This window comes from Podarcis muralis, chromosome 7 (genome assembly GCF_964188315.1).
Source record: "Podarcis muralis chromosome 7, rPodMur119.hap1.1, whole genome shotgun sequence".
In the NCBI taxonomy this organism is placed as follows: Eukaryota; Metazoa; Chordata; class Lepidosauria; order Squamata; family Lacertidae; genus Podarcis; species Podarcis muralis.
The window spans coordinates 71,546,550-71,831,982 of NC_135661.1; the positions used below are offsets into that span (position 1 = coordinate 71,546,550).

Genomic DNA, 285,433 nt, shown 5'->3' on the forward strand with positions numbered 1-285,433 from the left:
CATGCACAGGAGTGCCACCAGGCGCTCAAAGCACTCAGGCCTGCCACAAATTTGCACAAATATACAGAGTGCCTGTGGGGTCAATAAAATAAGCTGTGCACACAGCATATGTTTTAAGCATAGCTGTCAACCTTTCCCTTTTTTAAAGGGAAATTCCCTTATAGGATTCCTCGCAAGAAAAGGGAAAAGTTGACAGCTATGGTTTTAAGTACTGTACATGACAAAGAATCCTTGCAACTGTAGTTGCTAAGTGAGGTATAAACTACAGTTGCTAGAATTCTTTGGAGGAAGTCATGTGCTTTAAATGTATGCTGTGTATAGAGCTGGGGTAGGAGCCTGGGGTCTCAGCACTGCATTTTGCAGTGTGCTCAGTGTTTCAAAAGGGAAAGAAGGGGGCAGGATAGCTAAGCCCATAGGACCTGGGTGACCACCTAAACATACCCCTATCCAGGCAGCCTTATTGATGCATAGCAAATTGCTCAAAACAGAGTTTCTTCTGCAAAATTTGTTCTAGGCAACCTGGGAGTCTGCCTTGTTAAACTTAACAGGGACTGAATTCTGAGTAGAAACATATAGGTGCATCTGTCTCACTCATTATTAGGTATATAGGAAGTTGCCTTATACTGAGCCAGACCATTGGTTCATCTAGCTAAATATTGTCTACAGTGAACTGGCTTCAGATCTCTTCTAGCATTTCAGACTGGGGTCTCTCCTAGCCCTAAATGGAGATGTTGAGGATCGAACCTGAGAATTTAAAAATGCAAAGCAGGTGCTCCCCTACCCCAAGGAAATTTCAGGATAAATTTTAAAATGTTCTAAAATGTCTACTGAGGCATCTGATGGCTAAAAGATACCTTAACATTAGTAACAGTGGGGCACATGATCACTTTCAAATGTTTGTAAAAAGTAAAGGTACCCCTGCCCGTACGGGCCAGTCGTGTCCGACTCTAGGGTTGTGCGCTCATCTCACTCTATAGGCTGGGAGCCAGTGCTGTCCACAGACACTTCCGGGTCACGTGGCCAGCGTGACAAGCTGCATCTGGCGAGCCAGCACAGCACACGGAACGCCGTTTACCTTCCCGCCAGTAAGCGGTCCCTATTTATCCACTTGCACCCGGGGGTGCTTTCAAACTACTAGGTTGGCAGGCGCTGGGACTGAACGACGGGAGCGCACCCTGCCACGGGGATTCGAGCCGCTGACCATGCGATCGGCAAGTCCTAGGTGCTGAGGATTTACCCATAGCGCCACCCGTGTCCCATTTCAAATGTTTGTAATGTTCTTTAAATTGCATTATTTTAACATTTTGATGTTTGCCACCCTGGACTCCTTTGGAAGGAAGAGTAGAATAGAAATTTTAATAATAATAGTAATAATAATAATGATAGGGTTGCACTTTTAGTCCTGGTTAAAAGGGATGTTACTATGGAAAGACCTATTGGCGAAGATTACAGTGGTATCTTGGGTTACATATGCTTCAGGTTAAATACGCTTCAGGTTACACACTCTGCTAACCCAGAAATAGTGCTTCAGGTTAAGAACTTTGCTTCAGGATAAGAACAGAAATCGGACTCCAGCAGCACGGTGGCAGCAGGAGGCTCCATTAGCTAAAGTGGTGCTTCAGGTTAAGAACAGTTTCAGGTTAAGAACGGACCTCCGGAACGAATTAAGTACTTAACCTGAGGTACCACTGTATCTGCAATCTGACAAGTCTGGTCCATTAATTAGAACAGCTAACAATAGCAGATAATGCTATTTTGAATTAACATATGCAGAACGTATGTGAGTTATGTTTCTGAGTGTCAAACTAGATGTTCCATGATGAGAGGAAAGAGATCTAATACTTTCGCCTATGCCGTTATCCCAGATCCAAAGCACACACACATATATCAAAGCTGCTGTTATCTGTGGAGAGAAAACATATATACAGGCACCTGTACTGTGCCTGTCCTCTTGGCTGGGAAGGATATGAATTCAATCAATCCCCTTTCCCCACTATGCTGTGGCCCTGATCTAAACTGAGCTCCTTGTATCTACTTTTAGAAGATGAAATTTGCCTCAGGAGATCCAGCCACAGCACAGCATCCCTCACTGTGAACTCACAAGGACTGCAGAGGCATCCAGAGACAAGGCTCCTTCTTCCAAGTCAGACAACAATGCAGAAAATTATCAAGGCTGGAAAATTTGCACAATAAAGCAGGCTAGTCTCACAGGGGGCTTTCTGATTGTCACCTCATCAAATCCCTCAGTATGCAAAGCGGAAGGCAACAAAAAGATCATTTTTTGGTCAAGTCATTAGGCTTCAGGAAAAGGAAAGGAAGTTGAATTTCATCAATAATATACAATGCTGAAATGAAGCCCTTTCAGAAGACTGGATGTGTCCTTCAATCAAACAGCTTCAATGTCATTTTCATATCTTGCTGTGATTTCGAGTGATGTGTGCAAACCCATGCTGCCTGGCCCTGAAAAACATTCAGGCTTTTAAAGCTGGACCCAGTTTATTAATTTAAGCTGTTTATATACTGCTTAGTCACCAGTGTTTATAAGCGGTGCACATAAAGATTACAAAAAAAGCATAGAGTGGATAAAATCAATTAAAAGGAATCATACAAACAGTTCAAAATAAGGCTACATAACAGTTAGGATGCAATCCTACCCAACTGTTATGTACTGAGTTGAATATGATCCAAATTGCTGCTGTCTGATTGGTCCTAGAACAATAGGATTCAGAATGCAGCAGTCTGATTGGTCCTAGAACAATAGGATCCAGAATGCAGTAGTATGATTGGTCCACAGGAGCCACCCAATCCAACTCCAGGTGGAAGTGAAGTCGCAACCTGATTGGCCTACAGGAGAATCCCGGAATTAGCCAATCATGTGGCGCCCACTGTGTAAATAATGTATATAAAGCAGACATTTTGGGGGAACTTCCATTCCTCACTACTATGAGCTGAATAAAGAGCATGAAATCCATACTCAACTCTGAGTATATTTCAGCAACCCACCCCGCACACTGGAGAGTGACACAGCCATGGCTTCATCTTCGCAGGGGGGGGGTAGCAGAATGACTAAGCCCAAGTTGGACCAAATTGGTGTATAAATGGGTGCTGATGCCACCACATGACAGCACTGAGACCAGCTTAGAGTCAAGCAGATCCTCTTGGCTAATTAAGCTGAGATGTGATTGTCTGAACACAACTTCATTGTGTGTTTATAAATTGGGTCTGCCAGTGCTTGAGAATCCCAGTCTGATGAAAGAAAAGTACTCTATTGAATTATTACTTTACTATGTATTAAATTTCTATACCGCCCTTCATCCAAGGATCACAGAGCTGTTATAACATAAAAAGCACAAAAATATGTAACATAGTAACAAACATACACCCATTTAAAAGGCCAGATTGCTTAATGGCCCAAAAGTCTGGGAGAAAAATGCTGATGCTGAAAGATATATAACGAAGGTGCCAGGTGAATCTCCACAAAGGGGCAGCCACTGCAGAAAAGGCATGATCTCATGTTGCCACCCTCTGGACCTCTCATGGAGGAGTTTAATTGATTTTGTTGTTTTCCTGTAAACTGCTTTGAGGTTTTGTTTTTGTTTTTGTTTTTCTGGTTCATATGCGGAGAGGTGGTCCTTGAGGTATTACGGTCCTGAGCCGTTTAAGGCTTTATAGGTCAAAACCAGCACTTTAAATTGGGCCTGGAAACTAATTGGCAGCCAGTGCTGTCGGGCCAGTGCAGTTACTGTGGCAATCCAGATGTTGCTGGAGTAGAATTCTCATTTTCCCTGACGGTTGCCCATGCTGGCTGTGGCTGATGGGATTTGGAATCCAACAGGTTTCCCATCTCTATACGCTCATTTTTTTATTATTATATCACGTATCATAGAGCTGATCCCTAAGAAGAGATTCTAGGGCTAAGTGCTGCTATAAATTAAGCCTTGCAATACAACAGATACAACCAGTTAACAGTGAATTTGGGGGCATCTTAAAGACTCAACAGATTTATTGTGGCATAAGCTTTCATGGACCAGAGTCCACCACATCAGATGCATTCAGTTGGCAGATATATAAATACATAAATTATGAACAGGTGGAGCCAAATGGAAACGACGACTTCTGTGCCTTCCAATTTGCATGAGTAATGACTGCACCTCTCACATTTTATTACCTTTTTGGCTCTGTTTTACAACTCCCCATGCAAGCATATACTGTATCTGCCACTTCATGAATATGATTTGACACTAGCTCACAAAAACTTCTGATGCCACTGTCAAACTATTAAAGGTACAGTGGTGCCTCGCAAGACAAAATTAATTCGTTCCGCGAGTTTTGTCGTCTTGCGATTTTTTTCGTCTTGCGAAGCATGGTGTCGGGAAAGTTTTGGAAAAGCTTCAAAAATCGCCAGTCTTTAAAAACCTCAAAAAAGGCTACCACACCGCGTTCTATAAGTTGCTCCTCGAAGTCAAGTTGCAACTGTATTAACGGTGTTAAGAAAAAGGAAACAAACTTGCAAGACGTTTCCGTCTTGCGAAGCAAGCCCATAGGGAAAATCGTCTTGCGAAGCAGCTCAAAAAACAAAAAACCTTTTCGTCTAGTGAGTTTTTTGTCTTGCGAGGCATTCGTCTTGCAAGGTATCACTGTACTATGGACTATTGTTTCTGCAGCAACAACTAATAGTGCAATATTACACCGAAGGCAGCAATTCAATGCGCACCATCCTGAATATAGTGGGATTTCCAATTAATTAAACTTATAATGAAATGTGCTGGATAGGCTGCTATCCTGCCCAAGCCTACTTCCGAGGAAGCCTTGCTGAACTCACTGCTAACGCATGTCAGTACTTAGAATAAACAATCTTGTTTCTCAGTAAATTTGCAGAGGATTCTTGTGCCGATGCAATCCTATGTACATTCACCTGGGAGCAAATTCCTCTGAGCACAGTGGAACTTGCCTCTCAAGGAGCATGCACAGAATTTCGTGCCAGAGATGCAATCCGGTGCACGTTGATCTGGAAGCAGGGCTCACTGCATACACCGACAGTTACCCCCAGGAAAATATGTTGTTGTTTGTTGTTGTTTAATTGTTTAGTCATGTCCGACTCTTCGTGACCCCATGGACCAGAGCACGCCAGGCACTCCTGTCTTCCACTGCCTCCTGCAGTTTGGTGAAGCTCATGTTGGTAGCTTGGAGAACACTGTCCAACCATCTCGTCCTCTGTCGTCACCTCCTACTTGTGCCCTCAATCTTTCCCAACATCAGGGTCTTTTCGAGGGAGTCTTCTCTTCTCATGAGGTGGCCAAAGTACTGGAGCCTCAGCTTCACGATCTGTCCTTCCAGTGAGCACTCAGGGCTGATTTCCTTCAGAATGGATAGGTTTGATCTTCTTGCAGTCCATGGGACTCTCAAGAGTCTCCTCCAGCACCATAATTCAAAAGCATCCATTCTTCGGTGATCAGCCTTCTTTATGGCCCAGCTCTCACTTCCATACATCACTAAAGGGAAAACTTTACGGACATTTGTTGGCAAGGTGATGTCTCTGCTTTTTAAGATGCTGTCTAGGTTTTGTCATCGCCTTTCTCCCAAGAAGCAGGCATCTTTTATATCATACGGATAATCGTGCTTTTGACCTGGAGAGGAGCCTTATAAAAAAATGCCTGGCAAGGCGCAGCTGAAGCCAAGGGCCGCCCGCATAATCTGTGGGGGCACCAGAAAAATAATGCACGAGCGGGGCGCAAAAGGGGCAATGTGTATTTCTGCATATTAACGGGTGCGGAAGCAGCTCCATGGGGCCCCCTATATCCGCCCTTGGACGTACAGTACATTCACTACAAAGGCGTCGTCCGCGGTTGCGGCCTGCCCCAAAGCAGCGACATCTCCGAGCCGCATCCCGTTGCCATGACGCCCAGCCTCCATTTTTTTTCAGGCCGCGCGCGTCTTGCTGGGCGGGGCGAGGAGGGGAACGCGACGCACGCGCAGAACCCGCCTAGGAAAGGGGAAGCCGAGGGCAGGTCGCGTCGCAGGCTGTCACTTGCGGGGCGGGTGCGCGCATTTCTTTCCCGCGCCTGCGCGGAGCAGGGGAAAAGAAGGCAGGGCCTTGTCCTTTGCGCGTGCGTCTTCGTGAAGGCGGCGGAAGCGGCGCTAGTCAGATTCGGCTGACCCTGACACAGATCCCGTGTTGTTTATCGTGTGTTTTCCCTTCTTTCGTTTTCTGTCCGGGTTTCAGGCTCGGCCATGTCGTACGGCCCGTTAGAGACGTACCGGCCCGGGGGGCTTCCGCCCCGGGACTTCAGCGCCATTATCCAGACCTGCAGCACCAATGTACAGCGCCTGGCACAATGCAGTGAGTGAAAACCGCTTCCTCCCCTTCCCCACACGACCCGCTGTGTCTTAAGTCTTGTCCCCTCAGGCCTCCTGAATTCTGTCCCCCGGCCGCCTAAACAATCTCTGTTACCGCCCCCCTGTCATGGGTTCCACCTCTCAACGCCGCCTTATCCTCCTCAGATTCGTCTTTTTTTCCCTTTTAAGATCCCGCCTTTCCGTTTACAATACGTTCAAGGCGGCTCACAGCTCCCTAAGGCAATTTTTCGACCTTCTGTAAACTTGATTCCTTTAGCTGCAGTGGCAGGCAGTTCCAAGGGCCCCCTTTTAGCGAACTTTAATCCGCAGGGACTGCCCGCTCTCTGCCCCGATGGTCTATTAAAGACAGTATTTAAAACCGATAGAAAGCCATTATAATCACTCACCCCCATGGCTTTCTCTTTTTTTTTTAAAGGCCCACTTTTCCCCCAATAGGTCCGTCCCCCCCCCCCTTATCTACACCCCCACACACACCCCTTTCCTTCGTGTTTCTGTCCTAAGGGTTCTTTTATTTATTTGGTTTGGTCTGCATCATAAAGTATTGCTTTCAAAAAACACAGTAGACCAACATAAACAAGAGGAAGCAAGATCTGTATTTATAAAAAAAGAAGAAGTTAAAGCCACAGGCAGTCTCATTATTCATATTCAGTATGAGTGGGAGAATTATTGCAAAGGGATGAGTCAATCTCTGCTCATTGCTACCTTGCCCATGCTTCACCTAATAGGTTCCTAACAATTCTAAATATCACTGAGGCCGCTTCACGTGTTCTTTGTTGACTAAAAGGCGATCACTTCATTGTAGTCAAGAGGTGTGACCTGCATATAGAATATAATGGCCCTGTGGTTATGTATTTCATTGTGTGTCTTAATTCTGCCAAACCATTGACATCTCTTCTGGTTTCCCTATGTGTACATGTAGCAAAATACACTTGCATGTGATCACTGCGTAACAGTCTCTATATATTGTTTCCAGCTACACAAAAGTGCTTTTGAGGAAGGCAAGAACAGTCTCTGAAATTGTCTTGAGTCTAGTTAGTAAGGGCCCATCCAACCTTATCTTAATATGGAATATGTACCATTTAATTCCCCCTCATCTATACAATCATCACCAGAGAGAGCTGCTGTCCCAAACTTTTTCCTTCCTAAATCTGAAGTTTCCCTGTCTTTCAAAAATCCAAAAAGGACATATGCTTCCTTTTAAAAGTGCCCCTGTCAGCTTGGGGCATCTTTGGTTCTCTCTCTCTTTTTTTTTTTTAATATGAAGCAACTTCTTCAGAGGTGGGGTTGCTTGAAACAGCATATAGTGGAAAACAGGGAGAATGGATGCCAAAACTCTGGGTTAAAATCACATCAGAATATAAACTGTTCAAGTATAGATTGTAAGAGGACAAAGCCCTTATGTAAAACGAGGATTTTGTGGGCAAATCGGGATGGGCCCTAAGAGACCTATTTGCCATGTTGTTTCTTTGACTTTTATTTATGCCTAGAGCTCACCCAGTCTTAAGTCTGACAACAGTGCCTAGAAAATATACATAGATCCCATTCTCCTGCTCCCATTTAGAAACCCTACAGAAGGAAGGAAGGACAGACTTCTTGAGCTTTGAAAGACTTTCCAATTTTTATGTATAAATTAACGTCTGAAGTGGAAATGTAGAGAGGAGCACAGCTACAGTCATACCTCAGGTTACAGCTGCTTCAGGTTGCGTTTTTCAGGTTGCGGACTACCGAAACCCGGAAGTACTGGAACGGGTTACTTCCGGGTTTAGGCAGTCGCGCATGCGCAGAAGCGCTAAATCACGCTTTGCGCGTGCACAGAAGCGCCAAATCGCAGCCCGTGTGTGCGCAGATGCGGGTTGCGAATGTGCATCCCGCACGGATCACATTTGCAACCCAAGCGTCCACTGTACTACTTTTGTGGCTGGGAAAAAATAATCTTGCAGCTCCCACTCTACTGCACTGCACCCTTTCCACTAGTCCTGATCTTAGATGCTGTGGCGCTAAATAAGGGCGGGGGGGGGGGGAGTAGACAATTTGCATAAGCAGTTAGTTTCAAGAATTAGCTACCTTTAGTAACATTTGCGTCTGCTTTGATATTGGTATGTATATATATAGAACAATCTCCAGAGGTTACATTTTGCCTCTGTAGTTCATTACTGGGAGCATGAGAAGTATGCTAGAAAAAAACCAAGTGCCCTTTCCCCAGATGCATCCCATGTTTTATTTTTTAATATTGTAAACCACTCTGATTTTTTAATATAAATAATGGTGTATAAATATTTTAGTAAATAAATTATTTGTTACATATGTTTCTCATCTTTCTATCAAAAAATGCCCGAAGCAGCTATTACCAAGGCACACAAAAACAAAGCAATATATCACAATAAAACTATATAAGATCAGGTTAAGGTGTTCAGTGTGAGGCAGAAAAGGTCCTCCTTTCCTTCCACTCTGCAGTTTTAATCTGAAATCTTAGGCACAGTATTGCGCCCAGAACTCAGAAACTACTCGTGCTAATGAAATTCCCTGGTGCAAAATGTGCCTAGAACAATGGGAGTTTCAAACACTGGGTGGCTCCATTTGGGGTCAAACAGCCAGGGGGACAAAACTGAACCCTGTAGGAAACCACAGGTCAACTTCTACGGCATTGAGCAACAATTGCCTGATGCTGTTCCCAGGAAACAGTCCCGGTACTAGGAGCCGACACACTGTAACATGGTATTGTCTACTTCCCACTCACCGAATCACTCAAGGGGTTTACTTTGGTTGATGGTATCAAAAGCTGCTGAGAGTAAGAGAACCAGCGGGGTTGCCATCCTCCTGCCCTTCTGCCACCTAGGTGTCCAGTGCACTTTAGGTGTTATACCTGGACTTGAAGCTGGACTGAAATTGGCCTAGATAATCCACATCTTCTGAGCAGACTTGTAGCTGAACTGCAGCCACACTCTGAAGCTAATTGATTAGGAAGCTGTGGCCCAGTTTGCACATAATGCTAAACTGTGGTTTGATGAGCCTCTGTGAGCACAAAGTGTTTGGCTTGCATGCTTCCCATCCCATGTAGCCATAAGATGGGGAGCAGCAGCATGCGAGTATGACACTTTCTTGGGTTCATAGAGATTTGTCCACCTAACACTAAACCAGGATTTAGTGTTATTCTGAAACACAGTCAAATGTGCATGCTCTGCCAGACTAATATTCAAGACAACTGTTCTTTGATTCTGCACAAGTAATTCACAATTGCAATATTTTTGATATTTTCGGGCTTTATTTAAGCATTGTTACAGACTAGCTTGATCTCATCATGTTCGCAACCTAGCACAAGCAAGTCGTGAGTGTTAGGACTATATATACTGTATTTGCTTATAACTCTCAGAAGGTGTTTATTATGTCTGATTTAATTATCTGTTCTGTGGTTTACTGACATAAGGCCAAAATAAGCATCAACCTGGGACTGAACAGTTTTGAAATGTGAATGCAGAATAGTTCTCTTCCTGTCTCTGTCTTTGAACCTGTCTCTACCTCAGCTCAAATCGTCTTTCAAAAAGTTGCTAATTTGTACAAGAAAAAAAGGAAGGAAGTCACTGAAATATATATTAATATTAAGTTCCAAAGAAAGACTTCCTGCCCATTCCTGTGGAATTTTACAAGAAGTCAGTTCCATTGAATTCAGTGGGATATGATTTATTAATCTGATGCTCTCTAGTTATTTGGGTCTACAACCCCGATTGGCCATGTTGGCTGAACATGGTTGTTGGCTGTTATGTGGGGCTGATATGAGTTGTTCCACAAGGTATTTAGAGAGCACTAGGTCAGTGAAGGCTACAATAGGACTCCCAAGTAAGTGTGTCTGTGTGCTTCTCCCCTACCTACCTCCCTTTTTATTTTAGATTTAACCTTTGCACTGTCACTTACTTGCTTTATTGCTGCTTTGTACTTTGTCACTTATTGCCGACAGATGTAGTGATTTCAGAAGTAGTTTTTTAATCGATTGAAGTTTTCTTCCAGTACTCTCTACAGTCATAACAATATTTTTTTTAATTAATTCATTGAAAGACAACTTTGTGTTGCCCCATAGAATGTCTCCTTCTGAAAATAGTGAAATCGCCTTTAAATTCCTTTCAAAGCTTTAGGCTAAACACACCACTGAAATGGATGCAACCTATCCTTAAGTAATTATAGTTAGGATCAGGCTATGGTTTGAGCAATTTTTTTTCCCCTGGCAATACCTCCTTAGAGAACTTTTATGCTCAATGATAACGCACAATCAACTTTGCTTCCACAGCTTCTCAGATAAAGAACTTGATGAGTCAGCTGGGAACTAAGCAGGACTCCAGCAAACTGCAGGAAAACCTGTACGTATGACCTGAGCAGTTCTTAAAGTGCACATTATAATGGCAAACCCAAATACTTGGATAAATTTTGAATATCCTGCATGGGCAGTAGAATGTGGTTGGTTGAAGAGATGATGCTACTTCAGTCTGCAAGGGGAGGCATAGCATTTTTTAATACTCTCTCCTGCTCAAGTATCCCACGAAATAAAATAGCTATAGTATTTGAAGGAGAGGGGTTCTAGCCCAGACTGCTGCCTGTTGCGCTAGTACACTACTTTGGGTAAGTTCATATAGGGCAGGGATGGGGAATCTACAGATGCTGTTGGACTCTTTAGTCCCATCAGCTTCTGCCAGCATGGCTAATGTAGCAGAACATTCATGAATGTTATTCTCCACCTGCAGTCTAAAAAACTGCCCATTCTACATCAAGACTTCCCCATCTCATGTGGCTGCATCTGTAGGCCATTGTACACAGTAACAAATTGCTGTACAACTTGTTAATACCAAAGAGACTAGAAATGCTTATACAGAAGGAATGTCTATTCACTTCTGGGGGAAATGAAATTTAGTATTGGGAGGCACCCAACAAGAATTGTGTGGCTGTCCTAAATTGCTGCATAACCGAGTGAATGAAAAATTAGATTTGTGGGTAGCATAGTTCCTGTTTATGTGCTCAAGATTCCGTTTTGAAGCGTCTAGAAATCAAAGCTGAAGAATGCATTCTTTTTTCATAGACAGCAGTTGCAGAACACAGCAAACCGGCTTGCCAAAGAGACTAATGAATACCTGAAGGAGCTGGGCTCCCTGCCGCTCCCCTTATCTGCATCGGAACAGGTATGTGAGTCTTCTGTGCTGTGATAGATTTGGAAGGAAAGCTTATTTCTTGATAATGGCGATATTAGTGATGTTTTTAATGGAATACCAACATCATTGTTTTGATGGGATGTGTAGGATACTGTGAAAAGGTGAGTGAGGTCCATTTAGAGCAGGGATGGTGAACCTGTGGACCACAGCCACCAGCATAGGCAACAGTCAGGAATGATGGAGATTGTAATGCACCAACATGGGGAGCCCACAGGTTTCCCATCCCTAATTTAAAGGCTGAACTCTTTATATCTGCAATTTACTGGCACATGGTGGTTTTTCCATTGGAATGTAATTAGTATTCTGGGGAAGAGGGTTAATCCCTCATTTCCATCTGCTGTAGTGAGTGAGGAAACAACAGATGGTTGAAGGCAAGGGAATCTTTCAGTATCTGCTAGTGCATGAAATGGATGTAAACACTCAATTTTAGGACTCTAAATGCTAGTCTAAAGCTGAATGTTATCTAGGCCAGTTCTTTTCCCTTCCCAGGCTGCTAATGCTCATATATCGAGCCATAAATGCAGACTGGTATTTGCCTACAGCAGATATGAGATGCTCTGGGTATCTAATAACAAGCAAGATCTGCTGCTCTCCTCAACACCTGACAAGCAGATGAGGTGACTAGCTGTGGGCAAGACACAGTGCAGAGAAGTGTTTGAAATGATAATAGGAAGATTCAGCACATGGGCTAACACTAATACTAAAGTTAAGAGGCCAGCTTTTAAGACTGCTTGTGTATTGCCTGTGTACCTCTGCTTGTGTGTAACAAGGCTTTATCCACTTCTGTATTATTTTGCTTTGCAAACCACGGAGGAAGGGAGGAAGAGGTTAAATGGGGGGGGGGAATCACTTCTCCTTAACTATGACCTATTGATGAACTTCCCCATGTCATATCAAATGGGAGCACAGCTGAAAGTGAGGGGCTTCTATTTCAGTGTGTAATGCCAATAAACAATAAGAGAAATTATTGCCCAAGTAGCATTGCGATGATAGCCAGCTGAAACTCCTTTTTCACTTCCCTGCCCCATTCCTGCCTACAGCTTCTGTAGAACCTTCTTAAGTAGTTTGCCTTTTTGCTCACTGCTACACCAGCAAACAAAAGACAAGTTGTCTATGGAGCTGCAAAAAAAAGTTAAATAAATATGTATCCCACTAACTTCAAAGGAAAATGGAATGGAGGCTGGGCAAAGGAACCCAAGCCCTTGATGTGCTGTGCTGGAGGGGGTTTGGATGGAGCGGAGGTCTCCTTCCACCCAGCCCTGCTGGGCTTCACCAGCTTTGTCTAGGGGAGAAGCTCCAACATCAGCAAGGGAGTTCTACTGGTGAGGAGCACCTCAATGCACCCATCTGCCCAAACATTAGACCAGAGCTATTGAGCTGGTATGAGCAATTGGGCTGATCAAGCATAGCCAGAGGTTAGGATTGTAGCCTTAATCCACTTTGCTCAGTTGCATTTCTGTTGTCAGATACCTATAAACTACAGTATAGACCCAGAAACATGTACTGGAAATGCTGTGGTTTGTGTGTCTCCTCCCTCACAGTTTGTGAAGCTGTACTTTGATCTGTGGAACAAGGTGTTATTTCCACCTTGGAAATCCTGTTGGATTACTGTTACAAATAGAATCCATAAAAGGTAGAAATAAGCTGTATACATTTTCTTTGTTATTGGATGCTCCTTTTTGCTGTTCTACACAATAAGCCATGGACATAATTTGTGTTTTCTAGCGCCAGCAGAAACTTCAGAAGGAACGTTTAATGAATGACTTTTCCGCAGCCTTAAATAACTTTCAAGCAGTGCAAAGAAGAGTGTCTGAAAAAGAAAAGGAGACTGTTGCCCGGGCAAGAGCTGGTTCTCGTCTCTCTGTAAGTTTGTCAGCCAAACCTCTCCTAAAGAAAAAGGTTGTTACAGGCTCCTTTCAAATGTTTTTTAAAAGCATTTAAATGTTTTGCATTATATCCTGTAAACATGAGAGTTCTTGACCCTGGTTTTCGCTAGGTTCATAACAGATCCTATACTCTGCCTATTCTGTGAGGCTGAGATTACTCTTTCAGCAAACACAGTACCAAAATATAGTTGAAGTGTGTTCAGAATACACCATGATTCCCACTTGGAGGCAGTACATACATACCACCACCACCACCAACAACAACAACAACAACATAACCCCCTGCCACAAACACATTTTAAAGGTCAGAGATCATACCTTGGTAGGTCATCCTACCAAGAACAGACCTCTGATGCGTTGTATTGATCTCGGGAGCCTACCAGGGTAAGTGCTTTGCTGAGAGGCAGTTACTTCCTGGGACTATGACTCAAAGCCATCCCTTGGACCACAGTAATTAGGCGAATTCTCCTATCTGTATATTTTAATGTTGAGTAAGGTTCCCGCTCCCACTAAAACTCTTCCAAAACACTGCATTAAAATGGTTTCTCCCCTGCATTGGGGAGTTTGTCCCTCCTTCAGCATTGAGGTCAGCATTGGCCAAGTTGGGTGAGTAGATAGGAGTCTGACTAATTCCCATATTTAAGGACAGGAAGCAATACTCCTAGTCATGTGAGTAGTGACCCTGGATTGCATATGTTTCCCTTGCACACACTTGTGGCACACACAGGATTAAGAGGATTAATTCTAGTGAGTGATCATGCCATGCAACAGAGGGCTTGACTGATGAGATCATTAACCCTTCCTATTTGTTTTGCTCTGTTCAAGTTATTGGTGGTTTTTTTAGAAACAAAAAACACCCAACTTCCTGTACTGTGTTGGTTTATTAGCCACCTTGGAAGCTTAGTTTGAAAGGCAACCTTAAAATCTTTTACTTAAAAATAAGTTATCTTCTCTTGACTATCACAAAGCCTTTTAATCTATCGTTCTTTGTCATGCCCATTGAAATCAGCAGGACATGAAGACAATACTGATAGTGATCAGACATTATAATGCTTCAGTGTTTCATCACATCCTCCAGCCTACTTAGTACAAACCTTACCTTGTTGACTGATGAGAACTAAATTGTTTTTTCCAGGGAGATGACAGGTCCAGGGAAGAACAGTTGGTCTCATTTGACAGGTAATGTTTCCTTCTTTAAAGTGACAAATCATTTTCATCTCTTCAAATGCAATCATATCTCTTAATCATATCTCTTGACTTGGGGGGGAATGGGTGGGGAACGGGGGGGGGGGGGGGACAGGCATTGGTAAATTAACAATGTGTTCCAATAGTACATAAGCTTCTTTCTCTTGAATCAGAACAAAAATGGCCCATTTCAGATGTCAGGCCGGTGTGCTCCCTTGATATGCTCTCTGATTCCCTCACTTACTTCCCAGTTTGCATCAATGACGGCCAAGACCTGAACCATGGTCTGTATCCAGACTTTGGAAATTGAGTTTGAACCATGGCTTGAATTCTGGCTTAGAAGCAAACTGGTTTGTGGGCACTTGTTTGCGGCATCTGGTTTGAGCAAGTAATTGTTAACGCAAACCAGGAAGAGAGAGAGGTAATTTGGGAGGGTTAGGAGGGAGCATGCCAGTCTTGGACAAAGCTCTGATTGTCAAACTATGACTGAGCTGTAACATCTCAGTCAGACCTGTTGCACTTAAGTATAAATACAGATCCTGGCTTTTACCAACATTATTTTTACATTTGACTGTTGGGGGCAGAGTTGCAAAAAAAACTCTGACTATGTCATAGGACATTTCAGATTATTTTCTTGGTACTTTCAGTCCCAATGAACTATTAGCATGCATACGGTTGCCAGTTTGTGTTTTAATTCACTTTAGGATGATGTCTACAAGCTTTTGAAACCTAGGTGACAAAAATACATCAATACCTATAAAATACCTATAAAAACAGCTTCAGATTTTTCTGGAGTAGTAGACTCATGATCTGAGCATAGGAATTTTCATTGGAGAAACAGGATAAAACAGACAAATATTTTTGCAATAAATTGTGAAATAGGTAAGTGATTCATTATTTGGAGAGCACTCTCCCTCCTTTAATACAAATCAGGCATTTAGGTGAAAATCCAAGTGAGTATTCAGTAATAGTTGGAATAGCACACTGTAATGTAGCATTCTCCCTGCAGCAATGAAGAGTGGAATCAGATGCAGTCTCAAGAGGAAGACGTAGCAATAACAGAACAAGATCTTGAACTAATTAAGGAGAGAGAAACTGCCATTAGGCAGTTGGAGGTGAGTGGATTAGGATTTGAACCAGATGCAAAGTTTTTAAAATTGCTTTGTTGTATTTAAATAGGTCCAAGTGAGAAAACTTTTAGGTTCTTCTGAGCCACACTGGTCCCTTCTGTATTTTCTTTAATTGCATACTGGGATACGCTGTAACTCAGCAGTGGGGAACCTCTGACCCACAGGAATCTTGACCTGCCAGGGGGTAAAATTTGGCTCATGAGGCCATTTTTTTGGAAACCATGCCCACATGCCAATCATTGGATATGCGGGGTGGTGGTGTTTGATTCTGCATTAACTGTATGCCCCAGTACCCTGTTGGGAATGGGTGAATACAACCAAAGCAGAAGAGTTCCATGCTGCTTTTTGAACCTCTGAAAGCTACAGGTTTAAAGAGCAGTTGGGTGGGGTGGGGTTTGAAAGTCCCACACTGCTTTTCAAACAACCCTTTACTGCACTTTGAAGTCCTGACAGATGGGGCAAAGTATCTGTAAAGTACAGTATCCATTCAGCTGAGCTACCCCCTGGGAAGCTGTCAAGTCTCAACCTTTTTTTCACCAGTATACAGTATTGCCTTGTAGAAATAATTATCACAAATTTATCACACACCCCTAGAATATACACAATCAAAGATTGGGGTAAGTGTTCAGAAAGCATAGACTGTGACTCTCTTGAAGTTGCTGAAAGGGAGGAGTGAAGGATGTGGCTATCCCAGGCTGGAAACAAACGTAGGAGCTACTAGGAAAAGAAAGGAGATCTGCTTGAAGGAGGTATAAGCAGGTCAGGTGGGCAAGAAGCCGCATTTTGGAATATAGGATCCAGACAGATGGAGCCAATGATGTTTCTTTGGTGTTGAATGGGGGATAAGTTGTAGAAACTCATCCAAGTTTTGAAGACAGAGACCTCTTCATAAATTCTGGGAAATGTGGTTGTAAATGTTTCATTTCAAAGGGATGTGAGGACTTGGATCCAAAAATAAAAATGTAATTTTTATTTTTGGCATTTTTATACCACCCTTTTAACTATGTCATCTCAAAGGCTTGTAAATAATACTAAGACAGTTTCCCAGGGGTCACTTTTCAGGGGATCAAACTATTATAGCAGAAAAGTGGGCAGGAAAGCCTCATCATGTGGGTGTTGTTATTTAGATCTAAACCATAGTAGAGTGGATGTCCATTTGTGTTACTTTTTCAAATGGGTTCTGTAAACATGCAGTTTGGAGAGAGTAACTCTTCATGACCTTCTTCCTTTCAGGCAGATATCCTGGATGTGAACCAGATATTTAAAGATTTGGCTATGATGATCCATGATCAGGGAGACATGATTGGTAAGATGATACCTGTGTTTGCTATGACAGTTCCCCTCCAAATTGCTGATTGTGCAACTTTTTATGGATGCTTATGGTTATATGTTCAGCCTAGGGTGTGTTACTAGCTGAGAATTCATATTGGAGATCTTTGAAACAAATTGAGTGTTCTTTGTGCCAGGCAGTGTGCTCTAAATATATCATTTGACTTGACCTATTGTATATAAGCTGTCGCTGAGAGGATCAGTAGTAGAAACTGACTTGGCTTCTTTTGAGTTGATTTGATAATGCTGCAAGTGAAAGAAAATGTGTGGACACATTAGATACTTGCACAGGAGCATTCTCATTTTAAACTTTTTTTTTTAAATTGGGCAAAATAGAGGCATTTTTTACCACTTCAGAAGGTGGGGCCTAAAGTACTCGTTCACGCTATACCTTTTGAAAATGAGCTGGTAGTAGTTTGTCAGTGGTTTATGAGACACAGTATATCAGGGCTCACAGCACCTGTGATTTTTATGATAAAACAATTTTATATACTGACTAAACAGGCTTTATTTCAAAAAGTGAAAGCCTGGACACAAAAGTTGTTGGGGTTGCCATACATCCGTATTTTCCCGAAATTTCCCAAATTTCCACCTGGACACTGCTTCTGACTGCGGTATGTCCGGGAAATTCTGGACGTATGGAAACCCTAATTATAGCAATGTTAAGGGGTGGGAAAGCTGTGTTCCTTGGTCTTATTTCATGTGGGTAGAGGGAGAATAGAAAGGCGGGGAAGTTCAAAATGGTGCAAAAAAATTGAAAACAGATGGAGCAAATGGAAGGGTCGGGTGAGGAGTTCTCTGCCAGCATTGCCTCAGACCTCTGGCAAAGGTGACCATTCCCTGCCCTGCCAGCCCACCAGGCAAGCAGGAAGGGTGATGGGAAGAGAAGCAAGTGACCCCATCCAATTTAGTTAGCTAGTTTAGTTAGTTAATTGTATTTCATAAAATTCAGAGTTTCGCTCTGGCCCACCCACCACCACTCCATAGGTTACTCCTGCAGGAATGGAGCCCTCGACAGAACAAGATTCCCAATCACTGGTATACAGGCTGTTGTTGTTGTTATATATACAGGCTGTTGTAAGAGAATTGTACATCTGTGTGCGCTCTTCTTCCCTATAGATAGTATAGAAGCAAATGTAGAAAATGCAGAAGTGCACGTGGAAAGTGCCAATGACCAGTTACAAAGAGCCGCTTATTATCAGGTAACAATGTCTGCACAACCACTTTAAAAGGAAGGGAGGTGGGAGCGGAATCAGTCTTGCTATGTTTCTTCAGAAAAGAGAAAGCAAAGCCTCTTGAAACCGACGGATTGGATTCCAGCTAAGTTCTGTTCAGAGGAGACCCTTTGAAATTAATGGATCTAAGTTAGTCTTGCCCGTTGATTTCAGTGAGCTGGCTTTAATATTGGATACCACCCATGGTTCTTCTAAAACAAAAGGAAAATGGTATCTACATACTTCTCTTTTTCAATTCCTTGTAACACCTTGAAATTAAAACTCATGGAAAAATGCATAGCTTTTAATGTAGAGATTCTTCCCAGTGAATTTACCCTTTGCACAATCTAGAGGCAGTAAGCACAACTGAAGCCTATATATGAGGACCTGTAACAGAGTGGTGGAAAGCTAGAATTACCCATTGTTGAACCCAGGACCTTGTGTACACCAACATCTTACCCAATTGACTGTGTCCTTTCTTCTCTTGAATTTCTAACACATTCTATTTCTATCTCCCGGACTGTGTGGCACCATCTTAAAATATTAATGTTAAAGCTACATGAAAAGTGCAAATGATACATGGGCCAATGACATATTTATTACAGGTATTTATGTACCGCCCTTTAATAAAATTGTGTGTGTGGTTTACAATAATATTCAGTAATTAAAATGACAGAAATAACTATAAAAACAACTAAACTGTAAATCTCAAGTAGAATAAAACAAGGGGGGAAGCCCGCCATGAGACACTGAGTTTAAAATACTTAAGAAAATGATATCTTTGCTTGGCACTGGAGTTATGAAAGAGTAGTGTCTAGCAAGCACTTCATAACTGAAGCACCAACACTGAAAAGGCTCTGGTGGCCACTTACCTCATTTCAGAAAATTTCCCTATGTTAAAAATACAGAAGCAAAATAAGCCAATATCCCCACACCTATCAATAAAGCATTTTTTTATCTGACAGTCATGATTATTATATTGCTAGCAATTCAGAAATGTGCACAGAGCAGCCTATGCATGAACAGGCATTTTCATCGTTTTTCTGAACAGCAGCATTTATCATATGCTGAAACCTGCTGGTGTTTTTTAAACTGGGGAATTGGAAAGGACTTTCAATGCAGTATGGAGCCTTAATGAAAAGAGAAGGGGGAAAGCCCCACTTTGTGCACAAATCTACCTGGTTGCTTCTGTCAGTCAACACCACTAGCAATAAATTTGTACCTTCTATTGCTTCCTTTTAGGGACGCGGTACTTTAAATGGCAATTTGGCCACTGGGGACGCGGGTGGTGCTGTGGGTTAAACCACAGAGCCTAGGACTTGCCGATCAGAAGGTCGGCGGTTCGAATCCCCGCGACGGGGTGAGCTCCCGTTGCTAGGTCCCTGCTCCTGCCAACCTAGCAGTTCGAAAGCACTTCAAAGTGCAAGTAGATAAATAGGTACCGCTCCGGTGGGAAGGTAAACGGCGTTTCCATGTGCTGCTCTGGTTCGCCAGAAGCGGCTTAGTCATGCTGGTCACATGACCCGGAAGCTGTACGCCGGCTCCCTCGGCCAATAAAGCGAGATGAGCGCCGCAACCCCAGAGTCGGTCACGACTGGTTCTAATGGTCAGGGGTCCCTTTACCTTTTTATTGCTTCCTTTTAAATACATGTTAAATATTCAGCCTTGATTGTTTAAGCACTCTTTTGACAATTTCTGTTGTTGCCCTCTTCTTGTTGATATCTTATTCCTCTTTGGTTAAGTATTGCGTCCAAACACATCCCACCTTTCTATTGTACAAATATTAATGAGCTGAATGTTGTTTTCTTACCATCTTCCCAGTGTAAATGGATTTTTCCCTATTTGTTTTCTTTTAACAGAAGAAATCTCGTAAGAAGATCTGTATCCTGATTCTTGGTCTGTCTGTGGCTGTTCTAATCCTGGGACTCATTATTTGGCAGGCATCAAAATGAAGCCCTTACGTGGAACTGAATGAATTGTAGAGTTGTTGTTTTCCTCCCCAAAGGGAAAACAAGTAGACAAACCCTGTGGAATGAATTGATTGAGAGGAGATGAAACACAAACTGGTTTTCCTCTAGTAATTATAATATATAGAAACTAACATGAAGATAACTAGTTATTGGATTTAGTGAACCATGAAGACAGTATTTATCAGTTAATGTAAAATTATTTTATGTAATCAAACTTGTGGGGGTTTTTTTGTTTACTATACTATTGCTGTCCTGAATATAAAGTGTTGGAGAGTGTGATCGGTAACCTGTTAATTGACAACATACACTACAAATTTAACTTTTTAAAAATACATACTGCTTTTATAAGCGACTTGCATAGGAATAACTTCTGAGAACGCCAGAATCTCACTAACTAAGCAACTCTCCAATGAATTTGTTGCTGTGATCCAGAGATTTGCTTTAAGAGTGTGCGGTGAGCTGCAACTCTTTTTCAGTTCCTCTGCTGCCTTGTATACCACTTCTGAAACTTCCAGAAGTTGCTCTTCATTGCAGCATGGTAGTCTTGTGATTAAAAGTCCAGGCTACACAGTAGCCTTTGTTTTAAACTTCTCAAGAGAACTTTAAACATCTCCCATCTTTTTTAATGGTATACCATGAAAAATGTTTTGGTCACTTGCATTTGGAACCAAGAATGTACTCCGTGATTACTTTTCTGAGCTAGAGGTATTTGTACCTAGTATTCAGTAACAGGTTTTCTCCTTGATCCATTTTTGTGGTGACAGTGAATCATTTAGCAGTGTGTCCAAATGTATTGTTGCCTAATGAAGCTGTATTTGATGGTGGGCTGCTTTACTCTTGTCTTCCCAACTTGTACCTCTAAGCCCATATATTACACATTTGCAGCACGTAAAAAATACAGCACAGAGCCTGTAATGGGTAAAAAATGGAGGTGGCATAGAAAAATAGTTATACATTTTGTGAGCAACTATGGCAAATCTGTCTTTGCAAGAGAAGATTTTCACCTTTGCAGGCTAGGAGCGTTACTTATCTCCTTTGGCTGAGAGATCTGACCTAGACCTTTTCTCTGCTCTGAATTGCTGGGTAGAGCTCTTAGGTCTATTCCACTCCTGCAGGATAACTGATGTAAAAAAAGGCTGAAAAGTTGACTTGTTTATAGACTTGTAGCAATTTCTTGGGTAGAATTGTAAATCTTTTTACTGACACACTCACTATTTATTCTTTTTCACATTTTACTTATTGAAATTACTAAACTGTGAAAGTTGGCGCTGGAGAAGATTGATGCCCTCAGTTGCACATCTTTCTTTGCACTATTGCTCCATCATTCCATCCATTTAACTGTCAATAAACATTTTTTAAAAGTGTTTTGACATTGTGTATTTTCTTCAGCTCAGACCTAAATGCAAGGATCAAATCACTTTCAATGCCTGGAGAAAACAACTGTCTTTGGGTAAAGTCTTTGACATTCTGATAATTTATTATGCTGCTAGTTTTTGCTATACTTAACTCCTTTGGGAGGAAGTGCATAATATAATTTAATAAATTTTATAGTTAATGCTTCTGACATGAATTTGTGTCTGGAAGTTTGCATCATAATAAATTAGTTTTTAACACAAGTGACAGGAACTTCTGAAATGCTGTTCCTGATAAATATAGTGTATACCCCATTCTGTGAGGGGTTTTTTTAAAAAAAAGAAAAGTGAAAGTGGATAATATGCACAGGGTCATCAGCATTTGGGAACCAATGGATTAGAGCTAATAGTTTTATCAAAATCTTGCTCAGGAGATGCCAGTGTTACAAAAAGTTAGATAATTTAATACAATGACTGATAACGTGCATCACGACGCTTCTTCCCCTTTTATGTGTAATGTGCTTATACCATTTGTAATACAGTAAGAAATGAATTACACATCAAAAATAAGTGAAGGGGAGGAAAATGAGAGTGAAGCCTGCAGATTGCAGTTAAGGAGCGGGCCGAGTGGGGAAATGAGACGAAGCCCAGCGCTCCGCATTGGGCCGTTTGGACTTCTGCCGTCAACATGGCCGCTGCCGCCGCGGCATCCCACGCGACTGACAGACATCGGAGCTTAAGCCGAAGCGCACCGCCAGGTTCCCGCGCTTTTCGTACCGTCGCCTTGACGTCGCTACGCAACGCCGCGCTCGAGCTTCTCTACACCAGACCAGACAGGACCCGCGCTACTCCCTCCTCCACACACAAGCCTCGCCGCGGTGCATCCCGGGATCGCCTCCCGCCCGCCGGGTCTTCCAGCTTCCCGGCGTGCCCCGCGCCCAGCTGAATGGGGGCAGTCACAAGATGGCGGCGAACGCGAACTCTGCCGGTGGTGGCGGCGGCGGCGGCAGTGGCGGTGGCGGGATCCTCCCACTTTTTGACTGCCCGACCTGGTGAGGGCGGGGGCCTGTGGCGCTGGAGAGCGGGAAAGGGTCCCGCCGTGCAGAAGGGCCTATATTTCCCCCGGGGAGACGGGAGCGGCATCATGAAGCGGGGAGTGGGCCTGGGTGCAGCAGCCCCTGCAAGCGGGGGAAGGACCGGGAAAGTGCTACGCGCCCTGGAATGTTATGCACCTATATATATTTAACATATATTTTAAAAAATCAATTTTTAAAAACTCACGGAGGGTGCTTCTGAGCATGGACAGAGAACGTATTTCTTACACTGCTGTGTGGAGTTAAAGGGCGTCTCTGAACATGAGCAGAGTGTCTGTCTCTTAGTGAAGGGAGGGTATTTCTGCGCCTTGGAAGGCAAGGGGGGAAACGACCCGTTTTATCACCGAGCGTGCCTGTCTAGTAAAACAATTTCATTCAGTACTGCTAAACTCGGAAATATGGGAGTGAGTGCTTCTAGTCATGTTTGATCTGCACCTTAAGCATTTGTGGCTGGGTGCCCCTGCGCAGAGGCACATTTTGATCCCGTAGCTGCAATGCTTTGGAGGAGAGACAACCTTATTGCAAAGAGGAATGACGGTTTGTTAAGGTCTGAGTAGCAGGTCATGTTTATGGCTGGGGCGATTAAGCAAAACATGAAACCTGGGGCTCTCTGGAGTTGTGTTGAAAGATGTACACAGTGACCTGCGTCTAATTCTCAGTATTGCCTATGTGTGTTTTTCCGCTGTCAGGTACTGGCCAGCACTGTGAATTCTGTCTTTGTTGAGGTGTTTACATGCTAATTGCACCTAGGTGTCTAGGAAAATTCTTTGTTTTATTTGAGAACTAGGTCATGCAAGTATGTCTAAAATTCAGAAAACTTTTTTTTTTTTTAAGTGTTAGTATTGTGGGATGGAGAAGCAAAAGAAAATGTGTCTTTGAGGGATTACTCCCTGCTGGAAATGGATCATTCATTTTGCTTGTTCGGTATTGCTTCAATGGGTGTTGAGCCTACTAAGTGTGTGTGTCCTGCAGTTTCTTCTTCATACAGAAACAATTTTCTTCTGTGCCAATTCTAGGAGTTACGTAGGTAACTGCACCTGTGTTTTCTGGGAATTTGTTTTTGAGTAAGAAATTTTATGACAAAAAGCAGTGGTCACTCTGGTCATAGTGCTTGCCCCAGCTGTCAGAAATTATGCTGAAGGACTGAAAGGAAAGGATGAGTTTTTGTAGTATAACACATTGGAATGCATTTGAGTTATAGAATATGCCCTTTTCATCCTAATACATACATACATACAAAGTGACTTAGAGATTAAGTTTCTTCCTTCCTCCAAAGCAGAAGGTGTAGTGTAATGTGGTCTGCAACCTACTTTGCCAAAGCTGGTCTTGGAAGGACAGGTTTTGATGACAGGACTGGAAGTATGTCATATATGTTCACAGTGAAAGGATTTTGGTAACTGCCCACAAAGGTTTATCTTTTGATACAGATGTAATGTTTCAGTTTTTGGTTAAACAATGAATTATATAATTAATATCCTTTGAGAGTCTAATGAACTCTCTGATGACGGGGCTGCTAAGTCATCAGAAGAGCTCTCTGGGTTGTGACTTAGCAAAGTTTTACCTTCTGTGCTAATTATAGCTGGAGCTATCCACTGTGTCACTCTTTTCTTAATGACAGAAGGAAGAATTATAGTGAGTGGAAGATAGATGACATATTTTTCATATAATCAAGTTCCAATTTATCTTTTTCTGTGGAAGGATATTGTAATATTTTCCCACCCTTGTTGTTAGATGCTTTTTCTCCGGTCTTTAAAAACTATTTTTCCAAAGCAGCTCACAAAGCAGGAAATATAAATAAATAAAAATTACAGTTTCACACAGCAAAAACAGCAGTATAAAAATCTAATCAACAAAAAACCAACCAGTCCTAAAAAGCCTGACAATAAAAACAAATTCTAAAAGGCCGCCTAAAAATGGGAAGGGAGTGGGCTTGTAGGATTTCCCTAGGAAGAGAGCTGCACAGTCATGTCACCACCACCAAGAAGGACCTTTCTCTACCCACCAATCTGAATTTTAAGTAATGACAGGAAGGCCTCTGATGCTAACCTTGGGGCTCAGGTAAGTTCATATGGTTGCTTCTATCTGCCACACAGAGGAACAGTGCCCCTGGGTATTGTTCTCCAGCAATTAACTATTTAGCAGTGAGTTCTAGTACATATCTGGCACAGATTGGGCAAGAAATGCTTTGCATGCAGAATGTCCCAGGTCCAATCCCTGGCATCTCCAAATACACTGGGAGAACCCCCTGCCTGAAGATGGAGAACCTCTGCCAGCCAGTGTTAACAATACTGAGCTAAATGGACCAATAGTTTGACTCAGTATAAGACAACCCCGGTGTTCCTAAGACATTGTGACATGCACTGAGTGAGCTTCATCTTTCTAATGGAGAAAACCTAAGTAATGAACTCTGAAAAAATTAAATTAATAAGACCTTGTATCGCTTTTGAGTGTTCAAAACACTTCATATACATTATCTTGTTATCCTTACAAATACCCTGTAAAGCAAGGGGCAAGGAACCTCCAGCTCATGGAACTAATTAGGCCTAACAAAGCCGTTTTCCCCAAACTACATCCACCAGCCCCACACCTGTCAATGTGTGTGATGTCAAGTGTGAGACAGGTAAAGATGTGGCTACAAACAAACAGTTGAGAACTTGATGTGAGCTCCCAGTTGTTGCTTTGCAAATGGAGCTCCTTGATCCGTGAGCCCCGCTTTGTCCAAGTGCAGGTGCCATTTGAATTCATATGATGCCCACAAATGGACTTCAAAGGGGCTCCACTGTAAAGATGGTCAAAGTGAGCTCCTTTGAACTTTGGCAGGTGAGCAGCTGCGCCCACTGGCCAAACCCAATTCCTCACTTCTGTTGTAAAGTGAATATTATTATCCCCATGTTATAGATGGTGTGAGACACCTAGCAACTTTGTAGCAGATTTGAATGGGGAACTCCCAATTTGTAGCTCACTCTCTTAGCTACTATTACAGGCATAGGCAAACTCAACCCTCCAGATGTTTTGGAACTACATCTCCCATCATCCCTAGCTAACAGGACCAGTGGTCAGGGATGATGGGAATTGTCTCAAAACATCTGGAGGGCTGAGTTTGCCTATGCCTGCACTATTACAAACAAGCTCCATGTTGTAGATGGTGTAAGACACTGAGGCGGAAACACCTAGTGACTTCGTAGCAGATTTGAATGCGGAACTCACAATTTGTAGCTCACTCTCTTAGCCACTATTACAAACAAGCCCCTCTAAATGAGGTATAATGACTTCTGAATAACACAGAAAACCTTAAGTGTTTGCAAACACAGTTTTTGTTTTCCTCCATACTAAATTGCTTAAATGAGATATCCATTACTGTAGAGGAGTTCTTATCAAAAGGGGTGTGCCAGTAGGTCTTACTCCACTGAAGGTATGCGCAAAGCCCGACTGGATCAGGCAAAAGGCCAGCTAGTATGCAATATCAAAGCAAGCTGCCTTACACTGAGACCAGTGCTCCACCCACCTCAGGGATAGAGAACAACCAGATATGGATGGATACCCATCAGCCCCACCTGCCATGGCCAGTGATCCAGAATTATGAGAATTTAGGTTCAACAATGCCTAGAGGGCACTGGTTCCCCATCCCTGGTTTACTTTCACTGGCAGTAGCTCTCCATGCTTTCAGATAGGAGTTTTTCCAGCCCTACCTGGAGATGCTGGGAATTGAATCTGGGCCCTTTTGCATCCAATGCGTGTACTCTGCCACTGAGCTATGGCTCTTCTCTTAATACAGATTCTGCTTGCCAGTAGTCATGAGTAGGCCTGGCCCAATCTATTCCACTTTAGAGCCATGTAAGCTAGTGACCAGCATCTCGTCTTATGGTAGTGCCATACTATACATTGTCTGAAGACCCATGTACATGGCAGTGTCCTAAAGGTGCTGACTATTAATTTCACTTAAGCTCATACTTTTTGCACCAATTTCCTGTCTTAAAGTCCAGGTTTTCCATCTATCTAATTTCAATGTGTTGCAGCATTTATGGTTAACATATTGCTTAAGAAAAAAAAGTATGAGAGTTGGATTTTGTTTTTATGGCGACTTCAGATCAATGGGTAACTGTAGGGGTTCTAAATGTGACTTTATTCCAAAACAAAACATATTTCTGTTTTTGTTTCCTAGGGCAGGAAAGCCTCCACCTGGGTTGCACCTGGATGTAGTCAAAGGAGACAAACTTATTGAGGTATGAAAATAGATGCAGAACAAATTATCCTGGACCAAGAATACACTTCTAGTACTGGGTAGCTATAGAAATAATCACAAGCATCAAGCACAGCAACAAAATCTCCTGCATCCTTTTCTCTTTTTCTCCCGCAATGTCTGGTGAGCACTTTCAGCAGGCTCCCCTAATTGCTTCCCATTTTGCTTGAATACCCACTATGCATCCAAGTATCCCAAAGTACCTTAGAAGCAGGTGTTGGTACCCAGTGCTTCCTTCTGGCATCACCTTTTAACAGGTGACAGTTCAGAACTAGAAGGGCAAACCTATTTTTTGCTGTTCTGAGGGGTTTGTGTTAGTTTTCACAGTAACTGAATCCCAGATATTTCCATTTTACAGACAAGTATGACGAAGTGATGTGCTGAAGGGCTCCTAGGTCCAAGTTCTATTGTAGCATGCCAAGGAAGGAATGGACTGTGTTGACACAAGAATTGCCCATATCTCTGCTTATTAACATGAGATATTTACCTCCAAACTAAGCACCTGTCTGTTTGAGCTGTAAGCATCCCCTAAGATGGAATACCTTTTGAGCCCCACAAAGCTGAAAGCAGCACACTGTAAATTGTCAGTTGCAACGTACATATGTTGTTCAATTCACACAGGTTTCTTAAGCACTTGATACTAACCAAGCCATCTTTACCTTTGTTCTCGTTTCGAGTTCAGAGGTATAACTAGTGATCGGCTAGGTCTAAAAAGTGCAACATCAAAACAAGCCATGAAGTAATCAAGCTCAGTGTGTGGAGAATCACACTGGGTTATAACTCAGAGGCACAAATGAGTTTTTACCCATCTTGTGGCTTCAACAGCAGTGAAGCTGAACTTGTAAAAGCTGTTTGTATCTTTACCAATAGCATTGAATCAGAAACATAATTCCTGCATGGAACATAATTTTTAATTTGTAACTGAATATGGCCACTCCCCTGGCACAGGCACCCCCAAACTCGGCTCTCCAGCTGTTTTGGGACTACAACTCCCATCATCCCTAGCTAACAGGACCAGTGGTCAGGGATGATGGGAATTGTAGTCCCAAAACAGCTGGAGGGCCGAGTTTGGGGATGCCTGGTCTAGCAGCACTGATAAAAAATGGATAAGCCCTTCCCTCTGTTGCTGATAGCTCATAGTCTTCTGTAGCAGCAGCAGTCATGTTGGAAATGTCTTTTAGTGACCTTATGTTGCTGTCTGTCTGATGTCTTATCATAGAAACTGATCATTGATGAAAAGAAATACTATCTCTTTGGGAGAAACCCTGACCTGTGCGACTTCACCATTGATCACCAGTCATGCTCTCGGGTCCATGCTGCCTTAGTCTACCACAAACATCTGAAGAGGGTTTTTCTTATAGACCTCAACAGCAGTAAGTTGATTGATAATTAACCAGGTAATATACAGGGGGGGGTGGCACAGAAGGAATGCTTGGGGTGAATTTTCAAGGGATCTGGGATTTGTTTATCCTTACATTTAGCTGAAGTAGAAAAAGGCTTCATTATAGGAACCATGGTGGCCAGTGTTAGAAGCTGGGATAGAAAAGCTAGGAGCCAAATGGCTTCTGGGACCTGGGTTGTAGGCACCAAAACAGAATTCCTAGTCCCCACTGGGGGGGGGGGGGGGTTGGCAACACTTTTTATTTATTATTTTGAAAAGCATGAACTACCGTATTTTTCGCCCCATAGGACGCATCAAGTTTTTTGGGGGGGAAATAAAGGAAAAAAATGTATTCCCCCCCCCCCAGGCGCTTGTGGGGCCGGCAGCGGGGAGAAGCGCTCTTCTCCCCGCAGCCTGCCTTCAGACCAGGTCCGGGGACAGCGGGAAGACGCGCTGCGTCTCCCAGCTGTCCCCAGAGCTTGTGGGGCAGGCAGCGGGGAGAAGCGCTCTTCTCCCTGCCACCCGCCTTCAGATCAGGTCCGGGGACAGCAGGAAGACGCGCTGCGTCTCCCCTCTGTCCCCGGAGCTTGCGGGGTTGGCGGCAGGGTCTCCCCGCCGTCAGCCTCCAAACCACTTCGGGAGACAGCGGGATGGCGGCGTTCCGCCTCCCTCTGTCCCCCGACCTTGTGGGGCTGGCGCTGGGGCTCTCCTGAAGCCTAGAGAGCGAGAGGGGTCGGTGCGCACCGACCCCTCTCGCTCCCCAGGCTTCAGCGAAAGCCTGCATTCGCCCCATAGGACGCACACACATTTCCCCTTCATTTTTGGAGGGGAAATAGTGCGTCCTATAGGGCGAAAAATACGGTAATACGCAATTCACATAAGTGACACGTTGTTAATATCACATTTTTAGCAGAAATTGTTAATAGATGTTTAATTTGGTGTTTACAATGAAAATATTGGTACCATACTTCAGTTTTCAAAATACTATACTCTTTATTGTTAAACTCCTTAACATATTGTCTATCCTTAATATATACTTCGAGGCTTCAAAGCACTTACATTTCAGTAATCCTTGAGTGTCAGCCAGGTGCAAAAAAATGGCACCTGGGCTTTTGGAATCATAGAATCATAGAGTTGGAATAGACCACAAGGGCCATCGAGTCCAACCCCCTGCCAAGCAGGAAACACCATCAGAGGTGCTCGCAAATGGAGTACCTTTAGGTGCAAAATGCACCTGGTGCACCATCAAACCCTGATGGTGTCATTTCCAAAAAGGATGCCCTGGTGGTTTCCACTATAGCTTTAAGACTCCCATGGCAGTGGGTGGTGGAAATTGGAGAAGGTGCTCTTGAAACAGTACTTCTCTGAGCAACATTCTCAAGTCATCTTTCTTCCCCCTAGCTATATTATTATTACTATTATTACAGGGCCTTCACTGCAATTGCTCCAAGGCTTTACAATGGCCACCCTAGTGAGCTTCATCCCTGATCTGTTCTTGTGGCTTTTTCAGATAAGTTGCTGCACTCAGCTCACACTCAGAAAGGGACACCATGGTCTTTTGTCGCCACTGTCAATTTGTATTGTATTTTATTGACTTGTGTTCATTGCTATTCTAAGGGTTCACAGATTTTGGCTGGCCTTCGTCCCAAAGCCAAAATTTGAGGGTGCCGGAATCCTCCCCCAATTACGAGCTTACATGTTTGTCAAGGACATTCACTTCCCCTCCCCCCCAGCTCTTAAGTTTGGACCTGGAGCGGTTGGGGCCAACCCCATAGTTGTGGAAACCAAGAACAACTTCAGGAACAATCTCCAGCCCCTTCCCTAACTCCGAATTTGGAGAGCACTGGGCAGGCAGGAAAGTGCTGCTGCTGCCACGACATGTGTCAACACAGCCAGCCCTAGAACTGCAGCTCTTCTCCTGAAAGCATAGCTCAGCTGTGGTCTGAAGGCACATGAGCCTGCCACTTTACTGAACTAAGCAGATTTAGTCTGATCACTGTCTGGATGGGTGACCACCAGGGAACACCTATGTACTTTATTTCATATGTATATACCTCTTGATTGTAAGGGGGGAAACGCAAAGCCAATACACCACATTGAGTTCTGTAACAGAAGAAAGGTAGAACAGAAATGTATGAAAACAAACAAAACTAACCTCTTCAAGCTGAAGAATTACTCTAACCACCCAAGTTCCTTCTGACTCATACCAGAGGCCAATGGATCGTTTGCCATAGCAAGCAAAATTGCAGAACACTGGCTGTTTAGTGCTGCTTGTCTCTTGGAAGCTGTTCCAAAAGCCTTGGAGAATTGGGTTGCAAATGTTTCATTTAATCAACTAATTCAGATTTTCCTGGAAGAACACAGTGAAATAATTTCATATACTTTCAGTGGGGCCCCACATCTAGCTTTGAATGAACTGACAGCTAATGGACAGTTTCTTCTTTTTTTATTCCAATATTCCCAGCACATGGCACGTTTTTGGGTCATATTCGTTTGGAGCCTCATAAACCACAGCAGATTCCCATTGACTCTACAGTTTCCTTTGGTGCCTCCACAAGGGCCTATACTCTGAGGGAAAAACCTCAGACGTTGCCCTCTGCAGTAAAAGGAGACGAGAAGATGACCAGTGAGGACGATGAGCTCAAGGGTTTGCTTGGACTTCCAGAAGAGGAGACAGAATTAGATGTGAGTTCACCCGCAGCATGACACCCATTTTCCCTTGTGGAGGGAGCACGGGGTTCCTTGGCTGGAAGCATGGCATAAGCAACAGCACCAGAACAAAAGTCTTCTGACCTTGCAAATGTTAGGCTGTGCTTGTGTGTGACATACCTACTTTTGCAGCCCCCCATGGTCTGGCAAGTATGGCCAAACCTTTTCATAGAATTGTAGAGTTGGAGGGTCTGTGAATGTCATCTAGTCCAACCCCTTGCAAGCCAGGAACATTTTGCACAAAATGGGGCTCCAACCCACAAGCGTGAGTCTTGTGCTATTTCAGACCACTAGACCAAATTCCCATTCTCCCCCGGCTAAAACAGGTGACTGTTCAGGCAGGCTACCAGCTGACTTGCTGTTGGCTTGCTCCTATAATATTGTGGGCACCCTGAAGCCTGTGCAGTCCTAAATGCTCATGGGGGCAGGAGATGGGGAGTTTAATCTTTATTCTTCGTTGGTTTTTTAGAACCTGACAGAATTCAACACAGCCCATAATAAGAGGATCTCCACGTTAACTATAGAAGAAGGAAATTTGGATATCCAGAGACCAAAAAGAAAACGAAAGAATTCCAGAGTAACATTCAGTGATGATGACGAAATCATCAATCCAGGTGAGCACTGTGGATGTGTTCTATGTAGGCCTCGCTGCATATTGCTGTCTGTTCCGTGAGCATTATTGTATAGAGGTTTTGCTGGTAATAACCTTTCACTTTGAGAAAGCTGGCATTAAACCCCCTTTGGTGCTGAATACACTCTTCAAAATCCATTTTAAAACTAACCACGGCATTTTAATCTGATTTACCCATACAGAGGATGTGGACCCTTCTGTTGGACGCTTCAGAAACATGGTACAGACTGCAGTTGTCCCAGTGAAGGTATGCTTCTAAATCAGAAAACAGCCTGTTAACATAGCCTGTGAAAACTGCTATCTTAGATAGGGATAGTTGTAGCCAGGATAATATTAGATCCAGATGTTTGGTTCTTTTTATTGCTAGACCAATAGAAATATGTTTATAGGTAAGACGTGTAAATAAGACTTGCAGCTGCGTCCTAATGACATTTTACTAATTTACCTTTGCTTTGTACTGTGGATTGCAGTCTAACCTTTTTAATTTATTTTTTATTTAGAAAGACATGGTTAAGTTCTAAGTAGTCAATTTTTTTAATGCAACAAAAAGGCTTCTGGCAAGCTCGTGCTGTGCTCTTTCCTCGATCAATGAGTTGTTTCCATTACAGTAGTACCTCGGGTTAAGTACTTAATTCGTTCCGGAGGTCTGTTCTTAACCTGAAACTGTTCTTAACCTGAAGCACCACTTTAGCTAATGGGGCCTCCTGCTGCTGCTGTTGCGCCGCCGCTGCACAATTTCTGTTCTCATCCTGAAGCAAAGTTCTTAACCCGAGGTACTATTTCTGGGTTAGCAGAGTCTGTAACCTGACCCGTATGTAACCCGAGGTACCACTGTACTTAAAAAGAAAACACCAAAGGCAGCCACCTCAAGGCAGTCACAGTTGCAAGTGTCAGCCTTACTTAGGCCTGTGCCTTGGAATTCTTGAACTCAGGAAGGATTTGGATTGTCAAAAAAATAATATGTTGTTAATACCACTTCCTGCTGCTCTATAATGCAGTTGTATTCTGTGCAGCTTCCTAGGTGGCTATAATATGTTTCCCGCTGTTCTCTGCTTTTTGTCCATGCCAAGTGACATCATGTTCTGTTAGGAAGGAGAGTTGTTAGGTTAAACCAGATAAAACAGATAACATCCTTGGAACCTCTTACTGTGTTGTGACTAAGCAACTAATTCCCTGAGGGTATTACTCCTTGCCAGGTTCATTCCAGCAAGTACTTAATGAATGTGATGATGGAACTGACAGGAAAGGGCTTGATGCTACAAAGTAGTTGCATTAAGCAACTCATTGCATCCACCCGAGGGCCACATCGAACATGAAAACCAAGCCGATTCAAACACTAATTCTTCATACACCATATAAATTATGAAGATTTAATATATACCAATGGATATTTGGAAAGAGGGAGGCACAGATTCCTCTTCAGTGGTTTGTATTGGGAGGTTGTTTCAAAAATTAAATAGTTGTCCTTTCTACTGCAGAAAAAGCGGATGGACAACTCCGGTTCCCTGAGCGCGGATGAGTCTGCCACGCGGCGCATGCAGAACTTTCCCTATAGCGGAGGATTGTACGGCGGCTTGCCTCCCACTCACAACGAGACAGGCGCCCAGGCCCATAGCATTCACGGCACTGCGCTCATTGGAGGCCTGCCAATGCCCTATCCTAATCTTGCCCCGGATGTGGACTTGACTCCGGTTGCACCCTCAACGGTCACCATGAACCCAGCTCCAAACCCTGCTGTCTTTAATCCCGAAGTTGTGAATGAGCCCAAGAAGAAGAAGTATGCAAAAGAAGCTTGGCCGGGCAAGAAGCCTACCCCTTCTCTCTTGATCTGAGGAGCAGAGCTTGATCTGTCCTGGGAGACAGGAGCACAACCAGCCAGAGTGGACAAAAAACTCTTCCAAGTGCAGCACCCACAGCTTTCAGAATCAGGGTCCTAACTCTGTGTCATAGCCAGGTTACAGGGGTAAGCTCCCCTACAAAACCAGCCTTTGGAAGAACTCTACAGGCATCTAGAAAAGAGAGGCACCCTCCCCCCCATCTGCGGAACCACACTGCCGAACAGCCTTTTCTTCTTTTACTCAACCCTGGTTATTTTTATCCTAAGGTTATTCATGAATTTAAGGGGCACCATGGTTATTTTTATCCTAAGGTTATTCATGAATTTAAGGGGCACTGTCAGGTCACACAGAGTCAAAATTAACAACTCTGTCTTACAGAGTTAAGCTTAACCAGCTGGTCTCAAGTAAACATTCATCCTCAGAAGTGTATGTGGACCTGATCAGTTCTCTAAAGAAGCACCTGGTTCGGGTATAAGTAGTACTCATGTAAGTCAGATAACCATAGCTTGCTTTTAAACATGCGGATCATGAAGTGCTTTTAGTCTAGGTACAGCCCGTTGTGCTTGCCTTGTAAGTGAGTATCATCTTGAAGGCTGGAAGCACAGGGAAATGGTAAAAAATGAAAATCAAGCAGATTATTTGCTGCTTAGCATTCTAGATTGAATGCACCAGGAAGGAAAGGAATATCAAATGAGAGCTCTTTTAACAGTGGCCCTTCCAGAGAAAAAGCAGTGTACTTGCATAACACTCCGTGTGGGTTGGTTTCCTATACACAAGCAGAATTTGTCACACAGTTCTTCCCCCCCCCCCGAACTAATCCCAAAGCCCATGAAAGGTTAGCCAGTTTCTTAAGTGCATAATGACTGCAGTTCTGTCAAATGGGGTTATTGCGTGAGCTAAAATAGTTTCCGGATCTCAGCTCCACCATTGTGCAGTTTGACCTATTGACTTCAGTTTTTCGTTGAACCAAAAGTAGCTCTAAGGCTCTAGTTCCAGATGTTTGGAATCAAAAGACTTGATTGAGATGTGTATATTGTACACACTAAAGTAACTATGGAAGCAGAGTTGTATTGTCTTTGAGAGTCTTATTATCCAGGCTCTTGGCACTGGGCAGGCTCGTAATCACACTGCTTGATGGGTCTCTTCTTGGTTCTGTGTACTTAGATAGTATCTCCAGTGTTTTACCATTCCCTGTAGTACAACATGGCAGAACAGTGGTCAAAGCTCAGCCAAAGTCAGGCACATCCTGTTTGGTTTGGTTTTCCCCAGGGGGGTGGGGAGTTAACCACATTCTTAAGTCCTCCAAATGAACCAAGTGGGATTTTAAAAAGTGAGTAATACAGCTAGGTTGTGTCTGTTATTGCAGAAACATTACAACTATCCAAGGTTCCATTTACCACCTAAAGTATTGAGCGGGACAGAGATTTGGGGCCAAATAATTCAGGTATCTGCTGCTGCTTTAAAAAATGAGACAACGTATTCTATCAATGGGGGGAGTCTGAATGGAATGTCTTGAAGTCACTTCACTTCTACACAATCTGCTTTTGTTTCATCTGACGGTGTACATAGGACCCTTTTGTGAAGATGAAGTTGTGTCTATATTGTGTAGTTATATAACAACATAATCTAGGTTGTGATGAAATGGCTCGTGAGCTGTAGGATTCCATACTCCAAATCTTCTGTAGCTTCACTTGCAACCTCTCATCTTTGGGATATTTTTAGTTAACTTTTACCAGGCTATTAAGCAGTCTTCTGGTATGGAAGGCAGCTCTTCAGGATATGTGACCAGTTTAAAGCAGTTAAGGTTTCCCTTGCTGGATTTTAAATGATTTTTTTTTTAAGTGACTTGTTTTGCAAGATGTGTCCCTTGGGATTTTACTGATTGCAGGTCTTGGCCCCTCACCTCCGTGGGATGATGCAGACTTTTAATTTCAAAATTTTAATTTCTTGGAAGCCAGTTCTGGCCAACGTTGAGCATGGGGGAGGATGAGTGAAAGGTGTGGGGCTCTGTACAGAAGTTTGTACATTTGTGTAATAGGCCTTTTCACACTCTGTTGAGCTTTTTACCTGTAACCTTTACTACACTGTAAATTAAATGACTGTTTTGCCAAATTGAGAGTTCAATGTGTATCCCAAATCTTAACAGCGCAGTCGGCCCAGGAAATGATCCTTTGCCATTTCTGGTCTATTTGTTTTAAATATTTCTTTTCTCAAACCAGCCCAGCTTACAGTATTTTCTGAAGCAGCTTATCATGTTTTTAAAAAACCAGGAAGAACATCAATCCATGAACAAGCTAACAGAAAATAATAATAACAGCAATAAGCAGAGTCCAATAAAGAAATTTTTAAAAGCCTAGGAATATAAAATGGCACCTAAACGACAGAAGCATTGGCCCAAAGCATGCTGTTCCAAACATGTGCTTGCAGAAGAAGTCCTTTCTCATGTTGCCATCCATCTGACCTCGGAAGGAGATGGGTACCCAGATCAGGTCCACCAGCCAGGATCAAAATTGGAAGCAAGCAACCTGGAGCCACCCAGATGTCGGGCTCCCATCAGGTCCAGCCAGCAAAACCAGTGGTCAGGGATGATGGGAGTTGGGAGTCCAGACGCATCTGGAGGACAACAGTTTCCCTTCCCCTGATCTAAGTCATCAGGCAGGTTCATAGAATACAATATATGAATACAGTGGACCCAGGCTGTTTAAACACTTCGTGGATCAAACCCAGCATCCAGAAACATACTGAAAACCTGTATAGCTCTTTCCACACAAGCAGAGCATGTTCATTCTGGCAAATTCCAGATAGCATGGTGAACTGCCATATTGTTGGGCTTGCATGGCTGATGTATTAGGCGGCCCAGGTTCCTGCTGGGGGGTGTAGCTTCAGTGGAAAGGAGAACCAGGAAACCCTGTTTTTTCTTTTATGAGAGTGGGCCTCTAGAAGCGGGCCGCTTTAATTCCCACTCATTCCTTAAAGAAACTTGACTCTTCTGGTTTGCTGCGCTTTTGGCCACCATGGTTGCACCAAGGCCACTCTACATGCCTTGGAGGACGATATGACCACCAAAGTGCAGGAAACTGCAGGATGTTGGTGCGTTCAAAGCCGGGTGGCAGGGTGAAATTAAACAGGTGTGTGCAGCCTTTCCCACTATGGAGGTTCAATGGTGGGAACTCTTCATCTGTAGAATTTCAGCCTGTCATAATTCTGTTGGTGGTGCAGGGGGCAAATCTAGAACATTTTGTTTCCCAAGTAAAGAAGAGGGGCTCAGGTGTTGCGGCTCCATCGCACCCTGCTGAAGGAGAGAGCCAGAGCTTCAGCCCCTATGGATAAAGTTAGGGAAACCACCTATCTTTTGAATTTTTCCAGCCCCTGGTCCTCCTTGCATCCCCTAAGAAGCCTTAATCAAATGTAGAGTTTTCCCTCTCTGAAAATAAAGGTGCATAGTCAGGTTGCATATTTCATTATAAAGCCAAATGGGGTTGCAATCTTTTTTACCTGGGAGTAAGCACCACTGAACTTGGTGCACAGGGTGATGCTGAAAACAAATTGGGGTGGGTTTTTTTGGGAGGGGGGTTGTGATTGTGGCTAAACCTGATTTAACAGGTGGCTGAGGGCTATTTATTTTTGTACTATATTTTGTTGTGCAAGTTTTTAATAGATTTCTACCCCCTACCCCTGCAAAAGAAATGATTCCTGGTGTTTTATCAGGAACTGAAAGGTACTACCCCCTGATTGGTAAATTGAGAATCTTGCAGGAAATTAAAGGAAAAAACCAACACACACTATGCATACAAACTATAGCATTTCAGAAAGAAACCTTAATCTTGTATTCTGCACTTTGTATGTATGCTCCTGTATTAATTGGGACTTCCAAGATGATGATGATGATAATAATAATAATAATAATAATAATAATAATAATAATAATAATATTTACTTTTTTTACCACATCTTCTCCAAAGAGCTCAAGATGATGAACATGGTTCTCCCCATTTTATCCTCACAACAACCTTGTGAAATAGGTTAGGCTGAGAGATGGCGAGGTCACCCAGTGAGCTTCATAGCCGAGTTGGGGAGTGGGTGTCCAACACTCTAGCCACTATAGTACACTGGCTCTTGATACATAGTGAAAGAAAACTGCTAGCACATTTGTAAAGCCAAGCAGGCTCCCGTATGTTAAGAATTCCCTGAATTGCAGGGGATTGAACTAAGACTATCTTTGGGGTCCCTTCTAGCTCCACAATTCTATTACAGTGGTACCTCGGGTTAAGAACTTAACTCGTTCCGGAGGTCCGTTCTTAACCTGAAACTGTTCTTAACCTGAAGCACCACTTTAGCTAATGGGGCCTCCCACTGCTGCTGCCACGCCGCTGCCGCACAATTTCTGTTCTCATCCTGAGGTAAAGTTCTTAACCCGAGGTACTATTTCTGGCTTAGCGGAGTCTGTAACCTGAAGCATCTGTAACCCGAGGTACCACTGTATTCTAAGTTTTGTGAGGTCTTTAGAACTCTGGCCGTTGCATAAAGCACATTGGGCTGGTGTTGTGAATAAGTGCATTAAGCTTCCTAATTAACCCCTTTGGTGGTTGCAAATAAATGTGTTAGGCCACTGCTCTGTTCACCCTCCATGTGGGCTGCCCAGTCCACTGGGGGGGGCAATACTAGCCCCCACCCTGTGGACGCCAGCAACCTACCCTATATCACTGCTTTAGGTAAAGGGACCCTTGACCGTTAGGTCCAGTTGCGGAATACTCTGGGGTTGCGCTGCTCATCTCGCTTTACTGGCCAAGGGAGCTGGTGTTTGTCTGCAGACAGCTTCCGGGTCATGTGGCCAGCATGACTAAGCCACTTCTGGCAAACCAGAGCAGCACACAGAAATGCCGTTTACCTTCCCGCCAGAGCGGTACCTATTTATCTACTTGCACTTTGACGTGCTTTCGAACTGCTAGGTTGGCAGGAGCAGGGACCGAGCAATGGGAGCTCACCCCTTTGCAGGGATTCCAACCGCCAACCTTCTGATCGGCAAGCCCTAGGCTCTGTGGTTTAGACCACAGCAAAATGATAGCCCCAAGTACGTACCATGGATCATACCACTGAACCTCTATCTTGTAACAAGGGTGACCAAAACAGACTCACTTTTTTTTATTTTAAAGCCATTATTGAGTTTACAAAGGTTGGTCATGAATGTGTGTGATTCTGCCTTGTGATGCATGAAAATAGGTGCGTTGTGGGGAGGGGGAAACAAGAGTTTCAAAAAGAAGATTTGAAAGGCGTACATGTGTAAAGTGAGACTTCCAGGAAATAGATGTCAATAGTCATCAGTGACCGGAGAAGAACAGGCTTCCCGTATGTAATGTATTCATCTAGTTAATTTAGAAACTGACTCACAGCCAGAAGCCATTAAAGCTGTGTCCAGCAAGATAAAAACGAGATAATATACCCCTGGAAAAGTTCCAAAAAACAATTGAAACCATTCATACAAACTCTAAAAACAATAAAACCATTTCTATAGATGTACAATTAATAAATTAATAAACGACTAGGCCGCACTTCAGGGAATGCCTTCTTAAACAAACATTTCCTCAGTAGGTTCCCTAAATGTTGTGTTGCTAGGATCCTGAAGGATTTTCAGCAGATAATTGATGTTGGGGGCCAAGGCATTGTCGGTATAGCATTTTCCACAAAGTTCTCTTTAAAAAATAAATGAATAAAAGAATGAAAGCGGAAGCTTCATCACTTCTTAAGAGGTTCATAGAGAAATTCTAACAAACTATGCATTTGCTTCAAATTTAGCTTTCATTTTCAACCAGGCTATTCTTTGAAAGAGAAACTGAAGCTGAAACTTTAAAAATTGCACATCAGTGGGGTTTTTTAAATCCACTCATCATTTTTTTCCCATTAAAAAACCACCTCCGTTTATTGTTTCTCTATCCAACTTCAGTGGGAGTGTATCTATGATATGCTACTTGCTTGACTGCATATTGTATCAGTGTTGCTGCATACCGTATGTGTGCATACGTTTTGAGTTTAAAGTTAAAAGATTCCAACTGATTCATATTTCCTTCAGGTTAAGTATTTGTTGTTCTGAACCTGCATATCACTTCATCCTCTAGGGAGTATTTGTTGTTTGAAAAGGTGCCTTGAGTGCATTTCTAAACATGACTTAGGTTGCATATGCACCATACATATAAAGCATATCTCCCCCCACCCCAGTGTAACGGGGAGAAGCATTGTGGAGGGGTGAGAAGGCTTGAAACCAACCACCTGTCTCCTGGATCCTTGCCCATCCTGGCTTATAAAAGCTAGCCGGGAAGGACTGGGCAATGGGCTTCATGGGGTGGTGAATGCTTCCCTCCGTGAGGGAGCCTTCCCAGACCCGCTGAAAGAGGCGGTTATTAAACCGCTTCTTAAAAAACCATCTTTAGATGCGGCCACGATGGCCAACTATCGCCCAGTCTCAAATCTTCCATTCCTGGGCAAGGTGATTGAGCGAGCGGTTGCCGAACAACTCCAGGCACGCCTGGAAGAAGCGGACCATTTGGATCCCTTCCAGTCGGGATTCAGGCCTCATCATGGGACTGAAACTGCCTTGGTCGCACTGGTTGATGATCTCCGGCGGGCTAGGGACAAAGGTGAGAGCTGTTTCCTAGTTCTGCTGGATCTCTCAGCGGCGTTTGATACCATCGACCATAGCATCCTTCTGGACCGTCTTGGGGGGCTGGGAGCTGGGGGCACTGTTATACAGTGGTTCCGCTCCTTCCTCCTGGGCCGTGTTCAGAAAGTGGTGGTGGGGGATGAGTGTTCAGACCCCTGGGCTCTCACTTGTGGGGTGCCTCAGGGTTCTGTCCTCTCCCCCATGCTTTTCAACATTTACATGCAGCCGCTGGGAGAGATCATCAGGAGGTTTGGGCTGGGTGTTCATCAGTATGCGGATGATACCCAGCTCTACCTCTCTTTTAAATCAGAACCAGTGAAGGCGGTGAAGGTCCTGTGTGAGTGTCTGGAGGCGGTTGGAGGATGGATGGCGGCTAACAGATTGAGGTTGAATCCTGACAAGACAGAAGTACTGTTTTTGGGGGACAGGAGGCGGGCAGGTGTGGAGGATTCCCTGGTCCTGAATGGGGTAACTGTGCCCCTGAAGGACCAGGTGCGCAGCCTGGGAGTCATTTTGGACTCACAGCTGTCCATGGAGGCACAGGTCAAATCCGTGTCCAGGGCAGCTGTTTACCAGCTCCATCTGGTACGTAGGCTGAGACCCTATCTGCCTGCGGACTGTCTCGCCAGAGTGGTACATGCTCTGGTTATCTCCCGCTTGGACTACTGCAATGCACTCTACGTGGGGCTACCTTTGAAGGTGACTCGGAAACTACAACTAATCCAGAATGCGGCAGCTAGACTGGTGACTGGGAGCGGCCGCCGAGACCATATAACACCGGTCTTGAAAGACTTGCATTGGCTCCCAGTACGTTTCCGAGCACAATTCAAAGTGTTGGTGCTGACCTTTAAAGCCCTAAACGGCCTCGGTCCAGTATACCTGAAGGAGCGTCTCCACCCCCATCATTCTGCCCGGACGCTGAGGTCCAGCGCCGAGGGCCTTCTGGCGGTTCCCTCATTGCGAGAAGCAAAGCTACAGGGAACCAGGCAGAGGGCCTTCTCGGTAGTGGCGCCCACCCTGTGGAACGCCCTTCCAGCAGATGTCAAAGTGATAAATAACTACCTGACATTCAAGAGACATCTTAAGGCAGCCCTGTTCAGGGAAGTTTTTAACATGTGATATTTTATTGTATTTTTGGTTTTTATGGAAGCCGCCCAGAGTGGCTGGGGAGGCCCAGCCAGATGGGCGGGGTATAAATAATAAATTATTATTATTATTATTATTATTGGGGTGAGGGGGAATGACCTGTAAAGGGAGATGGTTGGTCATGTCGAGGGGGAAGCAGTCCCTAGTAGCTGTATATCAGCATAAAACCCTTGCTAGATGTGCAAAAGTTGGTTTGCAGCCAATGTGAACATAGGAAATTGCCTTATATCAGGTCAAGGCATTGGGCCACCCGGATGAAGACTGTCTCCTCTAGTGGGGTGGAATGATATGTCAATTTCAGTTCTCTTAATTTCTCATTTTTATGAATGTTAAATTCAGTTCTCCACATTTCTGCAGCAATTTTTTTAAAAAAAGCTTCATGTAAATTCTCCAGCACGTTAGTGCAGATTTATCCTGATCAACACATTTTTGCATGCTGCTTTGATTAATGTACATAGTTTTGCAAGCAATTTCTCCTCCTAATAGATTGCATTCTTGTGTGTTACTCTCCACCACAGTATATTCATTTGTATACATACTGTCCCCTAATAATATGCCAGTTTGTAAACATTGGTTGGTTGGAAGAACTGCGTTGCAAAATTTGGATGGGTGTGGATTCTGAAAGGTGGCTGGTTGTGTTTCAGTTCTCTGGTTGTTTTTGTAAGGCATGAGTTCCATAGACTGCCTTTAAAAGTGAACTGAATTGAACTTCTCCCCTATCCCCTCTCCTCTGTGGTTTTCCAAGGTCAGGCAGAAAAAGTCTTCCCCATCAGCTGCTACCTGATTCTTTTAACTGGAGATACCAGGGACTGAACGTTGAACTTTCTGCATCCAAAGCAGGCATGTGCTCTACCACTACATCATGATCCCTCCCTGAACCTGAGAACTTCCTTGTGCGAAACTGTACATTTCCTGCAGGCTGTTTCAAAAAGTGGAGATGCAAAAGCACTCTTCTGCCACTTCCAACGGGGCGGTTTTGGTGAGTGAGGTTGCCCTGTGGCAACACCGCTCACATCCATGCCATACATTTAAAGCACACTTCTACAATCATGGCTTTCCCGCCAAAATATCCTGGGAACTTTGCAAAAGGTGCTAACCTAACAGATCTACCATTTCCAGCACGCATAACAAACAGTTCCCAGGATTCCTCATGACTGCTAACATGATCTAAGAGTGCTTTAACTGTAGGCTGTGAACGTGTCCCAGGTCACCCAGGGACTGCATTATGATTTCCTGTCAAACTCAACTACAGTACTTTAAATGGCAATTTGGCCACTGGGGATGCAGGTGGCGCTGTGGGTTAAGCCACAGAGCCTAGGACTTGCCGATCAGAAGGTTGGCGGTTCGAATCCCCGCAATGGGATGAGCTCCTGTTGCTTGGTCCTGCCAACCTAGCAGTTCGAAAGCACGTCAAAGTGCAAGTAGATAAATAGGTACCACTCCAACGGGAAGGTAAACGGTGTTTCTGTGCACTGTTCTGGTTCACCAGAAGTGGCTTAATCATGATAGTCACATGACTCAGAAGCTGCTCCCTCGGTCAATAAAGCGAGATGAGCGCCGCAATCCCAGAGTCGGTCACGACTGGACGTAATGGTCAGGGGTCCCTTTACCTAGGATAAGCTCAGGTGACACAGCCCATTTATGTGGTGCACTGTCACCACAATAAGCCACTACCTCTTGTCTGCGTTGCACTTCTTGTTAAGTGCCAAGCATTAAACCCAATCTTGGGAAGCCTACCCCTTTAAGACAACCCTTAAAAGAGGAAGTGAAAATCACAGCTGAACATCCACAGACGCAGCACAGCTGTCCTGCAGAGCAGCAGAGACTCCCACACACTTTGGCAGCACTGCCTGCAACAGGAGTTATGGATTCTGTTTCCTTCCACCAGTACATCTGCGATCTGGATCTTTGCTCCTTGCCTAGAGTGGTGAAGATCTGCTCTGGAGTCTACTTCCAAGGTGAGCATCACTGACTGCTTCTCTCTTTGCCGCCAGCAGATTCATCCTAAAGTTGGGAGGCGGGAGGTGAAGACAAGTAATGGAGCTTTTTGAGCATGCTGGTTGTAATTAAGACAAAGCTTCAGCTGCAATCTTAACCCAAAGCCAAGATTGGCCTGGGATGAGAGTCTTGTTCTTGGCAGGACAGCACAAGGCCAGCAAGCCCCCGGTGCCCCCCTTCCCAACTTAGCCCTCCAAGGTCCAGTGCAAGTGTACCTGGCAGCTTCCCCTCTGCCAAGACCTGCTCAAAAAGCTGTTACGATGTGCCGGGATTGATTTGCATAGCCATTGTGGATGGGATGGTCAGTGTTCAGTGTTTGGGGAAGCAATGACTGTGTTGCTCACTGTGAAAGAGTTGTGCGTGAGGACTCCTTCCACAACTATGTCTAAGTGGGGAAGTGGGAACAGGAGACGTAGCTGATCTCCCACCCTGCTTTTGGACTTGCCAAAAGTATCTGCTTGCCCACTATGGGAAATGGAAACCTCAGCTCAATTGACCTTTGTTCTGATTGAAGAAGACATTGGCATGTTTTTTCCCCCCTGTTCTTATCAACAAATTGACGGTATATGTCAATCAGTGGCTGTTAGCCAATAGCAGCAAAAGGGGACTGCCATGTTCAGGGAAAGTATACCTTGAAATGTTTGTTGCTGGCAAGCAAAAATGGGAGAAGGCTGTGGCTTTCGTGTGGGCCTGTTTGTGGGGTTGCCAGAGGCATTTGGTCAGCTGTTGTGAAGAACAGAATGGTGGACTAGGTGAGCCTTTTTTCCTGGCTTCTGAGGGCTCTTCTTACCTTCCTAAGTGACTTGAGCAAGGCTGTTCCTGGATGTGATCAGGAGCCATGGTGCAGCATTTATGCAACTCATTTACTTGGGAGGATGGAAGGTCAAGGTTAATTAATAGAGCTCCATTGCTAGCACTATAGAACAGTGGTCCCCAAGCCTTTTCCTTCCACGGACCACTTGCCATGGGCTGGCTGGATGCAGAGGAGGTGGTGGGAGGCAGCAGCTGTGGGGAACCCCAAAGGGAAGAAGGCTCAGAGCCCAGGGATTGGTGGTGGGATGATGATGAGTGGTCAGAGGGAGCAGACTGGGGGGAGGAGGTGTTGAAAGCTGAAGAGGTAACAGGGTTTAGTGAACAGGAAGAGTCTGTGACACAGAGCAGTTTAGAATCGGAGGCGGAAGTGGAGGCTGGAGAGGAGGGGGGCCTTGGGGCAGCAATGCATCAGGTTGGTTAAGAAGCTGGATCTTGAAGTGGCATGACTTGACTTGACTTGACTTGATTTATTTTATTTTATTTCTATGCCGCTTTTCATTCACATAAATTGCAAAGTGGCTTACAAACAATGAATGACATAATAGAACATCACAAACACAACACAAATCATATAAAATATTTCACAAACCATCAGTAAAACCATTACCGTCTCTAAAACACTATTAACAAAACAACTAAAAAAAAAAAAAGCTAAACAACACAATTACAGAAGAGCCAGTGTGGTGTAGTGGTTAAGAGCGGTAGTCTCGTAATCTGGTGAACCGGGTTCACATCTCCGCTCCTCCACATGCAGCTGCTGGGTGACCCTGGGCTAGTCACACTTCTCTGAAGTCTCTCAGCCCCACTCACCTCACAGAGTGTTTGTTGTGAGGGAGGAAGGGAAAGGAGAATGTTAGCCGCTTTGAGACTCCTTAAAGGGAGTGAAAGGCGGGATATCAAATCCAAACTCTTATTCTTAAAAAACAAAACAAAAACACAATTACAGCATTCACAATGCACTACAGCATTCATAATCTATAAAACAATATTAACATTAACAAAATAGCAACTAAAAAATAAGCTTAAGTTTTGCTGAATTCACACCCCCACACTCCCCACCCCCATGACTAATAATCTTCCACTCTGTTCAGTTTGTGAAAAGACATCTGCAGATAATGCTCCTAGGGTTGGTTGGTGGGGCAAGGCAGGTGGGAAAACCCATTGCCCGATGGCCAGCACAAAGTCTTTCTCCTCCACATTTCAGGCTATATATGTATGCTAGGTAGAAAGATGGTGTTAAGGCACCAAAAGCACCCAGTGAGCTTCTGCCTGAACATTGCATTCTGATGCCATAATTTGGAAAGAGGAGAATGAGCAACCTTTTTAAAAGATATATGTAATGATAATCATCTTATCCTCAAAGGTTTATTGGAGTAAATTTGGGAAGTGAAATAAAGCATTAAGAGATGGCTAAGATGGTGTTAAGAGACTGTTTTGACTGAATAAAAGTTTTGCTATTATGACCAATGTTGTTAAGACACCTTTATAACTGGCACAGTTTTGAAAAATGGAAGTGTCTGTGTCACAAACAATCACGTGTGCAATTACATCAGTGTTTTGGAGAAAGTAAGAAAAATAAAAGTTTGAAGAAAGAAACCTGTTTTCAGCAGATAAGTGTGAGTCTAGAGTGTGTGGGGATTCCAAGTGTATCTTAGATTTTATTTTATTTTTAAATGGTGTGCGTTTGTGGCATGCAAACCTCTTGTCTGCGTTGCCCATGATTGCCTTCCTGATGTTTGCTAGACTACAACTCCCATCATCCCAGACCACTGGCCATGCTGGTTGTAGGTGATGGGAGCTGTAGTCCAACAATCTCTCTGGAGGGCACTTCATTGACTATCCCTGGTCTAAAGTGGTACTAACGTGCAGAGACTTTGAGAGCAGGGCTTTGCTTTCTCACTTCATTCTCTCACACATTGATCCAGCCAGGGCTTCTGTGTTGTCTCCTGTACTAAATCCTGTTTTATCTGTATGGGTGGGTAAATCTGTCAATTTTGGTTTCCCTCAGTTCTCTCTCTCTCTCTCTCTCTCTGTCTCTCTCTCTTTAATTCTTAAGTTCAGTCCTTCAAAGATCCAAATTGGTTTGAGATTTCACTTATTTATTTTAAGTCCTTATGAGAATTCATCAGCATTTTTGTGTGAATTTCTCCTATTATACACAATAGTATGTCACTTTGCCCAATACAGTGGTACCTCGGGTTACAGACGCTTCAGGTTACAGACTCCGCTAACCCAAAAATAATACCTCAGGTTAAGAACTTTGCTTCAGGATGAGAACAGAAATTGTGCAGCGGCGACACAGCGGCAGCGGGAGGCCCCATTAGCTAAAGTGGTGCTTCAGGTTAAGAACAGTTTCAGGTTAAGAATGGACTTCCAGAATGAATTAAGTTCTTAACCTGAGGTACCACTCTGTGCACATTTTTGTAAAGCAATTTCTCCTTATATAATGGATTTTGGGGTGTAATTGTCACTAATACAGTGGTGCCTCGCAAAACGAAAGTAATTCGTTCCCCAGAGTTTTGTCGTCTTGCGATTTTTTTCGTCTTGCGAAGCACGGTGTCGGGAAAGTTTTGGAAAAGCTTCAAAAATCACCAGTCTTTAAAAACCTCAAAAAAGGCTACCACACCGCATTCTATGAGTTGCTCCTCGAAGTCAAGTCGCAACTGTATTAACGGTGTTAAGAAAAAGGAAACAAACTTGCAAGACGTTTCCGTCTTGCAAAGCAAGCCCATAGGGAAAATCGTCTTGCGAAGCAGCTCAAAAAACAAAAAACCCTTTCGTCTTGCGAGTTTTTTGTCTTGCGAGGCATTCGTCTTGCGAGGTACCACTGTATGCACACTTCACTCATATGCTGCCTTGTAGGACCTCTTCTGGAAAAGAAAAGCCTAAGGAGTAAAACCTACTCAAATCCAAAATGGAGTCCCTAAGATGGCTGGATGGCTTCTGTCCGCCTCCTTCCAGCAACTCCTGCAGCCAGGTTGGTGCCACATCAGCAAGGCTGAGGGGGTGGGTCATGTCGTTGAGGCAGCCCAGGACGTCCATATACACTGCCCAGATGTGTGCCTTGCAGAGTTCACTTTGGTTCTGCTAATGCAACAAAAACAAAGTGAGAGGCAGACATTACTGGCCTCTGCAGCCACAGCAAGCTCTGCGATTCTCCGCTGATTTGACTTCGCCCCTGGAGGCAACACTCCATTGTATTTCGAGACAGATTCTAACAACAACAACCCATTTGCATTTTTGCAAACATTACACGGCTGAAGAACTGCATTGCAATATTCTGTGAAGTATGAATTTCGAAAAAGGGCTGTTTCAGTTTGTGTATTGTTTCGGACACTGCAAATTTGGCAGTATGCATTTCAGATTATTTCTGCCCCATCGCTAATTGCATTGGGTTTTTTATTTCTTTGGCCTGAGCGTGGAAGATATTGAGGGAAGCTATAAAGCAGAAGGGCGAAACTACACATATTGCGTCAGAGAAGTTGAAAAGTGGGAACTGGTGAAGTTACCGGGAAGACAAAATAGATTGGGTATGTGAAACCAGGAAGTTCTTGTGACAGATTGCAGGGCCTTGGGTTAAAGAAGGGCAAAGCTACGGTAAGCAGAAGCCTTCAGAGTAGCTTGTATGGGGGTGGAGACGGCAGGGGGCTGGTTTATTTCAGGCCCAGTGGGCTTCCCCTTTCTTTCCCCTACTAAACAGACAGCAGAAAGTGGCATAGAGTTGTGTGGATTGAAGAATGCTCAGAATAGAGAATACCAATTTGAGGATGGCGTGTATACAAATTAGGAACATGCAAATTGGAAAGGCTAACGGCATCATAAAGAACTTGGAGGGTTGCTTTAAACAAAAAACAGTGTATAAGAGTGTGTGTGTGTGTGTGTGTGTGTGTGTGTGAGAGAGAGAGAGAGAGAGAGAGAGAGAGAGAGAGAGAGAGAGAGATGTGAATTAAGATTTAACATCTGTAAATGACTCAGATTTTATTTAGTCTTATGCAGGGGTCAGCAAACTTTTTCAGCAGGGGGCTGGTCCACTGTCCCTCAGACCTTGTGGGGGGCCGGACTATATTGGGGGGGGGGGAATGAACGACTTCCTATGCCCCACAAAGAACCCAGAGGTGCATTTTAAATAAAAGGACACATTCTGCTCATATAAAAACACGCTGATTCCCAGACCGTCCACAGGCAGGATTGAGAAGGTGATTGGGCCAGATCCGGCCCCTGGGCCTTACTTTGCCTACCCATGGTCTCATGCTTTCAGGGATTTCCATAGTACCAAGCTAGGAAGTCTGCTTCAAAGCGATGGGGCCCGTGATTGGTGGCTGGGAAAAAGGATATTGGGCAAAATGGGGTTAGATGGGGAGGGCAAGGAAGAATGGGGGAAAAGAGATCTGAGAAAGAGTGGGAAGGTGTTGTGCTGGTTTTAGTCACTTGATTCTGGTCTGTTAGGGCAAGGGAGCACTGGCCTGAGTCATTGCTCACCTGTGTGGCTTTTTACTTCTATCCAGTCCTGAATCTTGAGGCTGGCTCTGAGTCAGACACACACCTGTGCCTTCCCTTCCCTCATTTGGATTCTGCATGCACTTGATGAAGCAGATGTAGGCTACCTCTTTTCCAAGGGGCATTAAAAAGAGGAACAAATAATGCTATTTGAACAGATTCGTTTCCCCCCCCCCCCACTCCCAAACCTGTAAGGAAAAGTTGCATTACTTCTCCCACCTAGAGTGGCTGTGTGCCCTACTTCTATCTAGGTTAATAATAATAATCTGATCTTATAATAATAATACTTAGCATTTGTAGAATGCTTTTCATTACTTTTTTAAATCTTTACAGCATTCCTGAAAGGTAGGACAATACTGCTATTCCCAACATTAGAGAGAAGAGAGGGGGCTCCTAAAACTGAGAGACAGCAGCTCTTCAAAGTACCTCCCTGGATTTGAACTAGGAGCACCACAGCTCTGGTCCTACACTCTACCCACTAGACCATATTGTCTTTTATAATTAATTAATTAATTAATTAATTAATTAATTAATAATGTTTTTAAAGTAATTTTTAAAAACATTATTATAATTATTTATTTATTATAAATTACTTTAATAATGGCTGAATTTTTGAGTGCTGTCCATGTAGAAAGACTAGGCCATTATAAAGAGATTGAGTGGTTCTTAATTGATCAGTGATGTGGTAGTGTTGTATTGTATTATTTATGCAAATTGATTTCCTCTGGAGTTACAGATCTGACTGGGACAAACCTTGTTATGCTGAGCTCGTATTTTGCACAATTTGTATACGGTGTCTGTTTGATAATGTGTGGTTTGCTATGCCTAATAAAGGATATTTGATGATGACTAATGTTTTTACAGTATTGTCTTTTTAACCACCCTGCTAGCAGTTTGGCTTCCTGTATACTAACTAAGACCTCCACTTTCTCCAGGATCTGTTTATGAAGTCTCTGGCAATGAATGCTGCTTATCAACAGGAGATCTGATGAAAATTATTGATGTTCAGCTGCAGAACATCTCCTGCAAGAATGTGGAGAATGGGCACATATATGAGCTGCCGCTGGATTTTAAAGGTATGTGCATTGTTTGCTTGTTTGATTAAATTTGTACTCTGTCCTTCAGCTGAAGGTTCCCATGCTCTCAAGGCAGTTTACAATACAAAAAAGTGTTCTCTGCCCTTTTTAGTAGTGCCCACAGTGGAATTTTCACAGATCATGGGTCTAGCATGTGAACCTTCCTGCATGACTGGGTGTGTGTGGATTTTTTACGTTTACTTTTACAGTGGACTTCCGCTGGAACACACGACTCGTGAGCCACTTCTGCTTCCAGTCTCTCCTTATATAACTTAACATACATGATGTCATATCCGTGTGCTGCTCTGGTTCGCCAGAAGCAGCTTAGTCATGCTGGCCACATGACCCGGAAGCTGTACGCCGGCTCCCTTAGCCAGTAAAGCAAGATGAGCGCCGCAACCCCAGAGTCGGTCACGACTGGACCTAATGGTCAGGGGTCCCTTCACCTTCACATATAAATTAGCACATGAAGTTGCTATGCAAATCGGTGTCCTCTCCACCACCGCCACCCTGGCAATTTGCAGGTGGCCCCTCTCAGGATATAGCTACTTAAAATAATAACTCAAATTTTGCATACCCCCCCCCCCAGGTCTTTTTCAGCCCAGTTCAGAACTGCCGCGTGGAGCAAAGAAGAAATCTTTCTCTCGGGGCTCTCCCTTCCGCAAGGACAAGTTTTTGGACTGCCAACAGCCACAGCGCTACACGATCCAGGAGGTCCTGCGGTCAGCAGTCTTGCGGCGGAAGAGGCTAACCTGCCCGGAAATTGGCAAGAGTGAGGTCCAGCTCTACCCAACGTATAAAGTGAAAGCGATAATGCATTGTAAGTAGAGACTGAGCTGCGGCTTCCTCTAGGCTGGGAAGGCCTGGTGGAGGGAAGAGCGTGATTTGGTTTGCCTTTGCAAGGCGAGGTGCATGTGTACACATCTGCCAAAATGTCTACTCGGGGAACATACCTTCCTGATAGAGCACCTGCTTTGCACATGGGAAGTTCCAGGTTCAGACTCCAACATCTCCCTGCTTAAAGAATCTGATAGCAGGCGATGGGTTACAAAAATGGCAGCTGTGTGAAATTCAATTCACTTCCACTCTGAAACCTATCTAACTGGCACTCTCTGAAGAAATAGGCAAACTGAAACACAACCATCCTTCAAAATTCACAAGTCTCCAAATTTTGCAGTGCAGCTCTCCAGCCAAGTAAATGTATACAAAAATTTATATACTAGGGCAGAGTCTGCATAAAAATTCGTAGACGAGTGAAAAGCACATCAAAATGCATTCTTTTGGGGGAAACTGTTTAGCAAAAATGTGTATATTAGGCAAAAGTGAATACAAATGTGTATATTAGGAGGAAATCGCACAACAATGCTGATAAATTTTCATGAAATTTAAAAAGAAATCAAAAGTTGATGCGGTGATAGGGAAAGCTGACCTTAACACTACTGAAATCAGAGAGAGAAATCAAGAGGCAGATTTGCCATTCTTGCCACCGATGCTGAAGAATTTTGGTGCACGTAGCGAGTTCTCCAAAGACAGAGAGATACAGAGATGGTTTCCATATTTATACCATTTGCAGATCCATCCGAGTACAGCCATAGCAGCAGGTGATGGGATTCCCCTGTAGACTCTGGAATGCCACTGATAATGAGTGTGGGCACTCATTACGAGTCTACGCTTCTATGAGTCTATGTCACAGGAAGTTTCCTTATCCCAAATCAGGCATTGAGTCATCTAGCTCAGTACTGTCTACACTGACTGGTAGCAGCTCTCCAGGATTTCAGGCAGGAGATGCCAGAGATTGAACCCGAGAGACATTCTGCATGCAAAGCAGATGCTCTTCGGTGATCTAAGGTCCTTACCCTTCTGACTGCTGTGAGGCAGGTGGGTACAAAAAGCAGGCCTCCTTTTTAGTCATGCCACTGATGCTTTGGAATGCCCTCCCCAAGGAAACCACCCTGGACCCATCGCCATATACATTCCACCAGCTGGTTGTAGCACAGCTCTTTTGGGAGGCTTTTGGGAATTGAGTTTGATGGCCAATATATTTCTGCCACTGTGATTGGTACAGTGGTACCTTGGTTCTCAAACATAATCCATTCCAGAAGTCCGTTCCAAAACCAAAGGGTTCCAAAACCAAGGCACACTTTCCCATAGAAAGTAATGCAAAACGGATTAATCCGTTCCAGACTTTTAAAAACAAGCCCTAAAGCTGCAATTTAACATGACATTTTACTATCTAACGAAACCATTGATCCATAAAATGAAAGCAATAAATTATGTACAGCAGTCACACAATCAATCAATCAGTAGCTGAACTGGGTTCCACACAGTCACAAAAACAAAACGAAAAGAGCCGCAGAGACAAAAAACGCAAAATAAATAGCAGAAACAGACAGACCTTAGCCCAACATTCAAAACGGAAGCGTGGCACTCAAATTGGAAACATAACACTCAAAATGGAGCACATTTGGCTTCCAAAAAAAGTTTGCAAACCGAAACACTTACTTCCGAGTCTGCAGTGTTTGGGTTCTAAGTTGAGTACCAAGGGGTTTGAGAACCAAGGTACCACTGTACTGTTTTATTATATTTATTGACAGTTGTGTGTTTTAAATTTATTGTCCTTATGTTGGGCTTTTGAATTGAATGGCAGTAGTAAATAAAATGCAAAGCACTAGCAATATCATTCCTTCTCTTTTCAATATTCAAACTGTGTCATTGATTATACAGCCAAAATAACCCCAACCATGTACAAGGGAGGTGTTAACAGTATGCTTGGAGAACCCCAAGGTTTGCAGATCTACAAAAAATACTTTAAATTATTTAAAACAAAAAAAAATTCCAGTAGCACCTTAAAGACCAACTAAGTTAGTTCTTGGTATGAGCTTTCGTGTGCATGCACACTTCTTCAGATACACTGAAACAGAAGTTGCCAGATCCTTCTATATAGTGAGAACGTGGGGAGGGGTATTACTCAGAAGGGTGGTGGGAATGGGTGATTGGCAGATAGCTGTGATGAGCCTGTTGAAGACTCTTAACGACTGCAGTAGGTCTTACAGGAAAAAGCAAGGGGTGAGAAGGTGAAAAATGGCTTTGTCATGTATAATGAGATAAGAATCCAATGTCTTTGTTCAGGCCAGGTCTGTCCATGGTTTTAAGTTTGGTAATGAGTTTTAAGTTTGGTAATGAGTCACCAAGAACTAACTTAGTTGGTCTTTAAGGTGCTACTGGAAGGAATTTTTTTTGTTTTGACTATGGCAGACCAACACGGCTACCCATCTGTATCTTTAAATTATTTGTTACATTAAATACATAGAGTATTTCAACTACCCGGAAGTAGGTTCAAGCTGCAGAAATGATTAATTTTTTAAAGGTTGGGGATGATTGAGCAGCATAAGGATTATTTGCCTGTGCAACTGAAACCCCTTCTATACCCCCTAAATCTGTTCTGGGGGTTCCCCAACACACTGGAACATATTTGGAATGGGCAAAGGGAGAAGAGGGGGGAAGTCCCACTACACTAGCAGCAATTGTTGCGCTGATGGCACATGTCAGAATACTGCCCAGTTTTCATGCCTCATCCTTTTAAAATAGAAGCCTGTGTGGTGCAAGGGAAGGGCTTTCACCCATACAAAGCTCCTCCTGCCCCTGAAACTGCTATTTGGTACAGGAGGAAAGCTGCTGCAGTATGAAATCAAAACAGGGTTAGTAAACTGTGGCCCTCCAGATCTTGCTGGAATACAACTCCCATCAGCCCCAGCCAGCATAGCCAAGGGTCAAAGATGATGGGAGCTGTAGTCTGGCAACATCTGACCAGTTGCACAGGTTCTCCAGTCCTGAGTTAACACTGCAGCCAGACAGTGGAACTGATTTCTTGCAATTTGCTTCTTTCTTGTGGCACTGCTAAGCCACCCTTGCCACAAAAGGATTTGATTTTTCCCTCGAAGGCACCAGACTGGTGCCACTCTTTCCCCTTCCCTGCCCCCAATCCTTCACTTACATATTACCTCTTTGTGTTTTGTTTTGCCCTTCACAACTGACTAAAACCTTACATTAGTAACACTTTTTTAAAAATTAATATACTATTGAAACACACAAGAGGCACAGGTAAGACAATAAATGCCAGGGGAGAAAGCAGCGAAACAAGGAACTCAATATAACAGTAAACTGGGCAAAGGGGGACAGCATGAAACATCATTAAAGCGGTTGATGGGGAAACTGTGGCCCTCCGGCTGAGGGCAGCTGAAGTCCCGCAGGAGGGAAACAGGTTTCCTACCTCTGCATTACTGGTTTGAGATCAAGACTGGCTGTCTTTGGAGTCTAGACAATAATGATGGCAACAGGTGGATATATATACATACATATATATATATATATAATATGTTAAGTCCTCTCTCCCTTAAGCCTCCCACCCAACTTCCAAAGACAGCTTCCACAGGATGTCTCAACTGATGGTCAGGTTCCTGTTTGTGGGAATCTTTCCCAGGGCTCTTAATGACCATGTGGTGCTTATTTCTCCAGTTCGAAACGACGTTGTGCAAATCAACTCTACCCTGGATGTAGAGGTGGTCGACGTCACCAAGGAGTCACGGCACATCCACTTTATTAAGCCGCTGATGCTCAGCGAGGTTCTGGCAATGGAGGAAGCCCTGCCAGCGGAGGCAGAGATCCTTGAGGCCCCAGAGAGCCTGCCAGTCTTCCAGAGCGACTGGTTCTCCCACCTACAGAAGGGCTGCCAGATTCACATCCACAGCAAGTCCTCGGCATGGAGGGTCCTGGCCTCTTCTCGCAAAGGCAAGACCCGGACCTGCTACTTCCTCCTCTCCAGCAGCCACGAAGGCCGCTTTCGCCGATGCCCACGCAGATTTAGCTGCACTTCGGAGCTGGCCCTCAGTTTAGCCACCACCAAGAAACTGCAGGTCGTTGTCACCAAGGACTGTGAGAGCAGCGAAGGGGAATTTCCTTTGTTCAGTGTAGGAGACCGGCTAGAGGTGCTGTGGGTCACGAGAGCCAACAAGCCTTCAGCCGTGGACATGCTTGTGTGCTGCAGGGACAATGGAGATGAGGACAGAGAGCAAATCCATGTGCCCCTGTTCTTGGAAGCTGGCTTTGTAGAGGATGTCCGTGACAGCCGCAAATATACCATCTCTGAGGCAGTGGAGCACCTGCAGCTGCCCTGTGAGGTCAAGGTGCTTAGCACTGACTGTGCCTCTGATCCTCTAGGCTGCTCCTCTGTCTTGACCCTGGAGACCAGGATCGACTTGCAATTTCTCACCATCAGCCTGGCTAAGGAGCCAGCTCTCACCTTTGACATTCCTCCACAGTGGTTGGACATGTCTCTCTTCTTCACTGGAGGGCCAGCAAAGGCCACCCCTCCCACTTCCAGTCCGGCGGTGGAAGAGTTGACAGAGGCCTTTTATTATCGTTTGCTAAAGTTACTGCCCAGCAGTGCATCAGCACCTCCGAGACCTCCAAAGCGAAAGGACTCAAGGTGCAACACGGACCTCATAAAGGCCAAAGGAGGAGAGAAGACTGCAGCAGAAACATCTAAGGTAATAAGGAATATGGGAGAATTAGAGAAATACAGCAGGGGCAGGATGTGTTCGTGCAAAGCATTAAATACTAGGACTGGAACCGTTTAGTCAACTATAGTGGTACCTTGGTTTAAGAACAGCTTAGTTTATGAACAACTTGGGTGAAGAACACTGCAAACCCGGAAGTGGGTGTTTTGGTTTGTGGGCTTTGCCTTGGAATAAGAACATGTTCCGCTTCCTGTTGAGTGTGTTCCATTTGTAAATTGAGTCCCCTGCTGCTATGGGAAAGCACGCCTTGGTTTAAGAATGCTTTGGTTTAAGAACGGACTTCCGGAATGGATTAAGTTCGCAAACCAAGGTACCACTGTAATGCATTTCCAAAAAACTGACTGATGAAAGAGGTGCCACTGAATGAATTTATTATTTCGGTCACAGACCAGTTCCAGCCCACAGTATCAAGGAAGTCATAAAACACGATAGGGATAAATTTGAATTTGCAATTAGGTATAGCAGGGACAATACAGATATAGCAAGTTAAAAAATATATAAATTAAAACTTGGCCACTAAAATATAACCTAAAATTATCATTTACTTAATCATTATGATAGCACAGCTTGTTGCCACTGCTTAATAAGCCAGCAAGTTTTTAAACAAAGAATACTTATTTGTATTTTGTGGCCTTAAGTTTATAGATTGCAGGTATCTCAGAAGAGGCATTCTTTCATTTGGGAATGCTTCTTCTAAAATTGTGTCTGCTACGACACAGGTACACCTAATCTAAAAATGAATAAAGATAACTCTCACTCGTTCAGAACCAGTTTCATCATATTGAAAGATTGGGAAAGCCAAATTGTGTGCTGTCCCTAGGAGCAAACAAAATAATACTGATGTAAGGGCAGAACCATCTCCAAACCTAGTTGTGTCTCCCAACAAGTAGTGCCTTTTGATTCCCCTCTTCCATTTGTTCAACTTCTGAATACCTTTTAAAAAAATTGTATAGGTGGCCCATTTCATGACTTTGATGCACGAGTTGAATGAATGATTAATTCCTAACACAAGGTGCTAACTTTGCATGCATGGATCTAATCACAATTGTGCTCGCCCCCTGCCACCCACTGATTTGTTAATTGGGCATGGATATCATGGACGCAGGTGGCGCTGTGGGTAAAACCTCAGTGCCTAGGACTTGCCGATCGTATGGTCGGCGGTTCGAATCCCCGCGGCGGGGTGAGCTCCCGTCGTTCGGTCCCAGCTCCTGCCCACCTAGCAGTTCGAAAGCACCCCCGGGTGCAAGTAGATAAATAGGGACTGCTTACTAGCGGGAAGGTAAACGGCGTTCCGTGTGCTACGCTGGCTCGCCAGCTGCAGCTTTGTCACGCTGGCCACGTGATCCGGAAGTGTCTTTGGACAGCGCCGGCTCATGGCCTCTAGAGCGAGATAAGCACGCAACCCTAGAGTCGGACACGACTGGCCCGTATGGGCAGGGGTACCTTTACCTTTACCTTTTATCATTTTTCCAGTGAATTAAAAAAGAAAGAAAAGGAATGTTAGTACAACATTGGCCATGCAGGTCAGAGTTGCCAACTTGACAAAATAAGATGAAATGTTTGTGTTATTTATCTCAGCTGTTGAGGGGAAAGCTGAGTAGACAGAAGGTGGCAAGGAAGAGCACCATCTGGTTAAGACTTAGAATAATGGAATCATACAATCCTAGAACCATAGAGTTGGATGGGACAAAGGGGACAATCTAGTCCAACCCCCCACAATGCAGGAATCTCAACTAAAGCATTCATGACAATGTTCACCCAACCTCTGCTTAAAAACTTCCAAGGAAGTAGAGTCCACAACCTCTCAAGGGAAACCGTTCCACTGTCTAACAGTGTTTACGCTCAGAAAGTTCGTTCTGACTTTCTGACAGTACAGAGGATGGCAGGGTAGATGGCTCAACACAATAAACAGGAATGGTCCAACAACAGTTATGCAAAGTAATAACTTCAACCCCTGTAAGGCCATTTGAAGTCCAGGAAGTACAGTGGTACCTCTGGTTGCGAACGGGATCCGTTCTGGAGGCCCGTTCGCAACCTGAAAAGAACGCAATCTGAGCATGCGCAGGTCACAACTCGCCGTTTCAGCAAATGCGCGTAACATCATTTTGTGCGTCTGCGCATGCGCAAGTGGCGAAACCTGGAAGTAACCCTTTCTGGTACTTCCGGGTCACTGTGGGACGCAACCTGAAAACGCGCAACCTGAAGCAAACGTAACATGAGGTATGACTGTAATACACATTACTATCTTAAGCATCCACCCCTGATAAGACCATTCAGTTAAGTGTAAAATTAACTAATTACACAGGAGCCCTACCTCAACCCCACTGCCTTGCTTCCTGAGCCAGACACCCACTTCCCACTTTGGCACTCTAGGAGGGCACTTTCCACAAAATCCAGCTCTGCCCTCAACTATTAACACACTGCTAAAAGATTCTTCTTAGCCTGCTAACCTCTGCTTATTTACTGTGCAGTAGCTTATCCCACAGGGGCGTGAGTGGCGCTGTGGGTTAAACCACAGAACCTAGGACTTGCCGATCAGAAGGTTGGTGATTTGAATCCCTGCAATGGGGTGAGCTCCCGTTGCTTGGTCCCTGCTCCTGCCAACCTAGCAATTCGAAAGCACATCAAAGTGCAAGTAGATAAATAGGTACCTCTCCGCCGGGAAGGTAAACGGTGTTTCCGTGTGCTGCTCTGGTTCGCCAGAAGCGGCTTAGTCATGCTGGCCACATGACCCGGAAGCTGCACGCCAGCTCCCTCGGCCAATAAAGCGAGATGAGCGCCGCAACCCCAGAGTCGGCCACGACTGGACCTAATGTTCAGGGGCCCCTTTACCTTTACCTAGCTTATCCCACTGGCTTCTGAAGCAATCATTAAGTTTCCTTCTTAAAGACAGAAGTTAAGGGCTGGGTTTTTAGTAGGTTTGTTAAACTGGTCTTAGCATCTTAAGATATAAATTGCCTTCAGGGGGGAAAAATACTTGTTCTGTTTTCCTGTACCAGTTACCTTCTGGCAAGTCAAGCAGCACATCTAGAGAGCCTGCAAAACTTCCCTTCTCTGGACCTAAGCAAACAGGCGCAAGCGGGAGTGTCCTGAACAATCTTAATGAGTACACCATGGAATGCGAACGTCAAAGATTCCAGGAGTGTTCTAAACCCGAGAAACAAACCACAGGTATAATGACTTTTTGCTTGTGAACAACTACAGCAGGGGTGGGGAGCCTTGTTCAGCCTAAGGGCCAAAGGAAAAAGTGGGTGGAGCAATGAATACTTTGTTGAGTAAGCTAGCTTCTACACACATTCCTCATTGTCTTCCATCCAGGAAAGCAAGTCATTTATCAGTTCATTTATCAGCCAAGCAAAAACACTCAAGGGCGTATGAAGCTAGTCTAGAGAGGGCTCTGGCCTGGGTAGATTGCCCAGAGCCCGACAGTAAGGCTTAGAGCAGTGTTTCCCAACCTTGTGCCTCCAGCTGTTTTTGAACTACAACTCCCATCATCCCTGACTAGCAAGACCAGTGGCAAGGGATGATGGGAATTGTAGTCCAAAAACAGCTGGAGGCACAAGGTTGGGAAACACTGGCTTAGAGGGCTGCATTTGGCCCCTAGGCCTGAGGTTCCCCAGCTCTGAATTACAGTGAAGGCACTGAACATATCAAACCAATCAAATTCTCCCTAGATCTCCCAAATCATTAGCTCAGTATTCTCTGGAAAGGGGAGCAAACAGGCTAAGTGGGAAAGGGACCATAACTCAAAAGAGCATATGCTCTTGTCGATCCCGGTTAGCTGCAGTTAAAAGATCACATAGCAGATGACGTGAAAGACCCTAGTCAGAATAGATGGATTGGGAGCACAGGGGTGCAGTTTGCCAGACTAGCACAGATGTTGAGAAAATGAGGATAAAAGTCCAAGAAGAGGCTGAATGCTAGCACTTTTAATGATAAATATCATTGCAAGACTGAATCAATTAGAAATGCAAATGCTTGAGAAATTGAACCTATGAAATCAGATTACTCCCAAGAAATTATGAAAAGGATGGACACACCTTAACAAGTAAACTGTTCCAATTGCACCTGTATTCAATAAGGGGAAACCTTGTGCATCAGAGATTAGAATGGAGTTTTAAATTATAAAGTAGTTTAGCAGCAAGGAATCTTAGAAATTAATGGAATCAACAGTAGAGGTCTTCACCTGCAAGTCCCTGGATATCAACACTAGGACAACAGAATAAGTAGATAAAAATGATTTGTATTAATTGCATGACTCCCTTCACAGTGTATTGATGGTAGAGTACTGGACATAGCCTGAGAGAGACCTGGCTTCACATTCTTGCTGAGGCAACATTATCCTTCTTCACCTGCCTCAGTGTTATAAAATAATTTACCTATTTATGCTGACCAGGGCTGCTTGTGGGGAATAGTGAGTGAAGTTCCTGCTGCAGGAATCTGAAGGCCTAAGTTCATGCTGGGTGTACAGGTGTCAAACTCATTTTTTTAGGCTCATATGGCAAGTGATCCTTATATGCCTCTTTAAACATCGCTGTCAACATTCAGATTTGAAAATAAGGGATCAGCAACCTCACCTGTCCCGGGGAGTCTACAGGATATCTAACAATCTGGGATAGCAGCAGGAAATGGCACTGAAATAAGGGAATTTCCCGCAAAAAAGGGAAGGTTGACAGCTATGCTCTTTAAATCATGATCCAAGGTCCTGTGTTATATTTCCTGTCTGAACTGCCAACTAGCTAGACTAGGCAAGACACAGCCATTTCTACAGTGGTGCCTCCTTTGTGAAAATCTCACCTGACTCATCAAACAATCCTACACTGCAGGTCAATGTGCAGTTAATGCAGAACACTTGAGGATATAGAATAAATTTCCCTGCAATGACTTTTTTACATTTTCTTTTGCTGCCTTCAGTAAATTGTTGCTTGATTTGAAGTGTGTATTATTGTTATTTTTTTATGCTACCTTTCAGAATGCAAAAGTACCATAGTGGGATATAATAAATATTTTACATGAATTATTTTTCAGGCACAGCTTTCAGTGATGATTCGGATCATGACTATGAAGAAGTTAAGGAGGTTTATGAAATGACTTCCAAACTGCAAAGAGCTGTTATTAAACACTGAGATATCTGTCTACAAAGCCACAGTGCTAGGCTAGGTCTTTCGTTCCCCACTTCCATGGTCAGAGCCAGTTCAGGAATGAGGGGAATTCTGTATTTTTAAGCAAGCATGATCAACTTTACACTTCCTGGACTAATACACCAATCAGAATGTCATACTGCACACTTCACTGAATTTATGGACCCTGAGCTCAAATACATATTCAGATAACCATGTTCAGAGGTTCTAGTTACAGGTAGGTAGCTGTGTTGGTCTGCCATAGTCGAAACAAAATAAAAAAAAATTCCTTCCAGTAGCACCTTAGAGACCAACTAAGTTTGTTATTAGTATGAGCTTTCGTGTGCATTCGTGTTCAGAGGTTGATGTAGAAATGGGTTAAGAATGGACTTGCGAAAGAACACTTGTGAAATTACACCAGAAACAGATTTGTCCATCCCTAGGCCACTATAACAAGCTGCTCGTTTTCCCCCCATTGTTTTTGCCCAGCAGCAGCCTTGCTTTTGAGCCCAGTGCCAGGAGAGACTGTGTGCGACTGTAATTATAACTTCCAAGCCCTAAACTGGCAGACCATGACCCCTTTCTCCATTCTGAAGAAAGCACAACGTATGAAATGTGGTCTTTAGAGCCTCACATGTGTCCTTATGCTTTACCTAAAGGAAGTCTGGTTCCAAAATAAGTCACCAGCACTGCAAGGAATCAACATTACCAAAGACCACCCAGGGTGAAGGAACGGCAATCTCCTTGTTTCAGGAGACTTAGCTTTGGCAACAAAGAGGGTTTTTAAGAGTACTGTAGCCTGTCCCCACCCTTACAGTAAAATGAGGACCTGAAGTTAGGCTAGAATAAGGTTACCAGATGTCCCCATTTCCCGGGGACAGTCCCCAGATTTACCAATCAGTCCCCATACAAAATCCATTAAAGTTGGAAAGAGTCCCCAGATTCATCAGGGGAAAAATGTGGTAACCTTAGGCAAAAAGCAACCATGCCAAACACAATGCAGTACATAGAAACTATAAGGGGTCCCTCCTATCTGGGCTGCCAGACTCCCTTGGAGATGACATATTTCTGGGGCCTAAGAGCTACCATTAAAAGTGCTAAAGCATAAAATGATATGGGTCTGCAATTCAAATGCAGCCGTTTTTTACCAGTGTACTGGGAACACAAATATGGTAAGGGTTTCAACATAAGACTTTTGCCTATTTCAAAACTGCACAGTTGCATTTCCATTGTGTATTGACAACGGTCTATTTTAGCGTAACTAAAATGCAAGTGGTGGTTAAATTTTGAGGCTTGACTGACTTTCTTTTTTAATGTCACTGAACTACTTTTTATGCCACACTAAAAAAAGCCTAGCTTTTAGGTCTTATCAGTACTGCAGTAAAATATATATGCCACGCTAGATTCCAGAGTCCCCCAGACCGAGAAGTTCCCCACCTTTGCGTTAGCTATATATAGTAATTGCATGATCAACTATTCTCAACAAAAGACAAAGAAACACTGATGCAAAATAAAAATAGCTTTATTGAGATAGGAAATATTTCTTGAAAAAAGGCTACTTGGCATTCAAAGTGCAGTGGGGAACAGACGTGTTCAGAATTAAAAAAAATATAACTCTAAGCATTTTTCTTCTACCTATAGAGAAATCTGACATGCCATTTCCAAACCATGGCAACCAGTCAAGGGTCACAGCTGGGTGGAGTGATCACTTCTAAAATTGCCCAAAATATAACACGATCAAAGACTTATAAGTTTGTATGTTCTTCCCATCAAGCCCATTTTTCTCTTCTGAAATACATACACTTGATTGTGTATCCTTAATACTATTATAAATTTGTGCACTACTTATGTCTATCCAGAATAGTAAGTTCACCATCAACAGATAAAGATACTACTTTCTATAAATGTACAGCTTGTTGTCACTTCTGCATTATCATCTGATGGTTGATCTGGGCAGAAACCACTTATTCCATAACAGTCAAATTCAAAGGACACTTCAACTCAGTTCAGATATGATGATCTTGGTCTAACAGTTTACTAGACCAAGGTATTATATCTAAACAAAGCATTAATCGGCATCTGTAGATTTAAAGTGTTCATCATCAATAGTGGAATAGATATGTCCCTCGCTGCTAAGAAATTCAACAGCTTTCCTGGAAAAGAGAACAAGAAATAAAAGATCCAATTGGAAAATTGAGATAAACACTGGGTAAGTTCTCCTTTCAAAAGCCTAGGCTGCCTATATATACGTACTTCAGTGTTGGCAGATTAATACTACGCAACTGGGACTGCAGATCCTGAAGACTTATCCCCTCAGCAGATGTGGAGCTTTTAATCAAATTCAGAATCTTGAACAGAAAGAAATAAAACAGTGTTACCCAAACACAAATAGCAGTGCAGTATAGACTTCCAAGACTAATACTTGATCTGCTTTAAGAAATACGTTCAATGCACATCACAATTTTAAGAAAGAATATTATTCCTCCTGTTGTCATGATGAACATAACTGCTGAAATTCTAAACAGAGGTGTAGCAAAAGCAAATCAACTTTCAGCAGTGGAATAATATACTATCTTTAACTGATAATAAAGAGGTTAAACTACTACTGACAAAGACTACTTGCACATTTTTAGAGAACAATTAAAGGCCTTCCTGTTCAGGAAGATATTTAGCAAGCTATGATCCAAACAGGATTTTATTCTGATATTATTCTTTTTAAACTATGATGGATGGTTTGGTATTTCATACTATTACTGTGTGTTTGTCACTGTCACATCAAATTATAACATTTTAGCTGATATTCATTTTTTATTTAGCTGCCTTGATTATTAACAAAAAGACAAAATAGAAATGATCAAAAATAAGTGTTGGAAATAATATGTATTTTTAACAATAATTTTGCAAAAGTAATTGGGGCATTTTGACAGAATTAATAATTCATATGCAGCTTTCTGTACTTGATCTCAGGGGAAGAACACAGCAAGAAGTGTTTTTACTCTACCTTAAGCAATGCTTACATGAAAAAGAAGCAAGGCTCTAGCTTATGTGAATCTCCTCTGTTGCAATTCAGTTCATTCTTAGGGTTTTGTTTTTGCCAATCAGGGAAGTTCCCCACTTTCTACACAGCCAACTGTCACTCCTAGAAGGCTGCTTTAGTGTTTTATGTTGCTTGATATCTAATGTTAGTTTTACTCATGAGTAGACCCACTGAAAGGGCTAGTCTTAGCATGACTAGAATTGGTTATCACCCACTGCATTTATGACTAGACTGTATGGCAAATTCCCAAAGTACAATAAATGGTGTGCATGACAGAAATTCAGAAGAGGCAGTCAGACTGCTGCCTCTGTAGATATAGGGGCTTAAAGCAATGAGTTCGAAGCCAGGAGTTTTTATTCTCATTAGAAAAGGCAACAAAAGTGACCCAGATACAAGAAATCTGACACGCTGCCCAGAATTGTCCTGTCATCCTTATGCATACCTGAGTTTGGTGTGCTGTGAGCCCACTCATTGGCAAGGCGCCATTTCCTCCATAGCTTGACGTGTTGCCCATCCCCATCAAACCAGCTGGTTGCGGCATCTTCATTGACATGGGCTAAGATACATGGAAAAGGAACAACCACCAACTTTGGTTATTATATAATACTACAGGTGTGAAATTAGAAGTTTTAGAACTGGGGAAAAACATTTGAAAGGCAACTACAAGATTCTAAAAGATAGGGTTGTTGGGAGGTTGTCTGTGCCACTGAAAAAGACCCAAGGCCCCTCTGGCTGTGCTAGTGCAAACCTCCTGCTTGCTAACACTTTCTGTGCTGCTCAATCAAATGTTTCAAAGTTGTTTGCCCTCCATGAAAAGGTTAGCGTGCGCCTCGTTTCTACATGTACCATATTGCCTTTTCTGAGGATCATATGGGCATTTACGACTTCAAGCAGGTGCGTGGTAAATTCGTTCATATCTTCAAGCGGCAGGATCTTGAATGCAACCAGGCTCTTCTTGTTCTGTGATAAAGGAAACAAATGACATCTCATTGAACAGTTATTGCCCAGGTATTACTATTATATATTTATTTATACCCTGCCTTTTTCCTGGCAGGGACTCAAGGCAACTTACAGATAAAATGTTAGCTTCTAAATTTTTTACATTAGTGATAGGGGGAAACAAACGTTTTTAAAAAATGTAAATGTGCTCCCTGCTAATTTTAGCGGCATCTTAAAACAATGGTTTAGTGCATTTTCCTAATTATGTTCATGATCTTAAGAAACTTTCACTCTCCCTTTTAAAGCCAAAGCTCAAATTTTCAGCGTTTGTGGAGGACTAGCCCCACATCTTAAAGAGTCTTCTGCATCCAAGAATATACTGGTAAATGAACCACTACTAATCAACATTTTCGAAGAATTATAATGAATTTGGTACACCAGAAGTTGACAAATCATATTCTTTCTCTAGAGGGAATATTGTTTTCACATATGCCAAATCCACTTGTTCTGACACTATATTTTATAGAGTGGTGAATAAAATGGAGAGGGGTATATTAGGCTTGTGGGACGCGGGTGGCGCTGTGGGTAAAAGCCTCAGCGCCTAGGGCTTGCCGATCGAAAGGTCGGCGGTTCGAATCCCCGCGGCGGGGTGCGCTCCCGCTGCTCGGTCCCAGCGCCTGCCAACCTAGCAGTTCGAAAGCACCCCCGGGTGCAAGTAGATAAATAGGGACTGCTTACTGGCGGGAAGGTAAACGGCATTTCCGTGTGCTGCGCTGGCTCACCAGATGCAGCTTTGTCACGCTGCCCACGTGACCCGGAAGTGTCTCTTGAGTGAGATGGGCGCACAACCCCAGAGTCTGTCAAGACTGGCCCGTACGGGCAGGGGTACCTTTACCTTTTTATATTAGGCTTGGAAGCATGTCTTCCATCGCAACGAAGCTAGAGTGTATCTACTAATAAACTAAATACAATGCAATTCCCAACAGAGGAGGAACACATTTCAAATTAAGTATCAAGGACTGATTTCACAGGAGCACAGATCCTTCCTACTTGAGTAATTAATAGTCACACAAAAAATGAACAGGACTCTGTATAGCAAGGCTTAGTCCTTTTGGTGTGTGGGAGGGAAGAGTAATATTAAAGGTAAAGGTAAAGGTACCCCTGCCCATACGGGCCAGTCTTGACAGACTCTAGGGTTGTGCGCCCATCTCACTCTATAGGCCGGGGGCCAGCGCTGTCCGCAGACACTTCCGGGTCACGTGGCCAGCGTGACAAGCTGCATCTGGCGAGCCAGCGCAGCACACGGAACGCCGTTTACCTTCCCGCTAGTAAGCGGTCCCTATTTATCTACTTGCACCCGGGGGTGCTTTTGAACTGCTAGGTTGGCAGGCGCTGGGACCGAGCGACAGGAGCGCACCCCGCCACGGGGATTCGAACCGCCGACCTTTCGATCGGCAAGTCCTAGGCGCTGAGGCTTTAACCCACAGCGCCACCCGCGTCCCTACTAAGAGTAATATTAGTAATGGATAATCTTGTCTTCTTACCTGGAAAGATCGCAGATGGCCTAGAACTTTCACATATGTTCCAGGAGGCACCACAACATTCTCACTACCTGCCTCCTGTATAATAAAATTGAGAATAGGATAGTGGTTTCTTGGCCTTTACCAGCAATTTGGTAATCAAACTTGAGAAAAGTGTTTTAACAACCATCATATAGAATACTTATAACAATATGGGTAAAGCCATTCAAAACACAATTTCTCACTTTTCCATAATTATGGCACAGTTAGAGAGATGACAGTAGTTTGCATAGTCCAATCAGAAGGGCTCCTCTTGTTTTTATGACTGCTTGCCTACAAGTTTTTCTACTGCAATGGATACAAGCAAGAATACATCATTGCCTGATCACAAACCTGTGGAACAATCATGGGCAGGGACTGGACAGACACTAGGCCAAATAAAAAAAATTCTGCACCAAATGAAGTTAAATTCTATGTAACTTGCATTACCTATTTTAAATTATGCATTCTACTTCTGCTGGACAGGAAAAGGAGGGAAAGGTAAGATGCCAGGCAAGTCTCCTACCACCAAGTCTCCCCAGTTCTAGTCAGGAACTCTAACTATAACATTATGCTGGCTCTCTTAGTTTAGACAAACTGATATTTACATCTGCATCGACCCACTGCCTGACATCCATCGGGGCTGCGGTCATGTCATCCACTTTGTAGAGAATGTTTGTTGGTGCTTTTTCTGCTTGCCTGATTATGCCAACAACAATGACCTGCACAGAGAAACAGATGACATTTCTTACTGACAGCTTCAAGTTGTATCACAAGCTTAGAAACTATCTCAAGGGCATTTAGTTAAATAATGTAACATTCTATATATTATTAACTAATGCCCACAAATCTATCCACCCCAAATGAATAATAGTTTCCCACAACCAGCAGAGATGTCTCATGATTGAGAAGAATGCTCGATTTAAGGAAGCAGGTAGGGAAATTCTGAGGAGTACTTTAGTAAAACAATCCAAGTGGCACATGGCAGATTTCCTTAATCCCAGAACAATATACAGCAGTGTGGCTGGCCAGCTTACCTGTGAAAGCTCAACGTCTCGGACCCTGAAAGCATCATCTACCTGTTCAGCAGAAAGTAACTGGGACACTGTACAGGGAACAATATTTTGTGATCTTGACCTCTGCAAAGACAATATTTTAAAATTTTCATCTTCAGGAACTTGCTCTTTGAAAAGAAAAATATATATTGCAGAGTTCAATTAACAAGTTTTGCTGCAGCTTGAAAAAAATATATACACAGAACAGCAAGAATGCTTAGAGGAAGAAATGATAAACTTTTATAAAAAATAAGCAAGAATAGTAAAAGTGTTCTAATTAATTATCATTGTACTGCTATGGATCACTGCAAACAATTAAAATGAATGCGTAACAAACTACAAAGCCTGTAAAAATTCCTAAAATATGATCCACAAATAAACTGCCACCAATAGAAATCACAGTTTACCTCTTTCCACATAAATTAAGACTGCCATTATCAAGTTTAAATGTTAAAATGTCAATTTCTAGCTTCGAGAGAATGGGATTTTTGTGGTGTTAACTATTATAACTGTTATACACCAAGAAGCCAGCTATTAAAACCTGCACATAAAATAAACATGCTAATGAGTCATGAGGACCAGTACAGCACAACTGGCCCACACAATACTTTTTGCTGCCAAAGGCAAAGAAAAAGATAGTGCCCTAGCCCATTCCAAATATAGACAGGAATCAGACTAGCAACTGACTCTTACTTCAACAGTGGTGATGGAACAATGTCTGCACCACTACACCCAAGGGCAATAGGTTAGCCTAGCAGCAGCAAATTCAGCTCTGTCCTCAGATGAGGGGAACAGTTGTGATCCAAACATTATTTCTGTAACAAAGTGTATTTCATTCTATGAAACCAATACGACAACTCTTTCAGAAGGGAAGCAAATAATAATAATAAAATTTCAGAAGTGTAACAGTCCTCACTTGTTACAGGCAAGTTACGTACCGATTTTCTTTCGCCTTGGGTTGCTGAAGGTGACGCAAACCCTCCAGGTGATTGTGTATATCCACTGCCACCATAACTACTGTCATAGCCACCTGGGAATGAGATCAGAATAAAAATAAGTTGCAAAGCTATTTTCACACTGTTAGGTCACTGAACTTAAAAAGAGCAAAAGTCATCCAAGTGAATGGAGCAAAATCTATGAAAGAAGTTACAGAACACTTTAGAGAGACTTGATAGACACAAGGATCCTAGGAGCCATTAGTTGCAGCTGCCAAGAAACCCCAAAGAAGCCCACCACACTGTCCTGGTTCACTGATAGCAATAAGCCATGGTCAGAAATAAACCACAGCTTACTCGCAAAACTTGGCTTCACATTACATGTGAACCAGCACCCAATTTTCTTTCCACAAACCGTGGAAGCTAAGGTTTGTTCTTGGCTTATTGCTTATAAACAAAGCAGCACTGGTTCATATGCAAAGTTAAGCTAAGCTGCATGGCCAGAGGTAGGTGACAAAACACCTGAGCAGAAGGGAAAGAGCTGAAGGCACGGCCCACCAGTCATTTTAACCCACACCTCTGTCTTTGAGGATCACCCGCAACATTCTCTTCCACACCCAGATATTTTACACACAGAGCTGCCCTCTTCCCACTTTGATACACCTTTTACCTCCACCTCCCCAATTCATTAAAATTCAATAAAATCATAGAGCTGGAAGGGACCCAAGGGTCATCTAGTCCAATGCTGGAATCTTAGCTAAAGCATCCATGACAGATGGCCATCCAACCTCTGCTTAAAAACCTCCAAGGAAGGAGAGTCCATACAATTTCATTCAAGTGATGATGAGAATCCTACTGTGACATGGGGTGGTGATTGGGTGGTTTATTATCTTCCCCACCTCCCCCAACTTTGCCTGGCAAAGCCAAGCCATCAGGTACAGGAACTGAAGCCTCAGAAGTGTATGGAAGAAGGCAACCGAGGAAGAGTCCTCATCCAGAGTCATGGCATTAAGCCACCTAACTCAGTACAGTCCACACTGACTGGTAGCAGCAGCTATCCCGGGTTTCAAGGCAGAGGACCTCTCCCAGCCCTACCTTGGAAGCTGAATGTGGGGCCTTCTGCACAGCAAAGCCTTCCCCCAAAGCCATCTCCCTCCCTTGCAGGCGTGGCCACCCAGCTGCCACCACCAGAAACGAAAAGGCCCCTTTGGCCCTACCATACCAGCACTAAGCATGCTGCCGCAGCAGTGTCAGTGGCCAGCTTCTCCAACAGTACAGCCCCCACCACTGCTCTCTGTAATGCAGGACACGCATTGGTGCTTTCTCTGGGCGTGAACCTAGCAACCCCGCCTAGTGGTTAGGGCAGCCCTGCATAGCCAAATGAACTCAGAATGGAACGAAAGCTACTTCTGGTTGCTTTAAGCAGCCCCTTGGCAACTCGGTCCAGCCGTGTTGAATCTCTTACCCCAATGCACGTGCTTCTGTGCCAATATCTGTGTACTTTTCCACTCTTCCTATTTTGTTAAACGACTTCCCCAATAAAAGAGTCTTAGTTCCTCCAGCAACCTTGTGACTCAATTATCACTAGTTATCTGTGTTGCTCAACGTTTAACAGCTTTTTCCTTATAGGATTAATAATGCAATTAATATTAATAATGAAATGAATGCAATGCAATGTTAAATACAAAGAAGACGGAGGCTGGCTGGTTGCATAAAGGAGGCGCGAAGCTGCTGCACAAATGGTTGTTCTTTTGCTTGTGGGGGGAGGGAAGAGGCTTCCTAAAATGTGGGGACGCTGCCTAGTTTACCCATGGTAGCCAGCCGTGGCTCAGGGGTGCCGCCCCAAAACTGCCCCCCCTCTATGGACGTAGCCAAGGGGGGAGGACAGGCCCTAAATCATTTTTTTTAAAAAAAATAACTCAGTGAGGTTCTGCCCCTCCCCCCACGTAAATCCTGCCTGCTCCCGTGCCCCCCCCTCCCTCGCCAGGGTTTTGCAGGCCTGAGGCGAGGCACGTCGAGGAGACTTGGATTGACCCCCAAACTCTGGGCTTGGAGAAGCGGGGCCCGAGGGAGGAGGGGGAGCCCGAAACCCCCACCCCCACCCCGGGGAAGAGGCTCTGCGGCGTTCCCTGGCCAGCCACCTTCACGGAACGGCGGGTCCCCACAATCACGGGCACCGCGCGCAGCCGCTCACCGGCACCGCCGAGCCACATGCCGCGAGGAGGAGGAGGAGGAGGAGCAGCGCGCGCCGAGAGAGGGACCGTTGCGGGAAAGCGGCGCCACGAGCTCTTCTTCTTCTTCCTCACCAGGCTCTTCCCCTCTCGCGCCGCCCCACCCCGAGCGCGCCAAATGAGCGCTCAGGATAGGCCAGCCCACTCGAGCGGGCCAATCGAGGAAAGGCAAAGGGGAGGTACTCGCGGGAGGGGCGGGTCCTGTTGACGCGCCGCGCGCGAAGCCCCGGGAGTATAGAGTAAAGGGTCTTGCATAGAAGCGCGACGCTCTAGGTACTCGTGCGAACGCCAAGGCTGGCTGGTCGGGCTTTCGATGGCGGCGGGCTGAAGCTGTCCAAATCGGTGGCTGCCTCTTATGCGCACGCTAAAGCAATATGCAAAGCCTACAGCGTTTCAGGAAGGCAGGTGCATCATATGCCTTCATAGTAGACCATTGCTTATTAATTACTCACCACAAATTTCAATGTAAGGGTGGGTGGGAGTTAGAAAGTTGCATTTCCACAACTGCACTCCACCCTGCGATTGCATTTGGACTGGTCCGGCATGATTGATTCGAGGCTTCATGACTCAAGGAACGCATGTGAGTAGAGTTCCTTGGAGCACTTCTGCTTTTCCGTTCGAACAAGCCAGGATTCAGCTATTAGTTATAGGTTTCCATTGCATTGCACACCTAGATACTACGGTTAACGTCTGGCAAGCAAGTGGGGATATGAAATCATTGTATAGAGTCTTGTGGCACTTTAAAAATTAACAAAATCTATTATGGCATGGGCTTTTGTGGGCTACTACAGTCCACCTCATCAGATGCATGAGGTGGAATTATAATCAGTAGGCTCTCTGTCTCCAGGGTTTGTCCTATTCAGTGCAGACCCACTGAAATCAATCAACATGGCTAGCTTAAGCCCGTTCATTTCAATAGATCTACTCGTGAGTAGGACTTAGCAATACAGCTCGGCGAGTTCTGAGGGAAATAAAATTCAGATAGTGATCATTACATAGTTAATGGCTTACTTAGAGGTCCTCCTGATGTTGACAAACTAAGTAACACCTATGAAGTGCTGAAACTCCTTTGTCTAAGTTCAGTCCACACATCCATCGAGCCTCCTGATTCAGTAGCTTCACTTTGCAGCCTCCTTTAGGAATTCCTTTGTTCCAGAATCGCCACTTTAAGACCACTTACGGAGTGTCCTGAGAGAATGAAATGTCTCCCACGCTGCTTTTTTGGATATTATATATTTTTATTTATTAAATTTATATCCCACCCTGCTTCCCAAAAGGAGCCCAGGACAGAAAACAGTTCTGTAATTACACTTACACACACACACATGAAATAAACACATTTTTTTTAAACATCTGCAAGCTCTTTAAAACTTCTAAAAGCTATTAAAAGCATATTAAAACATCTAAATACAGCACAATAAAACATCTAATACAAATTTAGGAACAGATGCATCCAACTCATCTGTCTGGGTCTGCCAAAAGAAAAGTTTTCAGCAGGTGTTTAGAAGAATACCATAATGATGCCTGCCTAATATCAAGAGGCAGGGAGTTCCAATGTACAGGAGCTGCTTCAATAGACTCCTTAAAAACTTGCCAAATTTTGTTATTTACCCTGTTTCTTTTTATTGTTGTCTTCATAACAATCATGTAAGGAATGCGATACGATACAATAATCTTTCTTGTCAATGTCCCATACAGAACAATGAAATTGAAAAAATCTACACCAGACATTCAAAAACTAACAAGCCTGCTATCTCAGCTATCCCAGCCTGGTTAACCCCCTAAAAACTCTGATACCCTATAATTAAATACAATATACTCCCATAGAGACTACCTTAAGGCTTACACTGTGTTTAAAACCAAAATCACAATTGGATAGAAACTGTTTCTCAGGCGGCTAGTCCTAGTCTTTATAACCCTGTACCTTCTTCCAGAAGGCAGAAGCTGAAAGAGATCATTTCCGGGGTGTGCACTATCCTGCACTATCTCTGCAGCTTTCTTATGACACCTGGAAGCATAGGTGTGATCCAAGGTGGGAAGAGTGCACCCAATAAAAAGCAAGCATTAAATAGGTCGGCTACAATAACAGCAACCCAGGCTCCTCCCTGCCAGTAAAGTTCACCTGAACTTGCATATTCTTGACGTAGAGAGGAAGGGCCACAAAGCTTGAACTTCCACTCTCTGCCATTCCAAGCTGGCCTTTGTGCCAAGAAATTAGAAGCGAGCCAAATCTGCCCTGCTGGGTCAGCAATATATTTCAGCGACTGAAGCCCCAGAGTAGGAGATTCCAAAGCAACGCAGCTTGAGCGCTTTTGGAGAGTTCCTTTGTAAGATGACAGCAGGACCGGCTTCCAGCTAGCTAGCTGCCTCCTTCAGCGTCCTAGCATACACCTTTGGTAAAAGCCTGCAAGTCTCACACACCTTTTTTGTAAAAAAGTATTGCAAACCCTCTGCTAAACAGGAAGATACAGTTCTGAATCAGAGCAGAGTTGCTGCAGCAGCAAAAGGCGCCTGTGAGTCAGAGATCTGATAGAGGCAAGCCTGAAATGGAACCTGCTAACATTCCCCAGAGCTGTGACTACAGGCGTGGAACTTCAGCCAGGGATCGCTGGCAGCGGAAGATGGGTCTTTTGGGAGTCCTGTTGCTCTTGATGCACTGCAGAGCCGCAACCGCTGCCTCAGGTAACTTACCCTTTTGGCTGCACAAGTTGGTAGTTTGAGAGGAAACAACTCAGCCGTGGGGGGTTAAAGGAAGAAGGTAGGTTGCTTGTTTCACAGCTAGGCTGGACAGCCATGGCACTAACTCCTGGTTGCACAGAGCCAACCTATGAGGTTTTGCTGCTTGAGGACAAAGATAAGGTTGCGCCTCTCACACCCATGTTTTATGTAGGGATGGGGGGGGGTGGAATTTAGTTTTGTTTGCATTTTAATGAGAAATTGCCCAATTCCCACTACCTCAAACCCACAAGTGAACTGAGACACAACTATCTTTTGAAATTCACGCGCATCTGAATTTTACAATGCAGTTCTCCAACCCGATTGTGTATGCTGCATAAAAATGCATCTGTTAGGAGAATGTCTGTATTCAAATGCATACATGAAAAAAGCTTACAAAAATGTATTAATTTGGGGGAAATTGCTTGCAGAAATCTGTATATGAATCAACGCTGTGTAGATTAAGAGAAAATTGCATTAAAATGCAGATAATTTATTGTAGCCAAAGTTGATGGGCACTGGATCCCTAACAGAACTAGAAGGGCGACAGGTCCCCCACACCTGGTGTAGCAGCTAGGTTTTGGTTTTTTTTAATTGCTATGTTGTTTTATTAAGGGATTGGTTTATTGCGTATTTTAATTATGGATGTTTATGTTTTAATGCATGTGTAATGGGGCTTTAAAAAACATTTAGAAGCCTATCATGGCAAGATATATGAATTGATAAATAATAATAGTTTGCCCTCTGTCAGGGAGCTCAGCTTGTACTTTGGTCTTCTTTTAGCAGATATTATTGCAGAGGAAGGAGCTACAACTGTGCGCCTTGCACAACACAAAAGCTCCTCCCCCTCCCCAGAACAGCTGGTGAGGAGGGGAAGGATCTAGTGGGCTGGATGAAATCTGGTTGTGGGCCAAGAGTGCTCTGGATTTCACTAAACCACATCCTAAAGCAAAAGCGGAACCATTTAATGAGGCTATCAATGGCTGGATCTACACTGATTAAAAAACGCTATACAAGCTCTCAATGCAAAATCCTATTGGCAATGGATAGCTGCTCTACAGTGCCATCTGGTGCCAAATGTTTATAACGCAGTTATGACGATATAATTGACGAGTGTAGCTGAGTCCAATGGCTCGCTACTAATCCTGATGACAATATTCTGCCTCCACTGTTGGAGGCAGTAGGCTCCTGAATACCAGTTTCTGGAAACCATGGTGCAAGGGTTCAGCTGTTGCTCTCAGGTCCCACAGGTACTTGGTTGCCCCGTGATAACAAGATGCTGGACTAGATGGGCCCCTGGCGTGATCTTGCAGGGCTCTTAGGTTCCTTTTTAAATTTTTCCTTTTGTCCTTAGCAGGTTATTTTTGGCACATCACAGACCTTCATCTGGACCCACAGTACAAAGTGAGCCCAGACCCCTTGAAGGTGTGCCCGTCCGCTGGCGCCCAACCCGTGGCCAATCCAGGGGCTTGGGGAAATTACTTGTGTGATGCTCCATGGATTCTTGTCAACTCTTCTGTATATGCTATGAAGCAGGTCCTCCCGAACCCAGACTTCATTCTCTGGACTGGGTAAGAAAGTGCTTGTGCGTTGTTGTTTTTTGCCGTAAACAAAACAAATACAGTGGTACCTCGGGTTACATACGCTTCAGGTTACATACGCTTCAGGTTACAGACACCGCTAACCCAGAAATAGTACCTCGGGTTAAGAACTTTGCTTCAGGATGAGAACAGAAATAATGCAGCAGCAGCAGCAGGAGGCCCCATTAGCTAAAGTGGTGCTTCAGGTTCAGAACAGTTTCAGGTTAAGAACGGACCTCTGGAACAAATTAAGTACTTAACCCGAGGTACAACTGTATGACTTTCTTCTTTGCCATTTCATTGCTCACTCAAGTTTGGCCAACCTTTGTATCAGCCAGGTGTGGAGATCCTTTGCCCTTCCAGATGTTGCTGAATTGCAACTCCCACCACTTTAACTCTCCCACTTTAAACAGGCATGGCTTCCACACACAAAAATCCTGGGAACTGTAGGTCGTTAAGGGTGCTGATAATTGTTAGGAGGCCCATATTCCTCTCACAGAGCTACAATGGTCAGAGTTCCCTGTGAAGAGGGATTGATTGTTAAGCCGCTCTGGGAATTGTAGCTCTGTGAGGGAACTAGGGGTCTCCCAACAACTTTGTCCGCCCTTAACAAACTACAGGTCCCAGAATTCTTTGGAAGAATCCATGACTGTTTAAAGTAGTGTCATTGTGCTTTAAATGCATGGTGTGAATGTGGCCTACTAGTTATGACGACTACATATTACCTACAGGTAATACCCGTTGCTGGGGCCTATGAGTGGAAGGGGGCTATTGCCCTCATCACCTGCTTATGGGTTTCCTGTAGGCATCTGTTTGGCCACAGAATATACAAAATAAATTTATAAAATAAAATAATGTTGGACCAGATGGGCCTTTTGGTTCCTCTTATGTTCTTAATTTGCTAACTCCTCTACATCTATCCAGGGACCTGACTTTTCCCAGTATCTCTGTCCTTGAACCAAATAGCCTTTGTGCTGTTTTCCAGAGACGACACTCCTCATGTAGCTGATGAGAAACTGGGTGAAGATACTGTGCTGGAGATAATTGAAAACCTAACCAACCTGATCAAACATGTATTTCCAGGTAGGGTGTGCCAGAACAATTGGGCAGTAAGAAGGTTGTGCCAAAAAAATAATAATCCAGAAACAGAAGCAATGGGTTTTGAATTGCAGGAAGGAAGATTTAAGGCTGGCGAATGTCTTCAGTCTCCTACGTGTTTCAACAACGGAGCCAAACTGTGGAATGTAGTTCCTTGAAGAGTGTCAAGAACAGGCAGGGCTGACCCCATAAGTGTAGGTAGGGTTGTGTATATTCTCTATTAGTAAAATAAATAAATTCAACACCAAATGATTCTATGATCCAGGTAGTTATTTTAGGGGGGGGCATTTTTTCTGTAAAGGTAAAGGGACTCCTGACCATTAGGTCCAGTTGTGACCGACTCTGGGGTTGCGGCGCTCATCTCGCTTTATTGGCCAAGGGAGCCGGCGTACAGCTTCTGGGTCATGTGGCCAGCATGACTAAGCCGCTTCTGGTGAACCAGAGCAGCGCACGGAAACGCCGTTTACCTTCCCCGCCAGAGCGGTACCTATTTATCTACTTGCACTTGGACGTGCTTTCGAACTGCTAGGTGGGCAGGAGCTAGGACTGAGCAACGGGAGCTCACCCCGACGCGGGGATTCGAACCGCCGACCTTCTGATCGGCAAGTCCTAGGCTCTGTGGTTTAACCCACAGCGCCACCTGCATCCCTCTATAGTGGCCTGCAATTCCCTTGTAGTTTTTTCTGTAGCAGCCTGCAATTCCCTTGTAGGTGATCTGTTGCAGGTTGGCAGAGCCAAAAGTGAGTCAATCCACCCTCTTCTTTCTCTTTCTGACACTTCCTTCCCCTCCCATTTTTCATCTTCTCACTTGCACCAGAGTAAGTCAAGGATCACCTGCAGCCCTAGGGCTCCTCTTTACCCACCCCTGTTTTACATAATGATATTTAGATCCCAGCTTGTTCCCATTAATTTCTTCCCACATTGGAGTGACAAGCAGGATTTATGTAAGCCTTTCTTGCTGCACTCTTTCCTCACTCCCTGTAGCATAGTCGTGGCTCAGTTGAATTGTCATGCCAAACCATGGCTTGTGCTAACCATTGTTATGAACCCATGTCGTGGTCTGAGCCTGCAGACTCAGAGCTGCTTGCCTGCTTTCTTCTTCCATCTGCTCAGCGCCCTGCTTCTAAGTTCATAAATGCAGTCCAGTGTCCATGGTGCTCTTAATGGCCCTTAACCATGAATTCAGACAGATCTGCAAACCATGGTTGGCCCAAACTGTGATTTGTAAGCCAGCTTCAAACCATGGCTTGATATGCTGGTTTGGCAGCCCTCACACAAGTTGCCATTTGCCAGCTGAATCAAGTAGATATAGTGTTTGCCTCTGTCGCATTCTGCCTGACATTATGATTTTAGGACAATGTTGTAATGTTAACTGTTGTAAGTGACAACAAAGCAGGTTCCAGTTATTGATGATAGTGCCAGCATCGACTTGTTTGTTCTGCAGTCACCTCCAGCCTGTTTGGATGCACAAACTCTTCTCTTCCTCTGCCTCTAAACCCACTGCACTGTTGTTTTCTTGTATCCCTTCCAGAAACTCAGGTCTATCCTGCAATGGGCAACCATGACTTCCACCCCAAAAATCAATTTCCAGCTAAGGAGAACAGGATCTACGATGTAACTGCAGACCTGTGGCGCTCCTGGCTCAGCAACAGCTCTCTGCAAACATTCAGGGCAGGTGTGTGCTAGATCCAGTTGAGGAACTGATGCGGGTCATGGGAGGTTGAAGAGGGATCCAGTAGGCCGAAATGAAATGCATCAATCTGTGCAGGTGAAAAGAAAACTAAAAGATCACAAGCAGGGGGGTGCCAGATTATTGCCTGTCTAGCTCATTATGGTCTACTCCAGGGCTTCCCAAACTTGGGTCTCCAGCTGTTTTTGGATTGCAGTTCCCACCATCCCTGACCACTGCTCCTGCTAGCAAGGGATGATGGGAGCTGTCCAGAGCAGCTGGCGACCCAAGTTTGGGAAACTCTGGTCTACTCTGATTGCAAAGGGTTTGGCATGATATTTATCTTCACCTGCTACCTGATCCTTTTAACTGAAGATATCAGAGAAGTGTTGTAGCTCCTTGGTAGAGCAGACCTGCTTTGCACACAGGAGGCCCACAAGTTCAATTTCTGGCGTCTCCAGGTAGGCCTCATGGGAAAAACTCCATCTCTTGAAATCCCAGATTGCCATTGCCAGTCTCTATAGAAATACTGAGCCAGATGCGCCAATAGACTGATTTCAAATAAGGCAGCCTCCTATGTGTATGATTGAACCCGGCAGCTTCTGCATGCAAAAGCCCGTGCTCTGGCATTGAGCTATCACAGTTTTAATTCCATCATTTTTTTGTCCTGGTGGGAACAGACCTGTTCTAGGTTGGAATACAACTCCCTTCATCCTTGAGCATTGTCCATGTTTACTGGGGTTAATTGGACATGGAGTCCAATAGCATCCGGAGCACCACAGGTTCTCTATCCCTGAAAATCTAGAGCAATGTTTCTCAAACTTGGGCCTCCAGCTGTTTTTGGACTACAACTCCCATCATCCCTAGCTAGGTCAGGGATGATGGGAATTGTAGTCCAAAAACAGTTGGAGACCCAAGTTTGGGAAACACTGATCTAGAACAGGCATAGGCAAACTCAGCCCTCCAAATGTTTTGGGACTGCAACACCCATCATTCCTAGCTAACAGGACCAGTGGTCAGGGATGATGGGAATTGTAGTTTCAAAACATCTGGAGGGCCGAGATTGGCTATGCCTGATCTAGAGGGTAGCTTATCTTCGGTTCCGTATAGCTTCCATCTCTGTTTTGTGATTGATCCAGTTGGTTAGTATCTATTTGACAGTTCAGTAAGGCAAGGTGTTAGAAATTCTGCTCACTTGTCATAGACATGTGCTAATCTGTCCATTCTTCAAAAGATAGTTTGCTGGCTATTCAGCAAAAAGTAAAAAGGCATTAACTAAGAGAGCTCAAACCTTCTTTAGGGAAAGCCAATGCTGATTAAAGTGATCTTGTACTGCTTTAAATGTATAGTGCAAATGAGATGGCACGGGGAACACAACAAAACTAGATGGAACTGTGTTACTGGTTGTTTTGCAGGTGCTTTCTACAGTCAGATGTTATCTGGTCTTGGCCCGGCAAGGCGAATGATTGTCCTCAACACAAACTTGTACTATGACAATAATAATCAAACCAGCAGCCTAGAAGATCCAGGAGGCCAGTTCCTTTGGCTGGAAGACATGTTGACCAAGGCAGCAGAAGCAGGAGAAAAGGTTCCTTAAACCTGTCTTATTGTTTACGGATTAATAAGCTTACCCAGTTGAAAGCTGCATGACTGGTGAAGGTCTTACTACAGATTGGTCACAAAAACAGTATCAATCGGAATTTTTTGGGGGGGCGAGGTAGCATGATATCAAGTATTATGGATTGGGGTCAAGGGAAAGTATTAGGTGAAATGAAGCAGGCACCATTGTACTGGACTGTGACATATATTTGGTAAAATCTGTGTGAAATATAAATTTCCATCCCAGATACTTAAGACTGTGGCATGTGTCCGCCGTAGCGAGGCTGGCTCCAGGTTTCAGGGGTCTGTGAGCAAAGTGACCTCTTAGTGGGCCCACTTGTCTGTTTGTGGGCCCTCTCAGGCTTACCTGGTGAGGGCAGGTGCCCGCACTTGAAGCAATACTACAGGCAAGACCAGGTGGTTGCATTTTGTCTCATCGTTATTTCCCACAATGCCTTGGAGTGGTGCTACTGCAGGGCATTATGGGAGATGAATATGGCAGCTAGGCCAGCCAATCAGCAGAGCTTCTTGTGCTGAGGCGGCCATTTTTATAACAGAGGACCAAGGTAGGTGTTAGCAGTAAGTCTTGTTTGGAGTGCCGATAGCTCCCCAAGGATGTCAGGTGTATTTTAGATAAACTGACAGATCCTGAAGCTGAGGCTCCAATACTTTGGCCACCTCATGAGAAGACTCCCTGGAAAAGACCCTGATGTTGGGAAAGATGGAGGGCACAAGGAGAAGGGGACGACAGAGGACGACATGGTTGGACAGTGCTCTCGAAGCTATGAACATGAGTTTGACCAAACTGTGGGAGGCAGTGGAAGACAGGAGTGCCTGGCGTGCTCTGATCCATGGGGTCACGAAGAGTCGGACACGACTAAACGACTAAACAACAACAACAACCTGGTGGGCGTTTGGGCTGTACAGGAATGTATTTCCAAGCAGGTCCTACTTCTCTGTCCACTTGGACCTTAGCATGTTTTCTTCCTTCTCTTTACAGGTCTATATTATTGGGCACGTCCCTCCTGGCTTCTTTGAGAAGAAACGGGGCAAGCCTTGGTTCCGAGAACACTTTAACCAGAGATATACCAAAATAATTCAGAAGCATCATGGAGTGATCGTGGCACAGTTCTTTGGGCATCATCACACTGATAGCTTTAGGATGTTTTACAGTAACACAGGTACCTTCCCCATGATGCCATAGCTCAGTGGTAGAACATCTGGCTTGCCTGCAGAGGGTTCACTCCTCAGCACCTCCATATAGGACTTTGAGAGACTCCCATATGAAACCTTGGTGGGCCACTACCAGTCAGTGTCGGCAATACTGAGCTAGATAGACCAATGGTCTCAGTATACAGCAGCTTCCTATGCTTACAGTTCAGAAATCCACTGTAGGCTGTCAAGTTGTTTTTACACTGCTTTTCAATAGAACCAGGATGGGCTGGCATCAAAGGTCCAGCATGGTTTGGTGAAAGTCTGCTGTTCCCCCTTGAATCTGCTCCTTCTTTTCACCATTTTCTTTTCATTTATTTTATTTGTATATTGCTTAACTGCAAATGAAGCCTCGAAGCGGTTTACAAAAAAATGATAACATATACATCAGAATAATCAGTAACAGCCAAAGTTAGAAGCAAGTTTTAAAAAATTCAAAATATAATTAAAACCAGCAGTTTACAAATGAGAATAATAATTTAATGCCATTCCGTGGACATTGCTATTGTGTTTTAAGCTGGAAGTGAAATAGCGAATCTGCTTCCAGACGTCTGTAAACCAAAAAAAAAAAAAATTTGTAATGAACTGGGTATTCCAGCCCCAAATGCTGGAGAGGGCCAATTTTATTTGGGACTGAAAAGGGTTAAATACTTCGCCTTGCATGATTGCCCCACATGGCAGGGAGGGCAGAATGAATATAAGACAGTATTACTTGGGAATGCAAGGGTTAAGGTGATAGAGTTGTTTTGGAAAGAGGAGTTGCAGACCATAAAGAAGGAAATGCCTACAGCACTATCTAGTGGTACCTCAGGTTAAGAATTCAATTCGTTCTAGAGGTCTGGTCTTAACCTGAGGTACCACTTTAGCTAATGGGGCCTCCTGCTGCTGCCGCGCCGCCAGAGCACGATTTCTGTTCTCATCCTGAAGCAAAGTTCTTAACCCGAGGTATTATTTCTGGGTTAGAGGAGTCTGTAACCTGAAGCGTCTGTAACCTGAGGTACCAAAGTGCAGGCAATTAACCCCCTGTATAGGCTGAAACAGCTTTACAATGGGGTTGTCTACACTCGGAAGAAATGGTTGCAGTTCTTCCATTGTGTAATAAAATAAAATGAAGTTGGAGCTCTGAGCAGGGAATACATGGGAGGAGGCTGTTTCGATCACTATATCCTGCTGATACCTCATTAAAAGAGTGACCAGAACATGCCTGTTCCACCCCAAATACCCAGTTGTTGGGAAGCAGTCTAATTTAAGTTTAATATTGCCTTTTCTTCCAGGTTTATCCACCAGCGTCATGTTTTTAGCTCCAGGAGTAACACCATGGAAGACAACCTTACCAGGCGTGCACAATGGGGCCAACAACCCTGGCATCCGGGTCTTCACATATGACCGTGACACGCTGCTGGTGAAGGTAGGGGCACCGTCATTTGCTTGCGTTTGTCTCTAGTAAAGCAAGCGCTCATGTCAAGGGTGACCTGACAATGAGGCCATGGAGGGAGAGCATTCTGGCAGAGTTATTAATCCTGCCCAGTAAAGACCAGAGAAGTGGATCAGCCTTCTGCAGAGATTGGCTGTGACTATCTTTTGCCCTGGATTGCACTACATAGTGCCAGCAAGGCAGTAGATGCCATGAAGACAGCAGCAGCTGGCACAGTCCTGCTAATGTGGGCTTTTAATTACCTTGTTTCTTGCATTAAAATACTTCAGCCATTATTTTAATTACTTGTGGGGGGTTTTAACGCACCTGCATGTTGCAGCAGACACCATCTTAGAAAAAGGTTGTTGGCATGTATATGTTTGTTGAGTGAGATAGAGACAGGGAGATTTTTTTATTGTATTTTATTGTACAGCTGCTCCTGCCAACCCAGCAGTTCGAAAGCATGTCAAAGTGCAAGTAGATCAATAGGTACCGCTCCGGCGGGAAGGTAAATGATGTTTCTGTGCGCTGCTTTGGTTCACCAGAAGCAGCTTAGTCATGCTGGCCACATGACCCGGAAGCTGTACGCCAGCTCCCTCGGCCAATAAAGTGAGATGAGCGCCACAACCCCAGAGTTGGTCATGACTGGACCTAATGGTCAGGGGTCCCTTTACCTTTACCTCTGGTTAAGAACTTAATTCATTCCGGAGGTCTGTTCTTAACCTGAAACTGTTCTTAACCTGAGGTACCACTTTAGCTAATGGGGCCTCCTGCTGCCACTGTGTGATTTCTGTTCTCATCCTGAGGTAAAGTTCTTAACCCGAGGTACTGTTTCTGGGTTAGCAGAGTCTGTAACCTGAAGCGTTTGTAACCTGAGGTACCACTGTAAAAACTTTTAAAACAATAATGGCAGCCAGCTTCTTCTTTTCTTTTAGCACAAAGAACAAACAAAGCAGCTTAGGATAAATACTGATAACATAAGGGTGTTTTTTTGTGTGGTGGTGGTTGATTTTTTTTTTTTGCAAGGCTAACGTTAGCCCCTAGTCCAGTAATACCTTTTCTAAAACGATGCCTGCTGATTGTGTACGTTCTTGTGTTTTAAAGAGTTCAGCATTTAGTCGGTCAAAATAAGTTTAACCAAATACCCACCTTTGACCCAATGTCTTCTCTTCCATTTCAGGATATGGTAACTTATTATTTAAACCTCACGCATGCTAACATGGGGGCCCCTAAATGGGAGAAAGAGTACAGCCTGACAGAAGCTTTCCAGATCCCAGATGGTTCCGCCCACTCCATGCAGCTGCTGGTGGAGAAGCTTGAGAAAGACCAAAGCTACCTACAGAAATACTACCGGTTTAATTCAGTTCAATACGACCTTTCAGACTGTGATGACGTCTGCCAGACCGACCATATCTGTGCCATCAGGGAGGTTGATTTTGCAAAATACCACCAGTGTATTCAAGCCAGAAGTGACGCAGCAGTGCCTTCAGTCCCAGAGTTGGGTCTTCTGTTCTTCTGCTGCGTGATGGGGCTTGTTACTCTAGGCCTTTGAGAGCCTTGAATGAACTATGATACGAGCATAGGCACCCGGCTTCTACACAGAAAAAGCACAGGATGCGACCACTGCCACAGGCCTCAGCATCCTAAGGAGATCACCCTTCTCAGGGTTTGGGTTTTATTCGTTTTGGCAAACCTAGGCTTGAAAGTATGTATACAAATGGTAGCTCACCTCCTTCCATGGGCTATTGGACCGTCTGAGCACAGGATTATGACAACCTCATTCCAGCATCAGGCAAGATCATTTTGGCAGAATAAGAAACAAAGCTTAGCGTGGTCTCCTCTCGCAAGGAGTTCCCAAAGGATTTCTCCAACTGGGGGAATGGGCAGTAAAATGGCAAATGGAATTCAGTGTAAACCAAGTGTAAAATGATGCACAGTGGGGCAAAAATGTCTAATTTCATATGTATGCTCTGAAATAGCACTGAATGACCAGGAACGAGTGCTTGGGTCATAGCGGATAGCTCCATGAAGACGTCGTTGACCCAATGTGCGGCAGCTGGGGATGGGGGAGTGAATTCCATGCAAGGGGTCATTAGGAAATAAAATTGCCAATATTATACTGTCGTCACACAAGTCTTGTGGTGTGACTGCCACTTGGAATGCTGCCTGGGGAAAGTTCAGAAAAGAAAAGAGGAACTGAAATGATCACGGGAATGGAACAACTCCTATGATGAACGGTTACAGCATTTGGGGCTTTTCGGTTTAGAGAGAAGAGAAATAAGAGGTGACACGACAGAGGTGTATAAAACTATGCATAGTGGGGGGGGGGAGTGGGGGGGGAATCCAGTGATGCTGAATGTTGGAAGAGAACAGAAATAACTTCTTCACACAACACATAGTTAAACTGTGGGATTCGCTCCCAAAAGATGTAGTGATGGCCACTAATGTGGATTACTTAAGAAAGATTAGATGAACTCGTGGGTGATAAGGCCATCAGTATCTACTAGCCAGAATGGCTATGTTCTACCTCCACGGTTCGGGGCGATACACCTCTGAATGCCAGCTGCTGGAAAACACAAGTGAGAAGAGTTGCTGTTGCAACTCTTCCCACAGGCATTTAGCTAGCCAAATCTGCTGGATTAGCAGGATTCTTACATTCTTAAAAACTTATGTGGGACACCTGTTTACCCTGTGGGGAGTATACTATGGTTCCCAGGATTTGGGAAGCTATGTGTATTAAGCCCAAGATGATAACCAAATATATGTCCTGAAGCTCCTAAGAAAATTTGAGCTGCTGTGTCCTGTACTATCATTTGAAGTTTCTGAATACTTTTAATTCCTCTGGCCTTGAAATTCTGCTGTGCACAACTATTCATCTGCTCCCTATTTATTTGTTTTTCCTGGATAATGAGATATCTTCTCCTAGCAGGCCCATAACACCATTAAGTCCAAAGTCTAAAATAACCTAATTGCACCACTGCCTATGCAACAGGGGTGGGGAACTGCATCTGCCTGGTGGGCCGGATTCTTATCTTTCCCTGCCCAGGCCAGGTTTGGCAAATGGGTGGAGCTGCCCATAAATCACCTGGCATCATGATTCCAGGTGACCTGCTTTTGGGTGCTTTGAAGCCCTGGCAATCAGCAGAACACCAAGAGGAGAAACCTCCAGGCTTTAAGGCTGTATTTGCACCATACCATAGCTGTCAACTTACAGATTTGAAAATAAGGGACCAGCAGCCTTGAAAATAAGGGACCAGCAGCCAAAATAAGGGACCTGCAGCCTCACCTGTTCCAGGCACTCCAGTCTTCCTGTCCTCTTGCAGTCTGGTCAAACTCATGCTGGGTAGCTTTGAGAACACTGTCCAACCAACTTTGTAACCAGAGGTTCAACTGAATAGAATCTGAATCACATGCACCACAAGGCCTATGCAGCCTCAACTTAAGATGGCTCCTCGGCCTGCCTTTGCACTGCAAAGTTTGCAGTGCAACAAAATGGCGCCCAGCATTCAAAAACCCCCTCAGCTTGCATTAACTAGCCACACACAAGGCATGCAAGCTCCACCCCCCAGTCGTTCTTAGACTTCTTATTGGGTGAGCAACACAGCCAAGCAACACAGTTGGAGCCTCCCTCCTCCCTGGCCGGCAGGGAGGGAGGGAGAGGAGCTGCTTCCTTTGAAATTTAAGGGACATCATTTAAGGAACATCCATCAATAAGGGACAGCAGCGGGACATGGCGCTGGAATAAGGGACTGTCCCTTCAAATAAGGGACACTTGACAGCTATGCACCATACATTTAAAGAAAATTTAAAGCACACAACTTCCCCCAAAGAATTCTGGGAATTGTAGTCTGCTAAGGGTGCTGGGGATTATAGTGAACTATGGTTCTCATGATTCTTGGAAGGAATGCGCTTTGAATTGGCGACTGTTAAGACCAGTATGCTGGACTAGATGGGCCATTGGTCTGAACCAAAAACTCTTATTATGTTCTAATGGTGTGTATGTAACTACTAACCCGGGAGTAGTCGGGAACACAAGGAACAAGAGAGTGTAAGAAACTAAAATGCACATCTCCAAAAGCTAAATTATTATTTTTAGCAATGTCTGTAATATATATGAAAATTAATATTTGTCTGGTAATCGAAACTAAGAAAACAAATACAAACAAGAACAAGCGGTGGCCTTGTTTCTGGGGAATGTATCAAGAGTGATTGGAACAGTTTGAATACAGGATGAATACCTTTTTGGTGTTACTTTCTGCTTTTAATTTACCCATGTGCTGCCTACTTTTTGAGGGTGAATATAAACATGTGATAGAAGGGTGTGGCATACAATGTAAAGGGGAAAGTGCCACAGAATATTTTTTTTAAAAAATTGATGCATTACTTTCTCTAATAACAAATGTAGTTGGTAAGTGCAAACACAAATGGAACCAAAACGGAACCATGAAGGAACAAGAGGGAGGTACCCAAATGTTTGGGTGAATTCTGAGGTTAATAGAAGGACAATTTTTTTAAAAAGAAGCAAACTTAAGAGTAAAATGAGGATGGAGTATGCTCAGTAACCATGGAATGTTGTGTCACAAGGGACGGATGGAATGTACTATGTTGGAGGACATGGCTTGCTGGCAAATAGGCCTGGAACCACATGGATGGGGCATAAATTAAATAAAATTAGAGAGAGAGAGAGAGAGTGAGCGAGCAAGAGAGTGAAACACTCCTGCAAGGTGAGAATACACTGCAATATTTTGTTGCAGGTCCCACTTGTACATTTAAAAACCCAAACCTTGTTTTTTTCTCGTCACAGAGACTGCATGTTTAAAGTCCATGTCAAAGGGTATGTATTGCGACATCTTACCACATAGGCTTTTGCCTTCAGCCATTTCCAAACCAGACAAGACTAAGGAAGGGCTTTTACTACAGAGCGGTGTAGCAATTAAACTTTTGGGATTAGGACCCCAGAGACCCAGGTTTCAAATGTGTGGTCCCTTCCAACTCTACGATTCTTTCCATAGTGTACGTTTCCATGTACACTACCCTCCGTTAAATCAAAATATACACTTAAAAAAATAAGGGGGGGGGGAAGCATTGACGTTTCGTTCCAAGTACAACCAACTTGATTTTTATTGCATTTTATTTTTTAGAGGTTGTAGCAATAATCTTTCTACAACCTCTAAAAAATAAAATGCAATAAAAATGAAGATATGCACATGAATGCTTCACATAACGGAATCTGAGCTAACGGAGCCATGACTTATCCTTTTTTAGCCTGGTGTGTGATTTCCCCGAGGCCAGTTGCACAAGAACCAGCAAAACAACCACGTCTGTTCAAGACTAGACGGCGAGTTGGGCCCTGCAGAGAGAAGGCCTGCCCTCTTGCTGGGCGGGTAATGGGCGTGCTCCGTCCCGCTTGCTATGCCGCCTCTCCGCCCAAAGAGGCTCGGCTCGGCCCGGCCCAAGGAGGGCTTGGAAGCCGGTAGGAGGTGGAGGCAGCAGCCCGCTCCGTCTGCAAAAGTTTCTGGTAGGCCTGGAGCGCGGGAAGGGACGAAAAGAGGAGGAGGAGGAGGAGAAAGGCGGGCTGACGGTGCCATGGCGATCGGCCGGCGACCTACCCAGAGCGAATCCCCTTCCGTCGTCGAGGAAGGAAGGATCCTGCGCGATCCAGGGCTGCGGAGGAGGAGAACTGGGGAGCATGTAGGGTCAGCTAGCCGCGGGGAAGCCGTCGGAGGAGGCGGAGCAAGCCGGACATAGTGGCTCAGAGAGACGCCCTCGAAGAGTCCAGGAAGGAAGGATTTCTTGGAAGTTGTAGGGGATTTTTTTTAAAGGGGGGGGGTTGTTGTCCCTGGAAAGATCTCTTTCCTGGACCCTATACCTCCCCCAAAAGACGACTGGGAGGGAGACCACCCACGTGAAAGAAGGAGACATTAGGGCAAGCCTTAGTTAAGTTGCTCTCACTTGATTTTAGGGAAAAAATTGATGCAATTGAGGTGGGGGACCTTTGTCCCTTTTCTAAGTGACTAGCAGCAGCGAGGTTGCAGACCGCCCCCTTCGGGGTTGGCACTAGGGACCGCAGACCCACTTTGGACCTGTTGGCCCCCAAACCATGGCATGGTCTGGCTGTGGTCCCAGCTGCAACGCACCTTGGCCGCCTCGGTACCGTTATTGGGACCTAGCCTTTGCCTTGATGGGCACAGCTGCATTTCTGGTGGACCTGGGCGCTGACGCGTGGGTGGCCGCCAGCTACTTGAAGGCCGGGGACTACCACTGGGGTGGGCTGGTGCTGGGGCTGTTGGCCTTGTCGTCGCTGGTAACGCAGTTCTTCAGCTGCGCCTGGTACTGGAGTGACCCCCCAGACCTTATGGAAGCGCTGCCCGCACGGCGGACCCTCCTTGTGTTACACATCCTACAGCTGGGCTACCTGTACAGGTAAGGACAATCAGGGATGCTGTGTCCCTTGCTGTAAGGTACTCGGGGAGCAAGTACCGTGAAGTTCTGTGATAGGATGTGGGAGTCCTCTTTTCCTAGGAGCCAAGCCCCCCGCCCCTCATTTAGGTCTGTTTTTAGTTTATGGAACCCAGCAAAATAATCTGTGATTCTATACAAACATAAGTTTGGAGACTGGGCTACGCAAGGAGGATTGACCTTACCTCCTAGAATGTAGGGTGATTATAGTATCTGTTAATCAGACAAGTAAAATATCGGGAGGTGAGGCCTGTAACAAAATTCTGCAGTGTGGCGTGCCCTGTTCTATGTTTCAGACAATCAGCTTCCCTTCCCTTCTTTGCCCAGTTTCCATTTTCACCCAACAGTCAATCAGCATTCCATGCTCACTGAGTGTGATCATCCTTATTTAACTTATTTGGATGATAATAATAATAATAATAATAATAATAATAATAATAATAATAAGTTGTTGTTGTTGTTGTTGTTATATGCCACCTATCTGACTGGATTGCCTCAGGTCAAAAACCCTGAGGGTTGTTTTCACCTATGCAAAAGGTTGTGGGTTTTTTGTACTTTTGGAAACCTCGGGGTTTTCTTGAGTCTGCTGACAGCTCTTTCTTTGGTGTGGGTGGTGTCATTCCAAGGAAACTGAACCGTAGGTAAGTGTCTTGAATCTCTCACCGCTCACCGCTTGAATCTCTCATCACTCGGAGATTGGGGTGGCATGCAACAACATTTATTGCATTTTTATGACCCGCCCTTCTCACAAAGATATTTCCTGTTTTTTAGCCTCACAACAACCTTATGAGGTAGGTGAGGCAGAGAGAAAGGGAAACTACCCCCAGTTCACTTTATTGTATGGTTTGGGGCCTCGTGAGGATTTGAGCTGGATCTCCACAGTCTATCCACCACCCCCACATTGGCTCTCCTTCATGACCCACCCTATGAATTTTGTGTCACCTTCCCTTTTCACAGGTGTTTCTATGTTCTGAAGGTGGGCTTCCGCGTGTGCCGGACGAAAGCAGACAAAGATATTGCTTATGCTGTTTTCCTGTCGCATGACATCAGCTTCTTGCGCCTCTTTGAGACCTTCCTGGAAAGCGCCCCTCAGCTCGTCCTGGGGCTCTACATTATCCTATGCACGAAGAAAGCAGAGATATTTCAGGGTGAGTGTCCGTCCAGAAGGGTGCAGGGTAAAGGACTGGTTTGTTTGGTTCCCAAAGTTTCCTTGTGTGGTTTGTGTAGCTCATTTCAGTTTAAATCCAGTAAGAAGACAAGAAAAGCCTATTAAGTTCCCACTGGTCCAGCATCCCATTCTCGCATTGACCAACCAGGTGCCTGTCTCGAACCATGGCTAAGAACAGGGCAGGCCCAAGACATTTTGCTACCTGAGGCGAAGAAGAAGAAGGGCCTCTCTCCCATTTCATGTACGGAATACAAACGAGATGAAGGGAAACAACGAACTGAGGGCAACAGATTAGTGTTTAAAGCTCTAAATTACTCAGCCCCCAAATATCTGAAAGACGGCCTTCTTCCCGCTCAGATGTTAAAATCAGCAGAGAGTGAGTGCCCTCTTGGTAGTTCCTCCATCCTCCAGAGTTTGTGGTGGTTTGGTGGCAAGAGAGGGCATTCTTTGTGGTGGCCCCTGAGTCCTGGCATTCCCTTCCCCCAGAGGTGTGTTTGGCACCTTAATTATGCAGCTTTTGACACTCGAGATGTATATTTTAGGACCCACTGTAATCGTGATTCTGATTTGTTTTTAAATTGTTTTTACTGTTATATTTTATGTTATTATGACCTGCCCTGAGATCTTATGGTGAAGGGCAGGTATTAAACCTAACAATTTATTTATTTAAAGATAAACAAATAAACAAAAACATTCCGATGAGGTCACCCCCTACTCCCACCCACCCTTCTTTAACACCCCAACCCACCCTGCTAGGCGCAACCCAAGGCATTTTGCTGAGACAAAGGACAAGGTGGCATCTCCCATTCCTTGTGAAGAAGCTGGGTGGGTGGGTAGCTGAAGCATACTTCACACCTGAGGGCAACAGACCACTTTAAAAGGTACAGAGAAAATAGGACCACCCCAGGTGACTCGTATACATCACATTCACTAATAGCAAAATTATTATTATGTATTAAATTTATATGCCGCCCTTCATGGGAAGATCAGGGGGTGGTTTACAGAGAAAAAAACACAAAATGCGTAACATAAGAACAACACCTCACTAATACACCCCCAAAGGCCATTTTAAAGGCCATAAACATACATTTGTTGGCCATTATTTTTGGCTGCTTCTGCTAATTCACACTGTCTTTCTTCTTATCAGATAAAGGCAGCATATTCTATTCTCTTCCTGCTTAATTTTTTTTTTTTAATCCTCACAACCACCCTGCAAGATGGGTCGGACTGAGAGACAGTTACCGACCCAACATCACATAGTTTGGTTCAGGGCACTAAAAACCTGCCCCAAGACCACAGGAGGTTGTGGAAGTGGCCGTCTGTCATTGATGCTTTCGTTGAAATTCCTGCATTGCAGGAGGGTGGACTAGAATGATGACCCACAGGTCCCCTCCCAACTCTACAATTCTGTGGTTCTATCAGTGCCCTCTGTACACTTTGTTACCCACCCTGGCATCTCGGTTTCAAATGCATCCTTTCAGTCTTAAGGACTGGATTCTTATTATTTTTACACGCAGCTTGAGAGTGTCAGCAGGCCGCATGTTCTTCCTAGTAGCACCAGTGCCTGTCTTTGTGTAGTGTGAATTTGATTCGTCTCTTCCTCAGGCTGTTCCTTGTGCCTACTGCTCTCTCTCTCGCCCCTCCTCTCATTTCAGTGCTTGGGATTTGCACCTCTTTCCTGTGTGTCGCCTGGGCCCTCTTGGACTACCACCAAACCCTGCGCAGCTTCCTGCGGGAGAAGCACAAGCTGGGCCGCCGGTCCTCCACCATCTACTTCCTGTGGAACTTCCTGTTGGTGTGCCCTCGCATCCTGTGCCTGGCGCTCTTCGCGGTGGTCTTTCCGAGCTACGTTTCCCTCCATTTCCTGGCGGTCTGGTCTGCCATGTTTCTCTGGGTTACATTGCAAGGTACAGACTTCATGGAACATGCCGCCTTCGAGTGGCCTTATCGGGCTGTGGTGGCCGTCATTCTCTACTTCTGCTGGTTCAATGTGGCCGAGGGGAAGACATGCTACCGCTCTGCAATCTACTACACGTTCCTCTTGGTTGACAGCGCCATCCTCGCCATCTCATGGCTCTGGAACACCGTTCCCTTGAACTACGACTCCCACTTTGCGGCGCATGCGCTCTACGCAGCCCTGCCCTGCTACGTCGCCGGGATCCTTTTGAGAAGCGTCTACTACAAATGTTTGCACCCTACTTTGCAGGCCGCAGTCCCGGTCACTGGTGATGAAATGGACAATGGAGATCTAGCCGGCAAAGGCGTGCCAGCTTTTCGGCAGCTGGTTGTACAAGGACATGGTGACCAAGAGGCTATACGAGGATATGTCAACCGTCGGGCATATGGACTTGCTCAAAGCTTCTTTGCTGGCACTTCCAAGGTTGCACAGCATCAAGGAAATGGGACTCTTGGGGACAGCTGTTTGTAAGCCAGCTATATGCTGTGTCCCATATGGCCAAGCCTTATTACTAGAGAGGCGAGAGGAGTTCTGGGGTGTGTGTACCCATATTTTGGTCTGTACCTGTCAAGATGATCCCAGGCCTGCCTTTGAACATTATTTTTTGTAATGTAAGAGTTTTTTTCTAGCTTCGCAGGGACATCAGACAGGGCAGGGGGGTTGGGGGAGATGGTCAATCCCATCACCATCATTTATTTTTCCCATATGGTGTCCCTCTTATGGCTGGGGTACACAACATGTTGCGCTCCAGATGTTATTCATCCCAGCAAACATGGCCAATGGAAGGAGTGATGGGGGTGGTAGCCAGCACCATCTCAAGGGCACTACGTTGGCTATCCCCGCTCTAAAGAATTCATGTCATCACATGCTGACCTTCACAGGAGTGTGGTTGGCCCCATTGCAACTCATGCATCTCCTGGGGTGGGGGCACAGATACATGTTAAACCTGCCTCCAGGATCATCAGCATGGACTAAGCCTAGAAGGTGAAGTCAGGAACGTGGTTTCCATGCTTCTTGGCCAGAGGTGAGTAACCTGTGGCCCACCAGATGTTTCTGAATTACAGCTCTCAGCATCCTTGGCCATGCTGGCTGGGGCTGATGGGAGTTGGAGTCCACCAACAACATGACTGCTACAGGTTATCCATCCTTGCAGAGGTTCATTTCAGATAGAGGTTATGGTTGCTACAGCCCGTGGCGCACTCTTAGAAAAAGACCCCATCCTGTTTCTTTTATCTCCTGCGACATCCCATATTGGCTTGGAAGAGTTGTATGTGTGCAAGGCATCCCTCAACCTGCATACCTGGTGCATTCTTCATTGTAGCATTAAAGGAGAGGAAACTACAGGGGAAGACTGTGACGCTGACCTCCTCTCTGTAGCCAATAGGCTTTACTTCCTCTCTTCAGGAGACAGCTCAAATAATATTGTAAGCTTCATTGCTTTAGCTGTCCCTTGATTGAGTCAGGTGCTATCTATGCAATACCATCTTAGCCATCCCTTGTTGGGCCACTGACTCAGGATCCTAGAACTTGAACCTTGTTAGGCTGTAGTTAATTAGTTTCTAATGCACTTTTGGAGTCTTCCCTTCCTTCCCTTGCTGGCTCCTCTCTTTTGTTCTGACGTTCTTGTCCCATTGAGTGACTTAAGCTCTTAGCTTCAATGAAGCTTCTACTTGCTGCTGGCTTCATGTCGCCAAATGGCCCATTCTCAAAGAGCCGGTTCCATGAACAGCCCTACAAACTGAGTTTCTTGGCACACCAGTCCCAGGTTCTTCTGTATAGGACCCCCAAATATGTGCCCTACATTTCTAGGTGGAATTGTTCTCCCTCCCCACTCACCTGATGTAGTTGAAGATAAAATGCTTCCAGTGTTGTTACAGCAATGTGTTTCAGGTGTTCAAATTGTTGAGCCTGATTATTGTGGTTTTTTTTTTTTTTAACTGATCTAGGGCTCAAGTGCAAGCAGATTTTTATTCAGCTGGCACATTAATTGTCTCCTGTATTTTCTTTTTCAAGCGAAAAGCAGCTTTGGGAGGCTGCAAGTTTGAGTGGAGGGATGGGGGGAGGGATAGTGAAAAAGAGAGAAAGATCCTTTCCTCCTCAGCCGTTTTTCTTCTCAAACTTTATCCCAACCTTCTTTTTCACTCGTAGGGGAAAGGATATGGGTATTGTGGCACTGAACCTCCCTCTCGCATTCCTTCCCCGACTCACAGCCTCCTGCACCTGTCTTTCATTAAAAATTGGATGTGCCTTTCCTGCATAACTTCAGCCATATTCCCGAGTTATTTGGGTATAAAGGGCACTCACATGTTGAAGCTGGAGCAGGGCTGTGTTGTGGCGCCACCCTCAACATAACACCCCCGGGGTAGCCCCCTACTCCCATGTCCTTGCAATCAACACAGTTGATGGATTGGCAAAGGAACCCTTATGCATGACCACCTGCGCCTGTTTAGTGGGTTGGTTTGAAGACATCCATGTGTTGGGAGTGTGTGTGTGTGTGAGGGGGGTTAATCTGAGGGTGTGCCATCAGGAGCAGGGGCAAGCAGCACAGCCCCATTCCTTACCCACTGGAATGCCCAACACATGAGTAATGCATGAGCAGAGCTGTTGAGTTTGGCCTTCAGTTTAAAGCTAGTGTTAACTTATTGACATTGTTGAAGTTGTTTAGAAGAATAAAGCGATTCAGTTCTTGTGCAAATCTTGTTTTATCAGCAGTTATGTGAGAGGAGCGCAATCCCAAAGCATGCTAATTTGCAGGATTTTGAAGTGCTTCCACGAACCACAATTTGAGTAGGCTTCCATCTTCCTCTGTTCCTTAGGTAGCTGCCACGTATAGTGGATTTTCTTCAATTAGCCACAGTTGTGAAATGTTTGACATAAGATTTACTTGGGCAGAACAGCAGCAGCCCACAGGAGTCCACAGGCCTATAAATCACGCAGGCTTCTTGAGAGGCATTCGCTTGCCTTAGCTTTACACATGCACAGAAATGAAGCCATTGCAGAGTTGCAGTCAAGTATCTAGGCAACGACCTTATCAGAAGAGCAAAAGTAACTTCACAGGGACAGGCTTGAGGAAGAACAAGGCCATAGATTCCTCTATTCGTGTCAGCAAATTCCTCTGCAGCTTCTTCACAGACATCACAGCTCTTTTACAACACCCAACATTGTATTCATGCTTCATTTTACTGCCCGTACACCTTAGGCTATCTAGGGATAAATACAGCAAAACGTTTTCCACCACACAGGGATGACAGTTGTTTTTTAACCGGGAGCCCCACTAAAGCATTTCCCCCTACCCATTCATTCTCTCAGCTTTCAATCACATACAGCATGCATTAAATTGGCTATATTGATGAGCATGGAACCAACTTACGGTTGAATCCCTGCTCCCCTAACAACAAATCTGCTGGTACCATTTTCTTGTGGGTAGTGCTGTTTTGGCTATGTTAAGGCTCCATATTTGCAGAATGACTTCACCGTTAGTCTGCACAGAATGTGGAGGGAATGAGCAGAGAATATTTTCTCTCAGAATACTAGAGCATGGGGTCTCCCTATCATAAGAACATCAGATGAGGCCTTGCTGAGGCTGCCCTGTACTTTTACCTCTCTTGAATCTTCCAACCTTTGGATGTCCATGAATTCTGGTGTCACAAGAGGGAGAAAAACTCTCTATCCACTGTCTCCATGAAGGGAAGGCCACCAGCCAGACCTGAGTCCAATAGCATTCTGTCACTTCTGCCGTGAAGCTGCCGCAGATCTAAAATACTAAAGAGAATGGAAACTTCTGACAGGAAGTTTGCTTCACACTGCCCATATAGAGAGCTTTATGGGCCTCATGCCTTGTTTTACGTTTCCTTAACAGCAAAGTAGTCTCCAAAAAGAGGAAGAAGCCTTTTAATAGGACTTCTACCTTCCTCTCTCCAGCTTTTCAAACCAACCGCAGTGTGATATAATATGGAACGTGCACCTGAGTTATCAAGTTGTTTGTGCAAATCAACAGTAGGTGATGCTGTCGGCTGCAAAGCACACACACCGAGGAAACTTTATTACGCCTAAGCAGAATGAACTTGCCCTTTTCTCCCAGTACTCAGGCAGATGAGTTCTTGCGGTCCTCATCTGCTCTGATAGTAAATAATCCTTAGATGAGTCATTTGAAAATAGACAAATGCCCATTTGTTTCAATTCAGCCAGCAAATGGTATCCCACAATTGGGTCATGCAAGATAAGGCTTTGTATTCTGTTTGATTTAATTTGCATTACTGCTGGCATCCTGAACACCACTGAGTGGAACAGCAGGGGCCCATAAATGAATAGTTAACACAAAAGCCAATCAACCAGTTGAAAGCCTAGCATGATGTCGTGAGCCTGTGGCACAGCTCATATAGGTTGGCACACTTAAGGGCTAAACTCCAGTTGCTATTAGCCATGTGTTTCAGCAAGCGTGCTTAACCTGGCTACTTTTATTCTGGAGCAAAAGCAGTCACAGGGCCCAAGTCTGGAACACATTGCTGAGCTGAACTGGGACCTAGAACAAAATCTGCTGAAACTCTCTCCTTCCCTCCCAGTTTTTCCTGTCCTCCCCCCAAAAGAAATTTGTTTGCTTCTGCTTTAAAACGAAACATCCAGAATAAACATGTGACTAACGTCATGAATTTGACCTGAAAGATGGGGCCGCTTTTGCAAACTTTGAAGCCCCAAATTTCAATAGCAGCAGCCACTCATAATCTGGGAGAGGCTGAAAGGTTTTTTAAGGCCTGGGAAACTAAGAAATTCGTGTGCCAAGAGGAATGTAGGCCCAGGACAAGCCACTCTTGGCAAGCAATTATAGAGTTGCAGCACCTCAGTTCAGTGAGGGCATCTGATGAAGAATCTCCAACAATCTCAGGAAAAGGGCAGGCTGATGCAGAGATAGACAGTACTCCCAAGCTCCTCCCTGAAGTGTCTATGTTGAAATAATATACGTGGGTTAGTGGGTGCAGCACATGGCATCCACATGGCATTTCTGAGAACAGTCCTTTTCCTTTGAAGCCAGGTCACCTGTACTCATTTCTCAGGGTGGAGCAGCTCTTCTTCAAAGGAATTTTAAACCACTGCTCTAGGTATTTTAGAGGCGGGGAGACATGTTGGCTTGGCATGACTAATCGCTAAAAAAATGCAATGCCAGCTTTGCTATGAGGCTATGGACTGACAAGATTGGGAGCTCCTTATCTTTTGATTGTGAGCCCCACTAGTCTGGCTGTGCTTCGTATTTCGGGAAGGGATTATCAGCCTCCTCCACATCATACTGGTGGCAGCTGTTTCTCTGGGCTCGCAGGTCTCTGCATCCCAGCAGATAAGAGCTCTGGCTGTCTGCCATGCTTTCCTTGGGCTGTCCCTTGCATTAAAACTACCCAGAGCATATACATGTAACAGGAGCCATGTCTCACCAAGGAGATGTGAGGAACTGGTGGCCCTCCATATGCTGTTATTGTACTCCAACTCTCATCAGCCCCAGCCAGGATGGTCAATAGGGATGATAGGAGCTGTAGTCTGGCAATATATGGAGGGCCACACGTTACCTGTTTAGGGAAGTTTTAAATATTTAATGCCGTACTATTTTTAACATTTGATTGGGAGCCGCCCAAAGTGGCTGGGGAGACTCAGCCAGATGGGTGGGGTATAAATAATAAATTATTATTATTATTATTACCCGTCCATGATGTATACTGTTTTGAGCAAATTGCAGGCAGTACAGGCCACAAACATTTGAGCTAAGGGCCACATTGATCCAGGGATAAACTGGGGGACGACGACTGGGGGCATGTCAAAGTATAAACTAGGGCATGGCCAACTTAGCCTTTTAAAAATAAAGGTTGTTGAGGGTTAGGTGACACAAAAAGCTTATTACGGAATCACAGCAGGGGAACAGTCAGTAAAAAAAAATCGAGAGGAAAATTTTGGGGACCCACAAACAATCCTTTGGTATCATAGAATTACCTATTGGGGGCTGTCATTAAACAAAATTTAAAAATAGGAAGAAACTATTGGGGCAGGGGACTTATCAGGGTGAATAAAAATGTTTTTAAGCCTTCAAGTGGAAAATGTTTGGTGGGCCTTGGTGGGCCATCACAGTGGGGGGAACCATAAAACCAGTCTGGGGAAATGGGGGGGGGGGGGGAGAGCATAGGGCAGTTGTTTTTCTAAAAAGGAATGACAAAATTTTGTAAGGGCACAAAAAAATCTCTTGGGTGTCTGGCTATATAAACGGTGTGGCTTATAATTAACAAGGCTTGCAGCTTGCATGTGAGGTATAAAGTCTCAATACATATGAATCCACACACACCAACTTTCCTTGCACCGAGAGTGAGCTTGGATCGAGTTTTCAGAAAGCAGGAATAGAACAACGTTTTTTTTTATACAGAAAATAAAGACTTTATTTTTCCAGTTCACAAGGACAGTTCCCATTACACAGAACATGATGCTTGAGGAAACCTACAGCCGTTAATGCCTTCTAATCATAACCATAAGCACAGCTGATGCCAATTCTGGACACCTGCAAGACTCCGAGGGTGAATCAGCATTTCTGATCTACACCAGCGCATGCAGCTGCCTCTGGTGGCATTCAGACTGCAATGGAAACACAGGCAGAGTTGGAGCTGAGAACGCAAGTCTCCCAAGCTCACTGCGGGGACGTAAAGGATGCGGAGAGCCCACGATTGCATTAGAAGGGAACTGGCTGGTGCTTGAATGCTAAACAGTGGGAAAGAGTAGGAAGGGGCGAGGAGCCAGTTTCCAAATACTGTATGAAGACCCAAGAGAAACGCAGCCAGTGAGTTCAATGATAACAAGAGCCAGGACAATCTTTATTAACGTTAACACAGAAAATGTACCATCCCCTGAGTGGGTTAGGAAACATCAGAGAGGACACTATATAAATATTGGTATCTGATGCAAAAACAAAGCTTCACACACGTCAGCTAAAGGTCTTCTGAAATCTTGAAGGCGTTCGAAACAGTTTCGCCAGGTTAAACAAAACTCAGGGCAACAACGGTCAGTTTCCTGGTGGCTTAACAAATCCCTGCCCGCTACGCTTTCTGCAAACACTTAAAAGAAACAAAAAAACTAGGTTAATTTAAATGGGGGCCGGGCAAGGTATTCCTCTACAGTTGCTGACATATCCAAGAGTTGCAATGGAAGTTAAGGCACAGAGTTGATTCCAAAGTCAAGCACAGCCCACACCAATACAGTAGGAGATGTCTCAGGAGTGGCTGCTCAGCTAGTGACCTTTCTGGCCTTCGCAAAGGAGTTAAAAATTCACAGAAAGCTGGAATTACTTCCTTTCTGAGGGAGTGGGATGCATTTTCATCCCAAAGAATACTGTTATGTTGCCTTCTGTGAGCTTGCGATAAACGTCAGGAAACAGCAGCTTTCTGGCACCCTGTACGGCTTTCTCTGTGGTGCAGAATCTACCCATCTAGTATACACTATGTTCCCGCAGGGAAAGAAAACAGAATGCTGCCTACCTAGCAAGAAGAACTTATTCTCCACCTGCTGGTATGAATGGAACTATGAGTCCCTACAGTTTCTGCCTTACTACTTAAGGAGTATGCAGATAAAGCACTGTCGGGTGGGTGATCAGCAGTAGGTACTGCATGGTACCAAAGGCAATGGGGACTTTTCTTGGGACATGAGAGTCTTTGACTGGGACTAAAAAATAAAATGCATCTGCACCTGTCAAAGCCAGAAGCAATGAGCTTGGCAGGGTCCCTAGCTTCAGCAACCCATTTTGGAATTCTGAATATTAAGTGGCATATAGTTGAAATAAAAATAATGAAATAATTTGTTGGGAGGTTCCCCCTTGAAACTTTCGGGGGTTTCCACCCCTATAGTCATTAGCATTTTGAATTTTCTGCTCTGCAAGTGAGCACAGGTGTCCCTACTTCCCTTTCACTAAGCCAGTGCTTGACCCTGACACTATGGTAACTATCTCCTATTCTGAATTAAAGAGAAGATTCACAGACCTGCAAGTTGCCAGACACTCCATTCTGCCTAACTCCCTGCACCACAAAAAAATTACAAAGAGGCAGCACGTTTGATGCAAAATGAGGAGGCTACAGTTCCTGCCAAGCTGGAATATTGCGTGCAAATTTGGCAGATCACACTAAAGTATTTGCAAAGGAGGTGTTTTCCTAGCTGGATTTTCTCTGCTGGCTGGGCAGCTCCTATCATTTCACACTGTGCTGCCTCTTAAGAAATCCTGCTTCTGCTTATGCAAGTCAGCTGTCAAAAAGAAGGAAGAAATGGTGTTTTTCCCTTTTCTGTCACTCAGGTAATCTGACCTCACCTGCACCTAAATGTCATGCTGCTGCTCAGGAGTGGAGAGACAGAGAGACAGATTCTTCAGAAGTACTGGCCCCAGCCACCCCTTCTTGGCGTCAGGCACTGAGCGGATGGCTGCCTATAATCAGTACCCCAGCAGACACTGGAAGAACTTCCACCACCCTCTCAACACACAGAATTGTTTTGTGGCCTTTCCATGAAAATCTACAGCCCTTTCTGGCTTTGCAGGAAGGGAAATGTTTCTGGACCCTTTTCTGTAAAAAAATAAACAATCAGTTCACTTCTCTTTATGTTCTGAAAGCTCGAGAGAGAGGCCTGGAGGTGACAAAGTACTCTACAAAAAAACAAAAAACAAAAACCACAACCCACTGCTTTTTTTTCTTTCCTTTTTTTAAGAAAATGCATAATATTATACCATCAAAGGTTGCACAGTGGGTTAGGTCTGTACTGCTGGAGATTCCTAGCCAGGATGCTCTGTTTTGGGTCTCCTCCTCAAATTCCCTTTGCCCAAACGCAGACAGCAGTGAAAGGCTTGGGTGGCTCTCCTGGGAAAAACGACGCTGTGGCGCCTCCTACTGTACACTTCCGTTAGCTACATTGCTTTGTCTGGATGAAAAAGGAAGTCCCCAAGTCTGCTCTTGCCAAGATGGGGCTGTCGGGAGCTGTGCCGGACTGCCTGCTGCTCAGCTCCTCACAGAAAGTCCAGTTCGAGGGCCTGGTGGAGCGACACCAGATCGGCGTGATTTGTGATTCTCCAGAAGGGCATGTTGTGCTGCAAAACAAAAGAGGTGGAGGGGTGTTAAGAAACAAGCACATAAGCAACTTGTGCAGCAGGAATGGAAGTCAGTGCTCTGCAGGAGATGAGTGAACGCAGGCCTCACCCGTGAGGAAATGAAAAAAGAGTCAGGAAGGGTTCACAGGCAACCAGCCAATGTTGCTATTTTCAGAAGCAGAAGCACGCAGTTGACAGCAGTCGCTAAAGTACAGCTAGGCCACCCTACCTAGCGAGGGTGAGGCTTTCCCTGGGAGCAGGTTCAAAATCCCCTTTGACACTGAGGTCCAGCTCTGAGGGCCTTCTGGTGGTTCCCTCACTGCGAAAAGTGAGGTTGCAGGGAACCAGGCACAGGGCCTTCTCGGTAGTGGCGCCTGCCCTGTGGAACGCACTCTCATCAGATGTCAAAGAGATAAACAACTATTTGACTTTTAGAAGACATCTGAAGGCAGCCCTGTTTAGGGAAGATTTAAATGTTTTATGTTTTATCCTGTTTTTAATATTTTGTTGGGAGCTGCCCAGAGTGGCTGGGGAAACCCAGCCAGATGGGGAGGGCATTATATATATATAGTTATTATTATTATTATCATCATCTGTGGAGCCATCCTCCTGCCTTCTGAAGATCATTTGGATATGCTGGGTCATCCACAGACACCCCAGGCAAGCTCCAACACACTGAGAAATGAAATATACACAACAAAAAAGGGGGCAAAGGACACCCACGGATGCTATGGCTGTGTTGTCTCTAAGGCAAACAGGCTCTGGCCATTTGGCAGTGCCTGCAGGAGGAAGGGAGGCAATGGATTATTATTGGGGTGCAAAAAGGGAGCCGGCTCTTCTCAGGAAGGGTGCTGCAAGAGAAACGTAGTCAACAGTCACCTGTTTGGCTGCCATCTCTTCATCACGCCCATCTCCAATCACCACATATGTCACCTTCTTCCCAAACCGAGAGATAATCCTTTCAAAACAGCTCTCTTTACCTGTCAAGAGATTACAAACACACTGTTGCTTATGGTCAAAGGAAAGGTACAGGCCCCAGTGGGGTTGGCGTCAGTATGTGGTACCTGTGGGCAGCTGTCGGGGCCCCAGCACCATGGCAGGGCTCGCTCTTCCCTTGAACCCTGATCCTTGCCTGCAGGGCCTCTCCAACAGCTTTGCTGAAAGGCTCAGCAACCTTTGGCTCTTCTCCAAATTGTTTCCATTCCTGCTGTTCACTACAAGATTTCTGTAATTTAGAATGCCTGAGCTTGCTTTTTTCCTATTCCCTCCCAGTTCTTTTTCTTTTTGCATTGTGTCTCTTAGTGAACTGGGGCAGGGGCTGTCTTCTCACTGATTTTTGTAAGCCATTCTGGAAGCCCCATTTGGTGGAAGGGCAGGATAAAAATGCCAAAACTACTACTACTACTACTACTACTGACCTTTGCAACATTGTAAGACACTTAGAGAACTTGTTTAAGAAATAAACAGACAGAAATAAATAAATAAATAAATAAATAAATAAATAAATAAATAAATAAAATAAAATAAAATAAAATAAAATAAAATAAAATAAAATAAAATATATAGCTGATAGGAGTGCTAAAGCCCAGTTTACCCACCCACTATAGAGACTGCAACAGTACAGTGGTACCTCTGGATACGAACGGGATCCGTTCTGGAGCCCCATTCGCATCCTGAAGCGAATGAAACCCGTGTTTGCACCTGCGGGGTTGCGATTTGCTGCTTCTGTGCATGACGTCATTTTGACCGTCTGCGCATGCGCAAGTGGCAAAACCCAGAAGTTGCACGTTCCATTACTTCCAGGTTGCCGTGGAGCAGAACCCGGAAACGCTCAACCTGAAGCAACTTCAACCCGAGGTATGACTGTATCTGAGAGCACAGCTTTGCTCCAAATGGCTTTGAGCCAACAAAGGTCTTTTAAGGAGTCATGCAGAAAGTGGAACATGTGCTATGGGGTTGCTTTACGCACTGAAGTCTCCCCCTCCTTCCAGGGGAGGTTGTACAACCCCAGGTTGTACAAGAGGGCCGACTCCCTACCGCCACCCAAGACAACTGCCAAAGAGAGTTGGAATTTGATGTCACCACCTACCTATTTTTGTTGCGCTATAAATATTTTCAATTGGGAACACGTCACCTAATCCATACAGCAGAACTTTGGCCAGAGCCGGCACCAGCTGAGTAGTCGTTATCAGAACATTCACACAATTCTTTCTAGAAGGTGGCAAGAGAAATGGGTCAGGGAGAGGAGCTTGCTTATAAAAAGTTGAAAAAAAGGTGGGATGCTGCCAGCCTTGTATTTGCAAGCACTAATGGAAGGAACAAGAAATGACATGAAACTCAAGACTGGATCCTCCCCTTTTATGCATTACAGTATTTGTTATTCTTTGTACCTCTCATCCATATTTCAAGCGACCCTTGATCTCTGGGGCTGACATTTGCAATGGTTCAGTGTTAAGGGTGGTCTTGGCTTCCAGTTATTCAAATAGTGATATTGTGAAGCAGCAAATTAATTGCATAGAGTTTGCCTGATAATGCACTACAGATCCATTTGAAACAATTAAATTAAGCACATAAAAAGGCAAGAGATAAAATCATGTTTAATATCTAGATGGGTATATCCAGTGCTTTTTTCAGGGGGTACTTAGGGGTATGCAGTACCTCTTTTGTTGTTAAAAAGTGTGGTACTTACTCTAACAACTTCATAGGTGAGTACCGGCTCCTATTTTTCCAGAAAAAAGCACTGGGTATATCTATATGTGCGTCTCTCTATCTAGCTAAATCTAAATATGTGTGTGGTGTACTTCTTTTAAATTTTTATATACCAGTTTCACTTGATCTCAGGGTAGTGCCATGTAAAAATTCAATAAAAAAGTGAACACAATCAAACTACAGCAGAAGAACAGCAGAAGAATGCAGAGTTCAATCTCAATCAGCCAGCATATCTAAATAGTGCCTGGCTGTACAACACACAGGCTTTATTGGGCACTTGAAGGGTAACAAAAGAAGACAGCGGCTGAGCCTCCTTGGGAAGGGACCTACATAAGCAGGGCACACAACTGAAATTGCCCTCCTTTGCTTCTGATGACAGGGCAACTGGCAAAAGGTATCGGCAGATTACATTATTAAACACGTAATGGGAAGCAGCTTGCTGGGTGGGGGCGGCAGAGCCAATCCAGTTCTCCTGCTGGTGCTTTTGCACTGTGCTAATCACACCCCCACACCTCACCCCTCTCCTCCTGTGTAAGCAAAAGCAACCCACCCAGGGGCGTATGAAGTGGGGGGCGGAGGGGGTGGGTCGCCCCGGGTGCCACTCTGGGGGTGTGTGACAAGATGGCCCCTGCCTCCCCCCAGCTGTAGAGCGGCTCAGGGCACATGCAGTCCGTACGGGCTGCCTCTCCCACAGGCATCCATATGGGCTGCCTCTCACACAGCGACCATACGGGCTGACGCGCATGCACAGTCTGTATGTGATGCTGTACATGTACAGTCCTTACGGTATGTTGCTTGCGCAGCAGCCCGTACGGCCACCGTGCACTAGCAGCAGCCCGTACAGAGTGCACACACGCGGGATGCTGCACATGCGCACTCCATACGGACTGCCCCACCCTGGGTGCTGGAGAGGGTTCCTCCACCATTGTACCCACCCATCAGGAAGCAAGTGTAGTGACACCATTTTACCCAGTGAGCTGCTTCTGCATGTAATATAATATTGTGTGCATGTAGCTTGTACTATGATCAATAAATAAAAAAATCTGACAATTGCATATTTCCTGTACATTTTAATGAGATGCAAATTATCCTATTTCTCTTGCCCAGCTCCCCTGGCCTTTACGTTTTTGATTGGATGAAAGGCAATGCAGCCGTGTGTTTGGGTACTAAGGCACAAGGATCTCCACTAAAACATTGTAGTTGCATCACAATTCAGACCATATATTTCTACCCAATAGTGTATGAGACACATCACTATAAAAAATGCATAGCATGTACCACATTGCACTAGAGCTGTAAATATGGCAGCTGGCAGAGCAGACACTTATCTCCATACCTTGACTGGATGAGCAGCAGGGACTTTAACGCTGTTCCCAACCAGGAATCTGTTAACATTTCTATGTCTTCCCTTAATCTCTGCAAAGCCTCCTTCTTTTCTGGGCTGAGAAGGGCTGCAGAATGCACACAAATTACATTGGTCAGAAAGCAGAAACATAAGTATATCAAGTAACAGGTTGTAGCCAAACTAAGTTCTGCTCAGAGAAGACCCACTGAAATTAATGGACCTACCGTATTTTTCGTCCCATAGGACGCTCCGTCCCATAGGACGCACCTAGTTTTTTTGGTGGGGGAAATAAAGGAATTCCCCCCCCCCTTTATTTCCCTCCCAAAAGCAGGTTGGGGAAACCGAACCAGGTCGAGGAACAGCGGGATGGCGGCACTGCGCCTCCCTGCTGTCCCCCTAGCTTGTGGGGCTGGCCGATGTCTGCCCGGCGCAAGGGGCGCCCTGCTTCAGGGCGCCCCGCCCACCGGGCAGCAGGCTGCTATCCGCAGCATGGGAAGCCCTGCGGGGAACTCCTGCAGGGCTCCCCACACTGCGGATGTCTGTCCGGCAGGCGGGGCGCTCTGCTTCAGGGCGCCCCGCCCACCGGGCGGCAGGCTGCTATCCGCAGCGTTCCCCGCAGGGCTCCCCACGCTGCGGAAGTATGCCGGGTGCGAGGGGCGCTCTGCTTCAGGGCGCCCCGCCCGCCGGGCGGCAGGCTGCTATCCACAGCCTAGACAGCCCTGCAGGACCTCCCGCAGGGCTGCCTAGGCTGCGGATGTGTTCCCGAAGCGCCGGGCGCTCTGCTTTCAGGGCGCCCGACGCTCCGGGAAGCAGGCTGCTATCTGCAGCCTAGACATCCCTGCGGGACCTCCCGCAGGGCTGCCTAGGCTGCGGATGTCTTCCTGAAGCCTGGAGAGCGAGAGGGGTCGGTGCGCACCAACCCCTCTCGCTCTCCAAGCTTCAGCGAAAGCCTGCATTCGCCCCATAGGACGCACCCAGATTTCCCCTTCATTTTTGGAGGGGGGAAAGTGCATCCTATAGGGTGAAAAATACGGTAAGTTAGCCATTAATTTAAATAGATCTGAGTATGACTCACATTGGATACAACCCTATTATTGGTGCAATCAGAGCAAGGGCTGTGATTTCTGGATTCACTTCATTTGGAAGTGTTTCAGTACAGAAATAATATTATGAAAATGTCAAGTGAAACATTTCCAACCCCAACAGTTATTCATTTTGGAATTTATAGGTTGCTTTTCTGCGCTTCAGATGGTTTGCAAATGGTTACATATAAAACATTCTATGTTGCACAAAAACAATCTTGCTCTCCATTAATGGAACTCACAGATACATTTGTGCTAAAATACAGTGATACCTATTGTATCTAGACAGTAAAACCTATACAGTTTTACCTATTGTAAAAACGTGAAAGATCTCAGAGTAATCTGTTTTAAGAAAAGACCTCTTCAGGCATTTCACCAATGTGGGAATAGGTACTTATTTTATAAAACGGGGGATTTCACAGACATGGAGTAGCTATTTCTTTTGCCTTCAATATGTCTTTCAATCTAGACAATTCAGATGTCAAACTGTTAAGACAATCCAGTTTATCCAGTTTGGGCAAAATGCTAAGCCACAGTTTAGCATTATGAGGATGAGCTGCTGCAAGCCTCGGGCCCTCATGTGCATGGCTACAAGAAATCTAGAATCTTTCCCTGATGTTTTAGATTAATCACAGCGTCCTATGTTGTCCAAACTTAACAAACTGAGGTTAATTTTAACTATTGTTTGTTGAAGGAAGCCTCCTTCAAACCATATTTTTAAGGGCCAGATCAGTTTAGTAAACCATAGATAAAATTAATCAATCGGAGTTTGGTGTTTGGATGACATACTAAACTGTGGTTAATAAAAAACAGAAGCCCTGCAAAAGCTATGAGAGGCTACTATATGTGGTGCCGATGTAAAATTATTAAAAAGGCCTGGGAAATGACATATAAAGACTTGAAGAGAATTTTGAAAATGATTTTTGTTTTAAAAAAACCTGAAGCTATAACATTGAGATGTACAGGACTTGATGGGCTTATGGAGCAAAAGACTTTGCCCCTGTATTTGAGAGTGGATGCCAGGCCAGTATCAGCCCACCCCCAAAGAAGGATAAAGAAGACTGGTAAAATAACAGTGAACTATGCAGGACAAATTGGATAATTTGAAACCCAAGAAAGAAAGAGAACTTTGATTTTTTTAAAAAAGGGAAATGTTTAATGCATATTTTTTTAAGCTTTGTGTACAGATTTCTACATTAGTTGAACTTTTAAAAGTCACTTGCAATAAGATGCATCAGGTTTTAAAATTGGACTGTTAAGAATATAAGGCTTTATGGACATGCATGAATAAGCACAAAACAATGGAACCAAGATGGGGAGCGGAGGGAAGTATGGTGATATTATGGTTTGTATATACAGATGAGCTAAAAATTATGGTTTGAAATTCTGTTTATGATTTTTTGTTATTATAAAATTAATAAATTGCATTAAAAAAACAAAAAAACAGAAGCCTTCGAGTGGTGGAATGCAAGTCCCAGGCTCAGTGCAACTTTTCCTCATAACAGTAAACCCCCCCCTTGGCATTACGTGTGAACCAACCCAGTTACTACAATGCTGGCATAGTCTTAAAAGACAGAAAAAAGAAACTGCCTCACTCCAATTTTCAGGGTTGGTTGGCTGATTGTGGCCCCACCTCTCCAACACGGAAGAGCTTAATAACGTTAGAACTCTACCCCTGCAGCCTAGTGCCTATACCCTCAGGTTGCAGCAGGAACAGGGATGCTCCTCACACTCACCTACTACGTTGCTTTTGTATTTGTCATAGACCTCGCGCACCTTCCGATAGCGGAAAGCCAGCTTCCTCATCCAATCCACTCCACCCTGGACTCCCGCTGAACCATGATTGGCGTTGTTTCCTGAGCCACTGAAGCCATCCGTGGAAAAATTGTAGTTGCTGAGACAGAAAATGTTGTATTTGTATTACACCTACTGGCAACTTCTACCTGGATCATTGTTAGATGGGTGACTCAAGTCCTCTTGCATAACCCACAGCAGATCTCCCTGCACATGAAAATACTCAGCTCCATTCCCTGCCGATCTGCTGCTCAGAAACCTGAATACCAGTTCTAATTCAGACTTTGTGTACTGAGGGTCTGATCACCTTATCATTATCACCGGATCAGGGCAGGTCCGCCCTGAGATCTACAGGCATAGGGCGGTATACAAATTTAATAAATAAAAAAAAAATAAAAAGAAATACAGTGGTACCTCTGGTTAAGAACTTAATTCGTTCCGGAGGTCCATTCTTAACCTGAAACTGTTCTTAACCTAAAGCAACACTTTAGCTAATGGGGCTTCCCGCTCCCACTGCGCCACCAGTGCGTAATTTCTGTTCTCATCCTGAAGCAAAGTTCTTAACCCGAGGTACTATTTCTGGGTTAGCAGAGTCTGTAACCTGAAGCGTCTGTAACCCGAGGTACCACTGTATCTTGGGCTCAGTTTCCTCTTGAATCTTAAGCCCTGACAGCTGGGGGAAATATGGGGTTCTTCATGGACAAGTTACCCTGGAATCTCTGTTAGCAAGTATTGTTTCTTGAGCTGCTTTCAGAAATGTCCCTATTCGAGAGGTCTATAAAGGAGAGACAGCAGCTCAGTGGTAGCGCAGATCTTATGCATGCAGTTCCAGTTCTAATACTTGGTGCCTCCAGTTTAAAAAAAAATATCTCAGGTTGCAGGTGAAGGAGGAGGAGGAAGGGGGAACAGGAAGTCATTGTGACTGCTTCCTAGGTAGGGTGAACAAAATGTCACCTGTTTGAAAGTCCCCTAAAAACACTGTAAGGGGTCCTTTCTGTTGCCACATTTTAGACCTTGGAAGCAACCAATACAAATGTATCACCTTAAATCTTGCCCATTGTCATCTGATGCAACGTCTTCTACATGAACTTGGTCACACTCCTGCAATAAGAGAAAATTAAGTTTAGGAAGCTCCCTTACACCAAGTTGCAAGGGGTTGGACTAGATGGTGCTTGGGTTCCCTTCAAACTCTACAATTCTGTGATTCTAAGACAGACTATGTGTCCATCCAGCCCAGTTATGGTCTGCCCTGTGAGTACGGAACTTGCCACTCTCCTAATGCTGCTAGACCTTCAACTCCAAGCAGCCTTAGCCAGAATAGCTAGCAGCAGGGCATGATAGGAAGTGTAGTCCAGTAACCTTTGGAAAGTTCATGCATTAAAACTGGAGTTTGGAAGAGAACACATACCTCTAAGTCATTGAAAAATAAGTGTGTGTCGGCGACTTCAAAAATCATTTCTTCCATGGTCAAACCAGAGCTAATCACTAGAGTTGGATCCTAGAAGTTAGAATGGAAAAGAGGAAGAGGCCAGTATTAAACTGCATTGAAGTAAAATGAGCTATTTTAGAACATGAAGGTCATTCTACAAGGTGTGACCGGAAAATTCGGTAAATGGTCACAGAAATTGGAAAGCGAGAAATATCTGAACATACAATTGGCATCGGAAACCCACAAAATGCTCACAATTGTGTACAGAGATGAAGCTATAACTCAAAAGACAGTGTATGAGTGGTTTAAGTGTTTTCATGAAGGGTGGCAAGCCATTGAAGAGGACCCTCAGTCTGGCAGACCATCGACTAGCAGAACAGCGGCAAATGTCAACGGAGTTCTTGAGTTATTGATGCGGGATCAGCGTTTGTCCATCCGAATGATGGCGGAAGAATTGCATATTCAGCATGAAATTGTTAATGAGGTTACTGAGTTGTCCCACCCTCAATATTCTCTCGATCTGGCCCCACCGGATTTCTTTCTTTTCCCAAAACTGAAATCTGCACTGAAATGGTGCAGATTTCCCAACATTTCACACATCCAAGCTGCTGTGACGAGGGAACTGAAAGCAGTATGAAAAGAGGACTTCTCCAGTTCTATGAACGTTGTCAACAGTGCATTGTATCAGAGGGGGCCTACTTTGAAGGCCTGTAAGGTATGTATGTTCAAATGTTTTTCGCTGTCTGATTTCTGTAACCATTCACCGAACTTTCCAGTCACACCTTGTATGTAGAGCTGTCACTCAATGAAAGATACCTGTCAGGGGTTCAGGGACAGAGGCACAGGTGAGGGAGGAGACGGAGAGTGAGGGGGAAGAATCCCAGGGCAGCGAGGAAGAGGATGACGATGACTTGAGGGATTCCATGAGTCTTTCAAGTGAATCGGAGGATTCCCAGAAGGGGGCGCCTGTGGTCAGGCCAAGGGGAGTCACAGGGGGGACTGGTCAGGAGCAGGGGACCAGCGGGGGAACCCAGAGTGGGAGCTGGGAGTCGGGACCGGCTTCTCCGCCAGAGCGCAGTGGAGGGGGTGGAGATTCCAGCGTGACAGGGGAAGCAGGTCCGAAAGCAGAGAGGGAGGGGAGATCGGAGCAAGACATCCTCCCGGAAGGGGAGGGGAGTAGTGCAGGGAGTAGTGTAACTGTCAAGAGGAAGGTTAGAGGTTGCGAACGCGCGCCAAGTTCAAATGTGGAGGCGCGCGGAAGCACAGGGAGTCCGGAGGAGGAGCCAGGTCCCAAAGCACGCAGGAGGGGGGAAGAGCTGTCTGGGGATTCCGCGTCAGGGGAATCCAGGAGGGGCGAAACCCCAGGGGGCAGGAAGACCCTGCGGAAAAGGAAAGAAAGGAAGAGGTGGAGCAGCACAAGCCTCTTAAAGTGGTGCTGAGGCGGGACTGACTCAGAGGGGACTTCAGCGGTCTAAGCGTAACAGACGTGGGGCTGCGCGCCTCGGCTGTGGAGCATACAATACACTTCAATAAACGTCTTTGTATATAAACTGGATTTGGCGTTGGTCTCTTGTGAGCTGGGACCTGAGGCAGCCCTGACAATACCCTACAGTGCACTCTTATGCATGTCAGAAGTAAATCCCAGCGAGTTCAATGGGACTTACTCCCAGGTCTATGGGACTGCAGCTATAGGCTTACTTAGGAGTAAGGCCAGGTCTGAAGCAAGGAAACCAAAAAGGAGAGAGAATGAGAGTGTGGATCTAAGGACATCCCATCTCTGTAACAGGGCCAGATAAAAAGTTTCTCATATTTCCTTCTGAGCACTATCCCTGATTCACTGCTACTAGAGTGCACACGTACTAGATTTGCAATTAGTATTTATTAGCTCAGAGCAAAGATCAAACAATTCAGAAGTTTTGAGGAAAAGGCAAAAACACTAGTTACCTTCCCGTATTTCTGGGCATATGATCCTGTTAGAAGAGAATGAAATATTATGATGGTCTCATCCAAGTCCCACAGGAACACTCGCTGAAGAAGAAAGGACAAACAGCAGAGGTTAGCTTGCTTTTGTTCAACTGCCTAGAAAGTCCCCCCACCTCCATTTTGGAAGCTTAAAGAGGACATCATAGATTAAGTCTGCTTTTGAAAAAATATTAAATGTAGCCAAGGGAAAATCACCCAATGAAGCTCTACAATAGGAGATTCAGCAGAGTCAAAAGGAAGTCCTTCACATAACACATACACTATGGACTTACTTGCCACAAGGTAAAATATTTGCTACCACCTTGGACACCTTTAAAATGGGATTGGACAAAGTCATGAAGAATAAGGCCACTAGTCATGATGGCTATGTATTACATCCAGTTTCGGAGATAGCATGGCTCTGAATACCAGTAGCTGGGGAAGACTTGTTGGAGAGGGCTATTGTGCTCATGTCCTGCTTGGGGGCAAATGGTTGGCCTTTGAGAGAACAGTATTCGGAACTAGACAGGCCTTTGATCCAAATCAGCAGGGCTTTTCTTATGTCCCTAGGAGGGTTTTGCAGGAATGATGATCGATGACACTGCATCATGAATGTATAAATATGTTTACTAAGAGACACTGTCAAAGACTCTGGGGCTTGAAGTCAGAGGCTGAGGCCTACCACAGTAAACCACTGTGAGCTGGGGTATGACCAAGTTACAAAGCTCTTTTCAGTTGCAGAAGGTAACGTGTGGGCAGCATCAGCTCCTCTGATGGGCAGGCAGAATGCCTCTTTTCAATTGGCTAAAAAGTAGACGCCTGCCCTCTGCCTGTGCTTGGTCAGCAGAGTACCTTTACTGGGAGGTTTCTTTCATCACCACAGAGGACTTCCAAGTCCTTCTAGTGCTGCCATTTTGAAGTGGGATGAGTCTATAAGTAACTTACTAAGCAGACAAGATAAAACCACACATTTTGTATTGGCAGTAATTCAGTTTTACATACTTCCTTTTACATTTGTACAACTTCTATTTTATTTCATTTTAGCCATTTCAGTATTTGTTAGAGTAAGAATCACTTCTTTTTAAAGGGACAAGGTGTGATTTGCCAAGGAATTTCAGCATTCTAAGTTTGTTTATGTTGTAGTTTAGTTGTGTCCAACTAATCTATTCTGTCTTACTTTTATATTGTTAAACTTTGCTTTGCAATAGTCTATAGACTAGAAACACAGAAGTTTGATCTGATCTACAATACGAAACACACTGTTAAAGCTTTGGGGAGAGGGAGGGAGAGGGGGAGGGAGGGGAGGGAGGGGAGGGAGGGAGAGAGGGAGAGGGAGAGGGAGAGAGAGAGAGAGAGAGAGAGAGAGAGAGAGAGAGAGAGAGATGTGTGATAATAGCTGGAGACTAACTTCAAGCTCATTGTCCTGTGGTGAAGAAGCGTCTGCTTTCCTCTTCCCCCTGTTTTTCCCAGTCACGCTTTTCCTGGACTGGTCCTCTACATCTTTACTTGCTGTCGCTCTCAGCAACGATGGACTTGTAGATGGGTCTCCTGGAAAAAAGGGACAGCACAGACTCGTTATTTTATGCCTCAATATACCAACCCTCAATACATTGCATTTCTACAGCAGCTGGTATAACACAAAGAATAGAACAAAATGCAGAGTAATAAACATGGCACCCAAAACAACAAAGGAGGCAGCAGTATAACACACCTGGGAGTGAGAAACATTTGCAGGTGATACGAAACATAAATGAGTTTTAAAAAATCACAGTAGGCACCAGACCAGTATCCCAAATGTGAATCTCTCCCCACCCGCCACATTTCAAATGGTGGAGAAACCAGCTAGAAGATGGTCTTTGTGTTAGTATTTCACGCCTCTGATGCTGCAGAAGAGATTGGTGTAAATCACATGCCTGTCTGGGAAGAGTGTGGGAATGGAAGACAGTCTTATCTCTTCCACTGTATGTACTATGTACTGTACTTTTGCTTTTACTTCTGTCTGTTCTTTTCTCAGAGCTGGAGAGAGAAGACGCCATGAATCCTTTGTCTGTACATAGTGTGTAAATAAATATGTAGATTAGCTCTACGATGTCTCACGCTTCTTGCTGTGTTATGCCAGAAGATTAGTGTGCATATATCATTTAATATACGTTGCTGAAGTGCACTGGTGTATGAAGGGAAATGCATTTTCCAGAGCTGCGCATACCGGAGGAAGCTCAGAGTTCGGGGGCTGCAGGGGCACCCCAGGGCGTTTTCCAACACTTTGAAGGTGGCCTAAGTGTTCAGGCAGGTTGAGGTGAGATAGGTATTCCTTCAAGTATCTGGGTTTCAATCTGTGTAGGCCTTTAGCATAAGACTTAATTCATACTCTGGGTCCCCCTTAATTGGGGAGCAATTCTGTGTGTCTCTGGCACATCTGGATGGCAATTCACTGGCTACTTGATGGAAGATGTGCAGACGGCCACTCACTTGGATGGCTTTAAAAGGGGACTAGATGAATTTGTGGAGGAGGAGGTGACCAATGCCTACAAGTCATGGTGTCTATATGCTGCCCCAAGAATCAGAGGCTGCATGCCTTTGAATTACCAGCTCCTGGGTTCCGCAAGCAGAATAATGATTTGCCCTTATGCTCTGCTTATGTGCTTTCCATGGATGCTTGGCTTTCCATGGACTAGATGCACTGCAAGGAGTTGGACTAGATGACCCTTGGGGTCCTTTCCACCTCTACAATTCTATAATTGTATGAAGAACATGTATGCCACCTTGTATACCTTGGGGGAAAGGTGTGATCTGCAAACAATTAAAAAATAAAGTGGAAGTTGAGACCTTTTGGGACTGAGGGTTGGGGCAGAAGGCAATCAGTAGAATAGCAAAAAATAATTTCCCAGGGATAAAAACAAAGTGCATTAACCAGACCAAGGTGCAGTGAGACACAGCTTATTGTATAGGTGAGTCCCCCACCCCTTCACCCCAATATGTACACGCACAAGCATTTCCATACAAGCAGCATGAGCATATAGGGGCATTCTGACATCGGTATCCTTTCCCCATCATATTACCAGAGGAATGTCTCTGCGCCGTCTGAGTAGGCACCATGGCATTTGGTTTTTCAGAAGGATACGTGGTTGTTGCTAAGGTGGGACTCTCTGTGCTGCTGTCTGCTGGTGCTACAACCCCAAAGCTTGAACTTGAGTAATATGGCTGGTATTGACTTTGGCCAAGAATTGTATACGTAGGATACTCCTATTCAAAAATAAGAGGGAAAGGGACAACAAAACAAAGTAAGTCTTATTCCAAGTAAACATGGCTTACTATTGCACTCTTAGCATTCAAGCATACAGTCTGAAAAATAATAAAAAGCTTTCTACCATGCAAAAACGAAAAGCATGGAGTAAAATTAAGTAAGAGCTGCTCGACAGTGGAATTTGCTGCCAAGGAGTGTGGTGGAGTCTCCTTCTTTGGAGGTCTTTAAGCAGAGGCTTGACAACCATATGCCAGGAGTGCTCTGATGGTGTTTCCTGCTTGGCAGGGGGTTGGACTCGATGGCCCTTGTGGTCTATTCCAACTCTATGATTCTATGATTCTAACTTTGATGCAGGCTTATTACTATGGGAGGAAACCATACCTGTTGAGAGATGCTGGCTACTGCTGATGCTGAAATATTGACAGCAGGTGAGGTGGTGGAAACTGAGTTGGCGTTGGTACTTGAAGCTGTAAAAATCAAACAGATGGCTATGTGTCAATCTGTTAGAAGTGCAAGCAGCAAAGCCAAAGGGCATTGGAGCAGGGAAACTGCAGTGCTGGCATTCTTAGCATCAACTGTGCTTTCCTTAATCAAAGATGGAGTTTGCAAAGACCCACAGACATCCTTTTCCTAAACAGGATGCAAGTGTCCTCAGTTCTGGAAGCAATGCTTTTAGATTCTGCCAGATAGTAGTAGTTTTTTAATTTTTTTAAAAAATCTACATGAAAAAGATTGTTCCTTCCATACATAAAAGTCGGGAAACTATAACTGCACAATATTACTAACAACAGACTAAGTTATCTGCATTTACCTTTCAGGAAAACCAGTGTGAAAAATTAACCAACATATTGGTTTCAAGTGGTCCCAAGTGTGAATAACACCATCTGGATCCAACCTAATCAATCATCATCTTCATCACCACTATAGAGAACTATGGTGATTGCCAATGGGATTGGAGTCAAAATAAGGCTACTGAAGAACATGCAAGTGATATCAGTGTGCTCCAGGGAACTCAGAGGTTTACAGAAACACAAGTCTTTATAAAAAGAAGCAAAACCAGAAACAGCCCAAGGAGGACTGAGAATACTCAATAGTCACAGAATGTTGTGTCAGCTGGAAAAGAAAAAAGGAAAGGGGCGGGGAGTGGAAAGAAGTACCATAGAGCAGCTTCCTGGCTAGAAATAATAAGAATAAGAATAAGAATAAGAATAAGAAGAAGAAGAAGAAGAAGAAGAAGAAGAAGTTGATCTTCTTAAAAACTAAGGACAACACATCATTAGGAATGGTGAAGCCGACTGAAATCAAGGGGTTTACGCATGCCTCACTCTATGCTGTATTTAAGCCTGGGTGCTGGGCCTAATAATTGTCCCTTTGCAGGAGAATTTCCATATTAAACAAACTGGCCATGAGCTGAATGTGAGAGGGGGCTCTGTCACATGCCACAGCTGAGCAGCAGCCATATAGAGATGCTCTTAATGGAGTTGAAGCAAACAATTTAATCCCCCAGAGTGAATGACCTACTTCATCAAAGGCAATAGAAAGTTACTTAATTCTAGGAAATCAGCTACATTAGCATCTGAAATCCTTCTGGGAGCTCCTTCCAGCTTGTGTGCCTATTGTTTTATAGTAGACTGTCTGTGTGATAAGCAGAAAGCTCTCAAAGCTAGTTTTTTTCCAGTGGTGCTGTTTTGCAGCTTACAATTCTTAATGCAACTGACAAAAAGAAAAGAAAAAGAAAGGTGCACTTAGGGGTGACAGCATGCTGTTGTTTTCAGTCCAGATCTACCAGCTGCTTGGCTGTGGCTCTCCTTATCTTACTTATGTGACATTGTTCACAGCTTGTTTTTGATCAATAAGCCCGCTGTGCGTCACTAGGACATAAGATCTGGATGAAAAACACCAAATCTATCCCAGCAGTCTGCATTTCCATCTTATGGGCAAGCGGTTAGGTCTGCATTTCTTCCAAGGTCTGCTCAGTGATACCAAAAGTGAGTTTTTGAAATTCATGCACCCATAGTACACACAATGTGCCAGAGTCGAGGTTTGGTTTCTTGTTTTGGAGGCAGCTGCATACTGGTAACCAGAACATTAAGATCACACTCTTCACTGCTGGGGTTTTTTAAATGAACCCAACAAAAACCCTGTGAAATATGAGGATTCACACAAGGCCAGCTGGGTGAATACTAGATGTTTTCGATACAAAACAGAGGTTATTATACTTACCTGAATGTGCTACAAAACTAAGCGTTACTTCAAAATCATATGTAGATAGGCAGTATGATTCTGTTCATTTATAAAAAATCTGGTTAGGGTCAAACTACATTTTACATTAGTTTAAATGCAGGCTTTTTGCACACAAATGGCCAGTGTGAGGGGCCCAGTCCAAACGGGTATGGGGGAGCCCTGTGCCTGCCATTTGCAGTGGAAAGAAAAACTCCCATTTACTAGAATGGGAGCACTTTTTCTTATACAAACTGCAGGTGTGGGACCTGCTCCTCCCACCCCCACCAATCCAAATCCAGATCAGGACTATATAAAGGCAAAGAGTTAAAAAAAAAAATCCTCTCCCACTCCATGCTAGGGTGCTGATCTGGATCAGGGCCCCCACACTGTGTGTGTGGGGGGGGGGGATACCCTATACTTAAAAGAACAGAGATGTAACTAACGTTAACATGTTCATTGGCTCTTAGCTTTAGTAGTTTGAGACCAGCAGCCCTCTTCCAGCAGAAGAGGAAGGAGGTGGCCAATTTATATTCTAATTGAACTGTCTGGCATGCAACAAACCATGATTCCCAGTCTGAACATAATACTAAGCCAGGGTTCATTGTTTGTTTCCCCCAAACATTTTCAGGGAGGAGCAAAGCAAATTGATGAGTTCATGGTAATACGGAATACTGTGACATGCGAACAAGGTCAGTATTGGGGTGGAGCAGAAACCATCACATGCAAATGTGGATGGAAACAGGTCACTTGCTGCATGTGTAACACTTAAAACAGTTGCGTCTAGCAGCTCTAACAACATGGGGAGCTAATCATCTGTAAGTGAAATGAGTGTTAACCATATTCCCACCACAATCTGAGGAAGCAGCAAGTGGCTTAACTTGAGTCAGCCAGATACAGCATGAATGGGCTTTGGGCCCAGATACTCTCTCTTCTTCCTCCTCCCTCCAGAATTTGTTGTTACATCCAAACTGGATAAGCTAAATGTCAACATAAAACAGATGGCCTGCAAACCATGGTTGGAACAGAGTTTCCAATTCTAGTTGAGAGGTAAACTGTGGTTTGCAGCAGTAGCTACAGTCTGTTTAATTCAGAGGCAACAAGATACTATGGTAACTGCAAATCAGGCCATGAAGGAGGGAACTGGAGTGTATATGCCCAAAATAAGCAGCTTGTAGGAGATTCTTCCCTGTCAGAAAGTACTCTAACTGCCAGGTTACCAGGACTGCAGCAGTGTGGGGGAAAAGGACACATCGATCTCTGTCACTAGCTAGGAAAACAAGAGCTATTGAATAGCTATTTCCTTTCTTAATTGTTGCAATCTGCCACAGAGACCATTTGATCAACAGGCGGGGTACAAACCTTTAAAATAAAGAAAGTAATAGTTGCTAGCTCTTAACAGCTAGGCCCCTATGCATTCTGATAGCTTAAGCCCAGTGATATTGGGAAATGAACACAGACATGCTGAACAGTGGCATGCATTTGATTTCTGTAACCCATTCCTCCCTTTCCTCCTGCCTCTGTGAGAGTTTCAGAAGCACGGCAAAGTAAAATTATCCAGTTACAGACAGCGGATCTCGGCAAATCAGTGAAAAAGAAAGGCTAATGGCAAGGTGGGTGGGAGGGAGGGAACCATGACTCACAAAGCACAGAGAAGCATGCACAAAACAAAGACAAAAACGTGCTGGCCTCTTCGCGGTTTCTAGACCGGGTTACAGGGAAGAGGTACGTAGATAAAAAACCATGCTGACCTTTACCTTGAATAGGATAAGAATAATGTGCTGGGCTGGATTGGCTTGTGGTTAACCCTGTAGTGCAGGTAAGAACACTGTGCTGACTTGGAGATGGAGTCTGAATTAAACCACTCTCAGGTTTCATACCTGGCCACAGTGCACCTGAATCAGATAAATTGCACCAGTTACAAACAAAATTGGTGGTGGTCAAGCCAGGCTTCCCACCGAGATCCTTTTTGCCTCCGAGTACAAGTGACAAAACCCATCACCTAAATATGGAAGGTGGTTAATGTGCAAATTTTGAGGCACAAGCCTAGAGAAAACAGCAAAGAGGAAGAAGACGGGGAGAAAAGCTAGCCAAAATTAAAAGAGGGAAAAGAGGTGTGGTAAGGTTAATTTCCAAGCCTTTGCAGGGGAATGTGCTGGCGTTTCTAATGAAACTCTTACTAGACTGATGCTAAGGAGCTGATTGTCACCCTTTCGATTCCTGCACAGCACTACAGGGAGCTGGTTGTGTGGAGGATAATGTTACCAGCATGTGTTTCCGTTCTGAACTGTTTCTGTGGCACACTATCCACAGGAATATTTCACTGACGCATTCAATGATAATTACTGCATGATGCATTTAAGATCAATTACCAAGAATATACATGAGAGATAAGCACAAGAGAACAGCACACACACTTGATGAAATCAATTTGGAAAAAAGGTATTTATTTTGCTCAAACTATCCTCTTGTCACGTACAAGAGCAGCTAGACCCGACTCTCTGCTACTGTGCTCCTCTGTAATCTTTTATCTATTGTCAACTATGTTTAAAATGACCCAGATTCAAGGTAACTCTTTATTTGTCAGACCTTCTCAGGTGTGTTGGGTAGAGAGAGAGAGTCAGTATGTGCTTTGCACAGAGAAGATCCCAGGTATAATCCCCAGCATTAAACAGATCAAGTAGCAGTTAATGGGAAAGATCTTTCTCTGGAGAGATCCTGGACAGCCACTGGCCATGATCACATGTGACAATAAGCCAGATAACAATGACCAACATCCCAGGGAATCTGCGAGAATTTCTGAGGCCTAATTTACGAAGCTGGTAAAAGGCACTCCTAGCTACCAGAGACACCTGCACCTCCAGTGACAGAGCTTGATCTAAAAGTACCCCCAGACTATGTACCTGCCCTTGAGGGAGAGTGCAACCTCATCCAGGGCAAACAACTGACTAACTTCCTGGACCCAGGAACTGCTCCCTCACAGAGCTTCCACCTTGCCAGGATTCAAGCTGAGCTTATTGGTCCTGATCAAGCCCAACACTGCATCCAGACACTGGTCCATGGCATTCATAACCACTCCTGATGTTACAGAGAAAGAGAGTTGGCTACCATCAGCATACTGATGACACCTCACTCCTAATAACCTCTCCCAACATCTTAATATAGATTTAAAATAGCACCGAGATACCATAATGCCCCGCAGCATCCCATAGCTCAAGGGCCAGGGGCCCAAGAAACACTCATCCAATACTGACTTCTGGAAATAAGGTTAGAACTGCAGAACAGTGCCCCAATACCCAAGGCTGATGGTATCAAAAGCTGATGAGAGATTGGGCAGAAAGATCAGGGACACCTCTCATCCTTTTTCTGATAAAGGTCATCCATCCTGATTCACTCCTAAAGCCAGATCTGAACCCAGACTGGAAGGGGTTTAGATAATTCATAACCTCCATGAATGCCTGAAGGATAAGGTGAAGGCAGCAAAGTACGCTTTTACATCTTTGCTGCTTTCACCACAACCCACACTCCAGATGTCATCTGGCTTGTTTCTTAACAAGCAGTTCTCCAGTATACCAGGAGGCCAAACGCATTCTGCAGCACCAGAGACTGCACTCAGGAGCAATCATATCAATCCCATTCCACATCTTGCCATTCCACTGCAAAGTGAGAGCCTGGGAAGGGTCACCAGCATCGAGAAAGGAGTATCAAGAACTCCATCAGAATCCATTAAGCATCTGGGGTTGGACCATCTTAATTAGTTCTCCACTCCTGTAGGGGGAAACTGGTACCATTAGCCATCAAAAAGTGTCACAGAACCGCCCGCCCACCTTATTTCCAGGCCACCAAACCTGCCACCAAGGGCAAAACCCAAACTGAGCGTGTACCCTTCACTATGTATCAGGTCGAAGACATCTTGACACAGCTCCATGGTTGACATTGAGGTGATGAAGTCTTGAGTCAAACCACTGAGAGCAGCTTTAACATGGATGTTGAAGTCACCCAGGACAATATTCCCAGGGTTCTCCAAAACCATGCCAGAGACCTCCTACATCAGTTTGGTAAAGAAGGCTGCTGGACAGCAGGTTGGGTGGTACCATCACAACAGTAACAGGACAGATAGTGCCTAGATGAATTTCACCAAAGAAATTTTAAAAATTGCCATCAAATTACTAAAAAACTCTCTGTGAGCAGCTTGGTAAACCATTATGATAAAGAGTTAGTATGCTAGGGTTAACACACCCACACCCAAAATTAAGAATGCCAAATAGCTTTAGAAAATGCATGATGCTTTCACATTCAATAATTCAGGCAATGAAGCAAGTACAGTTTCTTATGTAAGACTCATGTGTCTCATTCCAGAAACGTGTGTGGCTTCTTGCATTATATATGTAAGAAGAGCTGCTTGTCAGTTTCCCCTGGTATCTCGTTGGACATTGTGAGAAGGAGAAGGCTGGACTAGATGGGCCTGATCCACAGCAGGGCTCTTCTTAGGTTCTTATGAAGGAAAATAGTAATTTACATACATAGTTTCACAAAACACCTTTTACTGTAAGAACTCTGGCTTACCAAAAGGAGGTAGTCCATAGGCTTGGGTTGTCTGAGGATAAACAGCGTATGTCTGCGACTGCTGCAGTGCTTGGTACTGAGTCTGACCAGAATAAGAGGCCATCGTTTCCGATACAGGTACAGAAAGAATATGTGCATATGGCCTGGTTAAGGAAAAGAAAAATATTGCCATTAAGGAATGCTGATAAGTAACTAGACAACAGGGTTGGGTAAGGAAGGGAGTGAAGAAGTTTCCCACTCCCAAGCTCAACCCGTCCCTCAACATATACTCCCTATAGGTAGCATTACAGCAGAAATAGAGAGTCTGCCTGGGGTACATGGAATTGCCTCCCCTTCCTGGCTTTCTCCCGATAGCACAAGGCTGCCACAGGCTGCACACTTGCTCCTTTGGGGAGAGAGAGGAAACTGCTCCTCGCTTCAAAGCAACCTCGTCACAGCCAGGGAACTCGGGAGACAACGCTCATCTCTTATGACAGGCACGTGCAACATTGAGGAGGTTGTGATCTGTAATTCAATATCAAAAACTGGCAGTGATCTACCACCCTCCGAAGTCATTAAACAAACAAACAAACGGATCTTTATTTCACAGTCAGAGCGTGCAGGTCTTCTCTCCCCCCCCCCCCCCCAAAGCAGCCCATTCTCTCTAAGAAGACAGAGCATGCAGGGCTTTTCTCTCTCTCTCTCTCTCTCTCTCTCACACACACACACACACACACACACACACACACACCATCCTCACTCTCTCACTCCACCTCCAGCTTTCCCCTACTGTTGCTTTAAAATGCAGCTGACTTTGTGTCAGCATCCCCAAGCCCTTACTCCACCTCTCTTTCCCCTACTGTTGCGCGTTAAAGCCTTTCCCTCACTCAAACTCATGGAGCGCTAAGGGGGCTTTCCCCCATGTGTTTTGTTCTTTGCCTCCCTCGCTGTTTGTGGAGGGGGGGCTCCTTTCTTATTTATTTCTTTGCTTTTGAACTAGTGGGTGAGAAGGCAAGGAGCTTTTCGTTCCCTGCTCCCCCCCTCCAGTTTGTCAAACACGCAGGCAATGCAGAGGGGGCAGCAAGGAAGGAAGGCAAGCCAGCTTTGGAAGGAGGCTCAGATGGAAGAGGAGGAGGAGGAGCTCAGGCTTACACGAGACTGGCAGCAGCAGCGACTGCTGCTGCGTCCAGCTGCAGAAAAGGCTTTCCCTTCTCAGCCTGTGATCAACGAAAATCAGTCTGGAGTCCCTGAGTCAATCGTGATCGACGTCTTGGACAAGGGGGTCTTATGTGATTCATGGTCTCCTGTCTATCGCTCACGTTCAGGCTTCTGGGGTGTATATACCCTCTAAAAGACAGGAGCGTGTGGTCTCCAGATTGCTACATGCACTTCTGTCGCACAGAAGGTGTACACATCAGGCAACAGAGGAAAATATATTTCTAGGTGCAATGCATTTGCCTTCACAGTTTAACAGGTATTTCTGACAGTGGAAGAAGGACTGTATAGTGTGCCTTTTATTAAGGTCAACTCTTCCAAGGAGGGGGGGACAGGGCAAGGCAGGCCTTCAAGAAGTCATGCCCATGGCTGATTGCTCCCCATTCCCATGTGAGCACACAATCCTTTTCATTGCAAGGAGATGGCCTCTCCTGCCATTTAAAGTATTCTTTAGCTATGGGCAAAGTTGTTACCGATCTGAGAGTGAACGCTGTGTTGTCAACGTAAAGAGTCTTAAGACAAAACTGGGCCCACATCCCTTCACCGACTGAGGTAGTAGTATCTGTTGTGAAAGTGGAACCCTATTCAACACTATGGAGAAAGAAACCATCAGTTGAGCCAAACTATTCAACTTACTTTGCAGAATACATCTGTGAGGTATATTCATTTGATGACCTTGAGATGTAATCAGTGCATGGCATAACTGGAAAATATATAGAGATTGATAAGTACATGTAAATTATTTAAGAGAATAATAGTTTTGAACATATCAGCGCAAGCATCACAAAGTTGTAATGTTCACCGTTGTATTTAGAAGACATATGCATTCCAGTGTAAATAATACATGGAAGAGGGAGTTAGGAAGTGGGAGTTTTCACCCTCCTCTCTCATGAGGGAATACGGAGATGAGGGGAGCAGTGCTAGACCTTGAGCCTCGCTGTGACTCATTCACAATCATCCAAGGCATGGCTTAGAAGGCATCTGGGTCCACCAGATGCTGTTGGACTCAACTCTCCTCAGATCCAGTTAGCATCAGAGATGATGGGGCTTGTAGACGAGAAACAGATACATGGCCAAAGGGTCTCCACTCCCGGTTTAAATGATTCTTTGAACTAGGCCAACATGGGAGAATTATTAAGCCAGAGAAGCATTACATAGAAAAGAAGGAATCACAGCAAGAGCTAATTCTAGCTGTGAGAATGTGTGTAGCAGCTCACTAAAATGAGCTACTTTCCCCAAGCTTTATGCCAGAGGAGGGTATTCAAGGACAGCTGTATGGTTAGTTCCACGTGTTCTGCATGCTGCGCTTACAGAAGTAACTGTATATTCCTCCGAGAATGCCCTCCTCCTATATTACACAGTGCTTATCTATAAGCAGGCAAGTCAGCAGGCAGTGGGGGTAAGTCCTAGAAATTACTTCTATAATTGCTTTGTATAATTAGAAGTCTTCAATATGCTACCATACACCCTTTTCCTTCTTTGGGCTGAGTATACACCACACATTTAAAGCATATCTCCCCCGCCCCCCCAAGAATCCTGGGAACTGTGGTTTATCCAGCACAGAGCTGCAATTCTCAGCACTACAATCTACAGTTCCCAGAATTCTTGGTGTGTATGGTGTGTATTCTTAGAGTCCTATGGCTCCTATGTTAGGGAGAGAACAATCTGGCTAGTGTGATCGCATAGCACTTCAACGATAATATCTGAAACTCAGCACCTTCTTCCCAAGCTACCAATTTGCAACTATACTTGCTATGGGCGTGGTGTGCCCAGGACAAGATCCTTCCCTATAGGTTACCTAAAGTTTGGATGGGTTTACTATAATTAGTTGTGTCCCATAGGAAGCTGCCTTGTTCTAAAGTCAGACTAAAGCCCACCAAGCTCAATATTATCACCACTGACTGACTGTAGCTCTGCAGTGTTTCAGGCAGGATTCTTTCTCAGCCCTAACCTGGAGAAACCAGGGACTGAACCTGAAAACGTGTGCTCTACCACTCAGCTACAGCCCTTCCCACCACTGCCTTTAAGCTATGAGCAGTCGTCTCTTGGTTAGATACCCAGGTTAGGACCAAATGCCAGCTATGGCTGAACCAGCAGGAGAGAGCAAAAGGCAGTTTTGGTATGCTTCACCAGACAATGGATTGACTGTCACCAGAATGACCCAGCCAAATTAAAGGAGCAGAGAGATTTGTGAGAATACTGTGGTGGACAGCCCTTCTTAAAAAACAGTGTTAGTGGCTCACGGCTTTCATTTTGATTATTAGCATCATAAGTTCTCTCCTGTTGCAGCAGCCCCTTGATATCCTTGCTCAGCAGCCCCTCACGAACAATGGTTTGTAAAGAAGGTGTGGGTGCCAACGTTATGCCAAACCTTGGCTTTGTAAACCATGATTAGTGTTATGCCTGAATTTAGCCTTTGACAGTCCTAGGGGACCTTCAGCCAGATGCTTTTACACCCTCAAGTGCACGAGGCAATGGGGCTAATACCATCTCCATCTGGTTCCTTTGTGGTTACAGAACAGAGAAAAGGGAAAAGGCTGTAGCTCAGTGGTAGAGCATCTGCTCTGCCTGCAGAAGGTCCCAGGTTCAATCCCTGAAATCTTGGAGGAACCTAGACAATATTCAGTATATTGTCAGCATAGACAATATTGAGCCAAATGATCTGACTCAATATAAGGCAGCACCCTATGTTTCTATGACAGAGAGAGGTAGTACATTTTCTTCCCCATTTGGTTTCACTGACAGGCAAGTTCAAAGGAGTAGCTTAATGGCTCGTTGATTCAGGAAGCCTTGCATTTTTCTGGTGTGTGTGTGTGTGTGTGTGTGTAGATTCTCCTCAGAAACCTGGGAATTCTAAGGACTTGTATGTACAATTCAGGCACACAAACTTACCCAGTTCTTCTACTCAACTATAAAGATAAAGAAGCCACTTACTTTCATTGGACATGGACAGGTTTGAACCAAGGCTTGAGGATTCAGGTTTCTGATCACTATCGTCTGTGCTGTTCACTTGCCTGAAAGGATCAATACAGAAGCAGAAGCTGTTGCTTATCTCTGCAGCACAGAAGCACTGGCTCAATTTCAACATCAGGTCAAACTATAGCTTGCTCTCTAAGCACAGTTAAGAAGACAAACCAGAAGGGCGGAATCATTGCAAACTGAGTGTGGTGCCCTGCACAAATGGAGCTCCACTTGCACAAGGTGCCTCCACCCAATTTTGGGTAACACTTCTCCTCTGATGGTCCCACATGGCCCATCCCACACCATGCAGGAGGATCTCATACCATCTAGGAAGACTTGAGGGTGCATGTTCTGGGGGGCAGGAAAGTCCCTCTCCATGTTCTTCATTCCATTCCCAGTTTTCACAAGTGAAACCGTTGTGAAGTTAAATACTGTATTCCTTATCTCAGTTCAAGACAGAGAGCTATGTTTAATGCTGTGGTTGTGTGTGTGCAATGGAACTTCTTCCTCTCCTGTCCCCACAGCAACCCTCCACCCATCCATTTTGTGTTGTGTCTTTTAGATCTTGTTTTTAATCTGTGCACAGTGCTTAGTAGACATGAGGTGCTTTAGACATCACCATGATGGTGATAATTTTTTATTAGCACAATGTACAGCAATGGTTCTATTCCTAAACAAACATTTTTGGAATATTTGGTAGGTTGTGGGCTCTCCTTCCTTGGAGGTTTTTAAGCAGAGGTTGGATGGCCATCTGTCATGAATGTTTAGCTGAGATTCCTGCATTGCATGGGTTAGACTAGATGACCCTTGGGATCCCTTCTATCTCAATGATTCTATGAAAACATGTGCTTTAACTGGGATCTAGTAATCATTTGCCTACAGCTGAAAATTGTGTATGAAGCTTAATTGTAGCAAGTATGTTTTCCTAGTGGGAGGGTACACATATTAAGTTTTCCCTTAGCTAAAATTCCTGAAATGACTATAAAAACTCCAATTTAGAGATGGGAAGGGTCATAGTAATAGAGCAACTGCTTGGCATGCAGAAACTCCTGGCTTTGATGCCTGAAGTGCTGGGGTGCCATCGCCAGGCAATGCAAACAATGCTAAGCTAGATGAACCAATGTTCTGCCTTGGTAGAAGACTACTTTCTATGTTCTTGTGTGTTGTGAGAAGTGTTATTTGCACTAAGTATAATATGGAATTTGGGAGTTTCCTAGATGCAAGTAAAGTAATGCTTTCAATAATTTTCTAGAATGCAACATTACACACAAAAAGCATGTGGGATATAGCATGCAGTGGCATCCTACAAACAGTTACACAGAAGCTATCTGAAAAACATTGTTTCTTGTTATGAGAAGGAGCAATTGCAAGCCTAAAGTGTTCATGGCTCCCTCTTCCCTCCCCCTGTGTGGGCAGAGCCTGAAAACTTCCTACAGTTTGAAACAAACCACAGCTTTCCATTTCAGAATATGGGAAACTGTGGTTTGTGCAAACTCGGATCAAACCATGGTGCAATATTCTGATTTTTACAAACCAGCCTCCCATACTCAAATAAAATAGAAAACTGCACTTCCTTGCAATCTCTTCCTCTTTCGTGCAAAAAGGAAAGGGGGTGGGGTGCACTAGCCTGAGGCTCAGAGATTCACATTCTCATAATAACCAACTAGGCTTTTTCTTGTACTGGGGCACTATACTCAATGGGACTTTCCCCCTCTCTGAATTTGGCTCCAATCCCTACTTCATGAAAGCCTTGAAAACAAATGGCTCTTTTTTTAAGTTCCTGATCACCATCTGTGAAATGTTGTTAACAGCGACCTACTTCGCAGGGTTGTTGTAAAGATTAGTCAAGTAAGATTTGTAATGTCCAACAGATACTAAAACGAAGTACAAATATAAACAGAGTAATAGCTCTCTCTTTTAAACAAAATATACAAAAACCCCACAGAAATCTGACAAGTGCAGTTAAAAAACAAATTCGAGAATTACACACCTTAACAGCTGTTCGCCTGATTCCTGCATCTTGGCTTTTTTCATCTGCAAAGAGAAATATATTCAGTGATATCAGGTTAGCCATGTCATAAATACAACAATAATACTACAAAGAAAGGGCTGCATGCTGCTGGCAGTAAATCAATATATTTATGTTTGCCTAAATATGAAAAATAGCATACGAGTCACAAAGCTTTGGCTCAGACATTACGGGGAACCACGATTAAGATAGCAACCAAAGTACCCTAGAGCTATTACCCAAAATATCTCGTTTTCATAAATTGGTTTTTCCTATTTTGTAAATATGGTGAGGAATATGTTAAAAGCGGGATCTCCCATCCAAGTTCAGAGCCACTGGACCCTAACAAATATAAGGGTAGTTTTACCCTCTTCTAGTGCCCTTACTGCCCTTTTCGCTTGTTGGTTTTCTTAGAATTTTGTAGATTCACACCTTCCTTGAGTGTTTTTGCCTGCCTGGAATATGTCTTAAACTGTGATCAGGCCTTTTGCTTGCCACAATGAAGGACAGAGAAAGGCGTGAGGGTGTGTTAAAACTTGCCTATTGTCTGAAGTAAAATTTACATTGCTCCACCCGCTTTTGCCTCTGGCATGTGGCCCCCAGAAGGGAATGTGGCCCTCAATCTGAAAACAGCCCCCCCCCATGCCATTAATTATAACTTGCCAATTCAGACTTCACATTAGGGCCCATGCTCCTGGGAATCATCCAAAGTGAGCCTGTATCGTCTGCTTCTACCTTTCTCCTCTCTCTAGGGAAGTGAAAATGAAAGACCAGCCTCACATCTGGAAAGATCTGCCAATGCTGTGCCATTAAGCCTTGAGCTCTAACAAGCGCAGATAAGAAATTTTAATTTTCCTGCAAACCTGGCATGTGGCACACGTCTACAGCACTTGTAATAAGATCACTTAGCACGTTTTAACGATAGCCATCTGTGCTGAAATAAACACTGGGAAGCGACATTAAATTATCTAGTCTGGGTTACTATGTCAATAAAAGGATACAATCTAACCTTTAATGTAGAGCACTTACATAAATGTTGCGCACAGCGCAGCCTAGAGGAGCAAGCAAAGACTTTGTTTCCTTCCACTGTTCAGCCAAAACAGAGCTAGCCACTTGGAGAAGCTGATTTTAGTATTAAAAGTTCCTTCCTCAAATGAACTTCACTTGGGCAAGGGCCACAGCTCAGTAGGAGAGGATCTGCCTTGCATGCAGAAGGTCTTAGGTTCAATCTCCAGTTAGGAGATTTCAGGCATGCCCCCTGCCTGAAACTGCTGCCAATCGGTGTAGACAATATGGACCAAAGTTCTGACTTGGTGTAAGGCAGTGTCTTGTGTTGAAACCACTGAAAGCCCAACAGGTTCCATGATCTGCTAACTCCCTACTGCAAATATTCTGAAAGCTGGAACTTTTTCAGTGAAAGTTTATCTTGTGGATCCAATATTTGGATGAAGGGCGGTATATTATTATTATTATTATTATTATTATTATTATTATTATTATTATTATTCAGGTGGTGGTAGAAAAGCTAACAATATTTTTAAGGGGGGGACGCATACATTTTGTGGCAAACAGGAGATTCAGTGGTGGCTGAAGAAGTTTGCCAAAAAGTGAAGAATGTCAATACATTAAATGGTGTAAGGAAACATGACAATTTGGTGATCATTTGTTGTTGTTGCTGCTGCCGCCGCCGCTGCATTAGATATGCTTTTATAATAGCAAGTCACTTTGAGACATTTTTGTCGTAAGTGGTAAATAAATGTAATAAATATTATTATTAGTAGTAATAGTACTCATTGAAGGATAGAAGATTTACATGTGAAAGCTCACGGTGTTAAATTGCTTTATTACTTAGTGTTAACATTTATTACTTTATTACTAATTATTAAATTACTTTGTGACTTTGCTGAAAAGAGTTTGATAGCCACCTTTGTACTACATAAACCTGCTTTGAGGTTTTTTTGTTGAAAAGCAAGATATAAATACTCTGAACAAATAAATGGTATTAATTTCAAGTAATTATAATTTATTGATTTATATCCCACTGTTTTTACAAAAGTATTGAGGAAGTGTGATAGCAAAACACATGACTGGCATACAAAATGCCCCAAATCTAATCCCAGGTAAGGTTGGGAAAGAATCCGGCCTGAAACTCTGGAGAGCTGCTGCCAGTCTGTGTTTTCAGTACTGAGCAAGTTGGACCAATGGTCTGACTTGCTAGATGGCAGCTTCCTAAGCTCCTCTCCGTGCAATAAAAACAAGATTAACTGTATCAAAACAAAAGCACAATTTTGTTTTGAGACAAAAATCTGTCAGTGGTGTGCACAATAACCATTTTACAAATCTGACATTCAGCAAAACTTCCTTAAAAACCCCCACATTATTTCACAAATAAAATAAAACAGTGTACAAATCAGAGAGTTAAAGGGTAAACATGCAAGATTTTAGAGAAGCATTAAAAGTTTTCTGCCTCACAAACTACCCAAGAGAGGGCTTTCCAGAAGGTGGTACTATCACTGTCTCGATCAGTTGGGTATGGAACAACCCACAACAGGAATCAGCAAACTTTTTCAGAAGGGGCCGGTCCACTGTCCCTCAGACCTTGTGGGGGGCCGGACTATATTTTTTGGGGAAAATATGAACGAATTCCTATGCCCCACAAATAACCCAGAGATGCATTTTAAATAAAAGGACACATTCTACTCATGCAAAAACACGCTGATTCCCGGACCGTCCGCGGGTCAGATTTAGAAGGCGATTGGGCCGGATCCGGCCCCCGGGCCTTTAGTTTGCCTACCCATGACCTACAAGGTCTCCTTGAAATATTTCAAATACCAGCTTGGTCTGGGACTGGAGGTGGGAGAGGAGAGGTGGTCTGCTAGGCACCTTGATCCCAAATTGTTTAGGTTTTTACATTTCCGCAGTAAAACCTTCAACTTGGCCAGACAACTAAAAGGTAGCTAGTGCAGTTCTTTCAGCATCAGAGTAGTATGCAATTTAAAAAAATATTTCATGGGTATTATTATTATTATTATTATTAACACTGATTCGTTAATTGTCTTCTAAACCAGAGTCTCAAGGTGATTCATGTACAAATACCTAAAACACAAAAACAATCAATAAATTTAAAGCAATACTAAAATTCTATTCGATCTTGGCTGTTCCATTCTCTTATCTGTGTTTCAAATTATGGACCTTCAGGAGACAGTATAAAGAAGTGATGGGATGAAGGTCAGATTGGGAAGCTATCTGAAGTTCTTGTGTTGTTGTTGTTGTTGTTCACTGCATTGAGCCCACAGTTTCACAATATGCTTTAGGTAGCTGCCTCTTGCATTTCAGTTGTGTACAAATGCAAAAAGAGCTATTTTTGAATGAAGAATTGCCCCAAAGCAGTATTTATGGAACAGAAGGTATACCTATAACTGTGATGAATACTTGTTTAGATTTATGAGGCAAACGTTTTTTGCATGCATTTGTATGCCAGAAGTTCCCAAGTCAAATTTCAGCTTCCAATCGTCAGCAAATGTGCACTCAAGATAGATACAGTTGAATTTTAAAACTCTGTTTTCCCACAGCATCACAGAAAATTGAGATTAAAAAGTAATGCTGAAATAACTGCTTCTAAAATTTCTTTTCTGGCAAAAATAAATTCATTAAAATATTATCAATGAACTCTATACATATCAATGAACTCTACAAATATCCTGCCTATTAACCACTGGGTTCAGATATAAAATTCTCTACTTCTTTGTTTTCTATTCCTGCAAGCCAAATAGGACACAGAATCAATTTACCGCACTTCAGAAGACTCACTCATTCACGTGAAACACAAATATGTTTGTCTATAGCTGTTGCAGTTTCTCTTATATACTCACAGGCTGTTCCGCTAAATCTTGTACCTCTTCCATGGATGTCTTTTCAAAATGCTCCAGTGGGCAGAATGTGTGTCTTCCTCTGCTGTCTTCAAAGTCTGGAACAAAAGATGGCCATAGCTTTATGTACTTTTGGAAGTGCTTATCATCTAGGCTATCAGTGACTATACTCATATCTAATGTGACAGTTTTAAAAACAAAACAAAACAGGTGGGCTTGCCCAAAACAAAGAGACACCACATTCACGTAGGGGAAACGGCAAAGATTTACCATTAAGCCCCAAGGTACAATAGATAGGGCAAGATAACAGAGACTTGTGCACACCGCGGCACGTGGCACATTTCCACAACATTTCCCTTGCAACATAGCCTGCACAAAAGACAGCATTTCCAGTACTTCAGAAGAGCCACGTGTGGGGCACTTGCAGAAATACTTCAGGATTACCAGAGTTACATTAAAATGCTAAAAGTCCAGGCCATGTTGTTAGTGAACGCTACGATACAATCTAACCTGCTTTAATGTAGAGCACTTACATAACCGTCACACACACACATGCGCAAGAACATATCATCAACGCAGAACCAGGACAAAAGTTATAGTCACAGCTGCCCAAACAGGTAAATGCCACTAGTATAGATGGCTTTAAGGGAGGGAGCTAGACAAAAGTCTATCAATGGCTCTTAACAAATATACCACTGAGAATCAGTTTGGGGCAAGTTGGTATTGTCTCCATGTGTTGCTGGCGGGTTTCAGGTGAACCACGCTGGGAAACGAGAAATAAGGACTAGATGGATCCAGTTTCTTAATTTCTTGTTTGTTTGTTTGTTTGTTTGTTTTATTTGCCACTTTTTTCCTAGTTGCTCTAATTATTTTCCAAGAATAACAACACAAATAACACAAACAATAACAGGAAAATACAACTATCAATTTAGAAAGCCACAAACAGCTGAAAGTTTAAAAAGTACATCTTGCAATTTTTGTAAACAAACATTCAAAACAGGGCCTTTTCAGTGGTGGTGGCATGACTATACAACTTTGAGGAAATCCATCATGCCTCCTTTCTTGCAGTCTTTGGGCGTGTTTTAAAACCTTTTCGTCCCACAAAATATTTAAGGATAAAGCCTTTTTGCCTCTGCAGCGGCTCTTTGATTCTGTTTCCCGTTTATTTATTTTTATGATAATTTTTAACCTGCCTTTCTAAAATGCATGCATAATCCAGACGGGCCTATAATATGTACTCAGAATTAATTTTTTGTTGAAAATTTCACACATTAAAATAAATGGAAAGAAGAGCACCTTGTGCCGATTTATCCAAATGTTCCTTTTAAATAGTGCCTATACAAAATGCTCCCTTGGAAAAATATTATGTTGAAAGGCAGGGTGTAAATGGATTACCTAATAAAAAATTAATAAAAAAGAGATAGCTATCCTACCCTAACTTTGGGGTGAACCCATCCCAAACGCATTAAAAAAAATCAAAGTAGTAACTTCATTCTGAAGGGATGTGAAAAATATTGTACGAACATAATCATATAATCCCAAAACAGCCTTTATACTAACACACTGGACAGTTTTGGGAGTCCAAGAGGGTGATCCTATGGCAAGATCCACTGAGATGAGCAGTTTAGGATGTAGCAGATCTCCAGCTCAGCCATCGTGAAGTCCCCAACCCTGGCTTAGCCTAAGATACCCTGGTGTAACTTGCTCATGCCAGCTCAGCTGGGGTTCAGTTGGCTGAGCCAAGACCAGTCTACATCCCCAAAGCGGCATTCCAGGAGTGGGACCAGAGAGGGAGGGCATAGGCTGGATCCTAAACTCATTCAGCTCATTTATATGACCTGGCGAGAAACACTATTTTAAAGGCTCGTTTTCTCTTAGGCAGAGCAGCAGCAGCCCCATTGCTGATCAGGGTTTGGATCTGGTGTAACTTTACGCCGACTTAATTTACAACGGCTGGCTTTACATCAGCTTCTTGTGCATAGGATTGCTCCCTAAGTAAATCCTTCTTCAAAGGACATACCAGACTTTGGGGCAGCCCAATACCTGACGCCCATGTCTCCGTGCAACATCAAACAGCACATACATATCCAAAATCAGGAGGGCTCCCCTTTCCAGATTATAACCACAGCACACAGACTGAAATGTGTTTTAAACAACATTAGGCACTGCAGTTAGCTTTATTTTTAAAAAAATGACATTTGTAGTTTTGTGGTTTTCAAATTTGTTATATTATATGAAGTAAAGTAAAAAATTTAAAAAATTGTCCAGTAGCACCTTAGAGACCAACTAAGTTTGTTCTGGGTATGCATGCACACGAAGGCTTATACCCAGAACAAACTTAGTTGGTCTCTAAAGGTGCTACTGGAGCATTTATTTTGACTGCGTCAGACCAACACAGCTACCTACCTGAACTTATATTATATGGTTTTCGTAGTTCTATAATTATTAAAGACTCTCTTAATAGGATTTTGGCCTGAAAGGCAGCATAAAATAATATTTGTCTTAAAAAATGCACAGGTTGCATATACTTCAGTATAAAACGGACAGGAAAAATATTCTCTCTAGCCACAAATGATAAACAGAAACAATGTAAAGATGAATCAAAATTGCTGGACTAGTTCAATATAGTTTTATATAGTTATCTATTTGTGCAAAATATTACTACACTGCTCTTCTTCAAAAAAGGAAAAATATGCTACATAATCTAAAAACAAAGAAAATGACAATAAAGAGTCACAACAACATTAAGATAAGCCAGCAGATCACTTTGTCATAAGCAGATCTAAAATGCTTAAAATTCCTTGAAGAATAAAAATATTTTTGCCTGGGGGGGAAATGATGATCATGCAGACAACCTCCCTGGGGCATTCCACAGTTTATCCATAATTCCCCCCCCAAATATGTGTATATTTGCTATGGTGCTGTGTCTCACATCAATTCTCTAGATGTCATACAACAAATTCATGACAACAAGATCACATAAGGATATAGTCAACAGTAAATTCCAAAGCCAATACAAACGAATAAAACCAATACCAACCACAATTACATTTAACTCAGAAGGAGAGAAAAAATTCAACCAATTTCCATTACTAGAAGACTAATAATATTTGTGGTGCCACCACAGAAAAGGTCCTCAGTCAAATGGCTATATTCTTGATGAGAAGGGCTCCGGCAGATGGCTAACAACAATTTCTTAAAATAAACGGTCAGAAGATAACATAAAATCCAACAGCAACTAAAAACTGCATTTGGTACTGAAGCTCTCCATGGAAAGGTTAAAATTTAAAAGCAAATGATTCTGCTAAACATAATGTTACTACCTTTTTGCTCTCTGCTCTCACTCTGTCTTTCTGTGGCTGCACGAGGATTTGTAAGATGGTTTATCGCCAATATGCGCCTGCACTAGGATTTGTAAGATTGTTTATCAACAACAATGTCCAGTGTGCATTAGCATTTGTAAGATAGTTTATCAACAATTGGCTTTCAAAGGTTAACTCTTCCGTGGAGAATTTCATGCATTTATTTTACAAAACGTTCGCATATATATGGAAAACATTTTTGCAACTTTGGCCTTTAATCTTTCTAAACTTCCTAAAGCAGACTGAGCTGTGCAATCCTGTATCTGTCTACTTACTGCTAGAGAATTGTGTATCTGATTGCAGCTTTACTTATGTGATGAGGAAACTAATTCAATCTAATTCGACCACACACAAATTTACTTAGAATTAGGTATGTCATATACTGAAACCGTAAGTTCCAAAATGTTATTTATTCATATGTGTTGTTAACAGTTAATTTACCAAAAAATAAAGCTCCTAGGTGAGAAAATTTTAGGAACCAGGAGAAAATCTGTCAGTGCTAGCCTCCAACAGTGTTGGCTATATTTTCTTAGGTTCCAGCATCACATTTTAACCTTCTCCAGCACTATTAATTAGGAACAAGTTAAATAAGCTTCAGCTTTCTAAATGTTATGTATTACCGCCAAAAAGTAAATATTTCTGAAGATTTTAATTCAGAACTGCAACACAAATGGCCTAATAGCTCCAAACAAAAAAATCAATTATAGGCAAGAAAAATCTGCTTTGCAGTTTAATCCCTTTCTTCCTCATGATTTCCCCAAAAGAGAACCTTTTGCATAGGAAACTAAAAACACAGTCCAGAAAAGCAAAGAGCACATTTATTCTAAGAAATACTGAAATCCACAGTACATAATTCAATGCAAAATTACTGCAGTGTGATTTCAAGTCACATTTCCTCCAAGCAGTATAAAGTTGTGTCTGGGCTGCAAACTGCAATAATTCCCTCCCCATTTTTTAAAGGGGCCTCACATGACTAAATGGGCCTTTTTAAAAATCACATATGCTAAGGAGAAGGCTAGGCTAGGACCTTCTCCCTGCCATCCTGGTTTTCTACATGGAAAGCATATTTTAAATTATTTGAACCCTTGCAATCTGAAGTGGCACAGTCCACATACAGACTTACAATCTCAGTGGCCAAATTTAGAAAATCCTTCTCAGGATAATAAACCACGACTTAATAAACTCCTCTTTCCAGTACATGATAAATATTGATCCGTATAGATTTATGAACTTTTTAATTTCCCAGCTCAGGAGTTACCTTAGTCAGTCTATTTCACCATATATGCCACAACCCTTTTCAAAGAAACCAGTAAGGAATACTGAGAATAAATGTGGGTGTCCCCCTTCCCCCAGTTATAGGAAACATTTTACACTAAAGGTACTAACAAGCTTGATACAAATTTGATATCTTACTTTGGAATAAGGGAACCACTTTTAATTAAACCCAAAAAATGATACATATTTTGACAGTAAACATTATCAAAACCCGTTCATTGTTTATTTTAGATCTCACTAGTTTCCCCACATATTTTAATCTTAGGCCCCCAAAACAAAACATAAGTCAACATTGGTGGGGTTACATCTCCCAAAATTAGCCATTTGATAAAAAATATTTTAATGTAGCAGTATGATAGCTTGGTAACACATTTTCTTTGAAATTTGGACTAATCATGGTGTGTATAATCTTATTCGAAATCCATTATTCCAAAACTTTATCAAATATAACAGATAGTACAGTAAGTCTTTCCTTCTTAAAGGTACATTGTGTTCAAATCTAACAGCAATGAATAAGTATGCCCAAGCCCAAAAACCCATGTTTAGACATTACTAGTTTTTAATTTAATACCCACTTCATCCTTAGATGAAACAAAAACAGAATCATGTTGGTGCTCTGAAAACAAATCTAGATGATGCAAAACTAAGTGATTAGAAATATTGCTTTCAATATTTTTACTCTACCAAACTCTACAGTTTCATCCGTAAAACACAAATCATTTTATACAAACTACAAGGTAAACGCCTGTAATATGAGAAATATTAAATACCAGCATCATTTGCACTCAAATCCTCACTGCATGTTTTAACTGCCCTCCTGCCTATAACAAGGCTAAATGTGTCTTTCTGAACCTATGTTTTATTTTTAATTTTTGAAAAAGGCTAACATAATGCACTCCTGGAACAATGCAAAAAGGGGGGGGCTACCTTATAAAATTAAAGAAATTAGTAAGGAGATGTTGTAAGGGCAAAACTGAAAGATTAAATGCTTCAAGGCAGGTCAAAAATGCTAAAAATAATCCCAGGGAGAATAAAGAAACAACAGCATTGTCACTGGGCATTTATGTGCAAGTAGGCACTTCTGCAGAGGAGTTTTTATACCTTATAAATCCAAACAAACTATGATGAAATTATTAAGGGCAGTTCTCCACAGGTGTGTGTATTCTAATATTGTAGCAAGGGATTTGGTTCTGGCTACAGAATTCATTGTAGCCCAAGAATCTCAGCTTTGCATTTGCAGAAAGTGCCACATTTCTACAATTTATGACTGCAACTTCCAGAGGGGTAGCCACCTTATCTGACACAGCAAAAACAGCAAAAAGTATTGCGGCATCTAACACATTTATTATGTCATAAGCTTTCATAGATTAGAGTGCATCAAATGAAACTTTATAGCTGAAATAATGGGTCTGAAAGTGTCTAGGCCAGCATTCTCCAAACTGGCTCTCTCCAATGTTTTGGACTACAATTCCCACCATCTCTGCTAACTGGTCATGCTGGCTGGAACAGACAGAAGTTGTAGTCCCCAATATCTGGAGCTCACTAGGTTGGGGAAGCTGATCTAGGCAATACAAAGTAGGGGGGGGGGGTTGGTTAACAGGATTTCCGGTGGGCAGGGGGTGGAGTTCGGTCTCTTGCCTAGCTTCTTAAACATCACCAGGACTATAAACAGATAAAAGCTACAAACTGCACACATTTAATACAAACTACACACATTTAATTCATTTGCATATTCTATGCAGCAGACAGAAATCCCATTTCCCTGATGCAGTATTTGGGCTATTTTTTGTTTTATTGTACAGCCCCCACAGCCCTCACCCCACTAGATTTATCTGTCAAGAGAAAAGAGTTTTAAACCGAGAACGGCGAATAAGAACAATGATCTCCCTTTGATCAAAATAGTAATTTTGATACCATAGCTTTGTGGCGTGGTCGGTTCCATCCCACAGAAACCCAGAAAAATCAAAGAATCCAAATGCCTCGTTCTCCAGATTTGCCACTTTTCAACAACTTTCTCTCTTTAAATGGCAGCTTTAATGAAGCATGTGCCACCGTTTTCCAAACCCAACAACGTTGTATAAATTTCCCTTGCTACAAAGTGTCATTTCCTATTGCTTAGCAACGTTTAATGCCCATGCCAATTGTTTTCTTAGATCTTCAAATTACTTAAATGCTAAACCCGCACAGCAACTACAAGCAGATGCATGTGAAACTGTGCAGAGCAAAAAAGCAAGCTTCATTAACCAACCTCTGGCTGAACAAGCTTCCCCAGAAGCTGTACAGAAAGAACGTGACAAAATACAAACGCATTATTGACTGCATTTCGCTTCATTTCATTTACCGTAACTCTGTCTTGAGACTCATTGAATCAAAAGGTGGTTATCAAACAAAAGATGCAATTTTTTGTGCTTCTATAGAAAGATACCATGACTCAACACTTACGCTTATTATTGCCATTAATAAACATTCAAAGATGAGACCAACCTCACATTCTGTGTCAATCTGTGCTAAAATCAGTTAAGTGAAGATGATATAACTATTTGTCATAATCCAAGGTCCATTTATTAAGGAAAACAGATGTGGGTATTTTAAATTAATTTGAAGAATGAACAGTCTATCAATTTTATTAAAAGCCTTTATGGTACAAAGTTCTTTTTTTAAAAAAGGAATGAGGTTTGCCTTTTGCTTTTGAAAATAATCAAAAACACACACGTCTTCTCAATATATCAAGGACAGTGACTACTTTGGGTATCTGTCTCTTCTTCCCTTAGGCTTCAACAATTTCTTTTAGAAATGACATCGAGCAGATCCCTCCATCTGTAATAGAACTGACTGTCATACGAGTGTGCTTAGCACTGTAATCTAAGACGGGATAATGTTCCTTTTAAAGAAATGAAAGAGACAAAAACATGAACAAACTAGATAATAAAATATATAACATTTATCTATGTTTTTGAATATAAATCACACTGGTTCTGTTTCCATGCTGTTTGTTTCGTTTACTTCCAAGACTCTGATAGTGTTTTTTGGTTCCAATACCTAATAAATATATACTACAATTCAAAGAGCACTGGGATTTTGCCTTAGAGATCCTTTCCAAAATTTCCTATTACAGTATACATTGTTTTAAAAATTAACGTTCTGTGCCATATACGTCTTCCCCAGCCTTCTTATAATGGGAGTTGTTATGGTTTCCCTTTCCCCTAGTTTCTGACCAATAAAGATGCTTCTTACTTGTTTAGTGTGACCACAATTTAGTACCATTGTACACAAGTTAGTACAATTTCAGGTGCACAGATGTATGTGCAAATTGCTGAGTGTTTAGACTTCTTTTTCCAGACAGCCTTTCATATCCTGTAAAGCAGGAGTCTATGGCTATTCAGATATTGCTGCACTTCAATTCCCATCATCCCTGACCATTGGCTATGCTGCCTGGGGCTGACAGAAGTTGGAACACAACAGCATCACAACAGCATCTAGAGAGGCAGAGGTTAACCAGTGGAAAGTAGAGGGGAAGAGCCACAACTCAGTTCTAGACCATCTGCCTTGCATGCCATCTTAAATCCTTGGCATTGCATGTAGGGCTGAGAGAGATTTTTCCTTATTTAAAATGTTGGAAAGCCACTGCCAGTCCGTGCAGTAGGCAATACTAATCTAGATAGACCAATGGTAAGACTCAATATAAGGAAATTTCCTGTGTTCCTAAGTATACTAACAGCAAATTCTCCAAGCATGGATCCTTATACAGTGGTACCTCGGGTTACAGACGCTTCAGGTTACAGACTCCGCTAACCCAGAAACAGTACCTCGGGTTAAGAACTTTGCTTCAGGATGAGAACAGAAATTGCGCGGCGGTGGTAGCAGGAGGCCCCATTAGCTAAAGTGGTACCTCAGGTTAAGAACAGTTTCAGGTTAAGAATGGACCTCCAGAACGAATTAAGTTCTTAACCCGAGGTACCACTGTATTGTCAAAGTGGTGCCACCAATGCATAAGAGGGAGATGTCAGTAGGTTTTGGGGAAACTTCTTTTTTTAATGCTCTTAGCATGCAGTTATTGCAATGCAAATTAATACAGCAATCAAGAAGGAGCCATCCACAATGAGTAATATTTAAGCAGAGTATGTACTTGGGAATAATCCTTTGTGTCAGAATTGAGGCATTATGAATAGATAAGGGCACCCCCAGTTTTGTTTGTGAAATGTCAGATGGTATGCATTCATGGTTGCAGTCTGCTCAAGCAACTGGCTGGTATGAGAAAGAGATTTCAAAAACAATCCAGCTTCTATGGTGTACTATAGTAAAGTTTAAGATGTTAAAAAACACCCTCTCACCGACTAAGAAACAAAACTGATGCCTTTTAAAGAAAAAAGTCTACTTGTAAGACTGGAAATGACAAAAGCATAACATAAAAAGGGGGGGGGGGAGTGAGGTAAAAACTAGGGCTGACCAAAACAATCACCAGTAAAAAATTCACTGTTCCATTCCATCTGCAGCAGCAAAAAAAATGGTTTGCAAGGAAAATAAAGAAAAGAAAACTACCACCATTCTAATCACCCCTTTACTATTTATTGAACAGGATTTATATACCACTTAATCATCAGAAGTGATTTACATAAAATTGCTTTACACAAAAACCTCTTTTACATATAACCCTGAATATTTTGGTGAATTTATGTATTTATGTTTGCCTTTATTTATTATTAATAAATTTTGTGTACTGCCCTTCATCTGAAGATCACAGGACGGTTCACAACAAAAAATAAAAAATGAGAACACAAAACTAATTAGCAGCCAGTGCAGTTGGGCCAGGATCAGTGTAATATGCTCAAATCACCTTGCCCTGGTTAGCAACCTGGCCACCAAATTCTGCACCAGCTGAGGTTTTTGAACCATCTTCAGACAGTTATTCCCTATGTATACCAGAGCATAGATGACAGAAGTTAGGCTATCCCTGTGTGGCTGAACCACCAGCTAAAGCTGATGTAAGGCACTCAAGTGACAGCAAAGGATTCAGAAGTACCCCCAAACTACATATCCGCTCCTTCAGAGGGAGTGCAACACCATCAAGGGCAGGCCACCTCCCATCCAACCATTCTAGGGAAGCACCCACTAACAGTGTCTGGACTGAGATTCAGTTAGTTGGCTCTCATCCAGTCCATTACCAGGGCAAAACAATGGTCCAGCACATCCACAGCCACACCTGCCGATGTAAAGGAGAAGTAGAACTGTGTGTCATCAGCAAATTGCTGACAACATACTCCAAAACTCTGGATAACCCACTCAGTGGTTTCATGTAGATGTTAAAACAGCATAGGGGATAAAATCAAACCCCACATTGAAGGCTCCACAAGGCTAAAGAGCACTCCTCAAGCATCACCCTCCGGAAACAACTATCCAAGCACATCTGAGGGCTGGCTGAAAGGACAACCACAACTCCTCAGGTTGGAAGAAGGCTGGCACACAGAACAGTTGCTAACTGTCCGCATGCCGTGCGCCCCACCTGCACACAATACCTCCCCTTGAACAGAACCACATCAATTGGGGTCATCCCTGCTCTCCCCAGCTCCTCTCTTCCCAGGCACATCTTAGGTCCCTTACTTAAAAAAAAAAAAACCCAATTAAAAAACACACAAGTCAAAAAGCAGCTTAAAACAATTAAGGCAACAGTAACAGCAACAGAACCCCCGCCCTGCCTTCCTAGGCCAGACAGAAAAGGCATGCAAGCCAGGAAGCATGTTCCCCAGGACTTGCAACCAAGGTGGTCTCTTGCACCCGTGGAATGAACTGGAGCCAACCTTTGAAAAACCACATGGTAGAGTCGTCCCTGGTCTACGCCACTTAAGATGATTGCCCCATTTAAAATAAAAAATCCTTGCATTCAGGAAACAAGCCTCTTTCTCAAATGTGTAGAAAACTGACACACTGAGGCGAATAGTACCATTCTCAAATAAAGCTAAAACAGAATGGCAGTATGTCTATTTTGGTTTAGGACAATGTGATAGGGACTTGTGCCTGTCTCCACTCTTTGGGATACTGGATCGCTGCAGCAGGTAAATTTACTCTCATTCCAAAAAGTAAGGATATGTCAGTACTAAAACATATCTTTGATTCCTAGTGCCCTCCTCTTACTGTCAGAGTCCAGCCAAATTTACAGAGCATGTTCAGGGAATCTTCCTTTCCCTTCCCCGGGCAGGGACTCTCTTCTCCTCAACTGCAGAAAAGCAGCTTGTCTTAGCACAACCTTCACATGCCAGGTGGTCTTTGCAGACTCACTTCTGGGTCAGCTGTCCTGGATAGTCACTCCATCATGTCCATGAATTAGGCACTCAGGAATTCTGCATCAACTTCCGTTTTCTCCTCCCCAAAGAGCCATTTAAGGTCCCAGCCACCACAGCTGTAGTATATTTAGTATATGGCTTATCCTGCTTCCACTGAAAACCCACCGCAATCACTCATCCCTCGTCTTTCTGACATGTATTACTGAACAATGCCAATCTGGGAAACACCATGATGGAGAGTGGGGTGCTATATGAATGCCACTGGCATTTAGGTAAGTGACTTTTTTTTAATAGCATCATTATCATCCCTGAACCCTTTGGCTGGATAGATGAGAATTAACAAAATTCAAGTAAGCATTCTCTTTATTAGCCTTCTTTGATGTTTAAACAGCCGGATTTTAACTGTTTATTCATGATTTGTATTTTAACATTTTGCATTTTATTGATTTGTATTGATTTTTATAGACCTGCATCAATTTATTGCTTTTTAACTGGGTTTTAAAAATTGATTTGCAGGTGTCTTTTTATTGGGAGCGGCCTCAAGTACACTTTGGCGTAGAAAAGTGGGAGAAGAGTCATTCAAATAATAAATGAATGAAAAGCACTTCAAAAAACAGTATGAGAAGCACTGTATAAATTGGGAGATGGTGAGAATATAAAACTATTTAAAATACATCCAATGAAAATTCATGTATCTCTCAATTGCCTCCGTTTTGAAGCACAGCTACCCCAGGAGACCTTCACTATTATAATGTTCTGTTTTCCCATTTAGTATTGATTTCCTTCTTTCTAATACTCCTAGCTTGTCTTTCAATAAATACGTTCATGCAATAGTTAACAAACAAATTTAAAATACATGTATAAAAGAAAGCTAATCAAAATCATAGAAAAAATTAATTAGTACTCATTCTACAACTCTGAGGCAACGCAAGAAGAGGCCATACTCCGTGTTCCTTCACATCTCTGTGAGATTTGCCCATTGTACCTTTTAAGCCAAATGAATAGAGCTGCAGGTTTTTCTAGCGGGGGGGGGGGGAGTATGGTATTTGGGTTTATTTTAACGGTGCCAATACTTGAACACTCCCAGAAGTGCAACAGTACAGTAATGGGAGTGTGCAAAAAATGTTAAAGGAGAGACAATGAAAAGAAAAAGATGTTCCAGGTAACATCTACATACAAAACGCAGAACAAAACAAAACAATGAGAAGAGAATATACGGTATATCACTTTGTGAAGACTGCCGAAGAGGAAGGCAGGGGGAAAGTCAAGACTGTTTTAAAAAAGAAAACCTAAACAGAACTCCAACAAAGGTTGATGAGGTGGGAATAGAACTACAAAATGAGACAAAACTCTGAAATGCTTCTCCACAGTGGCATTTCTACTGCAAAAGACAAACACGCAGGCTGACTCCAATATTATGTGGTATTCATTTTCATGTTTTATAAATTCAAAAACAAAGCACATATAGAGAGAGGTTATTTGCTTCCATTCAGTGTCTTGAAACAATGCCTTTTCATTAATTCAAACACAGACAGAATACAGCATTTGGTTCAGTCTGCAGAAAAAACGGATTAAATGAGAACAGATCACCGAAAAATTGGCTGGTGTGGACACACCTCTGGGGAAAAGCAGGGATTTCTGAAGTTGCTTTCTCACTCTTATACAACCACCTTAGATAATAAATACAATCAATTACTAAAGTAACAAAGAGTAATATCTGTTAAACAACTTGTAGCCTGATCTTAACCATGTTTACTCAGAAATAAATCCTGTTAGCATGCTTAACAATGAAGCTTGAGTTTTATTTTTTTCTGGTCTTATAATTACATCATATGACCTAATTTTCCTGGAGGCGTCACAAACATATTTTCAACAGCACTGCCTGTTGCTTTTCCGAAAAAACCTTCATGTTTGGAACAAATCTAATACCCTTTAAAGCACAGTGTACTTTATTTTATTTTGTAACAATACTCAATATGAAATCTTTTTAAAAAAATTAAAATAATTCTGGCATTCTGGCCATAAGCACAACTTCAAAGTGCTATAATTTATTTAAGATGAGCTTGCATTACAGAGATGACTGTCTATGTTGCCGTTTTTAAAAATATTGTGAAGCCAGAATGAAGGAACCACAACATTTTAAAAAAATAATTAAGCAATAAATTGTTAAAATTACTATCACTAATCTAGCTATTATTCAACATATCTTACATTTCCTATCACTGGGAAAGAGCCAAAAAAACCACACAACTAGTTCCACGTTCCCAAGGTAGCCCTGGATTTGAGAGTCAGAATACTGTAGTGGTTAAGAGTGTTGGAGGACTTGGGAGAACAGGGTTGAAATTCCCATTTAGTCATGAAGCTCTGTATCTTGCTGTGGGCCAGTTACTGTCTCTCATCTGAACATAATGCAAACAGTGTTTCTGTGAGAATGAAATTGGAATTGGGGAACCACATACACCACTTTGAGCTCCTTAGGGGAAAGGTGAGAAATAAATGTAGTATCTGAAAGACTGCTTGATTCCTCATGCTGCTACAGCCTTGATCACTGACAACTTCTGATTGGGCACTTTTGGGAATCTCCCATGCCCCTGAGGTTTGGGCAGTCTTTCTCAGGAACTAACCCTTTAGTGAGGCAGACCCTGCCTTGTGGAACTCCTTGCCAGCAGAAGCTCAGCAGGAGTCATCCCTGCTTTCTTTTAGGCATATTTTAAAAACTTTGCTTTCAGACATGCCTTTGGAACATAACTTCTAATGCAATCAACTTTTACTGAGGTGTTATTTTTTTTAACTACTTTAAACGGCTCTCTCCATATGAACCTATCCAGACCCTGAGATCATTTTGTGGCAACACAAGAATGGGCCTTTTCTGCAGTGGAAGGAATGTTCTGCACTTGCAGAATGCTCTTCCCAGAAAGGTTTTACTGGTGCCTTCATTATACACTTTTAGGCACCAGGTGAAAACATTCCTCTTTAACCAGGCCTTTGGCTGATTGACAGCTAATGCCCTTTTAAAATGTATTGTGGAAGGAGAGATTATTGGGTTATCTCTTTTTTGTTTTTATTATGTGCTTTTTGGTTCTTTTATGGTGTACTTTTATGTTGTGAGCCACACTGAGCTCTACAGTTAAATAAATAATCATTATCTGATGGAGTCAGAAATCCAAATTCTGAAGCAGAATGCATTGTTTTTCATGCATAATCTAGCAGCAGAGGGCAGAGACGACTGGGAATTCAGATGCCGTGCAAATGATTGGGCACCCCAAAACCTCCAATAAAAAAATCAGCGTTTTGTGATTTATTACGTTCTTATAGATAGAGCCTCTATGTCTAACCCATCGATCCTGATCGATCCATCGATCACAGGGTTGATCTGGGTCGATTGCTGGCCCAAGGCAGCCGGAACACAGCACGCTCCTCAATAGCCATAAAGACAACGGCTTTGGGGCATGAAGGAGCCGGGTTTCTGATGAGGGAAGGCGGGATCAGGACCAGCAACAGAATTGCCTGAGCAGGGGGAGAAGGCAGGATCGGCATGAGGATCGCCTGAGTGGCTCTCTTTGACAGGGAGGGGTGGAGGGAGGCAGAGGGAGAAGCAGGATCGGTATCGCCCGCCCACCCTGCACCAATCCCTGCCCCCTCTGGGGAAGCAGCCAGCAACCGCCCACCCTCCCTGCTCCCATTCCTGCCCCTTCGGGAAAAGCAGCCAGCAGCGTACGCCCACCCATCCCTGGGTGGTAGATCACTGCCAGTTTTTATATTGGATCGTTGGACATGCCTGTTATAAAGGGCTTTAAAAGAGAACTGAAAGGATTCTTGGAATAGCAGGCCATCAATGGCTCTTAGTCAAGAAACCAAAATGTTACCTCCAAGTTCAGAAACTCAGTACAGGTTCCTGGGGAACAACAGAGTGAGAGTGTGTGATCAATTTAGAATTATCTTAAGATAATTATTGTTGCCATTTTAAAACTGAGCATACCAACAAACCAAGAATTGCCACTGTAACATTCCAGGCTGCCAAACTGATTTACAATTTAAAAACCTCCACCAAAAACAGATGTCAAGGTTTGTACCCACACAACAAAAAATGAGACCAAGACTTTGCCCTCCTCTTTGTGTCAAAATTACAGCTACAACATTTAGTCTATTACTTAGCCAGACAAGCCAATTTTAAAACTTTCACACTGACTATAAAGGAACTCCCATTTATCAGGCAGCAGATATACACAATTTCTTAGTACAAGTGCTTAAAAACTGCAGCATCTTAAATGAAGCTATCTTGTTTCCAATGAAAGATAAATGACTAAGGATGATGCTTACTATGGTACATATGTGCATAATCTAAAAACACAGGAAGAATGTCCCTGGCTTCAGAAATGCCGTTTTTACCCATTGACAGATGAACTGATTGATCAAATAGTATCTATGAATAATCTGTTAAAATCTCTTCTGAACACCTGCAACTACAGTACAGGATAATTAAAAGAAAAACAATCAGCTTTAAAGAAACACATTGGCTGCAATCTGAGAAGGGAGGATGCCGTACAGAACACAGCAGGACTTACTTCCATGTAGACATGCACAGGATTGAGCTAATGGTGATGCAATCCTAAGCATGTTTACTCAGAAGAAAGTCTCGTTCAGCAAGTGCACTGAGGCCTGCAGCCTTAACCTTTCTGTGTTGCTAGCAGTTGGCTGACAAAATCAAAGCACTAAACAAGAGTTGTATTTATTTAACTAAGGCTGCCATCAGTCTTAATTTAGTTAGCTAATGCTTGCTTCAATTACCAGCAAGAGCAAAATGTTCCAAATGTGTGCAGGGCTTCGATATGTTGTTGGGGTTTTTTTTGTAAGTATTTTTTATTCGTTTTCATAGATGCGTAAGTAGACAATTAAACATAACAGTTTCACATGCTGACCACTGAAGGCCGCCAAGATTCTGGCACATCCTGCCTGTATAGATCTCTAGCAAGATCTTTTATATTTGTTTTCCAAAACATGTTTAGTGCTTTGCATTAGCCTATTCCTCTGACAAGAACGCTGTTCAAAGCAAGAAGCAGCCATGCCATTTGGCAGTAAGCAACCAGGTCTAGTGCTTTATGCTTTAGCAACCATGTTACCATAGTAACAGGCTCAAAACAATGCAGATAAAAATTATTTTGAAAAAAATCAAGAAAATCAGAATTTTACTGAAATCTAATTAAGTTTTCTTTTAAAATCATAGTCTCTTTTAAAAAACTGATATAAACTAAGATCTGAGTACAAGGCAAGTGTACGCTCATAATCTCATGGCTGTCCATCAGTATGTCTCACTGTTTAACAGTGAGTTAAAGCCTATTTTACTGTGGCCTGGAGAGAATCCTAGAGCCTCATTTGGCCCCATGCTCCCCCACCCCTGGCAAGCTCTTGCCCTACTCCCAAACTTGGAACTGGGGCAAAGAACCCTCTTAGCAATTGCTCTTCAGATATTATCTGAAGTTTGGACTGGCTTCAGAAACAAGGCCCTGCCACTCTGCCAAGTTGCTTGAGGAAGGGAACGATCCTGACTAAACATCAGGAATAACTTTCTGACAGGAAGAGCTGTTTTGACAGTGGAATGGACCCTTGGGAGGTGGTGGATTCTCCTTCCTTGGAGGCTCTGAAGCAGAGGTTGGACGACCATCTGTCATGGATGCTTTAGCTGAGATTCCTGCATTGCAGGGGGTTAGACTAGATGACCCTTGGGGTCCCTTCCAACTCCACAATTCTATGATGGGGTGGTTGTGTTTAACATTGTGACCATTTGTGTGAATGCTCCACTACACCATAAGCATTGTCAGGTGTACCTTACAATCTCCTAGCTAACCCAGATTTCAAAGGAATCCAGGTCTGTCTATATAGCATGCAAGATCATGTACACAAATGGCCACCATTACTCAGTTATTTTACCTGAGTCTTCATAGTTAGCTTCTGGGTCTTTCTTTCTGCTGCTGCAGGAACTATTTTCTTTTTGCTGTTGTTTTTATTAGACCCTCAAGATCCACCAACTGAAACCAGGTGTAAAAATATAGCCGAGGGGAGAAATATTCCTAGAATTAAGAAACAGGGTACCTCTGGTTACATGCTCAGGACAGGAATTTGTTTTCAATCCCAGAACTGAGCTGTTCTTTCCCACAAAAACTACAAGTATACCTCAGAGAATATATTGTTGGTTCAGTTCTAGATCACTACAGTAAAGCAGATTTTTGCAGTAAAGTGAGTCACTACTTTTTTGGTTCCCCCGTGCATATAAAAGTTATATTTTACCTATGGGACCGCCTCTCCTGGTATGTCCCATGGAGGACCTTAAGGTCTTCAAATAAAAACATCTTGGAGATCCTGGGCCACAGGGAGGTTAGGCTGGCCTCGACTAGAGCCAGGGCTTTTTTGGCTGTGGCCCCGATCTGGTGGAATGCTCTGTCACAAGAGACTAGGGCCCTGCAGGACTTGACATCTTTCCACGGGGCCTGCAAGATGGAGCTGTTCCACCAAGCCTTCGGCCAAGGCACAGTCTGACCCCTTCTGTAATCCTCATAGAACTCTAACTCAATGGTTGCCATTAATTTGATTCTGAATTGATTTAAGAATATATTTTAATTAATTGACTGTGTGATTTTATGTACACTGTGCTATTTTTACTTGTTGTTAGCCGCTCTGAGCCCGGCTTTGGTCAGGGAGGGCAGGATACAAATAAAAAATTATTATTATTATTATTATTATTATTATTATTATTATTATTATTATTATTCTGCAGTCAATTAAACCAGACAAACTCTGGGTGCAGGAGTTGGAGGGGTAAAACCCTAGCCAGTTCCACTCCCATGGCCAAAAGAGGGGCAGCAAGGGGCTTCTTTCCCCCATGTGGCTGGGCTGCTTGCAATTGCACCCACAGTCTCATAAGGAGCAATATATGTGAAGATGTAAGAACGATGTATGCTTGTACCCCCAATCTTTATCTCTTCACTCCACTTTTATTCCTCTCAACAATCTAATTTAAAAGAAAGATGCCTTTTATTTTATCTTCTGCAAATAACTTTGAAATCCAGGAATAGGCATCAAACCACATTCCCCACTCCTATTACAAGCACGTACTTCAGATCTCAGAACAGTCTTACAGGTTAATGCTTGAAGATTACATTACCCAAGCTGAACTTACAAGAATTGCCTGTTCCTGTAACATTTTAGCAGTTGAATGAATAAAATAAATAATACTAGAGTGACAGTGGTATGTCACAACTGTTAGAATGCCTCTGCTGGCAGAGCAAGTCCATGATGGAGCTCCAATACCTTTTGTAGCCATTAGGGTTTAAAATTAATTATTTTTCTGGTTCAGGTCTGACATATGTACCTTTTTCTTCAAATAGCAATAGGAAGTTGGTTCAGCGACATGTATCATCCCATTTTGTATCCCTTCCTAGGGATGTCTTAAAAATGTTTTGATATGCCAGGTATTTTTGAAGTGTTATTCCTGGTATTATTCCCATTGCAGTTCTGGATCCAGTATAGTTGATTTAAAAGATCGTCATGTGGTGAAATACCAGTACCATACAGCATTTTGCCACAACTGTTCTACCACTGCCCATTTGTGCCCAGGTTCAGGAATCTTTTCAACAAATTGAGATTCCCAGAGTCCACACAAGGGCAATCAAAAACACACACTTGGGAGTTGAAATTAACTTGGGGTACATAAATGGCAAAACAGATGCACAACTCCATCAACTGTGACCAACACATGCACATTTAAATGGCCACAGGTTTCCCTATCTCAAATACAGAAGCATGGACCATTCCTGTTTTGATTCCATTCACGTTTTCCAGCTTCACTTACTACTTCCAACCACCCCTCTCCCCTTTCAAATCAGCAGTGAACAAATAAGTGGTACCTCGGGTTACAAACGCTTCAGGTTACAGACTCCACTAACCCAGAAATAGTACCTCGGATTAAGAACTTTGCTTCAGGATAAGAACAGAAATCACATGGCGGCAGTGGGAGGCCCCATTAGTTAAAGTGGTGCTTCAGGTTAAGAACAGTTTCAGGTTAAGAACGGACCTCCAAAACGAATTAAGTTCTTAACCCGAGGTACCACTGTAAAGCTACAGACCACCAGAGAAAAGGCCCAACAACTACAACAGCATGACCTCTGAGCTGACATTTTACTTGTCATGAGTCCTATATTATTAGACTCATATCTTCTTTTAAGATAAAGGTAAAGGGACCCCTGACCATTAGGTCCAGTCGTGGCCGACTCTGGGGTTGCCGTGCTCATCTCGCTTTACTGGCCAAGGGAGCCGGCGTACAGCTTCCGGGTCATGTGGCCAGCATGACTAAGCCGCTTCTGGCGAACCAGAGCAGCGCACAGAAACATCGTTTACCTTCCCACCGGAGTGGTACCTATTTATCTACTTGCACTTTGACGTGCTTTCGAACTGCTAGGTTGGCAGGAGCAGGGACCGAGCAACGGGAGCTCACCCCGTCACAGGGATTCGAACCACTGACCTTCTGATCGGCAAGTCCTAGGCTCTGTGGTTTAACCCACAGCGATTTTCCTCAGGGACCCAACTACCCCTAAATAAGAGGTCCTTCAAGATCAGTCCAAAATTCTTATCTAGCCTAGAATCCAGACTGGCCAACCAGATATTGCCAGGGGTGGGTGGGTTGCACAAGCAGGACCTGAAAATAACAGCCCTTCCTCCACCTGGGTGCATCGCCACAGTCACATGGTATTCAGATACACTGCCCCTGAACATGGTGGCTCGATTTAAGCCACCAAAAATCACAATGCAAAGCAATGCCGTTGCTGTGTCCTCCCCCTCCTTTCAGAGGACCACACACCTTCTTCACCTTTGTGACTCTCGTCTGACCTCCAAAAAACCCCTATCAACCGTGTGACATTCGAAGTATGCTTTAGCTGCAGGAGTGAGAAACCTGCGGCCTTCATCAGCCTCCAATTCCCGCAAGCCCGCCCAACGGTCACGGCTGCTGAGGAGCTGTAGCGCGACACCATCTGCAGGGCCACAGCTTCTCTGCCCATGTTTTAAAGCCGTCACACGCATGATGTGGCAGTGAGTTCCACAGGTCCGCCACGCCGTTCCTGGGAGCGAGCAGCTCTCCCTCCCACCGCTCTCCTTCCCTCCCTCCCTCCTTGCGCTGACTGACAAGGTAACCGGCGAGCGAGGGGGGAGGAGCCACGCCAACAGCTGCCCGGGCCACGCCCACCGACCGCGAGCCGATCGCGCGAGAGGAAAGCGGAGCGGGTGAGGTGGGGGGGGAGGGCGGAGGAAAGGAGGCGGAGTAAGAGCTCTTTCCCCTCTCACCGTGACGAGTCGTTTGCGCGGCCGACCTCAGCACTGGGCGACATGGCAGCGGCGACGGACCGGACTCTCAGGGAAGAAAGGAAGAAAAAAGGAAAGGGAGGGAAGGAAGGAACCGAGACCCGCTTCGGCAAACCTCGGCTAGGCTTCACACCCGGAAGCGGAAGTTCTGTGCCGGAAGTGACGAGAGGGGAAAGCGGGGATTTGGTTGGCCGAATCTTTGCTATGGGCTTCTCTGAGGCGAGTCCTTCTCTCTTCCCCCACCCCCACATGGCGCTTCGTTTCTGTCTTTCAAAGTGACCGTTGGTAGCCGGGGGCGGGGGAAGAGAGGAGCATGAGGCTTGGGCTGCGTGACTGTCAAGCAACGGCCCGCTTGGCCTCGCCTGCCTTCGCTCCCCGCTGAAGAGGCCGGTTAATTACAGCGTATGCGCCGCTTTTTTGCGGACCCGACCTTCGCCAAAGGTTAGCAAAGGGCGGCGGGGAACCAGCGGCCGTTCGCTTGCAGATGTGGCGGCGTTACTCGTCTCCGCCCCTAGGTGTCGCCCGCCGCAGCGGCTGCCTGCACGCCGTGCGATTCCCTCAAGGGAATCCTGGGAACTGTAGTTCAAGAGTGGTGGGAGGTAGAACTCTCGAGTGTGAACTGCAGTTCCCAGGATTCCTTGTGTGAAGTCGTGAGCTTTAGATAGTTGGTGTGCACGCAGCCGATTGTACTAAGCATAAATGCATGCATGCAATTTTTATTACGTTGTGCACTGCCCTGGTTTGCTTTAGGACATAGGGCAGTATATAAGAACTCTTATTTTTATTATTAGTCAGCCTACACAAGCCATTCTGAAACCCTTGGCAGGTTGGATTTTACTGGGAAAACCATAGCTTTTACTATACGGACCTTTGTTGGCAAGGTGATGTCTCAGCTTTTTAAGACGCTGTCTAGGTTTGCCATCGCCTTCCTCCCAAGAAGCAGGCGTCTTTTAATTTCGTGGCTGCTGTCACCATCTGCAGTGATCATGGAGCCCAAGAAAGTAAAATCTCTCACTGCCTCCATTTCTTCCCCTTCTATTTGCCAGGAGGTGATGGGACCAGTGGCCATGATCTTCGTTTTTTTGATGTTCTTTAATTCCTCCTCACTTTCTGCCATCAAGGTTGTGTCATCTGCATATCTGAGGTTGTTGATATTTCTTCCGGCAATCTTAATTCCGGCTAGGGATTCATCCAGCCCAGCCTTTCGCATGATGAATTCTGCATATAAGTTAAATAAGCAGGGAGACAATATACAGCCTTGCCGTACTCCTTTCCCAATGTTGAACCAATCAGTTGTTCCATATCCAGTTCTAACTGTAGCTTCTTGTCCCACATAGAGATATCTCAGGAGACAGATGAGGTGATCAGGCACTCCCATTTCTTTAAGAACTTGCCATAGTTTGCTGTGGTCGACACAGTCAAAGGCTTTTGCATAGTCAATGAAGCAGAAGTAGATGTCTTTCTGAAACTCTCTAGCTTTCTCCATAATCCAGCGCATGTTTGCAATTTGGTCTCTGGTTCCTCTGCCCTTTCGAAATCCAGCTTGCACTTCTGGGAGTTCTCGCTCCATATACTGCTTAAGCCTGCTTGTAGAATTTTAAGCATAACCTTGCTAGCGTGTGAAATGAGTGCAATTGTGCAGTAGTTGGAGCATTCTTTGGCACTGCCCTTCTTTGGGATTGGGATGTAGACTGATCTTCTCCAATCCTCTGGCCACTGCTGAGTTTTCCAAACTTGCTGGCATATTGAGTGTAGCACCTTAACAGCATCATCTTTTAAAATTTTAAATAGTTCAGCTGGAATACCATCACTTCCACTGGCCTTGTTATTTGCAGTGCTTTCTAAGGCCCGTTTGACTTCACTCTCCAGGATGTCTGGCTCAAGGTCAGCAACCACACTACCTGGGGTATACAAGCCATCCATATCTTTCTGGTATAATTCCTCTGTGTATTCTTGCCACCTCTTCTTAATGTCTTCTGCTTCTGTTAGGTCCTTACCATTTCTGTCCTTTATTATGGTAATCTTTGTACGAAATGTTCCTTTCATATCTCCAATTTTCTTGAACAGATCTCTGGTTCTTCCCATTCTGTTGTTTTCCTCTATTTCTTTGCATTGCTCGTTTAAGAAGGCCTTCTTGTCTCTCCTTGCTATTTTTTGGAAATCTGCATTCAATTTCCTGTATCTTTCACTATCTCCCTCGCATTTTGCTTGCCTTCTCTCTCCCGCTATTTGTAAGGCCTCATTGGACAGCCACTTTGCTTTCTTGCATTTCTTTTTCTTTTTTGATTTTATTACTGTGAGGCTACTGATGTGCTCTGATGTATTAGGATGGTAAGGCTTGTTCTGTAATAATACAGAAAGTTTATACCAAAAAAAACCCCCAAAACCTTTCCGAAATAAAAAGTTTGAGAGCAAAAGCCAAAACCCCTTTCTATTATGATATGGACATATTATAGATACTTTCCCCACAGCTCTTGGGATGGAGAACATTTCTATCCTGTAGATTGCTGAAACCAAGATCAGAGGTCACCTCCTGCAATGGTCTTGTTGAACAGCAAAGGGTTAGATGAGGATGTTAAGTCCTGGTTGCGTGTGGCCGAAGTAGCAACCACCGTTTCCTCAGACACTCCCGGCAAGAACTGTCTCATCTTGCACCACCTAACCTGCTATATTTGGCTCTTTGTTAAGAAAGTACTTGGCCCTTTGTGCAACAAAAACATCTGTTGCTTTTTAAGCTTCCTGGTATTTGATTTTCTCGCCTGTGCTGCCCCCTTCTGGTTCTTATCTTCCTATCCTTCCATTCCCCTCTGCCTGGTTCAAATAAACCTATTGGTTGATTTAATAACACTTTACTTCTGAAAGAACTCAAAGAATATATATAATAAAATGATGAGTAAATATGTTAACATGTTAATGTGAGTTGCTACTCAGGTTCCACTTCCCCCCTGAGGGTTGATTTCACCCATTGAAGCTGCTGGGCTGTGTTTCGAATTGTTGACGATACATTGGAGGATAATAGTATACTGTTAACTTCAAGAATAATCACATTATTGGCTCTTAAATCCATTGGGACAAAGCTACCGCATAATAGACAGATTCAGCAAGCAGCATAGAGCACCAGTGTATAACGTAGGGACACTGCAGTAGTAACCTTTATGTGGCTCTATGAGTATTGCAATCATGTCTGTATTTCCATCTGTGAAATGTTAGACGGTATGCATTTGGCTCTCCACTTTCTCTCCTTTCATCATACATTGGTGAGCCCCACCCCAACATCATTGGACAATTTTATATTCACAGAGGGTCTCTCCTTTAAGGGATTGAATTAACCAGGTCTCCTGACCATAGAGTTCCCTAGAACAGAGGTCGACAACCTATGACCCTCCAAATTTGGGCTTCCTATAATCTCAGACCATTAGCCTTACTGGCTGGGATCAATTGGCATTGAACTCTTAACAACATCTCAAGGACCACAAGTTCCCCATCCTTGCCCTACAATGTCATTCAGCCTTCCTGTTCTATTGAGGAAGCTTGGGTTTGGGTTTCAGTGCTCAAATCTCCCTGGATTTGACAGCAGGAGGAAGTGTGAGGGTTCATCCTCTAGTGGACCCAGAAGCTGCAGTGTAGCTCTTCCACATCCCAGACATTCCACTTGGTGGTCGTCTGTCTCCCATCCTGTTCATGTTTTCCTGCCCCTCTCTGGTGTTCTCAGCCCATGGGTAAAGGTCCCTAGCCTAGAATCTGCTATTCTTTTCCCCACATCTGTACTAGTGTGACCCTCAAAATGATCCTACACCAAAAAAATCTACAGACATGCCCACTGGGCTGAAAGTAGCAGTGCTGAATAGCTATAATAGTTAGAGCTGTCGTTTTTATTAATGAAACTACAGACAAGCAACAGGTATACAGCTTTCCAGGCTTTCCATGATAGTATGGTGTTAGCATAGTTTCTGTATATGCAGTGAATAAGCATGGTGTTTATAGTGGCTTCTCACTTTTACTTCTGAGTGCCGTTTCATTGATGCTATGGTTTGCCAAGCGGAAAAATGGATAATCTATTTGGGTAGGGACCAGCCCTCTATGATCTAGGGCAGGCATTGGCAAACTCACCCCGCCAAATGTTTTTGGCCTACAACTCCCATGATCCCTAGCTAACAGAACCAGTGGTCAGGGATGATGGGAATTGTAGTTTCAAAACATCTGGAGGGCCGAGTTTGCCTATGCCTGATCTAGGGCTTTCTCCTACCCTCCTCACATCACAAAAGCAGTAATGTGGAAATATTTTAAATACACATTAAGCAGTCTTATACCCAATCTGTATATTAGCCAACACCTGCTATCTGAACTTTTCAGCTAGAGATGCCATGAATTTAACCTTGGACCTTCTGAATGAGAAGCAGCATTATTTTTTTATTACTTATTAAATTTGTATACCATCCTTCATCCAAAAATCACAGGGCGGTTCACAGCATAAAAATACAAAATGAGAACACAAAATAACACAATAAAACAAAAACAAACCAATAACACCCCCCTTCCCACAAAAACATTTAGAAGGCCAGAGAACATTAATCAGTCAACGACCTGATTATAGCAAAAGCATGTTCTCAACCCGTGAGCTTTGGTCCATTCCTGAACCCATTCCTTTCCTCCCCTCAGTTCCTGAAATTTCTACCATGTGTACATTGAATGCACACCTGAGACCTGCAGGTAAATTTATGCAAGATCTCTGCTCTCAGATTATGATGATTTCTGGATGACAGCCTATGGTAGAGATGGAGAACGTGGCCCTCCAGTTGTTGCTGGGCTCAGCTACCAGTCAGCACGACTAGTCATCAGGGACGATACATAGCTGTCAACTTTTCCATTTTCTTGCAAGGAATCCTATTTGGGATAAGGGGATTTCCCTTAAAAAAAGGGAAACGTTGACAGCTATGGGACGATGGAAGATGTAATCTATCAAAGTCTCGAGTGCTATTGGTTCCCCACCCCTGTTCTATGGCCACTGAGTGTTACAATAGTCCCTGTTGCTTTTGAAGCTCAAATAGTATTAATTCAAGAGTGATTGGGGGAAGTGTGCATATTTTAGGTTAGATGCCTTCAGTGGAGCCTCCTCCCTGACAGGCCCACCTTCTCCATGCCACTGTCACCGTTGCCAGTCAATTATCCTCTTTCTCTGGGTCAGGGTGGCTGGTGCCCACTGGGTGAAAGTCAGGGAAACCAGCAGTAGGAGCCAGAGCCATCCCCTGGCCAAGTGTAAAAAAGAAAGCAGGCAGGTGGGAGTAGGCTCAGACTTGTGGGGTTGTGCCCCATTTGCCCTTATTGTCCAGCTTTTCACTGCTGTAGGCCCAATCTGAATGGCTACTCAAAGGAGGAAGCTGAGCTGAGCCAACACTGTTGTTCCTCTTCCTTGTTCCTATCACAGCTGAGATAGCTCAATCACTCTGGGGGAATAAGTAAAGAGCCAGGAGGCTCTAAGGGGCTGGCAGTGGGCTTTGAGATGAGAGACAAATCTCAGCAGGTGCTCAAGGATGCCCATCCCTGATGCCCAACCCTCTCCGGAGAGTTCTGAGCTAGCTTCAGGATGAAATTATGGAACTAAATGTCACTACAATCCGTATCCGAACCAGAAAACGAATGTAATGCCCATCTTTTTAAAAGACATCATAAGTGATTCCAAGCATTTCCCTTTTGTTACAACAAAGGACAACTTAGATAGTCCACGTTCTTCCTGAGTCACAGTGTTCTAGCCCTCCTAAGTGCATTTCAGTTCCTGCCATTGCATCTAGGGAAGAGCTGGAAAGCTGTGTGCATCTGCCAGGCTCTTGATGAAATGCAGAGTCTGTGTCAGTCACCAGCCTGAATTTGCTGCTGCATAAGCAGAAAAGAAGAATTTTAAGGTTTGATGGAGGCATGGAAACCCTCTTCCATCGCCACCATCCCTTCCACGGTGGTCTCTGTTGTTTGCCTGGAACACTTTCGACTGTCCTTTATGTTTTTCAAGTTCTCAGAAAGGTGTTTCCTGAACTTTTTGGTGAGGAAGCAGTAAATGACAGGATCCAGAACGCAGTTGGCCCCCAGGAGGAACAGGGTGACCTGGTGGATGTGATCCCACCACCTTTTGCTCCTACAGCTTATATCCCATTTGCCCAGAACCATCAAGGTCCAGGGAAGGTCCACAATGTGGTGAGGCACGAAACAGACCACAAACACAATCATGACAGTGCACACCAAATAGAGCGCCCTTTGCCTGATGTGGGCGCTCTTCCGAGCTTGAGGTTTTTGGGAGAGCAGTGTCCGGATAATGGAGGCGTTGCATACCACGACAATCAGGAAGGTGATAAAGAAACAAATGCAAATGGCGATGTGGGAGGCAAGGACAGGGATGTTACTGCTTTCTGGGTCGTAGCGCTCAAAACAGCGTGTCACATGCCCCTCTTGGGTAGTGCCACTGCCAAACAGGAAGTATGAAGAAGGGCCCGCGATCAGGACCCAGATAGCTATTGTGACATAGATGCCCCTTCTTCGCGTGGTAGACTGAGCTGCCGAAATGGGCTTTGTGACTGCTTGGTACCGATTGTACGTTATGACTCCTAGGAAAGCAACTGAGCAGTAGGTGTTCACAAAGAATAAGTAACCAGCCAAGTTACATAAAAAGCTGGGCATGATCCAGTCTCCTCTGTAGTGGTAATACACGATCCACATTGGCAACGTGATCAGGAAGAGCAGGTCGGCTGTCGTCAAGCTGACCATGAATATCTTTATTTCATTTAGTTTCTTCGTGGCATAAACCCGTGTGAAAAGCCACAGGACGTAGCTGTTGGCTATGAAGCCCAAAATGAAAATGATGCTATAGTAGACAGTGAACAGGGTATATCTGAACTCGGAATCCACGTGGCAATCTTCCTTTGCGACGGCAAGCGATGAGAAGTTGTTACTTTCACCCTTTCGGGACATGGCTGCAGCAATCACGTTATTCTTTTAATGAAGCTCTGTTTTTCTTATCCTGAAAAGAGAGAGAAGGAAATGAATAATGCAAGAGGGAGGCAACATTCAGCAATGAAACACAATGTTTTGTATGCAGAAGTTCAATCCCTGACAGAGAGGTGGTTAACCCCCGCTGTCCTGAGATGGGATGAATAAGCAAACTGGCATTTCAGTTCCCATTTCCATTTTTGATAGACTTTAACATCCCTAGCTTTAAAAAAGGTTTTTGAAAAGTGGGGGAGGGATAGGAGATCTGGGGCCCAAATGAAAGGACCTGGAGTTTGGGGACCCTAGACCCTGCAAAACCCGGAATGGCACCACACCTGTTTCCAAACAGAAGAATCATTTGACTTTTTCACACTACACAGCTTGATTGACACTTTGTAAAGCACTGTGACTATGTTAAACCTCTTACTGCTTCCTAAGAGGAAGTGAAAGCTCTGTAGAAAAGAGACATCTGCAGAAGAGGATCTTTCCCCGTGAGATTGAGAAGTGCCCACGGGTCACATTAACCACAGAAAGAATTGTGTAATTTGCCAATGCGGTGTGGTTAAAAAAAAAAAAAATCCCCTGCTTAATTTGTTCGTGTTTTCTTGGATAAAACAACAAGATGCCTATGCTGTTATTTTTAAAAAAAATAAATGGATTTGAAAACAGCTATTTTTATGAGTCCTAATGCTGCCGGCGGAAGCTGAGGCTCCAATACTTTGGCCACCTCATGAGAAGAGAAGACTCCCTGGAAAAGACCCTGATGTTGGGAAAGATGGAGGGCACAAGGAGAAGGGGACGACAGAGGACGAGATGGTTGGGTAGTGTTCGCGAAGCTACAAACATGAGTCTGACCAAACTGCGGGAGGCAGTGGAAGACAGGAGTGCCTGGCGTGCTCTGGTCCATGGGGTCACGAAGAGTCGGACACGACTAAATGACTAAACAACAACAACAATGCTGCAGTCCTATGCATGCTTACTTAGGAACAATAATTTATTATTATATTATTACAGCATAAAACTGTAAATACATAATATAATAAAAGTAAGTAGTAATTGTAAAAGAGAGACCACCGCCAACTCATCAATTAACTGGGTTTTAACATTTTAGGATTCTGCCTTTCACAGGGTGTAAATTGAGTCTCAGCCTGGAAAAAAAACCACATTCATTTTTCAGAGGATAGACTCATAGAGTTGGAAGGGACTCCAAGTCCAACCCCTTGCAATGTAGGAATCTCAGCTAAAGCATCCATGACAGATGGCCATCCAACCTCTGCTTAAAAACCTCCAAGGGAGGAGAGTCCACAGCCTTCCGAGGGAGTCGGTTCCACTGTCAAACAGCTCTTCCTGTCAGAAAGTTTTTCCATATGTTCAGTCGGAATTTCCTTTCTTATAACTTGAAGCCATCGGTTTGAGTCCTACTTTCCAGAGCAGGAGAAAACAAGCTTTCTCCATCTTCCATGTGACAGCCCTTGAAATATTTGAAGATAGTCATCGTATCTCCTCTCAGGTTCCTCTTTTCCAGGCTAAACATACCCAGCTCCTTCAACCACTCCCTGTAAGGCTTGATTTCCAGACCCTCTTATGGTGTACATACCTCTTTCCCCATACTACTGTTTCTGTTCAAACAGATTTGGTTGTGTGCGTGTTTTGTGTAGTAAGAAAGCCTGCAAAACTCATTTTGCTAAGGAGCGAAAATGATTGAGTACAGTCATCACAAGCAACTCATCCACACTGGAGTTTAATGTGGATTTTGAAACTGCTTGTGTCTATATTTTTTTGTGTTGTCCACCTAATGTCCTCCTCACCCCCCTTTTAAATTTAGATTTTCCCAATCTGCGGGTAATCAGACCGGGAACAAAAATCTGATATAAACTTGAACATTACCCAGCTATGGACATACGAAGTGAAGCATGCTATGTAGACAGATATTTTTACATGTGTGGTGGCAATTCTGTTGTCACACAACCTATGCTTCCATTTTGCTTCCATCAGCCCAAAGGAAAGGATGTAGCCTGTCCTTTCCTACTAGTTGTTGCGGAACTTTATTTTTATTCTTTTAGCAGAGCTCTTGTGGAAAACTACCGTTTGCCAAAATATCTGCATTGAAAATAAAAATAACATTTACTCATGCAACTACAGGATGTCAGAAAGGAAGAACGGAAGACAGAAAGTGGCGGCCTTCGATACAATCAGCTCCAAATGCTTGCTTGATTTGCAGTGACTCATATTTATTTACTTATCTTTGAGTGCTCTTTTGTGTGAATCTCATATATGGGAAAATGTATTTTTAAAAAAAATAATGTGTAGTCACAGCTAAACAAATACCTGCATGCATGGCCAGCAGGCATCAACCAGGCATTGACTCCTGAGGAGACCACATTTGGACATTGCCTGATCACACCTCCTGTGTGAGAAGAAGGGCAGGGCACATTCCACCTGCTACCTAACGGCAGAGAAGGAGCTTAGCTGTGGTACCTTAGGGAGAAGGAAGGGGAGACAGGGAGGATGTAAAAAGCACCAGAGGGAGGGGAGAAGAGGAGGAAGCCTAGTGGAGACACAGGGAACAGGCTGGTCAAGCTGAATGCCTAAATTAGATACCTCCACATAAATTAGGTGGTCCTCACATTGGAGGTCTTCTTCAGGTTGTTCCCCTAAGCATCATGGGGTGTGGCCAAAGGGGTGAGACAAACGGCCCATGTTTATCTAGTCCACCTGCATCCTGGGGAGGCATAGATCTCATAGAATCTCAGGATCATAGAGTTAGGACCTTGAGGATCAACCCCCTGCAATGCAAGAAAGTGCCACTGTCCCTTGCTGGGATCGAACCTGTAACCTTGGTGTTGTCAGCACCACGGTCTAACCAACTGAGCTATTCTGTGAGGCCTGGATTTAAGCGCTGCCTAGAGAATTGATACAGAAGACCCCTGTCCACTTTGGGGGTGAGCCTCCCTTGGAATCCTGAGGCAGCTCTGGGTGGAATTGACTGTCCCTGTGGTTTGGGACTTACTCTTGAGGAAACAATGTTGGAGAAAGGAGAATTTGACGCTCTGAAGAAAGCACGACGCTGAAGTAGCCCTGAGAAGCAGAGGTCTGGCTGAAGGACTTGGTGCCTGGAAGAATCTAGGCCTGAGGTGCAAGCTGATTAAGTGAAGCTGCATTTCTGGACTAGTGACTTACAGCTGAGCAGACATGCATTGCTGCCTCTGTTTTGACCTCTTATGGAAGTCATGGCGCATGTCCCCCTTGAGGTTATCCTTCCCTGGGGGTCTGGCACAAATACCTGGGTGCATGCCCAGAACAGATCTCAGACTTGAGGAACTTAGGGAGGGTGGGGAACTGTTAACCGAGGGGAGGAAACAACATCCCGAATATATCCCAGCAAGCACCACCCACTAGTATGGATGGGAAACATTGAGAGAGATTTCAGAGGCATAAAACTGAAGGTACACAAACACACACATGAAAACCCTTGTGTGGACACAGCCTTAAACAAAGAAGGGTGCGAGAGAGTGTATTGTAGTAGTAAGAACAGCTTTGTATTTAAGCACTAGCTTGATACCCACAGGTGAGAAGGAATTGCAAGCAGGTGAATTATTGGAATTCTACAGAGGTGGGAAGGCTGGGAAAGGATGGGCAGAGTGCTCTGTCTGCCCTCTGTGCTCAACGCCAAAATGAAACAGGTTGCTGCAGGGAGGACTGAACAGGGGCAGATATTGGTCTTTCAGATTTCAATGGCCTCCTGTGCAAGGCCAAAATTCAGTTCACCCTCCTGCCCCTCACCTTCCATCTGCTCAATTCACCAGCTCATAGTTGCAACGCCCTGTGGCAGCCCCTGCACTCAGCACCCATTGCGATTGGGACCGGTTGCACTGCCCTAAATCTGCCTCTGGACTGTACTCACCCTCCCATTTTTGGCCAGCTCCCAGCAGGGTAGTAAAAAAAGCAAAAAATGCAGGCTATTAACTTTATTCAGAAGTCTGGGTTACAGTGCCAGATTAGGATGGGAGTTACATGGGCCCAAATCCTTATTCAGCTATTACGAAGATCTCATTGGTAGACTCGGAGAATGTCTCTGTCTCTCTCTCTCTCGTTAATCTACTTTGCAAGATTGGTGTTAGAATTTTAAAGAAAAAAGGAAGGGGGGGAGACACCCACAAACACTTCTCTGTTCTCCTTGGAGGAAGGGTGGGGAATTAGAGTAATAAGTAACTAAGTGGAAAATAGAGAAGTTTGTGCCCTTATTTGGCCCTGGCATGAAATATTTTAAATGCGTGTTTTGGGGGTTGTTGTTTTTTGTTGGTAAGCTCCTGTTTCTTCAGTTCTGTTGCTTGGAAAGAGGAAGTGGAACCACAAACACCTTTTCTTTCTTAGAACTCTGAGCTTCCTCCTCCCCCAGTCATTTTTTACCGCTTTTTCCAGATAAGGTCATCTGCCCATTAACTTTGTGGCATGATTAACTCTGGAAGCCTCTTTACACTTTGGGTGTCTCTTGCCCTTTAGAGCAGGGATGAGGAACCTTAGGCCTGAGCAAGGCAGACCAAGAAATTTTGCTGTCTGAGGCAAAGAGCAAAACGGCACTGACTAGGGACAGGAGCGGGAGAGTTCAATTTGGTATGCATTTAAAGCCTAATCTTATCAAGTCCACACTTTTCGAAACAATATAACAACCGAAACACAGCTATTCTTCAAAATGCACAATTTTGCAATTCAGTTCTCCAACCAAACAGTGTTTGCAGAAATGCATCTATTAGTGGAAACGTCTTGCAAAACTCTGTACAGAAAGCAAAACTGCATATAAACTGTTTATTAGGAGAAACTCTCACAAAAATGCTGATTATTTTTTTTAAAATCACGAATAGCTGCAAAATGTCGAGAACGGAATTTAAGATTGGAAAAATGAGAAAATGAGCGAACTGAAATTGGCAGATCCTTCCATCCATGACACCCATTCCATTTCATGTACAGCATACTTCCTTCAACACTGCACCCAAGTATAGCAGTTCACATTTAAAGGTGAACCTCCCTAGTATGCATTTTCCGAAACAATATGAGAACCAAAACACAACCTTCTGTTGAAATTCACACTTTGCAATGCAGTTCTCTAGTGAAGTGTTGTATACAAATGCACATACAAATATGTGTTATTGGGAGAAATATACCGTAGAAGGCTGGTGAGTTCTCATGGGAAGTTTTCTTTTTTTTTAATTCACAAGGATATGTGGAGAACCAAACTTAATAATTGGGGGGGGGGGGGACGGGACGGATAGAAAGCAAAACTGATAGATTTGCACATCCCTGAATTCTGAGGGTGCTTCCTTATAAGTGAAGTCTATCCAAATCAATGGAACTTCAGAGAAAAAATGTTTAGCATAGGAGTGTGAATACAGTGTCATTTCTCTTTCAGAAGTCTTAAAATGTGAGACAAATCTTTCTTCCTTTCTCTGCTCTCCCTCCCCTTGTCCCATCACCACCACCATAATTGAACTTTGGCCCTTCTCTTCCCACTCTAGAATTCATTCTCCAGGTGCTGTTAACTCCAGGTTGCCTTCACCCCCATCTCTCCTTTCTTCGAATTATTTATCTTTAACCAAGGCTTGGACTGAACAGTCCTACGGATAAAAGGAATGTCAGGGCGGGCACATGAGCACTCCAAAGATACTTCTGAGGGAGTAATTTGGTAGAACAATGGCTGCAGTCAGATCCTCTTATCCTCCCACACAAGTTCAAAAGGCTGGAGACTTAATTTGATTTGATTTTTTATTCAAATGAAAGTTGGATGTTTGGGACATTGCTGAGGGGACTAGTCCGTCACACCCACCTACCTCAGTAGGTACAGCTCTGCAATACATTGAAAGGAAGTTTAAACACCCTATCTGCGGACACACCAAACATTTAAACAGCATAACTTCCCCTTGCCCAAGAATCCTGGGAGCTCTACTTTGTCCCTCACAGAACTACAATTCCCAACACCCTTGACAAACTACAGTTCCCAGGATTCTCGGGCAAGGGGGAGTCATGTGTTTCAAATACATTGTGTGCATGCAGCCTCCAGCTCATAGACGTAGCATAAGTAGCCAGCATACTTGGGCAGCAGAACTCAGTCAGAGCCCACCTTGATAATGCTATTGGGATATTATTATTTTTAGCCCGCTCCCTGCCCTCCTGCCAGACAAGGTCTGGTATTACTTAGCAGCAATGGTAGGTGGCTGAGAAACCGCCATTTCAAAGTGCCAACAGTACTCCAAGCAGCTGTCTTGTCAGTGCATTGTGAGTAGTTACAACAGTGGACAGCTCAGAGCTGCCCACCACATATAATGGCGCTGCTGCTGTATATCATTGCCTGTGTGCTGGTTACCTGCAGAAGTTCATGCCTCATCATACTCGCTGCTGACCCCTGACATCTTATAGGGAGCTGCCTTAAATTAAGTCAAACACTTGGTCTACTCGGCTCAGTATTGTCTACACCAGGGGTCTGCAACCCGCGGCTCCGGAGCCGCATGTGGCTCTTACATCTTTGCCGCGGCTCTGGGGCGGATACTAGCGAGGGGAGGAGGCGCATTGTGCGCCCCGACACTCCTAACTGTGGCGGGCGCTGTACTGGCTGTGACGTCGCATGGGGGCGGTGCGTGCGTTAGTCACGCACCGTCCCGACGTCACCTTCCCGCCCGCTGTCAGATCGCAGCTCCGGAGATATATTTGTTTTAAATGTCGCAATGGTTTTGCGGCTCCCAGTTGTTGTTTTTTCTTCGGAAACGGGTCCAAGTGGCTCTTTTTGTCTTAAAGGTTGCAGACCCCTGGTCTACACTGATCAGCAGTGGCTGTCCAATGGTTTTGGGCAGGGGGCATGCACAGCCCGACCTGGCGATGCCAGGAATTGAACCTAGGACCTTCTGCATGCAAATCAGATGCTCTGTCCCTGAGACATGGCCGGTCCTCTGCCCTCTCTTGGACTGAGTGAGCAGTGACAGGAACAACCTCAGCTCACCCCGCCTGTTCTCTATGGACGGTTATTCACATTGGGCCCAGAGGAAGAGGGCAAGCTTAGGATTGCAGGGACAGTGGCAAAAAGGAGGGGAACAATCAGGGAGGGACCCCCTGAGTGCATCATCATCACCATCACCATCACCATCACCATCACCATCACCATCACCATCACTGCTATTATTATTATTATTAAATTCAAAATCTTTTCCTTCTACCAGAAGAAGCATACCAAAAAAAGAGAATTTTTGCATTTGTAATGGACCATATCAAAACACACAGCATTATTAAGCATACACACAAACCATTTGGTGAAAATAATCTTATATTTACACCTCAAGCACTATGATATTACACTTCTAAACCTCTTTTACCCATTGTAAGAGAAAGTAGTCCGTTCAGCCTCTGGATATTCTCAGTTCCCTTTTTTATGTGACTGGTTAGTAAACGCCATTTGCCAAATTGCTATTGATATTTTCCTGTGTTCTTTAACATAGTTGCTAATGTAATCAACTTTAATTGCTCACCATTTCCCCTCGTTATATCTGAATTATATGGTTTATGGTCTTTAGCATACCTCAACCTTGTAGTAGTGACTATGTGTAGGATTTGAATTTTATATGCTTGTAATGGTTAATCCTTGACACAGTTTAAGAGACCCTTTAATTTAAGGGTCCAATGGAAGCCTGACCTGAAAAATAATAAGAATTACTCTAACATTATTAAATATCATTATCATCACCATTATTACTTCTGAACCAATTTTAATATTAAGTGCAGAAACAAGGTCTGAGACCTAGTGGTGAAGGGTAGGAAAGAAATCAAAATATAATCAGAATCACAACAATAATTGTACTTATTGTTCAATGGAAATGCAGTGTTGTGAGTGCAACCAAGCTCCTCTGAGCATTTTGGGAAAGGGCTGCAAAATCATAAGATGTTCCCAGAAATTGCCCTAAGAATTGCATCTGTAAGAGCAGCCTCCACTTACCAGAGTCTAGAGGAAGGATATTCTCCACTGAATCCAAGTTGATGGAGGGAGTTCATCAATAGGCGAGTCTTGGGTGCTTGCAAACGAACCCTCTGCCAGTCTGAAGCTTGAGGCTCTTTGCCACGCTGCCAACTTCCACAAACCAGAAGGACCCCGCAAGAGGCACCTGCGTAGTCATTGGGAGTGAAGAAACAACGGGTGTCATCACTGCCACCAAGGAAACGCAATGTTGAGTAAGGCTAAGAGGAAGACAATGAACTGCAAGAGGGCGGGAGAGCCATGAAAAGCCATTGCTAACCTAGATTTGCTTCTGAAAGGCTCTTGTGACCAAGCCACGGTCTGTCTGCTACCAAAGCTCCAGGGGAAAAGCTTCTCGCTATCATTAGTCATAAATCTAATGACAACGTTTAATGACTTCCTTCCAGTAAGCACAGAAAGCCATCGCCCCAAAGCTGCACGGACGCCTTCATCTGGCCTTTGCAAGTGAAACGTCAGTTTGCAGCAGGCGGACAACCTCTCTCCCCAACCCAGCTGCCCTTGGAGTGGCACGCTTTTGCCTGCAACCACAGGCTTTTCTCACAACAATCTCAGCCACTTCAGAGGGTAGGATTCAAATGGAACCAGTAAAAAATGATGCAGTCCTCACAAGGCTTCCTGACAGATATTAGAGAGGGTCAGAAGCAGGGCACATATCTCCTGCACTGGATCATACCTCTCTGTACACAGGATATCAACAACATTTTTCAGTCTCATATTTTTTTATCTCAAGATCAGTTCTTCACATTTTGTGATTTCCCCCCTTTAAAGTCCTCATCAGCATTTAATTGCAAATTTCCCCAAATATACACGTTTTTGTATAAATGCACATTTCTGCAGAGAAATTTTATTTAGTATAATGCTCTTTTGAGCATTTCACTGATATATGCATTTTTATGCACACTTTACCGTAGCATATGCATTTTTGTACACGTTACTTGATTGGATAAATTCGTTGCCAAATCCGAAGAAGAAGTGTGAATTTAGAAGTCTGGCTCTGTTTCGGCCTATGTATTGTTTCAGAAAGTGTTCACCTTTAAATGCAAATGGAATCAAATATGTCTCCCATCCCTGTTCAAGAATAGACAACGTGCGGGTTTCTTTATGTTATATTGGACCACAACTCCCATCATCCCTGCCGATTGGTCATGCTGGCTAGGGTTGGTGGGAGTTGTAGTCCAACAACGAAGGGGCCAGCCCCCCCAAAAAAGTTAATGAGCATTGCCATTCAATTGGTGTACATGTGCTACATATGCAGGGCGGGGCTTATTTGGGCCCCCAATATTTTATTCAAGATGGCACCCTTGCCCACTGCCCCATTTGCTGATGATCAATACAACAGCAACAAGCCTTTTAAAGCCCTAAACAGCTTTGCCCCTGTATACCTGAAGGAGAGTCTCCACGCCCATCATTCAGCCTACACTGAAGTCCAGCTCCGAGGGCCTTTTGGCAGTTCCCTCATTGCGAGAAGAGAAGTTACGGGGAACCAGGCAGAGGGGCTTCCGGACAGTGGTGCCCACCCTGTTGAACACCCCTGCAGCAGTTGTCAAGGAGATAAATAACTAGACAACTTTTAGAAGACATCTGAAGGCAGCCCTGTATAGGGAAATTTTTAATGTCTGGTGTTTCATTATATTTTTTATATTCTGTTGGAAGTTGCCCAGAGTGGCTGGTGAAACCTAGTCAGATGGGTGGTGAGTATAAGTAACATATTCATATCATCATCATCATCATCATCATCATCATCATCATTCCCCATGCCACCCAACAGACAGAATTCTGTGCTATCTTGCATGAAAATACAATGTTATGTGCTGTGAGAGCTACTAGGCCAAAGAACTCTGGAGCTTGTGAGGATGAGAATGACCATAATTTGACTTATGACCGAGTCTAGATGTGCTTGAAACTTCAGGGCGGCCGGATATGAAAACAGATCAAAATCTTAACACCACTGCTGAATAGGGCTCTGAATCATCAGGAGACCTTGTTTCTGCAATTTCCTTCTGATCTCAACAAACCTGTTCACCCCACACAGTCTGGCATCAACTAATTGCATCATACCTTCTCTCCGCACAAGAAAAAGTTGTATGATATAAATCACAGCATTGCCAATGGGGTGTAAAACAAAGGGTTAAGCAGGCATGAAGAGACCAGGGATGATAATTGGAAAATAATAATAATAATAATAATAATAATAATAATAATAATAATACCCTGCCCATCTGGCTGGGTTTCCCCAGCCACTCTGCGTGGCTCCCAAGAGAATATTAAAAACACAATGAAACATCAAACATTAAAACTTCCCTAAACTGGGCTTCCTTCAGATGTCTTCTAAAAGTTTATTTCCTTGACATCGGATGGGAGGGCATTCCACATGGTGGGTGCCACTACCAAGAAGGTGTCTGGTTCCCTGTAACTTCGCTTCTTGCAGTGAGGGAACTGCCAGAAGGCCCTCAGAGCTGGACCTCAGTGTCCGGGCTGAACAATGGGGGTGGAGACGCTCCTTCGGGTATACTGGGCCAAGGCCATTTAGGGCTTTAAAGGTCAACACCAACACTTTGAATTGTGCTCAGAAACATACTGGGAGCCAACGTAGGTCTTTCAGGACTGGTGTTATATGGTCTCGGTGGCCACTCCCAGTCACCAGTCTAGCTGCCACATTCTGGATTAGTTGTCGTTTCCGGGTCACCTTTAAAGGTAGCCCCACATAGAGCGCATTGCAGTAGTCCAAGTTGGAGATAACTTGAGCATACATCACTCTGGTGAGACAGTCTGCGGCTCCAAGGTGCATGAAGATAGGTGGTGGTGGTAACTTTGCCTCAATTAGAAGTGCTAATGCAGGGGCAGGGGCAGGAAACCTGTGGCCCTCCAGATGTTGTTAGACCACAACCTCCATCAGCCTCACCCACCATGGCCAGCAGTGAGGGATGATGGGAGTTGTAGTCCAACAATATATGGAGGGCTCTAGGTCCCTCCACTCCTTCTCTAAATGTAACAGAGTCTAAAAGAAAACCAATTATTTTGAATTCCATATGAAATAAATAAACAAACACAAGGGAGTGGGTGTAGGGGAAGTGAGTGAAATCACCTCCCCTTCCCCCAACACGATATATAGGGACCTCCAGATTCCCAGATTATCCCCGTACCTCTAACCTCCTGAGTTAGGATAGACAAGGAAACATTTCTATCCAAGTTATGTTCATCCTACAATGAACGACTTGGATATTTTTCTTACTCTACAAACATCACTGTGCGTGACTGTGATTGCAACGAGTGCAGTCTACTTTTTAAGGTTCACTCGCCAAATGTTGCTCATTCCTCATGCAAAAGGGGTTCAATACGGAGCGTTCGTACGGAGCCCCCCGTCGTTTCACGGACTATTGACCCGTACTGCCACCAACCAGGTCCTCCCTGGTAAAATCATTTCAGTCTCAGTCAGCTTTTCAATTAATAAAGAAGAGTGTATTTTATTTCAGACACAAACAAAACTTTTACAGCATTCCAAACGTTGTTGCTCTTTACTTTCTTAGTCTTATTTTCCTCTCTCTATCTCTTCTACTTCCCCACACTCAAGAACCCACTGCCCTAACTGTCTCTCTATTACCAACTGCCTTTCCCAACCAGCCAACCCATGAAAACCCATCAACTACCCAACCAACTCCTCCCAGAACTGGTTTTATAAACCCACTGACTCCACCCCCCTGGGTCCGGTCTGTGCAACCTATTTAACTATTTCCCCTCCAGCACTCTCTCATATATGTTAACGTCACAGTAACTGACCCAGTTAATCACAACAGGACCCATGGAGGATGTCTTGCCTGAGGGTCCTCCAAAACATGGAGCTGCCACTGCTACTCATGTTCTATTTGAAATGCGCAAACACACACACACAATTACATGTGAAAATAAGTGTCTCTTGGAGAGTAGTCATCATAATCAAGAAACATTGGAAGCCACCTTGTATTGAGTCAGACCAATTGGTCCATTGAGCTATATATAGACTACCTTGACTGGCTATCCAAGGTTTCCAGTAAGGAGTCTTTCCCAGCCCTCGTTGGAGATGCCTGGAATTGAATCAGGAACCTTTCACATGCAAAGCAAATGCTCTACCATATGAGAACAAAAACACAGCCCTTCTTCGAATCCTATCCCAATTTTGTGATGCGGTTCTCCAACCAACGTTTGCCAAAAATGCATATGTCCAGGAAAAGTGCACATAAAATTTAACAAATTAGTGGAAATAATAGACAAAAATGCATTGCGTTAGGAAATGTCATTTGCAAAAGTTGTGTGTATATTAGTCAAAACAGCATACAAAAATGTGTTTCTTAGGAGAAATTCTCACCAAAATGCTGATGAATTTTCATGAGGATTTTTTTTAAAGCAAAGTGCAACAGGAATGTAGAGAACTGAATTTAAGAATGGAAACATGAGAAACAGAGAGAACCAAAATTGACAGTTTTCCATCCCTTCTGATGAGGCAATTCTTCATATGTGACATAAATAGTTTCTTGTTATGTTCAACAATATGCACATCCTGGCTTTTCTCTGCTTGGCACATCTTGTGCAAAGGCCAGGGGTCTGCACCAGAACTTAAAAGAGTAAGCTCAATAAAAGCCTGAAGTACAAAATGCCTTGTCTGTCCCAGCATCCTCCTCCCAAAACATTTGATAACTCTGAATTGGGGGTTTTAGAGTGAGGAAATAATAATAATTTGAAAAATCCTCTTTGCATCATTAACTATCTGAATCTCTGTCATGTCAGCAACTGATAAAGAGAGTAAGAAAATAGATCCTTGCCAGGGAAGGAGGCCTCCACTACCAGCCCTCACAAATCTGAGGCTCAGGAGGAGCCAGCGGAAACCATAAATTGCCTAAAGTTACACTTAACCCACCCAGGAAGATGCCCCACTCAAGGGGGTTACAGATTTTAGGGCTCCATAACACTGAGCCCACTTCCTACCTTTGGATCTTTCAAATTCATACAAATGTATTCCATCAGGGAACATCGCTCTTCAAAAATGTGTCTGTTAGGCAAAACTACACTTGAATGTGTGCATATTAGGATAAATTGACACAAAGCGCCAATGAATTTTCATGAGGACTTTAAAAAAATAAATGCGAAAATGTGGAGATTGAACTTAAGGCTTGAAAAAAGAAACTGAGAGAAAGTGGAACTGCCAGATTCACCCATCCCTATTTAGCTCCACCTCAAAACAAAGCAGAGGTCTTACCCCTTTCCACAGGATATAGATCAGCCCAGGTCCTGGATCTTCTCCTCAGGCTGCTTCTCAGATTCTGCTCCACATTCTCCCACAGCTGAGGGAACGTCTTCCTTGGTAGGGCTTGGGTGGCTTTTACTGGGCTTTCTTCCTGTCAGAGGTGCTCTGCGTGGCTTCTTACTTATTTGGGAAGGGAATAATCACTGGTTGAAAATTAAAGGGAAGCTTTCCCTGTGTAGAAAGAGTAGAGTGCCGGAAGCACCGAAACACACACACTCTCTCTCTGCGTGTTTACGGATTAAGCCCTGGGAAATCCCATCACATTGGATGTGTTGCCCAACTCATTTACTAGTAGTAATAGCAGGAACAAAAAACAACAACAAAAAATGCCACAGAGGGAGTGGACTCTCTGGTGAGTGAGTCACAATCCTATGGCATGCTTCAGCAGGTCTCTGCTTCTAATTTTATTCTGGTATCACCTTGTGTCTGAGAGAGCAACCTATCTAACAAATTCTGTATCCCATTTTTAAAAAATCACTTTCATTGTTATTTTCCAACAACTCAGGACCTACAGTCCCTTCCAACATAATTTGAGCAAGGACTCTTCATCAGAAAAACACCACACACCAGCTTCAGCTTGGGGGACCCCCATGTGATGTTAGCATTTCCCTTACAACTGTAGCATATTGCTTTATGACAGAAGGTAAAACAAACAAAGCACAGGTTATTATTTGCTACACTATCCACAAGTCGGCATACACCTTTGAGATTGGTCTTTCACTTTCCGGAATGTTTGTGTATGTAAAAAAGTTCCGACATTCTCCATCAAAAGCATCCGTGTGTTTTATTCCTTTTGCTAATTTCAGTTTCTGTGTTAATTTCCCCATGAGAGCTACTTTATCTGCCATGCTCTCTTGTACCAAGATGTTAGGATGGCTCCCTTGAAGTCCTTCCAAAACATGGTGATGATCATTATTACATCCTGCTACTAGCAGAAATCCAATTAGGACTTTGTCCTTCTGGTCCTGGTTTTACTTCAGAAACAAATTCAATAAAGCCAGCACTGGGGTAGCTCATTTTGAAAGGAGGGAACTCCTCACAAAGAATCATACAGAGTGCTCAAATTAAACCCCATCAAAAAAAACAACAAAAAACAACAAAAAACTTTCTGCCCTGTCATGACACCCACATCAACTCCCTGAGGAGGCCGATGATTCATAACACTCTGCCTAATGGTAGGGCTGGCCCTGAGCCCAGTACTGATTTGCAAAGTTGTGTTCCAATTCTGTGTTACAAGCAAGCCATCCCCTTAGAGAATATACAAGTATATATTGAAAAGGCTCTGGGAGTGATCCACTGGACATAGCATGAAAGGGTAAGTCAACATGCAGTTGCCTAATCCTGGAATACACCCAGGACGCTTATCATAGCAAACAGCTTCCTTCTCTGCAGAAGAATAACTGTGCAATAGCAATAAAAGTGACACCACCAAAGGTACTCTGTGTGTCATCCTGACACTTAAGTCCATGGTCCTCCTGCACGCAACCATCACCGCTGATGTGATGTGCAGAGGACAGGCACAGCAATTCCAGGCATGAAAATTCAATAGAGACCAGTTATGTACATTGGCTCCAGTCTTCTCAAGGCCACCAGGTCTGGCTCCAGCTTGAGCGGATCTTGATCAAAGTGTCCTCTATTGGGCTTGTTCCTCCTTGCAAACTTACCTTGCCTGCCCGTCTCTGCAGTGTTGGCTGGTCTGGATCTAGTGCCATCTTGGAGTTACGGACTGCACTCCTTGCTGAAATATGGGAGGTCCCCTCTGTATTGACATTCCACCAGCTTCTGAAGACATTCTTCCCTTGGGGCTGCTGGCCCACAACAGAGCATAATGTGGATTTGCATTGGCCTGTTTACCGTTAATATAGAGGCATCCCCATGATGGTCTCCCCTATCCCACCACTGTCCTGTGCCTTTTCCTCTTTAAATGTGGCATTTTTTTGATCCCTGGAAGAGTTTGTGCCAAGTAGAAGTCTACCAATGGCAATGCAGCGCTCTTGGCTTCCACTTCCTGTGGTGGGTACATATTGCTGTTCTGGGGGCCAGCAGAGATCAGCTCTCAGTGCAATCCTCTTGAGAGAGTGTTGACGTAAGGAGCAGTGAGTGGATCAAGGCTCAACTGCAGTTTCTTTGATGAAGTCCTTGAAATCTGAAGGTGATGGTAATGTGATCTTAGGTTGAGGAAATAGTGACAGAATGGCATCCAACAGTCCCTCAGGTTCAGGGGCCCTGCAGTAAATGGAGTCACCTGGGGTCTGCGCTGAGATCGAATCCCTCTTCCATTCTTCATCTTTCTTGGCACTTATAGCCTCATTCCTCAAGCATGGAGAGTTTGCCCCAGGAGCCCATGACATCAAGTCTCCTCAGACCCGGTCTAACATTCTAGCCTTGCTGTCAGTGGCGTAGCGTGGGTTGTCAGCACCCGGGGCAAGGCAAGTAATTTGCGCCCCCTAACCCTGAGTGAGCCAGGTAGGGGCAGAGAGCTGCGAGTGCGAGCGCGCCCCCCCCCCCCGATGTTGCGCCCGGTGCAGCCGGCCCCCCCTGCAGCCCCCACGCTACGCCACTGCTTGCTGTGGCGTTTGCCCTCCTAGATGACATCATGCTGGGTCATAAGGAAAGGGTTAAATGAGTGTGAAGTGATTGGCAAGTGGGAACCCAAGGGGAGGAGTTAGAGTTAGAGTGAGAGTTCGTGTTGTTAAGGAGTCAGTCGGGTGTTAGAGAAGAGAGAGGGAGGATAAGTCTGTGGGTTGGGATAGTTTGATGTGAGAGAATCTGTTAAGAGGAGTCAGATAGACAGTTGGGATAATCAGTTAGAAGTTATTAGGAAGGTATAGGCCGGTAAAGAAACTAAGATTAAGAAACTGACAAGAAAAATTATCTGAAACCATAAACTTGTTAATGCTTATAAAATAAACTTGTTTGGTTTAATGTTAACAACTGTCTGGACTCCATGTGTACCCGAGAGAAACGGGTTGGTGGCAGCGGAGAAGCAATCACAGTGGTGGCACAGGGATCAATAGACCGTCAAACGTCCGGGGACCCTGTGTGATCGCCACACTTGCTCTTATACCTTACACTCAACTGCTGTTACCACAGTTTGATGAATCAGGGGTTAATCTAAATTAAATGATGGATTTTCATAAACATTGCTGGTGGTCCACACCCTTCCGGTTAATGTGAAAAATGCTTGTAAAGTGACAACATAAACAGGAGGATTTCCACACTTTCTGGTCAAATTGTACATTTCCCAAGCAATGCTGGATCACGCGTGCAAATGGTCTGCAACGTTCCCTATTGATGCTAACAGTTGGTAGGCATTCTTGAAAGGTCAGTATTTGGAAGGATAAATCAGTTTAATGTGCTGGGATAGTATTCTGTTTTGATGGTTCTGTACGGAGATCTAATGCATTCCCCCCACTTTTTGGCATTATTTTTTATTGTTTTGCAACCAAAAGAGCTGTGTACATTCCCCATGCCTCTGTTTGCAGGAACTATCCCTTGTATTTATGCATATTAAACAGTAAACTCAATCTGACAGCTTCACAATCCAGGGAATACAAGCACCATCTTGTGATTATTTGAATATAATGACTCCTAGTTCCTTTAGGGTGGAGATGGAGAACCTGCAGGGTCCCCCCCCCCCCAGATGTGTCCTTCATTCCTGACCATTGACTTTGGGCTGATGGGAGTTGGCATCCAAGAACATCTGCATGACCAATGCTCAGGAATAATGGAAGTAATCATCAAAAAATATCCAGAGGGCCACAGGCTAGACCTCACCCTTGGTCTAGCAAATATCTTGCTGCAGGTCTGCAGAGCCCCAAACAGGGACTATCAGGGTAGGATGGGACAAGGGGAGGGCAGGAAGGCCATTTGGCCTGGAGCTTCAAGCTCAAGGTAAAGGGACCCCAGACCATTAGGTCCAGTCGTGACCGACTCTGGGGTTGCGACGCTCATCTCGCTTTATTGGCCAAGGGAGCCGGTGTACAGCTTCCGGGTCATGTGGCCAACATGACTAAGCCGCTTCTGGTGAACCAGAGCAGCGCACGGAAATGCCATTTACCTTCCCGCCAGAGCGGTACCTATTTATCTACTTGCACTTTGACGTGCTTTCGAACTGCTAGGTTGGCAGGAGCAGGGACCGAGCAACAGCAGCTCACGCCGTCGCGGGGATTCGAACCGCCGACCTTCTGATCGGCAAGTCCTAGGCTCTGTGGTTTAACCCACAGCGCCACCCACGTCCCACTTCAAGCTCAAAGGGGGTTTCAGATTTACACACACATTAATTTTTTTGCCATTGATAACGTTCACTGCGTGTTTTTATGCTCATTGGACCAAAATCTCTCACACAGCTTAAACATTCTTGCAGCTTGGAATTGCAAATTTAAGCAAAAAAGAGATGTGATTTGGCTGATTGGCATTCGTCTGTCTTGGGAGACAATGGAAGAATGTGCCTTTGAGGGTAAAGTCAAACCTTTGGAGAGTTACAGAGCCGGTTGTGGCTGTAGATGTCAGGCGTCAGGGAATCCGATCCACCCTCACCCCCCGGTAGGCAGCCAGGAACAGAAAGACAAGGGAAGCTCTTACCGAGGTCTTTTATTCAATATTCACAGAGAGAGGCTGAGAAATGCCGCCTCTTGGAGTAATGGCATTGCTCCAAGTAAACTCCACCCCACTACTCTCCTCAACCTTACGGTGGCCGCTTAGGGCCATTTGACTACGAGCCCTTTGCCATCCAACTTTCAATGCTTGCCGGGTTCTGGGAGAAGGGGGGTCTGGAATGCTTCCTAGTGATAACATGTCAGCCAGCTCTGCTTCCTCCCCCTTCCTTTCCCATGACTTCCCAACTCTGCTCGTCATCTACCTCTGAGCTGTGACCTTCCTCAAGCCACTGTTGTAAATCTATAGTACCACCTTCCTCTTCTCTGGAAGGTTCAGGAGGAGGGGGAGGCGGTATCCACCATTCCTCCTCTGTCCAGTCCAACATCGAGACCGATATGGGAGAGACATGTTTTGTTGCAGCTAGGGCAGATGAAGACATCTGGTTGTGCTGATGCAGATGTACCATGGTGTTTCTCCTCCTCCTCCCAGTGATCATTCCTTCTCTGGTCACTGCTGTGCATACACACCCGGACTGTCTGTCTCCAGGCACTGTGGTCATCTACAAAGGATTCCCACATGGCGGGGTTAATGTTGCCACCCTAGTAAGCAGCTAGGGAGAATGGGCAGCAGCCTTCACTTGCCTTGCCGTTCTTCTGGACAGTGATGGAGACTGAAACAGAGAAGGCCACTGGACACAGAGAGCATTTGACAAAGAGAGACGCCCAACCACTTGAGCAGAGGGCCCCCCAGATGTAAAGCCAGCAACACTCCACTATGAACTCCTTGGAACAAGAGCAGCACAGAAATAAAAGCAAACTGAAATATTGAGATCTGCCCCCACCCCTTCCTCAATTACGATGAGGGAGATTGTACTTGTTCAAGCCTTTTTGTGCATAAGAGTTTGGATTTGATATCCCGCTTTATCACTACCTGAAGGAGTCTCAAAGCGGCTAACATTCTCCTTTCCCTTCCTCCCCCACAACAAACACTCTGTGAGGTGAGTGAGGCTGAGAGAAGTGTGACTAGCCCAAGGTGACCCAGCAGCTGCATGTGGAGGAGCGGAGACTCGAACCCGGTTCACCAGATTACAAATCTACCGCTCTTAACCACTACACCACACTGGCTCTCCAGTGTGGCTTCTTCAGGCAGATTCATACCATAAACTTGAAGCACACAACTTCCACCAGTGAATTACAGGAATTGTAGTTTGTGAACAGTTCTGGAAATTGTAGCTCTCTGAGTAGAAAACTCCATTTCCCAGCATCCTTTGGAGGAAAGTCATGTGCTTTAAATGTGAGTTGAGGAACTGCCCTTCTTACGTTTCACATGGATGCTTCTTCTCCAGGCATTTGTGCTAATGTGTGGATTGCATAAGTTCAGCAGGAGAGGGAAGGGTGGCCGCTTTTGCGGTGTTGCAACAAGAGCTCTCACACATGCTCTGAAATCACCAGTTACTCAAGCTCTAGGGAGTTTCCCAAGACATTCGTAGCAAACCGGCGCATAAGAGTGTGCTGCTTTTTAAAGCTGGGATTTGTCAGAATGTTGCTGCTCATACAACTCAATGAGGTGTCATTAACGTAGCATCAAAGCAGCACTGTGGATTGGGGGGGGGGGTTACAGAAGCCCCCTCCCCCATCTCACACACAACACTTCAGCAAACCTAAATGGAGATAAGTCTGCTTTCGTTCCTTACTGCATTAAGGATGCTAGCAGCCAATTACCGTATTTTTTGCTCCGTAAGACACACATGTAAGGGGAAATGTGTGTGCGTCTTATGGAGCGAATGCAGGGGGGAGGCAGGCAGGAAAAGCCCCCGCGGCTCTTGCGGGCTTTTCTCCAGGAGGAAGAAGGGACTGATGTGGCCAGTCAGTCCCTTCTCCCTCCTGGTGGAAAAGCCCGCAGGAGCCGCACGCTCCTTGAAGGGTGCGCGGCTACTGTGGGCTTTTGCGGGAGATGGGGGAATTCCCCCACCTCGTAGAAAAGCAAGCAGAAGACATGCACCCTTTAAAGAGCGCGCCCCAAAGAGTAGTGGACAGGCTGCGCACACTGAGCTGCTCTTTGGGGCTGGGGGGGGAAAGGAAACCGGGCTTCCCCCGGCATCCCCGAGAATCTCTTGCTCCCTGAGCTGGGGAGAGAAATAATATTTTTTTCCTTGATTTCCCCCTCTGAAAACTAGGTGCACCCTATGGTCAGGTGCGCCTTATGGAGCGAAAAATACGGTAGTCTGGACAAAGCAAGGAAGCTGGATAATGATTTTTAAAGCAGAAGTTTCTGAACTACAATTCCTATCGTCCCTGATAGGATGTGGTCCAAAGGAAAGCAAGAGTTGCAAGCACGTGCTGTGTGCAGACAAACTTTCTTTTGTCTGTCCTGAATTTTCCAACATTCAGCTTCATTTGTTCTCCCCGAGTTCTACTGTCATGAGAAAGAGAGAAAAGCTTTTCTTTATCCACTTTCTCCGTGCCACACATCATTTTATATGGTTCCATGTCTCCTCTTCTCTGAACTAAAAAGCTCCAATTTTCTTATTTTTTCCTCATAAGGGACGCTAAACTAGAGGAACCTAAGCTGTGTACAGATGACCGACTCCCTGGAGGGGGGGTGGCACGTACTGTAAGTGTACATCTGCTTCTTCGCATGTTTGCTTATCAGGCATGGCCAAACTCGGCCCTCCAGCTGTTTTGGGACTACAATTCCCATCATCCCTGACCACTGGTCCTGTTAGCTAGGGATGATGGGAGTTGTAGTCCCAAAACAGCTGGAGGGCCAAGTTTGGCCATGTCTGGCTTATATGAAAGACTGAATCCCAGAATCAGAATAAGTGTGTCAGCTGAAGGTGATGTTACATCTTGGAGGCTTGCTAAAGCTGCACCCTGCGGGATACCTTCTTTGGAAATGTGCCCCATTTGTATAGACTGGCCTAAAATGCCTTAGGGTGTTTCCACTGAGGACTTCCTGTAGCAACATTCATGTTCAAAACTCATGCCTGCATTCATGCATGAAGTAAGAGGAAAGATTTCTGATGAAAGTGCCTGACTATACAGCCATGAAGACTGATATGCATGGCTGACAGCATGTAAACGGCTAGTTGGGTATTACCTGATGACTAAAACCCCTCACTCACAGCCCAATAACAAGAAGTGGTTTGCATGCTACAATCTTAGAATTTATTTCTTAAGAAATCACAAAGGCTTGCTGAATGGATGCACTCAGGAGAGCTGAACTCTAGTATGCTTGTGAGCAGCTGAGCCACAACCCCAAATGTGTTAGATCTACTTATGTGCTGCAAACTATTTATAGATGTCCTCTAGCGTGCGACTGTTGTTCTGGGGCGGAGCTGGAACTGCAGCCAACTGTCTGGTGTGTGAAACTTCCTCAGAAACCAGGGTTGAGGCCGCACTTGGCTGTGTTATACCTGAAAGGCACTGTCAGGCACTGCTAGTGCAGCATGTTGTACTCCTAGTTAGGGGAGCAGTTTGGTAAGCCATTCGGTACGTTGGGCAGTAGAGGCAACCTTCCACCAATGCTAGTTAAACAAATCAAATGCTGTTTCTTAAATGAGATTAAACGTTATTAGAGCAGGCAAATCTCACATTTCAGGAGCGACTTAAGCATCAACACCAAAAGGTTTTGGGTAAAAATTTATTTTACATACTGAACATTGCCACTAACTGAATATTCAATGCAAGACTTTTTATTTACAAGGGGCGGGGTCTGGTAGTCTAGTTGGCCAGTTAACTCATCTGCAATCCTGGAAGAAAGGAGTTGCCAAGCTGCAAGTCAGAGCTGGGGCGTAAGTTCAGCTCCATGCAGCTGAGTTGGGAACTTTTGCAAAGTCCAGCTATCCATCTCCATGGCAGGCTCCAATTTTCACTACTGACAGTGGAAACTGATGCAGACAGAAACATGACAACCGGCCTAGGTGAACAAGGGAGTCACCAGGCATCATATTCTCCAGCATCTGCCTTAGCTGGACACTCACAGGTTAGGCCTAACGACGATTTGAACAGCAACATCCTTGGAATACAGAACATTAAATTACAGGGGCTACGAGGAAATGCAAGAGGAGTTATGGTGGGGGTCTTCCTAAGTTAGCCAAGTGTTCTAAGTGCAGTAGGCTTGGCCCTGGACATCACATCATGAACCTCAGGGCAAATGGGCAGGAGACAGTAAATACTTTGACCAAGATTCAATCATACTGAAAAGAAAGATCCTACTGGAAAAGAAAGGGTTCAACGTGACGGTAATGGGATTGTCCGCTGGAGTCTGAAAAAGCCAGGCTCATTCACGCTGCTCCATCTTCACCTTGGGGGGCCTCAAGAAGGTTCTGTTTTTCTTCTCTTTCTTCCCTTTTGTATTTGCCTGGAAATTTCTCCAGCTGTCCACACGTCCATCCCGACTTTCCTACGTATGAGGAAGATGAGAGTGTAAACAAGAAGCAAGTGCCATGACGCCAGAGTGTCCTTTCCTGTTTATATCTAAAGGGAAGCGTTTCCTGAGACGCCTTTCAAGGAGCGCAAGTCGCCAGAAGGAGGGAAAGGGCCTCAGAGCACTAAAAGGGCGAGTGGGGGAAAGAGATTTTGTAGTAGTCTGTCTTAGCAACAACAGCTAGGGCTTGTGGGAAGAACAGAAAAGCCATATTACAAGCAGGGGGGGATGTATGGGGAGGAACCACAGCTCAGTGGCAGAGCACACGCTCTGGAGTCAAAGGCTCTAGTTTCAGTACATGCTATCTCAAGTTAACAGGATTTCAGCTACCAGGGATGGGAAAGGGGCATCAGGCTAAGAATTTGGAAGGCCACTGCCAGGCGCGACAGCTTCAAATGCAAAAGAAAAACTAAACTATACGGTTTTTGAGGCACCCTGGTGGGTGTTTCTTTGCTTCTAGAATTAATATCTGAATCTGCAGGGAATGCTGGGAGTATCCAGAACAAAGCTGTGCACTTTGGTAAAAGGGGCAGTATATGTAGGTAGGCATGCGTACATACATACATACATACACACATATGTATAATAGCCCTTTCAACACAAGCCTTGCAGCACAATCCTAAGCACATTTGCTCACAAGTCTGACTGAATTCAGTGGGACTTACTAGAGAATAAGTGCGCTTTGAGATTAGACTGCTAAAATGCTGATAGGACAGCCAAAGCTGCAAATAACAATTACCTCAAAATTCTTCTGCCACTCTCGCTCACGCTTGGCTTTCTCTTGAGCCTCTATTTCTTCTTCTCTCTGCCGCTTCCTATAATAAGAGCCAAGGAGAAAAATTAGCACTGCATTCCCTGTGAGTAAAATGGTGCTGGGGAACGGGGGCCAGGACTAGATTAAGGATCAGCGCTGGTCAGCAAGGAGACAGGATGAGTTAAGGGAGATCAGCTGGATGTTTCCCTCGACAAGGATACATGAGACAGAACAGATGGGAGAAATCTGGGAAAGGAATCCTATTTGTGTATATGACTCCCATCATCCCTGGCCATTGGCCATGCTGGCTGGGGCTGGTGGAAGTCGAGAGCCCAACAACATCTAGAGAGTCAGATTCCTCAATATGTCCACATCTCTATGCTATGACCATCCATGTACCTCCTCACCACCACCTTTTAAATTTAAGTATGTGCCTCTGAAAAGGAAACAGCGTATTACCCATAACAAACCCTTGGCAGAGGACAGGGTACGAATTTAGCAAATATTACATTAGGCTTCTATATGGCAAGCCACCCACACAGTCTTGGATAAAGCCTTTTGGAACAGCTTGTTCCTGCTATAAGATGACACTTTTGAAAATGGGTTGAAATCTGGCATATTTAACACTTGCTGCAATGAAAAGGGCCTTGGGTGCTGAGTGCCGGGGCCCAAAATAAAATGCAGGACTTGGATCCGCCCAGAGGCACTTAGTACAAAAATAAACCCGGCTTCAGAGCAAAGAAAAGGGCAGAAAGCACATTAACTGGATCTCTCAGCCTACAAGCCTTGTAAAACAAAGACTGCCACCTGGAGCTCCAATCTCGATATTACAACGCAAGAGCTCTTTTCCTCATATACCTAAATTATGTATTTTCTCCTAGTCATCCTAGATTATTACTTTTTCCAGTACATGAGACACACTGCAACCCACCTCATCACCTTGCGAATAACTTATGTAGTGCAATACTCTTTCTCCTACAAAACTTAAGTCTGCGGTATAAGTGGGCAGAGCACTGGTTTGGGGCATGTATTAGGGTGAATTCAAATCCCTGCTCCACAATACAGCTCAGAGGGTTGCATAAGACAAGTATCAATCTCTTAATGTAACATACATCATGTGCTAAACAAAACATCTTGTGGCAACTTAAATAATAAGGGATTTATTGTGGTATGGGCTCATGCACACAAGCATAGATTTATTTATTTTATAATAGTGGGACAAATGCCTGTAAAAGACAAGAGTACAAGTTTGTGGTTACAAGTACAAGTAAAGGTTAAATCTATACAAGGTACCACAGTCACCATCAGCAATAGGTAGAAAAATGAATCCTAATCAAAACAATATCCTAGTTTTGGCATATTTTATCTTGGAAGATTTATGAACCACTCACATTATAGCATGCTATGCTATCACCTATTTACAGCTGTCCATAAATGGTCACCATGACTGCCTTGTATACGTTTAAGCTTTCTGTAGAATTGTGTTGTATTTCTTGGCCATTTTTTCAATTTCAAACACAAAGATAGGTGTATGTGTGTGATATATATTTATATACACACACAAGAAAAAAGTAAACTCAGGGTAACAGTTCATGCATCTGATGAAGTAGGTTCTAGACCACACATGCTTATTACACAACAACAAGATGTATTGGGGTTCTTTTTAAGGTGTCAAAAGCTTCTTTGTTATGTTTCTTGCAAAAGATTTAACATAGCTGTCTCTCTGGGAGGATGTGTAAAGCTACTCATTGGGTTAAGCCAGGGATCAGCAAACTTTTTCAGCAGGGTCCACTGTCCCTCAGACCTTGTGGGGCACTGGACTAAATTTTTTGGGGGGAAGGGAATGAACGAATTTCTATGCCCCACAAATAACGCAGAGATGCATTTTGAATAAAAGGACACATTCTACTCATGTAAAAACACGCTGATTCCTGGACTGTCCGTGAGCCGGATTTAGAAGGTGATTGGGCCGGATCTGGCCCCTGGGCCTTAGTTTGCCCACCCATGGGTTAAGCATTATAAAAATGCTTAATAAAATAGCATTTCCCTCCCCCTAAGTACCCCTGAGGCTACTTTTGGAAAACTCCAACAACTCAGATTTCAGATGCTGCCTACATGCTCCACGATTCCTAACTACATGGGCTTCAAGAAAAGCAACACCAAACACAATACCCCACTACTTCTCTTACCTTTCATGCATTTCTTTTGCTTCTCTTTCTTTCCTTTTAATTTCGAGTTCTGCAAAGAGCTTCATTGTCTGTTTGTACACCGCTTGTTTGAACTGTAAGAAACACAGGTTTAGCACTCATACCAAGGGCCCAGCTGCAATGTAACCTTTCATTTAATAACCCCTGGGCCTGGAAAAATGCAATGAAAAGCTTTATACAAAACTCCTTCCCCCATCCCCCTCCGCAGGACTGCATGCACCCAAAAATGACACTGCAGCACACACTAGTTGGACACTTCAGAGGCCGGGACATGAAATACTACATCTTCTACCAGCCCATCACGCCGCTAGAACATTCCAGAATAATCTTTCAAATGTTTATACAAGACACCACCCTGTAGTAAAGTTCTTAAGAATGGAATTCTTTTTGAGTTTGGGAAAGGTAACAGAGGCTGCAATCTCTGAGTAGACATGGTTAAGGCTGTCTCGTAAAACTGCAGTGGAAAGCAGTAAATCTCAGCACACAACAGTAAAATGAGGACCAAATAATGAAAAGGAAGGGAGAGCGAGCAGGGACTTCGCATATATATATATATATATATATATATATATATATATATGGAATACTTCCATATTACCTGCTAGCCGAGGTTTCCCAAGCAGGTCACAGTATATTTAAAACACGGTAAAACAGACCGGGCCCAGCATCATCAGCAGCCTGAGACAGCTGTAGTACCCAAGCAACCTGACAGTGTCCCCACCTTCAAACCCTCCCCAGCACACCAAGTGGCTGGGTATGAGTGAGCAGGTGGTAAGCATATTGGCATTAAGAGAATAATGGCAACTAGGCCATACATATCAGGCACCAGGTCTGGGAGTGCTGTCATTCAGATGTCCCTCAAGTAGCACTGTGGGGGAATTTAAATAGCAACAGCCTGGCTGTCCAGCACTCATAAGAGTGATGTTGCATCCCACCACCTGTCAAGCCTACTGGGGGCCCACAAATGTAAGAGGGGACCCAAAAGGCACTCAAGAGACACTGAGGAGGTTTACAAGCCTCCAGCCTCAAGGCCTCAGATGTTCCAAGATGTGAATTGCTCCCAAATCATAAAGCAACGAGGTACACCCCAGGCCTGGGAGAACCCAGCCCTGCCAACCAAGTATATCCTGCTAGTCAACTTACTACTTCTTGATCATCTTCTTCTATGTTGGTTGGCCTGCCTTCTTTCTTTAACTGTTTCTTTTTCTCTTTTGCCTAAAAAGGTATCACAGGTAAGGAGCACAGAAATCTTACAGAGTCTGAACTGCACCAGGCTTGTTATCACTTCTGCGGCTCATTCCAACAGCCACAAGATCAATCAGCACAGGCACTGATGTCATGGGCCCCGAGTGAAAACAGATTTCCGAATTTGTTTACTTTTTACTGTCTGGATATCCAAGTTAAAAATATAAAAATGCAGGTACAAGGAGACATGATCAGCGATAATGCTACAGCTACTTCCAATACTACATGTTTTTTTTTAAAAAGAAAAGTTCACAGTTATCCTGGCTAAAAGGAGGCTTAGCTAAAAAGACTGCAAGTTGAACACTCTGTAACTTTCTCCTACTTCCCACATATATGTCATTATAGTCAGGCCCTCTCAGAAGTCTATAGAGTCCCGGGCCACCTCCAGCTTTTGGGACCCCTAGCCATAATAATAATAATAATAATAAAAAAATGATGACATATATGGGGAGGGAGATATAGAAAAGAGCTGGTGGTTGGTCGGCTTGATAGTCACCTGATCTTAAGAGAACATGCTGATCTGTCTAATCTTGTGCCATCAAGAACTGATATCTTTTTATTCATATCCATAAGTTACAGTTCTTTAACATGGCAAAATATTTATCAGTTAACAAACAAACACATCTCATCACTAATTTGCTTAAAAATACATCTCTAAGCTGAGTGTGTGTCACATCTGTGTGTGATGCACATTTAAAAAAATTCCAAACGCCAAAGAAATGAAAAGCATCTAAAATTCAGGCACAGGCCAAATGCATCCCCCCCCCCCCCTGGATTCACCCTGATTATGATACAGGATTCCAGTTCAGTCCCAAACAGTTTCCCATTTGCTTTTAACAGAGCTCACTTTCTAGCTCTGCAATATTCTGCTTTTGGGGTTGGAGACAAAGGAGAGGAGTGAGGAATTTAGACAAGGATGGGAAATTAGGCAGCATTCTAATCCCTCTCTAAGCTCCTCACCCATCACATACTCAAAGGTAAAGTGGCACAGCAAGAATTCAATCTAATTCAACAGCAAGAATGTGAGCTATGCGGGAGCAGAGGGCTCTGAAGGGATATAGTCTAGCCAAACTAAAGCACTGAACACATGAAAATGTTTAAACAATTTAACATAATCCACTCAAGCTTGTGTCTGGGATGGTATATGACAGAAAGTATCATAATAAATCAATCTTATCTCCCGTCAGCAAAAAAGTTTCTTACATTTTTTCCCTAGCAGAATTTTAATAAGACGGCTTCAAAATAAGTTTAAATGAGCTATTAGATTTCATCTGCACAATAATTAACATTCATCAAATTCCAAGCACCAACAGTTATATTTGGTATGCCGTTCCCATTTATAGTATTTCAGTTCTAGTTATATTTGCAGAAAATCAAAATCATGGTTGAATAAAATATAGAAAAGCTCTGTTCTAACCTGAACTATGATGAGGAAACACTTTAGCTCTCGGCAAACATAAAATTGCACCCCCTCCCTAGGCACCAAGCTCAGTCGCTTAATCCCCTCCCTCAAATCAGAGGCTAGCTGTCACACACCCACGGTACTTACAATGTGCTCTACATATTCCTTTCCAGCCTGTATCACGTCCAAGGCCCTCTTCTTTTGTTCCTGGTCCAGCAACAACTTGTATGCTTTGTCGACAGCTGACAAACCAAACATTTCTATCAGCACACTCAACATAACTTGAATGGTCTACACTGCTTATGCGATCAGAGCTTGAGAAAACACTAAGCCGTGTTTATTTCCAGAGATCCAACAGAGCAGCAGTAGGCAGCTCTCTTTCCAAGCTCTAGCATCAAACCCAACCGCATTCATTTGGTGCAATGCTAGCATCTGGAGCTTTGGAAACACAGGAAAATCAGTGAGGTACCTTCAAATGCCTTCTGTGCCCTTTCAGGATCGTCTTGGTTTTTGTCGGGATGCACCAATATGGATAACTGTAAAAGACAGAGTAAAAATGTACTTTTATCAAAAGGTGTGCTGTTCTCACAGGGCTACCCGTAACAGAATGCTCTGCATTGGCTTCTCTGCCTTGTTTATTAATAAAATGGCATCAAACATTTGCCACTCATTCTCCTCTTTTTGGAATAAGCCCTTCATCTGAATTCCCAGGACTCCCCAATCTCAGCAAAGCAGCTGAGTAGATCAAATGAAGAAACCCACCCTAAATAACTACGGATTTGTGGACCTTAGTACTGTGTATCTTTTCACAGATATTCAGTTAGGGCAAACTAATTTCCTAGAGGGCCCTCAAATCTTGCTCCCCTGAAATTTATTCAAACTGTGAATAACAAAACAACACCAAAGTGCTCACATCTGTGATTTCACAGTGCAAGACCAGGACTTGTTACCTGGTACAAAATTTGGCATTTTGAGAGTCTCAGCTTCAATTTCAAATAAAACAAAACAACAACACACAGCTTGCATACTATTTAGCTGGAAGAGAAAGCTTGCAAAAATGAGTAGTCTCTGATGCAACCTTAGTCAGAACTGAACTTCCAGTGCTCAAGGAGTTATGGTGGGGATGGGGCTTCAGGGTTACTTGCACAGTCCCAACCCATGACACATGGCACATCCCAAACCAATACAGTGGTACCTTGGTTCTCAAACACCTTGGTACTCAAACAACTTGGAACCCAAACACTGCAAACCTGGAAGTAACTGTTCCAGTTTGTGAACTTTTTTCAGAAGCTGAACGTGCTCCGTTTTGAGTGTCATGCTTCTGATTTGAGTGTTACACTTCCGATTTGAGTTCCACACTTCCGTTTTGAGTGTTATGCTGAGGTCTGTCTGTATTTGCTCAATATTGTGTTTTTTTGTTTTGTTTTTGAGCCTCTTTTTCTGTTTTTGTGACTGTGTGGAACCCAGTTCAGCTACTGATTGATTAATTGTGTGACTGCAGTACACAGTTTATTGCTTTCATTTTATGGATCAGTGGTCTCGTTAGATAGTAAAATTCATGTTAAATTGCTGTTTTAGGGGTTGTTTTTAAAAGTCTGGAACAGATTAATCCATTTCCATTACTTTATATGGGAAAGTATGCCTTGGATTTGGAACGCTTTGGTTTTGGAACGGACTTCCGGAACGGATTAAATTTGAGAACCAAGATACCACTGTAGTAGTAAAAATAAATAAACCGTTAAATAACTAGTTCTCTAACAAATACTCTGGCTAGGCATGTGTATATGAACATACAGAATGCCTAGTAATCAGTAGGACATGAAACCAAATTTGGGTATAATTATGCCACCAAGAATACATTCTGGGAAAACAAACCCCAAGTTTTTCTGGGGAAAGCTCATATCCAACTTCAAAGCCATTGTTTCTCTTCAAATACTAGGGAAGAACACTTTTCCTCCTACTTCTGCCATATCCCTGCTAAATTGTCTTTGAAGGAGAAGTACTTTCCCCTCTCCTCACGTGATTTACTCCAAGGCTCTTTATATTACAAAAATAACAACAAAGGCATGTACCTGACGGAATCTCTTCTTTATCTCCTCATCTGTAACTTCAGGGTCCAACTGCAACACCTGGAAGAGACCAAATTAACATCATCAAAAGCAGCTACATTCTGAGCCTTTCTGCAATCCGGAAACTAAAACTTTATTCAAACAGAAGGGTTCAAACAGAACATAAAACTTTATTCAACAGAAGGGTTACATTCCAGTAGACAAGGCTGTGATAACATGTCATGCCAAAACTCATGCTCGTTCCCAAGCTTACATCTTTGGTTATGCAACTGGATCTAGGCCTGTGTGTGCCTAAATGAGCATTTCTTCTTTGGTACACTGACTGAGAAACTGACAGAAGTGGCTTCCTTGAAAGAGGACTGCCTCAGAAAATCCTATATACAAATAAACTCGTTTTTCAGATGATGACAGATAAGTAGCCCACATCTTCCATGTATAAGAGGTAGACACCAATAGGCTCAGAAAGCAATGTTTGCAAAAATATAAAACCTTGGGACAGGGGGCTTAGGTGAAAAAGTTCCCAAACAGCCCAGTGACCACTGAATGTTCACTGGCTATGGATGTGTGTGTGTGTGGAAAGCCAGGGCAGAGCGGAGAATGGAATGGAGTATCCTGGAAAACAGGATGGCTGGCAGGCGCAAAGAATAAGTTGTAATAAAAAAAATTAAAGGTATAAGAGTGGGACAGAGACAGTATTAAATTAAAAGCATTTGCAGATGACGTGATATCTGTAAAACCAATAGAGTCAATCCCAAAAGTATTACAAGAGATTTAAAAAACTGGAGATGTAGCAAATCTTAAGATTAATAAAGACAAAACCAAACTCATGGTAAAAAATATGAATGATGAGAGTTAAAATAAATTACAAGATGTGTCAGGTCTAAAGACTGAAAGGAAGGTTAAGTATCTAGGTGTATGGTTAACAGCAAATAATATAAATCTGCATAAAGATAATTATGTAAAAACCTGGGAAGATATTAAAAGAAATTTGCAAATTTAGGACAGGAGTAAGTCGAGTTTTGAAATGTTAAAATGATTGTAAAACTATTGAAATGTGTATATCTGAAAATCAGAAATAAAACATCTGAACAAGAGCACTCTACACTGCAACACTTTGTTGCAGGTACCCTTTGCAGGTGCAAACTGAAGAGACAAGTATGACATTGCAGTTTCCATCTGCCTTAAAGAAAGTGCTAGCTATGAACTGAGCATGACTGTCAATCACACAATAAACAAATTAACAGCAGTAAAAAAAAATCGTATTAATGAAAATGTGCTTGGACTTACCTCAAACGGATTCAGGTTGAAATAGGATGATCCAGGTCTAGTAAGCCTCTCAATCTGGTTTTTTGAAGTTAGAACAGAGTCCCGCTTTTCTATTTGTTTCACCTGCAGAAATTAAACAGCCATCAATTATTAGAACTGTACATTGTTAAAACATAAGTTGAAAGGAACACCTGTAAATAAAGGTTATCTTCAGAGCCCAAGAGCAAAGCATAATTATGGGTTGGATTCAGAGATGCACTCAGAGAGGTGCTGCTCATGCTGGGAGGAGTGGAAAGCAATTTTGACTGATCCCTCCTCCTCCAGCAAGCCCCTGCCGCCTGAACAGCTGTCCTGGAGGGTCAGGAGACCTTTGCAGCAACATGAGAGGCAGTATGGGGTACTTCAGGGAAAACTGGTACAAACTGTCTTCCCTGTCCCTTCCTCAAAACAAATTACATTGCTGTAAAAAAATATTTTCCAGATGTGTGAATAATATATAGTGGATGCCAGAGCCATATTTATAGTGCAACAGGTTTCAAAATAAAGGAGATGAATACTGGTTTGTGAATTCAGTGATATAGTATAGGCCAGGGGTCTGCAACCCGCGGCTCCGGAGCCGCATGTGGCTCTTTTACACCTTTGCCACGGCTCCGGGACAGATACTAGCAAGGGGAGGAGGTGCATTGTGCGCCCCGACACTCCCCACTGTGGTGGGCGCTGTACTGGCTGTGACATCGCATGGGGGCGGTGCGTGCGTTAGTCATGCACCGTCCCGACATCACCTTCCCGCCCGCTACATTGTAAGGGGCATGTACGCTGGTCACTGCATTGAAAGGGGGCATGTACGCTGGTCACTGTTTTGAAGGGGAGTGAAGAACACACACACACACACACACAAAGGTAACTTGTTAATTTAACGTTTATTTCTATGAGGAGGAGTAATTCTGAGGGGTCAAACAAAGAAATTATAAAAAAGTGACAAAAAAGTTATTTTTATAATGACGAGTTTTGCGGCTCCCAGTTTTTTTTTTCTTCGGAAACAGGTCCAAGTGGCTCTTTTTGTCTAAAAGGTTGCAGACCCCTGGTATAGGCTTTCTTTTCAGTGTATATATTATTATCATTATTTCATCCTGCTCTTACATGGGGTTCCAAGAGGTCTCCCATTAAAGGAGCTAACCAGGTCTACCACACCTGCTTGGCTTCTACAATGTTACAGCATCAGGTGCTGCCAAATGACTAACTGAACCATGGTATAGACATTTATTATAATGAAGGCTGATATTCTCTGAATGACGATTTATGTGCCCGATACCAGTTTCTGCATTTGCACATTGCAATCATATGGTACAATCCTGCACCAAGTAAGTGCCAGTACTCAAACATGTGGATCGGACTGTGAGGTATCAAATTCCAGAGGGCACACAACTGCAGCTGCATTAATTATTCCAGGTGTGCACCGACAACTGTTAGTCACTTAGAAGACTATACACAGGATGGATACATTAAACCAGGCATCCCCAACCTTCAGCCCTCCAATTGTTTATTATGAATAATAATAACGCCATGCACACAGCGCCGATTTACGTATAAGCTAAACAAGCCATACAGCTTAGGACCCCACTCTCTTGGGGGCCCCAAAAAATGTAAAGGAAAAAAACTGGACGTAATTTCCAAAATACAAGATAAAAAACAAATAAAACCTACATACAGCAACAGTCTTTTGTGTTGTGTAGGCTCCTATGATGCAAGTAATGGGCCCCGCCTGCTAGCCTGCTCCCTAATATATCACTGGGTGCTCATTTCTATATATAGGGTGACTATATTCTGCATCTCCTGCCAACCTAGCAGTTCGAAAGTACGTCAAAGTGCAAGTAGATAAATAGGTACCGCTCTGGTGGGAAGGTAAACAGCGTTTCCGTGCGCTGCTCTGGTTCGCCAGAAGCGGCTTAGTCATGCTGGCCACATGACACGGAAGCTGTATGCCAGCTCCCTCAGCCAATAAAGCGAGATGAGCGCCGCAACCCCAGATTCGGTCACAACTGGACCTAGTGGTCAGGGGTCCCTTTACCTTTACATTCTGCATGGACTGGTTTCATGGCAACATGTGCACATAGCTTTAGATATCTATTAGGTCCATAAATTACCATATAGCATATATTTAACACACAGTGGCGCTGTGGGTAAAAGCCTCAGCGCCTAGGGCTTGTCGATCGAAAGGTCGGCGTTTCGAATCCCCGCGGCGGGGTGCGCTCCCGTTGTTCGGTCCCAGCGCCTGCCAACCTAGCAGTTCGAAAGCACTCCCGGGTGCAAGTAGATAAATAGGGACCGCTTACTAGCGGGAAGGTAAACGGCGTTTCCGTGTGTGGCTCTGGCTCACCAGAGCAGCGATGTCACGCTGGCCAGGTGACCCGGAAGTGTCTCCGGACAGCGCTGGCCCCCGGCCTCTTGAGTGAGATGGGCGCACAACCCTAGAGTCTGTCAAGACTGGCCCGTACGGGCAGGGGTACCTTTACCTTTTTATATATTCAACATAAAAAACAGCGACCATTTGTTGTTGACAAAGGACAGCTGGACATATAAGGGCCCCATTACCTCCAGTAGCTTAGGAGCTCATCAAACCTAAATCCGGCCCTGCATGCACACCAGATGAGGAATGGGTCCCTCTGCCCCCTCCTTCACCATTAAAGACCCTCCCCGGGGTCCCCGCAAAAACACCACATTGGCAACCCCAGGCAGCCATTGCCAGGACAGTCGAGGGGGGGGGGTGGTTCAAGAGAGGCTCTGAGGAGCCGCCGATGCTCTAGTCATGCACCCCGGAGTAACACCCGATAAATGGGCCCCTCCGCCCCAGGAAGCGGGGGGAGGGGGGAGGGGGGAAAGACAGAGGGAAAGGCCCTCGACCGGTCCCAAAGGAAGAGGCCAGGAGGGGAGGGAGCGCCTTGTTGATCTCCCCCCGCGGCCTAGCCAGCGCCAAGGCCCGAGGAGGGCGAGGGAAAGCGGGGGGCTCGAAGCGCAAGGGGGGAAGGGGCCCAGGGACTCCGCACCTCCGTGTAGAAAGTGAGAAACGCCTCCTCGGCGCCGCGGCCCGCCTCTCGCTCCGCCGGGGTCGCCATCTCTCGCGCCACGTGACCCTCCGCTCGACCTTCCCACGTGATACGGACCCCCTTTCCCCTCCCTCCTCGGTTGAAGCCGCCGACACGTGACCGGCAGCTGCTCGCCTTGCCTCGGAGGGGACGGGAGGGGCTCTTAAAGGGCCAGTGCGCGGTTGCAGCGGCTGTCAGCGCGTCTTATGTTGCAGGTCTCTTGCCACCGGCAGCAGGTGTGCTGTAGCAACCAACGGGGCTAAGCGACATGGCAGCTTTCCCCCGCCCCCTCCACAAGGGACGTTGTTAGCCTGCCCTTCTGAGCTTATGGTCAGTTCTCCCTCTCTCCTTCCGCCTGCCTCACAACAACCCTGTGAGGTGGGTTCCATTCAAATCCTTATCAGGTCAGTGCTACTGGTGCACACACACACACACATATTCCAAGTTTGGGGCAAGTACTCCTGGGTGAGAGAATTCCAGCAGAGAAAGTCACAAAATAGGCAATATAGGCTGTGGAAATATAGGCTGTTAGCCCTTCCAAGTGAGTTGTAAAATGTCCCTCTTCCCCCACGCAGGAAAAGGCCACACGTTTGGCAAGTTACAAATTGCTTTACTTACCACCAAACCCTTCAAAGGTCTGGTTCATGTGCTTTTCCATACATCAGTCAGAAGCAGTACAGTGGTACCTCGGGTTACATACACTTCAGGTTACAGACTCTGCTAACCCAGAAATAGTACCTTGGGTTAAGAACTTTGCTTCAGGGTGAGAACAGAAATTGTGCGGCAGCGGTGAGGGGCCCCATTAGCTAAAGTGGTACCTCAGGTTAAGAACAGTTTCAGGTTAAGAACGGACCTCTGGAACGAATTAAGTACTTAACCCGAGGTACCACTGTAAAACCTTTTTTTTTGTTACAAAGTAGTGAAAGTTTCTAAATTATTGGTATAGGAACACAAGAATGGCTGGTGAGAGCAATGTGGCTGAGCTGGAGCAAACCAGCTCAAAGTTCTTCACACACTGAGTTTCTTGGGTAGACTAAGGGGGGAGACAACACAAATGCTTAATTTGCCTATTTGCTCCCACCAAACTAAAGGGAAGTGACATAGATAAGCCTGCCAAGACAACTTAGTTTATGGTACTACTGTGGTTCAATTTAGGTAAGCATAAAGTATTGAGCACACGAGTGCAAACATTCTAACTTCACATACACATGAGCTGGTAAAAGATAACCCCAATATCTGGAAAAGATATTGGGGACATTTGGATAGCTCAAATGAAAATGTCAATGCAGTATGCAGCTGCTGTGAAAAAGTGGATTTCTTGCTAAGAAAAACCAAGAGGCATTACTGTAGTTCAATGATACATTCAGCCAGGCAAACGTTCCTGAGAAGGGTGCAGAGCAGAGGCAGTATGCAATATGGCTTGGGTTGAGTGTCTGTTAGAGAAACTAGGAAAGGTGGGTGCTTTTGTTAAGCCTTATAAATAAGATGAAATATTATGCACAGTTCTGGTCATTGTATCTCCAAAAGGATATTGCACTGTTGGAAAAAGCGAAGAAAAGGCAACCAGAATGATTGGTAGGACAGAGCCACTCCCTTATGAGAAAAAAGTTACATCTGGGATTATTTAGTTGGGAAAAAGACAAGTAAGGGGAGTATATGAGAGAGGTTTATAAAATTATGTATGGTATGGAGAAAGTAGATAGACATTTTTCTCACTCTTTCATAACCTAGAACCTGGGGCTATCCAATGAAGCTGAATGGTGGAAGATTCAGGACAGACAGAATGATGTACTTCTTCTGGATAGCTCAGTTGGTTAGACCATGGTGCTGATAACACCAAGGTTGCAGGTTCGATCCCTGTATGGACCAGCTGCATATTCCTGCATTGCAGAGGGTTGGACTAGATGATCCTCAGGGTCCCTTCCAACTCTACAGTTCTATGATTCTATGATTCACACGGTATGTTTTTAAATGATGGAGTTTGCTTCCATGAGAAGTGGTGATGCTTTCCAATTTGAACAGCTTGAAAAGAGGTGTAATCCAGTTAATGTCATCAGTGCCTTCTAGTCATGTAGGATGTACTACCTACAGATTGAATTGGCTTTTATGTTTTTGTTTTTACTCTGCTTTGGTCTATGGACTAATGCAATCTAGCTCTTTTTATGAATTGGCTTGCAACCTGCATTTTATATGTCTGCAGTGGTACCTCGGGTTACAGACGCTTCAGGTTACAGACTCCGCTAACCCAGAAATAGTGCATCAGGTTAAGAATTTTGCTTCAGGATGAGAACAGAAATCGTGCGGCAGCAGTGAGGGGTCCCATTAGCTAAAGTGGTACCTCAGATTAAGAACGGTTTCAGGTTAAGAACGGACCTCCGGAACGAATTAAGTTCTTAACCCGAGGTACCACTGTACTCATAAGTAAATTCCATTGAGGCCTACTCTATTCCCAGCTCAAGAATGGAAAGCAAAATACTGGTGGACAACAAAAGAGGTTTAAAGCCACTCTCAAGGCAAAAGAAAAGCAGTATAAGCACCGAAAATTGGGAAACACTGGCCTGTGAGCACTCCAATTGCAGAATAGCTTCTACCCAAGGCATCATGGATTTTGAAGCACAAATATTGGATGAAAGGGAGAAATGAGCAAAGAGGACGTCTGGCAAATCCTCACTGTGATCAATTCCCACCTGGAAACCTATGTCCCCACTGTGGAAGGACGTGTGGATCCAGAATTGGCCTCCACAGTCATGTAGGGACACGCTGCTAAAACTGCATTTATGGAAGGCAATCTTACTCGGCTACTAGTGATTGCCAAGGATGCCTAGTATTACTGAGTTCAAGGCACGTGTGTTGGGGATGGCATTATGTCTGTGTAGCCCCAGTACTTTTTTCTGGGGGTACGCATACCCCTAAACATTTTGTGAATCTAAGTTTGGCCTCATTGAGGGGCAGCATTTCAATATGAGTAGGAAAATGAGTGTGTCCCTAAACATTTTTTAAGAAAAAAAGCACTGTGCAACCCTATTCAGAACGAATGCCTACTGAGTGTTACTTCCAGATAAACGTGCGCAGAACTGTAGCCTGAAGAGTCTCTCCTATCAATACATTCCTCCTTCGGCGAACTGGCCCAGAATAGCTTACACCACCAAGACACAAAAAAACCACACACGAGCCTTCCATGATGCCGGAAGTTCAGAATGTGAGCGTCTGTCGCCTTTCTTCCCCTCTACCTTTCATATCTCTATGATTTCGCCTTCCTCCCTTTCCACTTCCGCATGACCTTCAGGGCGAAACGTCGATTGGTCCGCTTTGTCTCGCTCCTTCGCCCTGATTGGCCCTTGCTTTACTTTCCCCCCTCATTTCCGGTTCCCAGACAGGAAGGCGCATCATCAGATTTTGCTGGGGCTGGTTCCACGCCCCTCGACAAGGGCAGACTTGAGATGGCTGCGGTGGGTTCCGTCCTGAGGTGCGGTTTTCGAGGAGCCCTGGCGTTGCCCCAGCAACAGCGGGCCTGGAGCTCTGGCGCCGACCAGGTACTGGGCTGGGGTGAGGTGGGCAGCGGAGGGCTTCGGGGCCGCGGCTGGAAGAGGGAAGCGAATCTGGAGCCTGATCCTCCTTTTCTCCCCTTGTTCCCCCTCTTCCCTCCCTCAGCTGGGCGAGCTGGGCAAAGGTGCTGGGAAGGGCGGCGGCGGAGGCGGCACCGTCCGTGAAGCTGGCGGGGCCTTTGGGAAGCGGGAAGCCGCCATGGAGGAGCGCTACTTCAGGTACGTTGCCCCTTGCATGTCGACGTCTTTCCTCCCTCCACCCCCGCCATCCTATCTGCTGCCAAAATGTGCTGGTGGAAGCGTAACGCCTAGTTCTGGGTCGTAACTACGTAGTGGCTACTAAAAGACGGATCTGCAACTTATACTTTGGGATTTTTGGATATAGTTTTTGGGAGAGGAGGCGTTCGTAGGATTTGTTCAGCTCCTCTCTCTCTTTCCTTTGGCCTTGTGTGCCAAAATAAACTGGCGAATTATTTTAGGTTCGTGGATTATTATTTTAGTCGATTGTGTTATTTACCAGAGTGTTTTGTGTTAATGTTTTTTTCTTACCATGTTTTTGCCACTTAAAATGCAGGACATACATTTATTAAAGGAAATAACTGTCCCTTTCATTCTCCCCTACTTTTGGTGACTTGGTGGTGGAAGCAAAATAATGGGCTTTTTTTTTTTTACACACACAAAACAGTGACTTTGCTTTATGTACATTTTGAACTCTGCACAGAAATGCCGTAAGCTCCAGTCCCTGAATTGTACGGACATTTAGCCCCATTAGATCACATTTTTGCTCTGTTTGTGTGAATGAGCTACTTGCCCCTCTATTAAGAATAGCACTTCACTCATCTGATGTTGGATATAGATTATAAAAGCTTATACCACAATAAACAAATTTGGTTATTGTACTATTTTTTTCTTTTAGTGTTTGTTCTTTTCTTCTTAGAGTTAAATTGAAACATAAATCACGGTGGTTCATCTTTCTCTTCTTCCCCTGCCCCAGTCTTTAAGGAGATGGGCTGCGGTGGAAATGTGATTTGATGTAGAAAAATAGCAGAAGGGGGAAGATTGAGTCATTCTAATTTTTTTGACCTCACAAAATAGTCATCATTTCAGGGCTTTTATAACAGACAATTTATTGTAATATGTAGCTTGGCATGTGGCTGTAGTAGTCGCAAGCATCCTTAGAGGCCTACTTAACTCAGTGGAACTTGTTTAGGAGTAAATGTGGAAGGAATGCTTAGTCTGTTTACTCCATTGAAGATACTTAATGACAGGTACTATCTTAGATAGTATCTTTTAGTTAACCAAAAGCCAGTGCAGTATACTTGTTACACTAGAGAATTGGACTAGGAAGACCCAACACTATTATTTCTCAACCTAAGGTGTTAGATTGTGATGGGAAAGAACCATACATAGTGGCTTGAGCTCCTTGAAGGAAAGGCAGAATATTAATGTAGTAATAGTAAATATTACAGGAATCAAACTCTGTGGCAAACCTTGGAAAACAGCAGTTGCTTAACTGCCTACCTTATGGTTTGTTTTGTGCCCTCTGAATGAGCTGGACTATTTTTATTATATTGCTGTATCGGCTGACTGGAGTGTATGGGGTGTTAAAGGAGGGGTAGTACCTCTAGTGGTTGACACCAACACTGTGCTCCTTCTGGGGTAGGTTGTCCATCTTTGGTCCCCACCATGCACTCAGTTATCTGTGACTCCTATAAACTGTCAGCATGCAACAGCAGACACAGCCCTGGAAACAGCTTCAACTGGTCAGCTAAACCAGGTGAGGGTAGCCAATGAGTCTCAAACCCTCAGTGGGTTATGGACTTCCCCTGCATGCGAAGACAGGCTCTGGCAGATAGGGCATACAAGACGTTTAGAGTACCTCAGCAAGACCAAGAGGGAGGTTTTGTTGTCTGGGCAGCCCAGGTTCTCTATACACACAGCCCAGGCTTCCGCCCTGGAGAAATTACATTGGTGTTGTTAATGCAGCGCAATCCATTGTCTCTCAAGATAGACAGATGCCAACAAGTATCTGCTGAATATGGGTGAAGGTGTGAAATGGTGAGGCTGCACCTACAATTGTACACATCTAATAGCCTTGCTAAGGTTGCGTATGTACATGGGGGATACACTGTACTGCCCTATCTTTTGTGCATTGTCTTTAGCTGAAACTTGAATGATTAGCTGTGTTAATCTGCACTATTAATTCATACCATACTATTGCAGGGAGAAAGAGAGAGAACAGTTGGCAGAATTGAAAAAACATCATGAAGATGAAATACAACATCAGAAGAAAGAAATAGAGCGCCTGCAGAAGGAAATTGAACGTCATAAGTACAAGCTCAAGAAGCTTACTGATGATGATTAAGTAAATTCCGTCCTTATTGGTGTGAGATGTATCTGGCATTGCTTTAAAAATGGTGTCTGCCGACATCCAAGGTCTTGCTCTTATCACAGTGTGAAATAAACAACTCACTCTCTTCCTGGTCAGTTTTTTCTTACTTAGCAGCATATCTAGCCATAATTATGTCTACTGAATCTTCCCCGTGCCCCAGGGTGAGATGGCAGGGGGTTACATTGAAGATTGCTAGCAAAGTCTCACATTGAGGAGCAATTTGGGATGTAATGATTGCATTACCAAACCATTTTTCTTACTGTTTTGTGCACCTTTTTCTTGTAACTGTTGGCAAATAAAAGACTCCCTTTGCATTAGTCGGGGAGTAGTAATAACTGGTCACTTGCTACTACATCAGGAGTGGGAAACATGTGCCTCTCCAGGTGCTCTCTTTACTTCCAGCCTGTGTGGCCAGAATGGTGTGAGCTGACATCCAGCAACACAATTAGTGCCATAGAATGAATGTGGATTGTGAACACTAGTGAAATTAAAGCTAAGAGAAACCACTTTTATATCAGAATCCAGTATTTCTCATCAAGCCCAAATGATTATTCCCAACAGAAGCATTTTGCCCAGTAAAGCAGGGCCAGCATCAGGACCTGGTATCCTTGGACAGTTGCCTCAGAATCCTGCTAGATGTCTGATACAGGCTTCCTTAAAAAAGAAGAGGTTTTGTCTCAGAACCTCTAGTTTTTGGAGGATCAAAGAGCAGCATGGAGGTGTTTGAAAAGGGCTTTCAAAAAACCCATGCTGATCATTTTAGTCCTAATAGTTGGGGCTTCAAAGTGTAGTGTCAGCTGCTTGATATGTTGGTGACTGCTCACCGGTGATCAGTAGCCAAGATGGGCATGGAACAAGCACAGGCAACACCAAATTGCTAAATTGAGTGTGAATAAACAACTGGAATAAATTCAAGGAAATCACAGAGTGTCAGAGCTGCCCCTGGTCCCAGCTCACAGAGGACCAACGCCAGTCCGTTGTTATATTAAATAGTTTTTATTGAAGTTCAGTTTCTCATTTACAGCCACGGCGCGCAGCTCTACGTCTTAAACCCTAGACCGCCAAAGCTCCGTCTGAGTCTCCTCCCCCCAGACACCAGTTTAAGACCCTAGCCTTGCTCCACCTCTTCCTCTGCTCCCTCTTCCTCTGGGTCCGCTTGTCCGCCGAGGTCTTGCCCTTCCTAGACTCTTCTGATGCTGAATCCCCTGAGTCTTCCCCCTCCCTCCGGCGAGCTTTAGGACCTGGTTCCCAATCCGTGTTTTCTGCTGTCCCGCGCGCCTGTACATTTGAACTTGGCGCGCGCGCCCAGCCTGCCACCTTCCTTCTGACCGTTATACTGCTCCTGTCGCTGCTTCCCTCTTCGGGGATGCCAGCTGGGCTTGACTCCTCCTCCCTGCTTGCCGGAGGAGACGCTGACTCTGACCTATGAGGCTCTTCCCCCCCACTACGCTCTGGTGGGGAAGCTGGCCCTGATTTCCAGCTACTGCTTTGGGAGTCTCCGCTGGCCCCCTGCTTCTGGTGTGTCCCCCCTGGGACCCCCCTTGCCCTGGCCATCGGCGCCCCCTTCTGGGAATCTTCTGATTCACTGGAGAGGCTTATGGAATCTCTCGGGTCACTGTCATTCTGCCCTCCACTGCCCTCAGATTCTTCCCCTTCGCTCTCCATTTCCTTTCTCCCCTGTGCCTCTGCTCCTGAGCCCCTGACACAGAGAATAAAATATCGGGACACTTCTGCTACGGTTTCTGATTTATCAGTAACATCCAAGTCTGAACAGACGCAAACAAACCCTACAGAATTATATCAGCATGGCAAGTATGCCTACCAACCACATTGCAGACGGAATGTAATATAGCCTTATACAGTGCAAAGAAGCGAAGGAAGAAGGGTTTGTTGAAAGAGGGCATGCTTTGCATTCAAAGTTTCCCGGTTCAAACCATGGCAATTCCAGATGGAGCTGGGGAAAAGACTTTCTGAAAGTCTAGTCAATGCACCGCAGATGATGCTGAGCTAAATGAATCAATGGTCTGGCTTTGAAATGACAACCAAGCACCTTCAATTGGGTTCAACGTGGGTCATTTCCCATTTTGTTTCCTTCTTACTGAAATGATAAACACCTCTCAGGCTGCATGTACACAATGCATTTAAAGTACATTCAAAGTGTGGTCCAGTCTGTGAATCCTGGGAACTGTAGTTTGTGAAGGGTGCTGGGAATTGTAGCTCTGTGAGGAGGTAAACTACAGTCCTCAGAATTTGGTTTTGTGGGAAATCATGCTTTAAACGTATTACGTGTACACAGCTAAAGTTGCATCCGTTGTGATGTAGTTCAGGTGTGGTTTCACTAATTAACTGAAACATTTATATTCCTTTCATTAAAAACGGCACTGGAGGAAGATGACAACCACAAAATGTAACGGGATATGTTACATCACAAACTATAACTTAATAGCCTAAGGTTATTACAATTCAAAATTAAATAAAAATGGATCATCAAGAAATATACAGTCAACAGGTTAAACACAAAGCACATGCCTCTAGTCTTTACAAGAGTGTTTTTAAATGTTTGAAACTCAAAATAATTTCTAATACATTAAAATTAAATAAGCAGTATAAGGACCAAGCAGCCCTCAATTGTTTATAATTTATGTTACACATAATATATAATATAGTGTAACGGATCATATAGTATAGAAAGTTGAAAATCCACAAATATACAAGCCAACATTGTGCAGCCCTATACATATCTACACAGAAATAAATTCCACTGAGTTAAATAGGGGGTTGAAACCTAAATCGAGTCCAACAAAAAATCAAAATAACGCACTGCAATATATATATTTAAAGGGAAAGAAAAAAAAACCACAGTAATATAAAACGCTAATGCCCTATCTTCTTTTTCTTTCTAATAGAAATGTTTCAATCCATTTATTAAAGGGAATTAAGAAAGGGTCCTAGTACACAGACGTCTTTGGGAAGAAAGGACTTGTGATTTAGAGGCTACAACCGAAAAGGTCCGACCACTGCCTCTGCTGCAGAAATACACCTGCGCCCCCATAAAATGATAAGGATAAATCCCTAAATCTAGAAGAGGAGCGTGTCAGGAAGAGAGAATCTGTACTAAACTTCTTGCGAAACTAGGCTTTGTTTTTGGTTTTTACTTGTGAAGGGATTTATTTTGGGTGTTTTTCAAGAGGGAGCCTTCAAAGACGTCCAGGCTGAAGTACCGCCAGATACCCTAACAGAGAGGCCTTCGCAAGGCTGAAAGAGCGAGGCGACCAGCAAGCCTCCTTTGTCTGCAAAAGAACTACAAAAAGCGGGAACCGTCCGCTCTTTTTTTTAAGCGCTGGATTCCTTCCCTCTCTCCCCCCCCCCACCTCCTCCCCCGCCTAACCCTACCGGCGCGCCATGGCTTTCCCAGCCGTGCGGATTGGCCGGAGCTTTCCTCGGGCTCTGATTGGCCGCGGGGGCCCTCCGCCTGCTCCCGCCTCCTAGCGCCGATAGACTCTCCGGCCTGCCTCTCCGAAACGCCTCCCCCGGATTGGACGCCGGGGAGCAGTCCCTGGAAACAGTTCCGGGAAACCCCTCGCGTTGCCGGGGTCGCTCCCGCCGTCCATGAGGGGAGGGAAGAGGAGGAGCGCGCGCCATTTGCAGCCGCTGCCTCCAAGCCGCGCCGCGCAGGTCCCGCTCCGGTGAGTCTGCCCGCCAAGGCCCGCCTGGCCGAGGAACCGGTAACCGGGGGGAGAGAAGGGATGTTGGCGCGGCGGGACAGAGGAGCGCGCGCTCTCGTAGTTGGCGGCGGCGCGCGCGGGGGGGGGGGAGGAGAGAGAGATGCCCAGGCCCGCGCTCTCCGAGGCGCCTTTTGTGGCCGCGGCGCGCCTGGCGGGATGCGTCTGGGCGGTGCAGGCCCCGCGCCGTCGACGTGGGGGCGGGGAAGGTAGGCCCTGCTGCGTGCGACCCCCCCCTCTCTAGAGTGGCCTCCTCAGCTGAGTGCGGAGGGCCCTGATCCGCCGCATTCCGGGAGAGGGAGAATGGGAAAGGAAGGAGGCCTAACCCCGCTATCATGACCTGGGATGGGGAGGAAGGAAGGAAGGTGTGTGGGTGTTTAAAACCAATGCGGCGATTCCTTTCGGGTTGCCTTTTTGAGCGCGTGGCGTGTTTGTAGGGGGTTTCCATTCCTGTAGAAATGGAAATTATTATTATTATTATTAGTATTATTCCTGCCTCTCCTCCTCCTCCGGTTTGCGAATTGCCGCCTTGAATGTTGTGGTCCCTAAGGGGTGTTTGCTTGGAGAGTTGAGGCCGGCGGGCATAATATTTCTCTCGGATAAGCCTTAGGCACCTTGAAATAGGGGAATGAGTCCCATTGGAAGCCGGCAGGGCTTTTTAAAGTTGCGGGCGAAGCTGTAACTCGGGGATCGAGCTGCAGGGCTGCATTCCTGTGCATCGCTGGCCTGCGGGAACACAGCACGGTTTTCGCTTCCGAGCAAATGTGCCTTGAGTTACTGCCCTTAAATACAACAACAACAGAAAAACCCCATCTGCCAAATGTTCCTTTTCCTAAGGGGAGCCTGGATTCATCCCCATTTTTTATTTTGGCAAATGGAGCATATCCCTGCCCCGCCCCCAAGTACCATTTGATTTGAAACTTAATCGCAGTGCTTTTTCGTGGCGCTGTCAGAATCAGATTTGGTTGTGGTAAGGGTTCTTTGTTCCTTGTGATAGACAGTGATTAATTGGGAATTCTGGTTGGTGAGAATACCATAGGAGCTGTTGACAGCTGCTGATACTTGTTTAACTTTGATGGTAGAGGAAATGGGGTGGAATGTTTTAACTGTAACAGGACTACACTTGTGAAGTTACTGTATTTGTAGCACCATCCACGGGACCTGTAGGCTAGCTAAGTTCTTTATGCAGCATGTGCTATTTTCAGGAATTACTTCAATGTTCTGTTTAGGTATATTAGGTATATGGTCCATCCTGAGTGTGTGTGATAATACTTGGTTTACTCTGGCAGGTGACTTGTAATTGTAGGTATATATACCTATTTTACATATGCAGAGACAGTGTAGAGTTTATTGTGAGTTTGTGGTGACATATAGAATCATTTGAGAGCTGTGGCTTTCATTTTTAAGTTCAGAAATAACTGGCTTATTTCTGAAGCTCTCATTGAAATCTTGATGTGAGTTAGAAGGGATTTAAAAACTCCACATACAAAGATTGCAGCTGGGCTGTGTTGTTAGCTTGTAAAAACATAGTAACTTGCTATGGAGTGGGGAAACTTGCTGAATAACTTTTCAGTTACAAAAAAATATACACAAATAATTTTAATGTAGTTTGCTAAACAGTAGTCCGTAATATTTTTGTCATAGCATTTTGTCATACCTATTTCCCCTTGCAGAAGTTGTACAAGGGTGTCAGTAGTACTGCAGTGGTTTAAGTTATAATTTAGCTTCTATTATAGATCATTATCTGTGGCTACAATCCTGCAACTCTGTACTGACTCACTTTCCTGGGAATAAGCCCCATTAAACTCAATGGGACTTGCTTCTTTATAGGATTGCACTATACATGTCTCTCATTTCTCAAATTTCAGTAGAGTGTAGTGGGCTACTTTGGTGACAATAAATCTATTTTGCTTATTTGCCTTCTCTTGAAGTAGGATATAAAATTCCAGTGTAAGAACAATGTTGTCTGTTGGTTGTGTGCCTATTTTAATTGGTTTTAACTATTGATCAAACTTTAGGATAACTTACTGTATTAAGATTTTTGCTTGGTATAAAAATAGAAACACTAAAATAGAATAAACCTCACATTACTCTAGTGTAAAAAGTTATTCTATAATCTTAGAATAAGTTTATTTCTTGAGTCATGGTCATGTCAGGAAGCAACTGAGCTGATTAGGGTCACAATTAAGGAAGCAACCTATGGTGAATACAGTGGGACTTGAGTGTAAACAAGCTTAGTATTGTTTTGGATGTGCCCTGCATTAGTGTGTCTGTAAGCCCTGTTCCTACACTAGTGCATTGAACTTGGGCAGCCCAGTTCAACACATAGAACTATAAAGCTTTGCAGCAGTTCCAAGTGGATAACAGTGTGTATAGGAGGCATAAAATTAGTTGGCCCTCCTGCATAAGATGCTGGAATTGGGACCCTAACTGGCACTAGTGCAAGGCTATACTTTTGAAACATGAATGATAACTAAATGCATAAGACTAATATCCAAGTGCAGGGGCGCATATACTCCATTCTGCACATAAGAACTTACAACATTCATGGTCAAAACAAGATTCTTTAGTATGTCTCATACAGCTGCCCTGTCCTGCTGTCATTCCACAAATATTTGGTCTAACACACTGGAGCAGGTTGCTAGAACATAGAGTAGGGTAGCAAATATATCTCACAGGGGCATTAGAAAAGCCACAGGTGCATTGACAGAATATCAGCCAAGTACTAGTGCAAAGGAATCTTGCATGGTAAAAGGGTAAAGTACCCCTGGATGGTTGTCCAGTCAAATTTCACTATGAGGTGTGGCACTCACCTCTGCTTTCAGGCCGAGGGAGCTGGTGTTTGTCCGCAGACAGCTTTTCCAGGTCATGTGGCCAGAATGACAAAACTGCTTCTGGTGCACCGTGCACAGAACACCATGACAAGTGCAAGAGTGCATGGAAACGCCGTTTGCCTTTCTGCCGCAGCAGTACCTACTCACACTGATAAGCTTTTGAGCTGCCAGGTTGGCAGGAGCTGGGACAAAGCAGCAGGACCTCACCCCACTTTACAACCAAGCCTGGACTTGGTGATTTAGACCACAGTGCCACCCCTGTCCCTGCTCTTGCATGGAGTGATGACTGGAGCATAAGATGCAGGTTATTTTGCACAGGTGAAAGCAAAAAAGTGGTGTTTGGGAAGGAGCCCGCAAATGTGGGGCTTTGGTAGCCAGCCATTATTTATGGTCACCTCCAACCCTGGCCCCACCCCCTACCCCTCTGCACAGAGTGTCTATATGTGTGTGCTCCATCTCTGACACTACACAGTGTCATGCAGTGTAAGAGACTGAGCTTGGAATAAGGTTAATAGGTGGGAGGGTCTCACCCTTGATTTCACACTGTGCCTTAGAGGCATTCTGAGTGCCTTTAGCCTGAGTTCCAGACTTGGGGCAGCGGGAGGTCGGGTAAGTCTCTTTATCTTGCTTTGGAAGTTTAGTGACTCGAAAGCACAATGTGAAGTCAGAGTCTAGGGAAGAGGGGTGGTTGCCATGGTAACTGCGATGAGTGAATCTGTGGACCTCTGAGCATAGCATCAGGCTTTTAGTTATATGCATTGCTGTATTTGCAGCAACCTGTGCTTGGTGGTGGTAGTAGTAATATTAGAGCAGAAGGCTGAGAAGAATAGCCTGGTAAATACCCAGTTTCTGTAATTATTTGTGTAACGAGTTTGTTTAGTTTTTAAGTTTGCCATAGTTTGGTATATTCAGAAGAAAAGAGAATCCTCTTGAACATCTTTATGGAAAGGCAGAACAGAAGCTTGATAAGTATGTGAGGAAAATTCTTAACTAATTGTATTGGATCATAAACTGTGTTATTGAATGTTTTTTATCTGCATTTGTAAATTCAGTGCAAATGAGTCCATTATAGTGAGTTGTGAAGGTAAAACTCAAAAACAATAGTAGTACTGGATCATGTGAATTTGTTGATGGGTTTCGATTGCACAGTGACTGTTAGTTTATTTTTTGTTCTTCCCATCTTTCTACAGAAGGTCAGGGTGTCTTAACAGCAACTATAAAAAACAAACACGATAAAGCAATTTAAACCATCAGCTGTTTATATGAAGAACTATAATGCCATGTAGTGAAAAATAAACAGTACTCTGCAGTATAGATTTAGGCTCCATACCAACTGTATTCCAAAAGCCTAGACATAAATGTTTTCAGTTTGGTGCCTGAATGTTATCAGCATGGCCGGGGGAGGGGGTACAATCACATTTCCTCCAGAAAGGATTTCCCTGGCCCCAAAAGCTTACTTCATGTCAAAGCTTGTATGCAGTTCTTTCACAGCTGCATGCAGAATAGAACAGTAAAATATGGAGACAAATCTGGAGTATTGCTTGTTCTGACATTCTGCTTATACTGTATATAATTTTCATACATGAATATTTGTTAAGTAATTTGTGTAACAAACTGAACTGTGGTGAAGGTGTCATTTCCCTGGGATTGATATATTGTTGTTTTTTAATAGTTTATTTAATACACTTACCTTCCTTCTCTTGTGACACTTAAAAGTCAGCATACATAGGATTCCCATGGAGTCTCTCATCTATCGACTGAGCCAACCCAGACTTGTTTAGCTTCATCAAGGTTACTGCTTTGCTAATAAAGCTGTATTAGCATATTTCTAATAATGCTAATAACTAAGTAGTTATATAAAATATGAACCTCCCCATAAACACTCTAGACTCTGATTCCTTGTGGAATCCACAACTGTCTGCAGAAAGGCAAAGCTCTGCCCATGAGGGCCAAGTTTCTTTTTCATTGTGCTACCACCTCTGAAGAGAAATTAGAATGGCCTTGAAGTATTTTCTAGGAATTCTATGTACATAGGGTAGCCAAACTTATCTGTAAATATCTTAATCAACCAATCATCTTTTTTATCACTAAAACATTGATAGACATGCTTGTTTCTTCTGTATTCTTTTTCAAGCCCTTGAGAGATGCACTGAAGTGCATTGAGAATCTTTATAAATGTCAGCTATATGAACATTCTCTTGGAGGAGAATGCTTTGAAACGACAGTATTTAGAATAAGAAGTAAAGGTGGGTGCTACATATCCCCATATCCCTCAAGTTGTCTTTGCTTTGGTAGTGTTGGCATTTCATTGTTGGAGATAATCAAGCCCAAGTTCCTGTGATCAGGCGAAGGGTCCCATCTGCACTTTCTATTTAAAGCAGTATTATATCACTTTAAACAGTCATGGCTTCCGCCAAAGAATCCTGGGAAGTGTATGTTGTTAAGGATTCTGAGAGTTGTTAATAGACTTCGGTTCCCTTTAGAGAGCTACAATTCACAGAGTTCTATGGGAAGAGAGGATGACTGGAGTTTGGAGCTCAGTGATAGTACCAGGGGGTCTCCTAAATACTCTCAGCACCCTTAATAAACTAGGAGTCTTAGGGTGAAGATGCTGTTTTTAGTGGTCTGATGATGTTTTAAATATACAGTGGACCTTCTGGATACAGATTTAATTTGTTCCGGGGGTCTGTGCACACCCCGAAAAATCCGTAACCAGAGGCACCGCTTCTGCGCAAGGGCACAGCATGATAGAGCGCTTCCGCGTATGCGCGAGTGGCGAAACCCGGAAAAATACTTCCAGGTTTGCCGCTTTCGCAACCCGAAGATTGCATATCCAGAGAGGTACGTAACCTAAGGGTTCACTGTATAGTGCAGATGAGGTATCTAGAAACAATGAATCTCCCATTTGTCCCACTAGCCTTTGCTTGGATACAATTTTCACTAGAAAAATGGCTTTGTGTGTGGCGGACCTACTTTTTTCGGTGTTGTGTTCCCCGCAAAGGAAGTAACAGGTGACAAAGCAGAACTGGAACCCATAAAATGCTGCATGTAGTGTGGCTGTAACACTTCAAAACATGCTTTCACTTGAGGCGGGGAAATGAGGTTTAATATAACCAGACTAACCACTGAGAAATTCTTTGGGGAAAACTTGTAGCATCATAATCCCGTGTTCAGGGTGCAGTATTTGCTAAGAAGTAACTGGTCTTAATTCTTTGTGGAGTTTTGTCTCTTCATGCACCACTGCTGCTTTTCATGTAAGTGCAGAGGTATTAAGGAGCAACCTCAATAAACTAGAGGCCCCGGTTTTGTGGATCACCAAAACAGTTTTGTTCAGATTGAAAGCATTTTGTTCTTTTGGTCTTAAAGTAGGACATGTGCTCAAAAACATGCAGTAGCAATAATTTCAGGGATTTTGTACAGTCTGTAGTAGAAAGGAGTGTGGTGGCATCTGCTACAAAAATGGAATAGTGTACCAGTTATTCTGCACAAGCTACAGTATGGTCATAGCCCATTAAAGTACTCATTGACCTTGAACTAAAATGTTTTGATGGCAAAACTTTTCTGGAGTGGGACATCTTTTGTCTTGCTTTTGATACATTAATTGTATTGCATGCTTTTAATTGGATGGTTATCTTAAAGTTGTATCTAGTATTTGAAAGACTAGTTTTAGTGTTCTGCACTTAAAACGTTTTTTAAAAAATATTTGTTTCATGTGTCTTACTGAGTTTTCTGGTGAAATCAAGATTGCTTTGCCTCTCTGCTAATACGGCACTGTCAACCAGCCCTCTTCCTTAAGTAGTTGTTTATATCACCTGTGCTGTCATGCCTGAATATTAAGCACCAGTTTGTAATCAGACACATAAAATAAGTTGGCAAAATACCTCAGTATTTGTTTGAGAAGATAGTGCTACTTTTTTTTATTCATATCTCTGCAGTCTTCTTATTGACTTTCGCATCAAGTCTTTCTCACTGATATGGAAAATTGAAGGTGCTGCCTTTCGTTTAAACCTTTCATTTAAACTCTAATATCTGGAATAACATGCTGTGCTATGATATGCAGAATTTAATACAAGTTCATCTTGCTGGTATGTGACATGCAATTCGTTTATCGATTGTTCCACTTGTGCAAAACCTAATGTGGCATGTTGTTTTTTATTTTTTTAAAAAAGTGTTCTGGCAACTAGTGTACATTAAAGCAGCATGGCTTCTCTTATGTAACAGGATTTGAAGGAAGGTATGGAAATAAGCCAGAAAACTATGGGAAAGATGGAAAGCAAGTATTGACATTTGCATATTAAGCTGCCCTGTAGGCCTCTGTATTAAGCACATTGACTTAAAATCTTTTTGAGACCAGGGTAATAATGGCAGATGTTCATGCATTTCAGTATACTCCCCACCACTAAGATCACAGAAATTAATGCCAAAATCAAAATTAGATCTGATGTACATGAAGTGCTTAAAATTGTGCGCTATTCCATGTACATGTTCCACAGTATTTAGAACTGTACTTATTTAATGTAGGTGAGCTGCATTCTAAAGGCTTTAAATAATAGGTTTAATTCAAGTCACTTGCAGCATGTTTACAAATTAGTTTAGATAAATGCATTGTCCTACAAATTAGTTATTTCTGGCTTTATGTAATATAGCTCCTGAATTTTTTCCAGCAGCATAATAAAATGGCTAATCAGGTGAATGGTAATGCGGTACAGTTAAAAGAAGAGGAAGAACCAATGGATACTTCCAGTGTAACTCACACAGAACACTACAAGACACTGATAGAGGCAGGCCTCCCACAGAAGGTGGCAGAGAGACTTGATGAAATATTTCAGACAGGTATAATATGCATTTCTTGTTTCTGATTGGTTATGAAAGTGAAGGCAAACGATTTTCAAATTTTTAGGTTTTAAAGTTGAAAAAATTTACTTGTGTTTTGTACTGTGTAGCTTTGAATGTACAGCTGCTTTCACTTCTTTGAGGTCAAATTGGGTTTGACATGTTGACAGTATCTTAGGTCATCAGGGCACTTAACTGTTTCATAGACATAAGTAAAAGTGGACATTCCAGCTTACTGAATTATAAGTTTCCTCTATAAAATAATCACCAATTTATAGTTACTGTGCTAAACACTTAATATTTCAATAGGTGCTTGGCTTATTGAGGGAAATAGCTTGCTTGCTTGCTTGACTTAGGGCTACGTTTGAATTCCAGTCTGTAAGTGAATTTCATGTTTGTCCAGCTCCTAGTGAATATTTCAGTCCATATCAGTAATTACACTGATGTGTTCAGATTAATAATTATTATTTGAATTACGTTTATCTTGCATGGAGCAAGTGGCTTATTGTGTATTCTAAAGAGAGAGAGAGAACACATGTTCTGCTTAGGAAACACATATTTTTTGGGGTGTGATATAGAAACTTCCTCTTCCTCTTTAGTATGCGTGTTGTGAATATATTTAGAAATATAAATGGAACTGCTTCATGCCCTTATCTCAAATATTTCAGTGGCAAGATCTGCTTTATCTTTCCCCCCTAAAATACTCCAAAAGTTATGCAAGTTTAAGGCAGTTCAAAACAATACCATATCTGTCTTCTTTATGTTGATATTTTGACTCATGTGGCTGATCTGTCTTGAATGACAATCCCAATGAGTGCCTGCCAGATAGCTTTTATTTCCTTAGAGAGACACTTCTCTAAGGCGGTGCAATATGATGATGTACACTTAGTGGCTTGAGTGTAGCTGTCTGAGAAATGCATGTACAGGATTTTAGAATGTGTTGCAACTGAGGTTGTGTCATGAGGAGTTTGACATTTATCTAAACTTGAAAGTGCATTAATGTTAAAACATTTTACTACCTAGTATTCAACAATATTTGTACAACTATCTTCATGGTTAAACTTGCCCCACTGGTGTCCGTTAGCAGTGTTCGCTACAACTAATTTTATAATTAAACTTGGGGCTGAACTTCATTACTTTTAAAACCTCTGCTGAGTTTTGTCCCAGTACAAAATTTGCCTTCCAATATGCAGGATCAATTCTTAAATGCAGTCTTTGTGCACTGCTATTCTGTGTGATAGAGAAGAAAGATGTTTTCAGTGCTCTTTTTAAAATCCTGAAGTATTCAAAACACTCTGGATAGTTATTGGAAGTTGGTACAAATATCTCAGCACCTTACCATTTAATACTGATGGAATTAGAAATTTTCTACATTTTTCATAAACTTCTATTAACTTTAATGTAAAAGAAAGTACTTTATGCTTCAGAACTGGTCCTACTGTATGTGGGTCTGCACCTGTAAGCTGAATATTAGTGTACTTGATGTACATAACAGGGCTTGAAATAATGTCACTGGCTGGAAAGTTGTGGCAAAACGGTATTTATCTGTAGTAAAAAACATTCATTGTAATCTCCTTTTTATAGAAATGGGGATAATTTTTCACTTTAGTTTTTTTTGAAGGGGAGAAGTTGGTTTTATAGGTTGCTCAAATAGCTGCAGTAGCACAACTGTTGTTAGATTATGTAGTGTTTATGCATCGTTTGTAATGGCTCCATCTTAAAGAAATATCCTAAAAGGGAATGTGAGCCAGAGTTCATTGTTTCAAACCCTGATATGTAGTGTTGCTTTGTGCAGCAGAATATCCACACAGTTCCTGTTTCTGGATATAACTTTTTAGTTTGCCGTAGTTACCTTGATGTACTGAGCTCAAATTACTTCAACTTTAGCAAAATAAAATAGTGTTTTTGAATGAAATTGCCTCTGTATAATTAAATGGGAATCTGTAACTTTTTTCTATTTTTAATTTTTTAGGATTGGTAGCTTATGTTGATCTTGATGAGAGAGCAATAGATGCTCTTAGAGAATTTAACGAAGAAGGAGCCCTCTCTGTATTACAGCAGTTTAAGGAAAGTGACCTGTCGCATGTACAGGTAAGGTAAGAGCTCCTGTGGTGTGAAGAAATAGGTTCACAAATGTAGCATTCTTTCTAACATGACTATAACAAGCACCAACAAAGGTTGTCATACTTTTTTCTGAACTCTTCTGCACTGTGTCTTTTTGACAACCTTACCCTTCAAACACTGCATTTAGGCTGGAATCCTATGTTTCCTTAGTGGAAGGAAATCCCATTCAACTCTGTGGGGCTTACTGCTGAGTAGACATGTATAGGGCTGCACTGTTAAAGTCTAGAGTTGCATGCGTGTAAAAAGACTCTCATATTCAGAGTCCTTGGCCTGATGTGGTGTTCAATGGAGTGGTTGTTTGTGTTAAATAAATTGTACAAAGTGATTTTTTTTTTTGAAGCACTCTACTTAGTTCTGTCAAAAGTTGCAGCAGTTGAGTGTTATGCAAGGTTCAATGGCTTCAGGTTTCTTTTTATGCCTTCCTCTTGAATGATGTCATAAATTGTATCTGCAGAACAAAAGTGCATTTTTATGTGGAGTTATGAAGACTTACAGACAGAGAGAGAAACAAGGAAGCAAAGTACAAGAATCAACAAAGGGGCCAGATGAAGCAAAGATTAAGGTAATGTATACATATGCTGAGTGTACAGGGGAACAGATAAAGGTTCTTCTGAACTTCTATGTAGATATTTCTGTATTTAAGTAATTAATTGCATTGTTCTGATGTTGCTTTAAGGACTTGTACTGGAGGAAAGAATCGTATTGAGGGGGGAGGGCTTGTATGACATGAAATAAATACTTAAAATCACGAGTGTTGCAAATGCGTAATAGCAAAAGAGCCCTATCTATATATAGGAGAGAAACGTGCCTCCATTATTATAATTATTATATATTTATTAATTTATACCCCACCCTTTTCCCTGACAGGGACTTGATGGCCGCTTCTTTCCTCAATCACTTTAGCATGTGCAAGCTACCTCTTTCTCCTGGGAGAAAGAGGCAGCTATCCCCCACCCGTCCATGCAAAGGCGGCAGCGGCTGATGCAGGCGCACGGACGGAGCATTTGTGAGCCTTCCTCAGTTGCCTTAGAATGGGTGGGAGCTGGAGGAGGAGGCGACTTCGCCCTGTTCCTTGCATGGCCGGGTTCTTCCTCCATGCACCATGCGCTGGAAGAGGTGGCTGTGGTTTTGGAAGAGGCAGAAGCTGTGCACAGTGACACTAATTGTCTCTGTGGCTGGCAACTGCCTTCCTCCTCCCCGCCTTCTTTCCAACATCGTAATATACCACCATATCACGATGTTTAGCTGTCAGTGTATTACGACGATGGCAAGCAGGTATTACCCAGCCCTAGTCATTAATTTAAGTAAGCCTACTCTGAGTAGTACTTAGTTGGATACAACGCCAATAAGCAGCAAGAGGAAGAGCACTTCATTTAGCTGGGTGCAGCACCGAGTTGTTCGCGTGGCGACACAAGAATGGTCCTTCTCTGCAGTGGTTCCCCGTCTATGGAATTCTCTCCCCTGGGAAGATCGCCTGGCGCCTTCATTATACACCTTTAGGTGTCAGGCAAAAATGTTCCTTTTTAACCAGGCCTGAGAGCCAGCATGGTGTAGTGGTTAAGAGCAGTAGACTTGTAATCTGGTGAACCGGGTTTGCTTCCCCGCTACTCCACATGCATCTGCTGGGTGACCTTGGGCTAGTCACACTTCTCTGAAGTCTCTCAGCCTCACTCACCTCACAGAGTGTTTGTTGTGGGGGAAGAAGGAAAAAAGATTGTTAGCCACTTTGAGACTCCTTCAGGTAGTGATAAAGCAAGGATATCAAATCCAGACTCTTCTTTGGTTGATCTTATTGACATCCAACACCCTTTTAGAAGGTGGCCTTTTTGTGGGGGGTTATTGGGTTACTGCTTTTGGTTTGATTTTATATGTTGTGGTCTTGTTGTGAACTGCCCTGAGACCTCATGGTATAGGGTGGTGTATGGGGTAGATACATACATAGATAGATAGAATATGCAAGAGGTTCTGTGGATGGGGCTCTTTCTGGTTTGTTTTTCTGTCTTGGTAAAGAATGTGTTGTTGAATGCCACTTGTGCGACGAAAACATCTAATTCTTCATCCTTTATTCAGGCTTTGCTAGAGAGGACTGGTTATACTTTGGACGTGACTACAGGCCAGCGGAAGTATGGTGGCCCCCCTCCAGATACGGTCTACTCAGGATCCCAGCCTGGCATCGGCACAGAGGTTTGTATGTACATACTGCTGCACATAAATTACAGATACATAAAGATTGTCCTTACCTAACAATGGCTGCCTATTTCATCTAATAAGACTTAAAAACTAATTATTTAGTTTTAGCTATAATGAAAATAATTGTTAAGCTGAGTTTTCCAACCAAATTTTGACAGGAAACACTTTGAAAGCCTGTCTTTTAACTGCAGTAATATTCAGAGCTGTTGTTCATTTGGCTAACTTGTGGCCCTCCAGGTGTAATAGAAAACAGTGGTTTACTCACTGCAGCTTTGAGCTATGGTAAGCGATGAGCTCACATACTCTTCATCGCACCCCCCTGCAAATAGGAGATTGAAACTTCTGCTTTCATTTTTAAACTAGCCTTGGTGCCCCGTGACAGCCCAACTTGGAACTGTGGTTTGTTTAAACTAGGGTTAGTGACAGCAAGTCAGGATCAAATTACCGTATTTTTGGCCCATAGGACGCACTGGCCCATAGGACGCACCTAGATTTTTTTTGGGGGGGGAATAAAGGGGAAAAAAATTATTCCCCCTCCCCAGGCGCGGGGCTGGGGCGGGGGAGGCTTGGGCTTCCCCTGACGCCAGCCCCCAGAACAGGACCCAGAGCGATGCCGAAGCTGCGTGCAGCTTTGGCATCACTCTGGGAGCTTGCGGGGCTGGAGAAGGGGGAAGCCCGAGCTTCCCCAGCCCCCAGAACGGGACCCAGAGCCATGCCGAAGCTGCGTGCAGCTTTGGCATCACTCTGGGAGCTTGCGGGGCTGGAGGTGGCGGAAGCCCTCCGCCAGCCTTCTAACAAAGTCGGGGGACAGCGGGAAAGGCGCGCTGCGCCTCCCGCTGTCCCCCGAGTTTGCGGGGCTGGCGACGGGGAGGAGCAGGCTTCTCCCCCCCGCCAGCCCCACAAGCTCGGGGGACAGCGGGAAAGGCGCGCTGCGCCTCCCCGCTGTCCCCCGAGCTTGTGGGGCTGGCGGTGGGGCTCTCCTGAAGCCTGGATAGCGAGAGGGGTTGGTGCGCACCGACCCCTCTCGCTCTCCAGGCTTCAGCGAAAGCCTGCATTTGCCCCATAGGACGCACACACATTTCCCCTTCATTTTTGGAGGGGGAAAAGTGCGTCCTATAGGGCGAAAAATACGGTAGGTTTCAAATCCTGATTTGTTCAGAAAGCAGGTGGGGAACAAATGCGGTCATTTGCCTCTCTTTTTCCAGCCCATAGGACTCTCCCCAGGCCACACCTCTCCCTGACCGTGTTCCATGCCCTCCCAAGTGTTTTTGCCTAGCTGGAATGAGTCCTTGAACTATGATAATTCCTCTTGTTTCCCTGGATGAAATGTGTGTGTAGAAACCTCTGACTTTTACCTGACTGGAATGTAGTCTATTGTGAAGGTAAGAGTCCCATCAGTTGGACTGCCCCTATTGGCTCCTGGCCTCACCCACTTGAAAAGGTTGCTCAGAAAGGAATGTGACTCTCTGACTGAAAATGGTTCCCACCGCTGGGTTAAATGACCAGAGTTCCACAAATTCGCCATCACAGGGAACTGCGGCTAGTTTAAAATTGAAAACAGAAGCTTTTGCTGTCCTTTTGGGTGGGAAGGAGGGGAAGTGCATAAGCCCAAGGTTGTGTAGTGGGAAACCATTGTTCCCTGTTACATCTGAACTGAGCCAGTATTTGTGTTGTGTGCAGTGATTAAAGAAAGGGTATTCCTAAAGTAGCTCTAGGTAGTGGCCCATGTGCTTCTCTGTTCTGAGTGTTTGAAGAGGAAGATCAACCATTTTGAAATATCACCTCACACAAATCTATTGCGTTTTTCTTAATTGAATTAAGAATTATTTTTTTAAATGTCATTTACTAACTAACAAAATATTTTTTTTCTTTTCCTCACCAGGTTTTTGTTGGTAAAATTCCTAGGGATTTGTATGAAGATGAATTGGTACCACTATTCGAGAAGGCAGGCCCAATTTGGGACCTGCGGCTCATGATGGATCCCCTCTCTGGCCAGAACAGAGGCTACGCTTTCATCACTTTCTGTAGTAAAGATGCAGCACAAGAAGCAGTTAAATTGGTAAGTGTTATGCCATGCTATATATCTTGGAGGATGGAATGACTTTGCTGTGGTCACAACCTGTAACTCATAGATACTTTCTTTGCAAGTGGGCTCCCATAGTATTCTAGATCACTCAGTCATGAGCTATAAATTAGCAGTTAGCTAGTTATAAATAACTAGTCATAAATTGTTGCATCTTAAGGCACTTCTCAATTTAACCATGCCATCTGATGTTAATAAGGAAAATTGCAGGATGAATCTGACTTGAGTTCTCCTTTTGGACCTTGGACACAGAGTTATTATTGAGACCTCCTTGATAGCTGTTTTTTCAACCCAGGTAAATTTTAGTTGAAAACATGAAATAGCAAGGCATCTGCAAAGGCTTGGTTAACATTTTTTGAATTATTTGCAGTTGTAGGTAAGGATGGTTGGTTCCTCACCGAAGCTCCTAAAGTTTGACAGAAAGGGGACAAAATGATGGATAAAACTGGCTAAAAAGGGGCAAGGGAAAATTAACTGATAGTTTTCTGAGTACAGAGAAGTTTTCCAAGTACAGAGAAGGGTCCCCAAGGATCTGTAATTGATCTGTAATTGATGGTATTTATCTTTCATAAATTAACTGGAGGCACAGTTAATTGGTGAGTTAGCTAAGTGTGCAGATAATAGTAAATTAGGATTTTACCAATCGGGCACTAATACAATCCTAAACTAGTCTACTCAGAAGTAAGTTCCTTTGAGTTCAGTAGGACTTACTCTCAGTAGGATCTACTCTCAATTAAGTACCAATTGGATTGTTCCATAAAAAGCTCTCTTCAAACAGAGCAGAAGCTGAAATGCTATGCAAGAGCATCTTGAGTGATATACTGAGTGGGTAAATGGGAATACTAACTTCGCTGATACACTAATGGATTGTAAATTGTTGGTAACAGCCTAAAAAAAACCCTCCTTAAGGAGAAAGCTTACTGAAAATGTTAGTGTGTACCAGCAGCGATAAAGGAAAATTCACACTTGGGAAATGGATTGAAAATAAAGTGGAAGTATAATAGTGATGACTTTATATAAGTTCTGGGGTGTTCGCTGTCATAAAAATTTCCTGAGTCCAGGCTGCTTGATCTGAAAAAGGATGTTTTATTGATGGTGAAGTAACAGTAGATGATGTGCTTAGGAATGGAGCATCTTCCTTTTGAAGATAGCCTTCAGAGCTACATTACAGTGAATTGTACTAATGTACACAGTTCTTTAATAGAGACATTTATGAATAACAATGACCATGATAGCTAAGAATCTAACCTCCATGTTCAGAATCAGTGTACCCCTGAGTACCAGGTACTGGGATGAAACAGGAGATTTGTGCATGTGAGCTTCTCAGACATCTAGCCTGAAGTTTGTGAGGATGGATTTAGCATTCTAAACCTGAGAAGTCTCCATAGACAGTGTATACTGAGCTGGCAAATGCCTATTATTGGGAAATGAGCTAGACTACTGGAAACCTTAAATCTTTCCCAAGTGGGATGCAGGTATGAAGCTTTTTTTGTAGTAGATAGCATTTTATTTTGAGATCTTCCCCATTGGAGCAGGTGGAGAGTTTGTTGATCTGTGTACCATTAAATTGGAACTTTAAGATGAGTGTTCAGCTTAACGTTCTTTTCAGTGTGACAACTATGAAATCCGTCCTGGTAAACACCTTGGCGTATGCATCTCTGTGGCAAACAACAGGCTGTTTGTTGGATCAATTCCAAAAAACAAGACCAAGGAAAACATACTAGAAGAGTTCAGCAAAGTTACAGGTAAGGAGTTGAGCATATGACGTGTTGTAAGGCATTAACATTTCACTCATGAAACAAGCAGTCTAGTGTTGATAATAAACATGCCTGTTAAGACTCTGAATTTATTTAGTACAGTTATATCCTCTATCTTTCAGAATATAAACCCTTCTAAGGTACCACTTAAAATGCACACACCAAACAATATTAACCTATGAAACACGACCCAGTTACTTTTCATAGGGCCTGAATGGTATCCAGCTTGAAGTGGCTGTGCAGTTAAATTGCATTTTACTTGAACTTCCAGCAGACATTTTGTAGGAGTCGCAGGCACTCATTTGGACTTGGGAATTTCAGGGTGTTTGAAGTCTAATGAAAATTGAGGTCTTTGAGAGGGTTGCAGGCTGGTCTTGCTTCTCTCTCTCTTAACCCTAGGACCACTGGTACTTAATTTAAAACAAGTTTGCTTCCCCCCTCCCCTTCCATTGGCTTAAAATAACTGGGAAGGGAGAAGGTGGCATGGGGAGAATCTATACATTTGGGTGCCAGTGCTTTCCCACTTTTAGAGGAAGTGATGTGCTGTACCAGGAGCTTCTCTGCCTCCCTGTAATGGCCCAGAAGTTGTTTTGATGAAGTGGGGAAGCTTCCAAATAGCAGAAGAGTGGTGAGAGTGTGCAAGGAGTGGGGTGGTACGATATTGAACAGCCAAGTTCAAATCCAGTCAGGACTGGTGATCCCTTGAATGCATGCTGAGGTCATCTACGGTAAAAATGAGTCTCGCAGTGGCAGCAAAATGAGAATCTCAGTACCATTTGCATATGCGATGCCGGGATGCAAAGATCCGCCTGGCGCTCCCACCCCCCCAGGTTGCCCAGTGCAGGAGGGTGGAGCCAGCCGAACCTTAGTGTCTCACTGGCTCGGTCGCCCCCGAACTCGCGGCGCAGAGCCACCTGCAGCAGAAGAGCCAGCTGTGGCACTCTGACCGATGGGCTGGCTCTTCCCCAGACTCAACTCTTGGGCCCCAGACTCTCAGCCGGGCGCCCCTGAGAGTCCGGCTGCCCCACACCCCTAGTGCCTATGGGTAAGTCGGCCCTGACCATTTGGAGCGCTGCCATTTCATTGGAGGAATCTCCCTCCGCCCAGGTGGTGTTTGGTAGGTAGTGTCACCTTTATGATGCAGACCTCGCATTCTGGGAGGCCAGATAAAAGAAGAGGAATGGCAGCCCTGGATCAGATTTTGAGTGCTGGGCAAAGAAACATTACTTCTACCATCTCCTCGTGCTAGAAGTAAGTTTGATGGAGCCAGTGCCTAGAGAAGGGAGAACTTAATTGTGTGTGTATTCTGGTACTGCATCATTTGAGTGTGCTGAAGACTTGATCTGCTTATGCTGAAGCTTCTGCATTCCAGTTCGCATTTCAAGCTAGGAATAGGCTTCTGTGTTACATCCGGGTGTCTTGTTCTTACAGAGGGTTTAGTGGATGTAATCTTGTATCACCAACCTGATGATAAAAAGAAGAATCGGGGATTCTGCTTCCTGGAATACGAGGATCACAAATCAGCTGCTCAAGCTCGGCGTCGGCTGATGAGTGGGAAAGTAAAAGTCTGGGGAAACGTTGTTACTGTGGAATGGGCTGACCCTGTAGAGGAACCAGATCCAGAAGTCATGGCGAAGGTAATAGAGCAAAGGCTGTACTGCTGAAGTGACTAACCCCCAGATTGGGACACAGATCCCATCCCCCAAGATCTCACAGATTTGGGGGGGCAAGGAAAAAGGAAATAAAAAAGACATTACGCTTGTGTGGACGGACCCCAGCACCCTGATGGGGATACAAATTGCCTTCTCCCCAGTCATCAGATCAATCATTTGATGAGCCCAGAGGGACCAATAACACATCCCCCTAAGCTGATTGGCATGCAGCAACTGAGGTGTGGGGGACCACACCCACCACTGACCTGGACACCCCAGAGGGTTTGGCCAAGAATGAACATGCAGCCCTTTGAGCCAAAAGTAGTTTGCCATTACAGTAGGGCAGTGTTTTTCAACCTTTTTTGGGCAAAGGCACACTTGTTTCATGAAAAAAATCACGCGGCACACCACCATTAGAAAATGTTAAAAAAATTAACTCTGTGCCTATATTGACTATATATAAAGTAATTCTCTTGAATAGGAATCAAATAAACACAAAGAAAGTATTTTATAATTACTTTATTATGAAATAGTAAGTAAACAGAAATATGAAAAATTATAAAATACTTTATTTTTAAATCTTTCGAATTTTTCAATTTTCCCCACGGCACACCAGGCAACATCTCGCGGCACACTAGTGTGCCACGGAACAGTGGTTGAAAAACACTGCAGTAGGGTGGCTATGTCTGCGATGATACTTTGCCTTTCCCCCTCCCTGGGGAGTAAGAATTACCGAAGTATACAATTCCAGGTACAGCCATGCTTTTCCTCCACCTGGCAGTAGGGTTAATGTACTGATGCTGGTCAATGCCATCTGTTCCCTGGGAATCTGTTACAAAAAATCAGCAACATGGAAGTGTGCCTGTATGTCTTAAATGAAATCTTGAAAGTAAAAGTTGATGGAGGCCTAATCATTTCTCCAGGAGCCAACACTGAAACATGCTGTCAGTGGTCCGTGTTTTTAGTTGCTGTTTCAGTTTTAGTGATAAAATTAATGCCTCTTGTGATACAGAGATAAAGCCATCTTTTCCTGGATGGTTATTTAGTGCACCCTTGCATCTGAGCAAGCATGTATTGTAAGAGTTTCTGGAGTTCTGAAGCTGATGTCAAAATCCCACCCCCTTTTTTAACAGGTGAAAGTTTTATTTGTGAGGAACTTGGCCACTACAGTGACGGAAGAAATACTGGAGAAATCCTTTTCAGAGTTTGGAAAGCTGGAAAGAGTGAAGAAATTAAAAGACTATGCTTTTGTTCATTTTGAAGATAGGGGGGCAGCGGTCAAGGTAGGTATGCACAATTTCATTATCTAGGCCAGTGGGTGGGGAACAGTCCCTGATTATGCCTGGCAAGGATCCTATTTCGGCCTGTGAGGTCGTTTCCCCAAGCCACGCCCACCCGTCCAACCCATGAGGTCATATATAACATTAAGTGCACTGTAGATGAAAACATGGGACACAGGTGGCGCTGTGGGTTAAAGCCTCAGCACCTAGGGCTTGCTGATCGAAAGGTCGGCGGTTCGAATCCCCGTGGCGGGGTGCGCTCCTGTCGTTCAGTCCCAGCGCCTGCCAACCTAGCAGTTCAAAAGCACCTTCGGGTGCAAGTAGATAAATAGGGACCGCTTACTAGCGGGAAGGTAAACGGTTTTCCGTGTGCTGCGCTGGCTTGCCAGAGCAGCGATGTCACACTGGCCACGTGACCCGGAAGTGTCTGGACAGCACTGGCTCCCGGCCTCTTGAGTGAGATGGGCGCACAACCCTAGAGTCTGGCAAGACTGGCCCGTACGGGCAGGGGTGCCTTTACCTTTACCTAGATGAAAACAAAGCTCCCAGCCAAAACTGACGTTTGCTGTTCCTTTCCCTGTGCAGCTTGATTTCAAACTGCACGGGCAAAGGAAAACTCTTCATCTGATGTTGTGGTAATGCATACAGACCTACATTATGCAGCAAAATGGTAGCTGCAGTCTGCTTTTGCAGTCAACCTCTACCTGACTTCTCCCTCCCACTACAGCCTGTGCCCCACATCTCATGCCTTTCTTGAGCCTCTTTCCTAACCTCCAGGGCATACTGCAGACTCTATGGCAGTAACGCGTGCAAGCATGGTATTGGATGCAATCCAATGTATATGCTTTGAACCCCCTAAAAATGCTCTATAAATGCTGAATATTGTAACTGGTTCATCTAGTCTGATACTTTCCATTTAAATCTTCTTGCTCTCCCTCACCCCCAGTACGTTGGAAAGGTTTTACCAATGCATTATTCACATTGCATATGTTAAATAGCATATGCTGCCTTGTACAGTGGTACCTCGGGTTACATACGCTTCAAGTTACATACACTTCAGGTTACAGACTCCGCTAACTCAGAAATATTACCTCGGCTTAAGAACTTTGCTTCAGGATGAGAACAGAAATCGTGCTCCGGCGGCGCGGCAGCAGCAGGAGGCCCCATTAGCTAAAGTGGTGCTTCAGGTTAAGAACAGTTTCAGGTTAAGAACGGACCTCTGGAACAAATTAAGTACTTAACCCGAGGTACCACTGTATTAACAAAGTTCTAGGGGAAAATAATCTCTCTCCCCCCCCCAAAGACCCCCAACTTTTCCTTCCGCTTCACCTACAGTGGTACCTTGGTTCTCAGACTTAATCCATTCAGGAAGTCTGTTCTGAAACCAAGGCATGCTTTGCCATAGAAAGTATTGCAAAATGGATTAATCTGTTCCAGACTTTTAAAAACAACCCCTAAAACATCATATTAACATGATTTTTACTATCTAATGAGACCATTGATCCATAAAATGAAAGCAATAAAGAATTTACTGCAGTCACACAATCAATCAATCAATCAACCAACCAACCAACCAATCAGTAGCTGAACTGGGTTCCACACAGTCACAAAATCAAAGAGCCACAAAAACAAAAATGCAAAATAAAGAGCAAAAACTGACAGACCTCAGTGTAACACTCAGAACGGAAGTGTGGCACTCCAAACGGAGCATGTTTGGCTTCTGAAATAAGTTCGCAAACCAGAACACTTACTGCTGAGTTTGCAGTGTTTGGGTTCCAAGTTGTTTGAGTACCAAGGTGTTTGAGAACCAAGGTACCACTGTATTTGCTTTCCAGTCTTCTCCATCTTTAAAAGCAGCTCAAGCAAGAAAAAGTGTTTCTCACTGTGAAGCACTAATGGAGACTGTCTTGTCTTCCTTCCAGAAAGGGTGTTCAGCCTTCAGTCCAATGCCCTGCTTTAAAACAAAGAGCTAATAGTAGCTCTTCATTGTTACAGAAGTCTCTCCTACACCAGAGTAGGCACACAGGTGTTCTGTGCTTGTCTCAGGCAAATTTAAAGCGATTCGCTTCCTAAAACATTCAGTATGTAAATATGCATAGTGTTGAAATGGAATTACTGTGGACGTGAGAATATCAGGACTTAGAAGAGTGGAAAGGTGGGAAATCCTGAAGGATTCTTCTCTGCAGAATGCAATTTAAACTTCTTTCCCCTTCCAAACAGGCCATGAACGAAATGAATGGAAAAGAGATAGAGGGGGAAGAAATTGAAATAGTATTAGCTAAGCCTCCAGATAAGAAAAGGAAAGAACGCCAGGCTGCCAGACAAGCCTCCAGAAGTACTGCGTGAGTGTTAACTTCATTAACTGTACCGTAGCTCAAAGACGGGAGTTTCTGTCTGATAGCAACATAATAAAAATCTACTTTAATCTGGCATGCTGAACTCCGCTTGAACTTTTAAATTGAGAAAGCAGCATGAACTAATGCTAATGCTTTTTTCCTGCTCACTAGGTACGAAGATTATTATTACTATCCTCCACCTCGTATGCCACCTCCAATTAGAGGCCGAGGGCGTGGAGGGAGAGGCGGCTATGGCTATCCCCCAGATTACTATGGCTATGAAGATTATTATGATGATTACTATGGCTATGACTATCATGACTACCGTGGTGGCTATGAAGATCCTTACTACGGCTATGATGATGGCTATGCTATAAGAGGAAGAGGAGGAGGAAGGGGTGGGCGAGGCGCACCTCCACCACCTAGGGGGCGGGGAGCACCACCACCAAGAGGTAGAGCTGGCTATTCCCAGAGGGGGGCACCAATGGGACCACCAAGAGGAGCCAGGGGTGGGAGAGGGGGTCCTGCCCAGCAGCAGAGAGGACGTGGTGCTCGTGGAGCCAGGGGCAACCGTGGGGGCAACGTGGGAGGCAAGAGAAAGGCTGATGGGTACAACCAACCGGATTCCAAGCGCCGCCAGACCAACAACCAGCAGAACTGGGGCTCCCAACCCATCGCTCAGCAGCCGCTTCAGCAAGGTGGTGACTATGCCGGTAACTATGGTTACAATAATGACAACCAGGAATTTTATCAGGATACGTATGGGCAACAGTGGAAGTAAGACAAATAAGGAGGGCGTGGGAATATTGGAAAGATAGAATTTGGCTATAGCTCTACATCCTTCCAAAAATTAATGTTTCATCCTTCAGTAGTGATTGGCTGCCATTTGTATTGGGCTGAAGAATCACTCTATTGTGTATATACTCAAGTCTTTTATTATTTTTTTCTTTTCTCATAAATGCACTTGGACATTACTGAGCTTGCAGAATTCCCAAACACAGTTTTGGGAGACAGTGCTTTTTATCGTTTTAGGCTTCATTTTAGCAGTTTATCAGCAGGATGGGCGACACTGTTAAATCATGATTTTGCAGACCTTCTGTTTTTGGACAGTTTCATTTTTTCCTTTTTCTTTTTTGGATTTGGGATAGACTACATAGGCATATGCTGTACATAAAGTAAAGCTAGTACTTTGTCTCCGTAGTTTTAAGAAATTAAAACAAAATTAAGTTTTCTTGTATTGAAAATAACATGACTGTATGTTTTGCATTCCTAGAAGTAGGTTAACTGTGTTTTTAAATTGTTATAACTTCACACCTTTTTGAAAATCTGCCCTACAAAATTTGTTTGGCCTAAACGTCAAATCCGTGGCAATTTGTTCCTTGATGTGATTGTATTTCCAATTTCTTCTTGTTCATGTAAGATTTCAATAAAACTCAAAAATCTATTCAAAACATTACCTATTTCAAATTCAATTGTGTCCTAAAACATTTTATTGGTAATTCTTGCAAGAAACATCTTTTTTTAGATATAAAAAAACTGCCTATGTGAGTGATCAAATTCATGCAAATTTCTTGCAATTTCCAACATCTGGCACTTGTGGCATATGAGTCAGAGCTAGGTCTAATCATAGCATCAAATTGAAATTTCATAATTGTTAATCTAATCTAGTTGCATTTAACTTTCAATTGGTTGCTTTCTTAACAGCTTCAAGTACATTTGTAAACTTGTGCAAATTGTTTTTAGTCATATGATTTTAAGTCCCACTGTCTGGATATATGAGAAGTTTCATGTAGGAAGGCAGTCAATAAACTTATCCTGTTTTTATGCTACTAATATGGATAACATCTAATGACTTCAACTCAATTTGATAGTGTGCAAACATAAAAACAGACAATTATGTGCTCAATTTTAATGTTGTTTTTGTTTGCTTTGAACAAAGATATGAGAATGGTTGTAAATTCTTACAAAGTACAGTGAAAATGTAAATAAATATTTTATGCTCTAGATAACAGAATTGCTAATTTGATTATAATATTAGATTTTACACCCTTCTGAATGAATGATTTAAAGCTCAAATTCCCATTGATTTGAGATATCTTCAGAGTCTAAAGAACTTTTTGTACAAACTCTATTTTTGCCATATTTTTAATATTCATTTGACTCTCAGTTTATGATGTTTTACCTGTTTGCATCTTTTGCACTGTGCTAAACTGCAGTGAAGTACATTTGCATTCTAGGAAATAAATTCATAGGTCTTAAATTTACATATCATATTGGCCAACTTGAACATCCATAATAAATAATTAGCCCCTAATTTATGAGTTTGCCTTTGATTAGAACACAGTGAAAAATAACAAGTCATTGGGAGAGAACAAGCTGCTTGTCTGAACCTCCATTAGTATTATCTGTTTGACAGAATTACATTGTTGTGCGAACAGTGTTCGTTCTTCCTACAATTTTGTATGCTGTGAGTCAGGAAGATAATTTTCGTGGGTTTGTAGCTCTTGACTCATTGAGGAAGGAGAACCTTGTAAAAATGGCTTTTCAATCCAGCCAGATATTTGGGGTACTATGGTAACAGTAATTGACCATGGTTCTGATAAAAGAAAAAATCCTGTAGCTCTTGGTCATATAATATGTCTTTGTTTTGTCTGAGTAAAGCTGCAGGATTTGTCTTGTGAAGCTTATCTGGCTTTTAGGTCTAGTAGAAGTGGCTGGCTTTCTAATACCTAAATCATACACAAACACACTCATCCAAGTGCTTGACAATCAACTCCACAGCTTAACAATATTTGGTGAAACAAAATTTGAGCCAATTTAAAATACTTGCCCATGTCCTAAAGGGCTTTAAAGTTATCCTTTATGATGGAGCATACACAAGGACTGCCAAGAGAGGTAAAAAGCAATTTTGTATTGATGTGAAAATATCTATGTCAGAATCTAGAAAGATTTGGAAATGTAACACACACATGTGCTTGTGCATAATGATGAATCTTGTGATGTGTTTGTTAATCTTGCCTAAACGTCAAGTCTGTAAAATTCTTATATCCAAAATGCAACTAAATTCTGGAAGTTCTTTCAAGTAGCAAATTCTGCATACAAAATTAGCAGTCCTACCTGTCCGCAAACTTCTGTTTTAAATTCCATCTTTAAAGACAGCAGTATTGTCCAGATATCTTAGTGGCATGTATACGCTATGAAGAGGACAGTTGTGTTTCAAATTAAATACAGAACACAATCTAATTAGACATTCATGGCTTTAAGAAACTTTGCTTCACAAAAAAAAATTAAATATAAAAAACGCACTCCAAAATATATTTTGCTTCATCTGTGCCTTGACCTTTTATTCAGCAAAGCAATTCAGAGGGACAAAAACCCTGTCACAGAAGAATATCAATCCTTTGTTCTTCAAGGTGGGGACGGAATCATGAAATGGAATTCAATATTTGATCACTCATTTATAGCAGTTGCTTCAATGTCTCTATTGATACAAAGGTGACTTTGAAAAAAAAATGATGCCAGAGTTTTGGTACTTCGGAAACCTATATCAAAAGATTTCTACAAATTCCTAATTACATAGATCTAGCATTGCATTGCAAGCCAGATTATACTTCAGAGTTACCCACTTAACAGAACCATTCCCATTTATGAAGGAAAATGTCTAAAACTTCTAGAGGTATAGTAATTGTTCTAGGCTTACAGTTCCTTCAGTAAGGTTTGTTTTTTCTAGCTGAAGATAGCAATCTTCAATTGTTTTAACTGTTTTAAAGCATTTTTTTCTGTTAAAATCCAAACGTATTGGAGGTATTAAGCTTAATAATCGGCTATATGAATGACCATCATTTATCAAAGCCTGATTATATTTTCACCTTGTCTGCATTTGTATGCCATTATTTGAACCTCATTTGCATTTTGAACATTAAATAACATGCTTGTAATAAGGCTATTATGAGCAAAGCAAAGAAATGTATGAAAATATTTTGATAAAAGGAGTCCAAGGGGATTCTTGGAGTCCTTATGCAAGCAAATCTTGGAACTTCAGTAGGGCTTTTTTTGCCTGGCCAAAGCATGAATTGGGTTCTTGCAACTCCTCATATACGAGCCAGATTTTTCAAACCTTGCACATATTCCTTTGGTTTAGATTGAAATATTTGTGTGAACGAGTATTTCGTGAAATACTGAAAGTGGGCACAAATAGATTTTCTGTGGTTAAAAATGAACGCTTGAAGCCACTAAAGATCTGTGGGCTTTTTAAGATGAGAACTCTGGGCTGTATTTCCCATTTCTCTGAAAATGGGAGCTTCTGTTAACTTAGGGCTAAAATAAAAACTGCTTTGCTTGATGAATTTGATAACAAAATCCTACAAAGTACAAACTTGCTCACCATGGTGCACATGTTTAACCTTTGCAGCTGTTGGAATAGGGGGGAAAAACCCTCAGTAGAAATGGGCTATTAATGCCTCTGATCTTCATTACACAATGAAGTTATATCATGATAGGTATCTGGGTATTGGTTAGAAACTGCCAAAAAACTATTTTTGTTTCTGTTTAATTTTCTTCTGGAGAAATATATTTTTAACACCTTGTAAGGCGGTTACCAGAAGCTCTGAATGACAGTTCGGAATGTATTGCATTACATTTTCTGATGTTATCCAGAAATCTGCAAACGTAACTTCTATTTTAACTCCTTCCTTTTATTACCTGACTATCAGGGAAGCGTGGTTGAGGCTGCCCTGACCTGACATGTCACGATGTCGACTTGCTAGGTGGGGTTCGCAGGGGACAGTAACCATTGGAGTTATCGGTAAGAGAACTTCCTTTCTCATTTTTCTCGAAATAACATGAAACGGCTGGCTTTCTTCTGGGTGGCGGGCGGATTGTGCTATTTGCCTTCTCTCTCTCTTACTAAACTATTAATTGTTTTGGGTTTCTTGTTCAAAAAAGCCCTTCATTCTAGTAGAGGAGTTGACTGACTGGGAGGTGAGTATGAACGAGACCCTGTAGGTTTTCTGGAGTTCATAGGTTTGAATTATATGGGAAAAATATTGTTGAAGGTGTAAAAAACATGGTTAGAAAAGCAGTTCATAAGAGTCATAGACCCAAAAGTGCTTTCTGCTTGTGTCGGGACAGTTCTGCATCTCACACTAGAGCAGTTTAGTGAGGAAAGTGAAACAATTTCCAGATACATTAGGATGTATCCAGTGCAAGCCCTGCTTCAGAGTAGGCCCATTGAAATTAATGAACATTACTAAGTTAGGGCCATTAATTTCAGAACTGCTATCGGACCTACCTGCTGTAACACTGCATGAACTCCTGCAAGCACTATTGGGTATTTTCCTTTTGCTCACAGTTCTTTGGAGCCAAAGCATAGAGTTACTTGAACAAAGGAGGTTTGGAGCTTTGTTTCTTGAATTGTAGTCCATTGTGCTACATGACAAATGTCCTCCCCCCTCAAAAAAAAAGCGCGCATTTCCCCCCCTCCATTTTGTTACTTGTATAGTTACATTAAAAATTAAATAAGAAAATTAACTTCCAGAACCCAGACGTATCAGTCCAATAAAAACACTTTCAACAAACCCAGCAGTCTTATATTTGATTCTTACGAAATGAGTTCTCCCCATTTAAGTGGCTCCAGAGATGTTTAAACCACATGACTGTACTAGAATTTGATGGGCCTTTCTGGGTGGCTGTTCTTTCTGCTGCTAAAGAGTGCAAAATAAAGTCTCTGCACATGATACCTTGCTTATCTGATGGAAACATGTTCAAGGTTTTTGACACATTTCATTTTAACGTTTTATTAATTTTGAGTAGGCAGTACCTCCCATAATTTCCTGTTTGGGAATGAAACTGGCAAACCATCTTTCTTTTTTTTTTGAAAAATGGGGAAATTTCAAAAGCAGTTTGTGATATGGCATGGTCATGTGCTCTTAAAAATAAATAAATAATATCTGGGTACGCACAAGTCCCTGGACACACTCAACTAGCTCTTTTGATTGGTTTGATGAAAATACAATCTGATTTCAAGGTAACAAGAGTGACAAACTTTCTCAGTGCCTGCAGACCCATTGGAGCCAAGTTTTTGGTTAGGAAGAACGATCTCTTGGTTCCCTAAGAAGAATTGTGGTTTCATCACCAGACTTTAGTGGAAACTTGACTCTTTACAGCATTGCCGTAGTTCATTCTTCCCCAGTCTGGTACCCTCCAGTTGTTTTGTACTATAGCTGCCATCAGCTGTGGTCAGTATGGTTGTGCTTTGTGGGGATGATGGGAGTTGTAGTCCCAAAACATGGAGGATGCTAGATGAGGGAAGGCTGCCCACAGCTAAATCTAGAATGCTAATCCAGTTTGGAGGGGAAATGGCCAGATTTCTAACAACCAGGAATGGGGAACAGGATGTTTCCCAGAGGGTTGGATGCAAAGAGAGAAGTTTTATACCGGAGTTCATATTGATGCTCTATCTCAATCACCACATTCTCTTTTGGCAACTCATGCTTTCAAGGAGCTGTGTTTTGAACATGACACAGGTCGTCTTAAAAAGAGAAGCAACCTCCACATTAACAAGCTGTTTTTGAATTCAGATAAACTGAAGCTTTGCTGTAGAGCGTTTAACAATCACATATTCTCTTGACTACTTCATTTTAGCTTACTTCATAAAACCTTAAATGAATTATCTAAACATGCCAATAAATTTTCTTTGCGTTCCTTTGTTTTGGCACAGTTAACTTCCCCCCCCCCCACCAGCTTGAGCCTATTTCATCCTTGCCTTCCTAGGTTGCCTAATTTCTACTATATGTTTGCGATTTCTCAATGTAAAGGGGATTTTACCTAGATTTCTGCTTAATACTGGAGTTCCTGGGTTCCTCCAGCTGTACTAAATTTTAGAGGAGTGTGCATAAACGAAATACCTTCTTTCTAGTCATTGGCAAGGAACTTCTAACTTGGACAGAAAGGATCTAGTTTTTCTGCTAAGAAAATTGCTTAGGATATAGCCAAACCAAGTTTTTCTCTCTCTCCTTAAATGTCTTGTACCACATTCGTCCTGGGATTCTTCAAGGGCCCTTCAGAACTACTACAAATTCTCATTCAACAGTGGCATATATTCCAATGAGAGGTGGTGGACTCTCCTTCCTTGGTGGTTTTTAAGCAGAGGTTGGGTGACCACCTGCATATATTATTTAGTTGAGATTTCTGCCTTGCAGGGGGTTAGACTAGATGATCCTTGGGGTCCCTTCCAGCTCTACAATTCTATGATTCTAAGAGTTTCCACAGACTTCAGACCAAGGCAGGATTTACCAAAGTGGCACACTCCATTTATTCTTGGACTACAACTCCCATCACCTGTGGCTGTTTGCCATGCTGGCTTAGGTTGGTGGGAATTTGAGCCCAACTGACTGAAGGGCATCTCATTGGAGAGGTCTGGACTAAGACTAGCTCTCATCCTGAACAAACGTTGTTTTTAATGGAAACAAATATGCAAGTACAGGTGACTTACACGGGGGTTATGTTCCAGGCCCCCTTCGTTTATAAGTGAAATCACGTAAAGTGGGGAGCGCCCTCTAAACTCCCTGTCTGCCACTCCCTCTTCAATCCATTCATAAATACTGTATCCAAAAGTATCTACAAGTAGAATGGAAGCTCTGGGGCCAGCAGGAGGCTGGAGGACGTGCGGTAATAGGGCTGCTGCGCTACCTCGTGTGTCAGCTGCTAGGTGGGGAGGCTGAGCAGCCTAAACAAAGCCCTGCTGCACCTCCGGTCTCTTTGGGTCTTCCTCCGCCTTCACTGACATCCTCTTTGGGCTTCAGAGTGGGTCTCCTTGCAAACCACGAGGACTCTTATCACTCCTGCCATTTCCAGGTATGAATTGAATTAATGAATTATTTCCTGGTGCTGTGCATATACGTACTTGTGCGTGAGAAAATCACTTGTAAGTGGGGGGATGCCTATCAGTCAAATCCAAAAGTTCTATACAAGTAATATCCAAATTTCTCCTAAAATTGCAGGGTGACTTTGCTCTTTGGAATGCTTCAATCTTCCTATCCCCCCCTCACTTTCTCTCAAATGTAACTACTTATCTTTGCCACTTCTGTAGTTTTACAATATCTTAGCTAACCAGTGCTTCAGAGCAGGTGGGTTCCGTACATTGTTGGCTTGACACCGGTATTTTTGCAGTAATTAAAACATCGTGTTTTAATGATGATATTCCAGTACTAATCTTATAACCAAGCATAACAAACAGTAGATCATGAGGAGCTGCCAGAAAGATCTCCACCACATACTACAATTCCTCTCTCTTTCTGTCTTTCTCTCGCTCTATATATATAGTCCATTTAATCAGGTGGGGTAAGAAACCGTTGAATGGTATTTTGTAACATTTCTCCTTAAGCTTTAACAAGGAAAAAAAAAGGTTTTAACTGAAATCATAAGCTCTTTCAGTGGAAATAAGTGGCTGAAAATGTGTGTGCTGATAAATGTTGTGTGTATTTATGTATAAATTGCATATAGATAGCTCCTCATTTCTAAACAGTTAATAAAACAGCAAAATATGAATGAAATAAAAGGGGCGAGGGAGGGGAGTAAGATCTTCATAAAGACTCTGATGTGGGTAACTGCATTTAAAGGGGCGTGAGCTGTGTTAGGAAGTAGTGTCCTGAATACAGGAGCAGAGTGGAGGTTTGGTTAGCTGAGAGAAGAGGAACACCTTTGCAGTGGACTGCAGCAGATCTTTTTAGAAATGGCCATGCATCCATAAAAATATGCAAAAGCTCTGGTTGGCTTGTATTCCTAATTGCACAGTATGTCAACTTTTAGTAGAATTATTTGAGCCAATTTTCTTGACAAAACCTTGCTAATTTTATAGGGTTGTTTAGATTATTGCCATCACATTTTATTTTTTAGTATCCAGTGACAAGTCACTTCCTCCTTGTTAAATCTAACCTTGCGGGAGCTGATCCATCCATCACATGTTGAATTCCACTGGTATAGCTACATTACATGGAACACTTTCTAGTAACAACTAGTTTTTGTCAATTGAGATGTGTTTGTAGAACAAGTTTCAGCTGCTGAAGAACTTGCAGAGAACATCGTAACTCCTGGTGTCCAGCTGGTCAAAGGTGCTGTCAGTTTTCAAGAGGAAGAGATCACAGAGCAAAGGCGTGTGTGTACTGGAAATCGAAAGGTAAAAAATTAAATAAAAAGCCACCATAAAGGCTTCGTACTGAATTGGAACGTGGGTTTAAAGGGGAGAATTGCTGTACATATAAAAGGTACCATTTTCCTTGGACCAAACCTTTTAGACTGAGGGCTTAGCCACACTTTTGCATGCTCCCCGTGCCTAAAAACCGCGAGTCCAAGCGGTTGTCTGTTTGTCCCACCACTTTCCCAAGGGAAGCCTGCTCTCTAGTGCTAAATCGGAACAAACATCAAATCAGTTCTAAGGAATGAGTATTCCTGGAGGGAAGTGGTGAGACAAGTGGATGAGCTCTGGGGACAAATATGCTGTCAACAGAACCAGGGCAGATTTAACTTTGGCTGGACTTTGTTTGAAGGAATCCATTTGGGAATGTTAGCCTAGTTCTGGCTAGATGGCAGACTTCTCTTCCTTGCAGTCTTTTCATAACTCAAGGCTGGTATTCAAAATAAGAGAGTATGAAGTTACTTTGCACAGTCAGTCCTTTGGTCCATTTAGCCCAGTACTATCTATTCCCCAGTTGATGTGCAGAAAGCCTCCTTTACAAGGGGTTTTACTCCCACTGCCCCAGGGTCATGTGTTCTAGATAGAGATAGCTTTTTTTACTGGATGCGGAAGCATTTAATGAATGCATATCATACACTTTGCCCAGCTGTCAAGAACTACACTGAGGCCTTCTGGATTCTAATGTTTTGAAAGAGCAATGGAATACTTTTTGTTTGTATAATTGTTTTTATTAATTTTCAATACAATTCCAATAAAAGCCACACTATCACATTACCAAATTACAATCCAATTAAAAAGAAGAAGAAGAAAAGAGCCAATTATTCAGATACCAAATGAATCAATACTTTTTGCTAAATATATGCTAGATTGACAAATATTCTCAATGACTTGCCTCTGTTGAACCTACTGCTAAGTGAAATCCACTCTCTTGTCATTTAGTAGCTAGCAGAACTAATCTTAAGTCATGATGCTGGCTGGAAAAAATTGCCCAATTTGTGCCACAAACTACCGGTGTCGTTGCGGTAGAGCGCTTGTTTTCCACGAAGAAGTTCTCTAATCCCTTTCATCTGGAGGTCACAGGAGTAGTTGCTGGAAACCGCAGGAAGGGAGAGTGTTCTTGTGCTCAGGTCCTCCTTGTGGGCTTCCCACAGACATCTGGTTGGCCGCTATGAGAACAGGACACTGGACTAGTTGTGCCAGTGGCTCTTCTCGTGTTCTTATCCCTAGCCAGAAGGATCTGTGAGACTGAAAAGTGCACTCACGCATGCACACACCTGTGACTCAGCCAGTCAGTTTAGACTAGTAGTGGGAAAAGTTTGCCCTCCCTGCCCAGACGCTCTTGGGATTACATCTCCCATCAGCCCAGCAAACTTAGCCAGGAGTCAGGGATGATGGGAGTTGTAGTCCACCAACAGCTGAGAGTCAAAGGTTCCCTGTAAACTACTGAGCTAGCTAGCTCAGTGGTCTTAACATTGTAGAAGGTGACTTCATGTGCTCTTCATATGTTCAATCATCAGCCTGGAATTTATGAGCATTTTATGGTTAATGGTTGAAATAAATAATCATTATTGCTTCCTGTTTCTCCATTAGGTATATTTCCCCCAAATATTTGACATCTGGAAGAGCTACATTTTACAGCAGGGCTGTTCTATTAGTACCGTTAAAACTCTGACTGCAGTTTAAAGAGTTTGGCTCATGCAGTGTGCTTGCAGTATTCTGGTGGGATTTTGTAATATCTTTCTTCAGTAAGTTTCAAAAGCAGTTTGCCACAAGGCATGGAAAGCTGCTGTTTGAGGAAAATTGGAATCTTTTCAGCTTAGGCCACTGGCTTTACTGCTTATTGGAGTCTGGCCAAAGTAACCCACTCTTAGCTCTTATTAGTAGTTACAGTGTTGTGGAAAATAAAAAATGGGCTAGTAATATTTTTTGCATGTGAGGTGCCCTGTGTTCAGGACTTAGATTATTAAAAAAAGAAATTAAGGACAAAGACCTCAACATACTAGCAAATGCTGGTGCATCTGCATTTAATTCCAGGTCTTGTCATTGATTTGAAGGTGCACCTAAGGTCCCCCCCCCCCCCAATGCAAAAGTAAGTACCCTCTCAGATTTCCCTTCCATTTAATCTAAACCAGCGTCCTAGAATGTCTGTCCTCCTGAGACTCTAAGGTAAGAGCTGTTCTCCCTCCCTTAATAATAATATACTTATTCTGCCATCTGTATTACTGGAAAGGGGGAGAGAAGGGGTGAATGCAAAATCCCTATTTTTGTACTCTCCACAAAGACAGCTCAAGCCCACATATGAAGATGGCACAGGCAGCTTACATTATTAATGAAATTTATATATTCGTCGTTAAGTATTAAGAACATAAAATTCAGCAACCAGCTTAAGTTCTAAATAAAAAATTACAATGAACATCTCAATCCTGGAAGAATAAGCACATGAGAATAGCACCAGGATAAGGAGAAATAATCAGAATATAACAGGTACCCAATGTAGGGCCCTGCAGATGTGGCTTTCAACTCTGTGCCAACTGGCTATGTTGACTGGGGCTGATGCAAGATGGGAGTCCCAACAACATCTGGAGGGCACCTCAATGGCTGATCCTGAACTAGTGCAGTGGTCACTGGCTCAAACTACTTCAGATTCCCACATTCAGTAGCAAGCTTTCACTTAGCATGAATGAATCGTTCCTTTAAAAGAGGTTCATGCCCTTCTCCCTGGAAGTATTTCAACTCAAGCAACCTGTAAAGCAGAGGTAAGGAACATGTGGCCCTCCAGATATTGCTGAAATGCCCATCAGCCCCAGCCAGTGTAGCCAATGGTCAAGGATGATGGGAGTTGTAGTCCAACAACATCCTTGAAGGCCACTGGTTTCCCATACATGCTGTAAATAGCTCTCTCTTCCAGCGGTTGAATGGGCAACAAAACCGCAGGTAAGTGCAAAGTGTTGCATATTCAATTTTAAAAATCCTGAGTAGCTCTGAATATAAATGAAAGTGGCTGTGACTATCAAGAAGGGAGATCTTGAGGTTGCGATGGAGAACTCGCTGAGAACCATCCTCGTGTTTGGAAGGGGATTGGAAATAACATGACAAGTATAATGCTACTGTATAAATATATGGTGAGGCTATACTTGGAATAGAAAGCCCAGGCGTACACATTTAATGTTGCAAAACAGGCAGAGGTAAGAGTAGGCGACTTGGGAGTAAGTCACGCTAGTTCAACGGGGATTGCTCACAGATAAATTGGTACAGAATTGCAGCCTAAGCGTTCTGATCACTTTCGCTATGAGAAAAGGCAAACTTCATTTACAGATTTTTTTGGTTGGGGGGGGGAATGACAGGTACAATAAGAAGCTATACAATTATGAGATAAGTTTTCAATATAAGAACTCGAGGCTCATTCAATGAAGTTGATTGGCAGTAGCCTCTGGACTGACAAAAGAAGGTATTCTTTCACATACTGCATAATTTCATAACTTGCTACCATGAGATGTTAGTTGCTTATAAAGGAAGGAAGAACGTGGAGACTTTGCCAGAGGCTGCTCTGTTGGAGCCAACAGACTTCTCTCACTTGCTCAAGGGCTGAATCTGACTCCCTAAGGCAGAAAATCAGGAGTCAGCTAACCAGCTTTCAGTGTGGCAGAAAGGTATGTAAAACCAAAGAACAAAAGGCAACCAGAGATACGCTTGCAGGAGTGTCAACCTGGCCCCGGGGCCGTGGGTGCCATGCAGTGTGCATGGCCCTGGCACCAAAATTTAAGGGTACCCGGCCCCTTCATGGGGAATTTTGTGGGTGCTCGGGCACCCAGGGCCCCAGGACTTGGCACATATATATGCTTTTGAATGGGTTCTGAAATGGATGGATTTGGTGGCATTACAACCCATGTGCTTTAGAGTCAATCAGAAGAGCTGCTTTTGCTTTTTAAAAAACATACGTATGCCTTTATAATTCAGAAGATTCTCAAGGCAGCTTACAACATGACTAGTGAGCCTATTCCATGCTTATTACAGACTGTTCTTTGTACTGAGCAAAAAAAAAAAACAACTGGTAGCAGGTCATATAAATAACTATTATTGAGCATTCTGCCTTATGCTGGCTGGCTGTCCACTTAAACTGGAGCAAGATGAAACTGTACAAAGCATCCAATATTTGGGGGGGGGGTGGGAATAGTTGTACCAGAAGAAAGATGAATATCCTGGAGTCTGTTTCTAGTCCATCTAAATTATAAACATTTGCTGCAGATTTAAAAACAATAATAGGCACAGCTTGATCAAAAGAGTTCTACTTTAAATGGTTGCATTTTCTTTTTGCCTATGGACATTTTCCCAGACATGCCAGGTGCCTTTCGTATAACTGCTTTGTCAAATTGGGGTTTAAGTGCTTCCTTAACTTTTAGTGATTGACCCAGTTTCTTAATCCACAGCATAACTTACTGTGTCTTGTTTCATTTATCTTTATGGTCCCATGCTGAACAATGGCCAAAGAGTTCATCAGTAAAGTAAGAGTAAACCTAACACGGAAGCTTAACTAGTTGAAGGTTGTGATTTATTTATCTTTAAAGAAGCCAGAGGCTGCATTGTCTGCTATTGGTTCCTATTCTCCTACATGGTGTACCAACTTACCTCTTCCAACTAACCTTTTTAAACCTCAGCTGAGAGTCTTGCTTGTGATATCCGTAGTAACTAATCTCTAATCAACTGACTCCATTACAGTGGTACCTCGAGTTACAACCGCCTCAGGTTACAAACTCTGCTAACCTGGAAGAGTTGCCTCGAGTTGAGAACTTTGCCCCAGGATGAGAACAGAAATCGTGTGCTGGCGGCGCAGTGGCAGCAGGAGGCCCCATTAGCAAAAGCACGCCTCTAGTTAAGAACAGTTTCAGGTTAAGAACGGACCTCCGGAACGAATTAAGTTCGTAACTAGAGGTACCACTGTATAGGGAAAAGCAAGACCATCACATTTCTAAAATTAGTATCTATGTTATTTTGTAATCAGATAGGCATGATAGATACTAGAGAACAAGCATTTATAGCTTTATATGTTGTCTGATCAGACATGCGCGAAACACAGGCAGCTTGTATGGCTTAGAGAGAGGGGCTCCCCCCTTAAAAAGAACAGTAATTGTGTTATATAGCACTTCATACTTACTTTAAGTAGAGGCTATATGGAAAACAAACCTTGTTAGACATTTCAGGTTTTCCTGAGCATCTGAAGGATCTTTGGAATTAAGTTCACTGACGCCATACTAATGTGAAAAGAAAGTGCAACATTCCATTGCAAAATTGTTGTTTAAAATGCTACTAATATTTTTTAAATGGCGGGGCATTAAAGATATTACTTGGAAAATCCCATATTTTATACACTGAAGTTGGCCCACTATGAAGCTGGTTTAAATATTCTTTTCTTTCGGGATTCCTCCACCATTTCTTACGTGGACACAAATTATGAACGTTCTGTTTTCAACTTTCCTAGCCTGTCTGGAAAACGGCTAGAATTTAATCAGTAAATAACTAGTAGAATTAAAGTAACAAATTAAAAGTAGTTAACTCTCTTGTTTCCTTAAAGTGGCATGTATAGTTGAATAAAGACCACAGATCAGGTTTGTTTGTATAATTGCAGCTATAATGAAAATGTCTTGCTTATGCTGTGAAACCCTGAAATTTCAGAAGTGTCAAATGAGGAAGACAGAAAGGTCCCTTTGGGGACACTATGCTGCTATGATTCCTGTGATTCTGGAATGATGACACCACCCAGACCTGGGAAGACAAAAGGGGTGAGTTAGCTACTGGGTTGACTTCTCGGTGGGTGGAAGACCACCCATCCCAAATAGGCGAAGTAAGTGTTGGCAGGACCCCAAAGAACCAACGCAAAATGCATAACTGGGACAACCCTGATTCTTGGCTTTTGAGTCCACATCTGATGTCAAGGTTAGGCATTATAGGGTATTGGCCAAGGCTTCTCAGGGGCCCACTGCCAGCTCCCCCAAGTGAGTAATGACAAGAGCAAGGAGGAGGAGCGGCTGCCTCTGCTCACATGCACACTTTGTACAAATACAATTTACGCATCACATTTACCCACAACTGAGTGGTGCCTAGCATCATGGATGTGATCCTGGGAGTCCCTGGATGTGAATATTGGGGGCCTCTGTGTAGCTTAGGCTAGGATTCTCTCCCTGACTTGCTCATGTTTCATAGGCAGCATTGTAATAATGAATTTCTACCCACCCTCAATCTCCCAAAAGACAAATTCTATGCTATTTTTCTGAAGGCGCACATGAGAAAAATGAGGTGTGCATCCTAGAACAGTTGGAGAAGGTTGTACATTATTAGCCCAGTTCAGGTGTTCTTAGTCTCCCAGTTACCGTACAGGGACCAAGTAGGTGAGTTGGTGCTCCCGGTTTCTGACAGTGCATTCCCTGCTCCCCCTTTCCCCCAATCCTGCGCTGTGGAGGGTGGTGTTACACCTAAGAGGTGGGTGGCTGGGTAAATGAAGGCCTGCTCTTCCTACTGCAATGGTAATCATGTTGGTAGCAATGCCTGATTAAGGCTTCTGTGAAAATAAGAATTGGTTGCCAAAAAAGTATCCATTTCTGAATCACTTCAAAATTGGGCATTGCTGAGTATTAACCACCCTTTTAAACATAGGCCATTAGGCTCACTTGTTTAAGAAGTGAAAGCAGGCATCTTGTTTTATATATATTTTTTGAAGAATACAGGGTATTTTAATACAAGGATGGGTGGTGCAAAAAACAAATTTACATAGGACAGATTGCCTTGAAAGATACGACATCTTCCAATTGGGTTGTGGAGTTACTGCAAGATGGGCATAGTACCTCCAGCAAAGAAGTAAGAAGTAACTGGGGGAAAGAAATCTCTATGCTGTGTTTCATTTGCCTGCCTAACTTTATGTAAATGGCCTGTTTTCCTTAAATAAACACTTTTCCGAAGTGAGTGTGTTGTGGTCTTTTCCGAGAGTCTGCTTGTTCCTGCTCAGAGAACTTTACAAAGATACACGATGCAGTTCTGTTGCTGGAGATCAATAAGTTTGGTATGGGAGACTGGGGAAAGGTGCACATAAAACACTCAGCCCTTGGAGGAAGAACGGGATAGAAGTGAAATGCATGTCACACTTTCTGTTGTTGGCATTCCCTTATTAACCAAGGGGAGGATAGAAAATTCTGCTTGCATTTTCGGAGCTGGCTGGTGGATACAGGGACAGCTGCTCAGAGATATGCTCTGACGTGCAGGAGAGGGGGCAGGGGGTGCTCTGTTGTTAGTGCCATTGGAAGCCCCCCTACAAAATAAAATACAATGTACTTCAGGCAGATGCTTGTATGCTCAGGATGTGGGTCTTAACATTTTGGGTTTAGTTTCATCATTGGCTCAACTTGGTACCCCAGAAGTGGACAAAGGCTTCTTAAGGCTCTGTATAAAAGCTGAGGCTCATAAGTGATGCAAAGCAGCCGTGTGTGCTTAAAGTGTCTATTTAAACAGCGTTTTTTTAACACATCAATTGCTTTGCATATGTTTTATCATAACTGCTTGTCCACACGATACTGCATTAGTTGTACAGCTAGTTTGATTCCCCTTTCCTTTTTCATTTTCATAGAGAGTACTTCAAGAGCTTTGAATGAACAAGCATAATAAATTACACACTTGTGTCACAAGAAACTTGAGTGGGGCAGCTTTCTGTCTCTCCACATACAGGGAGAGGTATATGAAAATGGTAGCTCATTCAGTTTAATGTATTATTAGTCTACTTGAGTGGCAGCCCTTAATCCAAACAGTTTAATTTCCAGTAAGGTAATGGAAACGGTACCATTTTGCTCAAGGTAGATTGGAATTAAATTTGCTTTTCCTCTGAGGTATATTTGTTGGCACTGCACTGCAGAGAAACAGGATGCATTATTTCCAGTCTTCTGTTAAAGTTTTTTCTTTCTTTTTTTGCAATGCTGATGATTCTTTTTTAAAATTGGAGTCCCCTTCAAAGAAAGGTTATTGAAATACTGTTTCTTACATGGCTGCCGTTTTTAGAAAGCTATAACCATACACTAAAAACCCCAGAGGGGAATGAATTGATTTGTTTTCATTTAAAGTGGAAGTGTAAAATGGGAATGGATTTGGTTATTGTAAAGTAGGGCAATAGAGTGTGTTTAAACAATGTGTTTAAAGGCTGGTTAATGGTATAAAATACTGGAGAGGAAGAGGTTTGTTTGTTTTTTAAAGGAGAGCTTGTTTGGAAGAAATACCTTCAACAACACTTTTGGTAGAGGATTGAATACTAACTTGTTCACAGGGCTATGGGTAAGTGAAACAAATTTTCAGTTAACACAATTTACACCAAGCACAGGGCAAAATTACCTGTTGGTCTCCTTTTAAGTTCTAAACTTATATTTCCCTGAGATCTGGAACGACAAAAAGTGCAGTAGAGAATAAGTACTTAAAATTTGCTGCAGGTTGTCCTGGAACTCTGCTGCAGGTTGTTTTTGTTTTAAATTTTTGATTATTCATAAATAAAGGATAAAAAGTATGGAATAAATAAACACAACAAACTACAATGGAACATTGCAGCTGCAGTCTTCTTGTACGCTTTGTGCAGGTTGCCAAAAGTGGCAACTGCTGTAGTTTTTAGTCAACAGGGGTGAATAATAGGAAGTCACAATGAGTGGAAAATTCAAACTGTCCCTATTTCTCCTCCATACTTGGAGTGGAGGGAGGCTGGGGACTTTTGCTAGTTTCCAGATACAGGCCAGGGAACATGTTGATGCTGCTTCAGCAGTAAGGCCTGCATGTACACACTTAGGGTGCATATGAAGGATGTCGTAATAAGCTTATCATTGGTCTCTCTGGTTGTACAGCACATGTCTGTTACAAGTGTATTTTTGGGGGGAAAGTTTCCTTGGTACAAATGATGGCAGACTGGACTTCCTGCTTTACTCTGCTGTAACCAGCTACCCAACTTTAAACACAAACAGATAACAAGATGTACGCGGGAGTGTGTCAAGTGTAGTAACAGAAAAGAGAAAACCAAAGCTGGTTTAAAGTGCAAAGGGCCAGCTGAATTAGTTAAAAGGGGGTGGGAATTTCCTTAGCAATTCTGCTGCATAATCCCTTTGGCCCACTAGATGGCGCCACAGTTCTAGTTAAATGCCGCTTAGTCTCCTGAAGGTAAGTTTGGCATTTCATAACATCGATTCACATCATTGATTTGCTACCTTTTCAGCCATTCAGCTGCATTCCTGCAGTTCATGGATTGGAACATTTGTTGCGGAAAAGCGAAAAGCCATTGGCTGTTTAAAGATGAGCATTCTACCATTGTTGATAAAATTATCCATTGTACTTAAAAGATGGCAGCTAACACGGCTGTTAAGCTTCTACGTGCTACTTGTCAAACTGTTCCCTAAATAATAGCTGCTCAGAAAGTGAATGGGGTAAAGGCAAAGGTGTTCTTCATCATAGAATCTCCATCATGGAATTGTAGAGTTGGAAGGGACCCTGAGGATCATCTAGTCCAACCCCTTGTAATGCAGGAATATGCAACTCTCCCATAGGGGGATCAAACCTGCAACCTTGGCATTATCAGCACCATGCTCAGTCTGACCAACTGAGCTATTTAGGTTTATCCTCATTTCCTACCCAGCAGACTCTTACAGAGAGTTAACCTACATGACTTGAGACCGCTGTACCCCAGATAGCAAATGGACTCAGCACATCTTTCAGTGTGTGGTGAAAACTGGCTTAGTGATATCTTCTTTCCAGAGGAGAAGGGCTGTACTCCAAAGATTTCTACTTCACACAAACTAGCTTTACTTTGCCTGCTTAGACAAGGAAGTTTGCTAGGTAACAGGTCAAAGTCTTACGTTGCAAAAAAAAAAAAAAAAAAAAGCGCCACTGAATTCCAAATCATTTCTTTTCCGCCGCTTTGGTTCCCTTAAATCATCATGCACAAAACAGGCCTTGAACACATCATGCCGTCTGAAATGTCGGTGTAACTGCAAACAGGAAAAATCTTATCTCTAATGCAGCGGTGGCAAAAACCTTCAGCTTCACAGTTTCTGGAATAGACCTGCCATCTGTAGCAGACAGGAGCTGTGGACTGCTGACCTCATCCCAAGAGCCACAGCTTCCCTATCCCTTCTCTTAACATTTCACAGATAAAAATGGAGACGTGATTATAACACCCTTACAGCCACCAAGGATTGTGGCTGAAGGGGACTCCTCCATTACTCATCAGAAATTTGCCATGCAGAAGGCAGAGGAGACGTCCTGCTGTGGCTCCAGGGGGCAGGACTAGAACAGGTGAAAATTGCATGGAGGCAGATTTTAGCTACAGGTTGGGAGATGCTCCCTATACAGTAGGAGCTGCTTGACAGTGGAATGGAAACTGTCTTGAGATGGTGAGATCTCCTTTGCTGGAGGAACTTCAGGAGAAGATGGGCGGCTGCAGGATTCCTATGTTGTCCAAGGGCTGAACTATATAATATAATAATAATTTATTATTTGTACCCCACCCATCTGGCTGGGTTTCCTCAGCCACTCTGGGCGGCTTCCACAAAGACCAAAAATACACTAAGATGTCATACATTAAAAACTTCCCTGAGCCTTAAGATGTCTTCTGAATGTCAGGTAGTTGTTCATTTCTTTGACATCTGATGGGAGGGCGTTCCACAGGGCGGGCGCCACTACTGAGAAGGCCCTCTGCCTGGTTCCCTGTAGCTTAGCTTTTTGCAATGAGGGAACCGCCAGAAGGCCCTCGGCGCTGGACCTCAGCATCTGGGCAGAACGATGGGGGTGGAGACGCTCCTTCAGGTATACTGGACCAAGGCCGTTTAGGGCTTTAAAGGTCAGCACCAACACTTTGAATTGTGCTTGGAAACGTACTAAGTGACTGTCAAGAGTCTCTTCATTCTGTAGGGTTCTGTATTTCTTTTAGAATAACCTGCCCACCACTGTTTCAAAGGGTTGCATTTTTACGTTTCAAGATTTGGAAAAAGAATGGCCCCATGTAATTTATTGTTGTTGTTGTCCGCTGTTCAAAATCAGCATTGCTGCCCTCTCAAATGGTAGACTGTAAGATGGGGAACCTTAATGTGCAGGTGTATGGTTTTACATCAATGATGAGGAACCTGGGGGGTGGGGGGCTACATGAAGTCCTCTAGACTTCTGTTTCTGACCACCTGGACTTCCCCAGGCCACACACCTCGTTGACCCTGCTTTCTGCCCTTCTCAAATAGTTTTGCCAGACTAGAAAGTTTCCTTGTCCCTGTAGGGTGAGGATGCAAGCCTGGTTGGAGTGTGTGTGTTTAAAAACCTAACTTTGCGGGGCTGGAATACAGCCTACTGGACAAAGGAAAGGGTCGAATTAATTGCTCTGCCTGCCACTAGTGTGCAGCCCCCAGAAAATTTGCTACAAGGAAATACAGCCCTTGGATTGAAAAAGACTCAATCCTGGTCTACACAGATGTACATTAGCTGTGTCACGCATCCCTCTTCCCCTTTCTAGAGACCTAGAAGAAGGAGCTAGACTCAAGAAGAAGCGCCTCAAGCAATCTGTATTGGTGAAAGTTGTATTGAGGCATTCCTTAAAAGGCAGAAATAGGGACTTGAAATGTACGGAGAAACAGAAAGTAAAAACTCCCTGATAAATGGAGGCAGTTTGAGCATGTGGACACAATGGGGCCAATGAAAGAAAAATACGACTGCGCTATGGCATCCTTTCAAGAAGGATGCTATCTTCCTTCCCTTATCTCCTCTCCTCCCCACCCCATCCCTTCTGCTCCACAAAAATAGACCATGGTTCTGTAGCATCCATTAAGAAGGGAGCAAATGCAGAATTGGTAGAAAGCCAGCCTATTTAACAGGCTTTGCTTAACAGCATTCGCTGGTTTTTATGTGGGCACTGGATCTCTGGAGGTTTTGCGGCAGCGGACTTTGCAAAATTAGGAATATATATATATATATATGCCCTGTATAAGTGGGTAAGAGATTTGGCATGGTGCCAAACTTGCCTGATCCTGTCTTCTGCAGCATGTCTTGTGGGTCAAGTGATTTGCTGAGGCTGATGCCTGGTAGGCTTTCATTCAGACTGCATTTGAGGATTCTACAGCAGTTTGGGTGTCACCTTCCTTATTTTTAGCCCACTATGTTCATCTTAAAAGAAGAGCCCGTTCCAGCATAACGCTGTACGTGTGATTTCTTCCTTCTTTAGTATATTAATCTTTGTGCCCACAATGTACATGCTTTGCTCACTGTGAGCGCAAGCCATGCAGATGAATCCCCAAATTAAGCTGGTGATGTGTTCACAGGAACAAAGGCAAATTACAGAGAGTTCTCCTTTAAAAGGTTATTTGGAATGAAGTCTTCTAAAAGAACGCCTTATTACTATCCTATTTTTTTAAAAAAAGTATTAATGCATTTGATTAATAATCCAACACAGGCAGACACCTTTTGAAACCTTTGTGTGTGCTTCTCCTTAAAAAGCAACTGTTGAGCAGAACGTTTTATTCTGAAGTTCAGAGAACACTAACCACCAAAAACTTGTCAATCAGAACTATTGGTTTTTTCAAAAGTGTCTGTGTGCATTCAGACTTTTCCGTTGCAGCAATGCGAACTATAATCTTGAAGGATTCTAAGGATTTGATCTGGTTTTTGCTGCTATTAGAAAGATCAGGGATGAGACGCAGTTGGACTAAAACTCACATCGTTCCTGACCTTGATGGCTTGGGCTGATGGGAGTTGTAGTCCAACAACATCTGAAATGCCACAGGTCCCTACTCTTGGAACAGTCAAGATTATTGTGTTGGTACTACCTGGATATTTCTCTTAATTTCAGGCACTGCTCGCTTATATCCCACTGTTTTCAAGTGGGAATCAAAATTCTGTATTACGGTGGATATTGTATGCAGAATTTGGCAGGGCTGAGTATGTTGGCATATCTCTATACATACAATGTCTAGATCTTTTGGTTACTTATAGGAAATGTTCGTATAGTTGAAAAGTTGTATGAGTCTGTAACATGGAACTCAATATCTGAACAGCAGAATGCTGGTTCCCCTTTTAGGTACCAAGAGTCTGGAATTTGCTTGAATTGTATTTTCTCTTTCAGCTTTGCGTAAGCAACCCCAAATGAAACAAACAAATGAATATATAAATAGCAAAGTAGGCTTTCAGTACACTAGATAGTGAATTGTCCTATGGTGATAGGTGCTGCACTTAAAGAGCACTGCAGGATCAGGCCAGAAGTCTTCCTGTTCCAGCATCCTGTTTCACACTCTAGCTAGTCGGATGCTTTTAGAATGGCAAGAGGGAGATAACCTCTGCCACTGATAGCCAGAGCCCCTGAAAGCTGGTAAGGTAAAGGGACCCCTGACCATTAGGTCCAGTCGTGGCCAACTCTGGGGCTGTGGTGCTCATCTCACTTTATTGGCCGAGGGAGCCAGCGTACAGCTTCCGAGTCATGTGGCCAGCATGACTAAGCCGCTTCTGGCGAACCAGAGCAGCTCATGGAAACGCCGTTTACCTTCCCGCCGGAGCGGTACCTATTTATCTACTTGCACTTTGATGTGCTTTCGAACTGCTAGGTTGGCAGGAGCAGGGACCGAGCGATGGGAGCTCACCATGTCGCGGGAATTTGAACCGCTGACCTTCTGATCAGCAAGTCCTAGGCACTGTGGTTTAACCCACAGCACCACCCGCATCCCTGAAAGCTGGTACATTTGGGCAAATGGGGCAGTGCTCCGCCAACCTCAAGCCTACCTCCAGTCTTAAAAATGTTTATTTATAAAAAGTATTTGTGTACTGCTATTCACACAGACTCGCACACACAAACGAAAGCGGTTTACAACAAACATCCCAGAACTAGGATATTTCCTAGGAAAAATAAATGAATGATTCTGAGACACCTAGACTTAAAAGAAATATTGTTTAACAGAAACTGGAGAAGATCATGCTGGGCACATGACCCGGAAGCTGTACGCTGGCTCCCTTGGCCAATAAAGCGAGAGGAGCGCCGCAACCCCAAAGTTGGTCATGACGGGACCTAATGGTCAGGGGTCCCTTTACCTTTAGGATATTTCCTAGAAGGATATTTTCTTAACTGTTGGCTTACACTTGGTGGCATGAAGCATGAAACAGAAGGTGCTGGCTGAATATCTACAGGCAGAGCATTCTCCAGGACTGGGCTGATGATACGAATGACTCTTTTTCTTGTTGCTGTCAAATGAGCCTTGCCAACTTAGAGAATGACTACTGGTGGTCCTGCAGACGATATCGGTGACTTGAGATAGGAGATAAGGATTTAAGTGGTCCCACAAAGTACCCTGGACATACAACCACTCAGAGCATGTGTTGGGAGTCTAGGTGGTGCTGGACTCCAGCCCAGTAGGGCCAATTAGGGACAATGGGGGTTGTGGTCTGGCAACGTCTGAAGGAAGAAAAAGAATAAGAGTTTGGATTTGATATCCCGCTTTATTACTATCCAAAGGAGTCTCAAAGCGGCTAACATTCTCCTTTCCCTTCCTCCCCCACAACAAACACTCTGCGAGGTGAGTGAGGCTGAGAGACTTCAGAGAAGTGTGACTGGCCCAAGGTCACCCAGCAGCTGCATGTGGAGGAGCGCAGACGCGAACCCAGTTCGCCAGATTACGAGTCCACTGCTCTTAACCACTACACCACACTGGCTCTCTGGTTCCCTACATCTGAGTCACGGGAGGGGGGGGCCTCTCTCCTTGTAATTGGCTCTGGCTCCACCTATTGTTGATCTCTCTAACTTCCAGCCCACCAGCACTAATGACCACTAGCTGCTACTATTCAGAGTTGTGCTGCCTGATGAATAGTTTCCGAGCGAGACTTTTGGCGGCCTGCTCAAGGGTGAAGAGGCCATCTGGTGGTACCTAATCATCACGGTGATTAGAGGTTCCCTTCTTGGTATGCAAATAAATGTTTAGACAAGAGTACAAATGACTCTTGAAATCACTGCCGGGGTATTCTAATGAGCCCATAGGAGCAGAAAGCTTTGAAAGCTCATTTGCACACTCAGTTCTAAACGCTCATCCTTGGCATTCACCTCTGCTTGACTATTCTCTGCACCGGAGCATGTTGAAACAGGGCTGAATATTAATGTTGGAGTTTCAGGCAAATCCCAACTCCTGTCCTATTTTCAACGCTGTAACCTGCAAGCTAAACCTGAAACAGGGCCAAGCAACCTAAATTTTGGTTTCATGCGGCGCGCTGACGGCGTACAATGTGAAGGTGCTTTCACGCATGGTAAATATAAGAGCCCCTAGGTAATCCAATTCAGGCTCCAACTAGTTGGAATCTTGTTTGCAGCACTGGCTTGGCAGCGGAAGTCCTCTGTTTGACATCAGTATGGAGTATTCAGATATACTGACTTTGAATAGGGAGGTTCTATATAGCATTTTTTGCTAATCCTCAGCATCGCCGAGTAGGGTTGGGAGAACACCTTTTCTAAAACCTTGGAGAGCTGCACCCAAGAGCCAGTGTGGTGTAGTGGTTAAGAGCGGTAGTCTCGTAATCTGGGGAACCGGGTTCGCTTCCCCGCTCCTCCACATGCAGCTGCTGGGTGACCTTGGGCCAGACACACTTCTCTGAAGTCTCTCAGCCCCACTCACCTCACAGAGTGTTTGTTGTGGGGGAGGAAGGGAAAGGAGAATGTTAGCCGCTTTGAGACTCCTTAGGGGAGTGATAAAGCGGGATATCAAATCCAAATCCAAACCCACGTCAGTAGCGGTAGTACAGAGCTATATGAAACAAAGGCCTGCCTGAAGCATAAACTTAGAACTCCTCCCTTCCTGTTAGTTTCCTCCTTTTTCTTCCTAGCTTTCAGAAGTGGGCTTTTCCCTTCCTTTCTGTGTCGTTTCAGAATGACTAAAAGAGGCAATTCTTTATTTCATAAAAGTAGATTTACTCCCTGCTGCCCCCTACACCAGTTGTATGACTTGGGGAATAAATTCCTTTCATTTGTTTTCCAGACTAGTGGCTGGCTGTATTGGGCTGTTCTACTATTTTTTTATTTTAGCACATCTCTGCATACTTATTTGATAGCAGACTCATTAAGACCAGTGAGGCTTACTTCTGAGCAGACCTACAAAGGATTGGGAATTATAATCTGTGGCAGCCACAGTGAAAAATTGATACCGGATAGCCTTTATGCTGTATTAGTTAATCCAGAATACAGTGGTACCTCAGGTTAAGTACTTAATTCGTTCCGGAGGTCCGTTCTTCACCTGAAACTGTTCTTAACCTGAAGCACCACTTTAGCTAATGGGGCCTCCTGCTGTTGCCGCGCCGCCGGAGCACGATTTCTGTTCTCATCCTGAAGCAAAGTTCTTAACCCGAGGTAATATTTCTGGGTTAGCGGAGTCTGTAACCTACAGCGTATGTAACCTGAGGTACCACTGTACATTTGTCTCTGGCTCCACCCATCATCAACTCTGGCCCCGCCTACCCTTGGCATGCCCCTCCCCTGGTAGAATAATTCCGGGGAAATTCAGCCCTCAACAGGGAAAAGGGGGGGTCTTCATACCTTTTATATTATTATTATTATTGCACATTCCTGATTATTTTCACTCAGGATTTTATTGCGGCAGTTATACACGATCTCATTTTCAATACTGTTTGCATCTGCACACACATGTCTCATGTGCCACTTCATTTCCAATCAGTGCATTTCTTGTAACTTCCTGATGAAAGCCTGACAATTTTTACACCACCAGTATTCCAGTTCATTTCATTTTTACATTTATTTGGTCTGGTTTTTGAGAGGAGCATTGCAGATCAACTGATAAAGTGGAGTCATATGTGAATGGCCCAGTATAACTCCACCACATTTGTGCTATTATTGTGTCAAGGACGTGTTGCAAGATATAACTGCCCCCTCTCCAAAAATTAAACGATCCAAGGTTGCCCATGAATTGTCCTTTCCTTTCCTTTCTTTTTAGCAAGCATGCAACTCAACCAAAAAGATAACCACCTCTTAACTGGTCTCATTTTAAATAGCACTTTCATATAATGCTATACTTTGCCCTACAACCCTGCCAGATTGAGTGACTTCTTGTGCGTCCTCTGTGTCCTTCAGAGCAGGTTGCGGCTGCTGCACGAGGCTGGATGTGTCTTTAATGTGAAATGTATGTGCCCCCCAACTCTGCTTTTCTCTGCCCTGAATTTGTCTCCACTCGTCTCAGGGACTTGCAACAACATTTCCTACCCAAAAGGAGCCACCTCTGGACGGGCAATCTGTTGCCATAGGAATGTGACTGTCCACAGCTCTGCAAAAATGAATCAATAAGGCCTTTGACTGACAGCCCAAGAGATGCAGCTGACAGGCGGGAGTTGCGAATGAGCTCGCTGTTGTGCCCTTGAGAGAAAGTTTGAAGAGTTGGAGGGAGACCGAGTTTAGGACTCTGAAAAGAGGTGGCTGCAGCAAAATGTCCAGGGAAGGGCCATGGATCAGTGGTACAGAGCATGCATTACGTGCAGGAATGTCATGGAGGATAAATATCTCAGTGGCCACTAGTCATGATCAGGAATGGGTGAATATGTCAATCTCAGTTTCTCATTTTCCCAGCCTTAAGTGTGGTTTCCACAATTCCACATAATGAAAATGCATGAAAATTCTCTTAACGTACACATTTTTGCAAGGAATTCCCCTTAATAGAATGCATTTTCACTCAAGCATGCACTTATATACAGTGGTACCTCAGGTTACATACGCTTCAGGTTACATACACTTCAGGTTACACACTCCACTAACCCAGAAATAGTGCTTCAGGTTAAGAACTTTGCTTCAGGATAAGAACAGAAATCGGGCTCTGGCAGCGCGGCGGCAGCAGGAGGCCCCATTAGTTAAAGTGGTGCTTCAGGTTAAGAACAATTTCAGGTTAAGAACGGACCTCCGGAACAAATTAAGTACTTAACCCGAGGTACCACTGTAGACCTTGCCAACAAAGGTCCGTATAGTTAAAGCCATGGTTTTCCCAGTAGTGATGTATGGAAGTGAGAGCTGGACCATAAAGAAGGCTGATCGCCGAAGAATTGATGCTTTTGAATTATGGTGCTGGAGAAGACTCTTGAGAGTCCCATGGACTGCAAGAAGATCAAACACATCCATTCTTAAGGAAATCAGCCCTGAGTGCTCACTGGAAGGACAGATTGTGAAGCTGAGGCTCCAGTACTTTGGCCACCTCATGAGAAGAGAAGACTCCCTGGAGAAGACACTGATGCTGGGAAAGATGGAGGGCACAAGGAGAAGGGGGCGACAGAGGACGAGATGGTTGGATAGTGTTTTCGATGTTACCAGCATGAGTTTGACCAAACTGCGGGAGGTAGTGGAGGACAGAGGTGCCTGGCGTGCTCTGGTCCATGGGGTCACAAAGAGTTGGACACGACTAAACGACTAAACAACAACACACCACTGTAGGCACTTTAACTTGGCATATGTATTTTTGTACACATTTCTTAGCTGGAGAACCACGTTGCAAAATTCTGAGGCATGCGAAGTCTTCAGGATGGCTGTGTTTCAGCTCACATATTTTGGAAAGTGCTAATTAGATAAGTTCACCCATAAATGCAAACCAGATTTCTCCCCCATCCCTAGCTGTGATGGCTTATGTGGCCTCCAGGATCAGAGGCTATAGGCACCTGAAGGTGGAGAATAAAATCCTTATGGGTACAGTGCAGGGAGCAGGGGTGGTTGTAATTAATCTGGGGCTCACCAATGTGCTGGGCGCACATGTACCAGCAGAACAAAAACCTTCATACAAGTAGTCTAATATGTATGTATGTATGTTAGTTAGTTAGTTAGTTAGTTAGTTAGTTAGTTAGTTAGTTAGTTTAGTTAGTTAATTTTTACTGACTCATCCTAACTAACTAACTAACTAGCAAATACAGTGGTACCTTGCGTTACAAACACTTTGGGTTACAGACTCCGCTAACCCGGAAGTAGTACCTCGGGTTAAGAACTTTACCTCAGGATGAGAACAGAAATCGCATGCCAGCGGCAACAGGAGGCCCCATTAGCTAAAGTGGTACCTCAGGTTAAGAACGGTTTCAGGTTAAGAACGGACCTCCGGAACAAATTAAGTTCGTAACCAGAGGTACCACTGTAAACAAATGGGTTGCCAGGTCCAGACTGGGGGAATTTTGTTCAGCTCTTGAGCCCTTCTAGGCAATCTCCCAAGGGCTGCATATCTGTGATAGGTGGGACCAGAGGCAAAAGTGGGCAGAACAATGTGAATTTTACCTTTGTACAGTAGGCTACTTTCTATACACACGCACACACCCCTATTTGTCTTCTTTCTGTACAAGCAAAAGGCATGATCTTAGTTCAAGGACACATTCCAGCCAGGCATAAACACTCAGTCCAGGTGTGAAGCAGGGCTGGTGAGGGGGTGTGGCCTGTGGAGAAGGGGTGTGGCCTGTGGAGAGTTCCAAGAGCCAGAAAGGGAAGGCTGGAAGGCTGTATTCAGCTCCTGGCCCTGACATGGGAAAACCCACTGACTGCAATCATCAACATTTATCACGGCAGATCTGTGGAGGGGGGAAAACCACATTGGTTTGGCACCCACAATGATAACAGGACCTCTCTTTCGCTTGGTCATTTTCAAGTCCTCCTGAAGCAGAAGCATAAATACTCATAACACGGCATTTCTTGGGCTCTTTCATTCTGGTTTTGTTTTCTCCTTTCTCAAAAGAAAAAGAAGAAGAAAAAGGATTCAAGTGCCCTTAATCTGTCCTTCCTTCTGAGTTGTAAGGACAGGATCCATATCATTAAAGGCTTTGCTTTCCTACTGAAGGAACACGGTTAGTTTATTGTCTGTTCCGGGCACTTCATTACTTGAAATGTCTCACCCCACAAATGCAATCTACCACTCCTTGAAAAAGCTGGTTCCACTGCATTAAATTCGACAACGAGGACAACGCTGCAGTCATAAATTTATCCCGGAGCCACTCGGTTCAAGAAAGTTATTCAAATACCCATTTTCTCCCAATTGTACGAGAACAATGAGGTGTGGAATAGGCAGGGCACTTAGCTGCAAGGGTGTTTTGAGAAGGACACGGCTTGGTTGGTAGCGCATCTGCTTTGCATGCAGAAAGACCCAGGTTCAACTCCTGACACGTCAAGTGGGGCTGGGGAAGACTCCGCCTGAAACCCTGCAGAAACGCTGCCAGGCAGAGTGGACAATACTGAGCTAGACAGACCGGTGGCCTCATTTAATAATAATAATAATAGTAATAATTTTTATTTATACCCCCCTCCCCACCCAAGGCTGGGCTCAGGGCGGCTAACAAGCAATAATAAAAACAAATTGAATGAATACAACTTAAAAACAAAATTAAAATACAACATTATGTAGCCCTTTTAGCCTCGGGTGAGAAGAGCTTTGCGCCCGGGACGGGGAAATGGGTCTCAACAGACACTCAAGGAATAGTTTCAGAGAAAAAGCTTTATTTCTACCATCCGGGGTGGTAGAAGGAGCAAGTGTGATAGAGTCACAAACAAGCACGAGTTCACAGCCATTTGCACAGAGCATATATTCCCCTCCAGTTCCCACCCCTTTCCCCTCCTCCTCAGGATTCCTGCCCCATGATGAGTTTCCTGAGCATGAACAGAAAGCTCCTGTCTTGGGACTCTCTTGGACTCTTGGCGCCCTTCCCAGGAAAGGGGGTTGAGAAGCCAAGGGGTTTCAGAGTGTCCAAGATGTGTTACAACCAAATGAGATAAGAGTCAGTTCCCAGGCTTGCTTTGACAGAGCCTATTCATTCGCCTTTTTTGAAGCTCTCTCGTACTGATAAAAGTAATGGTTTGCCTATGCAACAGCATCTAGTGAGAAAAGCAGGGGGAAACTTTAGCTGTGGATTTTTAGAAGAGAGAAAAGGAATTTTGGACAGTTTTGAGGCCTCAATTAAAATTTTGAAACCTCATCGCAGGAGAAAGGAAAAGAAAAAAGAAAGAGAGGGAGGGAATCAAATTGACTCCAAGCTAAAGGCCAGATCCTGCAGGGCCCTGGTCTCATGAGGCAGAGCGTTCCACCAGGCCGGAGCCAGAGTTGAAAAGGCCCTGGGCTCTGGTTGAAGCTAATGTAACTTCCTTAGGGCCCGGGACCACTAGGGTGTCGCTATCTGTTGAATAGTGGGTAGACATGGCAGACGACACGATTTCTCCAAAGCAGCTGTTTATTTTGTAAGCTGGAACAGAACTGAACAGCAAACAGCTCAGCCGGCCTGATTCAGAGGCTGGCACAAACGGCGGTAGAGGCACAAGTGAAGCCATGATTCCGATGCCGGCGTGAAGGGCAATGGATGGAACACAGTGCTCTAGCCAGAACAGCCAGCTCTGAATTGGTTCTGTCCAATGATTTCGCTCAGTGATTTCGCTCTGTGATTCAGCTCAGTTCAGAGGATGGCCGCATCTGGCTGTGCTCTGATGTCCACCGATCCAACCTCCGTTGCCAGTGTTGAATAGTGGGTAGACATGGCAGACGACACAGCGACAAAGCAGCTCTTTATTTTGTAAGCTGGAACAGAACTGAACAGCAAACAGCTCAGCCGGCCTGCTTTTATAGGCAGCTGGCTGTCAACATTGTAGCAACAACAACCCAGGGTTTCCCGCCTAAAATAACTGACGTGGACCTGAGTGAAAACTATCTACAGTATCCCCCTGCTGGCCCAGGGTGAGAACTTCAGTACATAACGCTATCTATGGACCTTGAGGCTCTCCGTGGGGCATACCGGGAGAGGCCTCCCGTAGGTACGAGGGTCCTAGGCCGTGAAGGGCTTTAAAGGTCAAAACCGGCAACTTAAATCTGACCCTGTACTCCACCGGAAGCCAGTGCAGCTTAGTACAAGGCAGCTTCTTTTGCTGTTGTGGCTGGATTGTTTCCTAGTCAGAGCTGTTGTTTGCGGTTCTAGCCCAGGTAAAGAGATCATACCTATAAAAAGAAAAATTAGGGGAAGGCGTGCCATAGCTCTGTGGTCAAATATAAGCTTTGCATGGGTGGAGGCAGCAATGATTCTGTTGAAAGCTGCAGGAAGGGCTATTGCTCTTCTGCTCAAATCCTGCTTACAGGTTTCCCACAGGCATCTTGCTTGGTCACTGTGGGATTCGGGTGCTGGACTTGATCCAGCAGCTAGGCACTCCTTTTGTTCTTATGGAGACACACTGGCAGTAGGCAGTACAGAGTCAGGTAGTTCAGTGGTCTGACTTGCTATAAGGCAGCTTCCTATGTTCCTTCTATGCCAGCTAGGGATTTGGGAGTAGTTTTAAAGCAGGTTGCTAACTCTCTGCTTCAGTTCTCCAGCTAGTTCAGTATTGTCAACAATGAGTGCCAGTGGCTTTCCAGGGTACCAATGGGAGGACATTCCCAGTCTCACCTGAAGACGTCAGGAATTGAACCCGGGACCTTCTGCATGCAAACCAGATGCTCTGCCACCTTTCCCTTTCTTTCTGGGTTTGAAGAAAAATAGGTTTGGTTTTTCTGTCTCAATTCTGAGCCTATCCCAGGGAGGTGACACCACTGCTTTGAATGGTCAAACAGTGAATCTCTCTCTCTCTCTCTCTCTCTCTCTCTCTCTCTCTCTCTCTCTCTCTCACACACACACACACACACACACACACACCACTTAATTATCTTAAATTGAAATAAATAATATTGTTGTACACCACCCCAATCTCTGAGCAGTGAAAGATTCCAAGGGTTCCAGGCACTTACCCAGGATTCAGTACCCTCAGAATGAGGAACAGCAGAGACTTGTGGTGTTTTTATGACATATGGCTTATTTACACACATATACAACCTGAGCCTATGCTGGAGGGGCTCACAGCATTAACACCCCATAAGGTCCTGCTTCTCCCATGGCCACAGCCTTGGATTCAAGCAGAAATCAAGCATATCTCTCCCTCTCAGGCTTCTGCCTACCTCTTCCTTCCGGCCCAATTCACACGCGCAGCCCTCTGGCCCTTGTCCTCCTCACCAACAGCCCTCTGGCACAGAGCCACTTCCTTTGTTACTCTAAGACCCATACTTAGGGTGACATTAACACACCAAGAAGCTGGCCTGGCCATTCCAGCAATTGGATCTTTACTGGAATTAGAAGGGACTCAGGCATATGGCCTAGCCTCCACTCCCCGCCCAAAAAACCCTCACAACAATATGATCAATCAAATGGTAACCGGCTGGCTACCATGCCTGTTGGCTTGGGCTGTTCCTTATTGACAGTCAGAACCAAGGCAGTGACGTTTCTAACTTATGAGAAACTGGAATAATCTTTGCTGTGGTTTGTGCCCCTTGTTCCCACACAGATCTGCCCACATCCTCCATAAAGCTGTTAGGATGTTTTTTCTTGATGCTGGCTGATGATAGCCAGAAGTGTATTAATGCAGCTCTCTGACGCCCTCCACTAAAGGCAGTTTAAGCTTTCTGCAATTGGCATCTTAAAGAGAACTCAAAATAGGTTTCTTCAAATAATATAATTGTCTGAGTTACACAAGTGCTTCTGTGAGAACATTTCTTTTCCATGCTGAAAATTTCGACACCTTAATTGGTTGCCAGTCACCAGGACAGCCATTTGTGCCCGATGAACTGCGGATCGGCATTCAGCCAAAAGGATGGGCTCTGAGGGATCCCACAGCTGTAGGAGCAGACTAATCACACCTGCTGCTTTAGGGACCCCACTGAGATGACATCCCTTTTTTATTACAATATAGCTAAACAAAATAGATACTGCCACCTGCTGGCAGATAAAGAAAGAGGAACAAAAACACTGCAATTCACTTTGGTGCCACCCATTTTAATCTGACCTTGGTTGTTTAAGGGTGTGCCCTACAGCTCTTTTGGATCACAATTCCCATAAGACCTAGCCAGCATAGCATGTAGGAGGAATTCAAACAGGGAACTTTAGGTTTGTAACTGAAGTGCTCTGCTGCCCTAGCACAACAAATCCACTATATAAAAAAACCCCTGACTTTTTGCTGTTAGGAAAGCAATGGGGAAATGCACAAAAAAGTGTGAAATGAACAAATGATTAACAGGAAGATGTGCAAATGATCCACAGACAAATCATGATGGCTCCAAAGGGAATGTTCACTGTCATACAATGACCCTGTAAATAAATCACAACAATATTTCTAACAAAGACCATACATACCTCTGCATAAGCTTTGTGTAAACGAATCAGGATGAATGCTGAATAAACAGGTCATCTTGAGGAACCCTAAAACAGGCATGGGAAGCCTGTGACCCTCCAGGTGATTCAAATCTTATCAGCCCTGGCCATTGTATAGCCAGTGCTCATGGATGATGGGAGTTGTAGTCCAGCAGTATCTGGAGGGCCGCAGGTTCCTCTAGTGTTGTATAATTAATATATATCCTGCCTTTTTCCCTGACAAGGACTCTCACACACAAATATGAGATCTATTAAAACATACATACAGTATTGTTGTTGTTTAGTCGTGTCCGACTCTTCGTGACCCCATGGACCAGAGCACACCAGGCACTCCTGTCTTCCACTGCCTCCCGCAGTTTGGTCAAACTCATGCTGGTAGCTTCAAGAACACTGTCCAACCATCTCGTCCTCTGTCATCCCCTTCTCCTTGTGCCCTCCATCTTTCCCAAGATCAGGGTCTTTTCCAGGGGGTCTTCTCTTCTCATGAGGTGGCCAAAGTATTGGAGCCTCAGCTTCACGATCTGTCCTTCCAGTGAGCACTCAGGGCTGATTTCCTTCAGAATGGATAGGTTTGATCTTTCAGTTCATGGGACTCTCAGAAGTCAGAACATACATATATAATTACAATAAAAACAAGATCACCATATCTCACCCACATTGTTACACTGGGATTATATAAGGAGCCATCTCATACAGCACTAAGTAACACAGTATGTCTGTCTTGCTCATTACTGTCAACATCAGGAATGAGAAACCTCTGGCCTGCCACCTCCATTGCAGGCTGGCCGTTCAGCTTTTCTGTTCTGTAGAGACAATCATAAGGAGGGATCACTGTGGCTGCTTATGCATTGCCAAAAAAACAGGATGAAAGGGCATATTTGCATATGCTAACACACACACACACACACACACACACACACACACACACACTGTTTAGGACCAATGACTACCACGTAAATAGAAATACAGTACATCTTACCACAGTGGGCTAGCTTTGTGTCTGTCACCAGGGCTGCAGAACTGGTGTCCTATCAGATATTACTGGACTACAACTCCCATCGACCCTGACTGTTGGCTATGCTGGCTGGTAGGAGAGCTGGAGTCCATCAACGCGTGGAAGGTGACTGGTCTCCACCCCTGCCACAAATGATGGCCTGTTGTGATGCTCCAGTGCATATATTCATAAATCTTAGGGATCTTTTGATGGCTCGTGTCACCTGAAACCACTCAAATGCTGTTCATGTGTTTGGATTTCTCTGCCTGCATACCAATGCTCTACTACGTGGACTAACTATATTCCAAAAGTTTGTTTTCCAAAAAACTCACAATTTGGGGCTTACAAAATTGCCACTACAGCCTGATTTAAATAAATCTGCAACCCAGAGTACCTTCTTCTCAGCCAACTCTACACCCAGATGTCTCTACCTCCAAGCCCTTCTCACAAGCCATTTCCCCATATAACACCACCTGTCTCTCTGCTACACAATTAGTTAAGGTTCAATAAGAAGCATGGCTGATTCAGTGCATGAAAACAGTCGGATAGGATAATTTGAGGTGCTCTTCTTGACTGTCTTCCTCCTGAGCAATTAATGTTTCAATGAATAACATGACAGCTGTGACACCTGAATGCAACACATCCCACCTGACTGTGCATTTAAATACCTGGTAAGACTTTTTAAGCAGGGCAACCATATGCATCTTCACGCTGGTGTAAATCTAAGCTCAGCGGCACTTCCTCCCTAGTAACTTGAGAGTAAACCCCACTGATCTCAGTGCAGTCTCAGCAGTGGCGGTTGGTGCCCACTGTGACTTGTGGGGTGGAAAGCAGGGAGCCCAAACAACAGGTGGACCCAATGATGCGCCATACAAGGAGAAGATAGCAACCCTTACATGTGGCCTCCAACGATTATGCAAAATGGAGAAAACATTCTCCAGGGTCCTGGTGCTCAGTGACTGATTTTTGCTCTCTTTCCCCAGAGTTCATATCACCTTGGTAACTGCCTCATTTTGCTTCTTTTTGCCAGGACACAGGAGCTCAGATCCTAAGTTAGAAGCAGAAGTGTTGTGGGGTGATTTTAGACTTCACTGGTCTTTTGGGGCTTCATCTTTAGAGTGTATAATCACCATCACTTACATCAACCAGAGCCAGGGGTTTCTCGGCTGCGGCTCCAATCTGGTGGAACGCTTTGTCACAAGAGACTAGGGCCCTGCGGGACCTGACATCTTTCCGCAGGGCCTGCAAGACAGAGCTGTTCCACCAGGCCTTTGGGCAGGGCGCAGCCTGACTCCCTCCTATGGCAATCTGCACAGAATTTTGCTTAACGGTTGCCATCAATTTGATTTTAATTAATTTTTATAATGAAATGTTTTAGAATGTTGGATTATTTGATTGTTGTTAGCCGCCCTGAGCCCGGCTTCGGCTGGGGAGGGCGGGATATACCGTATTTTTCGCCCTATAGGATGCACTTTTCCCCCTCCAAAAATGAAGGGGAAATGTGTGTGCATCCTATGGGGCGAATACAGGCTTTCGCGCACCGACCCCTCTTGCTCTCCAGGCGTCAGGAAGCTCTGCGCAACCCTAGGGAGATCAGCGCAAAGCCGCACCGGGCTCCCGAAGGTTGCACGGAGCTGCCTGCGCTCCTGGGCACGCAGCCAGAGCGATGCCGAAGCTGCGCGCAGCTTCGGCATCGCTCTGGCACCCGTTCTGGGGGCTGGGGTCAGGGGAAGCTCGGGCTTCCCCAGCCCCGCGCCTGTGGGGGGGAAAATATTTTTTCCCCTTTATCCCCCCCCCAATCTAGGTGCGTCCTATGGGCCGGAGCGTCCAATAGGGCGAAAAATACGGTAAATAAAATTTATTATTATTATTAAGAGGTGCTCAGTCAGCCCTTCTGTGTTGGCTTTTTTGGGGGAGGGGGTCTCCTGCTCATTTTTCTGAGTGGGTCTTTGGGCTTTTCCCCTAAAGTCCTGCTCTGATGGCACCGGTGCTCAGAAGGAACCTCAGCCTGGCTTTTCATCATACTTTCCTGAGACTCTGTTTCATCTTTTTCATTTCCTACTGAAGAAAGAGGAAGATGCACTCATCTCCACAGAGAGATTAGATATGACTTTATTAGATGCTGCCAGAGCATGATTTCTAAACGAAGAGTGAACAATGCCCAGCTATCGGGGCCAAGACCACTGCTTCGATCACAGGGTTGCCAACTTTTCAACTAGCCCCTGCAGCTATGCCTTTTAATTGTGGCCATGATGGCAAGATGCAGTGTGCATAATAATAATAATAATAATAATAATAATAATAATAATAATAATAATTTATTTGTACCCCGCCCATGTGGCTGGGTTTCCCCAGCCACTCTGGGTACCTTCCAACAGAGATTAAAAATAAATTAAAACATTAGTCATTTAAAACTTCCCTAAACAGTGCAGGAATTATCAGGTAATCTTGCTTACTTAGCTCCATGCAGTAAAAAATCTCACCCACTCACATTTGAAGATAAAACCTCCCCATCTTGTTCTGTTAATGGTGCAGCTTTCAGGGGCCAATTAAAAAGTTGACAACCCTGCTTTATTTCTCCCCCCGCCCCACAAAAAAATGATTTTTTTGTATACAATCACTACATCAAGCTACAAAGAACAAGATCAGTCCAGAAGATTAAAGCTCAGGGGCTCACAACCCTCTTGAAATATCACAGCTCTGAAGCTTTAAGATTGAATCTCCTGAAGATAGGCAAGGAGTCTTCTATCTGGTGGCATAGGAAGTGGGGTGCGGTGGGTGCAGAAATTGGCATTATCTGGAAATCAGCTTTTCAAGGCCCACGCTTCCACGCTCTGTTCTGCAGCTTCAGCAGCACTGTGAGCAGGGCTTTTTTTCAGCCAGAACTTACCAAAACTCAGTTTCAGCACCTCTCAGGTGGGCGCCATTGCCATTAGAAGAGAACAAGGGAGGCGTTCATAATGAGTTCTGGCACCTCTTCTTCTAGAAAAATAGCCCTAACTCTGAGACATTTTCTTGGCCCTCCGTCTCATCTTTCTCCTTTTGTGCTTCAGCCTGCGTATTCGCTTCTTTCGCCACTTAGCTATCATGCTGGGGTTGGTCGCCCGGCTGGTCTCAGTCCCTGAAAGCAGACAGCAAGGCTGTGGTTGGATGGTGACGGACAGACTTGCCAGCCACCACACAGCAGCTGTGTCCCAAGATGGTGGTGGTGGCAGTTGGGTATGTTTAGCTTGGAGAAGAGAAAACTGAGAAGTGATATGATAGCCACCTTCAAATATCTGAAGGGCTGTCGAACGGATGATGGAGCAAGTTTGTTTTCTGCTGCTCTAGTAGGCAAGGACCCAAAATAGTGGATTCGGATGACAAGAAAGGAGATTCTGAGTAAATAATTGGGAAGAACTTCCTGGTGGTAAGAGCTGTTTGACCATGGAAGGGACTACCTCATAAGGTGATGGATTCTCCTTCAATGGAGGGTTTTAAACAGAGGTTGGAAGACCACCTGCCAGGGATTATTTAGCTGTGATTCCTGCATTGCAGGTGGCTAAACTAGATGATCTTCAAACCCAACACTGCCATGATTCTGTCCAATCCTATTTTATGGATCCCCAGTTGTCTCAACTGGATTGTAGCAACGCAAGGGGCAAAACTGTCTCTTGCTTGGAGAAGCAGGAAAGACACTTGCAGGTTGTGTCTCTGCTCCATCTCCCCCATCTAAATCTTCTCTGATGTCCCACAGGGTACCCATTTGCCTCTCAGCTGCCTCCTCTGCAAAAGAAACTTATCCACAAAGCAGATTCCCCGCTGCTGTTCCTTCTTTGAGAACAAACTATTCCCTTTTTGACTAACAAAAGCGCTTTGATTGTCTTCGCTGTCAGCCATCTCCTCTTTGAGCTCGCACAGTGCCTCGTATGTAGGATGGAAGTGTGCCCTTCATCTTGTGCCGAATAGGGCCAAGGTTACCAGTTTTAATCATCTCTTCCTCTTCATCCGCATGGCATAAAAGAGATCCCATTGAGTGAACCACGGGGCTTGGCAGATAGCTCCACTTCATCCTGGATGACTCTAGCTAGGTAGGTGGGGGAAAGCCACAAACAGGAACAGCTGGGACAAAAAAATGGCAAGGAGGAAATCAAGGCATGCAGGATCACACCGCTCTCCAGGAAGAGTTTTGTGTCTGTTATGTACTGAGTTGAATAGGATCCAAAATGCAGCAGTCTGATTGGTCCTAGAACAATAGGATTCAGAATGCAGCAGTCTGATTGGTCCTAGAACAATAGGATTCAGAATGCAGCAGTCTGATTGGTCCTAGAACAATGCAGCAGTCTGATTGGTCTGCAGGAGCCACCCAATCCAGCTCCATATGGAAGTGAATCCACAACCTGATTGGCCTACAGGAGAATTCCGGAATTAGCCAGTCACGTGCAGCCCATTGTGTAAATAATGTATATAAAGCAGATACTTTGGGGAAACTTTCATTCCTCCTCACCACTATGAGCTGAATAAAGAGCATGAAATCCACTCTCGACTCTGAGTATATTTCAGTGTCACTTGAAAGTGGTTCTGCATCACTTGAGGGCTGGGCCTACCGATAGGCAGAGTGAGGTAGCAGGGAAGTGTGGCGAGATGAAGATAATAGAATCGTAATAACATAACCATAGAGTGACCCAATCTAGTTCAGCCCCCTGCAATGAAGGAATCTCAACACCCGGTCCTCCATCCAATTTGAAACCATACTGGACCCTGCTTAGCTTTGCAAACGAAGGCTCGAGCTGCGTAGGCCATGCAGCTTGCCCTGCACTGCCTTAGCTAGCCTGTTAGGTGTGGTGGGGAATGCTACCCTGAAACCAGTGTTGAACTAACATTCACCTGCTGGTCTGGTCAGTTTCTGTCTGTGCAATGGAAGGGACGCCATTTTGTCCTTCATGGGAACCAGCAAAATACCTCAAGCTGCTGAACTTGGCAACCAGCAAAATTGGCAAAGCCTTGGAGTAAAAGTTTCTGCCGCTTGGCATGTGGAACGTCTGGCCACCTTGTTAACAGCAATGGGAATATATCCATCCCAAAATGCCCAGCACAGAAACTAATTTGCTGGGGCAGACCAAAGGGTCATATATTGTCTCCTACAGTGACCTGTCAGAGACCTCATGAGAATGCCACAAGTAGTGATATAGCCATCTTTAGTTACTGTATCTGTCTGCAGCATCAGGTATACTGTCTTTGAATATGGAAGCTGCATCAACAATGGTCTCAATTTTTTAAGAGCCGGTCCTTATAGAGCCAAACTGGCACTGACTGTATACAAGAGGAAGGTGTTAGCATGGTCAGGGAAACTCTGAAGTTTGCAGAAGTATGAAATATTTTTTGGGGAACCCCCTAAATAGGTAGAAAAGGCTAAGCAAATTAATAAAATAAATCTGCACTATTTGTGGGCAGCAAAATAGGGGTGGGGCTGCTTCGCCAAATATTTTTGCAGGGAGGTAGAAGTGAAATTTTCCCAACTGTTTCCCTCAGAAAACTCTCTTCTAATAAATTTCGTCTCTCTCGGTGTTGAGTGAATCTCTGTTATTAGATCTTATTAGAACGAAGCAAAGAACTAATAAGAGGGGACTGGAAGTGGCCAAGCAGCAATATTAAAATAATATTGAACAACAATATTAAAATTGGATCCTGATGGGGACCAAGCCCAATACTTCCTGCAACAATATTAAAATAATAGTAAACGATATTGCAATCGGATCATCAGTTGCTCCCAAAATTGATGGATGGTGAAATTGGGGAGGCCATTTATCTGAGTGTCCTCCGGGAAGAATTGAAATTCTCCAGCAGTTCAAGGGGTAATCTCTTGAATATCAAAAAAAAAAAAAAAAAAAAAGTCAAATTTTGAAGATTTTTTTTTTTTTAGGGGAGGACATTTGAAAAAAAGGGCGTATTCAAAAAATTGTTAGAAAGTTGTTTTCTGTTAATTTTTTCCTCAGTCCTGGGTGGAGGTGAAGGAAGAGGAATCAAAATGGCCTGAGGACTACCGGACATATTCAGTGGGCATAGAATGAGGACTGAGTGTTGGGAGAAATGAATGGAAAACTGGGAGGAAGGGAGCAAATCAAGTATCCTGTGCTGGCTGGGAAGCAGGGAGCAGTAGCCCAAAACATCTAGAGGGCATTGGGTTGGCAAAAGCCGGTTGAATCCTTCATCTAAGAGAGTGGGCCATCGCCAAATCTTGAGGCAATGGAAATCCATCAATTATGCATTGCAGGAAGAAACACTTCTGTCCCAGACCTGCTGCCAACCTATCAATTTTGCAGAGTGACCCCAAGTTCTAGCGTGCTTGAGAGAGAATTATTGCCCTCTCCATATTGTACACAATGTTTTTAATGCCAATCAAAGCCAAAGTACAACAGAACTGTGAAACTGGAGGAGACCGGGAGGCCTTCAGATTTTCCCTATCTTCTTATGCCAGGAAGTAAAATTTAATAATTCCCATAACTGCTACCCACAGATACACGGAATAATTTGTTTGACTTTTTTTTAAAAAAACCACACCCCTCCTTTCCTCTCAGAAATTGCTTATTGTGTCACCCACGCCTGCTAGCATCACCTTGCATCCTTCCCTCCCGTGTACTGTATTCTTTTGTCGAGAGATCTGCTTTTAACTCTGAAAGCTTTGATGGCTTTGTTTCTGAGAAGCCAAATAATGCACAATGGCGGGGGGGGGGGGAGAGAGAGAGTAGGCACAAACAACTGAGGGCCGGCCCTACCGTTAGGCAGGAAGGAAGCTTGAAGCCCTGAGAATCGCCACCTGACATTGTTGCGACGTCAAGGGGGATGTGTGGTGGTGGGGAAGGACTGCACTGTAAGGAGATATAGGGAGCTCAGCCTATATAGGGCACAGAGCAATCCACCCACTCCCCACATACTGGGATGTGGGGTGTGCGGATTGAGTGTACGTGCCCCTCCACTCAGGGTGATACAAGAGGTCTTGTAGAAAGCTGTTCTAGGGTGGAGGCTGAGCCATCCCAGGAACCTCTAGATCAGGGGGAGGCAACCTAAGGCCCCGGGGCCGGATGCAGCCCAATCGCCTTCTCAATCCGGCCCTTGGACAGTCTGGGAATCATTGTGTTTTTACATGAGCAGAATGTGTCCTTTTATTTAAAATGCATCTCTGGGTTATTTGTGGGGCATAGGAATTTGTTCATTTTTCCCCCTCAACATATAGTCCGGCCCACCACATGGTCTGAGGGACGGTGGACCGGCCCACGGCTGAAAAATGTTGCTGACTCCTGCTCTAGATCCCAAGCCAGTCTCACAAATATTGCTGGCCTGTTCCAGACCACGCTGGAGCTGGTGCAGGGATCAGGCTAAATCATCCTCCACACACACACACACAAGCCTTCTGCAGCAGCCACCATGAGTGGCCAGGCTGTGGATATGACAATGGCTCCGAAGGTGGTGGGTACGTGGCAAGTTAGGATTGCTGCATAATCCTGGAACTCAGTGGAACTGGGGACCCAGGGGAGTTGTGAACCGCCTTGAGAGCTCCAGGTATAGGGCGGTGTATAAGTTGAATAAATAATAGAATAAAAATAATAACTTACTTTTCTGTAGAGGATCCCACTGCTAATGGATCCCTCACCACCACCTAATGTATTTTATTTTGTTTTTGTAAACCAGGTTGCATAATAGACCGACAAGCAGGCAGGCAGATGTTTAATTTTACTATATGGTCAATTTGGCTTGTAGAAACAGTTTATACTACAGAAGTGTTTCCATTGCTGTTTTGTTTCATTGCTGTCCGCTGTGGGATGGGGTTTTGGGGTTTTGTTTTGTTTTTTGTGGTTTTTTTGGTAGTAATGTTGATGGTTTTAATGAAACTTTACTAAGCTCCCTTGAATGCTGTGTACTGTGGCAGAAAGGTGGGTGGCATACGAAGCTTTCAAGCAACTGAAATACATGTGTGCGCATTAGACGAGATGCACCCACCCACATAACACTTGCAGCTTCAACTTCTTGGGACCCGGGGGGGGGGGGGGGAGAGAGACGAGGCTGGTTATAGGTCACCCTTACCAGATACCCAAAGAAGTCCATGCTCCAGCTGGGAAGGGGGCACTGCCAGCCCTCTGGCCTGGTTCATTTTTATTTACCTTTACAATGGTACCTTGGGTTAAGAACTTAATTCGTTCTGGAGGTCCGTTCTTAACCTGAAACTGTTCTTAACCTGAGGTACCACTTTAGCTAATGGGGCCTCCTGCTGCTGCTGCACCACCGGAGCACGATTTCTGTTCTCACCCTGAGGTAAAGTTCTTAACCTGAGGTAATATTTCTGGGTTAGCGGAGTCTGTAACCTGAAGCGTCTGTAACCCAAGGTACCACTGTATTTCTTTATCAGAACGTTTCAAGGCAAGTGCTCTTGCAAGGTTGTGGCTCAAGACCATATAATATAAAACCAACAATTTCAAACCTAGATTCACCCCTTTAAACAGGGGCAAACAACCTTTTTTTCCCCCTGCCAAGAACTGCATCCTCTCCTGGAGGGTGTAATTTTCGGTGCAGGGAGGGAGTATGCAGGTGAGTAAAGCTGAAGCTTAGCAGTGGGCAGGACCAGAGCAAAGAGTGAATGGGGCCACCCCTTATCTCCCTCTGCCATCCACTTCCTCGCCCAGCAAACCTCCTCCAGAGGATGATAAACTTTAAGATAGGTTTTGCCAGAGGTCTGATCACTTTCAAAATTAAGCAGTCAGCCCACCACCGCCTTTAAAAACGAGACAGTAAGACAGCAATCAAGAGCAAGTGACTGAAATAAAAACTTCTTTTGGAACGTTTCTTAAAGTCACAGACGAAGGGACTATGCACAGTTCATGGCGTAAAAATGGGGCCAACACTGGAAAGACCCAAACCTTGCTAGCCAGGGGCTTAATCTCTCTTACTGACTGGGTTTGTTTGTTTTTCTGCTGGGGAGTTTGTTTCTCAACCTTGGGTCCCCAGATGTTGTTGGACTACAACTCCCATCATCCCTGAGCTCTGGCCTTGCTAGCTAGGGGTGATGGGAGTTGTAGTTCAACAACATCTGGGGACCCACAGGTTGAGAAAGGCTGTTAGAGAGTGATGCATGATATCTGGATTGCCGCTCTACTGACACCTGTTGATGCTGCCGCAAACTGTCTCCCTCCCCATAGCAGCGCTGCAGAAGCAGTTTGATAGACACCACGATTGTTCAAGCATTTGTCGCCCCAGTTCTTTCCCCATCTATTCAAGGTTATGCTTTTCTAATGGCTGTCATTGTCACAGCATTTGAACACCTTCCAACATGTAATCTGACATCTGCATGTGTTCCTCATTCTTTCTCTCTCTTTCATAAATCTCTGGCAAAAACCAAAACCGAACCCTGAGTGCAGTGTGTGTTTTCTTTAGAGTTACCTTTGGAGCAGGAGCGGGAGGGGGGTTGGTGGAAATTCTTAGCAAAGTCAGGATATATCTATATAAAGTGTGTTTTGCTCGTAGCAGAAGACAGCAATATATCTTGGGCTTTTTTATATACCTTGCAATGTCAGCCTCAGTGAATGAGTGATGCCATTCCATATTTTGCAGGGGTATTTGAAAACTGTAAGCCAGGGCTCTTACTTGTTTGTTTAAAAACACAGGTTCCTAGTCCTCATGTTGGGGAAAGACATTAGGATCCAGAGAGTTGGGGTTCCATTTTTGCCTGACATCTAGTCGTATTTTCTTAGAGATCATATTCTCCAGCTCCACCTCACTCTTATTTTTTGGAACTTTCCTAGCCACACAATTCTTTGCTAAAAATAAATAAATAGGCGCAGGTAAAGAAGAAGAAGAGGGACGCGGGTGGCGCTGTGGGTAAAAGCCTCAGCGCCTAGGGCTTGCCGATCGAAAGGTCGGCGGTTCGAATCCCCGCGGCGGGGTGCGCTCCCGCTGCTCGGTCCCAGCGCGTGCCAACCTAGCAGTTCGAAAGCACCCCCGGGTGCAAGTAGATAAATAGGGACCACTTACTAGCGGGAAGGTAAACAGCGTTTCTGTGTGCGGCTCTGGCTCGCCAGAGCAGCGATGTCACGCTGGCCACGTGACCCGGAAGTGTCTCCGGACAGCGCTGGCCCCTGGCCTCTAGAGTGAGATGGGCGCACAACCCTAGAGTCTGTCAAGACTGGCCCGTATGGGCAGGGGTACCTTTACCTTTACCTTTTAAAGAAGAAGAAGAAGAGTTTGGATTTGATATCCCACTTTATCACTACCCGAAGGAGTCTCAAAGCGGCTAACATTCTCCTTTCCCTTCCTCCCCCACCACAAACACCCTGTGAGATGAGTGGAGCTGAGAGACTTCAAAGAAGTGTGACTGGCCCAAGGTCACCCAGCAGCTGCATGTGGAGGAGTGGAGACGCGAACCCGGTTCCCCAGATTACGAGTCTATCGCTCTTAACCACTACACCACACTGGCAGCAACAGCAAGGAGGAGGGGGGAAAACAGGTGCAGGGTTGGGCAGTGAGCATCCTCCTTTGGTGTGATCTTTGGCAGTTGCCCAACAATGCCAACCTTTGTTGCTGGGCACAATGCATGATCTCTGAACGGCATCTGGGTGACTCTGTGAGCTAGAACACAGGACGCAGCTCTTTACTGAGTGAGATCATTGGTCCATCTAATTCAATATTGTTTGTGGCTCTCCAGGAATATAGGCAGGGTTCTCTCTCCCACCCACACCAGGAGGATCAAATTTGGGATCTTTGTGCTCATATCTTGGACCAGCCATGACAGTCACACACAAACCACTAACATGTTCCTCAAGCAACTGTAAAGGGTTAAACAAAGTTTAGGGGGTAGAATGGAGACGACCACACTTTGCATTGCTTAGTTACCATGGCAAACACCCACTGTGAGCACAGTTTTAAAAGCTTTTCTGCTCTTTTAGTAATGTAGAGAACGAGGGGGAAAGTAGGAGAGCACTGAGACTCTTTAAGAATTCACTGAGGCTTTCAGTTAATAACATCATCATTTCCCTCTAGAAATGAAATAACCTGAAATTCAGAGCGTCAAGGTAATACCCGCCATCCTTGGGGGATGTCTGCCTCGGTGCTCTCCAGTAAAACCAGTGAAAGCTAAACGCTGGATGGACAGAGAAGCAGCAGCAAATCTGGGCCATTTAACAAGAGATTACCTCTCTGCATTTCCCACATTAGTGATTCAGAGGTAAAATCAAGATTGGGTTGGAATGCACATCCGTGTTTATAATGAGTCTCTCTCTTACAGTTGTTCTTGCATGAACAGGACAAGTGACGCGTTCATTAGACTGAGGCCACAATCCTATTCATGCTTTCTTTGGTGTAAACCCCACTGTCCTCTGTTGGAATGTTCTTGAAAGTAAAAAACCAGTGCATGCTTAGCCTGCAGAGCTGCAACCCTGAACCTAAGCCGCTCTGAGCCCGGCTTTGGCTGGGCAGGGCGGGATATAAATAAAATTTATTATTATTATTATTATTATTATTATTATTATTATTAACTCAGTGGGTGACTTCCAGTGGATCAGGGTACTCAATATATGCTACTTAGAATTTAGTCATTCATTTTTGTGTTTGAAATACTTATATCCCATCTTGCACACCTGCAGAAAATCTAAGTTAGCTAAACAATCATCATTTAGAATAGGGGTTGGCAAGGTTTACCTCGCCTGGGCCGGTTCACTCCAGCGGAGATCCCTCTGTAGGCTGGATCGCACGCACACTCATGATTTCCGGTATCTGTGTTTGCGCAGAGACAATTTCTGGCCTCTGTGTAGGCGTGATTTCCGGTGTCTGCACATGCGCAGATGAAGAGAAGAGAAGAGTTTGGATTTGATATCCCGCTTTATCACTACCCGAAGGAGTCTCAAAGTGGCTAACATTCTCCTTTCCCTTCCTCCCCCACAACAAACACTCTGTGAGGTGAGTGAGGCTGAGAGACTTCAGAGAAGTGTGACTGGCCCAAGGTCACCCAGCAGCTGCATGTGGAGGAGTGGGGAAGCGAACCCAGTTCCCCAGATTACGAGTCTACTGCTCTTAACCACTACACCACACTGATGCGATTTCCGGCGCCTGCACATGTGCAGACGCGATTTCCGGCACCACAGAAGCAAGTCGCTGCGCCGCACCAGTTTAGCGCAGCATGCGGGGACTCGCCAAGCAGGCGGCTTGGTTCGGGGCTGGTTAAACAACCCCCGTGGGCTGCTTGTGGCCCATGGGCCTTAGGTTGCCAACTCCTGGCTTAGAATAAGTAGTTTCTTTTATGGTCTTTAAATAAACCAAGAGCAGAAACAGATTGGCAACAACAGAAAGCCTTAGCTGGGCATCAAGCTATGCAGTCACCAAACTGCCCTCCTAAAGAGCCATACCTTCTCTTTAAAGGTAAAGGGACCCCTGACCATTAGGTCCAGTCGTGACCGACATCTCGCTTTACTGGCCGAGGGAGCCGCCGTTTGTCCGCAGACAGCTTCTGGGTCATGTGGCCAGCATGACTAAGCCGCTTCTGGCGAACCAGAGCAGCAAACGCAAAAGCTGTTTACCTTCCCGCCGGAGCAGTACCTATTTATCTACTTGCACTTTGACATGCTTTCGAACTGCTAGGTTAGCAGGAGCAGGGACCGAGCAATGGGAGCTCACCCCGTCGCGGGGATTCGAACCGCCGACCTTCTGATCGACAAGGCAAGTCCTAGGCTCTGTGGTTTAACCCACAGCGCCACCCGTCTGGGGAGAGGCCAGGACCAAGCTTTGCATATTGGTCCTGAGTTCAGACCCTGGCATCTCTCATTAAAAGGATTGTGTGAGAGGTGATGGGTCATTTCCTCAAACCCAAGCTAGCTAATCTGGGCCAACTAATATTTATTCCAGGGGCCATGTTCACCCTTTTATAGTCTAGCAGAAGCCGAATGCCGGTAATAGGCGCTCATTTTCTCCTGGGTGGTTTTAGCCTATTATCCTCCTCTGTGTGGCAAATGACCTTTAAGCTCTTTAAGTATTTTCAGAAGCATGTGAGATGATTTGAAGGGTGATGTGTTTGAGAGAATGAGCTGCGTAAGTGAAATAAGGGATGAGCCAGTGTGGAGGAGGTGTGATGGGAATGAGGACCGATGAGGAGAGATTGGGACTGAACGATGGAAACACAAACTGTGCCAAACTGTCACTCATGCAATGCCCCCTTGAATCCACCGAGCCCCCTCTGCAACTTTAATGGATGAGACCATTGCATATCGCTCGCTGAGCCTTTAATTAATGTTCTTGCAAGATCGAACGAATTTATCAGTAGTTCCATCTTCAGGTGCAGGACAGCCCGGTCTCCCTTCTAAAGACTCACATAACAAGAGGAACTGAAATATTTTTAACCCTGATTTGTGTGTGGGAGTGTTTTCTCAAAGAGATTTGCAAAATAAAACCATAAAGATAGTCACAGTGTGATGTAGCTGGGACTAGGACCTGGCAGACTAGAATTCAAATCCCCACTTGGGTCATGATGCTCACTGGATGACCTTGGGCCAATCACTGCCTCTCAGCCTAACCTACCTCACAGGGTTGTTGTGAGGGTAAAATGGGGAGGAGAACTCTGTACACCACCTTGAGCTCCTTGGAGCACAGATTAAAATAAACCAAGTAAAAGAAGTACAAAACAGAGTTGTACTTAAAACATTGCAAAACAGTGTGACGCCAATAGAAAACCAAGATAAAATGACTGATGGGTGGGGAGGAGAATTGAGCATCCTTCTAAAAACAGAAAAGGGGGTGCTTTTTGAACCTCTCCAAAGAGAGAGGATTTCACATTTGTGATGCCACCACCAAAAAGGCCCTCTCTGAAGATCTTCCCAAATGATAGGCAAGAGAGAAGGGCTTCTGACACTGATCTCAAGGCCTTAGGGCAGATATGGGTGAAGGTGGTCCTTGAGATAACCTGGTCCAAAGCCAGGCCAGCAAGTAAAATCCTCTATGGCCAATGTAGATTCCTATCAGCATTGCAATATTTTAATGCCATCCTATGCTTCTGGGGGAAATGTGCGGTCCCTGGAACCAGATGCTACAAAGAAGGTGGCTGGAGTTGATTGGGTGATCCTTTCCCTTGCACTTGACACTCTGCTAGGGATGGTGTATCTGTCAGTTTCAGTTTCCCTCAGTTTCTCATTTTTTTCAGTGTTAAATTCAGTTCTCCACATTTCTACGCCATTTTGTGATACTTTTTATAAAGTCCTCGTGAATATTCATCAGCAGATTTCTTGTAACATACAAGTGTTTGTATGCAATTCTGCCTCATGTACAGATTTTTGCAAAGCAAAAATTTGCCCTAATATAATGCATTTTGAATGTTATTTTCACTGATATATGCAATTTTATGCACAATTTACCCTAGTATGTACATTTTTGTTGCTTTGCGTGGCTGGAGAATTGCACAGCACCACTTGGCGACCTGTAAATTGAAAAGGTTGGCTGTGCTTCGGATCGTGTACTGTTTCAGAAAAGGCAAATTTGGTAGGTTTGCCTTTGAATGCATACTGATTCAAACCCCATCCCTACACTCTATTAAGAAAGGGTTTTTTGAGTGGGAAAGGCCTACGTGACTGGACCTTGCCCATGTGCTTAGAAAATGGATACACACACACTCTAGAAGCCCTGGTATCACTCCGCAGAGAAGTGTCTCCCAAACTACTGGATAATTCTGTGGAAGAGCCTTGGTAAACAAGCCATTTGTACTAACCCACTGATTGAAGCTCATTGGCTTTTAAGCATGCCCACAAGAGCTTGACAATAATAACTTGATGCTTTTACTGATGTACTCATTATAGTCAGTCTACAACACACATTCAAAAGGAGATGGCATAAAGTTTTTAAAAGATCTCTTCATCTTGTGTAAGTGTCAGGAACAGCTCACAGTGTGCTCAAGGATATTGGAGTGCTTTCTGCTGCAGAAGGCTGCCAGTTTGTTGTAGGGGGGCAGGGAGAGCTGTTTAATTCATTTCTTTCTTTCTTTTCACACTTTAAGGTGCTTTTCCATGCCAAAGGTGAAAAGAGAAAAGGGGTTAAGCAGCTCCTCCCCCCAGCGGCGGAGGAAGCCGGTTGGGCGCTTGGGGCAGCGTGCCCAGGGCACACTGACCATAGGGTCAGAGCGCACCGTGGGGTTTCCAGAGTCTGCCTGCCTCCTCCCACTAGGCCACCCTACAGCTAGGGGGAAGGCAGCGGACAGGCCATTTGGGCAGCAAGGAGCCTGCATGCGCCAAAGCCACCATGTCTCTCTCAGGAGAAACGCGTGGCTTGGGCGTGCTGCAGGCCCCAGGGTGAGTGCCTCCCGGCATTTTGTCACCCCCCTCAGTGGTGGCACCCGGGGCGGACCGCACCTACGGCACCCCCCTTCCTCCACCCCTGCCTACCCCTTCCATTTTTTCCTTCCTAGAAGCAGCCTTGCATGACTGCATTTCATTGAAAAGAACAGAATGCGTTGGGAGACAGTTATACGCATCTCCCTTGTAGAGACTAAGGGTATTCCTAGACAACATGTTTATTGAGCATTCATCCTGCCACGTTAAAAACTTCCCTGAACAGGGCTGCCTTAAGATGTCTTCTGAATGTCAGGTTTGTTTATCACTTTGACATCTGATGGGAGGGTGTTCCACAGGGTGAGCGCCACTACCGAGAAGGCCCTCTGCCTGGTTCCCTGTAGCTTTGCTTCTCGCAATGAGGGAACTGCCAGAAGGCCCTCGGCGCTGGACCTCAGCGTCCGGGCAGAATGATGGGGGTGGAGACGCTCCTTCAGGTATACTGGGCCGAGGCCGTTTGGGGCTTTAAAGGTCAACACCAGCACTTTGAATTGTGCTCGGAAACGTACTGGGAGCCAATGTAGGTCTTTCAAGACCGGTGTTATGTGGTCTCGGCGGCTGCCCCCAGTCACCAGTCTAGCTGCCGCATTCTGGATTAGTTGTAGTTTCTGAGTCACCTTCAAAGGTAGCCCCACGTAGAGTTCATTGCAGTAGTCTAAGCGGGAGATAACTAGAGCATGCACCCCTCTGGCGAGACAGTCGGCGGGCAGGTAGGGTCTCAGCCTGCGTACCAGGTGGAGTTGGTAGACAGCTGCCCTGGATACAGAATTGACCTGCGCCTCCATGGACAGCTGTGAGTCCAAAATGACTTCCAGGCTGCGCACCTGGTCCTTCAGGGGCACAGTTACCCTATTCAGGACCAGGGAGTCCTCCACACCAGCACGCCCCCTGTCCCCCAAAAACAGTACTTCTGTCTTGTCAGGATTCAACTTCAATCCATTAGCCGCCATCCATCCTCCAACCGCCTCCAGGCACTCACACAGGACCTTCACCGCCTTCACTGGTTCTGATTTGAAAGAGAGGTAGAGCTGGGTATCATCTGCATATTGATGGACACCCAGTCCAAACCCCCTGATGATCTCTCCCAGCGGCTTCATATACATGTTAAAAAGCATGGGGAAGAGGACGGAACCCTGAGGCACCCCACAAGTGAGGGCCCAGGGGTCTGAACACTCATCCCCCACCACCACTTTCTGAACACGGCCCAGGAGGAAGGAGCGAAACCACTGTATAACAGTGCCCCCAGCTCCCAGCCCCTCTAGACGGTCCAGAAGGATGTTATGGTCGATTGTATCAAAGGCCGCTGAGAGATCCAGCAGAACTAGGAAACAACTCTCGCCTTTGTCCCTAGCTCACCGGAGATCATCAACCAGTGCGACCAAGGCAGTTTCAGTCCCATGATGAGGCCTGAATCCCGATTGGAAGGGATCCAAATGGTCCGCATCCTCCAGGCGTGTTACTTTCCTTACTGCAAAAAGTCTGAAATGTATGTTAGTGGGGGGCTTTGTTTGAACACACTTTACGATGTCAGGATACATGTCATTCATTGGCTTAGTACAGTGGTACCTCTGGTTGAGAACTTAATTCGTTCTGGAGGTCCGTTCCTAACCTGAAACTCTTCTTAACCTGAGGTACCACTTTAGCTAATGGGGCCTCCCGCTGCCGCCGCACGATTTCTGTTCTCATCCTGAAGCAAAGTTCTTAACCCGAGGTACTATTTCTGGGTTAGCGGAGTCTGTAACCTGAAGCGTCTGTAACCGGAAGCGTCTGTAACCCGAGGTACCACTGTATTACATTTATAGCTTAACTTTCCTTCCATGAACTCAAGGTGGCATGCATGGTTCTCCCCGTCCGCATCTTATCCTCACAACAACCCTGTGGTGCAGGTTAGGCTGAGAGGCAGTGTCTGCTCCAAGGTCACCTCATGATCTTTATGGCTGAGTGGAAATTTGAACCTTGGTCTCTCAAGTCCAACACTCTAACCACCACACCAAACTGGCTACCTGTCTATTTCTATTCCCCATATTCTGTTATTTCTCCAAGTACAGTGGTACCTTGGGATGCGAACGGGATCCGTTCCGGAGCCCCGTTCACATCCTGAACATAACGTAAGACACGACAGCGCGTCTGCGCGTGCGTGGGTTGCGTTTCGCCGCTTCCGCGCATGCGCGTGGTGTAATTTTGACCGTGTGCACATGCGCGAGCAGCAAAACCCGGAAGTAACGAGCTCCGTTACTTCTGGGTCGCCACGGAGTGCAACCCGAATGCGCTCAACCTGAAGCGTATTTATCCCGAGGTATGACTGTAGTAATAATTAAAGCTGGTTCATTAGCATCCATCTGTCATAGGTGACAATGGAGGAGTGTGCCTTTGCTGGTGAGGTCAAGCTGCTAGATGGTAGCAACACCTGCTGTGGCTGTAGAAACCAATGTAGGAGAGACATGTTTGGCTGCAGCTGGGGCAGATGAAATTTCAAAAACTGGTTTTAAAGGTATTGGGGGCATTTGAACAGCAGCCACCCAAGCAAAATATATACTTGGTTGTAGCCAACTAAATTATATACACAGTAGACCCATTGAAATTAATGGACCTAAGTCATGCCCATTCATTTAAATAAGTCCACTTTCAGTAGGATTAACGTTGAATACATAGTGTGGCTCTTTCTGCCTCCTGCCTGCTGCCTCCCCCCCCCCACCTAATATTTTGGATCTCTCTGGCACCAGAGCTGGAAATATATTCCAATTTCAAAGCCAGCATCAAAACTCTGCTTGAGAGCCAGACCAGTGTTCTTATAAGAAAGTACTTCTTGACACAATGCATCATTAATTTATGGAATTTGCTTGCCCCAAGATCCAGTGATGAGCACTGTCTTAGATGGTTTTAAAAGCGGATTAGACAAAGCTGTGAAGAATAGATCCAGCTGCAGTTATTAGGCATGAGAGCAGAAAAAGAACTTCAACATTCAGAGAAAGAGCTGTAGCCAATGCTGGTCCTACTCAGAGTAGACCCACTAACATTAATGGGCCTAAGATAGTCATGTCCCTGAATTTCAATGGATCTACTCTGAGTAGGGCTAACGTTGAATGCAACACAGTGTACATATCAGATGATTTTGGGGACATCCAGCAGGGAAGAGCTATTGTTTTCATGCTCTGCTGATGGGCTTTTTGGAAGGGTGTAGCTAATCATTGTAGGGAACACAGTTTTGGATGGGATGGACCATTGTGTCTGATCCAACTCTTCTCTTCAAATTGTATTGACTTTGGTTTTTTGTTTATATCAAACACAACGACTGTGTAATTATGCAATCGTTCTATGTAAGCACAATCAGGACAATAAGAAGATCTGAAATAAAACAAATGGGCTGGTGGTAGAAGCAGGCAAGGTGGGCACTGAAACATTGCCAAAAAAGGTACAAATAACTTCTCTCTGTGTTTGAGGGCAGCAGTGCCTGATATAGGTGCTTCTCCTCCCCACCGACCAATCGATGGGTGCGGTTGACGGGGAAGATGCCTGCACCATTTTGTGGCCCTGTCTCTTTTAGTGCCCTTTTAGATGTGGTAGCCATTTTGAGTTACGCCACACTCGCACAGCAGCCATTTTTTGTTATTACACACCCACCCACACCCCATGGCAGCCTTTATGTAACTGGTGCATAAGAGCCAACTCCTAGGGGCAGAGGTCCCTTCAGCACCCGCTATAAAATATTTGAGGGGGCCGCCTCCCCCAAAGTTGATGGGCATTGACATTCAAATGGTGTGTGTGTGTGTGTGTGTGTGTGTGTGTGTGTGTGTGCCCCACATCATGTTATTGATTATGCAGAGTGGAGCTTACCTCACCCTCCCAATATTGTATTCAAAATTCCAAGTGTGCTCACAAAAGATTGGCAACATCTGATTTATACATTACACGGTGGTCTTCTGTACCTCTGGTTCAGCCTTCCCCAATCTAGTTTTGGACTAAAACTTCCATTAGGCTGCATAAAAGCTGCCATCAACCTGTGATGGTGATGGGTGGGGCTGATGGGAGTTGTAGTCCAAAATATCTGGGGCACACTGGGTTGGGGAAAGATGGCTTTGTTAAACATATAACACGACGATGATGATGTTCTGCTGGCTCCTTAACAGATTTATCGTGTAAATACCAGGGAAGCCCCCTGTTTCTTTCTTACTTCAGCTGCCATTTTTGTAGCTGAAGGGTTTGACGCCTGTGATATGTGGCACAATTCCTAATGTGGCAGGTAACCGTGTTTTTAAAGTCCCATTTCTCCCCAGGACTTCACTGCCCTTCATTAGGCCTTTTCCGTCTGTGTTACAGCTACCGTGACTGAAATGGTAAGAGACAGCAGTTTCCTCGAACAGAGTGCATCTCCCGGACACAACTTGCGGGCCCTCAAACAGGTGTGGAGAACTAAGTTTTTATCTGGAGAAAAAAGCTTGAGGGCAAGAGAAAAAGGGGCTAAGAACTCTGAAGCGGAAGCCACAAGCCGTAAGAGTGAGTCCCAGTTGAATGCAGTAAACATGAACAAACATGCACAGGACGGCTCTGTTAATCTTCCCTCTCCAGTTTTCAGTGAGCGGAGACTTCCATATCAAATATAACTATATTTTTAATGGCTACTGCCCGGCTGAACTTCACCCATTACAGAGGTTCTGTGTGGCACTCCTGTATTCCCTCATTATTAATGTTTGGGAGGAATTTTAAAACAACCTTGTTTACCCAAGAATTTGATGGCTGAAAGATACTGTTACAGGTAACTTCGAAATGACTAGCTTGGAGGGTGATTTTAAAATGATTTTAGATGTTTTTGATTGCTTTAATTGGTGTGGTTTTTTAAATCTACCGGTAATTGTTTTTAAATGATTTTGTTTAAGGTATCGTTCTACCTTTTTTGTGTTTTCACCCTGGGCACCCTTGGTAGGAAAGAAATTTAATCATAATAATAACAATAACAATAACAAAAAAGTATTGAGGTATTTGAAGAGAAAGTGTTAGGCTACAGTTACCCTTCAGCTGGTTCCATTTGCAAGCAATAATAATTCATAAATACTAAATGAACTTGAAAAGCGTAAGAAGAAGAGTCCTGCTAGATCAGATGAAAGGCTCGGCATTATGTTCTTTTAGTGGCCCACCAGATGCCTATGGGAAGCCCAAAAAGTTTATCCCCACCTGATAGACTCCATTTAAAATTATTATGGGCACAGTAGTGGTATTTGACACCCACTGAGCCTGATGGGTGGAAGGCAGAGAGACCAATGGTAGGTAGAGGCAGAGCCAATGACAGGCGGAGCTAACTAATGCTAGTTCTGCCCCCGTTCTTCTCGTTGCTGAGTTCTATAAAGATGTTGTTGTTGTTTAGTCATTTAGTCGTGACCGACTCTTCGTGACCCCATGGACCAGAGCACGCCAGGCACTCCTGTCTTCCACTGCCTCCCGCAGTTTGGTCAAACTATGCTGGGAGCTTCAAGAACACTGTCCAACCATCTCATCCTCTGTCGTCCCCTTCTCCTTGTGCCCTCCATCTTTCCCAACATCAGGGTCTTTCCAGGGAGTCTTCACTTCTCATGAGGCGGCCAAAGTATTGGAGCCTCGGCTTCAGGATTTGTCCTTCCAGTGAGCACTCAGGGCTGATTTCTTAAGAATGGATGCGTTTGATCTTCTTGCAGTCCATGGGACTCTCAAGAGTCTCCTCCAGCACCATAATTCAAAAGCATCAATTCTTCAGCGATCAGCCTTCTTTATGGTCCAGCTCTCACCTGGAGCAGGAACCGGCAAGCCACTCCAGTATCCCTGCCAAGAAAACTCCAAAACACCAGATAGGGCTGCCATATTTCAAAAAGTAAAAAGCAGGACACCCTGAAAGTTGTTAAGCTTTTTCTTACGAAAACTCAAAAAAACCCTGCTGTTTTGGGGTTTCCTTGGCGAAGATCCAAGACAATCCACTGCCTTCCGGAATTCCCCCCCGGACGTCACTTCTGCCATTGAACTCCCGGGAAAATCTGGACATATGGCAGCCCTAACAAAGACTAGTTCTTAGTTCTACTAAGACAAAAGGAAAGGAAACTGGCTTGGTTGCAAACATGGAGGCAGGCTGGCTGGCTGAAGGCAGACTGAGGTTGGTGGGGTAGTGCCCTCCTTGCCCAAATGGATCAGCCATCACTGGGCCACAAACACACACACACACACACCAGTGGACAGATTGTAAATGAAGGGGGGGATTCTCTATGTTATGTACTGAAGTTCTCACCCTGGGCCAGCAGGGGGATACTGTAGATAGTTCAGGTCCACATATGCAAATAAGGGATCGAAAGTGACATTCAGTGATTGGATAGTTACAGAAAATGGTTACTGTTGCGTTCTAGTGGAGCTCTATATAAGCAGGCTGGCTGAACCCTTCAGTTCAGTTCTGTTCTGGCCTGTGCATAAACAAGAGCTGTTTGAAGAATCGCTGTGTTGTCTGATATGTTCACCCACAACTTAACACTCTACGTTTACAGTTCCCTTCTGTAATTTACTTATCATAAAACAAAACTCTAGCACCCTACCACCCCTAATAATTCTTCACACATGCAATTATCTGTAAGAAGGGGGAAACTTTTTACTAATAGGTAGAAAGGTGGGTAAGGTAAAGGACCCCTGGATGGTTAAGTTCAGTCAAAGGTGACTATGGGGTGCTGTGCTCATCTCGCTTCAGGCCAAGGGAGCTGGCGTTTGTCCACAGACAGCTTTCCGGGTCATGTGGCCAGCATGACTAAACCGCTACTGCTGCATGGAGGACCATGACAAGTGCCAGAGTGCATGGAAACGCCATTTACCTTCCTGCCGCAGTGGTACCTATTTATCTATTTGCACTGGTATGCTTAATACAGCTGCCCTGAAGCATGGCTGAAGAAATTTCTCTTCTCATGTTATATTCTCAGCTTCTTTAAAAATCCATACAGCTAGCCTAGCAAGCTGGTGCCCTCCTCCCTGAAGAGAAAACCTCAATGATTAAATCCTCTTAAAAGCAAATTGTCACAATGAATGGAAGGAAGGATCTGCGCTCCCTCTCGCTCCTTCTCTCCAATTGATAGTTCCATTCATTTGGTAAAGGCCATTGTGCCCATCGCTCCCATGATGGAAAGGAAGGCTTGGGCCACTTTTGTATGATTCCCTGCTGTGTTCAAAACCCAATTAGAAACATGCCCCCAAATCATGACATCTCTGTAAAGTGATTTCTGTGCCATTGGAGGAGTTTTTAATGAATAGCACCCAGCAGACCACCACCTCTTCCTTTAGCAGCTAGGAACGACACATGCAACAATTTCAGACATATGAAATAATGCACACCCTGGGAGGAGAATCGTGATATGAAAGCAAATCTTGCTGAAAATGGACTTCTCCCTAGAAAGCTGTATTGCCCTATATTTTACATGTTTGTAACATACCAATTGTCACGCTAAGGAGCCCTCTTCCCCTGCACACCACTGATGACAATGACAGCTGTTTGCATTCATTCATGTATGTTGGCTCTGTTAATTCATTTATTCTGAAGTAGCCTTGTCCTCCACTGATTTAAAATCCAAAGGGGAGTGATAGTTCTTTGGGTTAATTTTATATTTTAAAATTTAATTGTCCTACAATCAACCATTAAAAACAGGGATGGGGAAGTTGTGAACCTCCGCATAGAGCTGGATTACAATGGCCAAACCCAGTACAAATGTAGTCGTTTGTAACGGAGCTCACCCTGTTGCGGGGATTTGAACCGCTGACCTTCTGATCAGCAAGTCCTAGGCTCTTTGGTTTAACCCACAGCGCATACTTCATATTTATTTCACCCATTTTATTCTCATAGCAACGCTGTGAGCTAGTAGGTCTGGCCAAGTCATAGCGACTGGTCCAAGGTCAACAAGTTAGCTTCATGGCAGAGTGGTCTCCTAGGCCCACACGCTAACCACCACACTGCACTGGGTTTTAACCTGGAATTGCTTCTATCTCTCATGTGTGTAATCTGTGGGATAACCAACTTCATATAACCAACATACTTAAGTCTAATTAATGTATGAAGAGGTTGAGACCATGACGTAAGCTGTCCTGCCAGGCTTAGTTTACCTTGGGAGGAACTACGTAATCAAGCTTTCGTTCCCCTCAGTCTATATGAGAAGCTCCCTGTGTGAAAATGATTGAGCTGGTTGCTCCACATGGCTCTCACAAGCCACTGTTTGAGTTCCTATACCAATAATTTAAGAACTTTCACCATATTGAAACTAAGCCAAGTTTTACTGCCTGTGCAACTTTCTGAAGCACATGAATCTGACCTTTGAGGAGTTTGTAAGTAAACCATTTTTAACTTACCAAACATGTGGGTTCCCCCCCTCTATGCTGGGGAAAGAGGAAAGTTTTGGAAAGCACAAGGTATATTTTAAACGTCTAACAGCTTATGTTTCCATGTTTTACTTTGCTGCATTTTAAATCTCTGTTGGAGTTCTCTCACCAAAGAGTACTTGCCCAGGAAACTTGGATCTTGGCATCTAAGAATTCTTCTTTTCATCCCTATTTTTCCCTTGAACCAACATAACCATCCAGTGTCATTACTTCACACAAAACTTTGTGATATCTGATGGATCTATGAAAGAGCTGGTGCTCTTAACCTTGTACACATTTTGTTGGTGTTTAAAAAATGTAACAGTTCCATCACTAGTGTAGCAAAACTGCATCACTATGGTGCAAAAAAGAAGCATCTGTTGAATTTCTGCCTGCCATCTGCAGAAATCAAACGTACTGAGCTGCTGCCAGGGAAAAAATAAAAATAAGAAGTGGTAACTCTTGACTGTGAGTTGGCATCCCACACAATCATGAAAATGATATTCAAATGGTTTTAATTGCCTGTCGCTAAAATCAGCTGTGGGCCCTCGTGCTCTGGATATGCATTGTGCAGTGGAAAACAGGTTGCTCACTCCTGTAAGGCAAGATAACTCAAGCTTACCCCCATCCGCTAGACAGAGCCACCTGGAATTTCCAGCATTTGCATATCTACCCAGTTTAATTTCCCGGTCTTATGCCGCTCAGTAGTGTTCAATAAAGCAAATTACTTTGGAATTGATTTACATGTAAATAGCAATTGAAGGATAAAGTTAATGTTCTTATTCACGGGTAGAGGGTAACAAAGGACAGCTGTGCCCTACATTACCACTCGGTTTCCTGCATGGCAGATGTGGGCTCTTCTTCCTCCATGAGGTCCACTTGCAGTGGGGTATTCCTGCCTCTTCAGCCTGCAGCACAACCCACAAAATATCGGAAAGATCACTGATCATAGGGTGTCAAAATCAGCTGAGGGGGCTCTCTTGGTAGTCCCACTACCCTCAGAAGTGTGGGGAATGGCACTCAAGGATGGAGCTTTCTTTGTAAGGTAAAGGGGCCCCTGACCATTAGGGTCCAGTCGTGACCGACTCTGGGGTTGCGGTGCTCATCTCATTTTACTGGCCGAGGGAGCCGGCGTACAGCTTCTGGCTCATGTGGCCAGCATGACTAAGCCGCTTCTGGAGAACCAGAGCAGCGCACGGAAACGCTGTTTACCTTCCCGCCGGAGCGGTACCTATTTATCTACTTGCACTTTGATGTGCTTTCAAACTGCTAGGTTGGCAGGAGCAGGGACCGAGCAACAGGAGCTCACCCCATCGCTGGGATTTGAACTGCTGACCTTCTGATCAGCAAGTCCTAGGCTCTGTGGTTTAACCCACAGCGCCACCCACGTCCCGAGGCTTTCTTTGTAGCAGCACCTAAACAGTATAACTCCCTCCCTGCAGAGGTGCATCTTAGCACCTTAGTTTTATAGCTATCATCATATTCTGAAGATGCATCTCTTTAACCCTGGCATTGGATGGTTATTTCGCTTTGTGGCAGCAGCATTCTTGGTGGACTGATACTGTCCTGTTCTGGTTGGAACAGCTTTATTTGTTTTCATAATTGTGACTGTTATTCTAATTGTATATTATGTTGTTGTAACCCACCCTCGCATCTTATGGTGAAGGGTGGGTAAGAAAGAACTCGTACAAACAAATAGATGAATATGCTTTCAAACCCATGTTCTTACTAACACAGAGAGACTGCCAAGAAAATGTCTGCCGTCGTAACTCTGTCACTCCTGTGACATTTCTATGATCAGTTATCGTACGATTGCTTGCCTACTGTTCTCCTGAGCAGAATGTGCTTTCTTTTCGATGAAGGATCAAAACATATGGCTTCATTTGGTAATACTTGCTAACTAAGGAATAAGTTGCCTTGAGCTTGGCGGAACTTATTTCTAAGGTGGCTGCATGGCAGAGGGACATTCCTCTATTTAGGTCCAAGTTCTATGTGGCGCTGTAGGTTAAACCACAGAGCCTAGGACTTGCCGATCGGAAGGTCGGCAGTTCGAATCCTCGCGACGGGGTGAGCTCCCGTTGCTCGGTCCCTGCTCCTGCCAACCTAGCAGTTTGAAAGCATGCCAGTGCAAGTAGATAAATAGGTACCGCTCCGGTGGGAAGGTAAATGGTGTTTCCGTGAGCTGCTCTGGTTCACCAGAAGTGGTGTAGTCATGCTGGCCACATGACCTGGAAGCTGTACGCCGGCTCCCTCGGTCAATAAAGCGAGATGAGCGCCGCAACCCCAGAGTCGGTCATGACTGGACCTAATGGTCAGGTGTCCCTTTACCTTTTACCTATGTAAAGATAAAGATTCATTGGCGCAATGGGTCAGTGCGTCTGGCTGTCAACCAGAAGGTTCGTGGTTCAAACCTACCCAGGGATGCCTGTATTGCAAGGGGTTGAACTAGATGACCCTCAGGGTTCCTTCCAACTGTACAATTCTAGGATTCTAAGTAACGGGAGCTGTGCACAGACCATACATTCAAAGCCCATTTAAAACACATGGCTTCCCTACAAAGAATCCTGGGAACTGAAGTTTGTCCCCCACAGAGCCACAACTCCCAGCATCCTTAACAAAGTAGAGTTCCTAGGATCCTTTGGGGGAAGGCATGAGCTTTAAACCCATGCCAAGAGCAAACCCCTTCAATAGCCCTTCTATACTTAGCTGGACCATAATGAAGGCTGATCGCCGAAGAATTGATGCTTTTGAATTATGGTGCTGGAGGAGACTCTTGAGAATCCCATGGACTGCAAGAAGATCAAACCTTTCCATTCCTAAGGAAATCAGCCCTGAGTGCTCACTGGAAGGACAGATCCTGAAGCTGACACTTCAATACTTTGGCCACCTCATGAGAAGAGAAGACTCCCTGGAAAAGACCCTGATGTTGGGAAAGATGGAGGGCACAAGGAGAAGGGGACGACAGAGGACGAGATGGTTGGACAGTGTTCTCGAAGCTACCAGCATGAGTTTGACCAAACTGTGGGAGGCAGTGGAAGACAGGAGTGCCTGTCGTGCTCTGGTCCATGGGGTCACGAAGAGTCGGACACCACTAAACGACTAAACAACAACAACTTAGCACCTGGACAGCACACTGAGCAAGCACACAGCAAAGTCTTCCCTGCCATGGCGGTGAGATGCATTGCACTTCTATTTCAATCATAGGAATTATTCCTAAATCCGCATCGATAGGTATACATTAGCATGTGCATATTTTATGCAGATCTGAGCCATCTTTGTTGGTGATGTGTTAGCAATTTATTGCTGAGCAAATGTTTAAAAATGTATGCAGAGACACTTCTTTTTTTATGTGTGTCACTGACCGTCTCTGGGATGACTTAAACCCATTCCTTACTTTATTAGTATTGGTTTGTTTGTTCAGTTGCACACCATACCTTCAGCCCACCTAGCTCCCAAGGCGGTGAAGGAGACATATAAAAAGCACCCACAATTAATTACCCTAATAATAACAGCCAATAACATGACAAACAACAGCAAATAAAACCAAGCTAATAAATATGTAAGCAAGATGTGTCCATTAGTGCTAGATCTCTTTTGCTTTATTATCCTGCCTTGTTAATTTACCCCACTTCCTCTAGTGGGAATCTGAAAGATGTTTAGGGTAATAGAGCCTTGAATTAATCTCACTGCCCAGGCCTATTAATTGTAATGAATTGTGCACTGTAATATACAAGTAGAGAGAATGCTGAGGAAGAGTTGTTATTGCTAAAACCAAGATGCTTGTCTGTACCTTTTTTGTCCAGGGAGACATAACACGGTGTGAGAAGAAAGGCTGAATTTACAAGCTGAAAGTTAAAGCAAATTAGATTATCTCCAGCAGCAAGCATGAAGTACCTCCAGAGAACTGTTGCTGAAAATTGGGTTCAATTGAGTAAGCTCACGGAGCCAGAATTGAGGAGTATCCAGAGCCAGTGGCATGGGGCAAAGCTGAAAATCGGGGCCAGAGTACCTGTGAACTCTGACAAATCAGAAGGCACTACCCAAGAGCAAGCCAGAAGCATGAACAGAGAACAATCAAAGGTTACACTGCAGGTGCGACAAACCTTTGGCGCTCTAGAGGTTGATGAACTACAACTCCCATAAACCCTGGCCTTTGACCAAGCTTGTAGTTCAGCAACATCTGCAGGGCCAAGCAGGAAATCATTGTACAGTTCTTCTTGTCCAAGGGGATACAACGGCCCATTTGACTAGGTACGGTCCCTCACTACCATTTGCCCAAGCAACAATTCTGTGTTTATGTTATGTTATGGTTTATATGCTGTGTTCTGGCCCTAAGGCCCCCAAACAGGTATAGGTAAAGGTAAAGGGACCCCTGACCATTAGGTCCAGTCGTGACCGACTCTGGGGTTGCGGCGCTCATCTCGCTTTATTGGCTGAGGGAGCTTCCGGGTCATGTGGCCAGCATGACTAAGTTGCTTCTGGCGAACCAGAGCAGCGCACGGAAACACCGTTTACCTTCCCGCTGGAGCGGTACCTATTTATCTACTTGCACTCTGATGTGCTTTTGAAC

General features: G+C 44.1%; 11 protein-coding genes, 1 long non-coding RNA gene and 1 other non-coding gene across 30 annotated transcripts; 9 read left to right on the forward strand and 4 right to left on the reverse strand.

Moving 5' to 3' along the window:
• Positions 1-6,036: 6,036 nt before the first annotated feature.
• STX12 (syntaxin 12) lies at positions 6,037-21,627 on the forward strand. The gene is made up of 9 exons (XM_028742754.2): positions 6,037-6,340; positions 10,637-10,706; positions 11,420-11,519; positions 13,275-13,412; positions 14,571-14,614; positions 15,630-15,735; positions 16,984-17,056; positions 18,199-18,281; positions 20,153-21,627. Exons 1-9 carry the CDS (start codon positions 6,232-6,234, stop codon positions 20,243-20,245), a joined length of 816 nt encoding a protein of 271 aa, XP_028598587.1. The 5' UTR covers positions 6,037-6,231; the 3' UTR covers positions 20,246-21,627.
• Positions 21,628-22,529: 902 nt separating this feature from the next.
• PPP1R8 (protein phosphatase 1 regulatory subunit 8) lies at positions 22,530-35,620 on the forward strand. Of its 2 annotated transcripts, none has more exons than XM_028742752.2 (7): positions 22,530-22,667; positions 26,872-26,932; positions 28,169-28,322; positions 30,795-31,015; positions 31,509-31,653; positions 31,853-31,917; positions 33,149-35,620. In XM_028742752.2, the coding sequence occupies exons 1-7, from the start codon at positions 22,579-22,581 to the stop codon at positions 33,500-33,502; spliced, it is 1,089 nt and encodes a 362-aa protein (XP_028598585.1). In that variant the 5' UTR covers positions 22,530-22,578; the 3' UTR covers positions 33,503-35,620. The 2 variants fall into 2 exon arrangements, with proteins under 2 accessions (XP_028598585.1, XP_028598586.1); XM_028742753.2 differs by lacking the exon at positions 22,530-22,667 and adding an exon at positions 22,684-24,767.
• LOC114603673 (small Cajal body-specific RNA 1) lies at positions 27,578-27,744 on the forward strand. Its single transcript, XR_003708145.2, has one exon.
• Positions 35,621-43,071: 7,451 nt separating the features above from the next.
• On the forward strand, positions 43,072-63,188 carry THEMIS2 (thymocyte selection associated family member 2). The gene is made up of 6 exons (XM_028742740.2): positions 43,072-43,267; positions 49,553-49,693; positions 50,283-50,513; positions 54,209-55,239; positions 58,269-58,440; positions 60,298-63,188. The coding sequence occupies exons 1-6, from the start codon at positions 43,174-43,176 to the stop codon at positions 60,393-60,395; spliced, it is 1,767 nt and encodes a 588-aa protein (XP_028598573.2). The 5' UTR covers positions 43,072-43,173; the 3' UTR covers positions 60,396-63,188.
• RPA2 (replication protein A2) lies at positions 61,896-70,261 on the reverse strand. 2 transcript variants are annotated; one of them, XM_028742749.2, is made up of 9 exons: positions 70,109-70,261; positions 67,918-68,009; positions 66,962-67,063; positions 66,533-66,646; positions 65,910-65,984; positions 64,273-64,386; positions 63,869-63,982; positions 62,643-62,737; positions 61,896-62,542 (listed from the first exon to the last, which is right to left on the reverse strand). In XM_028742749.2, exons 1-9 carry the CDS (start codon positions 70,125-70,127, stop codon positions 62,458-62,460), a joined length of 810 nt encoding a protein of 269 aa, XP_028598582.2. In that variant the 5' UTR covers positions 70,128-70,261; the 3' UTR covers positions 61,896-62,457. The 2 variants fall into 2 exon arrangements, with proteins under 2 accessions (XP_028598582.2, XP_028598584.2); XM_028742751.2 differs by lacking the exon at positions 66,533-66,646.
• Positions 70,262-70,373: 112 nt separating this feature from the next.
• On the forward strand, positions 70,374-83,549 carry SMPDL3B (sphingomyelin phosphodiesterase acid like 3B). Of its 9 annotated transcripts, none has more exons than XM_077932062.1 (9): positions 70,374-70,725; positions 71,844-72,827; positions 74,215-74,431; positions 75,426-75,523; positions 77,070-77,213; positions 78,623-78,795; positions 79,807-79,987; positions 81,293-81,426; positions 82,613-83,549. In XM_077932062.1, the coding sequence occupies exons 2-9, from the start codon at positions 72,692-72,694 to the stop codon at positions 82,982-82,984; spliced, it is 1,455 nt and encodes a 484-aa protein (XP_077788188.1). In that variant the 5' UTR covers positions 70,374-70,725; positions 71,844-72,691; the 3' UTR covers positions 82,985-83,549. The 9 variants fall into 9 exon arrangements, with proteins under 9 accessions (XP_077788188.1, XP_028598575.2, XP_028598578.2 ...); XM_028742742.2 differs by having other exon boundaries at positions 72,607-72,827; XM_028742745.2 differs by having other exon boundaries at positions 72,716-72,827.
• A 3,188-nt stretch (positions 83,550-86,737) lies between these two features.
• Positions 86,738-93,711, forward strand: XKR8 (XK related 8). Its single transcript, XM_028742739.2, has 3 exons — positions 86,738-87,855; positions 88,849-89,039; positions 90,715-93,711. Exons 1-3 carry the CDS (start codon positions 87,533-87,535, stop codon positions 91,485-91,487), a joined length of 1,287 nt encoding a protein of 428 aa, XP_028598572.2. The 5' UTR covers positions 86,738-87,532; the 3' UTR covers positions 91,488-93,711.
• Positions 93,712-97,826: 4,115 nt separating this feature from the next.
• Positions 97,827-150,890, reverse strand: EYA3 (EYA transcriptional coactivator and phosphatase 3). Of its 3 annotated transcripts, none has more exons than XM_028742737.2 (18): positions 150,736-150,890; positions 130,491-130,585; positions 126,601-126,644; positions 124,584-124,663; positions 122,286-122,352; positions 120,456-120,598; positions 117,647-117,784; positions 114,051-114,136; positions 113,485-113,668; positions 111,834-111,973; positions 110,408-110,491; positions 108,443-108,532; positions 108,077-108,135; positions 106,977-107,134; positions 104,150-104,264; positions 102,194-102,315; positions 100,984-101,084; positions 97,827-100,104 (listed from the first exon to the last, which is right to left on the reverse strand). In XM_028742737.2, exons 2-18 carry the CDS (start codon positions 130,521-130,523, stop codon positions 100,024-100,026), a joined length of 1,725 nt encoding a protein of 574 aa, XP_028598570.2. In that variant the 5' UTR covers positions 130,524-130,585; positions 150,736-150,890; the 3' UTR covers positions 97,827-100,023. The 3 variants fall into 3 exon arrangements, with proteins under 3 accessions (XP_028598570.2, XP_028598568.2, XP_028598569.2); XM_028742735.2 differs by lacking the exon at positions 150,736-150,890 and adding an exon at positions 150,254-150,273; XM_028742736.2 differs by lacking the exons at positions 117,647-117,784; positions 150,736-150,890 and adding an exon at positions 150,254-150,273.
• A 164-nt stretch (positions 150,891-151,054) lies between these two features.
• On the forward strand, positions 151,055-158,318 carry LOC144328458 (uncharacterized). The gene is made up of 2 exons (XR_013393731.1): positions 151,055-151,194; positions 157,528-158,318. It is a non-coding gene; the product is annotated as an uncharacterized LOC144328458 (long non-coding RNA).
• PTAFR (platelet activating factor receptor) lies at positions 154,603-171,289 on the reverse strand. 2 transcript variants are annotated; one of them, XM_077932066.1, is made up of 3 exons: positions 170,973-171,289; positions 165,704-165,869; positions 154,603-157,759 (listed from the first exon to the last, which is right to left on the reverse strand). In XM_077932066.1, exon 3 carries the CDS (start codon positions 157,708-157,710, stop codon positions 156,649-156,651), a length of 1,062 nt encoding a protein of 353 aa, XP_077788192.1. In that variant the 5' UTR covers positions 157,711-157,759; positions 165,704-165,869; positions 170,973-171,289; the 3' UTR covers positions 154,603-156,648. The 2 variants fall into 2 exon arrangements, with proteins under 2 accessions (XP_077788192.1, XP_028598566.2); XM_028742733.2 differs by lacking the exon at positions 170,973-171,289 and having other exon boundaries at positions 165,704-166,358.
• Positions 171,290-179,247: 7,958 nt separating this feature from the next.
• DNAJC8 (DnaJ heat shock protein family (Hsp40) member C8) lies at positions 179,248-192,181 on the reverse strand. Its single transcript, XM_028742731.2, has 9 exons — positions 192,035-192,181; positions 189,012-189,113; positions 187,728-187,784; positions 186,125-186,191; positions 185,803-185,897; positions 184,152-184,223; positions 182,991-183,082; positions 180,787-180,862; positions 179,248-180,023 (listed from the first exon to the last, which is right to left on the reverse strand). Exons 1-9 carry the CDS (start codon positions 192,101-192,103, stop codon positions 179,901-179,903), a joined length of 753 nt encoding a protein of 250 aa, XP_028598564.1. The 5' UTR covers positions 192,104-192,181; the 3' UTR covers positions 179,248-179,900.
• A 204-nt stretch (positions 192,182-192,385) lies between these two features.
• On the forward strand, positions 192,386-198,095 carry ATP5IF1 (ATP synthase inhibitory factor subunit 1). Its single transcript, XM_028742732.2, has 4 exons — positions 192,386-192,477; positions 195,447-195,606; positions 195,725-195,837; positions 197,842-198,095. Exons 1-4 carry the CDS (start codon positions 192,401-192,403, stop codon positions 197,981-197,983), a joined length of 492 nt encoding a protein of 163 aa, XP_028598565.1. The 5' UTR covers positions 192,386-192,400; the 3' UTR covers positions 197,984-198,095.
• A 3,445-nt stretch (positions 198,096-201,540) lies between these two features.
• On the forward strand, positions 201,541-224,274 carry HNRNPR (heterogeneous nuclear ribonucleoprotein R). 5 transcript variants are annotated; one of them, XM_028742725.2, is made up of 11 exons: positions 201,541-201,696; positions 209,234-209,399; positions 211,372-211,490; positions 211,978-212,085; positions 213,594-213,707; positions 215,596-215,772; positions 217,406-217,541; positions 218,985-219,190; positions 220,339-220,488; positions 222,706-222,827; positions 222,993-224,274. In XM_028742725.2, exons 2-11 carry the CDS (start codon positions 209,243-209,245, stop codon positions 223,600-223,602), a joined length of 1,899 nt encoding a protein of 632 aa, XP_028598558.1. In that variant the 5' UTR covers positions 201,541-201,696; positions 209,234-209,242; the 3' UTR covers positions 223,603-224,274. The 5 variants fall into 5 exon arrangements, with proteins under 5 accessions (XP_028598558.1, XP_028598559.1, XP_028598563.1 ...); XM_028742726.2 differs by having other exon boundaries at positions 201,563-201,696; positions 209,231-209,399; XM_077932067.1 differs by lacking the exon at positions 201,541-201,696 and adding an exon at positions 208,628-208,651.
• The last annotated feature ends 61,159 nt before the right edge of the window (positions 224,275-285,433 follow it).

What these genes read in the sequence shown, in the direction of transcription:
- STX12 (XM_028742754.2), top strand. Translation starts at nt 6,232, where the DNA reads ATGTCGTACGGCCCGTTAGAGACGTACCGGCCCGGGGGGCTTCCGCCC. An exon ending in ACAGCGCCTGGCACAATGCA is followed by an intron (nt 6,341 to 10,636) that starts GTGAGTGAAAAC and finishes TTGCTTCCACAG; the next exon opens with CTTCTCAGATAAAGAACTTG. An exon ending in AAAGAGCCGCTTATTATCAG is followed by an intron (nt 18,282 to 20,152) that starts GTAACAATGTCT and finishes TTCTTTTAACAG; the next exon opens with AAGAAATCTCGTAAGAAGAT.
- PPP1R8 (XM_028742752.2), top strand. Translation starts at nt 22,579, where the DNA reads ATGGCGGCGAACGCGAACTCTGCCGGTGGTGGCGGCGGCGGCGGCAGT. An exon ending in CTTTTTGACTGCCCGACCTG is followed by an intron (nt 22,668 to 26,871) that starts GTGAGGGCGGGG and finishes TTTGTTTCCTAG; the next exon opens with GGCAGGAAAGCCTCCACCTG. An exon ending in TCTTATAGACCTCAACAGCA is followed by an intron (nt 28,323 to 30,794) that starts GTAAGTTGATTG and finishes CAATATTCCCAG; the next exon opens with CACATGGCACGTTTTTGGGT.
- THEMIS2 (XM_028742740.2), top strand. Translation starts at nt 43,174, where the DNA reads ATGGATTCTGTTTCCTTCCACCAGTACATCTGCGATCTGGATCTTTGC. An exon ending in GCTGCCGCTGGATTTTAAAG is followed by an intron (nt 49,694 to 50,282) that starts GTATGTGCATTG and finishes CCCCCCCCCCAG; the next exon opens with GTCTTTTTCAGCCCAGTTCA. An exon ending in CTGCAGCAGAAACATCTAAG is followed by an intron (nt 55,240 to 58,268) that starts GTAATAAGGAAT and finishes TTCCTGTACCAG; the next exon opens with TTACCTTCTGGCAAGTCAAG.
- RPA2 (XM_028742749.2), bottom strand. An exon ending in CCCAAGGCGAAAGAAAATCG is followed by an intron (nt 67,064 to 67,917) that starts GTACGTAACTTG and finishes TTGTCTTTGCAG; the next exon opens with AGGTCAAGATCACAAAATAT. An exon ending in GCCATCTGCGATCTTTCCAG is followed by an intron (nt 64,387 to 65,909) that starts GTAAGAAGACAA and finishes CCTTTATCACAG; the next exon opens with AACAAGAAGAGCCTGGTTGC.
- SMPDL3B (XM_077932062.1), top strand. Translation starts at nt 72,692, where the DNA reads ATGGAACCTGCTAACATTCCCCAGAGCTGTGACTACAGGCGTGGAACT. An exon ending in GATCAAACATGTATTTCCAG is followed by an intron (nt 75,524 to 77,069) that starts GTAGGGTGTGCC and finishes TATCCCTTCCAG; the next exon opens with AAACTCAGGTCTATCCTGCA. An exon ending in GTGACACGCTGCTGGTGAAG is followed by an intron (nt 81,427 to 82,612) that starts GTAGGGGCACCG and finishes CTTCCATTTCAG; the next exon opens with GATATGGTAACTTATTATTT.
- XKR8 (XM_028742739.2), top strand. Translation starts at nt 87,533, where the DNA reads ATGGCATGGTCTGGCTGTGGTCCCAGCTGCAACGCACCTTGGCCGCCT. An exon ending in CAGCTGGGCTACCTGTACAG is followed by an intron (nt 87,856 to 88,848) that starts GTAAGGACAATC and finishes CCCTTTTCACAG; the next exon opens with GTGTTTCTATGTTCTGAAGG. An exon ending in GAAAGCAGAGATATTTCAGG is followed by an intron (nt 89,040 to 90,714) that starts GTGAGTGTCCGT and finishes CTCTCATTTCAG; the next exon opens with TGCTTGGGATTTGCACCTCT.
- EYA3 (XM_028742737.2), bottom strand. Translation starts at nt 130,523, where the DNA reads ATGGAAGAGGTACAAGATTTAGCGGAACAGCCT. An exon ending in TCAGGCGAACAGCTGTTAAG is followed by an intron (nt 124,664 to 126,600) that starts GTGTGTAATTCT and finishes TGATCCTTTCAG; the next exon opens with GCAAGTGAACAGCACAGACG. An exon ending in GACAATGGGCAAGATTTAAG is followed by an intron (nt 107,135 to 108,076) that starts GTGATACATTTG and finishes TTTCTGTCTCAG; the next exon opens with CAACTACAATTTTTCCACGG.
- PTAFR (XM_077932066.1), bottom strand. Translation starts at nt 157,710, where the DNA reads ATGTCCCGAAAGGGTGAAAGTAACAACTTCTCATCGCTTGCCGTCGCA.
- DNAJC8 (XM_028742731.2), bottom strand. Translation starts at nt 192,103, where the DNA reads ATGGCGACCCCGGCGGAGCGAGAGGCGGGCCGCGGCGCCGAGGAGGCG. An exon ending in TCAACCTGAATCCGTTTGAG is followed by an intron (nt 187,785 to 189,011) that starts GTAAGTCCAAGC and finishes GGTCTCTTCCAG; the next exon opens with GTGTTGCAGTTGGACCCTGA. An exon ending in GGCACAGAAGGCATTTGAAG is followed by an intron (nt 185,898 to 186,124) that starts GTACCTCACTGA and finishes TTGGTTTGTCAG; the next exon opens with CTGTCGACAAAGCATACAAG.
- ATP5IF1 (XM_028742732.2), top strand. Translation starts at nt 192,401, where the DNA reads ATGGTCAGTTCTCCCTCTCTCCTTCCGCCTGCCTCACAACAACCCTGT. An exon ending in TCCATTCAAATCCTTATCAG is followed by an intron (nt 192,478 to 195,446) that starts GTCAGTGCTACT and finishes TCCGGTTCCCAG; the next exon opens with ACAGGAAGGCGCATCATCAG. An exon ending in GGAGCTCTGGCGCCGACCAG is followed by an intron (nt 195,607 to 195,724) that starts GTACTGGGCTGG and finishes TCCCTCCCTCAG; the next exon opens with CTGGGCGAGCTGGGCAAAGG.
- HNRNPR (XM_028742725.2), top strand. Translation starts at nt 209,243, where the DNA reads ATGGCTAATCAGGTGAATGGTAATGCGGTACAGTTAAAAGAAGAGGAA. An exon ending in GTGACCTGTCGCATGTACAG is followed by an intron (nt 211,491 to 211,977) that starts GTAAGGTAAGAG and finishes TTGTATCTGCAG; the next exon opens with AACAAAAGTGCATTTTTATG. An exon ending in ATCCAGAAGTCATGGCGAAG is followed by an intron (nt 219,191 to 220,338) that starts GTAATAGAGCAA and finishes CTTTTTTAACAG; the next exon opens with GTGAAAGTTTTATTTGTGAG.